The 288358-nt window shown below is 45.5% G+C and overlaps 1 protein-coding gene, 1 long non-coding RNA gene and 2 pseudogenes across 4 annotated transcripts; 1 reads left to right on the top strand and 3 right to left on the bottom strand.

Annotated features, from left to right (window-relative positions):
• Positions 1 to 29158: 29158 nt before the first annotated feature.
• OS9 (OS9 endoplasmic reticulum lectin) lies at positions 29159 to 153814 on the bottom strand. 3 transcript variants are annotated; one of them, XM_063952316.1, is made up of 15 exons: positions 153713 to 153814; positions 135987 to 136163; positions 135741 to 135804; positions 132194 to 132270; positions 118558 to 118656; positions 116527 to 116728; positions 115746 to 115889; positions 113589 to 113722; positions 112952 to 112997; positions 110734 to 110822; positions 67644 to 67865; positions 37508 to 37709; positions 34962 to 35129; positions 31770 to 31879; positions 29159 to 30310 (listed from the first exon to the last, which is right to left on the bottom strand). In XM_063952316.1, the coding sequence occupies exons 1-15, from the start codon at positions 153800 to 153802 to the stop codon at positions 30173 to 30175; spliced, it is 1962 nt and encodes a 653-aa protein (XP_063808386.1). In that variant the 5' UTR covers positions 153803 to 153814; the 3' UTR covers positions 29159 to 30172. The 3 variants fall into 3 exon arrangements, with proteins under 3 accessions (XP_063808386.1, XP_063808385.1, XP_063808387.1); XM_063952315.1 differs by lacking the exon at positions 153713 to 153814 and adding an exon at positions 153492 to 153684; XM_063952317.1 differs by lacking the exons at positions 34962 to 35129; positions 153713 to 153814 and adding an exon at positions 153492 to 153685.
• A 60143-nt stretch (positions 153815 to 213957) lies between these two features.
• LOC135052848 (5S ribosomal RNA) lies at positions 213958 to 214076 on the bottom strand (annotated as a pseudogene).
• Positions 214077 to 220611: 6535 nt separating this feature from the next.
• LOC135052860 (5S ribosomal RNA) lies at positions 220612 to 220730 on the top strand (annotated as a pseudogene).
• Positions 220731 to 242004: 21274 nt separating this feature from the next.
• Positions 242005 to 253255, bottom strand: LOC135050667 (uncharacterized). The gene is made up of 2 exons (XR_010241729.1): positions 253113 to 253255; positions 242005 to 244148 (listed from the first exon to the last, which is right to left on the bottom strand). It is a non-coding gene; the product is annotated as an uncharacterized LOC135050667 (long non-coding RNA).
• Positions 253256 to 288358: the final 35103 nt, after the last annotated feature.

Here is a 288358-nt window from a genome sequence, read left to right on the forward strand (position 1 = left end):
GGTTTGAGAGGAATATATTGTGGTCTTTTAAGGTTAATACTTTTATTGAGATGTCTAAATATATGTAATTTACGCATACCGGCCGGTATGAATTTGTGTTTTAATATATAATAATCATATAATAAAATCTGCAAACAGATTAAATCTGCGCCTCCCATTGTCTTTTTCCATTCTCTAGTTCCTCTATCCATTCGCCCATTGCCTTTGCTATCCAGGCCGAAGCCATAGCAGGTTTTACCACTGCTCCTGCAAGGGAAAATATATTTTTCAAGAAGCTATCTACCCTTCTGTCTGTGACATCATTTAATGAGGTAAATGACAATGGTAAAGCAGATTTATGCACAAGTCGCAGTACATGTGCATCTACTTTTGGAGGAACTTCTCTTTTCGAACAATCCGCAGCTGGAAATGGATAATAAGAATCCCATCTTTTCGGAATCTTATCCTTTTTACTGGGCGTCGCCCAAGATTCTTCCATCATTTCCGTCAGCTCATCTGACGCTGGAAATTCAGTTTTAACTGTCTTTGTTCGTTTAAACACAGGTGCTTTAGATCTTGACACTGTTTTGGCTGGCTCTTCCAAAGAGAGAACAGCCTTCATAGCATCAAAAAGTTCAGCTACATCCTCTGAACTAAAACTCTGCAACTGATCATCATACGGAGTATTTGAATATACTGTATCATCATCTGTTGTATCATCTTGTGTAGTCTGCCACATAGACGCATCTGTCTTAGTTTTACCTGTCTCTTGGTTGCTTGTAGAGGCTACTGGAACCAAGCCATAAGAAGGGAGCTGCATGTATGGGATAATAGTGTAACCTAACCCCTGGGGTAGTGCTGCCGGAGTTAACCTGTCTGCTATTGAAGACAAAGTCTTTGCAAACATATTCCATGGTGGCTCTACTGGTTGTTGAACCAAATCCAGTTTTTTACTTTGCTGAAAAGCAAAACAGTTCGCACACAACCCCTCATAAGTGACCAACTGGCCTATACCAATTAACAATGTTTTACAAGATAAACATGTTAGGGATGTAGGAGTGCCTGATAAATTCTCCTCGTCACTTTTGCCGCTCACAGACATGGTAATATTCTGTTAATGACTACACAATTTGTGACTGAAAATCACCTATATATGGATATATAGAAGGGAGATCAATCTGACCACAACCGTGCACCTGAATTGAGGGTGAGAACCGGACTGACGACATAAAAAAGTCAGCACACATACTAGCAGTCAGTAACATGTTAAGGCATTAAACATTGTCATATGAGAATTAGAGATGAGCGCCAGAAATTTTTCGGGTTTTGTGTTTTGGTTTTGGGTTCGGTTCCGCGGCCATGTTTTGGGTTCGACCGCGTTTTGGCAAAACCTCACCGAATTTTTTTTTTGTCGGATTCGGGTGTGTTTTGGATTCGGGTGTTTTTTTCAAAAAACACTAAAAAACAGCTTAAATCATAGAATTTGGGGGTCATTTTGATCCCAAAGTATTATTAACCTCAAAAACCATAATTTACACTCATTTTCAGTCTATTCTGAATACCTCACACCTCACAATATTATTTTTAGTCCTAAAATTTGCACCTAGGTCGCTGGATGACTAAGCTAAGCGACCCTAGTGGCCGACACAAACACCGGGCCCATCTAGGAGTGTCACTGCAGTGTCACGCAGGATGTCCCTTCCAAAAAACCCTCCCCAAACAGCACATGACGCAAAGAAAAAAAGAGGCGCAATGAGGTAGCTGTGTGAGTAAGATAAGCGACCCTAGTGGCCGACACAAACACCGGGCCCATCTAGGAGTGTCACTGCAGTGTCACGCAGGATGTCCCTTCCAAAAAACCCCCCCCAAACAGCACATGACGCAAAGAAAAAAAGAGGCGCAATGAGGTAGCTGTGTGAGTAAGATAAGCGACCCTAATGGCCGACACAAACACCGGGCCCATCTAGGAGTGTCACTGCAGTGTCACGCAGGATGTCCCTTCCAAAAAACCCTCCCCAAACAGCACATGACATGGAATTGTCCTTGGGCCCTCCCACCCACCCTTATGTTGTATAAACAGGACATGCACACTTTAACCAACCCATCATTTCAGTGACAGGGTCTGCCACACGACTGTGACTGAAATGACGGGTTGGTTTGGACCCCCACCAAAAAAGAAGCAATTAATCTCTCCTTGCACAAACTGGCTCTACAGAGGCAAGATGTCCACCTCATCATCATCCTCCGATATATCACCGTGTACATCCCCCTCCTCACAGATTATCAATTCGTCCCCACTGGAATCCACCATCTCAGCTCCCTGTGTACTTTGTGGAGGCAATTGCTGCTGGTCAATGTCTCCACGGAGGAATTGATTATAATTCATTTTAATGAACATCATCTTCTCCACATTTTCTGGATGTAACCTCGTACGCCGATTGCTGACAAGGTGAGCGGCGGCACTAAACACTCTTTCGGAGTACACACTTGTGGGAGGGCAACTTAGGTAGAATAAAGCCAGTTTGTGCAAGGGCCTCCAAATTGCCTCTTTTTCCTGCCAGTATAAGTACGGACTGTGTGACGTGCCTACTTGGATGCGGTCACTCATATAATCCTCCACCATTCTATCAATGTTGAGAGAATCATATGCAGTGACAGTAGACGACATGTCCGTAATCGTTGTCAGGTCCTTCAGTCCGGACCAGATGTCAGCATCAGCAGTCGCTCCAGACTGCCCTGCATCACCGCCAGCGGGTGGGCTCGGAATTCTGAGCCTTTTCCTCGCACCCCCAGTTGCGGGAGAATGTGAAGGAGGAGATGTTGACAGGTCGCGTTCCGCTTGACTTGACAATTTTCTCACCAGCAGGTCTTTCAACCCCAGCAGACTTGTGTCTGCCGGAAAGAGAGATCCAAGGTAGGCTTTAAATCTAGGATCGAGCACGGTGGCCAAATTGTAGTGCTCTGATTTCAACAGATTGACCACCCGTGAATCCTTGTTAAGCGAATTAAGGGCTCCATCCACAAGTCCCACATGCCTAGCGGAATCGCTCCGTGTTAGCTCCTCCTTCAATGTCTCCAGCTTCTTCTGCAAAAGCCTGATGAGGGGAATGACCTGACTCAGGCTGGCAGTGTCTGAACTGACTTCACGTGTGGCAAGTTCAAAGGGCATCAGAACCTTGCACAACGTTGAAATCATTCTCCACTGCGCTTGAGACAGGTGCATTCCACCTCCTATATCGTGCTCAATTGTATAGGCTTGAATGGCCTTTTGCTGCTCCTCCAACCTCTGAAGCATATAGAGGGTTGAATTCCACCTCGTTACCACTTCTTGCTTCAGATGATGGCAGGGCAGGTTCAGTAGTTTTTGGTGGTGCTCCAGTCTTCTGTACGTGGTGCCTGTACGCCGAAAGTGTCCCACAATTCTTCTGGCCACCGACAGCATCTCTTGCACGCCCCTGTCGTTTTTTAAATAATTCTGCACCACCAAATTCAAGGTATGTGCAAAACATGGGACGTGCTGGAATTTGCCCATATTTAATGCACACACAATATTGCTGGCGTTGTCCGATGCCACAAATCCACAGGAGAGTCCAATTGGGGTAAGCCATTCCGCGATGATCTTCCTCAGTTGCCGTAAGAGGTTTTCAGCTGTGTGCGTATTCTGGAAACCGGTGATACAAAGCGTAGCCTGCCTAGGAAAGAGTTGGCGTTTGCGAGATGCTGCTACTGGTGCCGCCGCTGCTGTTCTTGCGGCGGGAGTCCATACATCTACCCAGTGGGCTGTCACAGTCATATAGTCCTGACCCTGCCCTGCTCCACTTGTCCACATGTCCGTGGTTAAGTGGATATTGGGTACAGCTGCATTTTTTAGGACACTGGTGACTCTTTTTCTGAGGTCTGTGTACATTTTCGGTATTGCCTGCCTAGAGAAATGGAACCTAGATGGTATTTGGTACCGGGGACACAGTACCTCCAACAAGTCTCTAGTTGGCTCTGCAGTAATGATGGATACCGGAACCACGTTTCTCACCACCCAGGATGCCAAGGCCTCAGTTATCCGCTTTGCAGTAGGATGACTGCTGTGATATTTCATCTTCCTCGCAAAGGACTGTTGGACAGTCAATTGCTTGGTGGAAGTAGTAAAAGTGGTCTTACGACTTCCCCTCTGGGATGACCATCGACTCCCAGCAGCAACAACAGCAGCGCCAGCAGCAGTAGGCGTTACACGCAAGGATGCATCGGAGGAATCCCAGGCAGGAGAGGAATCGTCAGAATTGCCAGTGACATGGCCTGCAGGACTATTGGCATTCCTGGGGAAGGAGGAAATTGACACTGAGGGAGTTGGTGGGGTGGTTTGCGTGAGCTTGGTTACAAGAGGAAGGGATTTACTGGTCAGTGGACTGCTTCCGCTGTCACCCAAAGTTTTTGAACTTGTCACTGACTTATTATGAATGCGCTGCAGGTGACGTATAAGGGAGGATGTTCCGAGGTGGTTAACGTCCTTACCCCTACTTATTACAGCTTGACAAAGGCAACACACGGCTTGACACCTGTTGTCCGCATTTCTGTTGAAATACTTCCACACCGAAGAGCTGATTTTTTTGGTATTTTCACCAGGCATGTCAGTGGCCATATTCCTCCCACGGACAACAGGTGTCTCCCCGGGTGCCTGACTTAAACAAACCACCTCACCATCAGAATCCTCCTTGTCAATTTCCTCCCCAGCGCCAGCAACACCCATATCCTCCTCATCCTGGTGTACTTCAACACTGACATCTTCAATCTGACTATCAGGAACTGGACTGCGGGTGCTCCTTCCAGCACTTGCAGGGGGCGTGCAAATGGTGGAAGGCGCATGCTCTTCACGTCCAGTGTTGGGAAGGTCAGGCATCGCAACCGACACAATTGGACTCTCCTTGTGGATTTGGGATTTCGAAGAACGCACAGTTCTTTGCGGTGCTTTTGCCAGCTTGAGTCTTTTCAGTTTTCTAGCGAGAGGCTGAGTGCTTCCATCCTCATGTGAAGCTGAACCACTAGCCATGAACATAGGCCAGGGCCTCAGCCGTTCCTTGCCACTCCGTGTGGTAAATGGCATATTGGCAAGTTTACGCTTCTCCTCCGACAATTTTATTTTAGGTTTTGGAGTCCTTTTTTTACTGATATTTGGTGTTTTGGATTTGACATGCTCTGTACTATGACATTGGGCATCGGCCTTGGCAGACGACGTTGCTGGCATTTCATCGTCTCGGCCATGACTAGTGGCAGCAGCTTCAGCACGAGGTGGAAGTGGATCTTGATCTTTCCCTAATTTTGGAACCTCAACATTTTTGTTCTCCATATTTTAATAGGCACAACTAAAAGGCACCTCAGGTAAACAATGGAGATGGATGGATACTAGTATACTTATGGATGGACTGCCGAGTGCCGACACAGAGGTAGCTACAGCCGTGGACTAACGTACGGTGTCTGCTGCTAATATAGACTGGATGATTGATAATGAGATGAAATCAATATATATATGTATGTATATATAATATCACTAGTACTGCAGCCGGACAGGTAGATAATATATTTATTAGGTAATGATGACTGATGACGGACCTGCTGGACACTGTCAGCTCAGCAGCACCGCAGACTGCTACAGTAAGCTACTATACTATAGTAGTATGTACAAAGAAGAAAAAAAAAAAAAAAAAACACGGGTAGGTGGTATACAATTATGGATGGACTGCCGAGTGCCCACTGCCGACACAGAGGTAGCTACAGCCGTGGACTAACGTACTGTGTCTGCTGCTAATGTAGACTGGATGATTGATAATGAGATGAAATCAATATATATATGTATGTATATATAATATCACTAGTACTGCAGCCGGACAGGTAGATAATATATTTATTAGGTAATGATGACTGATGACGGACCTGCTGGACACTGTCAGCTCAGCAGCACCGCAGACTGCTACAGTAAGCTACTATACTGTATAGTAGTATGTACAAAGAAGAAAGAAAAAGAAAAAACCACGGGTAGGTGGTATACAATTATGGATGGACTGCTGAGTGCCGACACAGAGGTAGCTACAGCCGTGGACTAACGTACTGTGTCTGCTGCTAATATAGACTGGATGATTGATAATGAGATGAAATCAATATATATATATGTATATATAATATCACTAGTACTGCAGCCGGACAGGTAGATAATATATTTATTAGGTAATGATGACTGATGACGGACCTGCTGGACACTGTCAGCTCAGCAGCACCGCAGACTGCTACAGTAAGCTACTATACTCTATAGTAGTATGTACAAAGAAGAAAGAAAAAAAAAAAAACACGGGTAGGTGGTATACAATTATGGATGGACTGCCGAGTGCCGACACAGAGGTAGCTACAGCCGTGGACTAACGTACTGTGTCTGCTGCTAATATAGACTGGATGATTGATAATGAGATGAAATCAATATATATATATGTATATATAATATCACTAGTACTGCAGCCGGACAGGTAGATAATATATTTATTAGGTAATGATGACTGATGACGGACCTGCTGGACACTGTCAGCTCAGCAGCACCGCAGACTGCTGCAGTAAGCTACTATACTCTATAGTAGTATGTACAAAGAAGAAAGAAAAAAAAAAAACCACGGGTAGGTGGTATACAATTATGGATGGACTGCCGAGTGCCGACACAGAGGTAGCTACAGCCGTGGACTAACGTACTGTGTCTGCTGCTAATATAGAGTCTAGACTGGATGATAAATTATTGATAATGAGATGAAATCAATATAATATCACTAGTACTGCAGCCGGACAGGTACTATATATATTTATTATGTAATGACTGATGACGGACCTGCTGGACACTGTCAGGTCAGCACAGCACCGCAGACTGCTACAGTAAGCTACTATAGTAGTATGTATAAAGAAGAATGAAAAAAAAAAAAACCACGGGTAGGTGGTATACAATATATATTATATATATATATATATATATATATATATATATAATATACAATTTTATATATATATATATATATATATATATATATATTAAACTGGTGGTGATTGATTATTAAACTGGTGGTCACTTCAGGACAGGTCACGTTGCAACTTGCAACTAGTACTCCGAGGCCTAAGCAGACAATCACAAAATATATTATTATACTGGTGGTCAGTGTGGTCACAACAATGGCAGTGTGGCACTGACTCTGGCAGCAAAAGTGTGCACTGTACGTTATATGTACTCCTGAGTACTGCTCTCAGACTCTAACTGCTCCCCACTGTCAGTGTCTCCCCCACAAGTCAGATAATACACTTACAGTCACACTATCTAATCTATAAATATCACTTCAGCAAGTAGTATAGTAGTATACAGTAGTACTCCTCCTAATAATGCTCCCCGAAAATACTGTGTCTCTCTCTTCTCTAAACGGAGAGGACGCCAGCCACGTCCTCTCCCTATGACTCTCAATGCACGTGTGAAAATGGCGGCGACGCGCGGCTCCTTATATAGAATCCGAGTCTCGCGATAGAATCCGAGCCTCGCGAGAATCCGACAGCGTGATGATGACGTTCGGGCGCGCTCGGGTTAGCCGAGCAAGGCGGGAAGATCCGAGCCTGCTCGGACCCGTGTAAAAAACCTGAAGTTCGGGCGGGTTCGGATTCAGAGGAACCGAACCCGCTCATCTCTAATGAGAATACAACCCCCATAACAACTTACAAGTAAGTAGGAAAATTGTACTTGTTTCTTTTTCAAACATAACATGCAGAAACAACAGTAATATACAGGTCTCATATGCAATATGTACTAAAATTAACAATTCATACTAACAAGTAGAGAGAATTTTTAGTACTGTATACCCTTCCTCCATAGAGCGGGATACAGGGAGACTCACCACACTTCCATATCCAACCAAATACGCTCGCAAGACGCTGAGTGGATTCAGACGCTACTAGTGTACACTGCCGTTCTGATAACTGATGCAAGACACGGACGCTCACTAACGGACACGGACACTCAGTGAAATGCCACGTGTATGCAGACACTAAGGCCTGTGACTCGGTCCGGCAATTTCTAGTGTACACAACCGCGGCGTCTAAGCTGCGACTGAGTACCCTCGTGGTAGCGTCTGAGATGGAAGTGAGGTCATTCAGTTCATGGACGGGAGAAGCGCGGAAACTGGTCATGAACTTGGGGGAGGGGCGGCCAGGAGAGCGTCTGAATCCCCCGTTGACTTAAACTTTAAGGATCGTGGCCTCAACCTAGTCCTGGTGCCTATGATCCCTAGAGTGTAGTGCTGTCGCACCAGAGAGTGTTCGGCGCATCAACACACTGTTTGTAGTCTCCACCAATACAGTGTAGCTGTGTCCGGACCCCCCTAGTAAGAGGAAATCCATAGACTTACCTTCCCCCCATGCTCCGGCCACAGCCTGGTTACTCTGCTGGACCTGATTGAACATCCGACACAGACGCCAGTCGAGACAGCACTATACCGCGAAGGTAAGCGTTGTTGCGACCTGGTGGGGAGTTGTTGGAGCGACTCTTTCTAGTATGCGTTTAAGACGATGTTAAGAAAAGTCGCTCAAAAAAACATAGTAAGACTATAAAAATAAAATAAAAGCTTCAGGCTGCTATTAACAGCAGCCCTGTGACCATGGTCCGGCTCCTGCAGCACCAAACAAAAAACTGATTTGAATGAGTCAGTGGGCGGGATTATATGGTGAAGCCCCGATGCATCCTGGGAGGCCAGAAAGCTTGTGACCGTTTGGTGCCATTTCCGCTGTCGCTCCGGCATATCCCAATGTTATCCTGTGGATAACCTGTGGACCCAGCCAGAGAAAATAAGATTTTACTCACCGGTAAATCTATTTCTCGTAGTCCGTAGTGGATGCTGGGACTCCGTAAGGACCATGGGGAATAGCGGCTCCGCAGGAGACTGGGCACAACTAAAAGAAAGCTTTTGGTCTACCTGGTGTGCACTGGCTCCTCCCTCTATGACCCTCCTCCAGACCTCAGTTAGGATACTGTGTCCGGAAGAGCTGACAGAATAAGGAAGGATTTTGAATCCCGGGTAAGACTCATACCAGCCACACCAATCACACCGTATAACTCGTGATACTATACCCAGTTAACAGTATGAACAATAACTGAGCCTCTCAACAGATGGCTCAACAATAACCCTTTAGTTAAACAATAACTATATACAAGTATTGCAGACAATCCGCACTTGGGATGGGCGCCCAGCATCCACTACGGACTACGAGAAATAGAATTATCGGTAAGTAAATTCTTATTTTCTCTGACGTCCTAGTGGATGCTGGGAACTCCGTAAGGACCATGGGGATTATACCAAAGCTCCCAAACGGGCGGGAGAGTGCGGATGACTCTGCAGCACCGAATGAGAGAACTCCAGGTCCTCCTCAGCCAGGGTATCAAATTTGTAGAATTTGGCAAACGTGTTTGCCCCTGACCAAGTAGCTGCTCGGCAAAGTTGTAACGCCGAGACCCCTCGGGCAGCCGCCCAAGATGAGCCCACCTTCCTTGTGGAATGGGCTTTTACAGATTTTGGCTGTGGCAGGCCTGCCACAGAATGTGCAAGCTGAATTGTACTACAAATCTAACGAGCAATAGTCTGCTTAGAAGCAGGAGCACCCAGCTTGTTGGGTGCATACAGGATAAACAGCGAGTCAGATTTCCTGACTCCAGCCGTCCTGGAAACATATATTTTCAAGGCCCTGACTACGTCCAACAACTTGGAGTCCTCCAAGTCACTAGTAGCCGCAGGTACCACAATAGGTTGGTTCAGATGAAACACTGAAACCACCTTAGGGAGAAAATGAGGACGAGTCCTCAATTCCGCCCTGTCTGAATGGAAGATCAGATAAGGGCTTTTACAGGATAAAGCCCGCCAATTCTGACACGTGCCTGGCCGAGGCCAGGGCCAACAACATGACCACTTTCCATGTGAGATATTTTAACTCCACAGATTCAAGTGGTTCAAACCAATGTGACTTTAGGAACCCCAAAACTACATTGAGATCCCAAGGTGCCACTGGAGGCACAAAAGGAGGCTGTATATGCAGTACCCCTTTTACAGACGTCTGAACTTCAGGTAGTGAAGCTAGTTCTTTCTGGAAGAAAATTGACAGGGCCGAAATTTGAACCTTAATGGACCCCAATTTTAGGCCCATAGACACTCCTGTTTACAGGAAATGCAGGAATCGACCTAGTTGAAATTCCTCCATCGGGGCCTTACTGGCCTCGCACCACGCAACATATTTTCGCCAAATGCGGTGATAATGCTTTGCGGTTACATCCTTCCTGGCTTGACCAGGGTAGGGATGACTTCATCCGGAATGCCTTTTTCCTTCAGGATCCGGCGTTCAACCGCCCTGCCGTCAAACGCAGCCGCGGTAAGTCTTGGAATAGACAGGGTCCTTGCTGGAGCAGGTCCCTTCTTAGAGGTAGATGCCACGGGTCCTCCGTGAGCATCTCTTGAAGTTCCGGGTACCGAGTCCTTCTTGGCCAATCCGGAGCCACGAGTATAGTTCTTACTCCCCTCCGTCTTATAATTCTCAGTACTTTTGGTATGAGAGGAAGAGGAGGGAACACATACACTGACTGGTACACCCACGGTGTTACCAGAGCGTCCACAGCTATTGCCTGAGGGTCCCTTGACCTGGCGCAATACCTGTCCAATTTTTTGTTTAGGCGGGACGCCATCATGTCCACCTTTGGTCTTTCCCAATGGTTTACAATCATGTGGAAGACTTCTGGGTGAAGTCCCCACTCTCCCGGGTGGAGGTCGTGCCTGCTGAGGAAGTCTGCTTCCCAGTTGTCCACTCCCGGAATGAACACTGCTGACAATGCTATCACATGATTTTCCGCCCAGCGAAAAATCCTTGCAGCTTCTGCCATTGCCCTCCTGCTTCTTGTGCCGCCCTGTCTGTTTACGTGGGCGACTGCCGTGATGTTGTCCGACTGGATCAGCACCGGCTGACCTTGAAGCAGAGGTTTTGCTTGGCTTAGGGCATTGTAAATGGCCCTTAGCTCCAAAATATTTATGTGAAGTGATGTCTCCAGGCTTGACCACAAGCCCTGGAAATTTCTTCCCTGTGTGACTGCTCCCCAGCCTCGCAGGCTGGCATCCGTGGTCACCAGGACCCAGTCCTGAATGCCGAATCTGCGGCCCTCTAGAAGATGAGCACTCTGCAACCACCACAGGAGAGACACCCTTGTCTTTGGTGACAGGGTTATCCGCTGATGCATCTGAAGATGCGATCCGGACCATTTGTCCAGCAGGTCCCACTGGAAAGTTCTTGCGTGGAATCTGCCGAATGGAATTGCTTCGTAGGAAGCCACCATTTTTCCCAGGACCCTTGTGCACTGATGCACTGACACTTGGCCTGGTTTTAGGAGGTTTCTGACTAGTTCGGATAACTCCCTGGCTTTCTCCTCCGGGAGAAAACCCTTTTTTCTGGACTGTGTCCAGGATCATCCCTAGGAATAGAAGGCGTGTCGTCGGGATAAGCTGCGATTTTGGAATATTGAGAATCCAACCGTGCTGCCGCAGCACTATCTGAGATAGTGCTACCCCGACTTCCAACTGTTCCCTGGATCTTGCCCTTATCAGGAGATCGTCCAAGTAAGGGATAACTAAAACTCCCTTCTTTCGAAGGAGTATCATCATTTCGGCCATTACCTTGGTAAAGACCCGGGGTGCCGTGGACAATCCAAACGGCAGCGTCTGAAACTGATAGTGACAGTTCTGTACCACAAACCTGAGGTACCCTTGGAGAAGGGTAAATTGGGACATGTAGGTAAGCATCTTTGATGTCCAGAGAGACCATATAGTCCCCTTCTTCCAGGTTTGCAATCACTGCTCTGAGTGACTCCATCTTGAATTTGAACCTTTGTATGTAAGTGTTCAAGGATTTTAGATTTAAAATTGGTCTCACCGAGCCGTTCGGCTTCGGTACCACAAATAGTGTGGAATAGTACCCCTTTCCCTGTTGCAGGAGGGGTACCTTGATTATCACCTGCTGGGAATACAGCCTGTGAATGGCTTGCAATACTGTCTCCCTGTCTGAGGGAGACGTCGGTAAAGCAGACTTTATGAAACGGCGAGGGGAGACGTCTCAAATTTCTTGAGACGGGCCCCCACCGTGCCTGAGTCCGCTTGTAAAGCCCCAGCGTCATGCTGAGGACTTTGCGGAGGCGGGAGAGGGCTTTTGTTCCTGGGAATTGGCTGTTTGCTGCAGCCTTTTTCCTCTCCCTCTGCCACGGGGCAGAAATGAGGCGCCTTTTGCCCGCTTGCCCTTATGGGGCCGAAAGGACTGCACCTGATAATACGGCGTCTTCTTAGGTTGAGAAGCTACCTGGGGTAAAAATGTGGATTTTCCAGCCGTTGCCGTGGCCACCAGGTCTGTTAGACCTACCCCAAATAACTCCTCCCTTTTATAAGGCGATACTTCCATATGCCTTTTGGAATCAGCATCACCTGACCACTGTCTTGTCCATAACCCTCTTCTGGCAGAAATGGACAGCGCACTTACTCTTGATGCCAGTTGGCAAATATCCCTCTGTGCATCACGCATATATAGAAATGCATCTTTTAAATGCTCTATAGTTAGTAATATACTGTCCCTATCTAGGGTATCAATATTGTCAGTCAGGGAATCCGACCAAGCCACCCCAGCACTGCACATCCAGGCTGAGGCGATTGCTGGTCGCAGTATCACACCCGTGTGAGTGTATATACATTTTAGGATATTTTACTGCTTTCTGTCAGCAGGTTCCTTAAGGGCGGCCGTATCCGGGGACGGTAGTGCCACCTGTTTAGACAAGCGTGTGAGCGCTTTATTCACCCTAAGGGGTGTTTCCTAACGTGCCCTATCCTCTGGCGGGAAGGGGTATGATGCTAATAACTTTTTAGGAATTAACAGTTTTTATCGGGGGAAACCCACGCATCATCACACACTTCATTTAATTCCTCAGATGCAGGAAAAACTACAGGCAGTTTTTTCTCACCCAACATAATACCCTTTTTAGTGGTACTGGTATTATCAGAAATGTGTAAAAACATGTTCCATAGCCTCAATCATGTAACGTGTGGCCCTACTGGAAGTCACATTCGTCTCTTAATCGTCGACACTGGAGTCAGTATCCGTGTCGGCGTCTGTATCTGCCATCTGCGGTAACGGGCATTTTAGAGCCCCAGATGGCTTTTGAGACACCTGGACAGGCACAGGCTGAGTCGCCGGCTGTCTCATGTCATCAATCTTTTGTAAAGAGCTGACACTGTCACATAATTCCTTCCATAAGCTCATCCACTCAGGTGTCGACTCCCTAGGGGGTGACATCTCTGTTACAGGCAATTGCTCCGCCTCCACCTCATTTTCCTCCTCATACATGTCGACACAACGTACCGACACACAGCACACACACAGGGAATGCTCTGATAGAGGACAGGACCCCACTAGCCCTTTGGGGAGACAGAGGGAGAGTATGCCAGCACACACCAGAGCGCTATATATATATATATATATATATATACAGGGATAACCTTATATAAGTGTTTTTCCCCTTATAGCTGCTGTATTGTTATACTGCGCCTAATTAGTGCCCCCCTCTCTTTTTTAACCCCTTTCTGTAGTGTAGTAACTGCAGGGGAGAGCCAGGGAGCTTCCCTCCAACGGAGCTGTGAGAGAAAATGGCGCCAGTGTGCTGAGGAGATAGGCTCCGCCCCCTTCTCGGCGGCCTTTTCTCCCGTTTTTCTGTGGAATCTGGCAGGGGTTAAAATTCATCCATATAGCCCTGGGGGCTATATGTGATGTATTTTCGCCAGCCAAGGTGTTTTTATTGCTGCTCAGGGCGCCCCCCCCCCCTAGCGCCCTGCACCCTCAGTGACCGAAGTGTGTAGTGTGCTGAGGAGCAATGGCGCACAGCTGCAGTGCTGTGCGCTACCTTGGTGAAGACAGGATGTCTTCTGCCGCCGATTTTTCCGGACCTCTTCTTGCTTCTGGCTCTGTAAGGGGGCTGGCGGCGCGGCTCTGGGACCGAGCTCCGAGAAGCCCAATCCATTCTGCACGCAGGTGAGTTCGCTTCTTCTCCCCTTAGTCCCTCGATGCAGTGAGCCTGTTGCCAGCAGGTCTCACTGAAAATAAAAAACCTAAAACTAAACTTTCACTAAGAAGCTCAGGAGAGCCCCTAGTGTGCACCCTTCTCGGCCGGGCACAAAAATCTAACTGAGGCTTGGAGGAGGGTCATAGGGGGAGGAGCCAGTGCACACCAGGTAGTCCTAAAGCTTTACTTTTGTGCCCAGTCTCCTGCGGAGCCGCTATTCCCCATGGTCCTTACGGAGTTCCCAGCATCCACTAGGACGTCAGAGAAAATAAGAATTTACTTACCGATAATTCTATTTCTCGTAGTCCGTAGTGGATGCTGGGACTCCGTAAGGACCATGGGGAATAGCGGCTCCGCAGGAGACAGGGCACAAAAGTAAAGCTTTAGGATCAGGTGGTGTGCACTGGCTCCTCCCCCTATGACCCTCCTCCAAGCCTCAGTTAGGATACTGTGCCCGGACGAGCGTACATAATAAGGAAGGATTTTGAATCCCGGGTAAGACTCATACCAGCCACACCAATCACACCATACAACTTGTGATCTGAACCCAGTTAACAGTATGATAAAACGTAGGAGCCTCTGAAAGATGGCTCACAAAAATAAACAACCCGATGTTATTGTAACAATAACTATATACAAGTATTGCAGACAATCCGCACTTGGGATGGGCGCCCAGCATCCACTACGGACTACGAGAAATAGAATTATCGGCAAGTAAATTCTTATTTTCTCTGACGTCCTAAGTGGATGCTGGGACTCCGTAAGGACCATGGGGATTATACCAAAGCTCCCAAACGGGCGGGAGAGTGCGGATGACTCTGCAGCACCGAATGAGAGAACTCCAGGTCCTCCTCAGCCAGGGTATCAAATTTGTAGAATTTAGCAAACGTGTTTGCCCCTGACCAAGTAGCTGCTCGGCAAAGTTGTAAAGCCGAGACCCCTCAAGCAGCCGCCCAAGATGAGCCCACTTTCCTTGTGGAATGGGCTTTAACAGATTTTGGCTCTGGCAGGCCTGCCACAGAGTGTGCAAGCTGAATTGTACTACAAACCCAACGAGCAATCGTCTGCTTAGAAGCAGGAGCACCCAGCTTGTTGGGTGCATACAGGATGAACAGCGAGTCAGATTTTCTGACTCCAGCCGTCCTGGAAACATATTTTCCGGCCTTGACAACGTCTAGCAACTTGGAGTCCTCCAAGTCCCTAGTAGCCGCAGGCACCACAATAGGTTGGTTCAGGTGGACGCTGAAACCACCTTAGGGAGAAACTGAGGACGAGTCCTCAATTCCGCCCTGTCCGAATGGAAAATCAGATAAGGGCTTTTACAGGATAAAGCCGCCAATTCTGACACGCGCCTGGCCCAGGCCAGAGCCAACAGCATGACCACTTTTCCTGTGAGATATTTTAACTCCATAGATTTAAGTGGGTCAAACCAATGTGACTTTTGGGACCCAAAAACTACATTGAGATCCCAAGGTGCCACTGAAGGCACCAAAGGAGACTGTATATGCAGTACCCCTTTTACAAACGTCTGAACTTCAGGGACTGAAGCTAGTTCTTTTTGGAAGAAAATTGACAGAGCCGAAATTTGAACCTTAATGGACCCCAATTTCAGGCCCATAGACACTCCTGTTTGCAGGAAATGTAGGAATCGTCGAATTTCCTCCGTCGGGCCTTACTGGCCTCGCACCACGCAACATATTTTCGCCAAATGCGGTGATAATGTTTTGCGGTTACATCCTTCCTGGCTTTGATCAGGATAGGGATGACTTTTTCCTTCAGGATCCGGCGTTCAACCGCCATGCCGTCAAACGCAGCCGCGGTAAGTCTTGGAATAGACAGGGTCCTTGCTGGAGCAGGTCCCTTCTTAGAGGTAGAGGCTACGGATCCTCCGTGAGCATCTCTTGAAGTTCCGGTTACCAAGTCCTTATTGGCCAATCCGGAGCCACGAATATAGTGCTTACTCCTCTCCATCTTATCAATCTCAGTACCTTGGGTATGAGAGGCAGAGGAGGGAACCCATACACTGATTGGTACACCCACGGTGTTACCAGAGCCTTTACAGCTATTGACTGAGGGTCCCTTGACCTGGCGCAATACCTGTCGAGTTTTTCCCAACGGTTTATAATCATGTGGAGGACTTCTGGGTGAAGTTCCCACTCTCCCGGGTGGAGGTCGTGCTGAGGAAATCTGCTTCCCAGTTGTCCACTCCCGGAATGAATACTGCTGACAGTGCTATCACATGGTTTTCCGCCCAGCGAAGAATCCTTGCAGCTTCTGCCATTGCCCTCCTGCTTCTTGTGGCACCCTGTCTGTTTACGTGGGTGACTGCCGTAATGTTGTCCGACTGGATCAACACCGGCTGACCTTGAAGCAGAGGTCTTGCTAAGCTTAGAGCATTGTAAATGGCCCTTAGCTTCAGATATTTATGTGAAGTGATGTCTCCAGGCTTGACCATAAGCCCTGGATATTCCTTCCCTGTGTGACTGCTCCCCAGCCTCGCAGGCTGGCATCCGTGGTCACCAGGACCCAGTCCTGAATGCCGAATCTGCGGCCCTCTAGAAGATGAGCACTCTGCAACCACCACAGGAGGGATACCCCTGTCCTTGGTGACAGGGTTATCCGCTGATGCATCTGAAGATGCGACCCGGACCATTTTTCCAGTAGGTCCCACTGGAAAGTCCTTGCGTGGAATCTGCCAAATGGGATTGCTTCGTAGGAAGCCACCATTTTTACACAGAACCCTTGTGCATTGATGCACTGAGACTTGGCTCGGTTTTAGGAGGTTCCTGACTAGCTCGGACAACTCCCTGGCTTTCTCCTCCGGGAGAAACACCTTCTTTCTGGACTGTGTCCAGGATCATCCCTAGGAACAGAAGACAAGTCGTCGGAACCAGCTGCGATTTTGGAATATTGAGAATCCAATCGTGCTGCCACAACACTACCTGAGATAGTGCTACACTGACCTCCAACTGTTCCCTGGATCTTACCCTTATCAGGGAATCGTCCAAGTAAAGAATAACTAAAATATCATCATTTCGGTCCTTACTTTAGTAAAGACCCGGGGTGCCGTGGACCATCCCTACGGCAGCGTCTGAACTGATAGTGACAGTTCTGTACCATAACCTGAGGTACCCTTGGTGAGAAGGGTAAATTGTTTGACATGAAGGTAAGCATCCTTGATGTCCCGAGACATCATGTAGTCCCCTTCTTCCAGGTTCGCAATCACTGCTCTGAGTGACTCAATCTTGAATTTGAACCTCTGTATTCAAAGATTTTAGATTTAGAATCGGTCTCACCGAGCCGTCTGGCTTCGGTACCACAATAGTGTGGAATAATACCCCGTTTCCTTTTGCAGGAGGGGTACCTTGATTATCACCTGCTGGGAATACAGCTTGTGAATGGCTTCCAAAACTGCCTCCCTGTCAGAGGGAGACGTCGGTAAAACCGACTTTTGGAAACGGCGAGGGGGAGACGTCTCGAATTCCAATTTGTACCCCTGAAATATTACCTGAAGGATCCAGGGGTCTACTTGCGAGTGAGCCCACTGCGCACTGAAATTCATTGAGAACGGGCCCCCACCGTGCCTGAGCTTGTAAAGCCCTAGCATCATACTGAGGGCTTGGCAGAGGCGGGAAAGGGTTTCTGTTCCTGGGAACTGGCTCATCTCTGTAGCCTTTTTCCTCTCCCTCTGTCACGAGCAGAAAAGAGGAACCTTTTGTCCGCTTGCCAACAAAGGACTGCGCCTGATAATACCGCGTCTTATTTTGAGAGGCGACCTGGGGTACAAACGTGGATATCCCAGCTGTTGCCGTGGCCACCAGGTCTGAAAGACCGACCCCAAATGCCTTTTTTAAGGCAATACTTCCAAATGCCGTTTGGAATCCGCCTCACCTGACCACTTTACTGGTAGAATTGGACAACGCACTTATACTTGATGCCAGTCGGCAATATTCCGCTGTGCATCTCGCATATATTTTAAATGCTCTATAGGCAATAATATACTGTCCTTATCTAGGATATCAATATTTCCAGTCAGGGAATCCGACCACGCCAACCCAGCACTGCACATCCAGGCTGAGGCGATTGCTGGTCGCAGTATAACACCAGTATGTGTGTAAATACATTTTAGGATACCCTCCTGCTTTCTATCAGCAGGATCCTTAAGGGCGGCCATCTCAGGAGAGGGTAGAGCCCTTGTTCTTACAAGCGTGTGAGCGCCTTATCCCCCCTAGGGGGTGTTTCCCAACGCACCCTAACCTCTGGCGGGAAAAGGTATACTGCCAATAACTTTTTAGAAATTATCAATTGTTATCGGGGGGAAACCCACGCATCATCACACACCTCATTTTATTTCTCAGATTCAGGAAAACTACAGGTAGTTTTTCCTCACCAAACATAATACCCCTTTTTGGTGGTACTCATATTATCAGAAATGTGTAAACATTTTCCCTTGCCTCAATCATGTAACGTGTGGCCCTATTGGAAATCACGGTTGTCTCTTCACCGTCGACACAGGAGTCAGTATCCGTGTCGGCGTCTGTATCTGCCATCTGAGGTAACGGGCGCTTTAGAGCCCCTGACGGCCTATGAGACGTTTGGACAGGCACAAGCTGAGTAGCCGGCTGTCTCATGTCAACCACTGTCTTTATACAGAGCTGACACTGTCACGTAATTTTCAACAGTACATCCAATCAGGTGTCGACCCCCTAGGGGGTGACATCACTATTACAGACAATCTGCTCCGTCTCCACATCATTTTTCTCCTCATACATGTCGACACAAACGTACCGACACACAGCACACACACAGGGAATGCTCTGATAGAGGACAGGACACCACTAGCCCTTTGGGGAGACAGAGGGAGAGTTTGCCAGCACACACCAAAGCGCTATAAACTGTATAGGGACAACCTTATAATAAGTGTCTATCCCTTATAGCTGCTTATATATATTTTTAGCCAAATAAGTGCCCCCCCTCTCTGTTGTACCCTGTTTCTGTAGTGCAGTGCAGGGGAGAGTCTGGGAGCCTTCCTACCAGCGGAGCTGTGTGGGAAAATGGCGCCGTGTGCTGAGGAGATAGGCCCCGCCTCCTTCTCGGCGGGCTCTTCTCCCGCTTTTATCTGGAAAACTGGCAGGGGTTAAATACATCCATATAGCCCAGGGGCTATATGTGATGTATTTTTTGCCATAGGAGGTATTTACATTGCTGCCCAGGGCGCCCCCCCCCAGCGCCCTGCACCCTCAGTGACCGCAGTGTGAAGTGTGCTGGGAGCAATGGCGCACAGCTGCAGTGCTGTGCGCTACCTTAATGAAAACAGGAACGTCTTCTGCCGCCGATTTCTGGACCTCTTCACTCTTCAGCATCTGTAAGGGGGCCGGCGGCGCGGCTCCGGGACCCATCCAGGCTGTACCTGTGATCGTCCCTCTGGAGCTAATGTCCAGTAGCCAAGAAGCCCAATCCACTCTGCACGCAGGTGAGTTCGCTTCTTCTCCCCTTAGTCCCTCGATGCAGTGAGCCTGTTGCCAGCAGGTCTCACTGAAAATAAAAAACCTATTTAAAACTTTACTTCTAAGCAGCTCAGGAGAGCCACCTAGCCTGCACCCTTCTCGTTCGGGCACAAAAATCTAACTGAGGCTTGGAGGAGGGTCATAGGGGGAGGAGCCAGTGCACACCACCTGATCCTAAAGCTTTACTTTTGTGCCCTGTCTCCTGCGGAGCCGCTATTCCCCATGGTCCTTACGGAGTCCCAGCATCCACTTAGGACGTCAGAGAAACTACTGGTAGTTTTTTCTCTCCAAACATAATACCCTTTTTTGTGGTTCCTGGGGTAACATCAGAAATGTGCAACACATTTTTCATTGCCTCAATCATGTAACGTGTGGCCCTATTGGAAGTTACATTAGTCTCATCGTCGTCGACACTGGAGTCAGTATCCGTGTCGACATCTGTGTCTGCCATCTGAGGTAGCGGGCGTTTTAGAGCCCCTGATGGCTTTTGAGACGCCTGGGCAGGCACAGGCTGAGAAGCCGGCTGTCCCATATTTGGTATGTCGTCAAACCTTTTATGTAAGGAGTCGACACTGTCGCGTAATTCCTTCCACATAACCATCCACTCAGGTGTCGACCCCGCAGGGTGTGACATCACATTTATCGGCATCTGCTCCGCTTCCACATAAGCCTCCTCATCAAACATGTCGACACAGCCGTACCGACACACCGCACACACACAGGGAATGCTCTGACAGAGGACAGGACCCCACAAAGCCCTTTGGGGAGACAGAGAGAGAGTATGCCAGCACACACCAGAGCGCTATATAACACAGGGATGAACACTATAACTGAGTGATTTTCTCTTATAGCTGCTTATATATATACTGCTGCGCCTAAATTTAGTGCCCCCCCTCTCTTTTTTACCCTTTATAGTCTTGATACTGCAGGGGATCTCCAGACATTTATATTTCAATTAAGAACTTCATAAAATTTATTGGCCAAAGTTTTTGTGCTCAAGTCCACTATAAAAAGGGCTTAAGTGTTATTTGCCTTCTGCTTGGGTGATTCTTTGGGCTCTATCCTCAAGGGATCCCTCCATCATTGTCAGGTGCTCTTCCTCCAAACCGAACATCTACATTCTTATCTGCACAACGCTATAAGGAGGAATAGTATTCCTGTTTCCTAACTGCATTTGATAACCTGTGCTTCCCCCTCCACCGGATGCAATTGCTATTCTGAGTATCTCCAATTTCCTAAAGCTATTATCTTAAAAAAACTTTCTGGGTTTATCCCTGTATTGCCAATCAGCAAAATCTATGCCACTTCATTCCACAACAATACTTGGGGTTTTGTTGGTTTTCAGCTTTAAGCCATCATTCACCATAACAACTGACACTTCATGACCAAGATAGCTACGAACGGTCATCTGTACACAAAAGTAACGTTCTAGTTGTATGATGGCAACTACAGTCACTCATCCATCACATGCTTCAACAGGACCTGGAACTGCTCACAATTAAAAAAAAATAAGAATTTACTTACCGATAATTCTATTTCTCATAGTCCGTAGTGGATGCTGGGGACTCCGTAAGGACCATGGGGAATAGCGGCTCCGCAGGAGACTGGGCACAAAAGTAAAGCTTTAGAACTACCTGGTGTGCACTGGCTCCTCCCCCAAGCCTCAGTTAGGATACTGTGCCCGGACGAGCGTACACAATAAGGAAGGATTTTTGAATCCCGGGTAAGACTCATACCAGCCACACCAATCACACCATATAACTTGTGATCTAAACCCAGTTAACAGCATGATAACAGAGGAGCCTCTAGAAAAGATGGCTCACTACAGCAATAACCCGATTTTTTGGTAACAATAACTATGTACCAGTATTGCAGACAATCCACACTTGGGATGGGCGCCCAGCATCCACTACGGACTATGAGAAATAGAATTATCGGTAAGTAAATTCTTATTTTCTCTGACGTCCTAAGTGGATGCTGGGACTCCGTAAGGACCATGGGGATTATACCAAAGCTCCCAAACAGGCGGGAGAGTGCGGATGACTCTGCAGCACCGAATGAGAGAACTCCAGGTCCTCCTCAGCCAGGGTATCAAATTTGTAAAATTCTACAAACGTATTTGCTCCTGACCAAGTAGCTGCTCGGCAAAGTTGTAAAGCCGAGACCCCTCAGGCAGCCGCCCAAGATGAGCCCACCTTCCTTGTGGAATGGGCTTTTACAGATTTTGGCTGTGGCAGGCCTGCCACAGAATGTGCAAGCTGAATTGTACTACAAATCCAACGAGCAATAGTCTGCTTAGAAGCAGGAGCACCCAGCTTGTTGGGTGCATACAGAATAAACAACGAGTCAGATTTTCTGACTCCAGCCGTCCTGGAAACCTATATTTCCAGGGCCCTGACAACGTCTAGCAACTTGGAATCCTCCAAGTCCCTAGTAGCCGCAGGCACCACAATAGGTTGATTCAGGTGAAACGCTGAAAACCACCTTAGGGAGACACTGAGGACAAGTCCTCAATTCCGCCCTGTCCGAATGGAAAATCAGATGAGGGCTTTTACAGGATAATGCCGCCAATTCTGACACGCACCTGGCCCAGGCCAGGGCCAACAGCATGACCACTTTCCATGTGAGATATTTTAACTCCACATATTTAAGTGGTTCAAACCAATGTGACTTTTGGAACCCAAAAACTACATTTAGATCCCAAGGTGCCACTGGAGGCACAAAAGGAGGCTGTATATACAGTACCCCTTTCACAAACGTCTGAACTTCAGGGACTGAAGCTAATTCTTTTTGGAAGAAAATTGACAGGGCCGAAATTTTAACCTTAATGGACCCCCATTTCAGGCCCATAGACACTCCTGTTTGCAGGAAATGTAGGAATCGACCTAGTTGAAAATTCCTCCGTCGGGGCCTTACTGGCCTCGCACCACGCAACATATTTTCGCCAAATGTGGTGATAATGTTTTGCGGTTATATCTTTCCTGGCTTTGATCAGGATAGGAATGACTTCATCCGGAATGCCTTTCTCCTTCAGGATCCGGCGTTCAACCGCCACGTCGTCAAACGCAGCCGCGGTAAGTCTTGGAACAGACAGGGTCCTTGCTGGAGCAGGTCCCTTCTTAGAGGTAGAGGCCACGGATCCTCCGTGAGCATCTCTTGAAGTTCCGGTTACCAAGTCCTTCTTGGCCAATCCGGAGCCACGAATATAGTGCTTACTCCTCTCCATCTTATAATTCTCAGTACCTTGGGTATGAGAGGCAGAGGAGGGAACACATACACTGACTGGTACACCCACTGTGTTACCAGAGCGTCTACAGCTATTGCCTGAGGGTCCCTTGACCTGGCGCAATACTTGTCGAGTTTTATAAACATGTGGAAGACTTCTGGGTGAAGTCCCCACTCTCCCGGGTGGAGGTCGTGTCTGCTGAGGAAGTCTGCTTCCCAGTTGTCCATTCCCGGAATGAATACTGCTGACAGTGCTATCACATGATTTTCCGCCCAGCGAAGAATCCTTGCAGCTTCTGCCATTGCCCTCCTGCTTCTTGTGTCACCCTGTCTGTTTACGTGGGTGACTGCCGTGATGTTGTCCGAATGGATCAACTCCGGGTGACCTTGAAGCAGAGGTCTTGCTGAGCTTAGAGCATTGTAAATGGCCCTTAGCTTCAGGATATTTATGTGAAGTGATGTCTCCAGGCTTGACCATAAGCTCTGGAAATTCCTTCCCTGTGTGACTGCTCCCCAGCCTCGCAGGCTGGCATCCGTGGTCACCAGGACCCAGTCCTGAATGTGCGGCCCTCTAGAAGATGAGCACTCTGCAACCACCACAGGAGAGACACCCTTGTGCTTGGTGACAGGGTTATCCGCTGATGCATCTGAAGATGCGACCCGGACCATTTGTCCAGCAGGTCCCACTGGAAAGTTCTTGCGTGGAATCTGCCGAATGGGATTGCTTCGTAGGAAGCCACCATTTTTCCCAGAACCATTTCATTGATGTACTGAGACTTGGCTCGGTTATAGGAGGTTCCCGACTAGCTCGGATAACTCCCTGACTTTCTCCTCCGGGAGAAACACCTTCCAAAACTGCCTCCCTGTCAGAAGGAGACATCGGTAAAGCCGACTTTAGGAAACGGCGAGGGGGAGACGTCTCGAATTCCAATTTGTACCCCTGAGATATCACCTGAAGGATCCAGGGGTCTACTTGCGAGTGAGCCCACTGCGCGCTGAAATTCATTGAGACGGGCCCCCACCGTGCCTGGTTCTGCTTGTAAAGCCCCAGCGTCATACTGAGGGCTTGGCAGAGGCGGGAGAGGGCTTCTGTTCCTGGGAACTGGCTGATTTCGGCAGCCTTTTTCCTCTCCCTCTGTCACGGGGCAGAAATGAGGAACCTTTTGCCGCTTGCCCACGAAAAGACTGCGCCTGATAATACGGCGTCTTCTTATGTTGAGAGGCGACCTGGGGTACAAACGTGGATTTCCCAGCTGTTGCCGTGGCCACCAGGTCTGAAAGACCGACCCCAAATAACTCCTCCCCTTAATAAGGCAATACTTTCAAATGCCGTTTGGAATCCGCATCACCTGACCACTGTCTTGTCCATAACCCTCTACTGGCAGAAATGGACAACGCACTTAGACTTGATGCCAGTCGGCAAATATTCCGCTGTGCATCACGCATATATAGAAATGCATCTTTTAAATGCTCTATAGGCAATAATATACTGTCCCTATCTAGGGTATCAGTATTTTCAGTCAGGGAATCCGACCACGCCAACCCAGCACTGCACATCCAGGCTGAGGCGATTGCTGGTCGCAGTATAACACCAGTATGTGTGTAAATACATTTTAGGATACCCTCCTGCTTTCTATCAGCAGGATCCTTAAGGGCGGCCATCTCAGGAGAGGGTAGAGCCCTTGTTCTTACAAGCGTGTGAGCGCTTTATCCACCCCAGGGGGTGTTTCCCAACGCACCCTAACCTCTGGCAGGAAAGGATATAATGCCAATAACATTTTAGAAATTATCAGTTGTTATCGGGCTAAACCCACGCATCATCACACACCTCATTTAATTTCTCAGATTCAGGAAAACTACAGGTAGTTTTTCCTCACCGAACATAATACCCCTTTTTGGTGGTACTCGTATTATCAGAAATGTGTAAAACATTTTTCATTGCCTCAATCATGTAACGTGTGGCCCTACTGGAAGTCACATTTGTCTCTTCACCGTCGACACTGGAGTCAGTATCCGTGTCTATATCTGCCATCTGAGGTAACGGGCGCTTTAGAGCCCCTGACGGCCTATGAGACGTCTGGACAGGCACAAGCTGAGTAGCCGGCTGTCTCATGTCAACCACTGTCTTTTATACAGAGCTGACACTGTCACGTAATTCCTTCCAACAGTTCATCCACTCAGGTGTCGACCCCCTAGGAGGTGACATCACTATTACAGGCAATCTGCTCGGTCTCCACATCATTTTTCTCCTCATACATGTCGACACAAACGTACCGACACACAGCACACACACAGGGAATGCTCTGATAGAGGACAGGACCCCACTAGCCCTTTGGGGAGACAGAGGGAGAGTTTGCCAGCACACACCAGAGCACTATATGTATATATACAGGGATAACCTTTATATAAGTGTTTTTCCCCTTATAGCTGCTGTATTGTTAATACTGCGCCCAATTAGTGCCCCCCCTCTCTTTTTTAACCCTTTCTGTAGTGTAGTGACTGCAGGGGAGAGCCAGGGAGCTTCCCTCCAACGGAGCTGTGAGGGAAAATGGCGCCAGTGTGCTGAGGAGATAGGCTCCGCCCCCTTCTCGGCGGCCTTATCTCCCGTTTTTATGCGTATTCTGGCAGGGGTTAAATTCATCCATATAGCCCAGGAACTATATGTGATGCATTTTTTGCCATCCAAGGTGTTTTTATTGCGTCTCAGGGCGCCCCCCCCCAGCGCCCTGCACTCTCAGTGACCGGAGTGTGAAGTGTGCTGAGAGCAATGGCGCACAGCTGCAGTGCTGTGCGCTACCTTGTTGAAGACAGGACGTCTTCTTCCGCCGATTTTCCGGACCTCTTCTGTCTTCTGGCTCTGTAAGGGGGCCGGCGGCGCGGCTCTGGGACCTATCCATGGCTGGGCCTGTGATCGGTCCCTCTGGAGCTAATGTCCAGTAGCCTAAGAAGCCCAATCCACTCTGCACGCAGGTGAGTTCGCTTCTTCTCCCCTTAGTCCCTCGATGCAGTGAGCCTGTTGCCAGCAGGTCTCACTGAAAATAAAAAACCTAAAACTAAACTTTTCACTAAGCAGCTCAGGAGAGCCACCTAGTGTGCACCCTTCTCGTTCGGGCACAAAAATCTAACTGAGGCTTGGAGGAGGGTCATGGGGGGAGGAGCCAGTGCACACCAGGTAGTTCTAAAGCTTTACTTTTGTGCCCAGTCTCCTGCGGAGCCGCTATTCCCCATGGTCCTTACGGAGTCCCCAGCATCCACTAGGACGTCAGAGAAAAAGGGGTAAGATGACCTCGGCGCACTAGAAGTGGCTATAGTGGGTGTGGGCGGAAATGTGTCACCAATCACATGTAAATACAGACTAAACAATTGTGTGCTCACACTCTCAGTAGCGCTTCACATATGTTTGACAATAAATGCAATGTACAAGCCTGAATTAAATCAGAATTAAATCAGGAAACCGTCTCTTGTATTCGATCTTATTCTTCTCCAATGGATTGTTGGTTCTTGAACCTCCGTGTAGGGGAATTATGTAAGACAAGAAATAGATAGATAGATAGATAGATAGATAGATATTAGATAGATAGATAGATATATATATATATCTATCTATCTATCTATCTATCTATAGCGTCTCAGTTTTTGTTCTCTATAAATCTTAAAGATATAAATACAGCTAGGGGATCCGATCTCTTTCCCACTATGGGTGGTGATAAGAAACTTTATGGGTTCACCTTCGTGTCAGATATTCACTGTTCTTACACTGTTTATGTGAATATAGGCTCATAAAAGGTATCTTTTAATTCACTCCAGAAAATGATGTATACTGTGCTCGCGTTAAGAACCACTATGTTTTGTGCATGTGATTTGAGTCATTGTTAGAGATACCGTTACGCATAAGGTTACAGTGATTTACATGTAAGCATACGTGTGAGAGTGTTATATTCTAAGCTACACAGAAAAGGTGATCCCATAAGTGTATTGATATCACACACCCCATTGATCTGGAAGGAATATCCAGGGGAGATTAATACGTTGGTTTTGCATGGGACTGATAGTGTATTCTTTACCTTATATGTGATATTAACTACAAACTCTACGAGCTGAGAATAAAAGATTCAGAAGGAGGACCAAAAGATACCTTTAGGTGTATGAAAACCCCCTTATTTGTGTAAGCATACAAGTGAGTACAGTATACATCATCTTCTGAAGAGAATCAAATCTGTGGCGATGTCGGGATAGTGACATTCTGCATCCCGGGCACCGGTATTACATACCAAACCCCTTTTAAGTGTATACACATACATATACAGTATAAGGCAAGATTGTACAATTCACATTTGCTATTAGAACTCCTTTTAGTTTAACATAATGGTTTAGTAGTGGAAAGGCAATCAACTCTTGGGCAATTTAATTGGTTATTGGCACCTGAACAATAATAACTAACACCCCTTAACCCATCCAGGAACACCAGATCTCTGTCCAGGAGTGTAAACCTGCAATATTTTTGTAGAAAAGGGTACGGTTTGGTTCATCGTCCATGTTCAGTGTTTGTCTGATGGTAGTGTCATGAACTTTAATATGTACAGTCTTTGCAGGGATCTACAGTAGATCTCTGCATGCAGCTGTAAGTTTCTTTGCAAATTTAGTAAAGCTGCAAAGAATCTGGTTTATGTGAATATGCAGAGAAGCCCACTCCTGGGTAGACTGGAAATGCTCTTCACTGATATGTTGAAAATATTTTTCTTACCGTACAGTGAAAACCATCATGCATTTGGAAAATGCAATAAGAAAAAAATATTTCTATAAGTTTTGCTTTTATTATTCTTTTTAATTTGAGGTCATCGTCAACAGTATTGGTGACCCTGGACAGGTCATTCCAGGCTCATGGGGACAAGACTGGCGACTGATACTTTGTGTATGTGCTAACAGATTAGGTCTTGGCTAATCCATTTCTGAAGGCGCATCAGCATTCAATTTGAAATAACAGGGAGGAGAGACAACTATCTCAGTTCTGGTGGGACTGTCCCAAGTGCATAAAAACTGCTCCAGCAACCTGTGCCACATGCAGCCAGTGTATTTGAAGGGGCAGGTGTTGGATACAGACCAATTCTGACTAAAGCATTAACCACAGCATGCTGACCAGTCGATCAAATGGCATGACAATACCAATAATGAAGGTATAGTGAACAATGAAGGACAGGTTTTAATAAAAAATGGTATAGTTAGTTTAATGGAGTAAATTGTATATTATATAAAACCAAATTATACAAGACAACATTAAAAAGGCATGTTTAATTGTCTTGTTTTTATTTATGGACTCTACTACATATATTTTCCCTACTAACCTGACAATTTTGCCAACTAGAAGCAGCAATCAACTGCTTGCCACGTACACAAGTCCTAAAGGCTAGTCTTTTTGTGCAAAATAGTCCTATAATGGCACTTGGTGTCACCAAACGACTGTTTCAAACAGGCAAAGCTGGATCCAATGCAGATTTCTTGGGGCAGAACTGAAAATCTTTGCAAATCAGCAGTTTTTCATAGTGTTACTAAAAAGCCCACTGATTTACCTCCTAAATAAATGTATATGGACAGACCTTAGACGCTTCTATAATAACCTATTCTTCTCCTAAAAATATTCTTCTTTCATCACTGTCTAAAACTTCATTCAATAAGCAAATACAGTAGGCGAATTTCACAGTTGCACACTGCACTGAAAACAGTCAACAGGTGTTTCCTTCAACAGGCAGTCTTGAAAAGTTTCCATCCACCTCAGGTCAGCAGAAGTTATCTCCTGTTTCTTTGTACTTCCTTTCTCTGTATGAAGTTTCTATTTATACAGATACACAAAATAACATTTGACCATCTGCTGACCTATGGAACATTGCTAGGCCTTGCATCTGTGCTAAGATTACGCAGTCAAAGCAGAAGTTATAAAAACCTCAATAAACCAAAGTTTGGTTGCAGGTGTAAAAAAAAAAAAAAAAAAAAAAGTCTATAAACCATGTAAGAAAATGATATGAATGCAACTGTTCTAAAAGAATAGCCTCTATAGTCTGAGATGAAACAAGGTCTGTTAAATGTGCAATAAAAAAATAATGTGTATTGCATGTTCCCAGTACATTTTCACTTCTAAGACCTCATAAATACAAAACTCGCTTTAAAAATGGTTTCATTTTGCTATTCTGCATCACTTTTACTAGTAGAACATACAGTATATTTCATCTATAAAAATGCTAACAGCCAAATGTATAGCAAACCGTAACCTTTTGCATGAAAATAATTCCAGACTTTCCACTATGCTGAGTGCTCAGCCAAAAGATAAAATTAAAGTAAAGCATTTTATTGTAATAAATATCTCTACACAGGACAAAATTAACATAAATTACTCAAAACCTCAGAGAAGCAAGAAAAAAAAAATTAAAATCAAATTACAAAAACTTGACTCAAAAAAAAAAAAAAAAAACTTATTGCAAAATGACACAAATTTAGCAAGTCTGGAGTTTTTTTTATGCTCTTCAAACAAATCCTGTAAGAAAACAAGATGTGGTGCAGCTCTCCTGCAGGATACAATGATCAACTGTTTCATGTGCTAGAACCATACTATCCTTTAACAACAATAAAGTTGTCAAAAATACATTTAAAATGAGATGAAGATTTTCTCTCAAAGCCTTCATTTATAGCAATGGTAGACTGGGGATGCTCAGTCTTTGTGCTGACTTTTAAACTCTGAATGAAAAAAAAAAAAAAAAAATGTGTATTTATTCCTGAGCTATACAATAGCAAAGTGTGCAATCTTTTTGGATAAAATAACTGCTCTTTCCTTTACAGGAAGATTTTTCTTCTCATTGCGTCATAGATATATCTTATAGATACGCATTTCTGTATACCTAGGAAACATTCCTAGAGGATTAGAAGAGGTTTCCACTGAAGAGAATTCACAGTAGATGGAAAAGGCAGTTAATACCAAAAGCACTATTAAAAATGAAAGTACAGTAAAGTTCATACCAGTGGGAGAGGCTGTAATCACACGTATCATGTTTGGTAATCTTATGGACAAACCTGCCTTCTCACTTCAGCAAAGCTAAAGGAAAAATAAATCCAAATAAATTCAGTTTTTTTTTTAATTATTCTCCTATTGTTTGGATTGCACATCCAGTAACCAGTCAAACTGGTTGTAAACTAAGCATGAGGCATCTGCATATCCTTCCATAGGTTTGGAAAATCCTATTCTCATAAAGCAGCACATTATCCTAAAAGGTTTGTTACAAAGCTCAAGTTCACACGGCAAGGTTGGCAGCCTGGTATGTGCTGGTCAATTTCCTGGACATTTAGGTTAGAAATCCACATCGTCTGATTCCGTAGAAGCACTGGTGCTTTGTGAATCGTCATTTTTATTCCAGACAAAACGATAATTATCCTCAAGCTGCTGTTGCCTCTTCTGCTCTTTGTGGGCATCCTCTGAACCTTGAATCTAGAATAATGCACATTATTGATGTGGAGGCATACTGAATCATGAGAAGATAAATATTATACGCAATACCTTGCATCTAGAAAAACAGTAACAGTATATCATGCAAGCACAGCCTACATGTAAGAGTCAGGGCCGGCGACAGAGGGGGGTGGGGGGCTGGGAGGTCAGAGGGGACACCTGTACCGTGCCCAAATTTTAGAGAGAGAGAGATAGAGAGAGATAGATAGATACTGGGTAGTACGGCACTCAGACACTGGTAGTTAAATTGAGTCCAAGCCCAGGCTTGGACTCAATTTAACCACCAGTGTCTGAGTGCCGTACTACCCAGTTTCTATCCACATCCCCCTGCCTGTGGAGGACCAGTAAGGGCACCGGACCAAACAGCCAGCAACACCAGTGAGTGCCAGATCATCACACAGAAAATATAATATATATATATATATATATATATATATATATATATATATATATATATATATATATATATATATATATATATATATATATATATATATATATATTATAAACTGTAGTCCCCTGGTTCAGGCTAGGCAAGTCTCCTCCTTATTCCAGGGACCAGGCGTCACTCACCGGATTTTTAACAAAGCAACTTTATGGAATGTCAAAAGTTCAGTATGTCATATACAAAGGCATGGGGCAAAACAATCCGATGTTTCAACGCCACACAGGCGTTTTTATCAAGGTGCACAGTGCTGAAAAATAACACAAAACAAGAACCTTTGTTTTGTTTTATTTTTCAGCACTGTGCACCTTGATAAAAACGCCTGTGTGGCGTTGAAACATCGGATTGTTTTGCCCCATGCCTTTGTATATGACATACTGATCTTATGAAATTTCATAAAGTTGCTTTATTAAAAATCCGGTGAGTGCCGCCTGGTCCCTGGAATAAGGAGGAGACTTGCCTAGTCCGAACCAGGGGACTACAGTACATTGATCCTTTTATTAGGAAGGCACCCCGGTGGCTGTTCAGACTGAGAGTGCCTGCTACCTTTCTTCTTGTTATATATTATACACACACACCTATATATAATCTAAGGGGGCCCCAAAACTTCTGTTGCTGGCCCTAGTAAGAGTAGTGTGCAGTCAGATTATTTACTCACAAGACTGTAAAAAAAGAACAAAATGTAGCAACCATCTGTTTCTCGGTACGAGTATTGGATTCCATTCTGCAGCTGAGATTCATGTCAGGTTGCTTTGGGACATTCCCCAACTAAACTAGAATCATCTATTTGTAAAGCAGGCAATCAAATGCTTAATGGATGTACGCTTTGGGGGCTATCACATATTGACAACCTATGGCTTGTGTCTGGTAGGGTCTGATGGGACTTCCATTTCCACAACTGCCAGAGTGTCACCTAACCCAGTGGAGTATTAAATTAAGGTATTTAGTTTCATCCACAAACTGAAACCTTAATTTGCACAGGAACAGCATACATACCAGTATGTTGAAAAATATATCTTTCAGGTTCCTTGTGTCCTCATCTGAAAGCCAGTGTCCATCATCATCATCACCAAAACCACCTGTAAGGATTTTAATCTCTATTTTACCTGTTGGGAAGCATAATAACCATGGTTTTTAAATTTCAAATCTGCAAAACAAATGGTAAAAAAAGCCAACATTACACATTTTACTTATCAAATCCTCTAGAACAGGGATTCCCAACTCCAGTCCTCAAGTTCCTCCAACAGGTCGCGATTTGTGTATTTCTTTAGCTATACAGAGTTCCCCATTAGTGACGTTGATAGCTGGGCACGACCCCATTGGTGACCCCGACGGGTCCACACCCCCTTTCCAAGCGCACACACGGCCATACTGCCCCCACACCTCTGCGCCCTGCCCGCATCTTGGGAGGAGCACTAATTCTATATATTTTATATATCCTGAGGAAGGGGATATGGTCCCTGAAACGTTGACGACCACCAATAAACACGCAAGGGGTCTTTCACAGTCTACAGTCTATGAGTGCAGCCTGCCATTTGGACATTGCACAGTTGGGGGCACCAAAAGAAGTTTCCCTCTGTGAGCTATGGAGTGCCGGGTACACATGCTGATTTCTATAATTCATATGTATATTCATGTGTGTGTGTGTGCGCGCATTATATATATATATATATATATATATATATATATATATATATATATATATACACACATACATACATACATACACAAATATTATATATATATATATACACACACAAATATTATATATATATATACACACAAATATTATATATATATATATATATATATATATATATATATATATATATATATATATATATATACACACACACACACACACATATATATATAGTTATATATATATATATGAGAATAACGAGGCGGCACTCGGAGACTTGCAAAAACATCAAACGTGTATTAGGTGCTGTCAACGTTTCGGGGACCACCTCCCCTTCGAGGTGGTCCCCGAAACGTTGACAGCACCTAATACACGTTTGATGTTTTTGCAAGTCTCCGAGTGCCGCCTCGTTATTCTCCTTTGTGCATTGGGGCGACCCCCCGGAGGAAGGCACCGCAGCAAGCAGGTCCTAAGGGACGTCTGGAGTGCCGGAGTCAAGTGTATGTATATGTGTATATATATATATATATATATATATATATATATATATATATATATATATATATATATATATATATATATATATATATATATATATATATATATATACATACACACACACACACACATATATATTATATTCACACACACACACACACACTAATATATATGTATATACACATACACACACACACTGCTGTGCAAAAGTATTAGGTTGGTGTGGAAAAAAAGGCTGCAAAGTAAGAATGATTTCTAAAATAGAAGTGTTAATAGTATATTTTTAGCAATTGACAAAATGCAAAGTGAATGAACAGAAGAGAAATGTAATTCAAATCAATATTAGGTGTGACCACCCTAAGGTGAGGGGGGCTAGAAGCTGAGGAAGGTGATGGAGCTAGGGGCTCAGGAAAGTGATGGGGCTAGAAGTGGGGCTGTCGCTGAGGAAAATGAGGGGCTAGGAGTGAGAGAGAATGGTGATGGGTCTGGGGGCTAAGGAAAGTGGCCGTGGCATCCCATCTGCTGGAATATCGTACTGCACCCGTCCCTACAGTATGGTTTATGTACAGAAACCCATTAAAAAGCTTAAAGAAAGAATTGTCCTATTCCGATCTTCAATTAAAAAAGCATTTGGTCTATGAACACTGACACTCCTCCCTTTGGGCTGGATTCAGCATTGATTGCAAAAGCAAAATCTTTCTCTAATGGGCAAGACCATGTGCACTTCAGGTGGAGCAGATGTAACATGTGCAGGGAGAGTTAGATTTGGGTGGGGTGTGTACAAACGGATATCTAAATTGCAATGTAAAAATAAAGCAGCCAGTATTTACCCTGCACAGAAACAAAATAACCCACCCAGATCTAAATCTCTCTGCATGTTAGATTTGCCTCACCTGCACTGCACATGGTTTTGCCCATTACAAAGATTTTGCTTTTGCGATCCATGTTGAATCAGGCCCTTTGTTACAATGAAGAACATATAGGCATATTCAATTGATGGCTAATTACCATGTGGCACAGGGAAAGGTAATTCAATTAAACAGCCTTTCCCACACATAAAATTGTAAACTGTGAAATCAATGGGTTTTCCCTGTGCATGAACCCCTGATTGTGGCTCCCTCTTTGAGCTCCTGAAACTGCGAGAAAAAGTACACCCTCGGGGTTTCACGCATGGGTGAATCCTTGCTAATTTGACTGAGCCGGCACAGTAATTAGCTACGGGATTGAATATGTCTGAAAACAACGGACTCATTTCATGGCTATTGGCCAAATACCTCCATTGAAGAGAGGAGGAGATGAGAATAAATATATTTTTCAAAATCAATCATTCTGGATTCATTATTTGAATGCAGTATCCCACAAGGCCTAAATGAGCGGTTGAATTAAGAGTGTTTCTTTAGGCTGAAAATTGTATTGGTGGTATCTATGCCTAAAAACAGAGAAACGATCTCTGATACAAGGTTTTTTTTGTGTTTTTAAATTTGTGATTGTTCTTTCTTCTTCCCATCACATCATTTTGCAAGAACCAAAACAAAAAAAACCCTGAAAAGACTGTTTAAATACCTCTGTTCATTATGGCACATTTATATCACTTGTGGGCCAGAGTATGAAACACTGTTGTATTTAGTAATATGCATAACACAAAGACTGTATGTCAAGTGTGGTTGCTGGTATACCCTCTATGGAATAATGTGTTTACTATTTATTGGGGAACAGAGTCATATATACTGTTGGTGCGTGTCCTGCTTAGATACCCAAGAAATGAAAGAAAAAAAAACGTAGAAAAAAAAAAGAAGTACATTTCCAGAATTTTTAAGATCTACAAGCCAGGGTGAAAAAAACACTTATACCCACTAGATTAAGCAGAATTAACAGACTGCACAGATTCAAAGAAAGGACAGGACAGAAGTATACCAATCAAATGCCAAAACAATTACGGCTTCAAAGCACAGGCCATAACACTCCAATTCCAAAGTGCCTGGATGTTTCAGCCAATCGCAAACAAATATAGAAGTAGCCAGACCAATATGATTTGCAGAGAGGCCTACCTTCTGCCTTCAGGCCTTCCTTTTCAAGCAGTTCTTTAACAACATTCTCAATGTGTCTCAGCTGTGGGTTTTCGCTGCTCATTTCTTTCACCTTCCTCTCTGGATGCTCAGAGCTGCCTCGCCGTATCTTAGTGACCCTGACTTTTACACGGCCATCCGAACGGTCATCTAATGTGAAAAGGTGATAGGAAAGATAAACCCACCAAGTTTAGTATTCTTAAAAAGGACAGGGTATATGGACTCCTTGCTCAATTGAGCAGGTCATGGCCGTTCGGGTAAGTCCAATTGACATGTAAACCTGTGAAATTTACAATATTTGCTATTTAGCAGTAGGACAAAAGGGACATGGCTAACCAGCTGAAGCATATTTTTTTTAATGGCAGAGCATTTATATTAAAAGAAAAGGAAGACCTGAAAAGCAGAGATGGAAGTGACCAACATTCACTAATCTTCACAATATGAAACCCAGTTAAGGATCAAATTGTGCATAAAGATATCCAAAACCAGTGCATTTATCCTCGCAATGCAACAGTTACAGAATTATCAAAAGGCAATAACTAGTATGTAGGATAGTGTTAAACGTATGTAAAAACTCCTCACTAGATGCTATGAAAACAGAACCATAACACAATGCACAACAAAAGCCACTATAAAAGACCATATTTAATCAATTTATCATTGATCAACACGCAGAAGGCCTAAAGCTTTTCAGGTTCCAACAGAGCTCAAACTTACTAATAAGATGGAATTAGCATATACAATGTTGGAATTAGTGTAACTGGCTATCTTCAGTTTTCGAGTAGCAATCAGGAGATATTTGACTTGGTCCTCAGCCACCTGATCACCATTTTGATGTTTATGAACATATTTCACCCACTGTTGTCATACGGGATCTCGATACTGAATGGTTCTCACTCCATGAAAATCGCTTCCCATGTGCCTTTATTAATTACATCGAAATCTATCATGTCACGTGAGCTGTCTGGATACATACACAGACTATTATATGAAGATCCCACAAGGTCTAGAAGGCGGCAGCAGCAACAACAATGCAGCATAACCCTTGTATAAAATGAAAGCACAAAAACACCCATAGACAAGAACAATAAAAAAATGGGAACACCAATATAAAGTTGAATCACCGTACAGAAACCAACAAATGTAGGTTTGAATTCAGATCTGGTTACTGCGGTCACGCCATATAAATAACAGTGTCACACTCATCAGTTGTATTAAGCCGAGAGAAGTGATAAAGCAGTGATAAGTGCAAGGTGATAACGCACCAGCCAATCATTACACTTTTGAAAATTGAAAGTTAGGAGCTGATTGGCTGGTGCGTTATCACCTTCCACTTATCACTGCTTTATCACTTTATCCCTTCACCGGGCTTAATACATCTGCTCCTATTTAAGCAATACTTATATAGTTGTAAAGGACATGGGGCAAATGCAAAAAAAAGGTCTGTTTCTCAGTGCTAAGGGACAGTCTACATCACCAAGATTCAGGATGTTTCAGCATTGCAATGTATTAAAGAAACCCGAGAGGTGATATATAAACTCAGCCCGCTGGAGATCTGTCAAGCCATATTGCATCAATATAATACTTATGCAAAACGTATTTGCTATTCAGCAGCCCTGTTTGCACATGCATGAAATTTCACTCACCATAACTCTGCATGCACGAGGAAAGTCTGTAGGCGCGAGGCATAGTGATATTCTCAGATAAAGCTACTGTATGTGTTATTAGACAAGCAATGACAAGGTCAGTGGCCAGAAAGCTTTGCTGCCATACCTGGGTATGGCGGCAGTGGAATTAAGAAGCTACTAAGGTGCCACTGGGGGAATCTAATTTCTACATGGACTGTCTTAATACATTTGCAGAAGCAGTAATAACCCCTTTTTCTGCTAATACGATGGAAAAACATCGACCTCAGGTTGAAGGAGGAATCATCTGATCTGCAGCCCATAGTTTGTGCTCTTTGCACTACTGAAATTGCCAACATCCATTGGCAGGTATGATGAGAGGTATATGCACTGCAATCCAATTACGATATCCTGCTCTTTGGAGTTTTCAGACTGTTTTTTTATTTTTAATTAAACTGGCTCATCTAGTCTGCCCATGTACACGCACACACTTACACATCAGGGTTCATTTTTGTTGAGAGCCAATTAACCAAATATTTTCAGAATGTGGAAGGAATAAGGAGTATCAGGAGGAAACCCACGCAAGCAGGGAGACTATACAAATTCCACTCAGTTAGTGCCATGGTGGGAATCAAACCTATAACCTCACTGCTGTAAGGCAGCAATGTTAATATTATCCATACTGCCCAGTAGACAGTTGTGCTGTCTTCACCTTCCTTTCAAAGTCATTGAGGTTTTGTCATGTCAGCGATAATTATAGTTATCCAGGACAGCTCTGCATTTTTGTACATTACCCCGACAATGTTATCATCTTAAAGATCGAGACACACGTGTGGAGCCTTTGTTTTAAAGATGGCATTTCCATTGTTTCCCCACTACCGGTACGTATGCTTTACAACCTACCAGTTGGCCCTCTGGCAACGGGCTCATTGTTGCCTGGTGTCATAACTTCTTTGTTCTCCACCGTGTCTGTCTCGTCTTCTTTCTCCACGGCAGTATTGTCTAGTTTATCTATTAATTTGTTCAATGTGGTGGCAAGTGATTTTGATGCTTGCTTCCGGTCAAACTCACCCTTCAACCCTTCAGTTTCCAACTCTTCCTGAGCCTACAACATAAGCAGATTCATAATACGCGCAGTAGGAATGTTTAGGCTTCGTGAAATATAAATACTGCACTCAAACTTTGGCGATAGACAGTCAAGCAAAACTGATGTTATCAATAGCCTGGCATATAATAAAATACACATATATTGTATTGTATTTAAGAGAGATTTTCATTTTGTTTTTCTGCGCAGAGAATTCAAATGGTGGTAAGCTGGATATCAGCTTGTCCTTTTAAGTAATTCCGCGCTTTTCTAACTGCTGAGCAACAAATGTTATGACAATCATTTAAAGAAAAATGCTACGTATGGTAAATTGTATACCGGTTACGGGGATATTTATCAAAGCTTGGAGATAAAGTACCAACCAATCAGCTACTGACATTTTTCAGACACAGCTTGTAAAATGTCAGAAGCAGATTGGTTGGTACTTTATTTCTTTCCATTTTCTCACTCTCCAAGCTTTGCTAAATATTCATCTTAGTGTGGTGAAGTCACTAAGGTAAGCCATCTACTTTTCCACTCAGTATTCACTAAAACGATAAGTTATTTGTCCTTGGAAGTTTAAGCTCAGCTTCCCCTGGGAGTGAGAGGAGACAAAAAACAAACACCCTGTTCCAGTAATCTACCTACTGTACAGTAATGCAAAGTGGAGAAGAATATTTGTCACAGGCCAATATCTGTCTGCTGTTCTCTAAAACCTTATGAAATCAGAGTTAAAATAATAAGAATTTACTTACCGATAATTCTATTTCTCGTAGTCCGTAGTGGATGCTGGGGACTCCGTCAGGACCATGGGGAATAGCGGCTCCGCAGGAGACAGGGCACAAAAATAAAGCTTCAGGATTAGGTGGTGTGTACTGGCTCCTCCCCCTATGACCCTCCTCCAAGCCTCAGTTAGGATACTGTGCCCGGACGAGCGTACACAATAAGGAAGGATATTGAATCCCGGGTAAGACTCATACCAGCCACACCAATCACACCGTATAACTTGTGATCTGAACCCAGTTAACAGTATGACAAACGTAGGAGCCTCTGAACAGACGGCTCACAACAATAACAACCCGAATTTGTTTGTAACAATAACTATGTACAAGTATTGCAGACAATCCGCACTTGGGATGGGCGCCCAGCATCCACTGCGGACTACGAGAAATAGAATTATCGGTAAGTAAATTCTTATTTTCTCTAACGTCCTAAGTGGATGCTGGGGACTCCGTCAGGACCATGGGGATTATACCAAAGCTCCCAAACGGGCGGGAGAGTGCGGATGACTCTGCAGCACCGAATGAGAGAACTCAAGGTCCTCCTCAGCCAGGGTATCAAATTTGTAGAATTTTGCAAACGTGCTTGCCCCTGACCAAGTAGCAGCTCGGCAGAGTTGTAATGCCGAGACCCCCCGGGCAGCCGCCCAGGATGAGCCCACTTTCCTTGTGGAATGGGCCTTGACAGATTTAGGTTGTGGCAAGCCTGCCACAGAATGTGCAAGTTGAATTGTGCTACAAATCCAACGAGCAATCGTCTGCTTAGAAGCAGGAGCACCCATCTTGTTGGGTGCATACAATATAAACAGTGAGTCAGACTTTCTGACTCCCGCCGTTCTTGAAATATATATTTTCAATGCCCGGACCACGTCCAACAACTTGGAATCCTCCAAATCGTTAGTAGCCGCAGGCACCACAATAGGCTGGTTCAGGTGAAACGCTGACACCACCTTAGGCAGAAAATGAGGACGCGTCCGCAGTTCTGCCCTGTCCGTATGGAAAATCAGATATGGGCTCTTATATGATAAAGCCGCCAATTCTGATACTCTCCTGGCTGAAGCCAGGGCCAGTAGCATGGTTACTTTCCATGTAAGATACTTCAACTCCACCGATTTGAGCGGCTCAAACCAATGGGATTTGAGAAAATCCAAAACTACATTAAGATCCCACGGTGCCACTGGGGGCACAACCGGGGGCTGTATATGTAGTACTCCTTTTACAAAAGTCTGGACTTCAGGAACTGAAGCCAATTCTTTCTGGAAGAAAATCGACAGGGCCGAAATTTGAACCTTAATGGACCCCAATTTGAGGCCCATAGACAATCCTGTTTGCAGGAAATGTAGGAATCGACCCAGTTGAAATTCCTCCGTGGGGGCCTTCCTGGCCTCACACCACGCAACATATTTCCTCCAAATGCGGTGATAATGTTGTGCAGTCACCTCCTTCCTGGCTTTTACCAGTGTAGGAATGACCTCTTCCGGAATGCCTTTTTCCCTTAGAATTCGGCGTTCAACCGCCATGCCGTCAAACGCAGCCGCGGTAAGTCTTGGAATAGACACGGTCCCTGCTGAAGCAGGTCCCGTCTTAGAGGTAGAGGCCACGTATCCTCCGTGAGCATCTCTTGAAGTTCCGGGTACCAAGTTCTTCTTGGCCAATCCGGAGCCACTAGTATCGTTCTTACTCCCTTTTGCCGTATAATTCTCAGTACTTTTGGTATGAGAGGCAGAGGAGGGAACACATACACTGACTGGTACACCCACGGTGTTACCAGAGCGTCCACAGCTATTGCCTGAGGGTCTCTTGACCTGGCGCAATACCTGTCCAGTTTTTTGTTGAGGCGGGACGCCATCATATCCACTATTGGTTTTTCCCAACGGTTCACAATCATGTGGAAGACTTCTGGATGAAGTCCCCACTCTCCCGGGTGTAGATCGTGTCTGCTGAGGAAGTCTGCTTCCCAGTTGTCCACTCCCGGAATGAATACTGCTGACAGTGCTATCACATGATCTTCCGCCCAGCGAAGAATCCTTGCAGCTTCTGCCATTGCTGTCCTGCTTCTTGTGCCGCCCTGTCTGTTTACGTGGGCGACTGCCGTGATGTTGTCCGACTGGATCAACACCGGCTGACCCTGAAGCAGGGGTTTTGCCAGACTTAGAGCATTGTAAATCGCTCTTAGCTCCAGTATATTTATGTGAAGAGACATCTCCAGGCTTGACCATACTCCCTGGAAGTTTCTTCCCTGTGTGACCGCTCCCCAGCCTCTCAGACTGGCATCCGTGGTCACCAGGACCCAGTCCTGTATGCCGAATCTGCGGCCCTCTAACAGATGAGCACTCTGCAACCACCACAGAAGAGACACCCTTGTCCGTGGAGATAAGGTTATCCGCTGATGCATCTGCAGATGTGATCCGGACCATTTGTCCAGCAGATCCCACTGAAAAGTTCGTGCGTGGAATCTGCCGAATGGAATCGCTTCGTAAGAAGCCACCATCTTTCCCAGGACTCTTGTGCATTGATGCACAGACACTTTCCCTGGTTTTAGGAGGTTCCTGACAAGTTCGGATAACTCCCTGGCTTTCTCCTCCGGAAGAAACACCTTTTTCTGAACCGTGTCCAGAATCATTCCCAGGAACAGCAGACGTGTCGTCGGGGTCAACTGAGATTTTGGAAAATTCAGAATCCACCCGTGTTGTTGCAGCACTAGTCGGGTTAGTACTACTCCGTCCTCCAGCTGTTCTCTGGACCTTGCCCTTATCAGGAGATCGTCCAAGTAAGGGATAATTAATACGCCTCTTCTTCGCAGAAGAATCATCATTTCGGCCATTACCTTGGTAAAGACCCGAGGTGCCGTGGACAATCCAAACGGCAGCGTCTGAAACTGATAATGACAGTTTTGCACCACGAACCTGAGGTACCCTTGATGTGAAGGGCAAATTGGGACATGCAGGTAAGCATCCTTTATGTCCAGGGACACCATAAAGTCCCCTTCTTCCAGATTCGCTATCACTGCTCTGAGTGACTCCATCTTGAACTTGAATTTTTGTATGTACAGGTTCAAAGATTTCAGATTTAGAATAGGTCTTACCGAGCCGTCCGGCTTCGTTACCACAAATAGCGTGGAGTAATACCCCTTTCCCTGTTGTAGGAGGGGTACCTTGACTATCACCTGCTGAGAAAACAGCTTGTGAATGGCTTCCAATACCGTCGCCCTGTCTGAGGGAGACGTTGGCAAAGCAGACTTTAGGAACCTGCGAGGGGGAGACTTCTCGAATTCCAACCTGTAACCCTGAGATACTACCTGCAGGATCCAGGGGTCCACCTGTGAGCAAGCCCACTGTGCGCTGAAATTCTTGAGTCGACCCCCCACCGCTCCTGAGTCCGCTTGTAAGGCCCCAGCGTCATGCTGAGGGCTTTGCAGAACCCTGAGAGGGCTTCTGTTCCTGGGCAGGGGCTGCTTGCTGCCCTCTCTTACCCCTTCCTCTGCCCCGAGGCAGATATGACTGTCCTTTTGTCCGCTTGTTCTTATAGGACCGAAAGGACTGCGGCTGAAAAGACGGTGTCTTTTTCTGTTGGGAGGGGGTCTGAGGTAAAAAGGTGGATTTTCAGGCAGTTGCCGTGGCCACCAGATCCGATAGACCGACGCCAAATAATTCCTCCCCTTTATACGGCAATACTTACATATGTCGTTTGGAATCCGCATCACCTGACCACTGTCGCGTCCATAAACTCCTTCTGGCAGATATGGACATCGCATTTACTCTCGATGCCAGAGTGCAAATATCTCTCTGAGCATCTCGCATATAAAGGAAAGCATCCTTTAATTGCTCTATAGTCAATAAAATACTGTCCCTATCCAGGGTATCAATATTTTCAGTCAGGGAATCCAACCAGACGACCCCAGCACTGCACATCCAGGCTGAGGCGATGGCTGGTCGCAGTACAACACCAGTATGTGTGTATATACTTTTTAGGGTAGTTTCCAGTCTCCTATCAGCTGGATCCCTGAGGGCGGCCGTATCAGGAGACGGTAACGCCACTTTTTTTGATAAGCGTGTGAGCGCCTTATCCACCCTAGGGGGTGTTTCCCAGCGCGCCCTAACCTCTGGCGGGAAGGGGTATAATGCTAATAACTTTTTTGAAATTAGCACTTTTCTATCTGGGTTAACCCACGCTTCATCACATACATCATTTAATTCCTCTGATTCGGGAAAAACTACAGGTAGTTTTTTCACCCCCCACATAATACCCCTTTTTGTGGTACTTGCAGTATCAGAGATATGCAAAGCCTCCTTCATTGCCGTGATCATATAACATGTGGCCCTACTTGAAAATACGTTTGTTTCATCACCGTCGACACTAGATTCAGTGTCTGTGTCTGGGTCTGTGTCGACCGACTGAGGTAAAGGGCGCTTTACAGCCCCTGACGGTGTCTGAGACGCCTGGGCAGGTACTAACTGGTTTGCCGGCCGTCTCATGTCGTCAACTGATTTTTGTAATGTGCTGACATTATCACGTAATTCCATAAACAAAGCCATCCATTCCGGTGTCGACTCCCTGGGGGGTGACATCACCATTATCGGCAATTGCTCTGCCTCCACACCAACATCGTCCTCATACATGTCGACACACACGTACCGACACAGCAGACACACAGGGAATGCTCTTATCGAAGACAGGACCCCACTAGCCCTTTGGGGAGACAGAGGGAGAGTTTGCCAGCACACACCCAAGCGCTATAATATATATGGGAACAACCTTATATAAGTGTTGTTCCTTATAGCAGCTTAAATATATCAAAATATCGCCAAAAAATGCCCCCCCTCTCTGTTTTACCCTGTTTCTGTAGTGCAGTGCAGGGGAGAGTCCTGGGAGCCTTCCTCACAGCGGAGCTGAGCAGGAAAATGGCGCTGTGTGCTGAGGAGAATAAGCCCCGCCCCCTATTTCGGCAGGCTTTTCTCCCGGAGTTTTAGATATCTGGCATGGGTTAAATACATACATATAGCCTCAATGGCTATATGTGATGTATTCTTTTGCCATAAAGGTATTAAATATTGCTGCCCAGGGCGCCCCCAGCAGCGCCCTGCACCCTCCGTGACCGCTTGGTGTGAAGTGTGTGACAACAATGGCGCACAGCTGCAGTGCTGTGCGCTACCTTCATGAAGACTGAAGAGCCTTCTGCCGCCTGTTTCCGGACCTTCAATCTTCAGCATCTGTAAGGGGGGTCGGCGGCGCGGCTCCGGGACGAACCCCAGGGTGAGACCTGTGTTCCGACTCCCTCTGGAGCTAATGGTGTCCAGTAGCCTAAGAATCCAATCCATCCTGCACGCAAGTGAGTTGAAATTCTCTCCCCTAAGTCCCTCGATGCAGTGAGCCTGTTGCCAGCAGGACTCACTGAAAATAAAAAACCTAAAAACTTTTTCTAAGCAGCTCTTTAGGAGAGCCACCTAGATTGCACCCTGCTCGGACGGGCACAAAAACCTAACTGAGGCTTGGAGGAGGGTCATAGGGGGAGGAGCCAGTACACACCACCTAATCCTGAAGCTTTATTTTTGTGCCCTGTCTCCTGCGGAGCCGCTATTCCCCATGGTCCTGACGGAGTCCCCAGCATCCACTTAGGACGTTAGAGAAATATATTTACACACACACACAAACAAAACAACCACTCTGCAAATGTGATTTATAGATTTATGTCAGTGAGGTTCCAAGGGAAGACAGATATAAAAATATTAAACTATATCGCTAACAGGTTGATTGCAACAGTGTACATTCATGTAGACACTGAGAATAAAACAGATGACCTAACCAGGAGAAAGCAAGAATTGCTCAACTATGTTAAAAAGATTGAGTGCATGGTAACATTTTTTTTATTTTTATCATAAGGACCCTTGACTGCCAATTGACCATCAAACACAGATGAGCACAAGCAACTCAAAATGGTCCTTGTGTAGGGTATGGGTCATTAGGTCGACATGGTCACTAGGTCGACATGAGTTTACTTTTTTTGGTGTTGTTTTCTCTGTAAAGTGACGGGGAACCCCAATTAGTGCAGTGTCCCCTCGCACACTGTGTTCGGCACAGGTTACTATTCCCAATCGTAGTCCACGTGGATCGTAAAGTATGAAAAAATTTAAATAACGAAAAAAGAAGGTGAAACACTCATGTCGACCTTTTTCCATGTCGAAATATGCATTTTGACTAATAGTGGTCAAACTAAAGACCGTCAACCTAATGACAGTATCCCCTTGTGTATGAGCTCTGGCCACTAGTGTGATGGGGCCATCTAGTGGAAGTTATATTGAGCTGCTGCATATTCAGCAGGGAAACACCTGTGAAACACACCAACCTCACGTTAATCTTATCTTACCTTAGCAATACTCAAATATAAAAGTCAGCTGCATGTAAAGGAAATGAGGAGGGAGGAATACTGCCCTAGTGGGTTGGTAAATGTAAAAAAAACAACAAACGTTATTTAATGAATGTTATTTAATGTTCGGGGGTGCTGCGATAGACAACATCGTTGCCCATATGCAGTAAGAACAAAAGCTTATCCTAAGTTGGTGCACACTTCAGAAAAGAATTGGACAAGATTTTAACTCTTAATTTACAAGTTCTAAAAAGCACACAGCAGTGAAATATTAAAAACCAAAGTAAGAAGTGCAGAAAAGTGATACATGTGATTTTAAAAGAAGCACTCTGCTCCAATGCGTGCTGTACTATTGTTAAATAATCATTTGTTCTAGTAACATTGACCTACACAATAAGTTCTTATGTGTGCTGTTGGACTCTAATGACAAATGTTTTTATGTTTGTAATAAAGTATCAAATTGGCCAGAACATGTGTCTTAAAATGTCTAGATCTGCAGAACAGTATACAGCCGTGGCCAAAAGTTTTGAGAATGACACAAGTATTGGTTTTCACAAAGTTTTCTACTTCAGTGTTTTTAGACCTTTTTTTTTGTCAGATGTTACTATGGTATACTGAACCACAAGCATTTCATAAGGGTCATAGGGTTTTATTGACAATTATATTAAGTTTATGTAAAGAGTCAAAATTACAGTGTTGACCCTTCTTTTTCAAGACCTCTGCAATTTGCCCTGGCATGTTGTCAATCAACTTCTGGGCCACATACTGACTGATGGCCACCCATTCTTGCCTAATCAATATATGGAGTTTGTCAGAATTTGTGGGGTTTTGTTTGTCTACCCGCCTCTTGAAGATTGACCACAAATTCTCAATGGGATTAAGGTCTGGGGAGTTTCCTGGCCATGGATAAATTTTTTTTCGATGTTTTGTTCCCTGAGCAACTTAGTTACCACTTTTGCCTTATGGCAAGATGCTCCATCATGCTGGAAAAGGCATTATTAGTCTCCAAACTGGGTGACTGCGGCTGCTAGAGGCACTGAACCGATGTGTCCAGTGTCTCAAGTACCTATTGAATGTGACTGGGGGACCAGAAGTATTTTGGATATTAGATTTATCCGTATTTTGGAATAATTGCATAACATAATGAGATAACATGGCGATGGGTCCCTAGTCTAAGCACAGAATGCATTTAGGTTTTTAATAACTTTCTGTATTAAACAACGTTTATGTACACTGAGCCATCAGAAAACAAAGGTTTCAATATCTCAGTCTCACTAAAAAATTCTGTATTTTGGAATATACGGATATGGGATACTCAACCTGTATAACATTTATCACTTTTCTGCACCTCTCACTTTGGTTTTTAATATTTCACTGCTATGGCCTTTTTAGAATTTGTAGATGAAAAGCCACATTTTATTGTGTTCAATTATTTTCTAAAGTGTGCACCAACTTAGGACAAGCTTTTACCTTCTTTTGTTCTCAAATATAAGTCAGAAGGGGAAATTTACATAAGAAACTAAATAAATCGACTGCAGAGAAAATGGGATTTTAATACCTACCGGTAAATCCCTTTCTCGTAGTCCATAAGGGATACTGGGGTTACTTATTACGATGGGGTATAGAAGAGGTCCAAAGGAGCCAGTGCACTTTAAAATTTCTTCCATTGGGTGTGTTGGCTTCTCCCCCCTATGCCAGCTCCCACAGGCAGTTAAGCAAAATAGTGCCCGAAGGAGAAAGGACATACTTGAGAGAAGGAACATAACAACGAGTGGTGAGATTCACACACCAGCACACCATAACATAAAACAACCAGCAACGGCTGGAACAAAACAGCAACAGCTGAACAGGTAACTTTTTGGAAAAGAAAAACCTGCAGAGAAGTCAACGCACTGAGGCGGGCGCCCAGTATCCCTTATGGACCACGAGAAAGGGTTTTATCGGTAAGTATTAAAATCCTGTTTTTTCTGGCATCCATAAGGGATACTGGGGTTTACATATTACGATGGGGACGTCCCAAAGCATCCAGAACGAACGGAAACGTGCGGAGACGTCTGCAGTACCGCCTGCCCAAACTGGGTATCCTCTTTGGCCAGGGTATCAAACTTGTAGAACTTCCCAAAGGTGTTCTTCCCCGACCAGGTAGCAGCTCAGCCCAGTTGCAAGGCCAAGATTCCACGGGCAGCCACCCAGGAAGACCCCACTGATCCTGTAGAGTGGGCCTTCAGAGACTGTGGAGCGGGCAAGGCTGCCAACACAGAGGCCCATTGGATAGTCAACCCAATCCAACGAGCAATAAACTGCTTAGAAGCAGGGCAACCCTTTTTCTGCGCATCATATAGCACGAACAAGGAATCCGTCTTTCTGATCTGAGCTGTTGACATAGGCCCTCAAGGCTCTCACGGCATCTAAGGAACCGGAGGAGCAGATGTACCAGAACTTGACGGGACTACAATCGGTTGATTCAAGTGGAATGCAGAGACAACCCTCAGCAGGAACTGCTGTCTAGTCCTGAGCTCAGCTTAGTCCTCGTAAAAGACCAAGTAGGGACTTTTATACGATAAGGCCCCCAATTCGGAGACACGCCTAACAGAAGCCAGGGCCAGCAACATTACAGTCTTCCACGTGAGAAACGTGTCTTCTACCGGCATCGAAGGTTCAAACCCGGAGGACTGTAGAAAATCCAACACCACATTCCAGTTCCAGGGTGCCGTGGGCGGCACAAATGGAGGTTGTATGTGGAGATCTCCTTGCAAAAAGGTCTGAACTTCTAGCAACACTGTCAACTTCTTCCGGAAGAAAATTTAGAGAGCTGAAATCTGTACCTTAATGGAATCCTGTCTATTTATGCAAGCCACCGCCGCGGTGTTGTTCGACTGAACTTGGATCACCCGATTCTTGAGCAAAGGAGAGGCCTGAAGCAGATCACTGTAGATCACCCGAAGTTCCAGAATGGTGACAGGGAGTAGGGCTTTGTGGGCTGACCATCTGCCCTGGAACTGATCCCCTTGGTTGACAGCTCTCCATCTTCTTAGACTCGCATCTGTAGTGAGGAGGATCCAATCCTGAATCACAAAACTGCAACCTCCCAGTAGGCTTGAAGACTGTAGCCACCACAAGAGGGAGATCCTGGCCTGAGGTGACAGATGTATTATCTGGGGCATCTGAAGATGTGATCCGGACCACTGGTTTGGGAAATCCAATTGAAATGTTCTGGCATGGAATCTTTCGTATGTAATGGCCTCGTAAGAGGCTACAATCATTCCCAACGATTGTATGCAAAGATGGATGGATGTCCAAGTAGGCTGAAGGACCAGTCGGACCATCTCCTGGAGTGAATTTGCTTTGGCCTCCGGGAGGAACACTTTCTGAGCCACAGAGTCCAGAAACATTCTAGGAACAGAGTAGGCTCCAGGTGGGACTTCTGTAAAATGAGGATCCACCCAAGTTGTGATTACAGCTGAATAGTGCTGTCTATATTGAGCAGTAGAAGCTCCCTAGATCTAGCATCTATCAAGAGATCATCCAGGTAAGGGACCATATTAACCCCCTGGACTATGAACAGGAACATCATCTCTGCCACTACCTTCGTGAAGACTGAACAGGGCTGAGGGCAGGACCTGGAACTGTTAGTGATTGTACAGCAGGGCAAACTGCAGGTAAACCTGGTGAGGCGGCCAACTGGGATATAGAGATAAGCGTCCTTTATATCCAGAGAAACCATGAACTCCCGGTAATTCAGACCAGCAATCGCTGCTCGCAAGGAATTCCTCTTGACCTGTAAAATCTTTGGGTAAGGTTCAAGGATTTTAGAATCAGAATGGGCCTTACAGAACCATCCAGTTTCGGCACCACAAACAGGTTGGAGTAGTAATCCGTTCCGTTGTTGTTGTAGTGGCACTGGAACAATGACATGGGACTGTACCAACTTTAGGATGGCCTGCTGCGGCATAACTTGTGTATCCTCCAAAACCAGGAAGGTTGATTTTGAAAAATCATTGGGGAGGAGCGCTGTCGAACTCCAGCTTGTAGCCCTGGGAAATGAGGTCTTTATCCAGGTATCCTGGCAGGAGACTTCCCAGATACGGCTGAAGTGACGCAGGCGAGCTCCCACCTTGAGATCCCCTCGGGTTGGGAGGGCACCGTCCTGCTGAGGCTTTAGTGGAACCTGAAACTGGTGCCTGATTCCCAAGAATCAGCCTCAGCTGGTTTTCTTGTCTTACCTCTGGTGCCTCGTGCCACATTGGAGGCACCTCTGGCTCTCGATCTGAATTTGGTGGATCAAAAGGACTATGTAGACAGCCCCGGCAGGAACGCCTGGTCAGCGGGGTCAGAGAGGGGAAATCCATGTATCTAACTCAACCCTGAATAGCCACACCTTTGAGAAAGGGAGAGACTCCACAATGCACGTGGAAACCACGTCCGCAATCCACTGATGCAGCCACAAAGCTCTGCTTGCCGACACTGCCATGGTAGCATTCCTAGCATTAATAGTGCCTATCTCCTTGAGAGAGTCACACAGGAGGCGTGCAGTGTCTTGAATGTCTTATGAGGGTCACCATAGCGACCAGGGGCCTCTTGAACTTGATTCTCCCAGGTATAGATGGCATGCGACATCCAGTAACCTGCTATCACAGGCCTTTGTGATACGCCAGCCGCAGTGTAAATAGACTTAGTGTAATTACTATTTCCCTATCCCCAGGGCCCTGTAGTTGAAAGGAACCAGGAGCAGGTAACACCACCTTCTTTGAGAGGCAGGAGATTGGTACGTCTACAGATGGGGTGTCCAATTTTTTTTTTTAATCCTTCTTGAAGGATGAATATCTGGTCCAAAGCTGGACGAACCCTGGACCATGCGCTCGGTGGACCCTGGAATTAGCCCACTGAGCTATAGGAGAGTGTGTAAAAACCGCCTTGTAACCGGGTATTTTTTATCAGGATTTTTCCAGGCTTGCCTAAGAAGGTCATCTAATTCTGGAGAATCGGGAAATGTGACACTGAGTTTTTCTGTGCTAGGAAAAATGACTGCAGTGTTGCAGCGTCCCCTAAAGGGAGTTTTAATACATCCCTGATGGCAAGTCTGAGGGGCACAATATGTGCAGAAGTGGATTCCTCAGTAGTAGGATGTAAATCCTACCCCTCCTCCTGTACCTCAACCTCAGATTCTGAGAGTAAATCAGGTAGCCCACGCTTCAGTGGCACTGAACTAGGGAGGGGTGCTGTTTCCCTTGCAGATAGGTCTGTTACCGCCTGCTGCAGTTGTTGTGTCTTCTGGTTATTAGCAGTGAGCTGTATGACACAGAGCCAGGATGGCTCCTGACCCTTCCCCCCCAGTCTCCTCACTAACTTGGGAGGATTGCATTGTTCACATGAGAGAGAACCAGTCATACAGGGAGAGAATCAGGTGTGACATACACTGCATAATTGGTATTTTACCATGTTTCCAGTAGACAACACTCACACACATTTTACACAGACAAGTATTACATAGCACATAGTATATTCTGCTGCATTATACTTCTATAGGCCAGGCTGATACGGCTAGGTATTGCAAATTGAAACATTATTGCATAGTATATCATTCTGATGTACTTTCTTTATGGGCCCTACACACTGGTCGATACCAGTGAAAGATATGAACAATCTCGTTCATTAATGAATGAGATACCGTTCATATCTTTCAGTGTGTACGCACCAGTGATGAACGATGCGCGGCCCTGCTCTCGTTTAAACATGTAGGCCAATATGGACAATCTCTTCCATATTAGCATGCAGTGCTATGGAGCTGGGTGATGGGGGGAGTGAAGACTCATCACTCCCCCGCCGCCCGGCCATCGGGCAGCAGGTCGACAAGTGTGTAGGGCCCTTTAGTTTTGAATTGTATGGACCCAGTTGTTATCTATGTGGTATGCCTGTTTGTTTTTGTAAGGTAATTTACTGCCTGGCATTTTAGGGGGTTTGGGTGTGGTTGGAGATTCCAATTATTGGTTTCACTTGCAGTATTTCTCTACTTAAATTCTATCCTGTAGGCTGTGCAAAGCCGGTTGGCTGTGCATTTATTCCCGAATTGTGCATTTTTATCAAAGTGTGATAAAATTGACACATAGCAGCGTTCCATCAGCGTTCAATCGAAGTGAAAAAAAATGAAAACAGAAGCACACCAATCTAACAAAACATAGAAAACTGAAGAACTAATAACAAATGTGAGTCGCTTACTCTTCATATCACTCTCACCTCCTGATTGTTGCATCTGATTAAATAGCACAGAACTACCTTACTTAGACATTTCAAAAACCATCCATTTCACCAACAAATGCTTGTACCTGTATTTTTGTCATTTGTTTTTTCCTCTTACGTCCTAGAGGATGCTGGGATCCACGTTAGTACCATGGGGTATAGATGGGTCCACCAGGAGCCATTGGCACTTTAAGAGTTTGAGAGTGTGGGCTGGCTCCTCCCTCTATGCCCCTCTTACCAGACTCCGTTTAGAAAATGTGCCCGGAGGAGCCGGTCACAGATAGGGGAGCTCTCCTGAGCTTTTCTAGTAAAAGCTGTTTTTAGAGTTTGTTTTTTTACAGGAGGCTGTTGGCAACAGCCTGCCTGCAGCGAGGGAATAAGGGGGGGAGCAGTGTCTGCCCTGCAGGGTCTGAGCCACTGTCTCCGCTGACTGGACACTGAGCTCCAGAGGGGTCTGATCGTTCTCCGCCACAGGGGACCGCTCACCCGAGCAGCATGCCGCCAAGCCCTTACAGATGCTGAAGAGTGGTGAGTGTGACACCGAACCCCCTAGCAAGCGGGGGGCCGGTGTGAAGATGGCGGCAACGGGGAGGGAGCGCAGTAATAACTGCGCTCCTAGGAAGGTTCAGAGGCACATAGTGCGGCGCTGTGAGGGGCGCCCTGGGCCAGCGCTTACCCCCACACTGGTCACCAAGTCTGTCGGGGTCGCGGATCTCAGCCAGCAAGTTTTTCCTCGGGCCAGTATAATATCTGAAGAGCGGGAAGGCAGCGCCATTAAGGGGGCGGAGCTTCTCCTCAGAGCGTACCCAGTAGCGTTCCAGCGCCATTTTCCTAACTGCACAGTGCTGGATGGAAGAACAGGTCCCTCCACAGCAGCTCCAACTGTCAGTACACGGTACCAGGGGGTTGCAGAAGGGAGGGGAGGCTGTAAAACGACTGTCTCCTATTAAGGGACACAGTCTGCGCTGGTCAGAGGTCTCCATTTAATGGAAGCGCTGTACTGTGGGTTGGCTCCGATCTCTGTCTCTCTCTTGCCTTTCTTGGAGAGGGGGAGGGGGACTCTCTCTGCGTGCGTGCGTGTGTTGGTCACGTTTAGCTATGTCCAGGGACACTGTCATATGCTGCAGAGGATTTATCCTCCCAGGATGATCCCATTCCATGTAATCAGGATAGCACTGGTTTAGCACAGATACTAGAGATGAGCGAGGTTCGGTTTTACTCGGTTTTACTCGGTTCTCAAAACGGCATCTTATTGGCTATCCAAAACACGTGACATCCGTGAGCCAATAAGATGCCGTTTTGAGAACCGAGTAAAACAGAGTAAAACCGAGTAAAACCGAACCCGCTCATCACTAACAGATACCTGCAAGGGAACCAGAGTGGTTTTCCTCTATCAAGTTTTGGATTTCTCAGATTTCTGACAAGGTTGCTAGTAATGAATCTACAACCCAGGTATTACAGAGTTCTATGGCTGTATGGCCTGTTTCTGGTAATTCAGGACACCCCACAAACGTGCGCTTGTGCATGTCACGCAAGATGACACGGATACCGATTCTGACACTACAGATTGTGATGGGGATGTGTTGCGGGGGTCCGCATCTCTTGCAAAGGGGGTGCAATTGTTGATAGATGCTATCAGGGATGTGTTAAATGTTAATGATACCACACCTGGGCAGGTTGAGGAGGCTTTTTTCACTGAAAATAAAAAAGCCTTGCTAACCTTCCCTGCGTCAAAGGAGTTGAATGCTATATTTGAAAAAGCATGGGAAAACATTGAGAGAAAGTTCCATATCCCTAAAAAGATGAAGGTGGCCTTTCCTTTCCCTAAGGAGGATAGGAAAAAGGGGGAAAACCCTCTGATTGTTGACGCATCTGTGTCCAGACTCTCAAAGAAGGTGGTTTTGCCTGTTCCGGGATCTACCGCCTTAAAGGAGCCGGCAGATAGAAAGATTGATAACACGCTAAAATCAATGTACACTGCTTCTGGGGCCATATTACGTCCCACTATTGCTAGTGCATGGATTGCAAAAAAAAATAGTGAAGTGGTCGGCTACCTTACTTGACGATTTGGATACGATGGATAGGGATGACGTTGCATTGTATTTACGCAACATACATGATTCTGCAGGTTTTATGGTAGAATCCACGAAAGACCTGGTTTCCATGGCTGCAGGAATTTCTTCCATGTCTGTTTCAGCTCGTCGGAGACTATGGCTGCGCCAGTGGTCGGCCGACGCGGAATCCAGAAGGAGTGTGGAGTCCCTACCCTATACAGGTGAGGCTCTCTTTGGGGAAGCTCTAGACGTGTGGATAACCACCGCTACAGCGAGCAAGTCTCTGTTCTTCCCTCAGCAGCACCTGCTCCGAAGAAATCCTTCTCTTCAGCTGCACCGCAGTCCTTTCGGCCTAACAAGCCTAGAAAGGCCAGAACATCCAATACCTTCTTTAGGGGAGGTCGGGTTAAGTCCAAGAAACCTGCCACTGCAGGTTCCCAGGAACAAAAGCCTGCTTCAGGTACGCCAAAGTCCTCCGCATGACGGTGGACTGCACGCCCCAGTGGTGGGGCCAGTGGGAGCGAGATTCAGACACTTCAGTCATGTCTGGGTATCATCCGGCCTGGATCCCTGGGTGGTAGATATTGAGTCTCAGGGATACAGGCTGGAATTTCAAAATCTCCCTCCTCATCGCTTTTTCAAGGCAGGCTTACCAGCTCTGTTGGAGGACAGCACTGTACTACAAGACGCTGTCCAAAAGCTGGTGGAGGCACAGGTCATTGTGCCAGTGCCTCCTCACAGGCTGACCAAAGGTTACTATTCGAACCTTTTCGTGGCACCGAAACTGGATGGTTCGGTCAGGCCCATTCTGAACCTAAAATCTTTGAACCCCTTTCTAAAGGAGTTCAAGTTCAAGATGGAGTCTCTCAGGGCAGTGATATCAGGTCTGGAATAGGGGGAATTCCTGGTATCGCTGGATATCAAGGATGCGTACCTCCACATTCCGATCTGGCAGCCACATCAGGCTTATCTCCGTTTCGCATTGCTGGACGGTCATTTCCAGTTCCAGGCCCTGACATTCGGCTTATCCACAGCACCGAGGGTGTTTACCAAGGTGATGGCGGAAATTATGATTCTCCTCCGCAAGCAGGGTGTGAACATCATTCCATATCTGGACGATCTGCTGATAAAGGCATCATCCAAGGAGAAGCTACTGCAGTCCATTGTTCTCACAACGCAACTGCTCCAGAGTCACGGTTGGATTCTGGACCTTCCAAAGTCACATTTGGAACCAACCCAGAGGTTGTCATTTCTGGGAATGATCCTGGATACAGAAGTGCAGCGGGTGTTTCTTCCGCAAGAGAAGGCGTTGGCGATACAAGCCATGGTCCGGGATGTCCTGAAGCCACCCCGGGTATTTGTTCATCAATGCATTCGCCTATTGGGAAAGATGGTGGCATCTTACGAGGCTCTCCAGTACGGGAGGTTCCACGCTTCAACCTTCCAACTGGATCTCCTGGACAAGTGGTCGGGATCTCACCTCCACATGAACCAGAGAATTCGTCTGTCGCCAGAGGCGAGGATTTCACTCCTCTAGTGGCTCCAATTGCCTCACCTCCTGGAAGGCTGCAGGTTCGGGATTCAGGACTGGGTCCTTCTAACAACGGATGCGAGCCTCACGGGCTGGGGAGCAGTCACTCAAGGAGTAACCTTCCAAGGACGGTGGTCAAGCCTGGAAGCCGGCCTGCCCATCAACATCCTGGAACTAAGAGCGGTCTACAACGGTCTTCTTCAGGCAGACCCTCTTCTGAGAAATCGGCCCATTCAAGTGAAGTCGGACAATGTAACTATGGTGGCTTACATAAACTGACACGGCGGAACGAAGAGCAGAGCGACAATGTCAGAGGTGACAAGAATACTCCTCTGGACAGAAAAATACTTGGAGGCAGACTTCCTCAGCAGACACGATCTCCATTCAAGAGAGTGGGGACTCCATCCGGAGGTGTTCAAGGAAATAACAGATCTTTGGGGCTTACCCCAAATAGACATGATGGCCTCTCGTCTCAGCAAGAAGCTTCTGTGCTATTGTTCCAGGTCGAGGGACCCACAGGCAGTGGACGCCCTGGTGTCTCCGTGGGTGTTCCAGTCAGTGTACGTGTTTCCACCACTCCCACTCATCCCAAGAATCCTAAAGCTCGTAAGGAGAACAAGAGTTCAAGCGATCCTCATTGCCCCAGACTGGCCAAGAAGGGCTTGGTACGCGGACCTTCTGAATCTACTGCACGAAGAGCCTAGGCCTCTTCCTCTTCGGGAGGACCTGCTCCAGCAGGGGCCGTTCGCCTATCAAGAATTACCGCGGCTACGTTTGACGGCATGGAAGTTGAGCACCTGATTCTTGATCGGAAGGGCATTCCGAAGAAGGTTATTCCTATCCTCATACAGGCTAGGAAAGGGATAGAAATATGTCTCTTGGTGCGAGTCCAAGAAGTTTCCTATGGTGGAGTTTCAACTGGGACGTTTCCTTCTCTTCCTGCAAGCAGGAGTGGATATGGGTCTGTGGTTGGGATCTGTGAAGGTCCAGATTTCAGCCCTATCCATTTTCTTTCAGAAACAATTGGCTGCCCTCCCTGAGGTTCAGACCTTTTTGAAGGGAATTCTGCATATCCAACCTCCCTTTGTACCGCCTACGGCGCCTTGGAACCTTAACGTGGTGTTGCAGTTCCTACAGTCGGATTGGTTTGAGCCTCTACAGGAGGTAGAGGTCAAATTTCTTACATGGAAGGCGGTCACTTTGTTGGCCTTGGCTTCTGCTAGACGTGTGTCCGAGCTGGGGGCTTTATCCTGTAAAAGCCCTTACTTGATCTTCCACGAAGATAGAGCTGAGCTCCAAACTCGTCAGCAGTTTCTTCCGAAGGTTGTGTCGGCATTTCATATCAACCAACCTATTGTGGTGCCAGTGGCTGACTCCTCAATTACATCACAGTCCTTGGATGTCGTAAGGGCTCTGAAGATATATGTGAAGAGAACTTCTCGTCACAAAGTCGGACTCTCTGTTTGTCCTATATGATCCGAAGAAAATTGGGTGTCCTGCTTCTAAGCAGACGATCTCTCGCTGGATCAGGTTCAATATCCAGTACGCTTATTCTACGGCAGGACTGCCGTGTCCAAAATCTGTTAAGGCCCACTCTACTTGTAAGGTGGGGTCTTCCTGGGCGGCTGCCCGGGGTGTCTCGGCTGTGCAACTTTGCCGAGCTGAAACGTGGTCTGGGTCGAACACGTTTGCAAAGTTTTACAAGTACGATACTTTGGCCTCTGATGATCTGAAGTTCAGTCAGTCAATCAGTTCTGCAGGAGCCTCAGTGCTCTTCCTCCCGTTCTGGGAGCTTTGGTACATCCCCATGGTACTAATGTGGACCCCAGCATCCTCTAGGACGTAAGAGAAAATAGGATTTTGGTACCTACCAGTAAATCCTTTTCTCGTAGTTCGTAGAGGATGCTGGGCGCCCGCCCAGCAGTTCGTTTTTCTGCAAATGTCATTTGGTTCAGTTCAACTTCGTTTTAGTTGAGTACTGCATTGTTACTTGGTAAGTAATGTTTCAGCTGTTGCCAAGTAGTTCAAGCTAGTTGGCTTGACGTGCTTTGTATGTGTGAGCTGGTATGAATCTCACCACTATCTGTGTATAATCCTTCTCTCGAAGTATGTCGCCTCCTCTGGCACAGTTTCTAGACGGAGTCTGTTAGGAGGGGCATAGAGGGAGGAGCCAGTCCACACTCTCAAACTCTTAAAGTGCCAATAGCTCCTGGGAGACCCTTCTATACCCCATGGTACTAATGTGGACCCCAGCATCCTCTACGGACTACGAGAAAAGGATTTATCGGTAGGTACCAAAATATTATTTATGCACAGCTGCACCAATGCAATTTTACTTACAAACACTAAAAAAAAAAACCTTACAGAATTACCATCGCTTTTTAAGCCTCTCACAATCCTAATATCTCTTACAGTCCAAATACATTTCTGCACCCACTTTATCTACGCTTTTGATTCACTTCAAACTAAATCTACACCCAGAGCCTACACTGCTTTTCTCACCTGCATTTCTTCTGCTCTGATTCCCTTACAGCCTCCACTCCTACTTCCCGTTTCCCTCAACCTTTATTCCTACTTAACACTATGTCAAGGTTTTCTTATACACCCCACATCACTCAGTGTCTACCTAATCATGTATCTTATCCTTCCCCCCCCTAGTCTCCTACACAGCCTCCTCTCCTCTCCTTTCCTGTTACCCCACTTTCACTCACCTCTGCCCCATGGCCCTGCTACCCCACAACTCAGCCCTGCTCCCTCCCTCCCTTCCCTGTCACCTCCCCACACCCCCATCCACATCACACTGACCTCCCTCCCTGCCCACCTCCTGCAGTTTCCCTCCCTAGCTCAGGCACCATCACTACTCTCTCATCACCCTTGCCCTCAAAGTTAATCTCACCTCATCGCTACAGCAACCCTGAAAATCTCATTCACATCTCTCCCACAAACTCATACCCCCTATCCTGTGCCCTCTGGAATGCCAGATCTGTTTGTAACAAACTGGTCCCCACTCATGACCTTTTCATTTCCAACTCCCTGCACCTACTACCCATTACTGAAACCTGGATTACTCCCTCTGACACTACTTCTCCTACTGGAGTCGCCATGGGGGTGGTGTTGGGGTCCTTTTACCTTCTAGTTACTTCTACCAACTCATACCACTAGAACCATCCCTTACATTCTCTACATTTGAGATCCATACTATACGCCTCTTCCAACCAGTCCATCTCAGAGTAGCTGTCATTTAACGCCCCCTCCCCCTCTCCTGGCATTGCTTCCAAATTCATCGACAACTTTACTTCCTGGCTTCCCCACTTCCTCTCTTCTGACATTCCCTCCATTATCCTAGGCAATTTCAACATCCCTATCGATATCCCCATACAATCCCCTGCCTCTAAACTCCTTAATCTCACCTCTTCACTTGGTCTCTCCCAGTGGACCTCCTCACCCTCCCATGTGAATGGGAGCTCACTGGATCTGGTCTTCACTCACTGTTGTGGTATTTCTGATTTTTCCAACTCCCCATTTCCCCTCTCTGACCACCAGCTACTCTCCTTTAACCTATCACTCTCTGTTTCCCCATCGCTACCTCCTAAGGCTACCATCACTAAGCGTAACATTGAGGCTATTGGCACCACATTCCTTTCCTCCTTGTTTGACTCGCTTCTCTCTCCTATTCTCTCTCTCATGCACTGAACAAGCCACTTCCATATATAATGCATCCCTTACTTTTGCTCTTGACTCCACCAACCACTATTCACCCTCGCAAATTAACACTTCAACCCTGGCACAACAAATGTACCAGATATCTGCAAAAATGCTCACGTACTGCTGAGCAACACTGGAGGAAATCACGCTCTAAGGCAGACTTCCTCCATTTCAAACTTGTGCTCTCATCCTTCAATGCTGCCTTTTCACTTGCTAAACAGTCATACTTCAAGAACCTCATCTCCTCCCAGTCTTCCAACTACCGGCGCCTCTTTGCCACTCTCAACTCACTCCTCTGCCCACCTCGTCTCCCTTCCTCACTCTCTGCTCTTGACTTTGCCAGTTACTTCACATCCAAAATTGACTCCATACGTCAAGACATCACATCACAACAGACCATCAGCAACCAGCCTCATCCCATCCCTTACCACCCCTCCCCATCCCTCTCACCAACTCTGACATCTTTCTTCCATGCATCTGGTGAGGAAGTCATGGCCCTCATTCGTTCCTGTCCCCTCACCACTTGACCCTATCCCCTCCCGCCTCCTCCGCTACCTCTCCTTCTGCCTGTTCCGATCTTTCCCACCTTCTCAATCTCTCCCTCTCATCAGGCACTGAACCCTCTGCTTTCAAGCATGCATTCATCTATTCCATTCTTAAAAAACCTACCCTTGATCCAAACACTCTCTCCAACTAATGACCCATCTCTCCTCTCTTTTGCCTCCAAACTCCTTGAGCGTATTGTCTACAACCGCCTTACTTCCTTTCTTTCCTCACACTCACTGCTTGACCCATTCCAGTCTGGCTTCCGTCCTCTCCATTCCACTGAAACTGCCCTTACAAAAAGTATGCAACGACCTCCATGCTGCTAAATCTAAGGGACAATACTCTCTACAAATTCTTCAAGATCTCTCTGTTGCTTTTGACACTGTGGACCACCCTCTCCTACTGCAAGTCCTTCACTCCATTGGTCTGCGTGATACTGCCCTCTCTTGGCTGTCTTCCTACCTCTCTGACCGTTCATTCTCTGTCTCCTCTCATGACTCCACCACCCCCTCACTTCCACTAACTGTAGGTGTACCCCAAGGTTCTGTCCTTGGTCCTCTTTTCTCTCTCTATACGTCCTCACTAGGTAAGCTCATTAGTTCTTTTGGTTTCCAATATCATCTCTATGCTGAGGACACTCAAATCTACCTTTCCTCTTCAGACCTCTCCCCTGCTCACTCACTGATATCTCCAACTGTCTCTCTGCTATCTGTTTGGATGTCCCAGCGCTTTCTTAAGCTTAACATGTCCAAGACCGAGCTGATCATCTTCCCTCCCTCACGCATAAACTCACCTCTTACAATCTCATTATCTATTGATGGCACTACTATCTCCCCTAGCCCCAAGAGCGCTGTCTTGGAGTAATCCTTGACTCCTCCCTCTCCTTCAAACCACACATTCAGCACCTCTCTCAAACCTGCCATTTTCATCTAAAAAATATTTCCAGGATCAGACCCTTTCTGACCCAGGATGCTACTAAGACTCTTATCCGCTCACAGGTCATCTCCAGACTGGACTACTGTAATCTCCTCCTGACTAGCATTCCTGACAAATACCTCTCTCCACTCCAATCTATCATCAGTGCTGCTGCCCGGCTCATTTTCCTCACCAAACACACTACGTCCACCTCTCCTCTCTTACAAGACCTTCACTGGCTCCCCTTCCCTTTCAGAATCCATTTCAAGCTTCTCACATTCACTTACAAAACCCTCACCCACTCCTCTCCCATATACATCTCTGACATCATCTCCCTTTACACTCCCACCCGTCCTCTTCACTCGGCTAATGCTCGCCGACTCTCCTGCCTACTGATTACTTCCTCCTACTCCTACCTCCAAGATTTTTCACGTGCTGCTCCATTTTTCTGGAATTCCCTACCTCTCCCCCTCAGACTCTCCACAAAACTTCAAAAGGGCTCTCAAGACCCACTTCTTCACCAAACCCAGCCAAATCTCATCCTAACCCTCTGTTCCACGCTCTCTATGTACCCCATCTGTGTCACCCTTGTCTGTGTACCCCTCCCATTCAGAATGTAAGCTCTCATGAGTAGGGCCCTCTTCCCTCATGTGCTTATCCTTTTTCTTACTTTAAAAATCTTCAACTGTACCACATCCAGCAGTCTTCTGCCACCTGATACTTATCCCAGTGTCATCTGCTGATGTAGCTATGTTTATTTACCCTGTACTTGTCATCAACTGTAAGTTGCTGTTTTTCTGTTTTGATTATTTGTTTATATACTCTAACTGGACGCTGCGGAACCCTTGTGGCGCCATATAAATAAAGGATAAAAAGATAATAAATAGCAAGCCTGCCATCACTGCATGTGAGGAGACAAAGTGATAGAGAGGACAGCTCACTCAAGCCTGTCAGACCCAGTGAGACTGCAGGCTGTTTATCACAGTGTAACACCGGAGTATTGTCCTTTTTGAGTGTGTATAATTGTGGACTGTCCCCTTTAGTTACACCCCTATAGTGTACGAGTGTCTGGTGGAGCTTGTGTGCCCTTGCTGCTGCAGCTGTAAGCAGAGGAAGGCGTCAAACCGCCGCTGGTCCCACTCTGAGGAAGTTCCAACCCCTACGCCGCCGCCGGAGCTTATATAGTTATTTATACTGGCAAAGTCTCCCTTTTCAGTGTAAAACATCACATTACTGCTAGTACACCCGTGGAGTGTCCCGTATGCCGCACCTAGAACCGGGGGATCCCGCTACTGGTTTGTACTCGCCACTCTTTTCACCTTCAGGCAGCGTTAGGGGTGTGCGGCGTGCTGCGGTTGTGACCACCAAGGTGCAGTGCCCCACAGAACCACCCTCAGGACGGTGGTCCTACAGCGGGGAAGCAGCTTTGACACCTTACAGAGGCCGGTAACTGTCCCCCCGTAACTCCCACGGTGCAGGTATACTGTTGCCCAGACAGTATACCTAAAATAAAGTTTAAAATAAAACTGAAGAAAATTCCTCTGGAGCTCCAAAGTGTGCATCATCTCTTGAGGGTACTTTTTTTCTAAACTGCCTGTGGGAGGGGGCAGAGGGGAGGAGCCAGCACACCCAGTGGAAGAAATTTAAAGTGCACAGGCTCCTTTGGATCCCTTCTATACCCCATCCTAATAAGTAAACCCCAGTATCCCTTACGGATGCCAGAGAAATTATGTTGCAAACACTTTTACGATCTGCCAACCATACAGGCTGTAGACCTTGTACTTGCTTTTGCTAAATAATTATAATAAGAATTTACTTACCGATAATTCTATTTCTCGGAGTCCGTAGTGGATGCTGGGGTTCCTGAAAGGACCATGGGGAATAGCGGCTCCGCAGGAGACAGGGCACAAAAAGTAAAGCTTTAGGATCAGGTGGTGTGCACTGGCTCCTCCCCCTATGACCCTCCTCCAAGCCTCAGTTAGGATACTGTGCCCGGACGAGCGTACACAATAAGGAAGGATTTTGAATCCCGGGTAAGACTCATACCAGCCACACCAATCACACTGTACAACCTGTGATCTGAACCCAGTTAACAGTATGATAACAGCGGAGCCTCTGAAATGATGGCTCACGACAATAATAACCCGATTTTTGTAACTATGTACAAGTATTGCAGATAATCCGCACTTGGGATGGGCGCCCAGCATCCACTACGGACTCCGAGAAATAGAATTATCGGTAAGTAAATTCTTATTTTCTCTATCGTCCTAGTGGATGCTGGGGTTCCTGAAAGGACCATGGGGATAATACCAAAGCTCCCAAACGGGCGGGAGAGTGCGGATGACTCTGCAGCACCGAATGAGAGAACTCCAGGTCCTCCTTAGCCAGGGTATCAAATTTGTAGGATTTTACCAACGTGTTTGCCCCTGACTAAATAGCCGCTCGGCAAAGTTGTAAAGCCGAGACCCCTCGGGCAGCCGCCCAAGATAAGCCCACCTTCCTTGTGGAATGGGCATTTACATATTTTGGCTGTGGCAGGCCTGCCACAGAATGTGCAAGCTGAATTGTATTACACATCCAACTAGCAATAGTCTGCTTAGAAGCAAGAGCACCCAGTTTGTTGGGTGCATACAGGATAACAGCAAGTCAGTTTTCCTGACTCCAGCCGTCCTGGAACCTATATTTACAGGGCCCTGACAACATCTAGCAACCTGGAGTCCTCCAAGTCCCTAGTAGGCGCAAGGCACCAAAATAAGCTGGTTCAGGTGAAACACTGACACCACCTTAGGGAGAGAACTGGGGACGAGTCCGCAGCTCTGCCCTGTCCAAATGGACAACCAGATATGGGCTTTTTTGAGAAAAAAACCACCAATTTGACACTCGCCTGGTCCAGGCCAGGGCCAAGAGCATGGTCACTTTTCATGTGAGATGCTTCAAATCCACAGATTTGACTGGTTTTAAACCAATGTGATTTGAGGAATCCCAGAACTACGTTGAGATCCCACAGTGCCACTGGAGGCACAAAAGGGGGTTGTATATGCAATACTCCCTTGACAAACTTCTGGACTTCAGGAACTGAAGCCACTTCTTTCTGGAAGAAAATCGACAGGGCCGAAATTTGAACCTTAATGGACCCCAATTTGAGGCCCATAGACACTCCTGTTTGCAGGAAATGCAGGAATCGACCGAGTTGAAATTTCTTCGTGGGGCCTTTCTGGCCTCACACCACGCAACATATTTTTGCCACATGTGGTGATAATGTTGTGCGGTCACCTCCTTTCTGGCTTTGACCAGGGTAGGAATGACCTCTTCCGGAATGCCTTTTTCCCTTAGGATCCGGCGTTCCACCGTCATGCCGTCAAACGCAGCTGCGGTAAGTCTTGGAACAGACATGGTACTTGCTGAAACAAGTCCCTTCTTAGCGGCAGAGGCCATAAGTCCTCTGTGAGCATCTCTTGAAGTTCCGGGTACCAAGTCCTTCTTGGCCAATCCGGAGCCATGAGTATAGTTCTTACTCCTCTACGTCTTATAAGTCTCAGTACCTTAGGTATGAGAAGCAGAGGATGGAACACATACACCGACTGGTACATCCATGGTGTTACCAGAACGTCCACAGCTATTGCCTGAGGGTCTCTTAACCTGGCGCAATACCTGTCCCGTTTTTTGTTCAGACGGGACGCCATCATGTCCACCTTTGGTATTTCCCAACGGTTTACAATCATGTGGAAAACTTCCCGATGAAGTTTCCACTCTGCCGGGTGGAGGTCGTGCCTGCTGAGGAAGTCTGCTTCCCAGTTTCCATTCCCGGAATGAAACACTGCTGACAGTGCTATCACATGATTTTCCGCCCAGCGAAAAGTCCTTGCAGTTTTTGCCATTGCCCTCCTGCTTCTTGTGTCGCCCTGTCTATTTACGTGGGCGACTGCCGTGATGTTTTTCCCACTGGATCAATACCGGCTGACCTTGAAGCAGAGGTCTTGCTAAGCTTAGAGTATTATAAATTTACCCTTAGCTCCAGTATATTTATGTGGAGAAAAGTCTCCAGACTTGATCACACTCCCTGGAAATTTTTTCCTTGTGTGACTGCTCCCCAGCCTCTCGGGCTGGCCTCCGTGGTCACCAGCATCCAATCCTGAATGCCGAATCTGCGGCCCTCTAGAAGATGAGCACTCTGTAACCACCACAGGAGAGACACCCTTGTCCTTGGATATAGGGTTATCCGCTGATGCATCTGAAGATGCGATCCGGACCATTTGTCCAGCAGATCCCACTGAAAAATTCTTGCGTGAAATCTACCGAATGGAATTGCTTCGTAGGAAGTCACCATCTTTACCAGGACCCTTGTGCAATGATGCACTGATTTTAGGAGGTTCCTGACTAGCTCGGATAACTCCCTGGCTTTCTCTTCCGGGAGAAACACCTTTTTCTGGACTGTGTCCAGAATCATCCCTAGGCACAGCAGACTTGTCATCGGGATCAGCTGCGATTTTGGAGTATTTAGAATCCACCCGTGCTGTTGTAGCAGTATCCGAGATAGTGCTACTCCGACCTCCAACTGTTCCCTGGACTTTGCCCTTATCAGGAGATCGTCCAAGTAAGGGATAATTAAGACGCCTTTTCTTCGAAGAAGAATCATCATTTCGGCCATTACCTTGGTAAAGACCCGGGGTGCCGTGGACAATCCAAACGGCAGCGTCTGAAACGGATAGTGACAGTTCTGTACCACGAACCTGAGGTACCCTTAGTGAGAAGGGCAAATTTTGGACATGGAGGTAAGCATCCCTGATGTCTCGGGACACTATATAGTCCCCTTCTTCCTGGTTCGTTATCACTGCTCTGAGTGACTCCATCTTGATTTGAACCTTTGTAAGTGTTCAAATTTTTTTAGATTTAGAATAGGTCTCACCTAGCCTTCTGGCTTCAGTACCACAATATAATGTGGAATAATACCCCTTTTCTTGTTGTAGGAGGGGTAATTTGATTATCACCTGCTGGGAATACAGCTTGTGAATTGTTTCCCATACTGCCTCCTTGTCGGAGGGAGACCTTGGTAAACCAGACTTCAGGAGCCTGCGAAGGGGAAACGTCTCGACATTCCAATCTGTACCCCTGGGATACTACATGTAGGATCCAGGGGTCCTGTACGGTCCCAGCGTCATGCTGAGAGCTTGGCAGAAGCGGTGGAACGCTTCTGTTCCTGGGAATGGGCTGCCTGCTGCAGTCTTCTTCCCTTTCCTCTATCCCTGGGCAGATATGACTCTTATAGGGACGAAAGGACTGAGGCTGAAAAGACGGTGTCTTTTTCTGCAGAGATGTGACTTAGGGTAAAAAACGGTGGATTTTCCAGCAGTTGCCGTGGCCACCAGGTCCGATGGACCGACCCCAAATAACTCCTCTTCCTTTATACGGCAATACACCTTTGTGCCGTTTGGAATCTGCATCACCTGACCACTGTCTTGTCCATAAACATCTTCTGGCAGATATGGACATCGCACTTACACTTGATGCCAGAGTGCAAATATCCCTCTGTGCATCTCGCATATATAGAAAATGCATCCTTTAAATGCTCTATAGTCAATAAAATACTGTCCCTGTCAAGGGTATCAATATTTTTAGTCAGGGAATCCGACCAAGCCACCCCAGCTCTGCACATCCAGGCTGAGGCGATCGCTGGTCGCAGTATAACACCAGTATGTGTGTATATACTTTTTATGATATTTTCCAGCCTCCTGTCAGCTGGCTCCTTGAGGACGGCCCTATCTATAGACGGTACCGCCACTTGTTTTGATAAGCGTGTGAGCGCCTTATCCACCCTAAGGGGTGTTTCCCAACGCGCCCTAACTTCTGGCGGGAAAGGGTATACCGCCCATAATGTTCTATCGGGGGGAACCCACGCATCCTCACACACTTCATTTAATTTATCTGATTCAGGAAAAACTACGGTAGTTTTTTCACATCCCACATAATACCCTCTTTTGTGGTACTTGTAGTATCAGAAATATGTAACACCTCCTTCATTGCCCTTAACGTGTGGCCCTAATAAGGAATACGTTTGTTTATTCACCGTCGACACTGGATTCAGTGTCCGTGTCTGTGTCTGTGTCGACCGACTAAAGTAAACGGGCGTTTTAAAACCCCTGACGGTGTTTCTGAGACGTCTGGACCGGTACTAATTGTTTGTCGGCCGTCTCATGTCGTCAACCGACCTTGCAGCGTGTTGACATTATCACGTAATTCCCTAAATAAGCCATCCATTCCGGTGTCGACTCCCTAGAGAGTGACATCACCATTACAGGCAATTGCTCCGCCTCCTCACCAACATCGTCCTCATACATGTCGACACACACGTACCGACACACAGCACACACACAGGGAATGCTCTGATAGAGGACAGGACCCACTAGCCCTTTGGAGAGACAGAGGGAGAGTTTGCCAGCACACACCAAAAACGCTATAATTATATAGGGACAACCTTATATAAGTGTTTTCCCTTATAGCATCTTTTATATATTTCTAACGCCAAATTAGTGCCCCCCCTCTCTGTTTTAACCCTGTTTCTGTAGTGCAGTGCAGGGGAGAGCCTGGGAGCCTTCCCTCCAGCCTTTCTGTGAGGGAAAATGGCGCTGTGTGCTGAGGAGATAGGCCCCGCCCCTTTTTCGGCGGGCACGTCTCCCGCTCTTTAATGGATTCTGGCAGGGGTTAAATATCTCCATATAGCCCCCGGAGGCTATATGTGAGGTATTTTTAGCCAAAAAAGGTTTTCATTTGCCTCCCAGGGCGCCCCCCTCCCAGCGCCCTGCACCCTCAGTGACTGCCGTGTGAAGTGTGCTGAGAGGAAATGGCGCACAGCTGCAGTGCTGTGCGCTACCTTAAGAAGACTGAGGAGTCTTCTGCCGCCGATTCTGGACCTCTTCTCGTTTCAGCATCTGCAAGGGGGCCGGCGGCGAGGCTCCGGTGACCATCCAGGCTGTACCTGTGATCGTCCCTCTGGAGCTAATGTCCAGTAGCCAAAGAAGCCAATCCATCCTGCACGCAGGTGAGTTCACTTCTTCTCCCCTAAGTCCCTCGTTGCAGTGATCCTGTTGCCAGCAGGACTCACTGTAAAATAAAAAACCTAAGCTAAACTTTTCTAAGCAGCTCTTTAGGAGAGCCACCTAGATTGCACCCTTCTCGGCCGGGCACAAAAATCGAACTGAGGCTTGGAGGAGGGTCATAGAGGGAGGAGCCAGTGCACACCACCTGATCCTAAAGCTTTACTTTTTGTGCCCTGTCTCCTGCGGAGCCGCTATTCCCCATGGTCCTTTCAGGAACCCCAGCATCCACTAGGACGATAGAGAAAATGCAATTCTATGCAGTACTGGACATACTGTACCTCCATTCTTGAAACCAATTAAGCCACAAGAAGTAAAACAAGGTTCATGTCTGCTCAGTTTCTATAGACAGAACATTACTGCATCACTGGAATCACCCAACAATGGGGGTATTCTATTCTAATAGGATCGCCGGGGGTTATCTTATTAGCCACGATGCCGGCACTTATGTCTGATTATGCTTTGGGAGCCTCAGGCATCCGAAGCATTGTCCCTAATAAACAGCCACCAGGCCCGCGATAACACATGGGATCGGGGACTTATCCCTGAACCCATGTGTTTTCGTGCGATCATGCGTCCAATTTCGGCCGATCAAAACAGCTTCTAATTGGATACCACAATAATGACCATCGGTCATTCATTGCGATATCTGGACATTTTGATCAGCCGAAACTGCATCAGCGCTAATAGGACACTGCCCAATATCTCAAACGTTAAAAGACCTGGGGCTTACCTCATCAATGATATTGTCAAATTCCTTCTCCATTTCTGTTTTCACAGTTTCCTTTATCTGCGATTCCTCAGATTTTGGAAGCAGAATGTTTTCTAGCTCCTTCTCAAACTCCTGCATGAGGGCCTGTTCTTCATCCTCTGGATCTGTCATTTCAGCCTCTGAATTAGTATCTCCTCCCCTATTCAACTTTTTGTTCTCAGCATCAGAGTCGTCATCCTCCTCCTGCAACAGAAATCTTGCTCTTAGCTTATAAAATCGTCATGAAGATTGATACTTTGAAACTGAACACTTCAAGCAACAGTTTAACTACAGTTTAAATCAGTTTGTGCTACTAAAATTAACTTGCAAAAAATAAGATTTTAAACCTACCGGTAACTCTTTTTCTCGTAGTCCGTAGAGGATGCTGGGAACTCCGTAAGGACCATGGGGATAGACGGGCTCCGCAGGAGACATGGGCACTTTAAGAAAGACTTTAGATCTGGTGTGCACTGGCTCCTCCCTCTATGCCCCTCCTCCAGACCTCAGTTAGAGAAATTGTACCCAGAGGAGACGGACAGTACAAGGAAAGGATTTTTGTTAATCCAAGGGCAAGATTCATACCAGCCACACCAATCACACCGTATAACTTGTGATATACTATCCAGTTAACAGTATGAAAACAACATAGCATCAGTCCAAGACCGATGAGACTATAACATAACCCTTATTTAAGCAATAACTATATACAAGTCTTGCAGAAGTAGTCCGCACTTGGCGCCCAGCATCCTCTACGGACTACGAGAAAAAGATTTACCAGTAGGTTTAAAATCTTATTTTCTCTCACTTCCTAGAGGATGCTGGGAACTCCGTAAGGACCATGGAGATTATACCAAAGCTCCCAAACGGGTGGGAGAGTGCGGAAGACTCTGCAGCACCGATTGAGCAAACAGGAGGTCCTCCTCAGCCAGGGTATCAAACTTTTAGAACTTTGCAAAGGAGTTTGAACCCGACCAAGTAGTAGCTCGGCACAGCGGTAGCGCCAAGACCCCTCTGGCAGCCGCCCAAGAAGAGCCCACCTTCCTAGTGGAATGGGCCTTGACCGATTTAGGTAACGGCAATCCCACCGTAGAATTAGTCTGCTGAATCGTGTTACAGATCCAGCGAGCAATAGTCTACTTTGAAGCAGGGGCACCAATCTTGTTGGTTGCATATATGACAAACAGTGCTTCTGTTTTTCTGACTGTAGCAGATATGGCCACGTAAATTTTCAAAGCCCTGACCACATCAAGGGACTCGGGATCCTCCAAGTCACGCGTCGCCACAGGCACCACAATAGTTCATATGAAAAGGATGAAAACCACTTTTGGCAGGAATTGAGGACGGGTCCGCAATTCCGCTCTATCCATATGGAAAAACCCGATGGGGGCTTTTATGTGATAAAGCCGCTAATTCAGACACTCGCCTAGCCGAAGCCAAGGCTAATAACATGACCATCTTCCAAGTGAGATTTTTCAACTCCACCGTTTTAAGTGGTTCAAACCAGTGTGACTTAATGAAACACCACGTTAAGGTCCCAAGGCGTCACCGGAGGTACAAAAGGAGGCTGAATATGCAGTACTCCCTTCACAAAAGTTTGTACTTCAGGGAGAGAGGCCAATTCCTTTTGAAAGAAAATGGATAAGGCCGAAATCTGAACCTTAATAGATCCTAATTTTAGGCCGAAATTCACTCCAGTTTGCAGGAAGTGAAGGAAACGGCCCAGATGGAAATCTTCCGTAGGAGCATTCCTGGCCTCACACCAAGAAACATATTTTCGCCATAAACGGTGACAATGTTTAGATGTCATGTCCTTCCTAGCCTTTATTAGCGTAGGAATGACCTCATCCGGAATACCCTTATCTGCTAGGATCCGGCGTTCAACCGCCATGCCGTCCAACGCAGCCGCGGTAAGTCTTGGAATAGACAGGGCCCCTGTTGCAACAGGTCCTGTCGTAGAGGAAAAGGGCACGGATCTTCTGTGAGCATTTCCTGCAGATCCGGATACCAGGTCCTTCGTGGCCAATCTGGAACAATGAGGATTGTTCTCACTCCTCTTTTTCTTACTATTCTCAACACCTTGGATATGAGAGGAAGAGGGGAAATACATAGACCGACTGGAACACCCACGGTGTCACTAGGGCATCTACAGCTACTGCCTGAGGGTCTCTTGACCTGGTACAATACCTCTGTAGCTTCTTGTTGATGCGGGACGCCATCATGTCTATCTGTGGCAGTTCCCACTGACTTGCAATCTGTGCGAAGGCTTCCTAAAGAAGTCCTCTCTTGGATGCAGGTCGTGTTTGCTGAGGAAGTCTGCTTCTCAGTTGTCCACTTCCGGAATGAACTGCTGAAAATGAGCTTACATGATTTTCCGCCCAGCGGAGAATCCTGGTGGCTTCTGCTAATTCCACTCTGCTCCTTGTGCCGCCTTGGCGGTTTACATGAGCCACTGCGGTGATGTTGTCTGCCTGGATCAGAACCGGTAGGTCGCGAAGCAATGCTTCCGCTTGCCGAAGGGCGTTGTATATGGCCCTCAGCTCCAGGATGTTGATTTGAATACAAGTTTTTTGACTTGACCCAAAGACCTTGGAAGTTTCTTCCCTGTGTGACTGCTCCCGCACCTCGGAGGCTCGCGTCCGTGGCTACCAGAATCCAGTCCTGGATGGCGAACCACTCTGCAGCCACCATAGGAGAGACACCCTGGCCCTAGGGGACAGGATGATTAACTGATGCATCTGTAGGTGTGATCCGGACCACTTGTCCCGTAGATCCCATTGGAAAGTCCTCGCATGGAACCTGCCGAAGGGAATGGCCCCGTAAGATGCCACCATCTTTCCCAGGACCCGAGTGCAGTGATGCACTGACACCTGTTTTGGCTTTAATAGTTTTTTTTTACCAGAGTCATTAGTTCCTGGGCCTTCTCTATCGGAAGATAAACCCATTTCTGGTCCGTATTCAGAATCATACCCAAGAAGGGCAGACGAGTCATAGGAACCAACTGTGACTTCGGGATATTGAGAATCCAGCCGAGTTGCTGTGACACCTTCAGCGAAAATGACACGCTGTTCAACAACTGCTCTTTTGATCTCGCCTTATTAGGAGATCGTCCAAGTATGGGATAATTGTGACTCCTTGCTTGCGTAGGAGCACAGTCATTTCCGCCAATTACCCTGAAATTGGTAATGACAATACTGTACCGTAATTCTCAGGTACGCCTGATGGGGTGGATAAATGGGAACATGAAGGTATGCAGCCTTTATGTCTAGATACACCATAAAATCCCCCCCTTCCAGGCTGGCGATGATCGCTCTGAGCGATTCCACCTTGAATTTGAACCTTTTCAAGTATAGGTTCAGAGATTTTAATTTTAAAATAGGTCTGACCGAACCGTCCGGTTTCGGGACTACAGCCAAGGTTGAGTAATATCCCCTTCCTTGTTGAAGGAGGGGAACCTTGAGCACCACCTGTTGGAGATACAATGTGTGCCTCCTCGCCGGTTTTCCTTATCGGCACCTCTTCGAATTCCAGCTTGTAACCCTGAGAAACAATTTCTATTGCCCAGGGATCCACCTGTGAGTGAACTCCGATGTGGCTGAAGAGTCGAATACGTGCTCCCACTGGGGCGGACTCCCTTAGCGGAGCCCCAGCGTCATGCGGTGAATTTAGTGGTGGCCGGGGAGGACTTCTGTTCCTGGGAACTAGCTGTGCCCTGCGCCCTTACCTCTGGTAAGAAAGGACGCTCCTCGTACTTTGTTTTTCTGCGACCGAAAGGACTGCATTTGATAATGTCGTGCTTTCTTAGGCTGTGAGGGAATATAAGGCAAAAGATCAGATTTACCAGCTATAGCTGTGGAGACCAGGTCAGAGAGCCCTTCTCCACACAATTCCTCACCCTTGTAAAGGTAAAACCTCCATATGCCTCTTTTAGTCGGCATCACCTGTCCATTGCATGTTCCACAGGACACGTCTAGCAGAAATAGACATAGCGTTGACTCTAGAACCCAGTAAACCAATGTCTCTTTGAGCATGTCTTATATATAAGACATATCTTTTATATATCCTAGGGTCAATAACATGGTATCCTTATCTAGGGTTTCAATCTCCGCTGATAAGGTATCTGTCCACGCTGCTACAGCGCTATAAACCCATGCCGACACAATCACCGGTCTGAGTAGTGTATCAGAATGTGTGTAAATGGACTTCAAAGTACTTTTCTGCATGCTATCGCAGGATCCCTGAGGGTAGCTGTATCTTGGTATGTCAGCGCTACCTTTTGGGTAAACGTGTCAACGCCTTATCCACCCTAGGGGAGGATTCCCATCGTATCCTAGCCCTAGCAGGGAAAGGATACGCCATGAGAATTCTTTTGGGAAACTGCAGTTTCTTGTCTGGAGATTCCCTCTCTTTTTCACACAATTCATTTGGTTCATGAAAGGGGGGAAATGTTATCTCAGCTTTCTTCCCCTTAAACATGTGTACCCTCGGTGTCAGGGACAGATGGGTCATCAGTGATATGCAAAACATCTTTTATTACAATAATCCTATATTGAATACTTTTCTGCCAGTTTTGGCTGTAACTTTGCATCATCGTAGTCGACACTGGAGTCAGACTCCGTGTCGCTATCAGTGTCTATTATTTTGGATAGTGGGCGTTTTGAGACTCTGAAGGTCCCTGCGACATAGGGACAGACATGGGTAGATTCCCTGTCTGTTCTCTAATCTTTTGTGCAATAAATTTACCTCAGCACTTAATTCCACATATCCAGTCAGGTGTCGGCGTTGTCGACGGAGACACCACACACACACACATTTGCTCCATCTCCTCCTTAGAAGAGCCTTTTACCTCAGACAAAGTGTTTACCCAGTAGCGCTGTAATACTATTATTTGCTGCCGATTATGTGCCCCCCCCCCCTCTTCTCTGAAACCCCCTTTCACCGTGGATAAGCAGGGGAGAATCCGGGGAGCTTCCTCTCAGCTGCGCTGTGGAGAAAATGGCGCTGGGGTGAGTGCTGAGGGTGAAGCCCCGCCCCCTCGGCAGCGGGCTTCTGTCCCGCTTAAATATAATAAAAACTGGCGGGGGCTCTCTATATATACAGTGCCTAGATGTATGTATGTATGTATGTATGTATGTATGTATGTATGTATGTATGTATGTATGTATGTATGTATGTATGTATGTATGTATGTATGTATGTATGTATATATATATCTTTTGCCAGAAATGAGGTTTATATTGCTGCCCAGGGCGCCCCCCCCTGCACCCTTACAGTGACTGCCATGTGTGAGGTGTGTGGGAGCAATGGCGCACAGCTGCACTGCTGTGCGTTACCTCAGTGAAGATCATGAAGTCTTCTGCCACCTCTGAAGTCTTCTTTTCTTCTCATACTCACCCGTCTTCTATCTTCCGGCTCTGTGAGGACGACGGCGGCGCGGCTCCGGGACAAACTCCAGGGTGAGACCTGTGTTCCGACTCCCTCTGGAGCTAATGGTGTCCAGTAGCCTAAGAAGCAGAGCCTTGAAACTCAGAAGTAGGTCTGCTTCTCTCCCCTCAGTCCCTCGATGCAGGGAGTCTGTTACCAGCAGGCTCCCTCAAAATAAAAAACCTAACAAATATACACTGCTCAAAAAAATAAAGGGAACACTAAAATAACACATCCTAGATCTGAATGAATGAAATATTCTTATTAAATACTTTGTTCTTTACATAGTTGAATGTGCTGACAACAAAATCACACAAAAAATAAGATTTTACTTACCGATAAATCTATTTCTCGTAGTCCGTAGTGGATGCTGGGGACTCCGTCAGGACCATGGGGATTAGCGGCTCCGCAGGAGACAGGGCACAAAACTAAAGCTTTAGGATCAGGTGGTGTATACTGGCTCCTCCCCCTATGACCCTCCTCCAAGCCTCAGTTAGGATACTGTGCCCGGACGAGCGTACACAATAAGGAAGGATATTGAATCCCGGGTAAGACTCATACCAGCCACACCAATCACACCGTATAACTTGTGATCTAAACCCAGTTAACAGTATGACAAACGTAGGAGCCTCTGAACAGACGGCTCACAACAAATAACAACCCGATTTTTTTGTAACAATAACTATGTACAAGTATTGCAGACAATCCGCACTTGGGATGGGCGCCCAGCATCCACTACGGACTACGAGAAATAGATTTATCGGTAAGTAAAATCTTATTTTCTCTGACGTCCTAAGTGGATGCTGGGGACTCCGTCAGGACCATGGGGATTATACCAAAGCTCCCAAACGGGCGGGAGAGTGCGGATGACTCTGCAGCACCGAATGAGAGAACTCCAGGTCCTCTTTAGCCAGGGTATCAAATTTGTAGAATTTTACAAACGTGTTCTCCCCCGACCACGTAGCTGCTCGGCAGAGTTGTAATGCCGAGACCCCTCGGGCAGCCGCCCAGGATGAGCCCACCTTCCTTTTGGAATGGGCCTTGACAGATTTAGGCTGTGGCAGGCCTGCCACAGAATGTGCAAGTTGAATTGTGCTACAAATCCAACGAGCAATCGTCTGCTTAGAAGCAGGAGCACCCAGCTTGTTGGGTGCATACAGTATAAACAGCGAGTCAGATTTTCTGACTCCAGCCGTCCTTGAAATGTATATTTTCAATGCCCTGACAACGTCCAGTAACTTGGAATCTTCCAAATCACTAGTAGCCGCAGGCACCACAATAGGCTGGTTCAGGTGAAACGCTGACACCACCTTAGGCAGAAACTGAGGACGCGTCCGCAGTTCTGCCCTGTCCGAATGGAAAATCAGATATGGGCTCTTATACGATAAAGCCGCCAATTCTGATACTCTCCTGGCTGAAGCCAGGGCCAGTAGCATGATTACTTTCCATGTAAGATATTTCAAATCCACCGATTTGAGTGGCTCAAACCAATGGGATTTGAGAAAATCCAAAACTACATTCAGGTCCCACGGAGCCACTGGGGGCACAACCGGGGGCTGTATATGTAGTACTCCTTTTACAAAAGTCTGGACTTCAGGAACTGAAGCCAATTCTTTCTGGAAGAAAATCAACAGGGCCGAAATTTGAACCTTAATGGACCCCAATTTGAGGCCCATAGACAATCCTGTTTGCAGGAAATGTAGGAATCGACCCAGTTGAAATTCCTCCGTGGGGGCCTTCCTGGCCTCACACCACGCAACATATTTTCTCCAAATGCGGTGATAATGTTGTGCAGTCACCTCCTTCCTGGCTTTAACCAGTGTAGGAATGACCTCTTCTGGAATGCCTTTTTCCTTTAGAATTCGGCGTTCAACCGCCATGCCGTCAAACGTAGCCGCGGTAAGTCTTGAAATAGACACGGTCCCTGCTGAATCAGGTCCCGTCTTAGAGGTAGAGGCCACGGATTTTCCGTGAGCATCTCCTGAAGTTCCGGGTACCAAGTTCTTCTTGGCCAATCCGGAGCCACGAGTATCGTTCTTACTCCCCTTTGCCGTATAATTCTCAGTACTTTGGGTATGAGAGGCAGAGGAGGAAACACATACACTGACTGGTACACCCACGGTGTTACCAGAGCGTCCACAGCTATTGCCTGAGGGTCTCTTGACCTGGCGCAATACCTGTCCAGTTTTTTGTTGAGGCGAGACGCCATCATATCCACCTTTGGTTTTTCCCAACGGTTCACAATCATGTGGAAGACTTCTGGATGAAGTCCCCACTCTCCCGGGTGTAGATAGTGTCTGCTGAGGAAGTCTGCTTCCCAGTTGTCTACTCCCGGAATGAACACTGCTGACAGTGCTATCACATGATCTTCCGCCCAGCGAAGGATCCTTGCAGCTTCTGCCATTGCTCTCCTGCTTCTTGTGCCGCCCTGTCTGTTTACGTGGGCGACTGCCGTGATGTTGTCCGACTGGATCAACACCGGCTGACCCTGAAGCAGGGGTTTTGCCAGGCTTAGAGCATTGTAAATTGCTCTTAGCTCCAGTATATTTATATGAAGAGACATCTCCAGGCTTGACCATACTCCCTGGAAGTTTCTTCCCTGTGTGACCGCTCCCCAGCCTCTCAGACTGGCATCCGTGGTCACCAGGACCCAGTCCTGTATGCCGAATCTGCGGCCCTCTAACAGATGAGCACTCTGCAACCACCACAGAAGAGACACCCTTGTCCGTGGCGATAAGGTTATTCGCTGATGCATCTGCAGATGCGATCCGGACCATTTGTCCAGCAGATCCCACTGAAAAGTTCGTGCGTGGAATCTGCCGAATGGAATTGCTTCGTAAGAAGCCACCATCTTTCCCAGGACTCTTGTGCATTGATGCACAGACTTTTCCTGGTTTTAGGAGGTTCCTGACAAGTTCGGATAACTCCTTGGCTTTCTCCTCCGGAAGAAACACCTTTTTCTGAACCGTGTCCAGAATCATTCCCAGGAACAGCAGACGTGTTGTCGGGGTCAACTGAGATTTTGGAAAATTCAGAATCCAGCCGTGTTGTTGCAGCACTACTTGGGTTAGTGCTACTCCGTCCTCCAGCTGTTCTCTGGACCTTGCCCTTATCAGGAGATCGTCCAAGTAAGGGATAATTAATACGCCTCTTCTTCGCAGAAGAATCATCATTTCGGCCATTACCTTGGTAAAGACCGGAGGTGCCGTGGACAATCCAAACGGCAGCGTCTGAAACTGATAATGACAGTTTTGCACCACGAACCTGAGGTACCCTTGATGTGAAGGGCAAATTGGGACATGCAGGTAAGCATCCTTTATGTCCAGGGACACCATAAAGTCCCCTTCTTCCAGATTCGCTATCACTGCTCTGAGTGATTCCATCTTGAACTTGAATTTTTGTATGTACAGGTTCAAAGATTTCAGATTTAGAATAGGTCTTACCGAGCCGTCCGGTTTCGGTACCACAAATAGCGTGGAGTAATACCCCTTTCCCTGTTGTAGGAGGGGTACCTTGACTATCACCTGCTGAGAAAACAGCTTGTGAATGGCTTCCAATACCGTCGCCCTGTCTGAGGGAGACGTTGGCAAAGCAGACTTTAGGAACCGGCGAGGGGGGAGACTTCTCGAATTCCAACCTGTAACCCTGAGATACTACCTGCAGGATCCAAGGGTCCACCTGTGAGCAAGCCCACTGTGCGCTGAAATTCCTGAGTCGACCCCCCACCGCTCCTGAGTCCGCTTGTACAGCCCCAGCGTCATGCTGAGGGCTTTGCAGAACCCTGGGAGGGCTTCTGTTCCTGGGCAGTGGCTGCTTGCTGCCCTCTCTTACCCCTTCCTCTGCCCCGGGGCAGATATGACTGTCCTTTTGCCCTCTTGTTCTTATAGGACCGAAAGGACTGCGGCTGAAAAGACGGTGTCTTTTTCTGTTGGGAGGGAGTCTGAGGTAAAAAGGTGGATTTTCCGGCAGTTGCCGTGGCCACCAGATCCGATAGACCTACGCCAAATAATTCTTCCCCTTTATACGGCAATACTTCCATATGTCGTTTGGAATCCGCATCACCTGACCACTGTCGCGTCCATAAACTTCTTCTGGCAGATATGGACATCGCACTTACTCTCGATGCCAGAGTGCAAATATCCCTCTGAGCATCTCGCATATAAAGAAAAGCATCCTTTAATTGCTCTATAGTCAATAAAATACTGTCCCTATCAAGGGTATCAATATTTTCAGTCAGGGAATCCGACCAGACCACCCCAGCACTGCACATCCAGGCTGAGGCGATGGCTGGTCGCAGTATAACACCAGTATGTGTGTATATACTCTTTAGGGTAGTTTCCAGCCTCCTATCAGCTGGATCCTTGAGGGCGGCCGTATCAGGAGACGGTAACGCCACTTGTTTTTTGATAAGCGTGTGAGCGCCTTATCCACCCTAGGGGGTGTTTCCCAGCGCGCCCTAACCTCTGGCGGGAAAGGGTATAATGCCAATAACTTTTTTGAAATTAGCACTTTTCTATCTGGGTTAACCCACGCTTCATCACATACATCATTCAATTCCTCTGATTCAGGAAAAACTACAGGTAGTTTTTTCACCCCCCACATAATACCCCTTTTTGTGGTACTTGCAGTATCAGAGATATGCAAAGCCTCCTTCATTGCCGTGATCATATAACGTGTGGCTCTACTTGAAAATACGTTTGTTTCTTCACCGTCGACACTAGATTCAGTGTCCGTGTCTGGGTCTGTGTCGACCGACTGAGGTAAAGGGCGTTTTACAGCCCCTGACGGTGTCTGAGACGCCTGGGCAGGTACCAACTGGTTTTCCGGCCGTCTCATGTCGTCAACTGATTTTTGTAATGTGCTGACATTATCACGTAATTCCATAAACAAAGCCATCCATTCCGGTGTCGACTCCCTGGGGGGTGACATCACCATTACCGGCAATTGCTCTGCCTCCACACCAACATCGTCCTCATACATGTCGACACACACGTACCGACACACAGCAGACACACAGGGAATGCTCTTATCGAAGACAGGACCCCACTAGCCCTTTGGGGAGACAGAGGGAGAGTTTGCCAGCACACACCCAAGCGCTATAATATATATGGGAACAACCTTATATAAGTGTTGTATCCTTATAGCAGCTTAAATATATAAAATATCGCCATAAAAAGTGCCCCCCCTCTCTGTTTTACCCTGTTTCTGTAGTGCAGTGCAGGGGAGAGTCCTGGGAGCCTTCCTCACAGCGGAGCTGAGCAGGAAAATGGCGCTGTGTGCTGAGGAGAATAAGCCCCGCCCCCTATTCCGGCGGGCTTTTCTCCCGTAGTTTGTAATATCTGGCAGGGGTTAAATACATCCATATAGCCTCAAGGGCTATATGTGATGTATTTTTTAGCCATAAAAAGGTATTTACATTGCTGCCCAGGGCGCCCCCAGCAGCGCCCTGCACCCTCCGTGACCGTTGGTGAGAAGTGTGTGACAAACAATGGCGCACAGCTGCAGTGCTGTGCGCTACCTTCAAGAAGACTGAAGAGCCTTCTGCCGCCGGTTTCTGGACCTTCAATCTTCAGCATCTGCAAGGGGGGTCGGCGGCGCGGCTCCGGGACGAACCCCAGGGTGAGACCTGTGTTCCGACTCCCTCTGGAGCTAATGGTGTCCAGTAGCCTAAGAAGCCAATCCATCCTGCACGCAGGTGAGTTGAACTTCTCTCCCCTAAGTCCCTCGAAGCAGTGAGCCTGTTGCCAGCAGGACTCACTGAAAATAATAAACCTAAAAACTTTTTCTAAGCAGCTCCTTAAGAGAGCCACCTAGATTGCACCCTGCTCGGACGGGCACAAAAACCTAACTGAGGCTTGGAGGAGGGTCATAGGGGGAGGAGCCAGTACACACCACCTGATCCTAAAGCTTTAGTTTTGTGCCCTGTCTCCTGCGGAGCCGCTAATCCCCATAGTCCTGACGGAGTCCCCAGCATCCACTTAGGACGTCAGAGAAATTATCAATGGAAATCAAATTTATTAACCCATGGAGGTCTGGATTTGGAGTCACCCTCAAAATTAAAAAGTGGAAAAACACACTACAGGCTTAAAATAAGAATTTACTTACCGATAATTCTATTTCTCGGAGTCCGTAGTGGATGCTGGGGTTCCTGAAAGGACCATGGGGAATAGCGGCTCCGCAGGAGACAGGGCACAAAAAGTAAAGCTTTAGGATCAGGTGGTGTGCACTGGCTCCTCCCCCTATGACCCTCCTCCAAGCCTCAGTTAGGATACTGTGCCCGGACGAGCGTACACAATAAGGAAGGATTTTGAATCCCGGGTAAGACTCATACCAGCCACACCAATCACACTGTACAACCTGTGATCTGAACCCAGTTAACAGTATGATAACAGCGGAGCCTCTGAAAGATGGCTCACAACAATAATAACCCGATTTTTTGTAACTATGTACAAGTAATGCAGATAATCCGCACTTGGGATGGGCGCCCAGCATCCACTACGGACTCCGAGAAATAGAATTATCGGTAAGTAAATTCTTATTTTCTCTATCGTCCTAGTGGATGCTGGGGTTCCTGAAAGGACCATGGGGATTATACCAAAGCTCCCAAACGGGCGGGAGAGTGCGGATGACTCTGCAGCACCGAATGAGAGAACTCCAGGTCCTCCTCAGCCAGGGTATCAAATTTGTAGAATTTTGCAAACGTGTTTGCCCCTGACCAAGTAGCAGCTCGGCAAAGTTGTAATGCCGAGACCCCTCGGGCAGCCGCCCAAGATGAGCCCACCTTCCTTGTGGAATGGGCATTTACATATTTTGGCTGTGGCAGGCCTGCCACAGAATGTGCAAGCTGAATTGTATTACACATCCAACTAGCAATAGTCTGCTTAGAAGCAAGAGCACTCAGTTTGTTGGGTGCATACAGGATAACAGCAAGTCAGTTTTCCTGACTCCAGCCGTCCTGGAACCTATACTTTCAGGGCCCTGACAACATCCAGCAACTTGGAGTCCTCCAAGTCCCTAGTAGGCGCAAGGCACCACAATAAGCTGGTTCAGGTGAAACACTGACACCAACTTAGGGAGAGAACTGGGGACGAGTCCGCAGCTCTGCCCTGTCCAAATGGACAAACAGATATGGGCTTTTTTGAGAAAAAAACCACCAATTTGACACTCGCCTGGCCCAGGCCAGGGCCAAGAGCATGGTCACTTTTCATGCGAGATGCTTCAAATCCACAGATTTGACTGGTTTTAAACCAATGTGATTTGAGGAATCCCAGAACTACGTTGAGATCCCACAGTGCCACTGGAGGCACAAAAGGGGGTTGTATATGCAATACTCCCTTGACAAACTTCTGGACTTCAGGAACTGAAGCCAATTCTTTCTGGAAGAAAATCGACAGGGCCGAAATTTGAACCTTAATGGGCCCCAATTTGAGGCCCATAGACACTCCTGTTTGCAGGAAATGCAGGAATCGACCGAGTTGAAATTTCTTCGTGGGGCCTTCCTGGCCTCACACCACGCAACATATTTTCGCCACATGTGGTGATAATGTTGTGCGGTCACCTCCTTCCTGGCTTTGACCAGGGTAGGAATGACCTCTTCCGGAATGCCTTTTTCCCTTAGGATCCGGCGTTCCACCGCCATGCCGTCAAACGCAGCTGCGGTAAGTCTTGGAACAGACATGGTACTTGCTGAAGCAAGTCCCTTCTTAGCGGCAGAGGCCATAAGTCCTCTGTGAGCATCTCTTGAAGTTCCGGGTACCAAGTCCTTCTTGGCCAATCCGGAGCCATGAGTATAGTTCTTACTCCTCTACGTCTTATAATTCTCAGTACCTTAGGTATGAGAAGCAGAGTAGGGAACACATACACCGACTGGTACACCCACGGTGTTACCAGAACGTCCACAGCTATTGCCTGAGGGTCTCTTGACCTGGCGCAATACCTGTCCCGTTTTTTGTTCAGACGGGACGCCATCATGTCCACCTTGGTATTTCCCAACGGTTCACAATCATGTGGAAAAACTTCCCGATGAAGTTTCCACTCTCCCGGGTGGAGGTCGTGCCTGCTGACGAAGTCTGCTTCCCAGTTTCCACTCCCGGAATGAAACACTGCTGACAGTGCTATCACATGATTTTCCGCCCAGCGAAAAGTCCTTGCCGTTTTTGCCATTGCCCTCCTGCTTCTTGTGCCGCCCTGTCTGTTTACGTGGGCGACTGCCGTGATGTTTTTCCCACTGGATCAATACCGGCTGACCTTGAAGCAGAGGTCTTGCTAAGCTTAGAGCATTATAAATTTACCCTTAGCTCCAGTATATTTATGTGGAGAAAAGTCTCCAGACTTGATCACACTCCCTGGAAATTTTTTCCTTGTGCGACTGCTCCCCAGCCTCTCGGGCTGGCCTCCGTGGTCACCAGCATCCAATCCTGAATGCCGAATCTGCGGCCCTCTAGAAGATGAGCACTCTGTAACCAGAGACACCCTTGTCCTTGGATATAGGGTTATCCGCTGATGCATCTGAAGATGCGATCCGGACCATTTGTCCAGCAGATCCCACTGAAAAGTTCTTGCGTGAAATCTGCCGAATGGAATTGCTTCGTAGGAAGCCACCATTTTTACCAGGACCCTTGTGCAATGATGCACTGACACTTTTCCTGGTTTTAGGAGGTTCTTGACTAGCTCGGATAACTCCCTGGCTTTCTCTTCCGGGAGAAACACCTTTTTCTGGACTGTGTCCAGAATCATCCCTAGGCACAGCAGACGTGTCGTCAGGATCAGCTGCGATTTTGGAATATTTAGAATCCACCCGTGCTGTTGTAGCAGTATCAGAGATCGTGCTACTCCGACCTCCAACTGTTCCCTGGACTTTGCCCTTATCAGGAGATCGTCCAAGTAAGGGGTAATTTAAGACGCCTTTTCTTCTAAGAAGAATCATCATTTCGGCCATTACCTTGGTAAAGACCCGGGGTGCCGTGGACAATCCAAACGGCAGCGTCTGAAACTGATAGTGACAGTTCTATACCACGAACCTGAGGTACCCTTAGTGAGAAGGGCAAATTTGGGACATGGAGGTAAGCATCCCTGATGTCCCGGGACACTATATAGTCCCCTTCTTCCTGGTTCGTTATCACTGCTCTGAGTGACTCCCTCTTGCTTTGAACCTTTGTAAGTGTTCAAATTTTTTAGATTTAGAATAGGTCTCACCTAGCCTTCTGGCTTCAGTACCACAATATAGTGTGGAATAATACCCCTTTCCTTGTTGTAGGAGGGGTAATTTGATTATCACCTGCTGGGAATACAGCTTGTGAATTTTTTTCCATACTGCCTCCTTGTCGGAGGGAGACCTTGGTAAAGCAGACTTCAGGAGCCTGCGAGGGGGAAACGTTTCGACATTCCAATCTGTACCCCTGGGATACTACTTGTAGGATCCAAGGGTCCTGTACGGTCCCAGCGTCATGCTGAGAGCTTGGCAGAAGCGGTGGAACGCTTCTGTTCCTGGGAATGGGCTGCCTGCTGCAGTCTTCTTCCCTTTCCTCTATCCCTGGGCAAATATGACTCTTATAGGGACGAAAGGACTGAGGCTGAAAAGACGGTGTCTTTTTCTGCAGAGATGTGACTTAGGGTAAAAACGGTGGATTTTCCAGCAGTTGCCGTGGCCACCAGGTCCGATGGACCGACCCCAAATAACTCCTCTTCCTTTATACGGCAATACACCTTTGTGCCGTTTGGAATCTGCATCACCTGACCACTGTCGTGTCCATAAACATCTTCTGGCAAATATGGACATCGCACTTACTCTTGATGCCAGAGTGCAAATATCCCTCTGTGCATCTCGCATATATAGAAATGCATCCTTTAAATGCTCTATAGTCAATAAAATACTGTCCCTGTTAAGGGTATCAATATTTTTAGTCAGGGAATCCGACCAAGCCACCCCAGCTCTGCACATCCAGGCTGAGGCGATCGCTGGTCGCAGTATAACACCAGTATGTGTGTATATACTTTTATATGATATTTTCCAGCCTCCTGTCAGCTGGTTCCTTGAGGACGGCCCTATCTATAGACGGTACCGCCACTTGTTTTGATAAGCGTGTGAGCGCCTTATCCACCCTAAGGGGTGTTTCCCAACGCGCCCTAACTTCTGGCGGGGAAGGGTATACCGCCAATAATTTTCTATCGGGGGGAACCCACGCATCATCACACACTTCATTTAATTTATCTGATTCAGGAAAAACTACAGGTAGTTTTTTCACATCCCACATAATACCCTCTTTTGTGGTACTTGTAGTATCAGAAATATGTAACCCCTCCTTCATTGCCCTTAACGTGTGGCCCTAATAAGGAATACGTTTGTTTATTCACCGTCGACACTGGATTCAGTGTCCGTGTCTGTGTCGACCGACTAAGGTAAACGGGCGTTTTAAAACCCCTGACGGTGTTTTTGAGACGTCTGGACCGGTACTAATTGTTTGTCGGCCGTCTCATGTCGTCAACCGACCTTGCAGCGTGTTGACATAATCACGTAATTCCCTAAATAAGCCATCCATTCCGGTGTCGACTCCCTAGAGAGTGACATCACCATTACAGGCAATTGCTCCGCCTCCTCACCAACATCGTCCTCATACATGTCGACACACACGTACCGACACACAGCACACACACAGGGAATGCTCTGATAGAGGACAGGACCCACTAGCCCTTTGGAGAGACAGAGGGAGAGTTTGCCAGCACACACCAAAAAACGCTATAATTATATAGGGACAACCTTATATAAGTGTTTTCCCTTATAGCATCTTTTTATATATTTCTAACACCAAATTAGTGCCCCCCCTCTGTTTTAACCCTGTTTCTGTAGTGCAGTGCAGGGGAGAGCCTGGGAGCCTTCCCTCCAGCCTTTCGGTGAGGGAAAATGGCGCTGTGTGCTGAGGAGATAGGCCCCGCCCCTTTTTCGGCGGGCTCGTCTCCCGCTCTTCAACGGATTCTGGCAGGGGTTAAATATCTCCATATAGCCCCCGGAGGCTATATGTGAGGTATTTTTTGCCAAAAAATAGGTTTACATTGCCTCCCAGGGCGCCCCCCTCCCAGCGCCCTGCACCCTCAGTGACTGCCGTGTGAAGTGTGCTGAGAGCAATGGCGCACAGCTGCAGTGCTGTGCGCTACCTTAAGAAGACTGAGGAGTCTTCTGCCGCCGATTCTGGACCTTCTTCTCTTTTCAGCATCTGCAAGGGGGCTGGCGGCGAGGCTCCGGTGACCATCCAGGCTGTACCTGTGATCGTCCCTCTGGAGCTAATGTCCAGTAGCCAAAGAAGCCAATCCATCCTGCACGCAGGTGAGTTCACTTCTTCTCCCCTAAGTCCCTCGTTGCAGTGATCCTGTTGCCAGCAGGACTCACTGTAAAATAAAAAACCTAAGCTAAACTTTTCTAAGCAGCTCTTTAGGAGAGCCACCTAGATTGCACCCTTCTCGGCCGGGCACAAAAATCTAACTGAGGCTTGGAGGAGGGTCATAGGGGGAGGAGCCAGTGCACACCACCTGATCCTAAAGCTTTACTTTTTGTGCCCTGTCTCCTGCGGAGCCGCTATTCCCCATGGTCCTTTCAGGAACCCCAGCATCCACTAGGACGATAGAGAAAAGTCAAAATGAGGCTCAGTAGTGTGTGTGGCCTCCACGTGCCTGTATGACCTCCCTACAACCCACACAAGTGGCTCAGGTAGTGCAGCTCATCCAGGATGGCACATCAATGCGAGCTGTGGCAAGAAGGTTTGTTGTGTCTGTAAGCGTAGTGTCCAGTGCATGGTGGCGCTACCAGGACACAGGCCAGTACATCAGGAGACGTGGAGGAGGCCGTAGGAGGGCAACAACCCAGCAGCAGGACCACTACCTCCGCCTTTGTGCAAGGAGGAACAGGAGGAGCACTGCCATAGCCCTGCAAAATGACCTCCAGCAAGCCACAAATGTGCATGTGTCTGCTCAAACGATCAGAAACAGACTCCATGAGGGTGGTATGAGGGCCTGACATCCACAGGTGGGGGTTGTGCTTACAGCCCAACACCATGCAGGACGTTTGGCATTTGCCAGAGAACACCAAGATTGGCAAATTCGCCACTGGCGCCCTGTGCTCTTCACAGATGAAACAGGTTCTCACTGAGCACATGTGACAGACGTGACAGAGTCTGAAGACGCCAAGGAGAACTTTCTGCTGCCTGCAACATCCTCCAGCATGACCGGTTTGGCAGTGGGTCAGTAATGATGTGGGGTGGCATTTCTTTGGGGGGACGCACAGCCCTCCATGTGCTCGCCAGAGGTAGCCTGACTGCCATTAGGTACCGAGATGAGTTCCTCAGACCCTTTGTGAGACCATATGCTGGTGCGGTTGGCCCTGGGTTCCTCCTAATGCAAGACAATGCTAGACCTCATGTGGCTGGAGTGTGTCAGCAGTTCCTGCAAGACAAAGGCATTGATGCTATGGACTGGCCCGCCCGTTCCCCAGACCTGAATCCAATTGAGCACATCTGGGACATCATGTCTCGCTCCATCCACCAATGCTACGTTGCACCACAGACTGTCCAGGAGTTGGCGGATGCTTTAGTCCAGGTCTGGGAGGAGATCCCTCAGGAGACCATCTGCCACCTCATCACGAGCATGCCCAGACATTGTAGGGAGGTCATACAGGCACGTGGAGGCCACACACACTACGGAGCCTCATTTTGACTTGTTTTAAGGACATTACATCAAAGTTGGATCAGCCTGTAGTGTGTTTTTCCACTTTAATTTTGAGTGGGACTCCAAATCCAGACCTCCATGGATAAATAACTTTGATTTCCATTGATAATTTTTGTGTGCTTTTGTTGTCAGCGCATTCAGCTAAGTAAAGAACAAAGTATTTAATAAGAATATTTCATTCAGATCTAGGATGTGTTATTTTAGTGTTCCCTTTATTTTTTTGAGCAGTGTACTTTCTGTCAGAAAGCTCAGGAGAGCTCTCTGAAAAGCACCCAGTCTCCACTGGGTACAGTATCAAACTGAGGTCTGGAGGAGGGGCATAGAGGGAGGAGCCAGTGCACTCCAGATCTAAAGTCTTTCTTAAAGTGCCCATGTCTCCTGCGGAGCCCGTCTATCCCCATGGTCCTTACGGAGTTCCCAGCATCCTCTAGGACGTAAGTGAAAAATAAATAAATAAACTAAATAAATAAATAAATAAAGGCTGTTGTTAAAAACACAGTTTCAGTTAGGAACCATTAGTATGTGGTTGAACTGAACCTAGTGACTCCAGCATGTGTAGGAGACATCACATACATCAAACAAGTGTTACCGAGATACTGCATGATGCTCATAATCAACAACAGTCGGAACACCTGCAGTAATTATTTGCATCAATTTAAAAAGCTTAATTCACGTTCATTACTGCAGAACAGCTGTTACATTCTTAACCCATTACTTGTTCCCAGCAAAAACGGTCTTCTAAAAAAAAAAAAAATCACACACACACAATTCTGAAACTTAAGGTCTATACACACAGAGCGATTTACCTTGAACTGGCAGTAGGCGATTTTGACTATCTCATTTAAACTTTTCCAGTGACATAGTGTAAATTTACTTGCTTGCACAGTCTATTTTTGCGCAGCGATAGCGACCTGGCGGGGACGCACATCACTATTGCTTGCTGTTTACACACGGAGCAATATGCACTAACTTTCTTAGCGATTTTGACTATATAGTAAAAATCGCTAAGCCATATCGCTCCGTGTGTACACACCTTTATATTATTTGTCTACAAATGGCTGTCTCTCATGGCCTTGATATGACAGAACTAAATAATATTAACTTGACATTAAATCTAGCAAACAGATGATGTGTGTAACAGCAGTGAAGTAGTCAGGTTTTAAGACTCTGATAGTGTAGGACCTGCTTGAAGGTGGGGTACCTTGGCGATCGGTTTGCAGGCTTCCGTGCATTGGCCAATCCACTAACCAAACCCCCATCATTTATTTATTGAATTGTTGAGGATAAGTGAGCTTACTTTGGATAGAAGAACCCCGGAGGAGACATAGAAAGCAACTTTCAGGATACTCCCTATTCTACTGGAGGATAGGCGCACGTGATGCCATGATGTCACGCGCATCACACCACTGACAGAGGATCCGGCTGCACAGCTGACATTGGAAGCAGCAGCTACCCAAAAGACAAGACTACATTTGGATTGAAGAGGAGTGATTTGATGTGCTTTGAGATAAGCCATAATTTGGTACGCAATTATATTATTAGCGTGTGACTGACCACCTTAGCGAAAATACTACACCATAGGCTCTTGTTCTTCCTTTCTAGAAAATTCTTTTTGCCACGTATATCCAGTGGCACCCTGAAGAACTGAGCAGCCACCATAAAACCTAGATAAGTGATTTTTGGGCTATTGAACCTATCGCTGATGACCTGAGAGCCTGTGGATTCCCAAAAAAATTTTGGACATAGGAAGGACACCGTATAACGGACTTTCTGCTTTGTGACATCAACAGACCACATCGTGTGACACAGAGACAGTGGATTAGGATTAGCGCACTAATCTATACAACTTTTAAATAATATTAAATTAGTAAATTTTTTTTATTTTCTGCATCCCCGTTCATGGTTTTCTCTCTTAAGTGTCTAGAATCCCTCTTGTATATATTGTTAAAAGTTTGTTTACTATGCTCAGGCTATCATCATCATCTACTGCATAGAATAAATAAAAATCAAGCACTGATGGGCATTATGTCAATTATCTAAAGTGCACTTTTTCTTTTTATTACAAGAAGCAAATTTTGGAATAGATCAGGCCTGAAATAGGTTTATTTGTATTAATGCCCATATTATAAAAATTGGACAAATAACCAATGGTAAAGCTAAAAGTAAGATTTTAAACCTACCGGTTAAATCTTTTTCTCCTAGTCCGTAGAGGATGCTGGGGACTCCGTAAGGACCATGGGGTATAGACGGTCTCCGCAGGAGACATGGCCACCTATAAAGAACTTTTAGTATGGGTGTGCACTGGCTCCTCCCCCTATGCCCCTCCTCCAGACCTCAGTTAGAGAACTGTGCCCAGAGGAGATTGACAATATGAGGAAAGGATTTTGTTAACCTAAGGGCAAGATTCATACCAGCCCACACCAATCATACCATATAACCTGGAGTACACATAACCAGTTAACAGTATGAACAAAAAACAGTATTCCAACTGTAACATAACCCTTATGTAAACAACAACTCTATACAAGTCTTGCAGAGGTAGTCCGTACTGGGACGGGCGCCCAGCATCCTCTACGGACTAGGAGAAAATGATTTACCGGTAGGTTTAAAATCTTATTTTCTCTTACGTCCTAGAGGATGCTGGGGACTCCGTAAGGACCATGGGGTTTATACCAAAGCTACAGAACGGGCGAGAGAGTGCGGATGACTCTGCAGCACCGACTGAGCAAATGCGAGGTCCTCATCAGCCAGGGTATCAAACTTGTAGAATTTAGTAAAAGTGTTTGAACCTGACCAAGTAGCTGCTCGGCAAAGCTGTAATGCAGAGACGCCTCGGGCAGCCGCCCAAGAAGAGCCCACCTTCCTAGTGGAATGGGCCTTTACCGAATTTGGTAACGGCAATCCAGCCGTAGAATGAGCCTGCTGAATCGTGTTACAGATCCAGTGAGCAATAGTCTGCTTAGAAGCAGGTGCGTCAACCTTGTCGGCCGCATACAGGACAAACAGGGCTTCTGTTTTCCTCACTCTAGCTGTCCTAGCAACATAAATTTTTTAAGGCCCTGACTACATCCAAGGACTTGGAGTCCTCCAAGTCACTCGTAGCTACAGGCACCATAATAGGTTGGTTCATATGAAATGAAGACACCACCTTAGGCAGAAATTGAGGACGAGTCCTCAATTCCGCTCTATCCACATGAAAAATCAAGTAGGGGCTCTTGTGAGACAAGGCCGCCCATTCAGACACACGCCTTGCAGATGCCAAGGCCAATAAAACATGACCACCTTCCAGGTGAGAAATTTCAATTCAACCGTTTGAAGGGTCTCAAACCAGTGAGATTTAAGGAACTGTAATTACCACGTTAAGGTCCCAGGGTGCCACTGGGGGCACAAAAGGAGGCTGGATGTGCAGCACTCCCTTTACAAAAGTCTGGACTTCTGGTAGAGAAGCCAATTCCTTCTGAAAAAATATAGATAGGCTCTAATAAAGTACAGATTTTGTCCCTAACTTCAGGCCCATATCCACTCCTGTCTGTGGGAAGTGGAGAAAACGGCCCAGATGGAAATCTTCCGTAGGAGCATTCTTGGTTTCATGCCAAGAGACATACTTCCGCCAGATACGGTGATAATGTTTCGCCGTCACCTCCTTCCTAGCCTTTATCAGAGTAGGTATGACCTCCACCGGAATACCTTTCCCAGCTAGGATTCGGCGTTCAACCGCCATGCCGTCAAACGCAACCGCGGTAAGTCTTGGAACACGCAGGGCCCCTGCTGCAACAGGTCCTCCCTGAGAGGAAGGGGCCAAGGATCTTCTGTGATCATTTCCTGAAGATCTGAGTACCAGGCCCTTCGAGGCCAGTCTGGAACAATGAGTACTGTCTGTACTCTTTTTTGTCTTATGATCCTCAAAACTTTTGCGATGAAACACATAGACCGACTGAAAGACCCACGGTGTCAGCAGGGCTTCTACCGCTACTGCCTGAGGGTCCCTGGACCTGGCACAGTACCTCCGAAGCTTCTTGTTGAGGCGTGACGCCATCATGTCTATTTGAGGAATTCCCCAGAAACCTGTTATCTCTGCAAAGACTTCTTGATGAAGTCCCCACTCTCCTGGATGGAGATCGTGTCTGCTGAGGAAGTCTGCTTCCCAGTTGTCCACTCCCGGAATAAAGACAGCTGACAGAGCGCTTACGTGATTTTCCGCCCAGCGAAGAATCCTGGTGGCCTCCGCCATCGCGACTTTGCTCCTTGTCCCGCCTTGGCGGTTCACATGAGCCACTGCTGTGACATTGTCTGATTGAATCAGAACTGGTAGGTCGCAAAGAAGAGCCTCCGCTTGTCGTAGGCCGTTGTATATGGCTCTTAATTCCAGGACGTTGATGTGCAGACAAGCCTCCTGGCTTGACCACAGTCCCTGAAAGTTTCTTCCTTGTGTGACTGCTCCCCACCCTCGGAGGCTCGCGTCCGTGGTCACCAGAACCCAGTCCTGAATGCCGAACCTGCGACCCTCTAGAAGGTGAGCACTGTGCAGCCACCACAGGAGAGATACTCTGGTCCTGGGGGACAGTGTCATCGTCTGATGTATTTGTAGATGGGACCCGGACCACTCGTCCAGAAGGTCCCACTGAAAAGTCCTTGCATGAAACCTGCCGAAGGGGATGGCCTCGTAGGCTGCCACCATTTTTCCCAGAACTCGAGTGCATTGATGAACTGACACTCTTTTTGGCTTTAGCAGGTCTCTGACCATGGTCTAGAAATCCTGGGCTTTTTCCGACGGGAGAAAAACCTTCTTTCGTTCAGTGCCCAGTATCATGCCTAGGAACAATAGTCGAGTCGTTGGAACCAATTGAGACTTTGGCAGATTTAGAATCCAACCGTGCTGCTGGAGCACTCTCAGGGAGAGCGCCACGTTCTTCAGCAACTGATCTCTTGATCTCGCCTTTATCAGGAGATCATCCAAGTATGGGATAATTGTGACTCCTTGTTTGCGCAGAAGCACCATCATTTCCGCCATCACCTTGGTGAAAATCCTCGGGGCCGTGGAAAGCCCAAACGGCAACGTCTGAAACTGGTAATGACAGTCCTGTACAGCGAATCTTAGGTACTCCTGATGAGAGGGATGTATGCGGACATGAAGGTAAGCATCCTTTATGTCTAGCGACACCATAATATCCCCCCCTTCTAGGCTGGATATTACAGCTCGGAGCGATTCCATCTTGAATTTGAATTTTTTCATGTACAGGTTCAGGGATTTTAGATTTAAAATGGGTCTGACCGAACCATCTGGCTTCGGAACCACAAACAGGGTCGAATAATACCCTTTTCCATGTTGGGCCAGGGGGACCTTGACAATCACTTGCTGCTGGTACAGCGTTTGAATTGCAGCTAACACTACTTCCCTCCCTTGGGGAGAAGCTGGTAAGGCCGACTTGAAAAATCGTTGAGGGGGCACCTCGTCGAAATCCAGCCTGTAGCCTTGGGAAATAATTTCCATTGCCCAAGGATCCACGTCTGACCGAACCCAGACCTGGCTGAATAATCGAAGGCGCGCCCCCACCGGTGCGGACTCCCTTAGGGGAGCCCCAGCGTCATGCGGTGGATTTTGCAGAAGCCGGGGAGGACTTCTGCTCCTGGGAACTAGCCGAAGCAGGTGTTCTTTTCCTCTGCCATTACCTCTGGCAAGGAAGGAGGAGCCCCGACCTCTTCTGGGCTTATGCGACCGAAAGGACTGCATCGGATACTGTGGAGTTTTCTTTTGCTGTTGGGGAACAAAAGGTAAAAAGGTAGATTTACCCGCGGTAGCTGTGGAAACCAGATCCGCAAGCCCCTCCCCAAACAACACGTCACCCTTGTAAGGTAAAACCTCCATATGCTTTTTCGAGTCCGCATCACCTGTCCATTGACGGGTCCATAAGGCTCGTCTCGCAGAAATAGTCATGGCATTGGCTCTGGAACCCAGCAGTCCAATGTCTCTCTGAGCATCTCTCATATATAAGACTGCGTCCTTAATATGGGCTAATGTTAATAAAATGGTATCCCTGTCTAGGGTATCAAGGTCAGCTGACAAGGTATCTGTCTAAGCTGCAACTGCGCTACATACCCATACCGACGCAATTGCCGGCCTGAGCAAAGCACCAGTTTGTGTATACATAGACTTTAAAGTAGTCTCCTGCCTGCGGTCCGCAGGATCTTTGAGGGCTGCCGTGTCTGGAGACGGCAGCGCCACCTTTTTGGACAGGCGTGTTAAAGCCTTGTCCACTGTGGGAGAGGACTCCCAACGTACTCTGTCCTGTGTAGGGAAAGGGTACGCCATAAGAATCCTTTTGGAAACTGCAGTTTCTTATCTGGAGCTTCCCAAGCTTTTTCAAATAACTAGTTAAGTTCATGAGATGGGGGAAAGGAAACTACTTGCTTTTCCCCTTAAACATGTGTACCCTCGTGTCGGGAACAGAGGGTTCATCAGTGATATGTAAAACATCTTTTATTGCGATAATCATACACTGAATACTTTTTGTCACCCTATTGTGCAATCTAGCTTCATCCTAGTCGACACTGGAGTCAGACTCCGTGTCGGTATCCGTGTCCACTATTTGTGACAAAAGACGTTTCTGAGACCCTGAAGGGCCCTGTGAGTCGGTCCAATCCGTGGATTGACCCCCTCTGTTGTCTCCCTGGACTCTGCTTTGTCCAGTCTCTTATGCAGTGATGCCACACTTGCATTTAACATATGCCACATATCCATCCATTCGAGTCGACACCACCGACGGGGACTCACCACTCATCTGCTCCACCTCCTCCTTGGAAGAGCCTTCCGCTTCAAACATGCCGACACGAACGTACAGACACCCCACACACACCGGGATATAGCTATAAGGGGACAATTCCCTAATAAGAGTATGCCAGCACACACCCAGCGCTCACTGACACTGGAGAAATACCAGACAGCGCTTTTTGATAAAATATAACTCACTGCGCCTAGAATTGTGCCCCCCCTCCTCTTTTTAAGCCCTCTGTCCTGAATTCAGCAGGGGAGAGTCCGGGGAGCCAGCGTCTCTGCAGCCTCTGTGGAGAAAATGGCGCTGGTTAGTGCTGAGGAACACGCTCCGCCCCCTCCAGCGGCGGGCTTCAGTCCCGCTAGAAATTACAAAAAATGGCAGGGGTTCACATATTTACTGCCTCTGCAGCCTAATGTCTCCCAATATGCCAGTTCTGAGGTTTATTGCTGCCCAGGGCGCCCCTGTGCCTGCTGTGTGTGTGTGTGTCCCGGGAGCAATGGCGCGCAGCTTTACCGCTGCGCGCTTACCTCGGTGAAGATCAGAAGTCTTCTGCCGCCTTTGAAGTCTTCTTTCTTCTCATACTCACCCGGCTTCTATCTTCCGGCTCTGCGAGGAGGACGGCGGCGCGGCTCTGGGACGAACGGCAGGGTGAGACCTGCGTTCAGACTCTGAAGCTAATGGTGTTCAGTAGCCTAAGAAGCAGAGCCTATCAGTTAAGTAGGTCTGCCTCTCTCTCTCCTCAGTCCCACGATGCAGGGAGCCTGTTGCCAGCAGTGCTCCCTGAAAATAAAAAACCTAACAAAATTCTTTAAACAGAGAAACTCTGGAGAGCTCCCTGTAATGCACCCTATCTCCTCTGGGCATAAGATCTAACGGAGGTCTGGAGGAGGGGCATAGGGGGAGGAGCCAGTGCACACCCATACTAAAAGTTCTTTATAGGTGCCCATGTCTCCTGCGGAGCCCGTCTATACCCCATGGTTCTTACGGAGTCCCCATCATCCTCTAGGACGTAAGAGAAAAAGATTTTCTAAAATAAGATATTGTATGAATTAAGTCCTTATTTAATTTAATATGGAGAAGATGTTAGGAGTAATGTGCAGACTAGTAAGTATGTCTAGTATTAATGAAGCTTTTTTAAAATTCAATATGGATCAGAATTAAAGAATAAAATATGTACTATGTCCCATCTAAATTGTATATTACGAATATGAATGGTTATAAAACACAGTATTATACAGTATATGTGCACTATGTATCTCCTATATATTTGCCTTGTGAGTCTGTGCCTGGCCCTCTAACGCACAGGCCTGGGGGGAGTTAACAGCTCCTGTCCCAGTGCCAGCACACCACTTAACACTACCTGCAAGGGGAGCAGCACTGCAGCCACAGAATCCGGATACCATCTCCATAGACAACCCACCAGTGGCCGGACGCAGCACAGTGCCTGGTAACCATGCACCCCTCCTAGGTTTACCTCCCAAAACAGCCACCTACACCCCAATGACACCCGCACCCCCCCTTCCCCTCCACAAAACCCCAGCCAGTCCCCAGAGGCAGCCAGCAGCCCCAGAAACGACGTCCGCACAACGGACGAACACACACACACAAAAGACACCATCACCCCACACCAGCAAACCCCCCCCCCCCCCCCATCCCCACAACTCAAGCACCACCACCTGCATGCAGCCGCGGCACACACCGGCTGGCCGGGACCCGCTGCCTGCACCACGGACGAGCCGCACACCACCAATCCCCCCCTCCCCACAACCCCAGCACCACCTCTTGCATGCAGCCGCTCCACGGACACGTTGGCCGGGACCCGCCGTCCGCTCCAAGACACGCTGGCTGGAACCCGCCGTCAGCTGAACAGACGAGCCGCACAGCACAAATCCTCCCCTCCTCACAACCCCAGCACTATCTCCTTCAGCAAGCAGCCGCCGCACACACGCTGGCCGGGACCTGCCGTCGAGCCGCACACCACCTAAACCCCCCTCCCCACAACCCCAGCACCACCTCCTGCATGCAATGCCCCCACAGTGCCAGCTATGCGCTGCCCCCACAGTGCCAGCTATACATTAAGCCCACAGTGCCAGATATACAATTGGGCCCACAGTGGCAGATAGACATTGCCCCCACAGGCCCAGATATACAATACCCACACTGTGCCAGCTATACATTGCCGCCCCCTCACCCCACCATTGCCAAATATACAATGCCCCCAGAGTGCCAAATATACACTGCCCCCACAGTGCCAAATATACACTGCCCCCACAGTGTTTGCCTTGGGACTCTGTGCCTGGCGTTCTAACGCTGGGCGGAATCACAGCGATGGGTGGAGTCACAGATCTGGTCAAATAGGAGAGGGAAAACACCCAGCCCAGTATTCACTTTCTCTGGTGGCCCAGTCCCAGAATGGCTGCAGCCACGGGACACTGAGGCACAGTGCTCTCCCTGTCCGGCGGTCTGCCCCGGGGAACAGCTCTCCAGGCGTAGCCCCTCTCTGCACAATGCTGCAAGGAGTACTGCGCAGCTGTGTGACCCGGGGATCATGTCCGGCTGTGGCGCTGTGGCTGCCTGGGCAAGTGACGGGCTCGGCGGATGCCGGCCCACTGTTTCACCAGACGGACATGCCGGGGAGCAGCGGAGGTGTGGCGGACTTCCCCGGGGCACAGCTCTCCAGCCGCAGCCCCTCTCTGCACAATGCTGAAAGGGGGACTGCTCAGCTGTGTGCCCCGAGGATCAGGGGTGGCGGTGGAGCAGAGCATGCTGCGGCTGGCTGGGGATGTGACGGGCTCGGGGATTCCGGCCCACTGTTTTTCCTGATCCGCAGCAACCCCCGCAACTGCCCCCCACCACCCACCACAGCACCTCCTGACCCCCTCCCCCATCCGTCACACCACCCATGCCCCCCGCCCCCCCCCCCCCCCCACATGGCAACTCCCTACCCCACCTGCTGCACCCTCATTCCCCCACCCCCAACCGTGGCATCCATGCACCCCCACACATGCCCCTCCACCGCCTCCAGACCCCCTCCCCCATCCTTCACACCCTCGCAACCAGCCTCATATCCACCCGCAACGCGTTCGGAACCCCTCCCACATCCCCAATAGCCCTGCACCTGCCCCTCCCCCACCCACCACCTCCGGACTCCCACCCCCATTCGCCACCCGCCCACCTCACCTTCCCATCAACCCTCCTCCACCCGAAGCATCTACAGACACCCCCCACCACACTGCAGTAACCCCCGCACCCCCCCCCCCCCCACCACCTGCTGCAACCCCCGCAACTGCCCCTCCAGCATCCGCCGCACCTCCTCCCCCATCCGGCACACAACTGCAACTACCCCTCTCCCACCCGCACCACCCATGCTTCCCCCCCCCCCCCACACGGCACCTCCCAACCCCAACAGCCCTGCCCCTTCCCCACCTGCTACACCCCCTCCACTGTTTGTACCGCCTCCAGACCCTCTCCCCCATTCGCAGCCCCCCCAGCACCTCCCAACCCCCTCACCCATCCACCTCCCCCAATATCAACCCCCCTCCACCCGTAGTATCTCCAGACACCCTCCCCCACACCGCAGCAACCCCAGCACCTGTCCCTTCCCCACCCTCCGCACCCCCACAACCACCCCTACCACCCTCGGACCCCGTCCCCCACCCGCGGCAACCCCCGCAATCACCCCCCACGGCGCCTCTGGAGCCCATCCGCAACACCTTCGCACCTGCCCCTCTCCCACCCGTGGCACCCATTCTCCTCCCCCACACATAGTACCTCCCAACCCTTTACCCTACCCGCGCCACCCGTGACATCCACGCACTCCCCCTTCCACCACCCACAGCACCTCCGGGCCACGTCACCCATCCCCCACAACCAGGCCCTTTCCTACCCGCAGCGCCTTCGCAACCCTTACCCCCATCCCCAACAGCCACGCTCCTGTCTCTCCCCCACCACCTCTGGACCCCCCCCCCCCCCCCACCAAATGCCCCCATGCCACCTCCCCCACCCGCAGCACCTCATGACCCCCCTCACCCATCCGCCCCTCCACCTGCAGCATCTACAGACACCCTCCCCCATCCACGATCCCCCTAACTACACCCCCTACATTCTCTACATCGTGCCCCGCAGGCGCTGTTCACGCTGTCACAAGAGGCGATGTCCCCTTCACCATCTGCTGCCCTTACGGTGCGCAATATTTTACCACTAACAACAGTAGGAATGCAGGGAATACTCCATATAATCATATATTCAACCACACAAAGGCGTGCAGGGGTTAAGGGGGCGTAGCCCCCAACGACTGTGTGAAGAGCGCCCGTAGGGCGCGATGAAGCACCTAGTTATAAATAGTTAATTAAGCTCCATTTGGTATAACAGATGAGCCTTGGAGAATATTTATTACCATAACGGGGCATGGGATGCAGGCTATAAATGCATACATATTGATACCAAGGCTTGGTATGCTCAGTGTGTATGAAATGAAAAATAGAAGCCAAAATGAGGCTTGAGGCTCACCAATCTTGTGTGTATGCACAGCTACCTAACCAGCCAAGGCTACAACACACAAGGGGAGTAACCAAAATAAGTATTTATCTTCTGACGAAACCACTAAGGTTTGGTAAGAGGCGGAGGAGCAAGTCAAGAATGGCACCTCCACAGTGACAGACCTTTACTACAAGGGTTCATCTAACCATAAGGATGGCTCCTTCACAGTTATAGACCAGTACACCTTTATCGCAAAGATTCACCTACTCGTTGACAGAGGGAGGTACAAAAAAAAAACAACAAAAAAAACAATTAAAGCAAGAAAAGGATAAGCACATGAGGGAAGAGGGCCCTACTTGTGAGAGCACTTGTTTATCTCATGCTGCCCTTGATGCAAACAGAAAGACTGACCTCTATAGTGTAGACGTAAACAGGAAGAAAAGGCTCTTTCCCGTTGTAGCATGATTGATGATTTTATACATAACACTGCCCTCAAACAAAAGTGTAGTACACTTTCGTGCAACAACTGCAGCCAATATCCTGGCTACAAACAGGCCAAGCCAAGGGTAGCATCAGATAAATGTTCATATGCCTGCCGAATATAGGGGCTAATTCAGACCTGACCGCTGCTGTGTGTTTTCGCACAGCAGGCAATCAGGTCTGAACTGTGCATGCACCGCAATGCGCAGGCGCGACAGACCGCAGCAACGTGGATTGCCAGGCAGCGAAGGGATGGTGCGAAAAATAAGAATTTACTTACCGATAATTCTATTTCTCGGAGTCCGTAGTGGATGCTGGGGTTCCTGAAAGGACCATGGGGAATAGCGGCTCCGCAGGAGACAGGGCACAAAAAGTAAAGCTTTAGGATCAGGTGGTGTGCACTGGCTCCTCCCCCTATGACCCTCCTCCAAGCCTCAGTTAGGATACTGTGCCCGGACGAGCGTACACAATAAGGAAGGATTTATGAATCCCGGGTAAGACTCATACCAGCCACACCAATCACACTGTACAACCTGTGATCTGAACCCAGTTAACAGTATGATAACAGCGGAGCCTCTGAAAGATGGCTCACAACAATAATAACCCGATTTTTGTAACTATGTACAAGTATTGCAGATAATCCGCACTTGGGATGGGCGCCCAGCATCCACTACGGACTCCGAGAAATAGAATTATCGGTAAGTAAATTCTTATTTTCTCTATCGTCCTAGTGGATGCTGGGGTTCCTGAAAGGACCATGGGTCCAAAGCTCCCAAACGGGCGGGAGAGTGCGGATGACTCTGCAGCACCGAATGAGAGAACTCCAGGTCCTCCTTAGCCAGGTTATCAAATTTGTAGGATTTTACAAACGTGTTTGCCCCTGACTAAATAGCCGCTCGGCAAAGTTGTAAAGCCGAGACCCCTCGGGCAGCCGCCCAAGATGAGCCCACCTTCCTTGTGGAATGGGCATTTACATATTTTGGCTGTGGCAGGCCTGCCACAGAATGTGCAAGCTGAATTGTATTACACATCCAACTAGCAAAAGTCTGCTTAGAAGCAAGAGCACCCAGTTTGTTGGGTGCATACAGGATAACAGCAAGTCAGTTTTCCTGACTCCAGCCGTCCTGGAACCTATATTTTCAGGGCCCTGACCACATCTAGCAACTTGGAGTCCTCCAAGTCCCTAGTAGGCGCAAGACACCACAATAAGCTGGTTCAGGTGAAACACTGACACCACCTTAGGGAGAGAACTGGGGACGAGTCCGCAGCTCTGCCCTGTCCGAATGGACAAACAGATATGGGCTTTTTTGAGAAAAAAACCACCAATTTTACACTCGCCTGGTCCAGGCCAGGTCCAAGAGCATGTTCACTTTTTCATGTGAGATGCTTCAAATCCACAGATTTGACTGGTTTTAAACTAATGTGTTTTGAGGAATCCCAGAACTACGTTGAGATCCCACAGTGCCACTGGAGGCACAAAAGGGGGTTGTATATGCAATACTCCCTTGACAAACTTCTGGACTTCAGGAACTGAAGCCAATTTTTTCTGGAAGAAAAATCGACAGGGCCGAAATTTGAACCTTAATGGACCCCAATTTGAGGCCCATAGACACCCCTGTTTCCAGGAAATGCAGGAATCGACCGAGTTGAAATTTCTTCGTGGGGCCTTCCTGGCCTCACACCACGCAACATATTTTCGCCACATGTGGTGATAATGTTGTGCGGTCACCTCCTTTCTGGCTTTGACCAGGGTAGGAATGACCTCTTCCTGAATGCCTTTTCCCTTAGGATCCGGCGTTCCACCGCCATGCCGTCAAACGCAGCTGCGGTAAGTCTTGGAACAGACATGGTACTTGCTGAAACAAGTCCCTTCTTAGCGGCAGAGGCCATAAGTCCTCTGTGAGCATCTCTTGAAGTTCCGGGTACCAAGTCCTTCTTGGCCAATCCGGAGCCATGAGTATAGTTCTTACTCCTCTATGTCTTATAATTCTCAGTACCTTAGGTATGAAAAGCAGAGGATGGAACACATACACCGACTGGTACACCCACGGTGTTACCAGAACGTCCACAGCTATTGCCTGAGGGTCTCTTAACCTGGCGCAATACCTGTCCCGTTTTTTGTTCAGACGGGACGCCATCATGTCCACCTTTGGTAATTCCCAACGGTTTACAATCATGTGGAAAACTTCCCCATGAAGTTCCCACTCTGCCAGGTGGAGGTCGTGCCTACTGAGGAAGTCTGCTTCCCAGTTTCCATTCCCGGAATGAAACACTGCTGACAGTGCTATCACATGATTTTCCGCCCAGCGAAAAGTCCTTGCAGTTTTTGCCACTGCCCTCCTGCTTCTTGTGCCGCCCTGTCTATTTACGTGGGCGACTGCCGTGATGTTTTATCCCACTGGATCAATACCGGCTGACCTTGAAGCAGAGGTCTTGCTAAGCGTAGAGCATTATAAATTTACCCTTAGCTATATTTATGTGGAGAAAAGTCTCCAGACTTGATCACACTCCCTGGAAATTTTTTCCTTGTGTGACTGCTCCCCAGCCTCTCGGGCTGGCCTCCGTGGTCACCAACATCCAAAACTGAATGCCGAATCTGCGGCCCTCTAGAAGATGAGCACTCTGTAACCACCACAGGAGAGACACCCTTGTCCTTGGATATAGGGTTATCCGCTGATGCATCTGAAGATGCGATCCGGACCATTTGTCCAGCAGATCCCACTGAAAAGTTCTTGCATGAAATCTGCCGACTGGAATTGCTTCGAAGGAAGTCACCATTTTTTTTACCATGGCCCTTATGCAATGATGCACTGATTTTAGGAGGTTCTTGACTAGCTCGGATAACTCCCTGGCTTTCTCTTCCGGGAGAAACACCTTTTTCTGGACTGTGTCCAGAATCATCCCTAAGCACAGGAGACTTGTTGTCGGGATCAGCTGCGAATTTGGAATATTTAGAATCCACCCCTGCTGTTGTAACAGTATCCGAGATAGTGCTACTCCGACCTCCAACTGTTCCCTGGACTTTGCCCTTATCAGGAGATCGTCCAAGTAAGGGATAATTAAGACGCCTTTTCTTCGAAGAAGAACCATCATTTCGGCCATTACCTTGGTAAAGACCCGGGGTGCCGTGGACAATCCAAACGGCAGCGTCTGAAACTGATAGTGACAGTTCTGTACCACGAACCTGAGGTACCCTTAGTGATAAGGGCAAATTTGGGACATGGAGGTAAGCATCCCTGATGTCTCGGGACACCATATAGTCCCCTTCTTCCCGGTTCGTTATCACTGCTCTGAGTGACTCCATCTTGATTTGAACCTTTGTAAGTGTTCAAATTTTTTTAGATTTAGAATAGGTCTCACCTAGCCTTCTGGCTTCAGTACCACAATATAGTGTGGAATAATACCCCTTTTCTTGTTGTAGGAGGGGTAATTTAATTATCACCTGCTGGGAATACAGCTCGTGAATTGTTTCCCATACTGCCTCCTTGTCGGAGGGAGACCTTGGTAAAGCAGACTTCAGGAGCCTGCGCAGGGGAAACGTCTCGACATTCCAATCTGTACCCCTGGGATACTACTTGTAGGATCCAGGGGTCCTGTACGGTCTCAGCGTCCTGCTGAGAGCTTGTCAGAAGCGGTGGAACGCTTCTGTTCCTGGGAATGGGCTGCCTGCTGCAGTCTTCTTCCCTTTCCTCTATCCCTGGGCAGATATGACTCTTATAGGGACGAAAGGACTGAAGCTGAAAAGACGGTGTCTTTTTCTGCAGAGATGTGACTTAGGGTAAAAACGGTGGATTTTCCAGCAGTTGCCGTGGCCACCAGGTCCGATGGACCGACCCCAAATAACTCCTCTTCCTTTATACGGCAATACACCTTTGTGCCGTTTGGAATCTGCATCACCTGACCACTGTCGTGTCCATAAACATCTTCTGGCAGATATGGACATCGCACTTACTCTTGATGCCAGAGTGCAAATATCCCTCTGTGCATCTCGCATATATAGAAATGCATCCTTTAAATGCTCTATAGTCAATAAAATACTGTCCCTGTCAAGGGTATCAATATTTTTAGTCAGGGAATCCGACCAAGCCACCCCAGCTCTGCACATCCAGGCTGAGGCGATCGCTGGTCGCAGTATAACACCAGTATGTGTGTATATACTTTTTATGATATTTTCCAGCCTCCTGTCAGCTGGCTCCTTGAGGACGGCCCTATCTATAGACGGTACCGCCACTTGTTCTGATAAGCGTGTGAGCGCCTTATCCACCCTAAGGGGTGTTTCCCAACGCGCCCTAACTTCTGGCGGGAAAGGGTATACCGCCCATATTTTCTATCGGGGGGAACCCACGCATCATCACACACTTCATTTAATTTATCTGATTCAGGAAAAACTACGGTAGTTTTTTCACATCCCACATAATACCCTCTTTTGTGGTACTTGTAGTATCAGAAATATGTAACACCTCCTTCATTGCCCTTAACGTGTGGCCCTAATAAGGAATACGTTTGTTTATTCACCGTCGACACTGGATTCAGTGTCCCTGTCTGTGTCTGTGTCGACCGACTAAAGTAAACGGGCGTTTTAAAACCCCTGACGGTGTTTTTGAGACGTCTGGACCGGTACTAATTGTTTGTCGGCCGTCTCATGTCGTCAACCGACCTTGCCGCGTGTTGACATTATCACGTAATTCCCTAAATAAGCCATCCATTTCGGTGTCGACTCCCTAGAGAGTGACATCACCATTACAGGCAATTTCTCCGCCTCCTCACCAACATCGTCCTCATACATGTCGACACACACGTACCGACACACAGCACACACACAGGGAATGCTCTGATAGAGGACAGGACCTACTAGCCCTTTGGAGAGACAGAGGGAGAGTTTGCCAGCACACACCAAAAACGCTATAATTATATAGGGACAACCTTATATAAGTGTTTTCCCTTATAGCATCTTTTTTATATATTTCTAACGCCAAATTAGTGCCCCCCCTCTCTGTTTTAACCCTGTTTCTGTAGTGCAGTGCAGGGGAGAGCCTGGGAGCCTTCCCTCCAGCCTTTCTGTGAGGGAAAATGGCGCTGTGTGCTGAGGAGATAGGCCCCGCCCCTTTTTCGGCGGCCTCGTCTCCCGCTCTTAACGGATTCTGGCAGGGGTTAAATATCTCCATATAGCCCCCGGAGGCTATATGTGAGGTATTTTTAGCCAAAAATAGGTTTTCATTGCCTCCCAGGGCGCCCCCCTCCCAGCGCCCTGCACCCTCAGTGACTGCCGTGTGAAGTGTGCTGAGAGGAAATGGCGCACAGCTGCAGTGCTGTGCGCTACCTTAAGAAGACTGAGGAGTCGTCATGCCGCCGATTCTGGACCTTCTTCTTGTTTCAGCATCTGCAAGGGGGCCGGCGGCGAGGCTCCGGTGACCATCCAGGCTGTACCTGTGATCGTCCCTCTGGAGCTAATGTCCAGTAGCCAAAGAAGCCAATCCATCCTGCACGCAGGTGAGTTCACTTCTTCTCCCCTAAGTCCCTCGTTGCAGTGATCCTGTTGCCAGCAGGACTCACTGTAAAATAAAAAACCTAAGCTAAACTTTTCTAAGCAGCTCTTTAGGAGAGCCACCTAGATTGCACCCTTCTCGGCCGGGCACAAAAATCTAACTGAGGCTTGGAGGAGGGTCATAGGGGGAGGAGCCAGTGCACACCACCTGATCCTAAAGCTTTACTTTTTGTGCCCTGTCTCCTGCGGAGCCGCTATTCCCCATGGTCCTTTCAGGAACCCCAGCATCCACTAGGACGATAGAGAAATTCCGAACGCACCGGCGATCGCAAGGAGATTGACAGGAAGAGGGCGTTTGTGGATGGCAACTGACCGTTTTCAAGGAGTGTCCAGAAAAACGCAGGAGGGACCAGGCATTTGGAGGGAAGGTTTCTGACGTCAGCTCCGGCCCCGATCATTGCACTTGAAGAGTAAGTCCTGGGCTGCGCAGAGACTGCACAAAATTACACTTCCAAGCGCACACTTGCGCAGCGAATTCCCCCCCGCAAAAAACACACCCTAGTGATCAGGTCTGAATTACCCCCATAGTCGGCCAAAGGAAAAAACCCATACCTTGACTTACTACACTATAATTCCTCTGAGACCTGTTCTAATCAATTTTCCACTGCTTTATGGACTGGTAGATTCCAGAATGGGCGATTCTTTTGATACCCATGCTACAGGTGCCTCTCCCTTCTGTGTATCCTCTGGTACTCCCATTTTCCGGTTTCCTGACTAGGTAGAGGATATGGTCTGCGGTCTGCACAAAATACACAATTTTCAGCCAAATCTAGTTAAGTATCATTCAGCAAATCAACTAACTGGGGAAAGGAATGAAAAGAAATGGATAGTTTACTTTTAAATAAAGAAATATCAGGAACTCCTCTTAATACTCCTCTTAATACTGAATGCGGAGGACCTCTCACGGCTCACACTAACTCTTCTATGCTCCACTTTTTGGATGGATCATCTGCAAAGTCTAATACTGAGTACGCACTAGAATAATAGAGCATTTGTATGAGCAATGACTGATATATGGGTAGCGGACCAGTGTGTGTGGACACCCGATATGCCTGTGATTGGCGCTCACACACCTAATGCTTCAGTCCTGCAGCAAAGCTGATGCAGATGTATCTTGCAGGTTTACGGTGTGTACTGTCGTCCCGCTGTCTGCCTATATACTGGCTGTGGGGACTGACATGACAGCTGGGCGGGCAAATTCAAATGCCTGCCCAGCTGTAAGACATATTGAGCAGCCGACTGGTAAGTGTGCATGCTTACCATATCGGTGGATCTGTTGGCATAGTTTCCAGCGCAAGTCTCAGAACCAGATACCCCAAACAAATGAAGCGAAGCAAAACCCTTTCGGAAGTTTTGCGATCAAAAGTGAACTCCAAATATCTATCCTTCTAATTGAGGACAAGTGGAGGTGGTGCAAATGGCAACCAAACAGATTTTAGCCATCATTTTCAAGTATTTACTAGAAAAAATAAGATTTTACTCACCGGTAAATCTATTTCTCATAGTCCGTAGTGGATGCTGGGTACTCCGTAAGGACCATGGGGAATAGACGGGCTCCACAGGAGACTGGGCACTCTTTAAAGAAAGATTAGGTACTACATCTGGTGTGCACTGGCTCCTCCCTCTATGCCCCTCCTCCAGACCTCAGTTAGGGAAACTGCCCGGAAGAGCTGACATTACTAGGAAAGGATTTGGAATCCAGGGTAAGACTCATAAAAGCCACACCAATCATACCGTACAACTCGTGATAACTATACCCAGTTAACAGTATGAACAACAACTGAGCCTCATTAACAGATGGTTCAGAACAAAAAACCCTATAGTTAAGCAATAACTATATACAAGTATTGCAGAAGTCCGCACTTGGGACGGGCTCCCAGCATCCACTACGGACTACGAGAAATAGATTTACCGGTGAGTAAAATCTTATTTTCTCTGACGTCCTAGTGGATGCTGGGTACTCCGTAAGGACCATGGGGATTATACCAAAGCTCCCAAACGGGCGGGAGAGTGCGGATGACTCTGCAGCACCGAATGAGCAAACTCAAGGTCCTCCTCAGCCAGGGTATCAAACTTGTAGAATTTTGCAAACGTGTTTGATCCCAACCAGGTAGCAGCTCGGCAAAGTTGTAAAGCCGAGACCCCTCGGGCAGCCGCCCAAGACGAGCCCACCTTCCTCGTGGAATGGGCTTTGACTGATTTAGGATGCGGCAGTCCAGCCGCAGAATGTGCAAGCTGAATCGTGCTACAGATCCAGCGAGCAATAGTCTGCTTAGAAGCAGAAGCACCCAGCTTGTTGGGTGCATGCAGGATAAATAGCGAGTCAGTTTTTCTGACTCTAGCCGTCCTGGAAACATAGATTTTTAGGGCCCGGACTACATCCAGCAACTTGGAAGCCTCCAAGTCCCGAGTAGCCGCAGGCACCACAATAGGTTGGTTCAAATGAAACGCTGATACCACCTTAGGGAGAAATTGGGGACGAGTCCTCAATTCTGCCCTGTCCATATGCAAGATCAGATAGGGGCTTTTACATGACAAAGCCGCCAATTCTGACACACGCCTAGCCGAAGCCAAGGCCAAAAGCATGACCACTTTCCACGTGAGATATTTCAACTCCACGGTCTGAAGTGGCTCAAACCAATGTGATTTTAGGAAATCCAACACAACGTTGAGATCCCAAGGTGCCACTGGAGGCACAAAAGGGGGCTGAATATGCAGCACTCCCTTAACAAACGTCTGAACTTCAGGCAGTGAAGCCAGTTCTTTTTGAAAGAAAAAAAGACAGGGCCGAAATCTGGACTTTAATGGATCCCAATTTTAGGCCCATAGTCACTCCTGACTGTAGGAAGTGCAGAAATCGACCCAGCTGAAATTCTTCTGTTGGGGCCTTCATAGTCTCACACCAAGCAACATATTTTCGCCATATGCGGTGATAATGTTTTGCTGTCACATCCTTCCTAGCTTTTATCAGCGTAGGAATGATTTCAACCGGAATGCCCTTTTCCATCAAGATCCGGCGTTCAACCGCCATGCCGTCAAACGCAGCCGCGGTAAGTCTTGGAACAGACAGGGCCCCTGCTGAAGCAGGTCCTGTCGGAGCAGCAGAGGCCAAGGTTCCTCTGAGATCATTTATTGTAGTTCCGGGTACCAAGTCCTTCTTGGCCAATCCGGAACGATGAGTATAGTTCTTACTCCTCTCTTTCTTATTATCCTCAGCACCTTGGGTATGAGAGGAAGAGGAGGGAACACATAAACCGACTGGTACACCCACGGTGTCACTAGTGCGTCCACAGCTATCGCCTGAGGGTCCCTTGACCTGGCGCAATATCTTTTTAGCTTTTTGTTGAGGCGGGACGCCATCATGTCCACCTGTGGCCTTTCCCAACGATTTACAATCAGCTGGAAGACTTCTGGATGAAGTCCCCACTCTCCCGGGTGGAGGTCGTGCCTGCTGAGGAAGTCTGCTTCCCAGTTGTCCACTCCCGGAATGAACACTGCTGACAGTGCTATCACGTGATTTTCCGCCCATCGGAGAATCCTTGTGGCTTCTGCCATTGCCATCCTGCTTCTTGTGCCGCCCTGTCGGTTTACATGGGCGACCGCCGTGATGTTGTCTGACTGAATCAGCACCGGCTGGTTTTGAAGCAGGGGTTTTGCTTGACTTAGGGCATTGTAAATGGCCCTTAGTTTCAGAATATTTATATGTAGGGAAGCCTCCTGACTCGACCATTGTCCTTGGAAGTTTCTTCCCTGAGTGACTGCCCCCCAACCTCGGAGGCTTGCATCCGTGGTCACCAGGACCCAGTCCTGTATGCCGAATCTGCGGCCCTCGAGAAGATGAGCACTCTGCAGCCACCACAGCAGACACCCCCTGGCCCTCGGGGACAGGGTGATCAGCCGATGCATCTGAAGATGCGATCTGGACCACTTGTCTAACAGATCCCACTGAAAGATCCTTGCATGGAACCTGCCGAAGGGAATCGCTTCGTAAGAAGCTACCATCTTTCCCAGGACTCGCGTGCAGTGATGCACCGACACCTGTTTTGGTGTCAGGAGGTCTCTGACCAGAGATGACAACTCCTTGGCCTTCTCCTCCAGGAGAAACAACTTCTTCTGTTCTGTGTCCAGAATCATACCCAAGAACAGCAGACGCGTCGTAGGAACCAGCTGCGACTTTGGGATATTCAGAATCCAGCCGTGCTGTTGTAGCACTTCCTGAGATAGTGCTACTCCGACCAACAACTGCTCCATGGACCTCGCCTTTATAAGGAGATCGTCCAAGTACGGGATAATTATAACTCCCTTCTTTCGAAGGGGTATCATCATTTCGGCCATTACTTTGGTAAATACCCTCGGTGCCGTGGATAGACCAAACGGCAACGTCTGGAATTGGTAATGGCAGTCCTGTACCACAAAATGGAGGTACACCTGGTGAGGTGGGTAAATGGGGACATGTAGGTAAGCATCCTTGACGTCCAGTGATACCATATAATCCCCCTCTTCCAGGCTTGCAATAACCGCCCTGAGCGATTCCATTTTGAACTTGAACTTCCTTATATAAGTGTTCAAGGATTTCAAATTTAGAATGGGTCTCACCGAACCGTCTGGTTTCGGTACCACAAACATTGTGGAATAGTAACCCCGTCCCTGTTGAAGGAGGGGAACTTTGATTATCACCTGCTGGAGGTACAGCTTGTGAATTGCCGCAAGTACTACCTCCCTGTTCTGGGGAGTAGCTGGCAAGGCTGATTTGAGGTAACGGCGAGGGGGAGACGTCTCGAACTCCAGCTTGTATCCCTGAGATACCACTTGTAGAACCCAGAGATCCACCTGTGAGCGAACCCACTGGTCGCTGAAGTTCCGGAGACGGGCCCCCACCGCACCTGGCTCCACCTGTGGAGCCCCAGCGTCATGCGGTGGACTTAGTGGAAGCAGGGGAGGATTTTTGTTCCTGGGAACTGGCTGTCTGGTGCAGCTTTTTCACTCTACCCCTGCCTCTGGGCAGAAAGGACGCGCCTCTAACCCGCTTGCCTTTCTGAGGCCGAAAGGACTGTACTTGATAATACGGTGCTTTCTTAGGCTGTGAGGGAACCTGAGGTAAAAAAGTCGACATCCCAGCGGTTGCTGTGGATACAAGGTCCGAGAGACCGTCCCCAAACAATTCCTCACCCTTATAAGGCAAAACCTCCATGTGCCTTTTAGAATCAGCATCACCTGTCCACTGCCGGGTCCATAATACTCTCCTGGCAGAAATGGACATTGCATTAATTCTAGATGCCAGCCGGCAAATGTCCCTCTGTGCATCCCTCATATATAAAGACTACGTCTTTAATATGCTCTATGGTTAGCAATATAGTGTCCCTGTCAAGGGAATCAATGTTATCAGACAGGGAATCAGACCACGCTGTTGCAGCACTACACATCCATGCTGAAGCAATAGCAGGTCTCAGTATAGTACCTGAGTGTGTATACACAGACTTCAGGATAGCCTCCTGCTTTCTATCTGCAGGCTCCTTTAAGGCGGCCGTATCCTGAGAAGGCAGTGCCACCTTTTTTGATAAGCGTGTGAGCGCCTTGTCCACCTTAGGGAATGTCTCCCAGCGTAACCTATCCGTTGGCGGGAAAGGGTACGCCATTAGTAACCGCTTAGAAATCACTAGTTTCTTATCTGGGGAACCTCACGCTTCTTCACACAGTTCATTTAACTCATCAGATGGGGGAAAAGTCACTGGCTGCTTTTTCTCCCCAAACATAATACCCTTTTTTGTGGTAACCGGGTTAATGTCAGAAATGTGCAACACATTTTTCATTGCCGTAATCATGCATCGGATGGCCCTAGTGGATTGTACATTTGTCTCATCCTCGTCGACACTGGAGTCAGACTCCGTGTCGACATCTGTGTCTGCCATCTGAGGTAGCGGGTGTTTTTGAGCCCCTGATGGCCTCTGAGATGTCTGGGCAGGCGCGGGCTGAGATGCCGGCTGTCCCAAAGCTGCGTCATCCAACCTTTTATGCAAGGAGTTGACACTGTCGGTTAATACCTTCCACATATCCATCCACTCAGGTGTCGGCCCCGCAGGGGGCGACATCACACTTATCGGCACCTGCTCCGCCTCCACGTAAGCGTCCTAATCAAACATGTCGACACAGCCGTACCGACACACCGCACACACACACACACACAGGGAATGCTCTGACTGAGGACAGGACCCCACAAAGTCCTTTGGGGAGACAGAGAGAGAGTATGCCAGCACACACCAGAGCGCTATATAACAGAGGGATATACACTACATACAAGTTAATTTTCCCCCAATAGCTGCTTATATCACAATTTTGCGCCTAAATTTATGTGCCCCCCCTCTCTTTTTTACCCTTTCTGTAGTGTATACTGCAGGGGAGAGTCCTTCCAGCGGAGCTGTGAAGAGAAAATGGCGCTGGCTGTGCTGAGGAAGATAGCCCTGCCCCTTCAGCGGCGGGCTTCTCCCGCTTTTTTAATGAAAATTATGGCGGGGGATTAGGCACATATACAGTTTAGAACTGTATTATGTGCAGTTTGCCATTAAGGTATACTAATTGCAGCCCAGGGCGCCCCCCCCCCCAGCGCCCTGCACCCAGCAGTGACCGGAGCGTGTGGTGTGCTGTGGGAGCAATGGCGCACAGCTGCAGTGCTGTGCGCTACCTTATTGAAGACCGGAGTCTTCAGCCGCCGATTTTGTCCGGTATCTTCCGTCTTCTGACTCTGCAAGGGGGACGGCGGCGCGGCTCCGGGAACGGACGATCGAGGTCGGGCCCTGTGTTCGATCCCTCTGGAGCTAATGGTGTCCAGTAGCCTTAGAAGCAGAAGCTAGCTGCAAGCATGTAGGTTTGCTTCTCTCCCCTAAGTCCCACGTAGCAGTGAATCTGTTGCCAGCAGATCTCACTGAAAAATAAAAAACCTAACAAATACTTTCTTTATAGTGAACTCAGGAGAGCCCACTAAGTGCATCCAGCTCTGGCCGGGCACAGATTCTAACTGAGGTCTGGAGGAGGGGCATAGAGGGAGGAGCCAGTGCACACCAGATGTAGTACCTAATCTTTCTTTAAAGAGTGCCCAGTCTCCTGCGGAGCCAGTCTATTCCCCATGGTCCTTACGGAGTACCCAGCATCCACTAGGACGTCAGAGAAATTATAGCTAGAATTTGATTGGTTGCTATAGGCAACGCTCCCACTTGTCCTCTTTACATGTGATAAATATCACCCATAAATGCAGCAAAGCCCACCAGGAGACAGATTGTGACAGTAGGGATAAGACCCTTCCCTTTACACCAAACCAGATATAGCCACTCTCCCCTACTTGACCAGTTTATCTTTAGCGAAGGGCCACTAAGTAGCTGCAAAAATTTCCATGATGACCACTGCCAGGTTGGGATAACTCACCCCATAACAGACAGAGTGAGAACCTATCTAAGGCTATACCAACAGGATCATCGGTGTCAGCGAGCAAGGCTGCTGGTGACACCAGGTTCCTACTCTGGAGATCTCCTCAGTGTGAGCCATTGGAGACATCAGTGAGAGGTACTGAGAATGGCACCTCTACCCAAGACACTATAGGGCGATGAGCGCTGTTCACTGAAGCAATAAAGTGAACCTATACTTACAAAAACACAAAAGTATCACTTACCTTTTTATGATGTTTCTTTAAATCTGTAATAAACTTCACCAAGTCTTCTGGATTCCTTATTATTCTATAACGAAGTGTCTTTTGTGAATCTGTACATAAAGAAAAAAGTAAGGTATAATATATATGTACTATAGTGGTCTGGTCATCCTCATGTAACTTCAAGTAGCAGAAGGGAGTTGCAGATCAAACAGCTGTTGTATTACAGATGTGTCCTAATACATACTACCAACACTATTTAAGAAATACAAATATATATATTTTCTTAAAAATGTATTATACAATTATAATTCACTCAGCCGGTGTTTGAAAAAACAGAATATCTAAAACAATTGACATTAATACTCCTAAGCAGCTGAATTTCTTTCAATAATATAGAAACTAAATAGCAACACAAGTTTCAAAACTCAAGAGTTCATTGAAACCGTTCCCACTTGTTTGTTACAAGTGGTCACATTCAATATAGTCAATGTTTCAAAGTTCCATTTTTGAGTTGGTTTAGTGTGCTTAAAATAGTACTCCAAAACAATTGGGTTCAAACTGTTTGGTTAGCACTTTATATATAAAGGTGCATTTAGCAGTTCATCAGATTGAAGCTGCTGAGTGTGTACTAAGCGGAGAAACGCATAAAGGACTTTCCGAGGCTCGGAGGATGCAGTAATCAATTCGATCCTGAGAACGAGTGGCTACCAGTGGAAAGAGGAGACCAGTCACCATGCTTACTTGAAAAACGGGTGAGAGAATAATCAGAGTCTGCCCATTGAATATCCACGCTATTCGGAGCACTTCCTTGGGACCGCTAAATGCACCTTTATATATTAAGAGTTAATTACTACAATACTCCAAGTTCTGCTAACTAAAGCATACTGTTTACAACGGACAGCAGCGAGGTCAAGTATTCTGATCAACTAAATACACCTGAGAGCTTGCGAACCAAACAGCTTGAACCCAATTGTTTTGGAGTACTATTTTAAGCACACTAAACCAACTCAAAAATGGAACTTTGAAACACTGACTATATTGTGACCACTTGTAGCAAACAAGTGGGAACAGTTTCAATGAACTCTTGAGTTTTGCAACGTGTGTTGCTATTTATTAATGTACAATAGTTTCTATATTGTTGAAAGGAATTCAGCTGCTTAGGAGTATTAATGTAAATTGTTTTAGATATTATGTTTTTTCAAACACCGGCCGAGTGTATTATAACTGTATAATAAATATTTAATAAAATATATATATTTTTTTTTATTTCTTAAATAGTGTTTGTAGTATATATCACTCACCTTGGCACAGCAGCGCTATATTTCTGTTTGTGCGTTTTAATTATACTGTTTGGGGATTAAGTGGTCCCTATTTTATGGCAGCAGCTGTTACACGGTGATTATTTATAATTTTAGATAATTGTGGTGTCTCTTGTTAATTAGCGCCCAGCGGCTTGGCACATTGTGACTGGTCATATATATTTTGTCCTAATACATCTTTGCTGCTGTCACGCCAAACAGCCCCTCTTGGCACGCAGTCTTCCGTGAGACTCTGTTAGCATTGGGTGTCTTTTTTGCTGATAATGCATTTTAGTTGCAATGCGATGAGACAAGGATATACAAGAACACTGCGCTGATTACCTCGATATGTGACACTTGTATATCTGCATATGCAGATTCAGAGTCTCAGTTAAACAAAGTGTCACGATGCAGCAGCCGTGGCTTTTTTCCTGCCAAGATCCTTTGTGCTCCATATTCAAACTCAGCCACACACAGATATCAAAGTGTTGCATATCAAACTACTCAGCACAGCCTCCTGGTGCGTCCTAGTCACATCGTGTTGCGACTAAGGTGCATTTTCTGCACACAAGAAACGCCCAACGCTAGCACAGTTGCTTGGGTCTTGTCAGCTCACTCGCACCAGGCATCTCTCCCTGTGTAGCGTATGGAGGCTAGATGTATGAGGATACAACTGTACACAAGTTTTCAGACTGTTTTCAAGAAGATTCACAGACCAAGCAAGATATCGTACTACAATACACATTAACAGGGGGCTGAACGTCATCCACCCACAGCAAAAGAGCTGGCAGTGATCATGTTCAGGACTGGAAGCTGAGAACTTAGCAAGTAATAATCATAACATACAGGCAGACAGACAATGCCATTTAGTGTGGTGGGATGTGCTTGAAAGAAATATATTACAGAATTGCATGTTTGATTTTAATTTCATTGGCACTAACCTTGTGGCTCCTCAGCAGGCGTGTTGAGTGTGGGGAATGTGTCTTGCTATATACAAAGAGAAAAAGTGTAGAATATTTTTTTTTGTTAAATAATAGATTACGTTAACAAATAAAGTGGTTCTTCTATATACTGTCCCCATTTTAAATGGCAAATCGCTCTTATCACAGGTATAGTCCCCGCAGTACACTGCATTAAAATATAGTCAATTCTATTATATGTATAAGCACATAGATAAATGAAATACCTCTTAATCATACTACTCAATTCAAGTCTCGAGAATTGAATAATGAATAAAACTGCAATCTAGGCAACAGTCAGTCATTTTCCACTATGTCTATTCTGACTAATGTCCCTGAATCTTGACTTTATGGAAGTGGTCCGCTCTCAGATCACATCACTTAATTGCAATCACCATTCCACTTATTCTTTGTACTTGTAAGTAACTGAGTAGTATACACAGAACTATATCGTAACAACATATTTTGCGTAGAAAGGCGTGTTTCGGGCTTTGCTTTTCTTAGTCTTTTTTGGAGCATTTTTAATACAGTGAACTAGAACTTTGTGTCTAATTTACTTAAGTGTCTTAAGATCACAATACGCTTAAATACATACATATTACAGATACTATAGGCTTACCATAGTGTCAGTATCTGGAGGTTGCGTTTCAGAGTCTTGTGAATCGATTAGTTTATTCCAGATATCAGTCTCTTCGGCTTCTTGCTCCCCAATAACATCTTCGGTACTCTCAGACTCAATAGGGGATTGCGATGCTGAATACAAAATACGAAATCTACAAATCATAGTGAACTCCTCCAAAACAAAGTAAACAAAATATATACTGAGAAGGGTAAGAGTGAGTGTGCCAAACACAGAATGTCTCCTACATTACATTAACTTGCAATTGGACAAAGCCAGGAAGATGAAGGGAGATTGGGGAGGGCAGGGGGGGTTATCTGGTCTTTAGATCTACAGTCAATAGGTTGACCACTAATGGTATACATGCATTAGGTCAGCAGGGTTAAAAGGTCGACATGTAAAAGGTAGTTTAAAAGGTCAACAAGGTCAAAAGGTCGACACATACATATTATAGATAAAAGTCCTATATAAAGAATCCTTCAGTAGTTCTTACGTACATGCATCAAATTAACCAGTTTTTTTTTTTTACATTGACCAATAGGAACAGACATTTCTCAGAATTCAAAATGCGGTTTGTTATTTTGTGTTAACTTTGTACCATCGTTTTGTTTGCCCTAGCAGGCAAGCTTTTAGACATGTAAGGCAATAAGTCCTTCAATGAACAGGGTATTCATATATCCCCTACCAAAGGGCTCCAACACGGGACAAAAAGAAGGGCTTTATAAAGTTTTGATTGTTGGGAGACCATATCTCATATGTAGACACATTGGCAGCACAGCTACTATCTATTTGTGCAATATACTATTTTGTCTCCACGGGTTAAAGTTTGTTTGCTATGGTGCTCATATTGTTTTTCACGTTTTGTTGCCATGCGCATACTATAGAAACAATATGCCAATGGTATCAAACTAAGGGAGAAGTCAAATTGCAGAACATTTCTACCTCCAAGAGGTACAGTTTTACAAAGATTCTGTATATTTGCTTGTTGTCATATAATGATAAAGCAATTATGGAGCGCAGTGATATAGTTACCTATACTGTGCATACCTTATAACCAACAGTGAAATTATGTTTCCTCTGGGAAGCAGGGGAACCTATAGCATAGCCAACAGGATGGAGAGGTAGCTGGAACTCCAGATGAGGAGGGCTAAAGTTGCATACACACTGGGTGTTTTTGCCCAGCGTGTATGCACAGCGACGATAGCCGACATCGCTGGGCTGAAAATCGCTCAGTGCATACACAATGAGTGCTTTTCCTCCCTGCCCAGCAATGTCAGCGGGGGTGAACGGCATTCCATAGCAGGACGCTATGGAAAGCCGTCCACCCAGCTTTTCATCTGCTGGTGATACCAGCAGATGAACGGTGGCCACTGGCGATGAAGCGGGAGTGCGCATCAGCGCTCATCGCCAGGGCATACACACGGGGTGGTTTTGAACTTAAAGCAGCTCAAAACACCAAAAGTGAGCGGCTTTCAGCTCAAAATCACCAAGTGTGTATGGGCCTTAAGAAGCCATCAGTTAGAGCTTTATTAAAGTTTCTGGAGCAGGTTTTACAGCGCTTAAAACTTTACTGGAAATAAGCCTTACACAGAGCAATTACTTTTTGCTATTCTTACACACAAAAGGTGTTCATTTAAAGGTAAGAATGTGCACTACAACTCAAAAATGTATTCATGAAAAACAAATCTATTGTTTTTTACTTCTACATTAGAAGTTAATATGCATTTGTGGGGTGTGCAGAGGTTCAATATAACGGATCTAAAGCTGCATACACACGGTGCAATATGAACTACTGATATGGACTATACAAACCATAGCGGTAGAAAACAGTACATATTGCACAGTGTGTATACAGCTTGCGATGCAGATAAACTCACCTCAGGACCGGTATCGCAAGAAAAAAAAAAATAGAGTGTGCAGGCAGGTCAGTTTTGACTAGAAATTGTACAATCTAGTACACTGTATAGTCAAAATAGCATATAGCAATGGCCATAGCAAAAATTGTACATAGCCAAAATCCCACCGTGTGCATAGTCCATATCAGTGGTTTTGGGCTCAGAGGAGTGCAAGGGAAATTGAATAGTGCAAATCGGCCACATAGGCAGAATCGCACAGTGGGTAAGCCCATTTAATCTGATATCTAGAGCTGCTAATTACCAGTCTCCACTTGCTGATCTGCAGTTTCTGTCATCCTAGGTGGATTTTCTTGATCTGTGGAACCAGATCTTTTAGGGGTCAATGTTTTAAGATCAAGGGTCTTCAATTCTTCAGACAGTTCCTCCACTATACGCTTTGTGTCAGCTGTAAAAGGAAACAATTACAAAAGTACCTCAATTAACAAAGAAAAAAAAATCCATAACAACTGCATTGCTAAAAGCAACTATTTTTGAAGAGGTGCCATGAAATGCGTTGGCCTATTATAAAAAAGATTAATACTATACAAATATGCTATGATGCCCAGCAGGAATGAAGGTAAAACAGTACAGGTTGCGTAATCCATATCCAAATATTCCAAAATACGGAATAATCCCAAATACGGAATATTTTTGAGTGAGACTGAGATAGTAAAACCTTTGTTTTCTGATGGCTCAGTGTACACAAACTTTGCTTAATACACAAAAGTTATTTAAAATATTGTATTAAATGACCTTTAGGCTGTGTATATGAAACAAAAAATGCCTTCTGTGCTTAGACTTGGGTCCCATCACCATGATCTCTCATTATGGTATGCAAATATTCCAAAATACGGAAAAATCCGATATCCAAAATACTTCTGGTCCCAAGCATTTTGGATAAGGGATACTCAACCTGTAATATTAATGCAAAAGATGGCAGATAAAGTGTAAATATATAATCCATGCTCATTGGTCTACATGAATGTATGTGGGGTTCAATTCACAAGGGAAAATGGTGACAACGCTTTGATAAGTTTACTTACAGACTTGTGCTTTTACATATTCAACATACTGCTCTGGGCTGAGAGCAGGGTGGCATCTTATGGCTTGTGGGGTGCCAGTGGTTGGAGGCCGCATGAAAGGATGATTGCAGATTCGAGCACTGTGAATGGTCAGCACGTAATTACAGGACTGTGGTTCATCCACACGGGCAATGAAGTCTCCAGAACCTTCCTCACACATGAACTGCAGTGTCAACATTAACATGTAATGTAACATTTCCAACAGTTGTTTAGCTCTCTTAAGACAAGTCAGTTAAAATAAGAAACACAGACTCATCTAAATAGGAAAGTAGCACTTGTGCTATATTGTTATTTTGCTAGATACAGACAAGCACCATCATTTGCCTGTCTAATATTCATATACTGTATTGCATCAATATGCACATGTATTATCCATTCTATGGGTATATTTTAATTAAAAAAAAAAATTGCCTTGCCTACATATTAGTCTCTGTATCTGGGAGGTGAGTGCATTTGAACTGAAGTTGAATGGTGTTAGAAAAATATGTCCACGTAAAAAACTTACAGAAAATGTGGTGGTCTGGTGGTCTGGAAGCCTAAATGTTTTGCTGAACATGTTCGGAACAAATTTGCTAGATACATACAGAGTTACACTGGTAGAGACAAGGGATGTAGCTGGCATCCCAACAATCAGGATGCCTGTGGTCAAAAGACCAACATCAGAATCCAGACACCGCTCAGAATCCTGATGGTCACAATTCCAAATGTAAGTATCGGGGAGGGTAAGGGCATTCTAACCGCTGGGATGCTGCTGTCTGTATTCTGACAGTCAACATGCCGTACCCAACCCGGGATAAGCACCAACAATAATTGTCTGTTTTGTTTTCATATATGACATTAACACTGCCACGCTGCTGGTACCATGTATAATGGGGGTAATTCCAAGTTGATCGCAGCAGGAATTCTGTTAGCAATTGGGCAAAACCATGTGCACTGCAGGGGAGGCAGATATAACATGTGCAGAGAGAGTTAGATTTGGGTGTGGTGTGTTCAATCTGCAATCTAATTTGCAGTTTTAAAATAAAGCAGCCAGTATTTACCCTGCACAGAAATAAAAAAAACCACCCAAATCTAACTCTTTCTGCAAATGTTATATCTGCCCCCCCCTGCAGTGCACATGGTTTTGCCCAACTGCTAAAAAAATTCCTGCTGCGATCAACTTGGAATTACCCCCAATATGCGTAAAACAGTGTGCGGGCATATTTCACGCTAGTTTTTGTTTTCATTTTAAAAAATAATTATAGTTTGCTAAAACATTATTAAAAAAATTGCAGTTTTGTACTTACAAATCTGTCATGGAACAAAAACAATTCACAAATTCTCCAGACAACACATTGGCCTACATAACTACTTAACTGGCATGGTCACATAGGACGACAACGCAGTCACTTGGGCTTTTGCATTTGCCTCTTTCCCTGACTTTGAATGAGAAAATCCTTCTACACATGTACAGAAAAGATTTCCTCTACTCCTGCCCCCGGTAGTGATGTGACCGCCATGCAGACACTGAAAACAGAGTGCTGAGATCAGCCGCAGCAGAGAAAACTGATCATCAGTCCTCCCTGACCAATGCTCCGCTGCACTGTGAAGGATGGGGGAAGGGTAAGTGCCACGGGTTGGGTGGGGGTGAGTGTTGTTCCCCAAAATAATTAGTGGCCCTGGGGGGTGGAAGGGAGGTGAATTAAAACATATTTATAGTGACACATAATGGAGGTAGGCTGGATGTAATACCACACAGTATATATTACAACTAGCGGCGTGGGGGGGGGGGGGGGGTAATGTCCCTCCTGATTTTACTGCCACTCTGGTTTGGGAGGCACTATTTCAATAAAGTATATTAAATTACTTTGCAAAAAAATATATTCTAAAATTAAAAAAGACGTTGAACGAAGGAAATAAAACTGGCACTTTTTGAGCAGTTTTTGGGGAAATAACTAGTCAGCTAAGTCTAATCAAATAAATGAGAGAGGGGAATGGTCGTCTTATCCTTACCCGAACTTCAGTCTCCCTCAACTTCCCATTCAGATCACATTTAGAACCGTTCACATACATCTGGCTGTGGTAACGCTTTAGTTTGTGGTGTTTCGATGCCTTAAAAGAATAAAATCTCATATCAGATATAAAAAAAATTAAATAAAAAATAAAAATAAAAAATAGAATGACACCTACGCTACACATTTAAGTGCATGAAATTCACTTCTCTACAGAATCTTACGACTATCTAGAACAGGCAAAAGAACCTCTAGCAAAACAGACTGGAGGAAACGCCTGTGTCACATACCAATGGCAGTTACTACACAAAACACAGAATGGTGGCTACCTATAGCGGCTTCCTTTTAAAAGACTTGTCGGCTCTAAATTTAAAAAACAAGAACAAAAACACATGACCAAATATGGTTACAGATACCATTTAAGGCTAGGACCATCATATTAACAGAAATTATGTAAAGTGGCATATTAGCATATCATAAGTGTAAGTAACAAAGATTTAAGCATTTTATTGAAAAATAGGTCGCTACTTGCGAGTTACCATACAGTATACATGGTGACAGAAGGTCACATAAACATGCGTTTTTGCTTCTTGGGCCATCAAACACCTGCGAGCCTGTGAGGGTGAAGATTTACTTACCACGACTTATCAGCTTGTTTCTTTTGAGAAGCTGCTGCTGAAGTGATAACCCTTACATGCAGCTCCCCACCTATGGTGTAAGTGTAACCTATTCCTGGTACAGGAGTTGGAGGAATTATCCGTTCAGCTATACTGGATAAAGTCTGTGCAAACATAGCCCAAGGTGGATCCATCTGCACCTGAATCTGCCTTGTATTTTTCAATAACCCCTGGTGAATGCTAAAACAATTTGCACACAAACCATCCTGAACCAAATCCTGAGAGGATCACACAGCTTTGCAACACAAACATGATATGGGTGTTGGTGTTGCTGTGAGTGTACCTTCCTCACCTTTGCCGCTCTTAGACATGATAAATAATCAACACTTCCACAGTGTACTACACAATGTGTGACTGTAATCACTTCAAACTTCTTAAAGTGACATACAATCCGACCCTACCCATGCACCAGGATTAAGGATCGGAATAAAACAAACTGACAGAAATATAGTAAAGTCAGCAATCACACTAGCAGTCAGTCATGTTATACATTAGTATAATAAGCAATATGAGCACATCATCAACTACATTTTAAGTATGTAGGAGAACATATTACTGCATCATGTTTAAACAGATCTAAATGTATTCAGACGCAATGCGAAAGAAACAACAGTAAATGAATACAGACTCATATGCAATAGGCACTTATCTAACTATTCGTACTCAAAGGGTAGATAGTGACTTAGTGCTGTATAACCCGTACTCAGTAGAGTGGAATACTGGGAGACTCACCTCGCTTCCAGGACTGATCAATACGTTAGCGAACGCTGAGTGGATCCAGACGCTACTAGTGTACACTGCCGCTCCATGAACCTATAGTGAACACAGACGCTCAGTGAACACGGACGCACCAGTCACACAGCCACCTATGCTGCGACTGGGTCCCCTTCGTGTACAGCATCTGAGACGGAAGCAGTTCAGGACGGGAGACTTGGAGGAAACTGGTCATGAATCAGGGGGAGGGGTGACCAGGAGAGCACCTAGACTCCCCACTGCTGACATCAACCCTAGGGATCGCGGCCTCATACTATTCCTGGAGCCTATGATCTCTAAGGCCTAGCGCTGGTGCACCCAGGGTCGCAGCCGCGTCAGCAACTGTTTGGTAGTCTCCTCCCAAAACAGAGCAGCTGTGTCCGTATTACCCTTCTAACCGGAACCGATGCTTTACCTTCTCCCCACGCTCCGCCCACAGCCTGGTAAGGTCTGCTGGACCTGCTAGTATATCAGACACAGACGCCCGCCGAAACAGCACTGTACTCTTGGGTAAGCGTTGTCGCGACTCGGCGGAGAGTTGTTGGAGCGACTCTTTCTAAGGTACGTATAAGACGCTGTTTAGAAAGATCACTCAAAAAAATAGTAAGACTATAAAAAGTAAAATAAGAAAGCTTAGGGCTGCTAAAAACCAGCAGCCCTCTGACCATGGTCCGGCTCCTGCCACACCAAACAAAAAACTGATTTGCCTAAGCAAGGAGGCGGAGATATATGGACGGGCCCGTTGCATGCTGGGAGGCTGAAAAGCTTTGACCGATTGCTGCAAATCCGCTGTCGCGCCGTCATATCCCATTGTCATCCTGTGGACCCTGCTGAAGAAACGGGTGTAGTATGGTATGCCGGCGGTCGGGCTCCCGGCGACCAGCATACCGGCGCCGGGAGCCCGACCGCCGGCTTACCGACAGTGTGGCGAGCGCAAATGAGCCCCTTGCGGGCTCGCCACGCTATTTTATTCTCCCTCCAGGGCGGTCGTGCACCCCCCACGAGGGAGAATAAGTGTCGGTATGCCGGCTGTCGGGATTCCGGCGCTGGTATACTGTGCGCCGGGATCCCGACAGCCGGCATACTGAAGACCACCCGGAGAAACAGAACATTTGCCCAGTCTTACAACTTATGACACACTGCGATAGAATCATAGTCTGAATGAAGTCTGGTACCTTTGGCCACCATCACTTCAGACATGACTAACATTTGATAAATATGGAGATAAAGGCTAAAAATATTCAGAAGGAAAAGGTTGTCATGAGTAGAATGTATTTATTAACATTATATGCTATTAACAGTACAAAATAGCAGCAAATACCTAGTCAATGTCATGTAAGTAAACTATGACTTTTGGTAATATGTGGGGGGAGGGTGGTTGCAATTTCTGGTCTATTAAAAACTTGACAGTCAGCTGCAACTGAGGTTCCAAGGAATACAATTCAGAAATACAATACAGAAAATAAACTGATAAAAGGCGAATCTATAAGGCAGGTGTGAAGACACAGGGTAAAATTGTCAAAGACACTCTATATTCCATATTTAGAAACACAAAATACATATAAAATCTGAAAGCAATTACCTCCTAAAGACAAAAATAAATAGGTAAATAATAAGAATGAAGTAAATATTCCAAGCATTGTTATAAAAGATAGATGATCTTACTCATAACGGCATTCTTCAGGAGCATTTGAAGAATCGTCTAGCAATGAATCTAAAGAAACTGAATAAGCATTTAGGAGGTTTAAATCGTACACTTAAACATATACATAAATCCATAGGGATGAAATGAGGCATGATTAGCCATGTCTGCAAAAAACCTCTTTTTAAGAAAGCAGTTGTAAAAACGGTGTCCTTCCGGCACATACAGGAAGATGGTAAAAGATTTAATTAATAAGGAATGGTACAGGTGAAAAAGCTAGATGACTACACATTTATCCATTTAACAATTATTATTTATTTATTATCCGTTATTTATATAGCAGACACATATTCTGCAGCGCTTTACAGAGAATATCTGGCCATACACATCAGCCCCTGCCCCAGTGGAGCTTACAATCTATATTCCCTAACACATGTCCACGCACACATTCATGCTAGGGTTAATTTCGTTGGGATCCAATTAACCTACCAGTATAGTTTGGGATTGTGGGAGGAAACCGGAGTACCCAGAGAAAACCCACGCAAGCATGGGGAGAATGTATAAACTCCGCACAGGTAGGGCCATGGGGGGAAAATCGAACCCTTGACCTCAGTGCTGTGAGGCAGTAATGCTAACCATTATACCATACGTACTACTGGAATGAGATTCCAGTGATCGATAGAGGGAGAGTTCTTTTATAAAAAAATAATAATAAGATAATCATCATCATCATCATCATCATGTGAAGTCACCGACTATACAGAATCTTAAACATGAGATACAAGTTTCCAAACAAGTATGACAGATTGCATGAGCAAGGCCTGAACAACCTTTTGGGGTATATTCAATTGCGGTCGAATTCCGGCGTGAAATCGACCATTTTTGGATTAGACACAAAAGTGTTGAATAAATCCTGAAAAAAATTGTGTGGGGTCCCCCCTCCTAAGCATAACCAGCCTCGGGCTCTTTGAGCCGGTCCTGGTTGTAAAAATACGGGGGGAAAAGTTACAGGGGTTCCCCCATATTTTAACAACCAGCACCGGGCTCTGCACCTGGTCCTGGTGCAAAATATATGGGGGACAAAACACGTAGGGGTCCCCCGTATTTTTAACACCAGCACCGGGCTTTAAATCACCAACTAGTCACCCCTGGTCGGGGTACCCTGGAGGAGTGGGGACCCCTTAAATCAAGGGTTCCCCCCCTCCAGCCACCCAAGGGCCAGGGGTGAAGCCAGAGGCTGTCCCCCCCCCCCCCCCATCCAAGGGCGGCGGATGGGGGGCCGATAGCCTTTTGTGATAAAAAAAAATAAATAATATTGTTTTTTGGAGCAGAACCACAAGTCCCAGCAAGCCTCACCCGCAAGTTGGTACTTGGAGAACCACAAGTACCAGCATGCAGGGGGGAAACGGGCCCGCTGTTACCTGTAGTTCTACTACAAAAAAAAATACCCCCAAAAAACACAATGCACACACCGTGATAGTACAACTTTATTACATACATGCACACCTACATACACATACTTACCTATGTTGACACGAAGCAGTCGGTCCTCTTCTCCATTAGAATCCAGGGGTACCTGTAAAGAATCCAGGGGTACCTGTAAATAAACTTATACTCACAAACAATCCAGTGTAGATCGGTCCTCTTCTTTGTTTGTAATCCAGGGACTTGGTAAAATAAAAAAAAAACCCGAAAAACACGACGTGGCGCTCCCTGATTGGCTGAAGGGACCCTCTTTGACAGCAGTCACAGGGGGTCCCGCCAGTCGGGGAAAGGGGTCCCATGTGTAAACATGGGACCCCTTTCAGTACGTGGATCGGGTTTTTAATTTTTTTATTTTACCAAGTCCCTGGATTACAAACTTAAAGAAGAGGACAGATCTACACTGGATTGTTGTGAGTATAAATAAGATTTTACTCACCGGTAAATCTATTTCTCGTAGTCCGTAGTGGATGCTGGGACTCCGTAAGGACCATGGGGAATAGCGGCTCCGCAGGAGACTGGGCACAACTAAAAGAAAGCTTTTGGTCCATCTGGTGTGCACTGGCTCCTCCCTCTATGACCCTCCTCCAGAACTCAGTTAGGATACTGTGCCCGGAAGAGCTGACACAATAAGGAAGGATTTTGAATCCCGGGTAAGACTCATACCAGCCACACCAATCACACCGTATAACTCGTGATACTATACCCAGTTAACAGTATGAACAATAACTGAGCCTCTCAACAGATGGCTCAACAATAACCCTTTAGTTAAACAATAACTATATACAAGTATTGCAGACAATCCGCACTTGGGATGGGCGCCCAGCATCCACTACGGACTACGAGAAATAGATTTACCGGTGAGTAAAATCTTATTTTCTCTGACGTCCTAAGTGGATGCTGGGACTCCCTAAGGACCATGGGGATTATACCAAAGCTCCCAAACGGGCGGGAGAGTGCGGATGACTCTGCAGCACCGAATGGGCAAACTCTAGGTCCTCCTCAGCCAGGGTGTCAAACTTGTAGAATTTAGCAAATGTGTTTGACCCCGACCAAGTAGCTGCTCGGCAAAGTTGTAGAGCCGAGACCCCTCGGGCAGCCGCCCAAGAAGAGCCCACCTTCCTCGTGGAATGGGCTTTCACTGATTTAGGATGCGGCAGTCCAGCCGCAGAATGTGCAAGCTGAATCGTACTACAGATCCAGCGAGCAATAGTCTGCTTTGAAGCAGGAGCACCCAGCTTGTTGGGTGCATACAGGACAAACAACAAGTCAGTTTTCCTGACACTAGCTGTCCTGGAGACATAAATTTTCAGGGCCCTGACTACGTCCAACAACTTGGAAGCCTCCAAGTCTTTAGTAGCCGCACGCACCACGATAGGTTGGTTCAAATGAAAAGCTGATACCACCTTAGGGAGAAACTGGGGACGAGTCCTCAATTCTGCCCTATCCATACGGAAAATTAGATAAGGGCTTTTACATGACAAAGCCGCCAATTCTGACACACGCCTGGCCGAAGCCAAGGCCAACAGCATGACCACTTTCCACGTGAGATATTTTAATTCCATGGTTTTAAGTGGCTCAAACCAATGTGACTTTAGGAAATCCAACACCACGTTGAGATCCCAAGGTGCCACTGGAGGCACAAAAGGGGGCTGAATATGCAGCACTCCCTTAACAAAAAAGTCTGAACTTCAGGTAGTGAAGCCAGTTCTCTCTGGAAGAAAATCGATAGAGCCGAAATCTGGACCTTAATGGAACCCAATTTTAGGCCAATAGTCACCCCTGACTGTAGGAAGTGCAGAAAACGGCCCAGCTGAAATTCCTCCGTTGGGGTCTTCCTGGCCTCACACCACGCAACATATTTTCGCCAAATGCGGTGATAATGGTTTGCGGTCACTTCTTTCCTAGCTTTAATCAGCGTAGGAATGACTTCCTCCGGAATGCCCTTTTCCTTTAGGATCCGGTGTTCAACCGCCATGCCGTCAAACGCAGCCGCGGTAAGTCTTGGAACAGACAGGGCCCCTGCTGCAGCAGGTCCTGTCTGAGCGGCAGAGGCCATGGGTCCTCTGAGATCATTTCTTGAAGTTCCGGGTACCAAGCTCTTCTTGGCCAGTCCGGAACAATGAGTATAGTTCTTACTCCTCTTCTCCTTATTATCCTCAGTACCTTGGGTATGAGAGGAAGAGGAGGGAACACATAAACCGACCGGTACACCCACGGTGTCACTAGAGCGTTCCCAGCTATCGCCTGAGGGTCTCTTGACCTGGCGCAATATCTTTCTAGCTTTTTGTTTAGGCAGGACGCCATCATGTCCACCTGTGGCCTTTCCCAACGGATTACAATCAGTTGGAAGACTTCTGGATGAAGTCCCCACTCTCCCGGGTGGAGGTCGTGCCTGCTGAGGAAGTCTGCTTCCCAGTTGTCCACTCCCGGAATGAACACTGCTGACAGTGCTAACACGTGATTTTCCGCCCATCGGAGAATCCTTGTGGCTTCTGCCATCGCCGTCCTGCTTCTTGTGCCGCCCTGTCGGTTTACATGGGCGACTGCCGTGATGTTGTCTGACTGGATCAGTACCGGCTGGTTTTGAAGCAGGGGTTTTGCCTAACTTAGGGCATTGAAAATGGCCCTCAGTTCCAGAATATTTATGTGTAGGGAAGTCTCCTGACTTGACCATAGTCCTTGGAAGTTTCTTCCCTGTGTGACTGCCCCCCAGCCTCGAAGGCTGGCATCCGTGGTCACCAGGACCCAGTCCTGTATGCCGAATCTGCGGCCCTCTTGAAGATGAGCACTCTGCAGCCACCACAGCAGAGACACCCTGGTCCTTGGAGACAGGGTTATCAGCCGATGCATCTGAAGATGCGATCCGGACCACTTGTCCAACAGGTCCCACTGAAAAGTTCTTGCATGGAACCTGCCGAATGGAATTGCTTCGTAGGAAGCTACCATTTTTCCCAGGACTCACGTGCAGTGATGCACCGACACCTGTTTTGGTTTTAGGAGGCCTCTGACTAGAGATGACAGCTCCTTGGCCTTCTCCTCCGGGAGAAACACTTTTTTCTGTTCTGTGTCCAGAACCATCCCCAGGAACAGTAGACGTGTCATAGGGACCAGCTGTGACTTTGGAATATTTAGAATCCAACCGTGCTGTTGTAGCACCTCCCGAGATAGTGCTACCCCAACCAACAACTGCTCCCTGGACCTCGCCTTTATAAGGAGATCGTCCAAGTACGGGATAATTAAAACTCCCTTTTTTCGAAGGAGTATCATCATTTCGGCCATTACCTTGGTAAATACCCTCGGTGCCGTGGATAGACCGAACGGCAACGTCTGGAATTGGTAATGACAATCCTGTACCACAAATCTGAGGTACTCCTGGTGAGGATGGTAAATGGGGACATGCAGGTAAGCATCCTTGATGTCCAGTGATACCATGTAATCCCCCTCGTCCAGGCTTGCAATAACCGCCCTGAGCGATTCCATCTTGAACTTGAATTTTTTTATATATGTGTTCAAGGATTTCAAATTTAAAATGGGTCTCACCGAACAGTCTGGTTTCGGTACCACAAACATTGTGGAATAGTAACCCCGTCCTTGTTGAAGGAGGGGCACCTTGACTTATCACCTGCTGGGAATACAGCTTGTGAATTGCCTCTAGCACTGCCTCCCTGCCTGAGGGAGTTGTTGGCAAGGCAGATTTGAGGAAACGGCGGGGGGGGGGGGGGGGGGGGGGGGAGACGTCTCGAATTCCAGCTTGTACCCCTGAGATACTACTTGAAGGATCCAGGGATCCACCCGTGAGCCTGCCCACTGATTGCTGAAGTTTTTGAGACGGGCCCCCACCGTACCTGGCTCCGCCTGTGGAGCCCCAGCGTCATGCGGTGGACTTGGAGGAAGCGGGGGAGGACTTTTGCTCCTGGGAACTGGCTGTATGCTGCAGCTTTTTCCCTCTACCTCTGCCTCAGGGCAGAAAGGACGCGCCTTCAACCCGCTTGCCCTTATGGGGCCGAAAGGACTGTACCTGATAATACGGTGCTTTCTTTGGTTGTGAGGGAACATGGGGTAAAAATGCTGACTTCCCAGCTGTTGCTGTGGAAACGAGGTCCGAGAGACCATCCCCGAACAACTCCTCACCCTTATAAGGCAAAACTTCCATGTGCCTTTTAGAATCTGCATCACCTTTCCACTGCAGAGTCCATAACCCTCTCCTGGCAGAAATGGACATTGCACTTATTTTAGATGCCAGCCGGCAAATATCCCTCTGTGCATCTCTCATGTATAAGACTGCGTCTTTAATATGCTCTACGGTTAGCAATATAGTGTCCCTGTCTAGGGTATCAATATTTTCCGACAGGGAATCTGACCACGCAGCTGCAGCACTGCACATCCATGCTGAAGCAATAGCTGGTCTCAGTATAATACCCGTGTGTGTATATACAGACTTCAGGATAGCCTCCTGCTTCCCATCAGCAGGCTCCTTTAGGGCGGCCGTATCCGGAGACGGTAGTGCCACCTTCTTTGACAAGCGTGTGAGCGCTTTATCCACCCTAGGGGATGTTTCCCAACGTGACCTATCCTCTGGCGGGAAAGGGTACATCATTAGTAACCTTTTAGAAATTACCAGTTTTTTTATTGGGGGAAGCACACGCTTCTTCACACACTTCATTTAATTCCTCAGATGGAGGAAAAACTACTGGTAGTTTTCTCTCCAAACATAATACCCTTTTTTGTGATTCCTGGGGTAACATCAGAAATGTGCAACACATTTTTCATTGCCTCAATCATGTAACGTGTGGCCCTATTGGAAGTTACATTAGTCTCATCGTCGTCGACACTGGAGTCAATATCCGTGTCGACATCTGTGTCTGCCATCTGAGGTAGCGGGCGTTTTAGAGCCCCTGATGGCTTTTGAGACGCCTGGGCAGGCACAGGCTGAGAAGCCGGCTGTCCCATATTTGATATGTCGTCAAACCTTTTATGTAAGGAGTCGACACTGTCGCGTAATTCCTTCCACATAACCATCCACTCAGGTAATGACCCCGCAGGGGGTGACATCACATTTATCGGCATCTGCTCCGCCTCCACATAAGCCTCCTCATCAAACATGTCGACACAGCCGTACCGACACACCGCACACACACAGGGAATGCTCTGACAGAGGACAGGACCCCACAAAGCCCTTTGGGGAGACAGAGAGAGAGTATACCAGCACACACCAGAGCGCTATATAACACAGGGATGAACACTATAACTGAGTGATTATCCTATATATATATATACTATATATATATATATATATATATATATATATATATATATATATATATATATATATATACATACACACACACACACATATACATACATACATACATATACTGCTGCGCCTAAATTTAGTGCCCCCCCTCTCTTTTTTACCCTTTGTAGTCTTGAAACTGCAGGGGAGAGCCTGGGAGCGATCCTTCCAGCGGAGCGGTGAGGGAAAAATGGCGCCAGTGTGCTGAGGGAGATGGCCCCGCCCCTTTTTCGGCTGACTTTCTCCCGCTTTTTTATGGATCCTGGCAGGGGTATTTTTCACATATATAGCCTCTAGGACTATATATTGTGATTTTTTTGCCAGCCAAGGTGTTAATATTGCTGCTCAGGGCGCCCCCCAGCGCCCTGCACCCATCAGTGACCGGAGTGTGAGGTGTGCATGAGGTGCAATGGCGCACAGCTGCAGTGCTGTGCGCTACCTTGTTGAAGACCGAAGTCTTCTGCCGCCGATTTTCAGGACCATCTTCTTGCTTCTGGCTCTGTAAGGGGGACGGCGGCGCAGCTCCGGGACCGGACGATCGAGGTCGGGCCCTGTGTTCGATCCCTCTGGAGCTAATGGTGTCCAGTAGCCTAAGAAGCCCAAGCTAGCTGCAAGCAGGTAGGTTCACTTCTTCTCCCCTTAGTCCCTCGTAGCAGTGAGTCTGTTGCCAGCAGATCTCACTGAAAATAAAAAACCTAAAATATACTTTCTTTTCTAGGAGCTCAGGAGAGCCCCTAGTGTGCATCCAGCTCAGCCGGGCACAAGATTCTAACTGAGGTCTGGAGGAGGGTCATAGAGGGAGGAGCCAGTGCACACCAGATAGACCAAAAGCTTTCTTTTAGTTGTGCCCAGTCTCCTGCGGAGCCGCTATTCCCCATGGTCCTTACGGAGTCCCAGCATCCACTTAGGACGTCAGAGAAATTGTATTTACAGGTACCCCTGGATTTTACTGGAGAAGAAGAGGACTGACTACTTCATGTCAACATAGGTAAGTATGTGTGTATGTAAGCGTGCATGTATGTAATAAAGTTGTACTTTCACGGTGTGTGCGTTGTGTTTTTTTGGGGGTATTTTTTTTGTAGTAGAACTACAGGTACCAGCGGGCCAATTCCCCCCCCCCCCCGCATGCTGGTACTTGTGGTTCTCCAAGTATCAGCTTGCGGGGAGGCTTGTTGGGTTCTGCTACAAAAAAAAAACAATATTCTTTTTTTGTCACAAAATGCTATCAGCCCCCCATCCGCCGCCCTTGGATGGGTAGGGGAACAGCCTCGTGCTTCACCCATGGCCCTTGGGTGGCTGGAGGGGTGACTAGTTGGTGATTTAATGCCAGGGCCACAGGGACCTATATAAAAGTGTGTCCCGGCTGTGGCATTATCTCTCTGACTAGTGGAGCCCAGTGCTGGTGTTAAAAATACGGGGGACCCCTACGTGTTTTGTCCCCCGTATTTTTTGCACCAGGACCAGGCGCAGAGCCCGGTGCTGGTTGTTAAAATATGGGGGAACCCCTGTAAATTCCCCCCCCGTATTTTTACAACCAGGACCGGCTCAAAGAGCCAGAGGCTGGTTATGCTTAGGAGGGGGGACCCCATGCAATTTTTTTTCAGGATTTTTTACACTTTCAACACCCCTTCCAACTGAAAAACATGCACTGATCTCTCCATATTATTGTAGTCCATAAAAAATATAATATTCTTTAAAAAAAAAAAAAAAAAAATCAATCAATTAAATAATACTTGTGGCTCATAAATAGACAAACCAAGTAGATAATCCCTTCAAATATAAATAGATACGCTATTAGCAATCCAAAAAGCACCAAAGAATACATATTAAAAAATTTTATTAGATCACGACAGAAAAATTAGGCGGAATGAAATTGACGAAATGGCTGTCGAAAAGCACTGTTGTCAAATCGACATTCTTTAATTGAATATACTTTTGTCGAAAAGCCGCATTTTTAACATTGCAGACATGTCGAATTGCAAAAAGTCGAAAATGAAATGGCAGGTTTTTCGTTGAAAAGTACTGTATTGAATTGTCGAATCAAAGTAGACAGTTTTTTTGTGTCGAAAATGACCCGTTTTTCGACAATTTCGGCAATTCGACCGCAATTGAATATACCCCTATATGTAAGCAAGGAAAGGAGAGTCAATAGAAGTAGAATATATATTTTTTCAGTAGTAGTTTATGCTAAAGCGGAGTATATATATGACAGTCTGGAATAGGACTGAAAGTCACGCTATTGTGATGGATTTATTATGATATCCCGATAGGCGGGACAGAAGCATACCGACCATCAGAATTCCGACAGCACCACAGAAAGTACCGTAATCCTCCCCCTGATCCCTACCCTAACCCTCCCCAGTGGGGTGCCTAACCCTAACCATCCCTTTCCCGCTGCCTAACCCTCCCTTATGGGTGCCTAACCCTCCCCGCTGGAGCCTAACCATCCCTTCCCCGCTCCTAACCATAACCTTCCCATCCCTGCACACTAATCCCCCCCCCCCCCCTTCTAATGCATAAACCTAGCCTCCAACCCCTCGCAGCAGGACGCGAGTGCATCCCGCTATAACGACGATTGGGATTCCGGGCGTCTGTATTTTGACGCCGGGATCCCGACCTCTGTTGAGATTTTGACGCCAGTCTTATGCCGTTGTTCGGGATTCCGGCGCAGGAATTTCGACCTCCAGGATCTTGTCCGGCGGCATTTCAACTGCATCCCATTGTGACATGCAGCAATCGGACATTTTACCTAAAGCAGTGATCTCCAACCCGTAGCTCGCGAGCTACCGGTAGCTCGCCGTAGTATTTTTGGTAGCTCACAGAGCGCACAGACTGGCACTCCTCCTCCTTTCATTTTTAATATGGTGCCGGCCGTCAGCCAATCAGAGCTCGTAGACCGGCAGTGGCGGCACCTGATTGGCTCACTTACCGGCACCATATTTTAAATGCCCGCCGCCGGCGGAGACTGTCACCCTCACCGCAGCCGCTCTCCGCATTTCACAGGAGAGGCGCGCGCTGCGCTCTCCTCCCCTTCCGTCCCTCATACAGGAGGAGCAGCACCAGCGGCAGTAGAAGCCAGCAAGGGTTAGCACTGTGTGGGGCACTGTATCGGACACTGCGGGGAAACATTTTATCTGGCGCTGCGGAGGGAATTGTATCTGGCACTGCTAGGGGGCATTATTTGTGTATCTGGCACTGCTGGGAGGCATTATTTGTGTATCTGGCACTGCTGGGAGGCATTATTTGTGTATCTGGCACTGCTGAGGGGCATTATTTGTTTATCTGGCACTGCTGGGGGGCATTATTTGTGTATCTGGCACTGCTGAGGGGCATTATTTGTGTATCTGGCACTGCTGGGAGGCATTATTTGTATATCTGGCACTGCTGAGGGACATTATTTGGAGTCCTGTTGGAGAAAGTGCACTATATAAATAAAATTAATAATAATAATAATAATAATAATAATAATAATAATAATAATAATAATAATATTATTATTATTATATCTGGCACTGCTGGGAGGCATCATTTGTCTATCTGGCACTACGCGGGGGGGCATTACTTGTAGTTGCAGGAACGCAGGCGCATTAGGGGGAGGGGGTAGCTTCTTCAGAGGTTTTATTTTCCGAAAGTAGCTCACACCCCAATTAAGGTTGGAGACCACTGACCTAATGCATGACTTTCATTATTGATTATCTACTTTAGGAAATCCACGTAATTCAGGCTTAAAATTACAAACAGTAGTAGCTTGCACATGGATGATAGACAACAATCCAAATAGTCTCACCTTTGCAGTCTCATTATCCCAGTCAAATTCTGACTGATAGTATCCAAGATATAGTATGTCTCCTTTTACCTCGGTTTCTAAAAGAAGAAAAATAATTTTACACAAAGAAAAGAACTAGAAAGCTTCAATTTCTTATTTTTCCCCCCCCAGAGGATGATGTGGGTGAGCCCTTATGAACCCCTACATAACCATGAGAATTTATTTGTTCGAGACCAGGACACATTGGTTAAACTGCAAAATATTTGACACTAGTCTACCTTATAACCCTTTTACAACAAAGAAATAACCCGGGTTATTGATGGTGAAACGTTTGCTGTAACATAGAGACTGAAATATAAACCTCGGTCCAGTCACGTAGGAATCTAACCCTGGTAGCTACAAGGGCCGAACCTGGGAAAGACCCGGGTAATAATACAGAGCAAATGCGTGACCCAGGTCATGCTAAAAGCTTCTGGACAGCCATCTCACCGACACGTGGAGATGATGTCATTTCCAAGCACCGACAGAGAAAAAACCCGCCATTAACCTGGATCTGGCCTGCGGTGTGACACGGCTTGAAACAGTGTTTAATTACCCAGGTCGGACCCATGGTTTTGCTGGAAAAGGGGCATCTGTGGCTCTTGCATAATTTATTTCCAAGGCAGGAAAGGTCTTTCTTTTGGCATCATAAGTGCATTACGTATGGCAAAAACAGCAAGATGGGTAGTGGGGGAAGATGTGGGTCTGTGTCTAGTAACTACTAGTTACCAGACATATATAATGCATACCTAGAAAGTTTTCCAGATTGATTTCTGTCATGTTGCACTGCACTGCAGGTGGGGCAGACGATGTAACGTGCAGAAAGATTTAGATTTGGGTGGGTTATATTGTGTCTGTGCAAGGTAATTACTAGCTGCTTTTGCATGTAGCCCACAAATGTTAGACAGCTTTATTTTTACACTGCAATTTAGATTTCAGTTTAAACACACCCCACCCAAATTAAAACCGGGTGCACACTAGACATCATTTTAAACAAATTTTTCGATAACCATTCGTCAAATTGGGAATGTCACTAGCCATGACATGCTGCAGAATGCCGCAAATGATTGAATCGCCCCTTGGAAAAGCATAAAGGGAAAACAGCATCAGAGAGCCTAATTCATGTTTGTACGGAACTGCACAACAGCAAGAAAGCGGCTATGCAATTCCATGTGATTAAAATTCAAATGTAGTAGATGGTGTCTGTAGGAGATAGGTGCTTCTTGCACGTGATGCTTCTGGGCAACGGTCTGTGGACGATGGCACAGAACTTGGACCCATCACGCCTTCAAAACAGGGACCTCACCAGTTGCAGTCCCCCCAAACGACCCAGCATGCTGCGGCTGACAAAGGGCTGCAAGCGATACCGAACAACCCGTTCTGCACATGCGCAGAATGGGTCTTGCCCCTGTGCAGACCCCACACCATAGGATTTGTACGTAAACCATCAGGTACATTAAAGTCATGATCTGGATTATTCTATGATTTTGCTTCCTTCATAGTATTTGCTTTGAGTATCAAAACTAAATACATTACTTACCTAGACAGATTAATTATTATTATAAAATATAACAACATTGGCTGAGACAATATTCATGAGGGTGTTAACATTAGAATTATTGAGGAACCATGACAACACATCAATCTCTTCTGCTTCATACACTGCCTGATGCAGCCGACAGGACACTCAGAAAATATTCTGTTGGATGGACATGCTGGATGATCCGGCATGCCCGGCCGATGGATATTTTCGGATTGGTCTGCAGTGTAGAATCTACAATTATCTGGGCTATACTTCAATATTAGGTGGATTGGCCAGATAATGGTAGCATGTATGCCCAGCATTAGTTATGATTACCAGTTCCTAGTAAATGTATAGGCTGTATTGTCCAGGTCATCAATTAAGTAATTTTGCCTCCAATTCCCATTTATACCCCTTTTACATCGAGCTTTTGACCCGGGTTAATCTGGGTCGCAGCTCAGTGTAAAAGGGTTTACCTGGATTGAACCCTGCTTGCTTGCTTGCAGGGTTGAATTTAGGAAGGACCCTCGGTCGAGGTGCAATATAAACGGGTAAGCCAGGTCGCTGCGGCCCAGCACCCATTCCCTGAATAGGAAGAGCAGGTGCTTAGTGATCATTTGATCTCCAAGCACCGCCTCCTCACGCGTTGACGGTGAAGTCACCAACCCGGCATATTGCATAATCCATTTTTCTAGTAACACAGGAGAGAGAGGGGTGTGGACACATTAATTAGGTAGGGCTTACCTGCAAGTGGGCAGTTTCTTTAAACTCCCCCTTAAGAAATGTAGTTTGCAGAAAACAGGAGTGGTGAGCCACAGTGCCAGAGTAATAAAAGGCTGCTCACAAAAAAAAAAAGACACTTGGGATAAAAACTCTTTTCTGTACCATTATTTTCTGAATAACACGGCAAGACCTTGACGAACTATACTAAAGACATCAATATTTTATTTGTTTTGTTAACACCATTGGAGCAATTCTCTGGCTCTAGGTGCATTTCAGTTGTGCACGTTCTTATCTTATGATGTATGCAGAGTAAGTACATAATAAAGTACAATCAAAGATATAAAACCATGATCATGTTCAGATAGATGATATAGAGTGGTATCCAATTAGCCGCAATAATGCTGCGGCCGCAAGAAATGGGGTTTTCATGTTTTTTTAATTTTAGCACTGATTTTTTATCACCCCTAACCAATTCCTTTGTTAGAAAAACAACTGTTTTTATCTCGCGAACATACATCAGGCCCGAGAAAAGCCACGGACCTATGTATTTTCGCGGCACTTTTGTGAAAAAAAAAAAAAGGGAGGTACTTATCCAGGATTTGGCTTCGCCTGCTTGAGATGGTGTGTTGAGAGAGGATGCAGGGAAAAATTATGGTGTGGCTGAGAGACGCAGGGGGGAAAGGGTATGACTGAGCGGCAACGCAAGGGGGGATGGTGTGGTTGAGAGACGATGCATGGGTCAGGGAGTGACACAGGTGGCACGAGTCTGGTTGAACTGCTGATGTATGATGATGACCTTGTTAATATTTCTACACAAACAGGCATCTTCCAGATGATGTGATGTTCTACATGAATAGTGAATACAGACGGAAGACGCTGTCTGCCTTAGAGGCTACATCTCTTCAGAGGTTCCCCATTGTGAGAAACCATCGTATAGTTATAATGCATATGAAATTTTCAGTGAGCACGCCCCCTCTGGCATGTGGCCACGCCCATTTTTCTGGGCACACACATAGTTTTAACAAGTGTTTTTTTTAATGGGGGGCGCCGTTCACAATTTTGCTCTGGGCGGCAAAGACCCTAGTTACGCCTCTGCCGATAGCCCCCGCGGCTAATTGGATACCGCCCTATATGGTACCCTTATGACTGGCTAGCCCCCATCAAGTGTGATGTTATTAGACATTTTGCTAGCAAAATGTACCTACAACGTTTACATAATGCTGGTAACATGCAAGATTAATTTGTATTATCCTGTAAAGCATTATTCAGCAATATGATATATACCTTCAATATGGTATTGTTGTATGTGTTTTCCATAACAAAACTCATAGGTCCACCAGTCTTTAGTCTGAAAAGAAAAAATGCACTTGCTTTAAAACTGCTGCTTAATATTTAATTAAGTTAGCAAAAAACAAAACAAAACAAAACACAAAATACATTTTTGTCTTCTATTACACACAGTTATCATTGAATACGACACCTACACAAAGGAAACCAAATCACTGGTATGTTGTACACTAAAACTCCTACCTTTGTCAGACATGGGGCTGCTTCCATAGGCTTCAAAAGATCAGCTATTCCAAGCCCCGAGTAGGCCTGAGATTCTTCATCCTTGTCCTGCTGGAATTTCACAGCAACCGCTGGGAGCTTGCATTCATAATTCTGCTTGTACTTTGAGGAAATCGTCACAATGCCACCAGCTTTACTCTGCATTTGCAACAAAATATAAAATTTAATAATCATTAATAATTTCCCATTAAATCATTAAGCTTTTTGGGGCACGAAACCTTAGTTCTGCAAAACATAGATTACAGTATTTGTACAATGTAAAATAAATATATGTACAGACACTCAAAACTTTGCTTTCTGTTAGATTTGCAGTTGATTTCTCTTATACGGTGCAATAAAATCTACTGTATGAATGTTACAACACTGAAAAGCTAAGGTATAGCTCTGGTTTCCAAGTGAAGCATTTTGTACAACAATGTTAAAAAAACACTGGACTTTGACATTTTAAATAAAATCAGTTTATACTCCGCTCTCCCGTCTAAATGTTGAACGTGCAGGAACAAAACAAAAAAAAAAAAAAAAGTTAGCAGGACAGAACCCAATTTTTTTTTATTTTAAGAATAGTAAAACAAAGCAAAAAAAACAACAAAAAAAACGTTTAACTAGAGGGTAAATAGGGTGTGAACTCAATGCCCTCCAATGGATTCAGAGAAAAACACTAAAATTTGTAAACGTACAGTAGGTCCAGTGGAGCACCTCGTAAAGTAGGTCCAGTGGAGCACCTGGTTCAAGCAAAGTTCCATGTTTCACCATCACTAGCCAGTCCAGTATCACAAACTGCACTTGGAACACTTCTCTTTAAAGCTTTTGAAGAATAGCCATCTGAAGATAAACGTAACTTAATTGAAGTCTAAAAGACACCTGTGGATCCCTGGTCCTGGAGCAAAATCAATCCAACCTGTAGGTCATGTTGATGCATAGGAAACGATTGCTGAGCAGTTTTCCACTCCTGGTATGAACATGGCCATTATTGCCAGAATATTTTGTTCTGCACAATGCATGACCTTGAATGTATTCAATGCAAGGAAGCTCTTCGTGTCTAACTGGGTAAGAACCAAGCTTTATTTCTCAAAATGTATAATCCCCATGTGCCTACAATATCTGTGCCATTGGTTGGAATAAAACTGTGCCCACCTCATCTGATGATATAAAAATAAGTTTCCCCACAATGATTAACATCTGACTACATACTCGCAGGCTCTAAATTTTATATATACATGGAAGACCAATAATGAAGATATGGGGGTATATGCAATTGCGGTCGAATTCCCGAAATTGTCGAATTTCGGGTCATTTTCGACCAAAAAAAAAAAAATTTGCCTATGCAATTCAGTGCTTTCCGACCAAAAAACGGACTTTCAAAATTCGACTTTTTGAAATTCGAATTTTTGCAAATTCGACTTTTCTGCAATGATATAAGTGCTGCAATTCGACCAAAGCATATTCAATTCAAGTTTGGAAATTCGACAGCAGTGCTTTTAGACAGCAAATTCGTCATTTTCAATCCGCCACACTTTGGAGGGTGAAAACAAATAAAAAAAATGTAAACATGTTTTTTTTTTGTGTTTTTTTTTTTTGGGAATAGCAGATCTATTTATATTAGAAGGGATTAGGTACTTTTTTTTTTTTTTTGGAGGCACAAATATTATTTATATATTTTTTAAAATATTATTTTTTTTTATATTGCTGGAACGGTAAAATCCTAAAAAAAAAAAATGGCATGGGGTCCCCCCTCCAAAGCATAACCAGCCTCGGGCTCTTCGAGCTGGTCCTGGTTCTAAAAATGCGGGGGGAAAATTGACAGGGGATCCCCCGTATTTTTAAAACCAGCACCGGGCTCTGCGCCTGGTGCCAAAAATACGGGGGACAAAAAGAGTAGGGGTCCCCCGTATTTTTAACACCAGCATCGGGCTCCACTAGCTGGACAGATAATGCCACAGCCGGGGGTCACTTTTATGCCGTGCCCTGCGGCCGTGGCATTAAATATCCAACTAGTCACCCCTGGCCGGGGTACCCTGGGGGAGTGGGGACCCCTTCAATCAAGGGGTCCCCCCCCCCAGCCACCCAAGGGCCAGGAGTGAAGCCCGAGGCTGTCCCCCCCCATCCAATGGGCTGCGGATGGGGGGGCTGATAGCCTTTTGTGATCATGAAAAGAATATTGTTTTTTCCAGCAGTACTACAAGTCCCAGCAAGCCTCCCCCGCAAGCTGGTACTTGGAGAACCACAAGTACCAGCATGCGGGAGAAAAGTGGGCCCGCTGGTACCTGTAGTACTACTGGAAAAAAAATACCCAAATAAAAACAGGACACACACACCGTCGACAGTAAAACTTTATTTCATACGTCGACACACACATACTTACCTATGTTCACACGCCGACATCGGTCCTCTTCTCCATGTAGAATCCACGGATACCTGAAAATAAAAGATCAATATACTCACCTCAACCAGGGTCCAGAGATAAATCCACGTACTTGTAGAAAATAACAAACCGGACACCCGCTCCATGCCGGACTGAAAGGGGTCCCATGCTGACACATGGGACTCCTATCCCCGAATGCAGAGAGACCTCTCAGTGACAGCTGTCACAGAAAGGTCCCTTCAGCCAATCAGGAAGCGCTACTTCCGTGGCGCTCACCTGATTGGCTGTTCGCTGTCTGTGCTGTGACAGCGCATCGCAAAGCCGCTCCATTACTTTCAATGGTGGGAACTTAGCGGCTAGCGGTGAGGTCACCCGCCGGTCAGCGGCTGACCGGCGGGTGACCCCACCGCTACCCGCAAAGTTCCCACCATTGAAAGTAATGGAGCGGCTTTGCGATGCACTGTCACAGCACAGACAGCGAACAGCAAATCAGGTGAGCGCCACGGAAGTAGCGCTTCCTGATTGGCTGAAGGGACTTCAGTGACAGGAGTCACGTGATGTCCCGGCATTCGGGGAAAGGGGTCTGATGTGAAAGCATTGGACCCCTTTCAGTCCGGTATGGAGCGGGTATTTGCGTTTTTTTTTTTTTTTACAAGTACGTGGATTATCTCTCTGGACGTGGATTTATCTCTGGACGCTGGAAGGTGAGTATAATTTTTTCACAGGTACCCTCGGATCGTCGGAGACCGTGGCAGTCGGCGTGTCAACATAGGTAAGTATGTGTGTGTCGGTAGTGTGTAATAAAGTTTTACTATCAAGGTGTCTGTGTCCTGTTTTTATTTGGGTATTTTTTTTCCAGTAGTACTACTACAGGTACCAGCGAGCCCGTTTTTCTCCCGCATGCTGGTACTTGTGGTTCTCCAAGTACCAGCTTGCGGGGGAGGCTTGCTGGGACTTGTAGTACTACTGTAAAAAACAATATCTTTTTATTATCACAAAAGGCTATCAGCCCCCCCATCCGCAGCCCATTGGATGGGGGGGGGGGACAGCCTCGGGCTTCACCCTTGGGTGGCTGGGGGGGGGGGGACCCCTTGATTGAAGGGGTCCCCACTCCCCCAGGGTACCCCGGCCAGGGGTGACTAGTTGGATATTTAATGCCACGGCCGCAGGGCACGGCATAAAAGTGACCCCCGGCTGTGGCATTATCTGTCCAGCTAGTGGAGCCCGATGCTGGTGTTAAAAATACGGGGGACCCCTACTCTTTTTGTCCCCCGTATTTTTTGGCACCAGCACCAGGCGCAGAGCCTGGTGCTGGTTTTAAAAATACGGGGGATCCATGCCCAATTTTTCCCTGCATTTTTAGAACCAGGACCAGCTCGAAGAGCCCGTGGCTGGTTATGCTTTGGAGGGGGGACCCCACGCCATTTTTTTTCCGGGATTTTCCCGTTTTTTCCCGTTTTTTTAAAATCGCGGCAAAATCCGCCAAATCGACCGATTTTCGCCCGCGGTTCTGGCGAATCCGTTTTTCATTGAATATGGTGAATTCCGGCAGCCACCTGCCAGAATTCACCTGGCGAATTGAGTCGGAAAAAAAAACGGCGAAAAATAGCCGCGATTCGCCGTGAATTGCATATACCCCATAGTCTAGTGTTCTAGAGATATCTAAAACACACGAAGTATATAATGCCCCTCATTTAGAGATCTCAAACCACAGATTCCAGTAGAAAAGCACACTGGCTCCCACCACAGCAAGCGTTTGGTTAACTCAGCACCTGTTATGTGGACAAAATTGGCTGAGGGCTTGGTCACAGTTTTATTTTCCCTCTGTGCTGTCCTCCTTGATGGGCAGGGACTGCTTCCTTAGAATCTGGGACTTCCCATTACTAGTAGCACAAAAAAAGATCAACAGCAAACCTTAGCAAATTATACCTCATGGGTCTCTTCCTTTCTGTAGTATCCAATCACAAAAAACACAGGAGTCTTCTAAAGGTGGGTACTGACCTAAAGATATATCTGCAGATGGCAGTTGTTCATACACATTGACCAACCACCACTGCCACCTGCAGATATATCGGTTGTTGGGGACATTGGGCAATAAATCTTTCCTCCGTACACACTGGCAGATCATCCTCATGTTTACATAATGGGCTGCCGTTCTAAAGAGCACACAGGTAAAATAAATAGGCCTTTTTTCTCTGTGTTCTCTCCCACTGTATCGCCCGATTTAACCAATTTGTATGAATTACACTTTTTGTCCATTTCCCAGTGTTTGGGAGAAAATGATCGATTGTCATTTGCTCTCATCCATTACCAGTTTTTAATTTCAACCAGCCAGATCTGACAGATTATCTGACAGTTAATTGTGGGCAATTGCTTCAATTTTAAAATGCACCTAAAGAAGCAAATTTTACCACAATTGTATCTACCACTGGTGAATAAAAATATGAAGTGTGAACAAACCTCACCATTGTTGTCTGCTGTAAATAAATGCATTGTTTAAATGTAACAGATGTAACTGGGAAAGGACACGGTAATTTCAGACATAAAATACATGTCTGATTTCTCTGAAAACTCCAACAGATATTTATTCTATACTTTTTTTTTTTTTTTACAATAAAGCATAAACCACACAGATTGATTTAGTACAATTTTCAGGAGGGTCATGCTTATTACCTTTTAATGGATTGTATGTGTAACAGACGTAACCCGAAAATTGTCACAGACGTAACAATCAAATATATTAATCAGGAAATGAAAAAAAAAAAAGCCCCTTGCACAAACTAGTACAGGGTCATTTACCTTTCTAACAATGTTTTCAGATGGGTACCATATCTCATCATCTTTGTTATAACTTTCACTAACATAAAACCACATGAAACACGGATTATCAACATATAATTTCTGACAGTACATGTTTTTTACCTTTGTTTTCAGAAAACAGCAATGGATAATCAGTGGTCACAATGTCTGCCTGATGCCTGGTAGCCATTACTGAAATCAGACAAAATGGCAGCATGTCATGTGACACACTGTTACCAACCCATTTAACTACTATAGACTATGACTGGTACACTGGAAAATTCGTTTTTTTGAATATTTCAACTTTATTTTTTCATGACCCATGACCACTTTTGGTTGGAATTGCCCTTGTATAGTGTACAGTGCATCCTGAAAGTATTCACAGTGCTTCACTTTTTCCACATTGTTATGTTACAGACTTATTTCAAAATGGAATAATTTTTTTCCCTCCAAATTCCCTTCACACAATTCCACATAATGACAACGTGAAAAGTTTTTTTTGAGATTTTTGCAAATATATTAAAAAACTAAAATCACATGCTCAGGTGCATCCTGTTGCCACTGATCATCCTTGAGATGTTCCTACAGCTTAATTGGAGTCCACTTGTGGTAAATTCAGTTGATTGGACATGATTTGGAAAGGCACACACCTGTCTATATAAGGTCCCACACTTAACATTCTATGTCTGAGCACAAACCAAGCATGAAGTCAAAGGAATTGTCTGTAGACCTCCGAGACAGGATTGTCTCGAGGCACAAATCTGGGGAAGGGTACAGAAAAATATCTGCTGCTTTGAAGGTCCCAATGAGCACAGTGGACTCCATTACCGGTAAATGGAAGAAGTTCGGAACCACCATTCCTAGAGCTGGCCGGCCATCTAAACTAAGCGATCGGTGGAGAAGGGCCCTAGCCAGGGACGTGACCAAGAACCCAATGGTCACTCTGTCAGAGCTACAGCATTCATTTGTGGAGAGAAGAGAACCTGCCAGGACAACCATCTCTGCAGAAATCCACCAATCAGGCTTGTATGGTAGAGTGACCAGACAGAAGCCACTCCTTAGTAAAAAAACACACGGCAGCCCACCTGGAGTTTGCCAAAATGCACCTGAAGGACTCTCAGACCATGAGAAACAAAATTCTCTGGTCTGATGAAACACAAATTAAACTCTGATGTGAATGCCAGGCAACATGTTTGGAGGAAGCCAGACACCGCTCATCACCAGGCCAATACCATCCTTACAGTGAAGCATGATGGTGGCAGCATCATGCTGTGGGGATGTTTTTCAGCAGCAGGAACTGGGTAGACTAGTCAGGATAGAGGAAAAGATGAATGCAGAAATGTACAGAGACATCCTGGATGAAATCTTACTCTTGACCTCAGACTAGGGCAACGGTTCATCTTTCAGCAGGACAACGACCCTAAGCACACAGCCAAGATATCAAAGGAGTGGCTTCAGGACAACTCTGAATGTCCTTGAGTGGCCCAGCCAGAGCCCAGACTGGAGACCGATCTCTAGAGAGATCTGAAAATGGCTGTGCACCGAAGCTTCCCATCCAGCCTGACGGAGCTTGAGAGGTGCTGCAAAGAGGAATGGGCAAAACTGCCCAAAGATAGGTGTGCCAATTTTGTGGCATCACATTCAAGAAGACTTGATGCTGTAATTGCTGCCAAAGGTATAACAAAGTATTGAGCAAAGGCTGTGAATATTTATGTACAAGTGATTTCTAGCTATATTTTTAATACATTTTCAAAAATCTCAAAAACACTTTTTTCACGTTGTCATCATGGGGTGTTGGGGGTAATTCCGAGTTGATCGCACCAGGAACTTTGTTAGAAGTTGGGCAAAACCATGTGCACTTCAGGAGGGGCAGATATAACATGTGCAGAGAGATTTGGGTGGGGTGTGTTCAAACTGAAATCTAAATTGCAGTGTAAAAATAAAGCAGACAGTACTTACCCTGCACAGAAACAAAAGAATCCACCCAAATCTAACTCTCTCTGCACATGTTATGTTATATCTGCCTCCCCTGCAGTGCACATGGTATTGCCCAACTGCTAACAAAGTTCCTGCTGCGATTAACTCTGAATTACCCCCATTGTGTGAAGAATTTGGAGGGGAAAAAAAATGAATTTATTTCAGTTTGAAAGAAGGCTGTAACATAACAAAATGTGGAAAAAGTGAAGCGCAGTGAATACTTTCCGGTTGCACTGTATGCCCAGCCTAAAGTTGGGTACACACAGTACGATGTGTAGCCACCGATGCTTCAGATGCTCCTCGGGCCGACATACAGGGCGGCAATACTCAGAGCGATGCGGCGCGCGCGCGCTCCCTATGCCCCTGCCCCCCGCATAGCGCTGCATGGGTTCGGCAGCCACTTCCCCTGACCTTTTGAACATGCAGTAAGATCAGGGGAAGCAACGGGCGACCCTATGGGAGCGTGCAATGCCCAATACACACGGAACGATTGGTCGACCAATCGTTCAGCAACGCCTGAAGACTTGTAATCAGTTTTCTAAGTCTTGGTCCTGTGAATTTGACTAGCAGAAACCACCAAAACATAAAAGTTTAATCAACAATAAGACCAGCATTCATATTTGCATCCTGCAAATATTCTATGCCTGTTTGGGTGTAGTATGTTATGCCGGCGGTCGGGCTCCCGGTGGCCAGCATACCGATGCCGGAATCCCGACCGCCGGCATACCGACAGCTGTGCAAGCGCAAATGAGCCCCTTGCGGGCTTGCTGCGCTCGCCACGCTGTGGGCACGGTGGCACGCGAAGTGCTCCACGCTATCTATTCTCCCTCCAGGGGGGTCGTGGACCCCGAAGAGGGAGAAAAGCTGTTGGTATGCCGGTGGTCGGGATTCCAGCGCCGGTATGCTGGTCGTCGGGAACCCGGCCGCCGGCAAACTGAAGACCACCCGCCTGTTTGTTGTCACTACATTGGACCTAAGCCTCCCTGACAGCCACTTTTCAGCAGCATGACTGCCCAAGCAGAAGCTGTAATAGCTTACACCGGCCACTACATAGTCTTAAGAACAGCTTCTAAATTTATATTCATAATGTTATTAAAGGCTGTAGTATTCAGGCTTAGAAGAATCCTGGCCTAGGGTTAGGCTGCCTCATTGGATTAAACTAAGAATAATAAACCCCAAAAACACACACATAAGGCTGTACACTCCTACACACCAAAGGCTGCCAGCAATTTGTGGACCCTTACATTTCATTGAAAACAGAAGAGGTCACCAGTTGACTACCTGATCTGGCAGTGTAGCAACTCTGGGCCTGATTCAGAGGTGGATGCACATGCAGCGTGACTGCTTACTTATGCTTGTATATGCTATAATGATTATCATCATCCTTTATTTATATGGCGTCACAAGGGTTCTGCAGTGCCCAATTACAGAGTACATAAACAAATAATAATTAAAACAGGAAAACAGCAACATACAGTTGATGACAATATAGGACAAGTAAACATAGCTACATCAGCAGATGACACTGGAATAAGTATCAGGTGGCAGAAGACTGCTGGATTTGGTGCGGTTGAAGATTAAAGTAAGAAAAAGGATAAGCACATGAGGGAAGAGGGCCCTACTCGTGAGAGCTTACATTCTAAAGGATTATCATGTAGGATAACAATAAGCAATGACATTATATCCAGTGGGGGTGGGCAGTGGTGCAAGTAGAAAAAATGTCTTATAGGTACTGTGCGCGCGCCCCAAAAAAATGGGTGTGGGCCACATGGGGCTTGGTCAATTAAAATGGGGGCGTGATACACATATTTGGGGCCAGATACACATATGATCCCAAAAGTGCCAAATACACGTTCCCCCACAGTGCCAAATACAGAAATATCCCCACAGTGCCAGAACTACATTGCTCCAGAGTGCCCCCCCCTTCCCGCTGCCTCGGTCTGTTGCTGCTATGTGAGGGGAGGAGAGCACAGCACCTCTCCTGCCCCTCGATGATCGTGAAGTCTGATCCCCAGCGGCAAGTATCTCAAATGAGGCGCCGGTTCGTTAGCCAATCAGAGCTTACGGACCAGCAGCCAATCAGGAGCCGCAGGTGCTGGTCCGCGAGCTCTGATTGGCTAGCAAACCTGTGCCTTATGGAGATTCACCCCGCTGCAACCAGACATCACAGAGAATTGAGGGTCAGGAGAGGCACTGCGCTCTCCTCCCCTCACATAGCAGCCAGCGGGATGCAGGTATGGTGGACGGCCCGCCGTACCGCCATACTTGCAGCACTGGGGGTGGGAAGTGGAGAAATAAAGGGAAATATTTAAAATGATGGAGGGGGTAAAATAATAAAACCAAAATACTTAGTTTTTTCACAGCGGGAGCTATTTATCATGGATTTTTTAATGCTACTAAGGGGGGGGGGGGGGGGGGGGTGTATAGGGTACTATTTTTTATATTTTATTAAAAAAAAAAATTAAAATCACTTAATAAAGTTAAAAAGTAAGAATTTCGGAGCAGTTTTGTGGGGAATAAATGGTCGGTTGAGTGGTTAAATACAGGAAAGCATCCTTCTATGCAGCTGCATCCACCTCAGAATCAGGCCCACATTGTGGTCATCAACATATTTTTCTTCACACCCCCTAGCGGCACGCAGGAAAATTAGTGATGTTACTCCTACCATTATGGCCAAATATGTGCACATCTGACCATTGTGAGATGTTCGTAGCACATTGCCCCTAAATGAAACAACCCTTTAGATGGGTTGGATTCGTGTAACCGGCGGCTGGTCACCATACCGATGGCGGGATCCCGACTTTTCCCCACTCCTGTTGGTCGGCATGCCGACTGTCAGGCTATTCACTGTTCGGGATCCTTGCGTCGATATAGTGACCGGCAACCGCATCCTCTTTAGATGCATGTGTGTTCACAGTGTCACAGAGAATATAAATTGTAAAATGGACAGGGGCAAAGACTGAATGTTTTAGTACAAGTGCTGATTAATAAACATATTAAATGTTAGAGGGGAGGGAAGTGAAACCATGTAACAGAACAGTTACAGACGGGTTTTCCCCTTGAATGCACTGCTGTACTATATATATCTTTGCAGTCATGATTTCATTTACAGTTTTGCACCTTAAATCAAAACACAAGGCTTCCTTTGTAATGGGACACGCAGGAAAGCAGTTCATTTTGTATTTAATTTGTGAAGGTGTTTTTTTTTTTTTATGTCATCCATGCTAATGTCACAGGTGTGGAGTTTTTTTGTTTTTGTTTTGCTTTTAAGTACTAATAATGCACTACCCACAAAGTAATATTTTTTATTCAGGAAGGGGAAAAATGTGAACACTTAGGTCACTGATTATATTACACAAAACTTTGCACAACTGAAGTAGTGCTATCACAGGAATAAGTACCTGCATGTGCCTGTGCTCATAAGGGGCCTGATTCTGAGTTGGACGCGCATGCAGCTATCTTTGGGGGTAATTCTGAGTTGATCGCAGCAGGATTTTTGTTAGCAATTGGGCAAAACCATGTGCACTGCAGGGGAGGCAGATATAACATGTGCAGAGAGAGTTAGATTTGGGTGGGGTGTGTTCAATCTGCAATCTAATTTGCAGTGTAAAAAATAAAGCAGCCAGTATTTACCCTGCACAGAAATAAAATAACCCACCCAAATCTAACTCTTTCTGCACATGTTATATCTGCCTCCCCTGCAGTGCACATGGTTTTGCCCAATTGCTATCAAAAATCCTGCTGCGATCAACTTGGAATTACCCCCTTTGTGTCTTTTTCAACAGTAGACTTTATGCAAATGCTGCTACAAAGTCCTTTTGTGGTGAATATCTGCATATGCAAGATCTGAGTTGCCCACTTTCAGTACCTAGTGCAAGTTTAGAGACGCATCAGCAAACGTGCAGCAGCTCCATGGCAGGTGCAGATTATCTGTTAAAATATGGACTCCTATGTGGGTAGTTCTGTGACTTCAAACAACAATTAGTGACACACCCATAAGACAATATTTGGGGCAATTCAATGGTTTGCTTTTCCGTTTGGGCGTCTAATTTTCCCTTTTTAAACAGGCTGTTTAGACACCCACACCAATAGTCACAATTCAATAGTTTTTTTTTTGGGTGCCAAAGTCCGTTTCTGGGCACCCAATGTGGCTCCTACCTTTAACATGGATTGTGCAATTTTTTCAGAATGGGCGTCTTATCTGAGTTTTGGCGTCTACTGTCATCTTAGGGTGGGAAAGCGGGTCTCGGGGAAGCAACAGCCGCCAGGTGGGTGAGCGGTGGGGGCACATTGTAAGCTGCAGCTCTGCAGTCTATCGCAGACGGTTTACAGCGCAGAACACACCCTTTGCGAGGGGATAGTGTGTTTGAGCATCCAAATGCTCCGCCCAATAAAACATTTGAATTGCGCCCATCTGTGAAGCCGGAACGTGTTTGAATGACACGCAAACAGCAGGCGGAGTTATTAGGCGCCACAAAAATAAAACAATCAGCCCAAATAGGATATATTTACTAAAGTGTGGGTTTTTAGAAGTGGAGACGTCACCCATAGCAACCATTTAGATCTACTTATTTATCTAGCACCTGGGTCATTCCATGTCGGTTCACCCAGGCATGACACCCACTGACCCAGATTTTCATGATACTTTGTACACTTGATACTACCACAGAGCTACTAACCCATATCAACTTTTTCTTCTCTAGGCCTCACAGTTTTCAAGATATAGGGGGTCAAATTTAGAAAAATTACTGGGAAATGCCACTATTGATGCTCTGCTTTTTCTCAGTGCCCAATCCACGTATCACTTTGAAATTTTGACCCTTTGTCAATCAAAATATGGAGATTCCAGTAAAAAAAATGTTTGATCAGTCCTCCATTTCATTATACATTCCTTTACTTCATACTTACTTTTTTGGTGCAAAAAAGTGGGTTTAATTAGCATTATCAACCTAAGTATACTTTAAAAGGCTATGAAAGAAAAATAATAGGATTTTAATTGCCTGTATGAGTATTTTAATTATAATTATCTCGTTATAAACTAAAATTAGGTATAATTTTGCCTGTTGGGAGTATTTTCATTTGATACTTCCATGTATATGTGCAGATTTTTAATTACACATAGGGGGAGTATTCAATTACTAGCTGCAATAATCCTTTTTTTTTTTTTGCACGAAAAACTGTGATTTTACTTCAAATCGTTAAAGACCCCTATTCAATTAGCCGCAATAATTTTATTGTTGATAATTTTACAGTGAATTTCACTTCCCCTACTCTAAGCAGGTGCAAAGTTGGGAAAAATCTCTATTTTAAAAAGGTAAAAATGTCAGGATTTGGTTCAGAGCCCCCTAGGACACCCCTCCCTCCCCTAATGACTAAGTAGGCACTTTGACGTTTTTAATTATATTTAGCTGCCCAATAATGAGATGTCATTTTTGGGGTGAAAAAGTGCAAAGTGATGGAATTCAGGGTTCAAGGAAGGGTGCTTTATGTTTTTAGAATCGCAGGTATGAGTAGTCAGAGTTTCCACTTTTTTTTCTTTTTTTTTTTTTTAAACTCTCCTAAAATGACCCAAATATAGACTTGAATTTAATGAGAGCACTTATTTTGCTGGAAAAAAACAACAGCTTTTATTAAAAAAAAAAAACGTATTTAAAAAAAAAAAAAAAATGCATGTAATAGCCATTTGAGTCTATTTAAGTACTATTTAATCTATTTAATATGAGCTCTAATACACCTCTATAATGTTATCCTGTGTTAGTTTGGCATTTTTTGGGGTACTGGCTAATTTCCCCATTTTCACCTACACTTGAATTGTAAGAATCCTGTTTTTTTTGTAATTTTGCAATTGAATAGGTGCGAATTATAAAAATTGCGAAAACAAGATTTGTTGAAAATTCTTGCAGTGAAAAGTGTAGGTGAAAATGGGGAAATCAGCCTGTACCCCCCCAAAAATGGCAAACTAACATAGGATAATAGTATAGAAGTGTATTAGAGGTCATATTAAATAGATTTGGGGTACTTAAATAGAGTCAAATGGCTTTCATATACATTTTTAAAAATTGAAAAAAAATATATAAAAGCTATTTTTTTTCAGCAAAATAACTGCTCTAAATTTGGGGTACATAAAAATTGGTATAAGTATATATTTGAGTCATTTTAGGAGACAAAAGAAAAAAAGTGACAAAAGACTGACTACTCGCATCTGCAAGCCTAAAAAACATTTGTCCCACTCATAAAGCACCCCAATATACCTGTCCCATACCTTGAATCCTGAATTCCATCACTTTGCACTTTTTTACCCCAAAAATTACATTTCATTATTGGCCAGCTAAAAATAATTAAAACTGTCAAAGTACCTACTAATACCTCTTTTATACCAAAAACTGTGGGACTTACCCGGGAATACGGTCCTGGGATCACGCAGGGACATTCCCGGGTTAGGTGCCTTTCATAACGCAGTCAGCAGCCCGGCATATTGCCGGGTTGCTGACGTCAGCGGTGACGCGGCAGGGGCGGCGCTAGAGATCACAGGATCTCTAAGCGCCACCCGTATATAGAGAGTGAACGGGAGCCGGGTCGCATTGACCCGGCTCCCGTTCACACCGCACAGTGAGCCGGGTTGAACACGGGTTCAACCCGGCTCAAGAGCAGGTTTGAAATACCGGGTGACTGGACCCGGTATTTCAAACCCGGCACCCTTTCATACTGCACATGAACACGGGTTATGCGCGTTCATGTGCCAAAAACCCGTGTTCAGAGGTGCTGGGGTGAAAGGGGTATAAGTCATTGGGGGAGGGCAAAAAATGGGTTATCGCAGATAATTGAATACTCCCCTAAGTGTAATTAGAAATCTGCACATATATATAGAAATATACAAATGAAAATACTCCCCTGACAGGCTAATTTATACCTAATGGTAATTTGTTTTTAATGAGAGAATTATAATATAACATTAAAATACTCATACAGGCAATCAAAATCCCTTGGTTTTCTTTCATAGCCTTTTAAAGTATACTTTAAAGTTAATTTTAAACAAAACAAAGTCACATAACTCATCTGCCTTAGGTTGATAAAGCTAATTGAACACTTTTTTTTTTGCACCCAAAAAATTAAGTATGAAGTAAAGGAATGTATAATGGTGTGGTATTCATGTGACCGACGGTCACATGACCTCCCCCAAAATCCCACCCCCTCACTATACCGACGGTCGGCATGCCGACCAACAGGGACTATTTCCACTCGTGGGTGTCCATGACACCCATAGCGTGGGAACAGTACCCGGTCGCCACTGAGCACGGAAGGGGCTTGCTACCCTCGCCCCTCCCCGCCGGGATACCGGCGGTCAGGAGACCATCGGTCAGCCATACCACACCCATATAATGAACTCTCGGAGTCGGGAAAGACTGATCAAACATTTTTTACTGGAATCTCCATAATTTGATTGACAAAGGGTCAAAATTTCAAAGGGATACGTGGAGTAGGCTCCGAGATGTGATTTTTTTTTCCGGATACACCTCAGAGAAAAAAAAAAAAAAAAAAGTATCAGGAGTGGCATTTCCCAGCAATTTTTCGAAACTTTGAACCCCTGTATCTTGAAAACTGTGAGGCCTAGAGTATAAAAATAGGACATGGGTTAGTAGCTCTGTGGTAGTATCAAGTGTACAAAGCATCATGAAAATCTGGGTCGGTGGGTGTAATGCCTGGGTGAACTGATATGGGATGACCCAGCTTCTAGAAGATATCTAGAATCTGAATGGGTAACCATCTCCACTTCTAAAAAACCCACACTTTAGTAAACATACCCAATCATTTCAACAACAGCCGAGGTTGCTGGACACCTTCTACAATTCTTGTTCCACCTTAAGCACCCTATTCAGGGGTCTCACCATATACAGTAAGCTTGCTTTTATATTTTTCATGTACCCCCAATAGTGACAACAGCACCCCCTTTTCGATCGCACACATGCTGCCCCTTCACCACTTCCTAGTGAGAACACTAATTTACACATTTAGGGAACAATTCAATTGTTTATGCACCCAATCTCCCATCTAAAGTGATGGGAGATCGGGAGTACTATTTAATTGTTGTTTTTTTTAATCGCACCCTGCAGTGCCAGGTTTAGCCGCAAAAAAATGGCTAAACCCCATAGCTGCATGTTAAAAAAAAAAAAAAAAAAAACTTCAATATTTAGGGAAAGATCATTCTTACTGGAATGATAATTGTGCAGTTCAGAGTTTCTTAAACGCGGTCCTCAAGGCACCCCAGCAGTCCAGGTTTTAGGTATATTTATGGCTCAGCACAAATGGTTAAATCAAATTGACTGAGGTGCTAATTAAGTCACTTGTGGCCAAGCATGGATTAATGTGAAACCTGGACCATTGGGGTGCTTTGAGGACCACGTACAAGAACCTCTGGTGTATTGTATATACAAGAAATCAGATGTTCTCTGAATTGTTTTAGTTGTCAAATACATAAATAAATGGTGTCTCATTCTTCTAATCTGTCAGGTGTGTACCTAGTTTAATTTAGTATCTCAGCAACAAGTCTTTGGTGGACATCACCAGGTGTTTCCTATTGGTTGAGTGACACTCACTGTTCTTCCAGAGGAAGATAACTGTAAGGCTTATTATAGTTTTCAATCCAGACACCAAAGCGATTCACAATTCAGGGGTCTGCACAATTTACTTAATTTAATATTTCTTTCTAAAATTTCTCAATAAGAAACTTTTGGCCTACGGGTGCCGTGAAAAAAAATTCTGATACTTTAGGGCGGCGTGATTTAAAAAAGTTTGAGAATCACTGACTTAGCCGGTATCCGGACTCCAGGTCGACATGAATTTTTCAAAAAGGTTTTCATTTTTTGACCTTTTTTATACTTTACGATCCACGTGGACTACGATTGGGAATGGTAACCTGTGCCGAGCACAGCGAAGCGAGGCACCTTGCCTGAAGCATGGCGAGCGAAGCGAGGGGACGCGGTGCACTAATTGGGGTTCTCGGTCACTCTACGAAGAAAACGACACAAAAAAAACAAACTCATGTCGACCTTTTGTCCATGTCGACCAACTGGTGTCGACCTGGAGTCCCAGACCCGACTTAGCCAATAGGCAACATTACAGATCACATCATAGGGTTATACTCAACCATATGCCCTTATTTATCAATGAGTGATAAATTTCACTGTGAGTAATAAATTGCACCAGCCAATCAGTTCCTAACAGGCTGTGTTTTTGAAAAATGACAGTTAGGAGCTGGTTGGCTGGTTCAATTTATCATTCACAGTGAAATTTATCACTCATTGATAAAGGCAATAATTTGGGGCAGAGATATACAATTCATGCAGGTTCTCTCTGCCTTTTACAAACACCTCACCGTGCTCTAAAAGAGCCAAATTATTTACACTAATGTCAAACGTAAAATCTGTTTTAGATCAACCTAAATGTGCCTTAGAAACATAAACAGAACAAGACCATATGTTACCTTCAAGAAAAGAAAATCTGCATATAAAACAGAATGTACCGCAATTTTGTCATTAGTACATTAGGAATGAAATCAGCATCCAGGCAGCACTTACAGTATGATATTAATGGCGCTTCCTATGAACTGCTGGTGGCTGCTGCAAAAACGGTTGGACCCCTTACACATTTGGGAAACATTTTAACTCATCTGTAATTCAAATCAAGGTGTTCAGCTATTTATGAAGCTGAGAAACTAAAGAGGAGCAAAATTTTCTAACTGTGCAGCAGGAGTTTCTTATTCTTTTCCTTTTTTTGGGGGGGGGGGTGGGGGGGGTGATGCTAATCAGAGATACGACCTGGAAAAAAAAAAATATATATATATATATATATATATATATATATATATATATATATATATATATATATACACATACTTCCAGTAGCATCAACTGGACATGGATGATTATGGGAGTGAGCCAGGTACTGTGGAGTCCATTATCCCCGGAATATGTATAAGCACATATAATACATGGGGGGGGAGGAGCACGGGTGGGCACACTGCTGGGACTACTACACCCGAGGTGACAAGCTAGCAGAGTGAGCAGACCCCTGCACCCCATACTTGCCTACCTGACCCTCTCCATGAGGGAGAAAATGCTCTGTTCCTGGACTTTCCTGGTAATGTATGATTGCCATCACCTGTGGTGAAACACCTCTCTTATCAATTAACTAGCTCACCACAGGTGATGGCAATCATACATTACCAGGAAAGTCCAGGAACAGAGCATTTTCTCCCTCATGGAGAGGGTCAGGTAGGCAAGTATGCAAGTGCACCCCGAGCTAACAGCTGCTGCGCCCTGTGTGATTACCTGTCCCTTTATCACCGGCTCTGACAGAATCTCTATTCCGTACTTCATCTCCGTCAGCTCCTCTAGATTAAGGAATCCCAAAGACGCCGACGTGATACCAAATAGCAGCCACAGACTGACAGTAACAAGGGCACCGACCCCAGATAACGCCATCTTCCCTGCCTGCCCTTCCACAATATGCACAGTCCTAAACTACCCTGTTGCCGATCGCTCCTACCTACCTGAGGCTGATTGGCCGGCGCAATGACATGGGACACCCCCATAGGCCGAGGCCGCTGTCTGTCACTATTCACCTCACGCACGCAGCACATTTCCTTATCTATGTCCCCGCCCATAGACAGTGCTAAATAACGAGCTATATCTCCACTGGCGGGAAGAGCTGTCACTCACTCCACTCTGTCACTCCTGATTAGTTGCAGCCTGCAGGCAGCCGGCGTGGGCTTGTTTTGGCTCTTACAAGTCAGTAGCCATGATTGGCCAGAATCAGCAGTGACTTCCACCAATCGTTGGCTACTCAGCTGCAGGCAGTGCTGCGATTAACTCTGTTTTTGCCGGTGGACGGAGAGGGAGAGGCTCAGTCACGTGAGGCAGAGGAAGCCGGGAAGTTACAAAATACTGTGTTATGCGGACCCTGGAGAACAGCGGGCGGAGACGAGAGGCAGAACCGGCGCGTCACGAATAGTATGCTCATAGCAGTCACCATGCAGGGCTTAGGGGTTTTACACACATCCCGCACCAGTTTTCCTAATATGTTCTTTTATATATACAAATTGAATATATCGTGGTATACTCTGCGCCACTGAAAATATCTTTGGTTTTTAACCCTATGTATATTTTTGTCCGCAGGTGCTCTCCAAATGCTTGTGAGTCTTAGACCCATATGCAGTTACCAAAAATTAGAAAGAGAAGAAATAAGCATTTTTTTGGACGCACTCAACCACTGTTCATTTTCTTAAAATATGTAATCTTTATTGGGTATACATTAAAATAATTTGGGGAATTGGTGAAATATTAAAATATAGTGTGAATAAGAAAAACATAATGTGATAATAAAAACTACTAGTTTCCGATTGGTGATCCCTCAAAGTATGAAACCAAATAAAGGCTAGATTGCCGATGACAAAATTCAGTATTCGTGTCTTTCTTACGATGCTGAAGTTAGCTTCTTATTCGGCCTGCTTCTTATTCACTTCTTATTCGAGCTCCAGCTTCTTAATCAAAAAATTTAGTTTTGCAAGGGTTAACTAGTCTTGGGCCACAAATTTGACACCTGAAATAAACAGAGGGTGGTCACTTACATATCACCCACTTGTATTTTGTTTTGCCCAATGCTGTTTTGGGCATGAAATACACTGGCAAAGTGGGCACACACACCATATTTTACCATTTTGAATAAGTAGCTGTGGTTTTGCAAGGGTTAATTAGTATTGGGCCACAAATTTGACCCCTGAAATCAACAGAGGGTGGTCACTTACATATCACCCACTTGTATTTTGCTTGGCCCAACGCTGTTTTGGGCATGAAATATACTGGCAAAGTGGGCACACACACCATATTTTACCATTTTGAATAAGTAGCTGTAGTTTTGCAAGGGTTAACTAGTCTTGGGCCACAAATTTGACACCTGAAATCAACAGAGGGTGGTCACTTACATATCACCCACTTGTATTTTGCTTGGCTCAATGCTGTTTTGGGCATGAAATACACTAGCAAAGTGGGCACAAACACTATTTTATAAATTGCCATTTTGAATAAGTAGCTGTAGTTTTGCAAGGGTTAACTAGTCTTGGGCCACAAATTTGACCCCTGAAATCAACAGAGGGTGGTCACTTACATATCACCCACTTGTATTTTGTTTGGCCCAACGCTATTTTGGGCATGAAATACACTGGCAAAGTGGGCACACACACCATATTTTACCATTTTGAATAAGTAGCTGTAGTTTTGCAAGGGTTAACTAGTCTTGGGCCACAAATTTGACCCCTGAAATCAACAGAGGGTGGTCACTTACATATCACCCACTTGTATTTTGTTTGGCCCAACGCTATTTTGGGCATGAAATACACTGGCAAAGTGGGCACACACACCATATTTTACCATTTTGAATAAGTAGCTGTAGTTTTGCAAGGGTTAACTAGTCTTGGGCCACAAATTTGACACCTGAAATCAACAGAGGGTGGTCACTTACATATCACCCACTTGTATTTTGCCTGGCCCAACACTGTTTTGGGCATGAAATACACTGGCAAAGTGGGCACACACACCATATTTTACCATTTTGAATAAGTAGCTGTACTTTTGCAAGGGTTAACTAGTCTTGGGCCACAAATTTGACCCCTGAAATCAACAGAGAGTGGTCACTTGCATGTGACCCACTTGTATTTTGCCTGGCCCAACGCTGTTTTGGGCATGAAATACACTGGCAAAGTGGGCACACACACCATATTTTACCATTTTGAATAAGTAGCTGTAGTTTTGCAAGGGTTAACTAGTCTTGGGCCACAAATTTGACCCCTGAAATCAACAGAGAGTGGTCACTTGCATGTGACCCACTTGTATTTTGCCTGGCCCAACGCTGTTTTGGGCATGAAATACACTGGCAAAGTGGGCACACACACCATATTTCTCTGACGTCCTAGTGGATGCTGGGAACTCCGTAAGGACCATGGGGAATAGACGGCTCCGCAGGAGACTGGGCACATCTAAAGAAAGAATTAGGACTATCTGGTGTGCACTGGCTCCTCCCCCTATGACCCTCCTCCAAGCCTCAGTTAGATTTCTGTGCCCGGCTGAGCTGGATGCACACTAGGGGCTCTCCTGAGCTCCTAGAAAGAAAGTATAATTTAGGTTTTTTATTTTACAGTGAGACCTGCTGGCAACAGGCTCACTGCACCGAGGGACTAAGGGGAGAAGAAGCGAACCTACCTAAGTGGTGGTAGCTTGGGCTTCTTAGGCTACTGGACACCATTAGCTCCAGAGGGATCGCACACAGGACCCGACCTCGTCGTCTGTTCCCGGAGCCGCGCCGCCGTCCCCCTTACAGAGCCAGAAGCAAGAAGGTCCGGAAAATCGGCGGCTGAAGACTTCTGTCTTCTCCAAGGTAGCGCACAGCACTGCAGCTGTGCGCCATTGCTCCTCATGCACACCACACACTGCGGTCACTGATGGGTGCAGGGCGCTGGGGGGGGGCGCCCTGAGCAGCAATAAATAACACCTTGGCTGGCAAACTGACACCATATATAGCCCCAGAGGCTATATAGGTGTATATTAACCCCTGCCAGAAATCTTAAAATTGCGGGAGAAAGCCAGCCGAAAAAGGGGCGGAGCCATCTCCCTCAGCACACTGGCGCCATTTTCCCTCACAGCTCCGCTGGAAGGATCGCTCCCTGGCTCTCCCCTGCAGTCCTGCACTACAGAAAGGGTAAAAAAGAGAGGGGGGGCACAAATTTAGGCGCAGTATAATATATATGCAGCTATAAGGGGAAAACACACTTTATAGGTGATATCCCTGTGGTATATAGCGCTCTGGTGTGTGCTGGCATACTCTCCCTCTGTCTCCCCAAAGGGCTTTGTAGGGTCCTGTCCTCTGTCAGAGCATTCCCTTTGTGTGTGCTGTGTGTCGGTACCGCTGTGTCGACATGTATGATGAGGAAAATGATGTGGAGGCAGAGCAAATGCCTGTGTGTTGTCACCCCCTGAAGGGTCGACACCTGTGTGGATGGACTTATGGAAGGAATTACGTGACAGTGTCAGCTCATTACATAAAAGGTTTGACGACATAGGACAGCCGGCTACTCAGCTTGTGACTGTCCCAGCGTCTCAAATGTCATCAGGGGCTTTAAAACGCCCGCTACCTCAGATGGCAGACACAGATGTCGACACGGATACCGACTCCAGTGTCGACGACGATGAGACTAATGTACCCTCCAATAGGTCCACCCGTTACATGATTGAGGCAATGAAAAATGTATTACACATTTCTGATAGTACCCCAGATACCACAAAAAAGGGTATTATGTTCGGTGAGAAAAAACTCCCAGTAGTTTTTCCTGCATCTGAGGAATTAAATGAGGTGTGTGCGGAAGCCTGGACTTCCCCCGATAAGAAATTGATAATTTCTAAACGGTTATTGGCAGCGTACCCTTTCCTGCCAGAGGATAGGTCACGTTGGGAAACATCCCCTAGGGTAGATAAAGCGCTTACACGTTTATCAAAACAGGTGGCACTACCGTCTCCGGATACGGCCGCCCTAAAGGATCCTGCCGATAGAAAGCAGGAAGCTACCCTAAAAGCTATATATACACACACGGGCATTATATTGCGACCAGCGATTGCATCAGCATGGATGTGCAGTGCTGCTGCCGCGTGGTCAGATTCCCTGTTGGATAATATTGATACCCTGGATAGGGACAATATTTTGCTGACAGTAGAGCATATAAAAGACGCTGTCTTATACATGCGTGATGCACAGAGGGATATTTGCCGGCTGGCATCAAAAAAATAAGTGCAATGTCCATTGCCGCCAGAAGGGGGTTATGGACTCGGCAGTGGTCAGGTGATGCCGATTCAAAAAGGCACATGGAAGTTTTGCCTTATAAGGGGGTGGAACTGTTTGGGGATGGTCTTTCAGACCTCGTTTCCACAGCTACGGCTGGGAAATCGACATTTTTGCCACAAGCTACCCCACAGCAAAAGAAAGCACCGTATTATCAAGTACAGTCCTTTCGGCCCCAAAAACACAAGAGGGCTCGAGGCGCGTCCTTTCTGCCGAGAGGCAAAGGTAGAGGGAAAAAGCTGCAGCATACAGCCAGTTCCCAAGAGCAAAAATCCTCCCCCGCGTCCGGTAAGTCCACAGCATGACGCTGGGGCTTCACAGGCGGACCCGGGTACGGTGGGGGCCCGTCTCAGAAATTTCAGCACACAGTGGGCTCTCTCACAGGTGGATCCCTGGACCCTTCAAGTAGTATCTCAGGGGTACAGGCTGGAATTCGAGACGTCCCCCCCCCCCCCCCGCCGTTTTCTAAAATCTGCCTTACCAGCAACTCCCTCTGCCAGGGAGGCAGTGTTGGTGGCTATCCAAAAACTGTATTCACAGCATGTGATTGTCAAGGTACCCCTCCTTCAGCAAGGAAAGGGTTACTATTCCACAATGTTTGTGGTACCGAAACCGGACGGTTCGGTGAGACCCATCTTAAATTTAAAAGCCTTGAACACTTATATCAAAAGGTTCAAGTTCAAGATGGAATCTCTCAGGGCGGTTATTGCGAGCCTGGACGAGGAGGATTACATGGTCTCCCTGGACATCAAGGATGCGTACCTACATGTCCCCATTTACCCCCCTCACCAGGAGTACCTCAGATTTGTGGTACAGGACTGTCACTATCAGTTCCAGACGCTGCCATTTGGGTTATCCACGGCACCAAGGGTCTTTACCAAGGTAATGGCCGAAATGATGATACTCCTTCGCAAGAAGGGAGTTTTAATTATCCCGTACTTGGACGATCTCCTGATAAAGGCGAGGTCCAAAGAACAGTTGGTAGTGGGGGTAGCACTTTCTCGGGAAGTGCTACAACAGCACGGCTGGATTCTCAATATTCCAAAGTCACAGCTGGTCCCGACGACACGTCTTCTGTTCCTGGGAATGATTCTGGACACAGACCAGAAAAAAGTGTTTCTTCCAGTGGAAAAAGCCGAGGAGTTGTCATCTCTAGTTAGAGACCTCCTAAAACCGGGACAGGTGTCGGTACATCAATGCACACGAGTCCTGGGAAAAATGGTAGCTTCGTACGAAGCATTTCCATTCGGAAGGTTCCACACAAGGACTTTCCAGTGGGACCTGTTGGACAAATGGTCCGGGTCCCATCTCCAGATGCAACAGCGGATAACCCTGTCGGCAAGGACCAGGGTGTCACTGCTGTGGTGGCTGCAGAGGGCTCATCTACTAGAGGGCCGCAGATTCGGAATACAGGACTGGGTCCTGGTGACCACGGATGCCAGCCTTCGGGGCTGGGGGGCAGTCACACAGGGAAGAAATTTCCAAGGACTGTGGTCAGATCAGGAGATTTCGCTTCACATAAATATTCTGGAGCTAAGGGCCATCTACAATGCCCTAAGCCAAGCAAGGCCCCTGCTTCAGAACCAGTCGGTACTGATCCAATCAGACAACATCACGGCGGTCGCCCATGTAAACAGACAGGGCGGCACAAGAAGCAGGAGGGCAATGGCAGAAGCCACAAGGATTCTCCGATGGGCGGAAAATCATGTGTTAGCACTGACAGCAGTGTTCATTCCGGGAGTGGACAACTGGGAAGCAGACTTCCTCAGCAGGCACGACCTCCACCCGGGAGAATGGGGACTTCATCCAGAAGTCTTCCAAATGCTGGTAAACCGGTGGGAAAGACCACAGGTGAACATGATGGCGTCCCGCCTCAACAAAAAGCTAAAAAGATATTGCGCCAGGTCAAGGGACCCTCAGGCGATCGCTGTGGACGCTCTAGTAACACCGTGGGTGTACCAGTCGGTTTATGTGTTTCCTCCTCTGCCTCTCATTCCCAAGGTACTGAGAATAATACGAAGGCGAGGAGTGAAAACTATACTCGTGGTTCCGGATTGGCCAAGAAGAGCTTGGTACTCGGAACTTCAAGAGATGCTTTCAGAGGACCCTTGGCCTCTGCCGCTCAGACAGGACCTGCTGCTGCAGGGGCCCTGTCTGTTCCAAGACTTACCGCGGCTGCGTTTGACGGCATGGCGGTTGAACACCGGATCCTGAAGGAAAAGGGTATTCCGGAGGAAGTCATTCCTACCCTGATCAAAGCCAGGAAGGATGTCACCGCAAACCATTATCACCGCATTTGGCGAAAATATGTTGCTTGGTGTGAGGCCAGGAAGGCCCCAACAGAGGAATTTCAACTGGGTCGATTCCTGCATTTCCTGCAAACAGGGGTGACGTTGGGCCTCAAATTGGGGTCCATTAAGGTCCAGATTTCGGCCCTGTCGATTTTCTTCCAGAAAGAACTGGCTTCCCTGCCTGAAGTTCAGACTTTTGTCAAGGGAGTTCTGCATATTCAGCCTCATTTTGTGCCCCCAGTGGCACCTTGGGATCTCAATGTGGTTTTGGAGTTCCTGAAATCACATTGGTTTGAACCACTTAAGACTGTGGATTTGAAATATCTCACGTGGAAAGTGGTCATGCTGTTGGCCCTGGCTTCGGCCAGGCGTGTGTCAGAATTGGCGGCTTTGTCCTATAAAAGCCCTTATCTGATTTTCCATATGGATAGGGCAGAATTGAGGACTCGTCCTCAGTTTCTCCTGAAGGTGGTATCAGCGTTTCACTTGAACCAGCCTATTGTGGTGCCTGCGGCTACTGGGAACTTGGAGGATTCCAAGTTACTGGACGTAGTCAGGGCCCTGAAAATTTATGTTTCCAGGACGGCTGGAGTCAGGAAAACTGACTCGCTGTTTATCCTGTATGCACCCAACAAACTGGGTGCTCCTGCTTCTAAGCAGACTATTGCGCGCTGGATTTGTAGCACTATTCAGCTGGCGCATTCTGCGGTAGGACTACCGGAGCCTAAATCTGTAAAAGCCCATTCCACAAGGTAGGTGGGCTCATCTTGGGCGGCTGCCCGAGGGGTCTCGGCTTTACAACTTTGCCGAGCTGCTACTTGGTCAGGGGCAAACACGTTTGCAAAATTCTTCAAATTTGATACCCTGGCTGAGGAGGACCTGGAGTTCTCTCATTCGGTGTTGCAGAGTCGTCCGCACTCTCCCGCCCGTTTGGGAGCTTTGGTATAATCCCCATGGTCCTTACGGAGTTCCCAGCATCCACTAGGACGTCAGAGAAAATAAGAATTTACTGTAATTCTATTTCTCGTAGTCCGTAGTGGATGCTGGGCGCCCATCCCAAGTGCGGATTGTCTGCAATACTTGTAAATAGTTATTGTTACACAAATCGGGTTATTATTGCGAGCCATCTGTTCAGAGGCTCCTTTTGTTATCATACTGTTAACCGGGGTTCCTATCACGAGTTATACGGTGTGATTGGTGTGGCTGGTATGAGTCTTACCCGGGATTCAAAATCCTTTCTTATTGTGTCAGCTCTTCCGGGCACAGTGTCCTAACTGAGGCTTGGAGGAGGGTCATAGGGGGAGGAGCCAGTGCACACCAGATAGTCCTAATTCTTTCTTTAGATGTGCCCAGTCTCCTGCGGAGCCGTCTATTCCCCATGGTCCTTACGGAGTTCCCAGCATCCACTACGGACTACGAGAAATAGAATTACCGGTGAGTAAATTCTTATTTTACCATTTTGAATAAGTAGCTGTAGTTTTGCAAGGGTTAACTAGTCTTGCCCCACAAATTTGACACCTGAAATCAACACAGGGTGGTCACTTACATATCACCCACTTGTATTTTGTTTGGCCCAACGCTGTTTTGGGCATGAAATACACTGGCAAAGTGGGCACACACACCATATTTTACCATTTTGAATAAGTAGCTGTAGTTTTGCAAGGGTCAACTAGTCTTGGGCCACAAATTTGACCCCTGAAATCAACAGAGGGTGGTCACATGCATGTGACCCACTTGTATTTTGCCTGGCCCAACGCTATTTTGGGCATGAAATACACTGGCAAAGTGGGCACACACCATATTTTGACATTTTGAATAAGTAGCTGTAGTTTTGCAAGGGTCAACTAGTCTTGGGCCACAAATTTGACCCCTGAAATCAACAGAGAGTGGTCACATGCATGTGACCCACTTGTATTTTGCCTGGCCCAACGCTGTTTTGGGCATGAAATACACTGGCAAAGTGGGCACACACCATATTTTGACATTTTGAATAAGTAGCTGTAGTTTTGCAAGGGTCAACTAGTCTTGGGCCACAAATTTGACCCCTGAAATCAACAGAGAGTGGTCACATGCATGTGACCCAGTTGTATTTTGCCTGGCCCAACGCTGTTTTGGGCATGAAATACACTGGCAAAGTGGGCACACACCATATTTTGACATTTTGAATAAGTAGCTGTAGTTTTGCAAGGGTTAACTAGTCTTGGGCCACAAATTTGACATCTGAAATCAGGAGCCTGCAATACAGGCTCTGCGCATAAAGCTTTTCTTAAATTCTGCAAAGCAGTCTCTGCGGGCCTAGGGGGTAATTCAGACTGCATCACTGCAGCAGCAGCAGCTATCGCAGTCTGAATCACTTTATGGAGTGCGCCCTGCTCGTGTGCACTCCGGGAGCCCAGTGAGATTCTATCAGCATCTCAGGGCTTCAATCGCCTCTGCCTGATTGACAGGCAGAGGCGGTCCCGTGGTGGGAAGGGGCATGCCACCGGCTTTAGAACCACGGTCTGGACAACAGAGGCCTGTCTGGACCGTTGGGGGGTGGCCCGAGGCAGCTGCGTGGTGTTACACACAGCCTCTGCGACCCGGGATGTGGCGAGTAGCGGACTGCCAGCGTGCAGGAGCTTCGTTTGCAGGGAGCTACTCATCAGGTACAAAGTCATCGCCACCGTGCAATGGTTTTGTACCTGTGCGAGGGGGGGGGGGGCTAGGGCCAGTCATGCGGGGAGGACTAGCCCTGTGCTGGGCATCCACCCGCATGTCTGAGTAAATGATCGCAGATGTGCTACATTTAGCACATCTGCGATTAGATCTTGTCTGGGGACTGTTTCCTCAGACATTCAGTTAATGATGCTGCCCTGTGGCAAATTCGCGCATGAACCTACGCAGTGGCGGAACAAGACCATGGTGGGCCCAGGTGCAACAAAATGCGTTGCCCCAGCCCCCCCAGGATCCAAAACATGTGTGTCAAAAAATAGGGCATGGTCTCATTGAAAAGGGGTGTGGGCACACAATAGTACCACCAATTCAAATTATGCCACACAGTAGTGCAACCTTATTACATTACACCGATTTACATTACATTACACTGAACAGTAGTACTCCTTATATACGTTACGCTACACAGTAGTGCTCCTGAAACACGTTACGCCACACAGTACTGCTTCTTATACGCATTACGCCACATAGTAGAGCTCCTTCTACACGTTACGCCACACAGTAGTGCTCCTTATACACATTACAACACACAGTAGTGTCTCTTATACATGTTACGCCACACAGTAGTATTCTTAATATACGTTATACCACACAGTAGTGCTCCTGATACACGTTACTCCACCCAGTACTGCTCCTTATACATGTTACGCAACACAGTAAAGCTCCTTATACATGTTACAACACACAGTAATGGTCCTCATACACTTTACGCCACACAATAGTGCTCCTTATACACGTTACGCCACACAGTGGTGCTTCTTGTAGACGTTACACCACACAGTAATACCCCTTATACAGGTTACGCCACACAGTAGAGCTCCTTATACACATTACGCAACACAGTAGAGCTCCTTTTACACATAACGCCAATATAGTAGGCACTACGGTAAAGTTTTAGGGTTAGGCTGCTGGGGGGGGGGGGGGTGAGGCACTGGGGTGGTGGCTAGGGTTAGGCTGTGGGGAGGGGAAAAGGTTAAGGTTAGCTACTAGGGAAAGGTTTAGGGATTAGGGATAATGGGGAAAATACTCACCAGAACACTGCTGAGACATCGCCAATGCAATGTGATCCAGAAAAAGGCACTGCTGTCACCGGTATAAAGTACAAAACTGCTATATCACAAGGGACTGTTTGTTGACAGTTCTTCATGTCGACATAATGAATATCAATATGATAACTGTGATAATTGTATCCAACTCCCACAAAAACTCAGGAGACTTCTCACTGTATAAAGATGGGACACTTCCTTTGTACAAGGATACACAAGGCCCATGGAGACAGATGCCCACACTATGCATCATGCAGCCAGCAGCAGCACATGCACCCTGGGTGACAATACATGACTTTGTGCCTGGCTGCCTTAGTGGGGTCACTCTATGCTGTGCTGTATGTTATATGTCAATGCACAGTCACCATTACTATTTGCAGAGAGACCAGCTTACTGTAACAACCCCGCCCACCACCTCCCAATCTCCGCCCCCTCAATGTAGGCTCCGCCTCTTCGAGGTCTGCGATTCTGAGTTTGCAGGATGAAATGTACAATTAGAAAAATGTATAATAAAATAAAAATAAACACACAGCTGCCTGACCGCCTTACAAGGAATGCTGCTGCACTACCTCAGATACTCTACAGTTTAGCCGCATGGTCACGTGATGCTCCGGCTCCGGTAGCAAAAAGAAACAGCTGGGCTGCCCGTGAATGAGAGGGGAAGATGGCCCCTTCTCCTTCTCCAGACTCCTCCACTGCATCCACCTCCCCCTCTGCCCAGACTGCAGCTCTGCACACCAGCTGAGCCTCATTCTGTTAAGGGAAACCGGCGGCTTGCAGCGCGCCGGCAGGTGGCATGTAATGAGACAGTCTGACTCATTGTAGTGCCTCCGGCTGTGGGCCCCTTCATCGTGGAGGGGCCCTGGTGCATTGCACCGCTGCAAGTTCCACCCCTGAACCTACGATAATAGCCCACCAGACCAAAGAATATCCTGAGTTGCGACATACATTTTAGCTTAGGCCATGTGAAGGTTGCTTCCACCTTGCCGGGTTGAGGTTTAACTTACCGTTGGCATACAATATACCCCAGATACTTTGCCTCCACAGTTATGATGGCACACTTCTCTATGTTAGCTGTGAACCCTTGTGCCTGTAGAGACTGTAACACTGCATCCACCTTTGGAAGGTGCGACTTTATACTGGAACAAACCCACTGTGGTAGAGAAGGCTGTTGTTGCTTTGGCAGCTTCCATCAGAGGAATTTGCCAGTACCCCTTCAGTAAATCTAGCGTAGTTAGATACTGGCTTATTGCTAAGTTTTGTACTAGTTCATCAACCCGGGGCATAGGATAGGAATCAAACCGAGGAACTTTATTTAACTTTCTGAAGTCATTACAGAATCTCAAAGCTCCAAAAGGCTTGGGCTATAAAAAAAAATGGGATTATTCCATTCACTGTTTGACTACTCTATGACCCCCAAGCGCCGCATCACTTCCATTTCCCGTTTTACTGCTGCCTGTTGGGCCTCAGATATACAATATGGCCTTTGTTTTATCACCCCCCCCCCCCCCCCCCCTTCCCCGTGTGGAGTAACATTGTCATGCTGTATGATTTGAGTTTTCCCCAGGAGGGCAGAGAACACAACCTGGTACTGTGCTACTAAGTTTACCACTTCTTGTTTCTGGCTAGGACTCAAAGTTACTTCAGTAGGCACCTGACATTCTGGGGTTTTCATGGCCACTAAAGAGGGATGACTGGCACTTTCCAAGGCTTCAACAAATTCACATGGTAGACTTTTACCTCTTTCCTTCTACCTTCCTGCCGTACCTAGACACAAGTATTAGTACCTTGTTGCCCCTATTGAGAGTCCGGTTGACAGCAGTAACGCCATGACTGCGTTTTTGATCCTGTTGAGCTCTTACCATATGCTTGATCAGAAGTGGCACAATTTGCCTTAGACAGCCATACAATTGGGACACAAACTGAACGATGTTAGGCTCTTGGGACGGGATCAGTACTAAATCCCGCTGGACGGGATCCCGGCGGTTGAAATACCGACGCCGGAATTTCAACCACACAATCCCGACAGGGGTGGCGAGCAGAACGCAGCCCCTTGCGGGCTCGCTTCGCTCGCCACGCTGCAGGCACGGTGCCTTGCTACGCTCGGCACACATTTATATTCTCCCTCTATGGGTGTCATGGACACCCACAGAGGCAGAATATGTCGGGATTGTGCCGGTCGGGGTTCCGGCGTCGGTATTTCGACCGCCGGGATTCCGTCCAGCGGGATCTTGACCGCATCCCCTTGGGACAATTGCTGCTCCCACCCATCTTTTAATAGATCTAGTATCCCTCTGCGTTGTCTACCATAGAGGAGTTTGAAGGGTCTAAACCCCATACAGTCTCTATATAAAGTCTCTATATAAATAAAGGATAATAATAATAATAATAATAAAAGAGGCTTGGGGTACCACTCAAACTGCCAACATTAGCTAAGGTAAGAGTAGGTCCTAATCTCGCTTCTCCTGTGACACTGCCCTTTTCATCATCTGCATAAGGGTTCTGTTAAAGCATTCAACCAAGCCGTCTGTCTGCGGGTGGTAAACCGAAATGGTAATTCTATCCACCTTTAACAGGCGACACAGGTATTTCATTAATTTAGACACAAAAGGGGTACCTTAGTCGGTCAGGACCTCTATTGGTATTCCTAGACGGGTATACAGCATCAAGAACTCCCGGACAATAGTGCTAGATTTCATGTTACATAGTGGTATGGCCTCTGGGTACCCGGTGGAGTAGTCCACCGTCACCAATATATACTGATACCCATGATCCGATTTTTCTACTGGCCCTATCAGATCTATAAAAATTGGCTCAATAGGCATGGAAATTATACTCAGGAAAACTAAGGTCGCCCTAAATTCTGTCTGGGGTGCATTCTTTTGGCACACTGGGCATTCCTGACAATATTTTTTTACTGCAGCAAGAATGCCTCGCCAGGAGAACCATAGCTGGATACGCTGGAGAGTTTTCATCTCCCCTAAATGGCCACCCCATAAATACATGTGAGCCGCCCTCAATACCAGCTGCTCGTGTTTTCGGGGAATCAGCAACTGGTCTACCCTTTTACCTTGCAAATAAGTTACAAAGTAAAACAAATTGTTTTTCACATAAAGTAAGGTACACCTTCAGGTGGTAAAGCAGAGTTTACCTTACCATTTACCACTACCACATTTTAAAAAGTATTGGACAAGTTGCCATTGTTATGTTGATCTCGCCTAAAGTCCTGCAAAGACACTCTTTCGCAAATGGGGGACTAATGTGTCTCAATCTCACTGGCAAGAGAGGGCTTTACAGTCATACAACCTTGGCTTCCAGTAGATCTTAGCCCCTGCGACTGCTTAACCTCTGTCTGTCTGCCAATGTCATGCCAGGTAACAAACTCCTGCAACACTGGGAAGTCCTGGCCCAGGATTAGTGGATAAGAAGGTTTGGAAGCTACTGTGACTACCATTTTTACTGGTCTTACTTTAATCACCCCCGGCAGGTGCACTCATGGGCATTCTTCTATGTCACCAAGTATACATAGCATCTTTACCAGAAGCACAACCTGACCAGACCCGGGAAGAACCAGGTTAGCAGAGATGATAGACAATTCATTGCCAGTATCAACCAAGGCCCAGATATCCCAGCCTTCAATCTGTACCATCAGATGAAACAGGGTAGTTTCAGCTGGGGAAATAATTCCAGGCGCCATACTGAATACAGGTTGTGCTGTTTTCCCTGAGCTGCAATCCACTAGCTCACCCTGCTTTAGGAAGTACCGCTGTACATGACTGGGCTCTCTGCACTCAAAACATATGACTGGAGACGGGCTGTTTGGTTTAACAATGGGGATCTGGGTATTGGGCTTAGGTACTGGCTGTAACCCTTGCTTGGCTTTATTAAAATTTCCCAGGGTCAGGTACCTCTCAATCACCACTGCTAGCTCCTCAATTGTCTGGGGGTCAGCCTGCAAAGGCCGAGTGTTTTACACCACGGTCTAATACCCGTATAGCCTGGTCTAGAGCCATCACTTCCATTACCCACTGAGAAGAGTTTTTATCTGTCTGTAACCAGGTTTTACTCAGTTTGGCCAATTATGCCAGTTTGACCACTGGAGGCTCAGATGGGTTCAGCTGCAACTCATAATATTCTTGGGCTTTGCTGGGACCCGTCACCCCGATCCTGCGGAGTATAGCTTCCTTCAAGCTAGGATAGGAGCTGACTTCAGACAACTTTAACTCAACATAGGCTCTCTATGACTCCCCTGTGCGATAAGGAGGTAATCTAACCCATGATTTCTGGTATCAAATATGTCGCCCAAGACTAGTTAACCCTTGCAAAACTACAGCTACATATTCAAAATGGTAAATTATAATATGGTGGTTGTGCCCATTTTCCCAGCGTATTTAATTCACAAATCAATGTTGGGCCAGGCAGAATACAAGTGGGTGATATGTAAGTGACCACATTCTGTTGATTGCAGGTCTCTCAATTGTGTCCCAAGACTAGTTAACTCTTGCAAAACTATAGGTACTTATTCAAAATGGTAAAATATGGTGTGTGTGCACACTTTGCCAGTGTATGTCATGCCCAAAACAGCGTTGGGTCAAACAAAATACAAGTGGGTGATATGTAAGTGACCACCCTCTGTTGAGTTCAGGTGTCAAATTTGTGGCCCAAGACTAGTTAACCCTTGCAAAACTACAGCTACTTATTCAAAATGGCAATTTATAAAATGGTGTTTGTGCCCAATTTGCCAGTGTATTTCATGCCCAAAACAGCGTTGGACCAAGCAAAATGCAAGTAGGTGATATGTAAGTGACCACCCTCTGTTGATTTCAGGTGTCAAATTAGTGGCCCAAGACTAGTTAACCCTTGTAAAACTACAGCTACTTATTCAAAATGGTAAAATATGGTGTTTGTGCCCACTTTGCCAGTGTACTTCATGCCCAAAACAGCGTTGGGCCAGGCAAAATACAAGTGGGTCATATGTTAGTGACCACGCTTTGTTGATTTCAGGTGTCAAATGTGTGGCCCAAGACTAGTTAACCCTTGCAAAACTACAGCTACTTATTCAAAATGGCAATTTATAAAATGGTGTTTGTGCCCACTTTGCCAGTGTATTTCATGCCCAAAACAGCATTGGGCAAAGTTAAATACAAGTGGGTCATGTGTAAGTGACCACGCTTTGTTGATTTCAGGTGTCAAATTTGTGGCCCAAGGCTGGCTAACCCTTGCAAAACTACACCTACTTATTCAAAATGGTAAAATATGGTGTATGTGCCCACTTTGCCAGTGTATTTCATGCCCAAAACAGCTTTGGGCCAGGCAAAATACAAGTGGGTCATATGTAAGTGACCACGCTTTGTTGATTTCAGGTGTCAAATTTGTGGCCCAAGACTAGTTAACCCTTGCAAAACTACAGCTACTTATTCAAAATGGCAATTTATAAAATGGTGTTTGTGCCCACTTTGCCAGTGTATTTCATGCCCAAAACAGAGTTGGGCCAAGCAAAATACAAGTGGGTCATATGTAAGTGACCACCCTCAGTTGATTTCAGTTGTCAAATTTGTGGCCCAAGACTGGTTAACCCTTGCAAAACTACAGCTACTTATTCAAAATGGTAAAATACGGTGTGTGTGCCCACTTTCCCAGTGTATTTCATGCCCAAAACAGCGTTGGGCCAAGCAAAATACATGTGGGTCATATGTAAGTGACCACGCTTTGTTGATTTCAGGTGTCAAATTTGTGGCTCAAGACTGGTTAACCCTTGCAAAACTACAGCTACTTATTCAAAATGGTAAAATATGGTGTATGTGCCCACTTTGCCAGTGTATTTCATGCCCAAAACAGCTTTGGGCCAGGCAAAATACAAGTGGGTCATATGTAAGTGACCACCCTCTGTTGATTTCAGGTGTCAAATTTGTGGCCCAAGACTAGTTAACCCTTGCAAAACTACAGCTACTTATTCAAAATGGTAAAATATGGTGTTTGTGCCCACTTTGCCAGTGTATTTCATGCCCAAAACAGCGTTGGGCCAGGCAAAATACAAGTGGGTCACATGCATGTGACCACTCTCTGTTGATTTCAGGGGTCAAATTTGTGGCCCAAAACTAGTTAGCCCTTGCAAAACTACAGCCACTTATTCAAAATGGTGAAATATGGTGTGTGTGCCCACTTTGCCAGTGTATTTCATGCCCAAAACAGCGTTGGGCCAGGCAAAATACAAGTGGGTGATATGTAAGTGACCACCCTCTGTTGAGTTCAGGTGTCAAATTTGTGGCCCAAGACTAGTTAACCCTTGCAAAACTACAGCTACTTATTCAAAATGGCAATTTATAAAACGGTGTTTGTGCCCACTTTGCCAGTGTATTTCATGCCCAAAACAGCGTTGGGCCAAGTAAAATACAAGTGGGTCATATGTAAGTGACCACGCTTTGTTGATTTCAGGTGTCAAATTTGTGGCCCAAGACTGGTTAACCCTTGCAAAACTACACCTACTTATTCAAAATGGTAAAATATGGTGTATGTGCCCACTTTGCCAGTGTATTTCATGCCCAAAACAGCTTTGGGCCAAGCAAAATACAAGTGGGTGATATGCAAGGGACCCTACTCTGTTGATTTCAGGTGTCAAATTTGTGACCCAAGACTCATTAACCCTTGCAAAACTGAATGATCTGAATAAGATCTGAATTCCCCTAGAATGTAAGCTCTCACGAGTAGGGCCCTCTTCCCTCATGTGCTCACCCTTTTCTTACTTTAATAATTCTCAACTGCCCAAATCACAGTTTTTGGGCCACCTGGAACTTATCTCTGTCATTTACTGGTGTAGTTATGCTTAGTTACCCTGTACTTGTCCAAAATTGATTTCAACTGTAAGTCACTGTTTTGATTATGTGCATATGTACTCTGTAATTGGGCGCTGCGGAACCCTTGTGGCGCCATATAAATAAATAATAATAATAATAATAAGAAGAAGAAGCTGGAGTTCTAATAAGAAGTGAATAAGAAGCTGGCCGAATAAGAAGCTAACTTACTTCAGCCTCGTGTCTTTCTTGGTGTTATCCTATAAACTGCCCTTTTAATAGGTATAACAGGCTAACAGTGTTATTACTTTTTACTTTTCTGTCAGGCACATTTGCAACACTTGCAAAATGCTTTTATGACCTGTAGCTGCTTGTAATGTTGCCAAAATTGTTTCAATGATGTATCACTATTGATTCTCCATAAAAGGGAGATGATTCATCCACTGAATGTAAATGACACACCACTCCTTGTATATTTAGGTATACATTTCCCACTATATTTAATGCGTCTACTTTATATTAATGGCAATCTAATAGTTTATAAGTAACAGTCTAAATTCCATCCCACAAAGATAGCTGTATGCATTAGGCAATTAGACATAACACTTCTCATTAATTGTATTTGTTCAACACTGAATAGCACTCCCTTTAATCCCTTTATTTCTCTTAATGTTGGGAAATGCAGGCTGATTATATACAATATCTATAGTTGCTGCCCAACTCATACGTTTTTTGGTCACAGCAATATAAACATTTAGGATACTGTGATCCTTGCTGATATTGCTATGTGTTGTGAGTACACATAGGAGAGCGGCTGCCTGTCTTATTGCCGCTGCCCGCACCGAGCTCAGCGAGTGTATGGGCTGGCGCCGGGATTCCCCCGCTCTTTCCCTCATCTCCCCGTCTGACGGCTTCACACGTGAATAATATGATTAGGGGTTATCTAATTAGCCCTGATATCGCTGGTATCCTATTACTGGCGATACGTTATCGGCGATGTCTCCTAAGGCCTTATGGTGGATTTCTCTTCACCAGCTCAGAGCAGGTGATAAGAAGTGCAAAATCCCTATTTAAGCTAAAAATGCCTGGGTTTGATTCTGAACCCATTGGAAACCCCCCTAAACAACTAATTAGGCACTATGAATTTTTTTATCTTTTTTTTTTATTTTTAATTAGCCAATAATGACATTACATTATTTCTCTAACGTCCTAAGTGGATGCTGGGGACTCCGTAAGGACCATGGGGAATAGCGGCTCCGCAGGAGACTGGGCACATCTAAAGAAAGCTTTAGGACTATCTGGTGTGCACTGGCTCCTCCCCCTATGACCCTCCTCCAAGCCTCAGTTAGATCTCTGTGCCCGAACGAGAAGGGTGCACACTAGGGGCTCTCCTGAGCTTCTTAGTGAAAGTTTTAGATTAGGTTTTTTATTTTCAGTGAGACCTGCTGGCAACAGGCTCACTGCATCGAGGGACTAAGGGGAGAAGAAGCGAACTCACCTGCGTGCAGAGTGGATTGGGCTTCTTAGGCTACTGGACATTAGCTCCAGAGGGACGATCACAGGCCCAGCTTGGATGGGTCCCAGAGCCGCGCCGCCGGCCCCCTTACAGAGCCAGAAGGCAGAAGAGGTCCGGAAAATCGGCGGCAGAAGACGTCCTGTCTTCAACAAGGTAGCGCACAGCACTGCAGCTGTGCGCCATTGCTCTCAGCACACTTCACACTTCAGTCACTGAGGGTGCAGGGCGCTGGGGGGGGGGCGCCCTGAGACGCAATAATAAACACCTTGGATGGCAAAAAATGCATCACATATAGCTCCTGGGCTATATGGATGCATTTAACCCCTGCCAGAATACATAGAAAAACGGGTGATAAGGCCGCCGATAAGGGGGCGGAGCCTATCTCCTCAGCACACTGGCGCCATTTTCCCTCACAGCTCCGTTGGAGGGAAGCTCCCTGGCTCTCCCCTGCAGTCACTACACTACAGAAAGGGTTAAAAAAGAGAGGGGGGCACTAATTAGGCACAGTATTAACTATACAGCAGCTATAAGGGGAAAAACACTTATATAAGGTTATCCCTGTATATATATAGCGCTCTGGTGTGTGCTGGCAAACTCTCCCTCTGTCTCCCCAAAGGGCTAGTGGGGTCCTGTCCTCTATCAGAGCATTCCCTGTGTGTGTGCTGTATGTCGGTACTTTTGTGTCGACATGTATGAGGAGAAAAATGATGTGGAGACGGAGCAGATTGCCTGTAATAGTGATGTCACCCCCTAGGGGGTCGGCACCTGAGTGGATGAACTGTTGGAAGGAATTACGTGACAGTGTCAGCTCTGTATAAAAGACAGTGGTTGACATGAGACAGCCGGCTACTCAGCTTGTGCCTGTCCAGACGTCTCATAGGCCGTCAGGGGCTCTAAAGCGCCCGTTACCTCAGATGGCAGATATAGACGCCGACACGGATACTGACTCCAGTGTCGACGGTGAAGAGACGAATGTGACTTCCAGTAGGGCCACACGTTACATGATTGAGGCAATGAAAAATGTTTTACATATTTCTGATAATACGAGTACCACCAAAAAAAAAAGGGGTATTATGTTCGGTGAGGAAAAACTACCTGTAGTTTTCCTGAATCTGAGAAATTAAATGAGGTGTGTGATGATGCGTGGGTTTCCCCCGATAACAACTGATAATTTCTAAAATGTTATTGGCATTATATCCTTTCCCGCCAGAGGTTAGGGTGCGTTGGGAAACACCCCCTAGGGTGGATAAAGCGCTCACACGCTTGTAAGGGCTCTACCTTCGCCTGAGATGGCCGCCCTTAAGGATCCTGCTGATAGAAAGCAGGAGGGTATCCTAAAAGGTATTTACACACATACTGGTGTTATACTGCGACCAGCAATCGCCTCAGCCTGGATGTGCAGTGCTGGGTTGGCGTGGTCGGATTCCCTGACTGAAAATATTGATACCCTAGATAGGGACAGTATATTTTTGCCTATAGAGCATTTAAAAGATGCATTTCTATATATGCGTGATGCACAGCGGAATATTGCCGACTGGCATCAAGTCTAAGCGCGTTGTCCATTTCTACCAGTAGAGGGTTATGGACACGTCAGTGGTCAGGTGATGCGTATTCCAAACGGCATTTGGAAGTATTGCTTTATTAAGGGGAGGAGTTATTTGGGGTCGGTCTTTCAGACCTGGTGGCCACGGCAACAGCTGGGAATTCCACGTTTGTACCCCAGGTCGCCTCTCAACATGAGAAGACGCCGTATTATCAGGCGCAGTCTTTTCGTGGACAAGGTTCCTCATTTCTGCCCCGTGACAGAGGGAGAGGAAAAAGGCTGCAGAAATCAGCCAGTTCCCAGGAACAGAAACCCTCTCCCGCCTCTGCCAAGCCCTCAGTATACGCTGGGGCTTTACAAGCAGAATCAGGCACGGTGGGGGGCCCGTCTCAATGAATTTCAGCGCGCAGTGGGCTCACTCGCAAGTAGACCCCTGGATCCTTCAGGTGATATCTCAGGGGTACAAATTAGAATTCGAGACGTCTCCCCCTCGCCGTTTCCTAAAGTCGGCTTTACCGATGTCTCCTTCTGACAGGGAGACAGTTTTGGAAGCCATTCACAAGCTGTATTCCCAGCAGGTGATAATCAAGATACCCCTCCTGCAACAGGGAACGGGGTATTATTCCACACTGTTGTGGTATCGAAGCCGGACGGCTCGGTGAGACCGATTCTAAATCTAAAATCTTTGAACACTTACATACAGAGGTTCAAATTCAAGATTGAGTCACTCAGAGCAGTGATTGCGAACCTGGAAGAAGGGGACTACATGATGTCTCGGGACATCAAGGATGCTTACCTTCATGTCAAAATTTACCCTTCTCACCAAGGGTACCTCAGGTTTATGGTACAGAACTGTCACTATCAGTTCAGACGCTGCCGTATGGATGGTCCACGGCACCCCGGGTCATTACCAAGGTAATGGCCGAAATGATGATATTCCTTCGAAGGAAGTGAATTTTAGTTATCCCTTACTTGGACAATTCCCTGATAAGGGTAAGATCCAGGGAACAGTTGGAGGTCGGTGTAGCACTATCTCAGGTAGTGTTGCGGCAGCACGATTGCATTCTCAATATTCCAAAATCGCACCTGGTTCCGACGACGTGTCTTCTGTTCCTAGGGATGATCCTGGACACAGTCCAGAAAAAGGTGTTTCTCCCGGAGGAGAAAGCCAGGGAGTTATCCAAGCTAGTCAGGAACCTCCTAAAACCGAGCCAAGTCTCAGTGCATCAATGCACAAGGGTTCTGGGTAAAATGGTGGCTTCCTACGAAGCAATCCCATTCGACAGATTCCACGCACCAGTGGGTCCTGCTGGACAAATGGTCCGGGTCGCATCTTCAGATGCATCAGCGGATAACCCTGTCACCAAGGACAAGGGTGTCCCTCCTGTGGTGGTTGCAGAGTGCTCATCTTCTAGAGGGCCGCAGATTAGGCATTCAGGGCTGGGTCCTGGTGACCACGGATGCCAGCCTGCGAGGCTGGGGAGCAGTCACACAGGGAAGGAATATCCAGGGCTTATGGTCAAGCCTGGAGACATCACTTCACATAAATATCCTGAAGCTAAGGGACATTTACAATGCTCTAAGCTTAGCAAGACCTCTGCTTCACGGTCAGCCGGTGTTGATCCAGTCGGACAACATCACGGCAGTCACCCACGTAAACAGACAGGGTGGCACAAGAAGCAGGAGGGCAATGGCAGAAGCTGCAAGGATTCTTCGCTGGGCGGAAAATCATGTGATAGCACTGTCAGCAGTATTCATTCCGGGAGTGGACAACTGGGAAGCAGACTTCCTCAGCACGACCTCCACCCGGGAGAGTGGGGACTTCACCCAGAAGTCTTCCACATGATTAAAAACTCGACAGATATTGCGCCAGGTCCAGGGACCCTCAGGCAATAAGCTGTAGACGCTCTGGTAACACCGTGGGTGTACCAGTCAGGGTATGTGTTCCCTCCTCTGCCTCTCATACCCAGGGTACTGAGATTGATAAGATGGAGAGGAATAAGCTCTATATTCGTGGTTCCGGATTGGCCAAGAAGAACTTGGTAACCGGAACTTCAAGAGATGCTCACGGAAGATCCGTGGCCTCTACCTCTAAGAAGGGACCTGCTCCAGCAAGGACTCTGTCTGTTCCAAGACTTACCGCGGCTGCGTTTGACGGCATGGCGGTTGAACGCCGGATCCTGAAGGAAAAAAGGCATTCCGGATGAAGTCATCCCTATCCTGATCAAAGCCAGGAAGGATGTAACCGCAAAAACATTATCACCGCAATTGGCGAAAATATGTTGCGTGGTGCGAGGCCAGTAAGGCCCGACGGAGGAAATTCAACTGGGTCGATTCCTACATTTCCTGCAAACAGGACTGTCTATGGGCCTCAAATTGGGGTCCATTAAGGTTCAAATTCCGGCCCTGTCAATTTTCTTCCAAAAAAGAACTAGCTTCAGTCCCTGAAGTTCAGACGTTTGTAAAAGGGGTACTGCATATACAGCCTCCTTTTGTGCCTCCAGTGGCACTTTGGGATCTCAATGTAGTTTTGGGTTCCAAAAGTCACATTGGTTTGAACCACTTAAATCTGTGGAGTTAAAATATCTCACATGAAAAGTGGTCATGCTGTTGGCCCTGGCCTGGGCCAGGCGCGTGTCAGAATTGGCGGCTTTATCCTGAAAAAGCCCTTATCTGATTTTCCATTCGGACAGGGCGGAATTGAGGACTCGTCCTCAGTTTCTCGCCAAGGTGGTTTCAGCGTTTCACCTGAACCAACCTATTGGTGGTGCCTGCGGCTACTAGGGACTTGGAGGCCTCCAAGTTGCTAGACGTTGTCGGTGCCCTGAAAATATATGTTTCCAGGACGGCTGGAGTCAGGAAATCTGACTCGCTGTTTATCCTGTATGCACGCAACAAGCTGGGTGCTCCTGCTTCTAAGCAGACTATTGCTCGTTGGATTTGTAGTACAATTCAGCTTGCACATTCTGTGGCAGGCCTGCCACAGCCAAAAATCTGTAAATGCCCACTCCACAAGGAAGGTGGGCTCATCTTGGGCGGCTGCCCGAGGGGTCTCGGCTTTACAACTTTGCCGAGCAGCTACTTGGTCAGGAGCAAATACGTTTGTAAAATTCTACAAAATTGATATCCTGGCTGAGGAGGACCTGGAGTTCTCTCATTTGGTGCTGCAGAGTCATCCGCACTCTCCCGCCCGTTTGGGAGCTTTGGTATAATCCCCATGGTCCTTACGGAGTCCCCAGCATCCACTTAGGACGTTAGAGAAAATAAGAATTTACTTACCGATAATTCTATTTCTCATAGTCCGTAGTGGATGCTGGGCGCCCATCCCAAGTGCGGATTGTCTGCAATACTTGTACATAGTTATTGTTACAAAAATCGGGTTATTATTGTTGTGAGCCATCTTTCAGAGGCTCCTCTGTTATCATGCTGTTAACTGGGTTCAGATCACAGGTTATACGGTGTGATTGGTGTGGCTGGTATGAGTCTTACCCGGGATTCAAAATCCTTCCTTATTGTGTACGCTCGTCCGGGCACAGTATCCTAACTGAGGCTTGGAGGAGGGTCATAGGGGGAGGAGCCAGTGCACACCAGATAGTCCTAAAGCTTTCTTTAGATGTGCCCAGTCTCCTGCGGAGCCGCTATTCCCCATGGTCCTTACGGAGTCCCCAGCATCCACTACGGACTATGAGAAATAGAATTATCGGTAAGTAAATTCTTATTTTTTTTGGGGTAAAAAAATGCAAAGTGATGAAAATTGAGGTACAAGGTATTGGACAGGTTTATTGGTTTGCTTCATGAGTGGGACAAGTGTTTTTAGACTTGCAGGTGGAAATAATAAGTCGGTTTTCCATTTTTTTTAAAGTCCACTAAAATAACCCAAATATACACATATACCAATTTTTATGGGGTGGTCTTCAGGTTACCAGCGCCCGGGCTCCCGACGACCACCATACCATCTCCGGAATCCCAACTGCCGGCATACCGACAACTTTTCTCCCTCTTGGGGGTCCACGACCCCCCTGGAGGGAGAATAGATAGCGTGGCGCGCGTAGTGCACCACCGTGCCCACAGCGTGGCGAGCGCAGTGAGCCTGCAAGGTGCTCATTTCTGCTCGCCCAACTGTCGGTATGCCGGCGGTCGGGATTCCGGCGCCGGTATGCTGGTCACCAGGAGCCCGACCGCCGTCAACACATACTACACCCATTTTTATGTACCTCAAATTTTTGCTGAAATAAAAATGCTTTCTATAATTTTTTCATATTTTTTAAAAATGCATATAACAGACATATGACCCAATTGAAAGACCCCAAGTAACTTTTTTATGGCCACTAATAGACTTTTATAATGTTTTCCTATATTAGTTTTGCTTTTTAGGGGGTTCAGACAGATTTTCCAATTTCCTCCTATACTTATGACCACCTTTGCCGGGTAGAATTATCATGCAAATCTCATTTTTGCAATTTTGGAATAAGATAAGTGTAAAAAACAGGAGTGAGCAGGGTGTCATAAGTGGATTTTTCGCGCGATAGGTGTGATAACATTAGGCATTATCGTGCCTTATTGGATGTAGTTTAATGTAGTTTGTCATGTGGGTAGGTATATCTCAGGGAATAGTATTTACATCCAGACCATATTATCCTATTTGAGTTGCTATAGCAAATCATTTGTAAGGAAGGTTGATTTTTAGACAGCAGTGGATTAGTTTAGACTAAAATAAGTTAATGCAATAGTACTTTAAGGGGTCTATTTACTAATCCTTGGACGGAGATAAAGTTCACATAGATAAAGTACCAGCCATTTTACAGGCTGTGTTTGAAAAATTACATGAGCTGGCTGTTTGGGACTTTATCTCTGTCTGCTTTATCTCCATTCAGGTCTTATTAAATAGACCCCACAGTCTTCTAGCAGATTGTCCCTTACACAGTGCTAAGGCTGGCCATACAGTTTTGGATCAATGAGTCGACAGTCAGAAGGTTGACAATGTCTAGGCTAACAACAAATGGTTGACATGCACTATGTTGACATGGTCAAAAGGTCGACACATGAAAGGGTCGACATGAGTTAATGGGGTTTTTTGTGTGAAAATGTTCCTTTTCAGCACATGGACCCCCATTAAAAGTGCACCATACACCCTCAAATGGCTCGCTTTGCATGCCATGCTTCAGGTAAGGTTACTGTTCCCACTTGTAATCCACGTGCATGGCAAAGTATGAAAAATTCCTTTATTAGTTAAAAAGGAGCACTATATTATATTTTATAGAAGTGATATGTATGTAAATTTGTTTTTTAAAGGCTGAACATTAAAATATAAAAACACATTTATTAATGTTTACACCCTTTTGTGGATTTTTTTGTTTTTGCGGCCAGTAGCGGTTTTGGTCTGATGTAGTTGTTTACCCTTGTGGGTGCCACGGCACTGGTGATTGTTAAGCTTGCCCAGCAGTCTTCTAACCTCCTGCAATACTAGGCTTCACCTATAGCAGTCGCCTTTCCCGGGTGAATTAGGTCCACCCAGTACTCAGATGCCCCCAGGTCTTATAGAGGTACAAGGCGACTATAGGAGGCTGGGCAAGGGCAAAAATAGAAACTAGAGAGAAGCTCAATGGATGAGAAGTAGGTCAGATAATACTGGATCAAGCTGCACTATGCACAAACTGAAATAAGCATTTGAATGTATGCGAATGCAACAAGGCACAAGGTGGTATAAGCAACTAAATATAAACTGTATATGAATGCAACAATGCAGAGGGTGATATAAGCAACTAAATATCAATTGATTATAAATTCAACAATGCACAGGATGATATAAGCTACTAAATATCAATGGATAATAAATGCAACAGTGCACAGGATGATATAAATAATCAAATACAAGAGGTAACTCAGACTCTGAAAATAACTAATGCAAAATCCTAGGACTTAGCTTAAACTGTCTAATGTGGACTCTGAAGAAGCCCGGAAACTGAAACAGAACCCCCTGAAGGGGAGCAGAGATCCAGAGACACTGAGGCCGGCTTCAGAGCAGGATTTCACTGTGTACAGCGATAGCAAACTTGCCACCTGGAGCAGACAGCACTAACTGCACAGACTCAATCCACAACCACAAGAAGATGACCGAGACCAGGTACAAACAGGAATTTGAACCTACAACCGGCTTCAGGTAAAGGGTAAGCTGGGTAGACACTTCCAATCAGGACAGCCAGAGAAACCAAGACTCCTGATAAGGAGATACAATGCATCTGGACAGCTAGACACACAGGGGCAAACAGCTAATTATACAGCAGCTGAGGCTGAACACAGGATACATGCAGGAATCTAGCTGCTTGAGTGTAGTAACACAGACACGTGGTAGAGACTAATTAACTTTCCCTGTCCTACCTGATGTCTCGTGGCTGTGGTCACTTTCCTGGTGCGGCGAGGTCCATGCGGCAGTAATGGTACTTCCGGTATGATGAACTTCCAATCCCTAACAACCAACGCGTTTCATGTATGGTACACTTTGTCAAGGATGCCTCACTCTATACTCGGTTCTTATTTATTGTAAAAAAAAACAAAACTTTATTGTTCTGAATTTAAAACCAGAAGTAATATTCCCAGATCTTGGTAAAACAACCATATGTTTTGCATGTTCAGCCATTTTTCTAAAAGGTTTGTGTATTGATAATGTAAAAAAGCATTCAATTCTTTGTCAATTCTTTGTCCCTTGTGGGGTCAAAGTTTGTAATTCATATATCCATTTAGTTTTTGCTTTCTTCAGCTCTGTTATTATGTCTCATCCTCTCCAGTGAGTAGTTACTTTTTGTATAGCTGTGAATTGGAGACCTTTTGGATCTTTTTGGGGAGTTTCAAGGAAATGTTGGTATAGACAGTGTGTTTTGAGACCCCTTTTGATGTTATAAATACATGTTCCGCCAGACGTGGCCTAAATTTGTTTTATGGCTGGCCTACATATTGCAGTCCACCACTCCTTCAGTTTCACAGGTTATATGTTGTTTTATTTTAAATTATTTATTTGTTTTGATGTAAAGGTGGTCGTTGCTTTTGCGCTCTTAAGTTTTTGCAATTATTACATTGAAGACATTTGAAGAAACCTTTTGTGTTCTCACTTATGTTGGTTACTGTTGACACGTAGCTTTTTGTAAGCTCTTGTTTTATATTTTTTGTCGTTCTATATCTAATTTGAGGTTTAGTCAGAATGATGAATTTGAGATTGTTGTCTAATTGTAGGATATGCCAATATTTGGAAATGAGATCCTCTATTTATTCGTGATTTGAGTTAAACTGTGTAATGAAAGCTATTTGCATCATCTCAGTATTTTTGTTTCTCTGTGTGTATTGGATCATCTCTGATCTGCTTAGTGAAGAAATGTTTTCAACTTCTTTTTTCAGGAGTTCATCAGCATATCTTTTCTTTCTGAAATTTTTAATTAATTTGCTGCTTTGTGTTTCGAAGACTTCTTCTTGTATGCAATTTAATTTTAACCTGCGTAGTTGTCCTCCAGGTATATTTCTAACCCAGTATCTGTGGTGATTGCTATTATATGGTAAGATGTTGTTCCCGTCCACTTTTTTATGTGTGTTCTCGAATGGATCTTTTCATTCTCAATGAAAACGTCTAGTTCCAAGAAAATTATTTCGGTTTTACTTGTGGTTGTAATAAATCCCATCCCTATGTTGTTTTTATTAATATATTCGAAGAACTTCATCCCAGATGTAAAAGAGATCATCTATAGATGTTATTGCTCCAGATCTAAAGATCTAATTGTCTTCCCATTTTGAGATAAATAGATTGGAGTAGCTTGGCGCTACTTGTGTGCCCATGATGGTTTATTTTATTTGTAACAAGTAGTCATCATTATACAAGAAGTAGTTATGTGTCAATATGTATTCCATTTGTTCCATTATGAAATGTATTTGTGTATTTGGAATGTTGGTTTGAGTTGTTAGTGCATGGTGTGTTTACATCCTTTGGCGTGGTTAATGCAAGTGTACAGTGTTTTTACATCACTAACACAGAGAATATATGATGGTTTCCGTATGTATTGATCCAAAATCTTTAGTATGTGTAACGTGTCTTTCGGATAACTTTTTTGTTATCAGACTAGGGGTTTTCGGAATTTGTTGATATATCTTGAAAGTTTTGCAGTTATTGAGTTTATTCCTGAGATAATTGGATGTCCAATTTATGAAGTCCTTGTGTAATTTTGGTAGATAAGAGAAGGTCAGTATTTTGGGGTTGTTATTCATCAGGTAGTCAAATTCTTTATAGGTGATAATTTCCATTTGTCTTCTTTTTTCAAGTTGTCACCCTTAGTTTCTCTTTGAATTTTTCTGTCAGATCACCAACCAATTTTCGATAAGTGTCTGTGTCTGCAAGTAATCTGTCTGCTTCTTTTTTGTATTGCTCTTCATCCAGTATTACGTAATACTTCCATAAATGCTATAAGATTTTATTGAAACAGCTGACATACATATAGTGTGGTTTACATAATTTTATAAAAAAGTCATGAAAATTAACAAAAATTCAAAAAACCTCATGTTGACCTTTTCATGTGTTGAACATTGACATGTTGACCTTTTGACCATGTCGACCATTTAGTGTCAACATATCGCTTGTCGACCTTTTCACTGTCAACCTATCATCCGAATTCCTGGCCATACATCTAAAGATTATCTTTCTAACCATCCAACTAGTGGCTGGTTGAAACACAAATCTGGTAATGTATTGGAGCAAATGACAATGGAACATTTGCTCCCAAACACTGGAAAATGGCTGTTGGATTTAACCAATTTATCTGACAGTTTTCATCCATTTTTCAGTGTTTGGGAGCAAGTGTTCAATTTACGTGAACTCTCATGTTCGAATTGTGAACAAGCCTTGAACAGGTTAAACATGCATCTTAGCAGTACTCGGTCTGCGCAGACAGAACTGCATTCCTGGCACCATTTTTTTTTGTGTAAACTGTTTTTATTAAACTCGGTTCAAAAAAGAGTAATCAAGTACATTAATAAAATCGACATTTGATACTAAACCAGAGTCGTATACAATTTTTCCAAAATAGTAAAAAACATTGAGAAAAGAATAGAAGGGAGAAGAAAATATGCTAGAATGATTTCCAGCACAGGAGGAAAGAATAAACCAGAATAATAAGAGGGGTGGGGGGGGGGGGGGGGGAGTAGTAGTGGAAAAGTAAGGGGTCTGAGAACCGGGGAGTCCCAGAGACCAATAAGACAGAATCAAGAAAAATAGACAATATGTGAAGTAACAGCCTGGGTCGTAGATCAATTGTGAGATCAACTACTAGATGGAGTCAAGGAGCGGATACGAGCAATATAATTTTGGTATAACGGAGTACTTTTGAATTCCAGCCAAGGAGATCAGATTGCCGAGAATTCCAAAACATTGCCCCTTGTAAAGGTAATAATGTCCTCCATCTCCATGTAGTAGTCAATCCTCTTAAACCAATCTCTCACCGAAGGGGCCCTAGTTAATTTCCAGAGCATAGGTATGACTGCTTTAGCTGCATTATTGAGATGTCTAAGTGTTGAGTGTTTATATGTCTTGGCATCCGCTGTGGTGATATTTAGTAACCAGAACCCTGGATCTTTGGGTATATTGCCCTCCAGAATTGCTGCGGTACATTTAAATATATCAGTCCAGAAAGTGGAGAGCGTCGGGCATTCCCACCATATATGAAGAAAGCTACCAATATGAGACCCGTATCTCCAGTAAGTGTTGGGTATTGTAGGGAACATTTTGTGCAATATCACAGGAATCCTATACCAGCGGTATATAAGTTTAAAAAGAGTCTCAAGTGTAGCCAAACACGTAGAGCTAGCGTGAGCGTTACGAAATATAGCCCCCCAATCCAGGTCAGCATTCATTCCCTGTAGGTCCCTCTCCCAGGCCGCCTCACATGAGGGAGAACTGGCAAAGAGACCCTCAATAAGGGCAGCATAGAGCTAGAAAACAACATGCGAAGGAGGTTTAGGGACTACACATAGTTGTTCAAAAGATGTAAGATTCCTTGATAAAGTGGAGTTTTTACCAAGTGATAATCACAAAATGACGCAGTAAAAACTTCCAGAATTCAGAGTTTGGTATATGCCAAAGTGATTGAATGTCAGCAAATGAGCGTACGCCCCCCAGACTAATCATTTGACCTACTCTAAAAATTCCTGCCTCAGCCCATAATTTAAACGAGGTAGCATGAAGACCTGGGAGGAAGTCAGGGTTATAGAGAAAGGAAGTCAGGGGCGATAATTTGGAAGAAACGTGTGGAAGCAAACGCAGTTTCCTCCACATAGTAAGAGTAGGGGTGATAGTGGGGTGGTCAATTTTTGGCAAGTTAGGTAGCCATGGGACTATTTCAATATAATGGGCAAAACTTTTCTCCTCTAAGGAGACCCACAGTTTGGTATCCTTTGAACGAGTCCAATCTAAAACTCGGTTCAATAGTATGGCCTGGTAATAACCGGGAATATGGGGAAGCTGCATACCGCCCATGTGTTTCCGCCTGAAAAGAATATCATGTTTGAATCTAGTGTGCGATCGTCCCCAAACAAATTTACGTATTAGACTTTGAATGGCTTGGAGCCATGTGGCGGGGATGTGAATGGGAATTGTTTGAAGAAAGTACAACATTTTTGGAAGGGAATTCATTTTAACCACATTTATCCTACCAAACCAGGACAGGTGCAAAGAACGCCATTTTTGATAGTCTAATTGTAGCGAGTTTAACAGTGGAGAGAAGTTCAAGGAGAATAATTGGGAAAGATCCCTAGGAATCTGTACACCCAAATATTTCAACTTGGAGTCAGTCCAAGAGAAGGGAAATTAATGTTTCAGATTATCGACTACAGATGCTGGGGTGTTAAGATTCATGGCGACCGATTTGGAATAGTTAATTTTAAAATTGGAGAGCTCCCCGAATTTATGAAATTCCACCACCAAATTTGGGAGGGAGAGAACAGGCCTTGAGATCAGAGCTAGAAGGTCATCTGCGAACAAGGCGAGTTTATATTCGTGATCACCCACCTTTAAACCAGATATGTTCGGGTTCCGCTGAATTGCTCTAGCTAGAGCTTCCATACACAATACGAAGAGCAGGGGGGAAAGGGGGCATCCCTGTCTAGTGCCATTGGAAATTCCAAATCGGTCGGAAAGTGAGCCATTAACCCTCACCCTCGCTGTTGGGGAGTCATATAGGGCCATGATTCTATGGAAACAGGTACGACCAAGCCCCAGGTGTCGCATAATGCCAATCATAAATTCCCAATCAACCCTATCGAAAGCTTTTTCAGCATCTGTGGAAATCAATATTGAGGGTATCGGGGATTGTAGAGCATAATGTATCATGTTTATGACTTTAGTAGTATTATCCTTAGCTTCCCTCCCTAGGACGAAGCCAACCTGGTCCCCATGAATCAATTTTGGAAGAAATAATTTTAAGCGGTTAGAGATCAATTTGGCAAACAGTTTCAGATCGACATTCAGTAATGAAATGGGACGGTAGCTGGGACATAAACCTGGGTCCTTGCCGTCTTTGGGAAGAACTGTAATATGAGCTTCTAGAGTAGACATAGAGAAATGTGTTTTGTCAGAAATGGAGTTGAATGCGCGTGTGAGAAGGTGGGGCAAGTTTATCCTTAAACGATTTATAATAAGCCATGGTAAATCCGTCAGGGCCTGGGCTCTTACCCGAAGGGGAAGACTCAATAGCCTTTACCACTTCCTCAACAAGAAAAGGTTCATCAAGGAATTCCAATAAACAAGAAAAAGCGCTAGGAAACTGGATAGAAATGCGCTTAACAATTTTAATAAAATATTATATTTAAACATTCATTTATACTGTTGCAACAGATTATAAAACAATAATGTGTGTATTTAAAATTTAGGGCAAAAATATATAGCACTGCAATAAGTTTTGAAAAAGTCCCATATATTTAGTATGGATTGTATATTGTTGGCCGGTGCTCATAAGAGCCAGTTCATCCCCAAAATAAGTGCCACTTCTTCTTTCAGCCCTTCTAAACTCGACTTCTTGGATTTGACTATTGAAATTGTCAACGGTCAGATCCAGACCTCCAATTTTGCTAAAGAAGTAGGCAGTAATGCCTTTCTAAATTATAGAAGTGCGCATCACGTGGCCTGGAAGAATAATATACCCAAAGGGCAGTTACTACGTCTTCGTAGGAATTGCTCTACCATAGAGTCCTTTATCAAACAAGCAGATAATCTTATGAAGACTTTTCAGTATAAAGATTATCCACAATATTTGTTAGATCAAGCTATGAAAGAAGTATTGGAGTTGGATAGGGAATCTCTACTAGTCTTGAAAGATAAAAATAAATCTAAAGGGAAGAACAAGGAATGGTCTTTTATCTCAAAATTTAACTCCAGATCTAATGAGATTAGATCAGCAGTTAAACGTAACTTTCATATGTTACGTTGTGATCCGGTTTTGTGTGATATTTTGCCAGTGAAACCGGACTTTGTGTTTAGAAAAAATAAATCTTTGAAAACTATACTGGCACCAAGCCAATTGAGACCTGAGAAAGATTCAAAGGATGAAGGTTCTACATGGTTAAAGAACAAGATAAAGGGTTTCTATAAGTGTGGAGCGACAAGGTGCACAACATGTACCTACACATGTGATAAAACTACTATTATTCAATTACCCATAGAAGGGAAAAACATTCCGATAAAGAGTTTTATCAATTGTAACACCAAATGGGTTGTGTATCTTTTAAAATGTGACTGCCAGTTAAAATACGTAGGCAGAACAACCAGGATGTTAAAAACTAGATTCATGGAACACAGAAGAAACATCATAAATGGGGTTACTAAACATAGCGTTTTCTGACATTTTGCTCTCCATCATAATAAGGACCCATCTACCCTAAGAATCACAGGTCTTGAATACATCCCCAAAACAACTAGGGGGGGTGATAGATTTACTAGACTCTGTAAACAGAAATTTTTTTGGACCTTTCAATTAAATACACTCTTTCCCAGCGGTCTAAACGAGGCACTCGAGCTGAATGCAGTCCTCTAACTTTGCTCTATCCTTATAGGTTGATATGTCCACACTATTGATTAATTAATTTGTCTGGATATAATGATTTGTATATACATTTATCTTGGGATGTTCCCTAATCTGCTATTGTTCATAGATTTATATGTTGTCTCTAATATTGCCTTTATAGATGAAGTTAACAATTTAAAATGGTAAAACATCTTCTCTCTTTCTAAATTGGTATTAATTTAAGACTTTAAGCATTTTTCCACACATGCTAATAAAGGGTTTAATTGATAGAAATATATATATATCTACAAATATAGAGTAAAAACTAATTTGGTTATTGAAACTATATATAAAATATCAAATGATCTTCTGATAATGATTTCTCATAGTAGGTTTATTAAAAACCACAAGGAGAGTGTCATACTATTTTACTACCACAAGATGGCACTAATCCCTTTACTTAAAGTATCACATATGAACATAATTGGGTTTAGACATATTTAAATATGACTAAACATTTATAGAAATGTTGGTGTTAAGTTGAGAATATCATATATAGTCCTTCTTCTTAGTCTCGATATTTAATAATCATGTATCTATTGAAACCACCTAATTAAATGTATATGAGATCACTGGCTCGCTTGGTCACATGATATTAAAATGTATCTGGTAATGGAGACCCTAAGCGACGCATAAACTGATGCTGAGCGTCCGGTCACGTGGCCGGAGCTAATCCCTTTGTGTGGCTCATTGCCTGGTAACAGGGCGCAGAGCCTGCTGGGGGTTGGCCTCGTTCCGGTCACGTGACCGGACGCTAACCAATAGGAACCAGATTGCGTTCCAAATACAGGAAACTGGAGCGCATGTGAGCTCCAGATACAGGAAGTAAAACCCGCGATCACATGATCGGGAAACGATACTCATCTTACAGTTTATATGTTAAAAGAGCTTTGTATTTAGAAAAACAGCATATACTAATAGCTTTAAGCCTCAAAACCTGTCACCTTATCTGGAAACTGGATAGAATTCTAATTTATGTATTATTTATATGTTTTTAACCTGACACACCTGTTTCACATGGGCAATTAGCACTGCTATATAAAGGGCATCCAGTCACTGCAACATGTCACCTTGAAAAAGCTGTGCTAAACAGCGAAACGCGTTGGTGGATTGGCTGGACGTTGTTATATCATCCCCCTACAAACGCCTAGAAGTCAGATATAGGAACCTGCCATCAGCGAATTGAACATCTGCAAAATCTGGACCCAAGCGACTAATCGGACCAAGTAAACATCTTGAACCAAGTCAGCGAGGTCAATCTAACTGCAGTTGGTAATATACTATTCGCATAGAGTTGTTCCTGGACTGTGGCACTTATTTTGGGGATGAACTGGCTCTTATGAGCACCGGCCAACAATATACAATCCATACTAAATATATGGGACTTTTTCAAAACTTATTGCAGTGCTATATATTTTTGCCCTAAATTTTAAATACACACATTATTGTTTTATAATCTGTTGCAACAGTATAAATGAATGTTTAAATATAATATTTTATTAAAATTGTTAAGCGTATTTCTATCCAGTTTCCTAGCGCTTTTTCTTGTTTCTTGTGATTTTGGTTGTGGGGTCTAACTAACCCCATTATATTAGCTGCTAAGGAAAAGCAACTCACCACAAGCGCCAAAGGTAATTACTTAGTAATTTCCATTATTTGCAATCTCATCAAGGAATTCCGCCTCACTCTGTGTCAGAGTGGGGTAATCTACTGATTTCAAATAATTAATAATTAATAATAATTAATAAATGTAATTAATTAAATAAATAATCTAGGAGATTCTAAATTGGAATTATCAATACCACTGGAGAAGTTGTAAAGTTTGGAATAGTATGATTTAAATGTCTCAGCTATCGAAGCCGTATCGTTATGGGTCTGACTAAGGTCATCTTTAATAGAGTGTATAAATGTGGCGCCTTTGTTCACGGAGAGCCCGTGCCAAAAGAGCCCGTGCCAAAAGTCTCCCAGGCTTATTGCCCCATTGGTAGAAACGGCTTTGGCATTTGCTATATGAGAGCTTAAGTTGATCTCGAAGAAGGCTGTTAATAGAAGCGCGTGCTTCCTCAAGCTCGACACAGTAAGCGGGGGAACTGGATTGTTTGTGTGTCGTTTCTAGTGATTTAATTTTGGCGAGTAGGTCAGCTTTCCTCTTAGTTTCCTGTTTTTTCAACAAAGAACCCAGTTGAATGCAGGTACCTCGTAAAACACATTTATGAGCTTCCCACACTGACAGTTTAGAAATATCGCCAAGATCGTTGGTCTCAATATATGTATCGATAGTCGAATCTAGTTGGGCTTTACAGCAGGGGTCTTGTAAGAGAGTGTCATTGAAACGCCAATTCCATTGTTTCAGTGTGGGTTGAGGGAGTGAGAGTTGCAAGAAGACCGGGGCATGGTCGGACCAAGTTATCGGACCTATAAAAACATCAGCTATAAGGTGCAAATAGTGGTGATTCAGGAACAGGTAATCTATCCTAGAATAAGTTTGATGTGCGTATGAGAAAAAAAGTGTAGTCTAGGTCAGTCGGGTGGGTTAATCTTCAAACATCCATCAATTGGTGATCTAACAAAGTGCGTCTCAACTTCCTATGTTCCTTCCCAGGTCCACGAGAGGATTTATTAGAGGTATCTTTTGTCGGATCTAGATGCCAATTCAGATCGCCTTTCATTACCACTATCCCTTTTAACAGAGGTTCTGCAGATACAAGTAGGGAAGAGATGAAGGACGGTTGCTTTGTATTAGGGACATAGATGTTTAGAAAGGAGTAAGGATGGTTATAGATCTGACATGTGACTAATAAACCCCTCCCTTCCGCCAATTTGTGAGAAACAACATCCGTAATAGGGAAGTGTCTTGCTATTAAGATTGCCACTCCTAAAGTTTTCCCCAAAGAGTTGTTAGACATAAAAACATGTGGGTAATAGTGGCATTTAAGCGAAGGAGCATTCTCAGACTTGAAATGCGTTTCCTGGATAAGGGCAATATCTACCCTATCATCCCTGAGACATTTAAGTAATTTTGATCTCTTCTCTGGGATATTCAGTCCCTTGACATTAAAAGTGGCAATCTTTAAATTATTCTGTCCCGCCATAGGTGGTCGAGGATGTGAGGAAATGTGAAGAAGTTGGTCGGCTCACTGGTTCCCAGGAAGAAAGGAGAAAAGGGGGGAAGAGAAGCAGGGACAGCAACAGAAACATAATATGACAAAAAATACAATTCAATTCAAAAAAGTGAAAATTGAGAACACAGAATTGAAAGAATTCCGGGGGATACACTGCGATTGGGCCAAGAGCAGTATCCAGCCAGCTCCTGGTCCAATAAACTCGGAAATGCTCCTGGCACCATTTTTAACTGTAGTTTTTTCCATTCTCTACAGATGCACTCTCATCTAATCCACAGGATACTCCCTGTCATACTTCAGTGTCAGGGAATCCTTTGGTTAACATCACACAAAAAGTAGAAGTGCCTCTCTTAGCTTCTTTCTGTCTATGCAACTTTTCTTAGGGTTCTCTCATCCACGATTCAATGCCCCTGAGGCAAATGGTCAGACAGCCGAATCCTTGGAGAAACAAGTGCTAGACCAGTTGTTCCCAAACTTTCTAGAATCACAGCACCCTAAAGTATCAGCATTTTTTCATACCACTCTTAGGTTAAAAGTTTTTTTTATTCATAAATTTGAAAAACAAAAGATTAAATGAAGTCAATTGTGACTACCTGTCATCCTTATGTGGTAATGTACAGTTGTGCTTCTGATTGTCCACATGTTTTATGATTGGCATCCACTAGCATTGGTTTTGCCTATCACTTTGACCATAAATAATTTGATTTGGTCCTGGAGCACCAACCAGAAGCACCACTGCAAGAGCCTCATGGCACCGCAGGGTGCCTAGTTACACAGTTTGGGAACCACTGTGCTATACAACATTTTATTTCAATTCTATCTATTCCTCTCAATCACAACAACTGCAAGCTGAACTTATTTGGTTGTATGCTTATTATTCATATCTGAGAGAACAAATCTTCTTGTATATAGCATTTAAGACTACAATAAGAGGGATTTAATTTGATCCCAACATGTGATCTGGTACTTCTTGAACTGAGATATAATTTTGAGACGTTATCATTATACTGCCTTACATCATTGATTGAACAAGTGAAACTACATGAGTTACAGTATGCTTAATTGCAAATAAGTGTTGGTTTTTTTTACTGTTTTTAATTATACCCACTGTAACAACTGATCTACTGCGCTACACACATTTACCAGTACCTGTAATACATTGAGATATTATTTGAGAATTGACATGTTATTGCCATACACCTGTGATTGACCAAGGGTAACTATATGACTCGTGTCTATTGCCCAATCAGTTTCTTGTGTTTTGAACTAAACCCACTGTTGATAATTCATCTATTTGTTTACACACTTTTACTAAATACCTGTGAAATACTATATATTATTACTTTGGAATGTGTTTAGTTCATTTTATTACAGAGTTAATTGTTCAGAATAATTATATATTTTATCCCATATTATATGTGACTTCCTGAAACGTGACTATACAGAGATATACACAATTAATTTACTAAGACATATTTCAGGAACTCAAAGTACAACAAATTTCCTTGCAATATTTTCTGTTGCAAGTTTTAAGGAACAATTTACTGTATGTCCTAATAACAATATTGTTATATGCCACTCCAAACCTATATTAGAATATAAACAAAAAACAACAAATTTGTAATTAATTAAAGTAACGAGAGAGAGCCCCCTAAAGGGAGTTTCTTAATTTTTTCTGCACCTTGCACAGAACTACCAATTCACTCACTTCAGTCCTTGAACCAGTGGATCTTACAATCTATATAATCTATCTAGGGCTATTTTTTTTTTTTTGTCACAAATCAATTAACTTACTAGGGCTTCTTTGCAGTGTGGGAGGAGGCCAGAACACCCTGAGGGGGCCAACCCAATCATGGGGAGAATGTGCAAACTCCACATATATCAGACCTTGGGTTGAGAATTGAACTCATGACCTCAGTGCTGGGAGGCAGTAGTGCTAACACATATTGGCCTGATTCTGAGTCATACAGATCTCAGTATGGGAGTAAGCAGTGAGTTTTCTCTAACATCTTAGTGGATACTGGGGATCTGTACTTTAGTACCATGGGGTATAGATCGGGTCCATTGGAGCTTGGCACTTTAAAACCTTTAGTGTGTGTATGTGTGTGCTAGCTCTTCCCCTCTATGCCCCTCCTACCGGACTCAGTTTAGAAAAATATACAAAAAGAAAGAATTAAAAGAAAGAATTAACCACCTAAACGCGCTGTCCATTCAATTCACCCGACATAAACATGTATGGGAGTATTCTCACAATGGTGAGTGAATGTTCAATGTCGTGGATGGGGTACGTCAAATGTTAGTGTGTGTTTCTTTTCAAATACTCTGGCGAGATGTCTCTATCGGGGGAGTCCTTCAGGCAAAGTATGCCCAATTTCCTTAATTTCTATATATTGAGGTGATGTCGAATCCTCTCATTGGTCGTCATATAGAGCTCTCCATGAAGGGTAAATCCTCAGAATGTCACGAGTTTATAAAAATTAAATAGATAGAGAGACCATATAGTGTAATACGTTTTGATGAATCATGGATCAACCCCCATTTGCAATGATAGCCCCACAACTGATCAGTGTAGTGCCACACCCCTGCTACCAATAGTGACACCCAAGTGATGGTGCCAGAAGACAGTGGGATAAAATCAATTACCAAAGTGAGTAAAAAATATGCATAGATCTCCTCTCTTCACAATAGTCACAAGTGATCACCCTTCTCCGACTAATAACAACCAAGCGATGGTGCAATAAAACGGTAGAATTGAATCAATTACCAGAATAGGCCATAAGTGGGCATAATTCTCCTCTCTTCCCGGTTGTCACGGGCGGTTGCCCTTCAAGTAGATATATCCCGATATGTGGTGAATTTATGCAAAAGAGTATAGAAACCTTGAAAAAGACTGATAGTCGAAACGCGTTGGTGGAGGGGCAGCAGCGGTGACAGAACGTTCCCCAGCTACCAGACGAGGTGAGGAGTCCAGGGAGCGATTCCGGAGCGCCGACTGGGAGCATACCATCCCTCACACCTCCAGAGTATTTGAGCACACTTACTCTGCTTTTCTGGTAATTGAGTGAATCTTACTACCATCCAGGCTACCCCATAAGTTTTTTAGAACAGTTTTTTACTTTTGCCTTCCGGTAATTGGTTTGGTTTTATCATTTAGGATTCCATAAGCGGATCATTGTACATATGTCTGTTTTAGTGTGTGACTATTAAAACGTATTAGGCAATGTGGTTTCTATACTCTTTTGCATAAATTCACCACATATCGGGATATATCTACTTGAAGGGCAACCGCCCGTGACAACCGGGAAGAGAGGAGATTTATGCCCACTTATGGCCTATTCTGGTAATTGATTCAATTCTACCGTTTTATTGCACATCGCTTGGTTGTTATTAGTCGGAGAAGGGTGATCACTTGTGACTATTGTGAAGAGAGGAGATCTATGCATATTTTTTACTCACTTTGGTAATTGATTTTATCCCACTGTCTTCTGGCACCATCACTTGGGTGTCACTATTGGTAGCAGGGGTGTGGCACTACACTGATCAGTTGTGGGGCTATCATTGCAAATGGGGGGTGATCCATGATTCATCAAAACGTATTACACTATATGGTCTCTCTATCTATTTAATTTTTATAAACTCGTGACATTCTGAGGATTTACCCTTCATGGAGAGCTCTATATGACGACCAATGAGAGGATTCAACATCACCTCAATATATAGAAATTAAGGAAATTGGGCATACTTTGCCTGAAGGACTCCCCCGATAGAGACATCTCGCCAGAGGATTTGAAAAGAAACACACACTAACATTTGACCTACCCCATCCACGACATTGAACATTCACTCACCATTGTGAGAATACTCCCATACATGTTTATGTCGGGTGAATTGAATGGACAGCGCGTTTAGGTGGTTAATTCTTTCTTTTTGCATATTTGCGATTCCGGAGATTGTGTGACATCTCTTGTTATCCACCTTGTGCAGCAGTCTAGGGGGCGCGGCAGGATTTTTTCCAACTTCCTACCTCAGTTTAGAAAAATGTTCCCAAGAAGCCGGGTGCATTTCTTTGGAGCTCCAGAGAGTTTCCTTAAATTTTTGTTTTAGTTTCTTGTTTTCAGGTAGTCCTGGTTGGCAACCAGGCTACCTGCTTCGTGGGAGTTAGAGGGGGAGCCGAACCAACCTTCTGAGGGTTAATGGTTCGTAATCCCAGCTGACAGGACCCTGAGCTTCTGAGGTACTGATCACACATCATTAGTACGTGTGCCCACGCCAGCAGCTAGCCACCACCCTCTAACAGATGCTAAAGATCGCTGTGTGGTGAGTCTTACACCAGGGTCCTGTTTAGCGGGTCCCCAGTGCAGTTTGGCGGCAGGTCGCACAGTGACCGCGGGCCACGAGCTGCGGTGCCCATCGCGGACAAAACTGGCTCAAGGTTCATGCCCCTCAGTGCTCACTGCCCCTTAGGGCTTGTCTGTGCTGTTATGTATGTGAAATTTACTTATGGCCAGTATAATACTGTGAGGCGCCATGCGCCATTGCAAGGGCCGGGGCTTCTCAGAGCGGGACCAGAGGCGGTAAGGCGCCATTTCCTGCTGCTGCAGATCATCAAGGCTGCATGCATGCTGCTCCTCCACGGACCCACGCTGTTACAGACTGTGTACTGGTACCAGAGGGTCATAGCAGGGGAGAGCGCTACAGCGGTAGTGCCGCTGCACTTTTATCAGGTTATACACAGTATTTCACACACTGTGCTGCTCTGTTCTCAGTGCTGGTCTCTGCTCCTCAGTGTCACTCCAAGGGCTCTCTAGGGTCTGTGTGGGGGTGTTTTACAGTGAGCTGCGCTATATTACAGTTATTTCAAGATGTCTGTGGACATGGTTATGTGTGCTGCTTATAACTCTACCCCTTCATCAGCGGGGTCTCTCATGTGTGAACAGTGCTCCTTGTCTCCTCAGAGACACAGTTCACAGGCACCTGACTGTCTGGATAATATTAAGCATGATTCAGAATGTTAATTCAGAATTATCTGCAGCAAAAAAGGAGAGACAAGAATTAAAAGTCTATTGATTGTATGGCAAAAGCAGCAGATATCAGAAAGGCTTTTCAGCCCCCACTGTTGGTTTCACATAAACGCTCACTGCCACGGGTGCTCCAGTCTGATTCTGATCAGCCTGATGTGGATGATGATATGGATGAGGACAGCTCTCTGTCTCCAGGGGTGGAGGCCCTCATTTTTGTGGTAAAAGATGTTTTTCACATACCGGATCAGGAGTCAGAACCAGATGAGGAGTTGTATATTAATGTTAGACCAAAGACCTCAGCAACTTTTCCTGTGTCTAAAGAGTTAAACTCCCTGGCCAGGTAAGCATAGTTAAACCCTGATAAGAAATTAAAAATTCCTCAGAGGTTTTTAGCTACCTTTCCCCTCCCAGCTGGACAGGAAGGTATAGGAAAACCCACCGTCAGTGGATACGTCTGTGTCCAGACTGTCTAAGAAGTTGGTACTGCCAGTGCCAGGGGCTATATCCCTAAAAGAGCTGGCTGACCATAAAATTGAAACCGCTCTCAAGGCAACTTATACGGCAGCGGGCGTAGCACAGCGCCCCACAATAGTTTGTGGGTGGATTTCCAGGGTAAAGGTCAAGTGGTCCGATAATATTATTAATGGATTAGACAATCTGTCCCAGGATGAGGTCATTACTCTGATGCAACACATACAGGATGCTGCAAATTTTATGAGCGAGGCTATAAAGGAATTGTGTAAGATAAATGGCCGCACTACTGCTATGGCAGTTTTTGGCATGCAGAGCTCTGTGGTAGCGTCAATGGTCTGCGGATACTGATTCCAAAAAGGGTGTAGAAAATCTTCCCTTTACAGGTGATGCCTTGATTGGGGACAAATTAAATAAATGGATTTCCTAGGCAGCAGCGGGTAAGTCTACCTGTCTGCCGTCAGCTGCGCCACTTGCTAGACGTTCTTACACAGGACTCTCCTTACAGTTCTTTCGTGTGGCAAGGTTCAGAGGCAGGGGCCAGGGAGTCTCCACACTGAGAGGATCTTGTAGAAAGTCCCGTAAACCTGCAACTGCTGCATCCCTGGACCAGACCACCGGATCCCCTGCCGCTTATCCTTCCGCGTGATGGTTGGCCCCAGCAGCAATGTGACTTTCAGGTTGGTGCTCGTCTTCAACACTTCACCCAGGTGTGGGCGAAGTCCTGCCAGGATCCTTGGGGAGGGATCTCATTTCCAAGTATACCGGCTGGAATTTCAAACACTTTCTCCTCACAGATTTTTCAAATTGGGCATACCAGTTTTGCCCGCTGCAACAATTACCTTGCAAGACGCAATTCAAAAACTTTTGCAGAGAGGGGTGGTGGTCCAGTACCTTTTCTGTTACACAAAAGGGGGTTTTACTCCAGTCTTTTTGACGTTCCAAAACCGGATGGTTCGGTGCGACCCATCTGAAACCTGAAGTCTCTAAACCCATATCTGTGGGTGTTCAAATTCAATATTGAATCCCTGCGGGCAGTGGTGTCCAGTCTGGAGGAGGGGGAATTCTTGGTATCCCTAGGTATACCTACACATTCCCATGTGGCCCCCTCATCAGGCTTTCCTCAGGTTCGCCATCTTGAATGACCACTTCTAGTTTCAGGCCTTGCCCTTTGGCTTGTCCACAGCTCCGTGGGTCTTCACCAAAGTCATGGCGGAGATGATGCTGCAACTGCGCAGGATGGGAGTCAACATAGTCCCCTACTTGGACGATCTCCTGATAAAGGCTATGTCCAGGGAGCGTCTATTGCACAGCATTGATCTGACGACTCGCCTGCTTATGGATCATGGGTGGATTCTAAACTTCCAGAAATCTCACCTGGAACCAACCCAATGTCTCCGATTCCTGGGAATGATACTGGATACAGTGTCTCAAAAGGTATTTCTCCCGGTGGACAAGACCATGGCTATTCAGGCTTCGGTCCGCCCAGTGCTCCGTCCTCGCAAGGTGTCCATACATCTTTGCATATGTTTGCTGGGCAAGGTGGTTGCTGCTTACAAGGCAATCCAATATGGCAGATTTTGTGCCCAGCCATTTCACCTGGATCTGCTGGACAAATGGTCAGGGTCTCGCCTTCACCTTATCTCTGAAAGCCTGGATTTCCCTACTATGGTGGCTGCAAGTTGCTCACCTGGTAGAAGGCAGGAATTTCAATATCCAATTATGGATTCTACCGACAATGGATGCCAGCCTCTGGGGTTGGGGGGCTGTGACCCAAGGGGCCCAGTTCCAGGGGATATGGTCAAGTCAGGAATCTGCTCTGCCGATAAACGTCCTGGAACTAGGGCAATTTACAATGCCCTTCTGCAAGCTTCCCATCTCCTGAGGGATCGGGTGATCCAGGTTCAATCGGACAATGCCACGGCGATGGCGTACATAAACTGACAAGGGGGAACAAGAAGCAGAGCTGCAATGCGAGAAGTATCAAAAATCCTGCTCTGGGCAGAGGCCAACGCAAGGGCCATCTCAAAAATACAGATCCCCAAGAGAGGGGAAGGACAAAAGAAACCAGGTATACTTTGTGGTGCACTCTACCCAACTGACAATTTTTGCATAAGATTTCACGGAAATGTATATCCTCAGTAATATTAGTAAGTGTTGGTTTAAATGCCCATAACCAAAATGGTTGCCTGAAATTATTTTTATAATGGGACTAAATATGTCCTTTATTAATAGAGCGAAATATTAAAATCAAAAAAAGAGAAAAATTATTTGTGTAATAGAAAAAGAAAAATGTGAATAAAGATTTAAAAACAAAGCTGATGTGTTTTTCCTGTGTATACTTTCTTATATTTGTTTCAAATGTGCATGACCATTCATGTATTTATACAGCACTATATCAGTGCAAAATTTATTCAAAATGTATATTATCCATATTCCATGGAGCTTGTACCATATATTATAGAGGGAAATATATTTCCCTACTATTGAGTCACAGACTTATTTCAGATGTTGCAACAATGAGACTCTAGTCTCCTGATGTATACCAGAAGTGTAGTGAGATATTTCTCAATGTAGCAAGTTAGAGTAAATGAAACACTGTTGCTCAAGTATGTGACTCATACGCTGAGTCCTTGATACTGCACGGTACAGAAGCCTTGCAGTGTAATATCTACCATCCACATATAGAGAGAGCTAATTGGGGATATATCTTAGAGTAGTAACATATATAGAATTATGTACAGATGTATAAATTAATCTTCCATTAATAAGGTTAATTAACAGTGTTATATTTCCTTTTTATACTGTATTATGTCTATTCAGTGATTCACAATAGTATTTACAGCCCAGTAGTCATATTTATGACATGCTGCAGTGAGATATTCAACAAGTGCATGGAGAGAATAAATTGATATCCCCTATATACTATTATTGGTTAATAACATACTGTCTTGCTGCACTGTATTAAATTGGAATCACAGTAATACTTAATATCTGCTATTCATGCTGATGGTGCATCATTCTTAGTACAAGCAGATACTGAGTAGATATACAGGAATAGTTATATCTTCTGTATGATATTAATACACAGTAATTAGCTGTCTACCTTGCTGCATTGAATTGTATCAATTTAATGACATTTGGTAGCGCTTAATATCCGCTGTCCGTGATTATGTGTGAAAGCAACTTTTAAATAGTATTATTCATATTGAACTATATATATGCAGATGTGTATATGAAATATCTGGCTATTCACATCATCATATTAAATTATGTCACTTTTGATAACATGCGGAAGCGCTATTATAACCGCTGTTTGTGCTTATAGGTGACAGCATTAACCATATTAGATTGTATATGTGCAGGTGTATCACACATTGCATGAATCCATTGAAACAGTAATCTAATATATGATCAAATGCAATGAATCCATATACATAGGCGTGCGCAGGGGGGGTTCCTGGTGCGCACAGGCACCCCCTAATGTCTGTAAACCCCCTCACACACACCTGCTGCTGCTGCAGTATCGGCGATCGCCGAGTGTGCTCATTTCTGTCCTCCGACCATTGTGCCCGCCAACCCCTCCACTCAGTCTGGCTGTCAATCATTTTTATGGTGCAGCATCACTGACGTAATCCTACTCCCAGTTCCTCTAACTTGTGGGATGTGTCGTGATGATGTCATGCCGCGTGCATGCCCGCTCATGCTCCCACCCATGCTCTCTCTCTCCTCATCATGTGCCAACGCCACAGAAAACAGCGTTCCTCTTGGAGGAGGACAAGTTCAAATTCAATATCAATATATATTTCGAGAGATTAGGATATAATCTATGGTAATAAAATATACAAATTGAACATATATTAAACAGATTTTATCTATCTATCTATCTATCTATCTATCTATCTATCTATCTATCTATCTATCTATCTATATATATATATTTATCTGTGCATCAATTCTCTATATTATTTCGTTTGCATTGAGTGCCAATATGTGTTGCTAGACACGCCCATTAGGTGGTGTTAGACATGCCCAATAGGTGGTGCTAAACACGCCCTTCTAATCGTGCACCCCCTAATAAAATGTCCTGCGCACGCCTATGTCCATATATATATATGAACTACACTGTAAGTTAAATAACTCCCCTGCTCTCCCTTGTGTTGTGTCTGAATGACAGCGTGATCCACAACACTGAGATGGCGTTCTACTAGATATACCAGGCAGCCGTGCAGACTCTCTTTATAAATAAGTACAATAGCTCCCAATGGTAGTATATATTTCAGAGTGTGCAGTGCAACATTAAAACATTTAATTATCCATGATAGTTAGGGAACACATTGGCTCATGCTATGTGTTCCCTAATTATCATGGTATATCTAGTAGAACGCCATCTCAGTGTTGTGGATCACGCTGTCATTCAGACACAACACAAGGGAGAGCAGGGGAGTTATTTAACTTACAGTGTAGTTCATATATATATATGGATTCATTGCATTTGATCATATATTAGATTACTGTTTCAATGGATTCATGCAATGTGTGATACACCTGCACATATACAATCTAATATGGTTAATGCTGTCACCTATAAGCACAAACAGCGGTTATAATAGCGCTTCCGCATGTTATCAAAAGTGACATAATTTAATATGATGATGTGAATAGCCAGGTATTTCATATACACATCTGCATATATATAGTTCAATATGAATAATACTATTTAAAAGTTGCTTTCACACATAATCACGGACAGCGGATATTAAGCGCTACCAAGTGTCATTAAATTGATACAATTCAATGCAGCAAGGTAGACAGCTAATTACTGTGTATTAATATCATACAGAAGATATAACTATTCCTGTATATCTATTCAGTATCTGCTTGTACTAAGAATGATGCACCATCAGCATGAATAGCAGATATTAAGTATTACTGTGATTCCAATTTAATACAGTGCAGCAAGACAGTATGTTATTAACCAATAATAGTATATAGGGGATATCAATTTATTCTCTCCATGCACTTGTTGAATATCTCACTGCAGCATGTCATAAATATGACTACTGGGCTGTAAATACTATCGTGAATCACTGAATAGACATAACACAGTATAAAAAGGAAATATAACACTGTTAATTAACCTTATTAATGGAAGATTAATTTATACATCTGTACATAATTCTATATATGTTACTACTCTAAGATATATCCCCAATTAGCTCTCTCTATATGTGGATGGTAGATATTACACTGCAAGGCTTCTGTACCGTGCAGTATCTCAGGACTCAGCGTATGAGTCACATACTTGAGCAACAGTGTTTCATTTACTCTAACTTGCTACATTGAGAAATATCTCACTACACTTCTGGTATACATCAGGAGACTAGAGTCTCATTGTTGCAACATCTGAAATAAGTCTGTGACTCAATAGTAGGGAAATATATTTCCCTCTATAATATATGGTACAAGCTCCATGGAATATGGATAATATACATTTTGAATAAATTTTGCACTGATATAGTGCTGTATAAATACATGAATGGTCATGCACATTTGAAACACATATAAGAAAGTATACACAGGAAAAACACATCAGCTTTGTTTTTAAATCTTTATTCACATTTTTCTTTTTCTATTACACAAATAATTTTTCTCTTTTTTTTATTTTAATATTTCGCTCTATTAATAAAGGACATATTTAGTCCCATTATAAAAATAATTTCAGGCAACCATTTTGGTTATGGGCATTTAAACCAACACTTACTAATATTACTGAGGATATACATTTCTGTGAAATTTTATGCAAAAATTGTCAGTTGGGTAGAGTGCACCACAAAGTATACCTGGTTTCTTTTGTCCTTCCCCTCTCTTGGGGATCTGTATTTTATAGCCTTATTCAAACCAGGTGGTAGCACCTTTTGGAGCCTTTATATACATTTGCAAACTCCCAAAATTAGGGTCTGATAGGATATAGTAAAAGGCATCCCAACTTTGTAATTAAAACTGTTATCAATTTATCTTGGTGCGGGTTACCCCCCAGTATCTGGCAGGATTATTTTGCCTGACCAGCACTGGAACTTTTGCAAGGGCCATCTCAGCCATATTCATTACAGGCCGTAGCAGTGGATGCGCTGACGACGCCTTGGATGTACCAGTTTGTGTACCTGTTCTCTTCTCTACCACTAATCCCAAGGGTTCTAAAAAGACTAATTGCCCCGTCTATCCAGACTTACAGCAGCTACGTTTGACGGCTTGGGAGTTGAGAGGGAGATTATAGTAAGAAAAGGTATTTTCCCTCCCAGGTTGTTTCCACCATGGTCCAAGCCAGGAAGATGGTGATGTCAAAACATTATCATCATATCTGGAAAAAGTATGTTTCCTGGTGTGAAAGTAGAAAGGTGTCTCCCGTGGAATTTAGAATAGGTCGTTTTCTACTTTTCCTGCAAGCGGGAGTGAATATGGGCCTACATTTAGACTCCATCAAAGTCCAGATTTTGGCACTCTCTATTTTCTTCCAGAAACAACTTGCCATGCTGCCAGAAGTACAAACTTTCCTAAAAGGAGTGTTTCATATGCAACCGCCCTTTGTACCTCCCACGGCTCTGTGGGATCTCAATGTGGTTCTGTCCTTTCTTCAATCAGATTGGTTTGAACCCTTACATAGGGTAGAGCTAAAATTTCTCACCTGGAAAACGATGATGCTTTTAGCATTGGCGTCTGCAAGACGTGTCTCTGAATTGGGGGCCTTATCCTGTTAGAGCCCTTATTGGTTTTTCATGAAGACAGGGCGGAACTCAGGACTCATAGTGAGGGCTCTGAAGATTTATATCAAGAGGATGACTTGTCATCATAAATCTGATTCGCTGTTTGTCCTTTATGATGCCACCAAGATTGGTCATCCGGCTTCCAAGCAATCCATTGCTCGTTGGCTCAGGTTGACCATTCAACAGGCATATATGGTGGCTCATCCTTTGCCGAGGTCTGTTGGCTCTTCCTGTGTGGCTGCCTGGGGTGTCTCTGCCTTACAGTTGTGCTGAGCTGCTACTTGGTCTGGTTCGAACACTTTTGTGAAATTCTATTGGTTCGTCACCTTGTCCAAGGATGACCTTCAGTTTGGTCAGGTGGTTTTACAGGGGTCTCAGCACTCTCCCATCAGTTTGGGAGCTTTGAGACTTCCCCATGTACTAAAGTACAGATCCCCAGTATCCACTAGGACGTTAGAGAAAATAGGAATTTAATACCTACTGGTAATTCCTTTTCTCGTAGTCCGTAATGGATACCGGGTGCTGCCTCAGTGCTTCGATTCCTGCTTACCTGAGTACGTTTTTGGTTGGCCCGCCGTTGCAGTCCTGTTCTGTTCTTGGGATAGCTGTGCTACCCCGGTTGGGTTGGTGTTGCTATCCTCTGTCCTTTTGGTTATGGTTGTGTGTTGGCTTGTTGCCACACCGCTGTTGTATTTATTCTTTCTCTCATGCTATGTCCATCTCCTCGGGCACTGTTTTCCTAGACTGAGTCTGTTATGAGGGGCATAGATGGGAGGAGCCAGCACACACATACACACTGTCAAAGTCGAAAATATTATAGGCACACTCATCACGTACAAACACCACACAGATGGCCTCCGAGCGGGTGCTTGTTCTGCCGTGCGTACACATACTCGCAAGCTACGTATAATCGCTCACGTGGTCTTGCGTGTTAGCACGTGGTATGAGTAAATACAGTAACATATGCATTTGCACAGAAAAGCCACAAAGGCCATATTCAATATTTTATTCATATAGTACATAACTCACACACAGTCTGTACATCCTTCAATAGCAAGTCACTGTGCACACACAAACTAATCAAACCACTCATACGCATAGAAAGACAATTCACAAAGTGTCTTGAATGTATCAGACTGTCTTGTTTACGCAAAGCTTTGTAATCATGGAACATGGACCCTGACTCTACGGGAAAGGTAAATACCATTGTTTGCCCCCCATTGTTCTAGAGTTGTCCAGTATCTGTTGAAGACAGCAGATACTGGACTGTCATTGTTTTACTAAAAGCCTGGACAAACAAGAAGACAATATCCTACACAAAACACAAGCCAGAAACCTTGCTTGTACAATAACTTGAAAAAACTCGACCAACAATTTACAGAAGCATATATAAGACATATATATCAGAGGTATAACATTTATAGTCTAAACTCATGGTAATATATGTATACTTCATAACTAATTGTAATAGCAGGAATGTATGTGTGTATGTATATATATATGTGTATATATATATATATATATATGTATATATATATATAGAAAAAGACAAATGTCTGGCACTCACGCTTGCAGCTATGACAATAGGTCCGGTGCCTAACCTCTCGAAATGAGCATATAGAGAAACGTATGGTGGCACTCAGAAAGAACGACTGCAGAGGCAACGCGTTGCCTCTGCAGTCGTTCTTTCTGAGTGCCACCATACTTTTCTCTGTATATACATATATATATATATATATATATATATCTTGAGGATGGAAATGGATAATCATATCATGTGTGGGATCATATTGTTCAGGGTCATAAAAGCAGTAATCCGGTGGGTATGAGGATATTGTCGCATATTGCAGCAATAAGTTATTAGTAATACCAGATTTATGTATTGATGAAGTCTGAGGACGAAACGCGTTGGGTGTACCTCTACTGACTCTCCATTTTTAAAGATAAGCATCATTTTCTTATCCTAAAATACTTTTTATCAGTATAAAATTGCTTTTACTGATTGTACGTGATTCTGGGTTCTAGCTTAATTACACACTTTTTTATCTATTATTATTTTTTTAGTATTTTTTATTGTTTTAATTTTTTGCATTATCAAGCTTTTACCTACTTTTTTATCCCATCATTATGTTTCAAATTGTATAAATAAATATTTTGTTACCCCTTTTTTCTAAAACCGTATCCTGCTACATTCTTCATAGTTATATTAATATATTAGACACTGCAAGTCGCTGGTACCCCTATCCCCCTTTCCTTTCCACACCTTAACTCTAAAGGCAGCTTATCACTGCTGAGTACTTAGGGGTTAGCTGACACCTTACATTCTTAAAAGGAGTGTCTTTAACTATTGTATTATCTTTTAATAAGTATCTGCTCACACATACCTGTGGCGCCATACTCCCACTACCCGATATATATATATATATATATATATATAGAAAAAGACAAATGTCTGGCACTCACGCTTGCAGCTATGACAACAGGTCCGGTGCCTAACCTCTCGAAATGAGCATATAGAGAAACGTATGGTGGCACTCAGAAAGAACGACTGCAGAGGCAACGCGTTGCCTCTGCAGTCGTTATTTCTGAGTGCCACCATACGTTTCTCTGTATGTATATATATATATATATATATATATATCTTGAGGATGGAAATGGATAATCATATCATGTGTGGGATCATATTGTTCAGGGTCACAAAAGCAGTAATCCGGTGGGTTTGAGGATATTGTCACATATTGCAGCAATAAGTTATTAGTAATACCAGATTTATGTATGAGTAATGTTGTGGGTTTAACTGGTCATGGGGCGGGAACACAGATGTAAATAACAGTAATCACATCTCAAGACTTAGCCATCGCCCACCGCTTGAGCTGACCAATGATCCCCAGTGCACAGGATATGTCCCGCCCCCGAACCAATGGAAGAAGAGCATACAGTTTCTATTGTTTCATGCTTTGGAATATTGTATAAAAGCCAAGCCTCCTGGCTGGTCAGTCACATTCTCTGAAGGTCATCTATCTTGATTGACTGAGGACCGGGACCGGGTGGCGCTGGCGAAACAAACGTATGTATCATTAATTGTAGCCCTTATCTCTTATGTAATTGTATTATTGTTGTAACCCCCTGTTTAGTAAATAACTGTTGGTGGGTCGGATCTCAACATTTTTAATACAATTGGTGTCGTGTTCCTTTCCTGCTAGGGGTTATAAAGTGTACTCCACCTCACGTGTAGCTACTCCGTGCTTACAGCGTGACGGCGTGCTTACGCAACGTGTACACATCTGTTAGGGGTTACACACACGCTTAGCGGTCGCAGCGGCCTGCACAAATATAAGTTAAAGGTATTGCTTTTTCTTCCTGTAAATTAATCAACATTAACAATTGGGTTCTCAGTCCGGTTTTTCACACACTCATAGGCGTGCAGGCCATAAAACAGACTTTGACCTAGCAACAAAGGGTGGAGACGCATCTTTAGGTAATCCTTTTTCTGGTTGCTTGGGTGTTTTAAAACCCTCTTTTGTGTTGTGAGATCACGTCTGTACTGCAGTCTTAAGAGGTGCTGATGTAACCCGGAGGACACAGGAAAAAAGCTATTTAAAATCTGTGTGTAAAATTTTTGGTGCAAAAAAGCGTACACAAAGCGTACTGATACTTTGCATGCTCTCACATATTGTTGCCATAGGTTATTACAGTCATTATAGATCTGTGTGAAATCGGATACATTTGTTTGCTATACAAATATTTGAAATTGTGTGTTGAGGGTGTAATTGTAAAACCCAAAGCGCAGTTCCGGCTTGGTCATTTAGGTTTATACGGAAAAAATTGTTTGTTGTGTTTGTGAGTGATAGTAGTTTTTATTGCTCACATTTATAGAGATTGTGTGGATTATTGAGTTGCGAACGCACGTTTGTACACGTCGTACGGACAAAGTACAGGAGCTTGCACGTGGCGCAGGGTCACACATGTGGCGTAAAGGCATGCACAGCACGTGTTTACGCAAGGTTGCGTAGGATTGCGGGCGCAAAGTATTACCACGCGATAGTTGTTCAATTAAAGGCGGGATAGTATACATTTAATACAAATAGCACATAACTATCTGATTTCAAAAGCAGATTACAGTAATATTTTGTTTAAACTGTACTATCTCTGGGGTAAAGTAGCCGGACAAAGGGAGTGATATTTTCTGTACAGAAAAGAAAAACAGGGTGTATCTGAGTGAGTGAAAGTAAGAGTGAGTAGAGCTGAACCCCGGAAATTCGGGTCCCGTGGGAACACTGGGCTAGTGTAGGCCCGGTGGCATAAGGTTCGCTACCTTACGTGAACATAAAAAGAGAAATATGCAAGTCGTGAGGAGACTTGCACAGGAGCGTGATAGGGAATTGTGAATTGTGAATATAGAATTGTGAATTGAAGTAAAGGTTTTTTTTGTTACGCTCCGGCTGAGAAGTGCAGCTTATGAATTCGACTCCCGCGATCGTAGGGCATATAGATAACTAGTATCTATAGGCTGTGCGATTGAACTGCACATCCATGTGTTCTACACAGCACTACATGATATTGTGTCATATGCGCTGTGGGGAGCACACACAAACATGATTGTGTAAACAAGGTTTTTTTCGCTTTACAGGAAATATCCCTGGTGGGCTTCCACTGGAAAGGGGGATCGATAGTGTGTTTCTCTCCCTACAAAAACTTCCAGTGGAAATATACCAAAAAGGAATTTTTTGCTGCCTCTCTCAGGAAAATATTCCAACAGATCCTCCACCGAAAGAAATTGCAGTGCTGTAAGGTCTTATAGGAGCCCTAGGTTGGGTACATTGCGAAACACTATCGACAGTGTATCGTTGTACTGGCCAACATGGGCGAGAGCGGGTGAAGAGTGCTTGGAGGACTTTCACCGTCTGCTTGCATTGTGTATTTTGGTGGTGTTTGTGGGAAAGGACCCACATTGGGAGCCAGGTGCTCAAGTGAGAGACGTACAGCAGCGAGGGTTCAGGCTGGAGAGTTGCGGCCCAGGGGGTCAGCAAGGTATATTATGTGTGGGAAATATGGTCCACACGCGGAGGCTTATTGCAATGAATGGGTACGTATGACTGCTGAAGATAGGGCATCATTCCCTAGGGTGGGTAGCTTTGAACCAGAGGTACTGCAGAATGAAGGTATTAGAATATGTCTGATCAAATCTAGGAAATAAAGGATCAGGCATAACGACTGTTTAAATCTGTGGCAGCAAGAGGGGGAGGTGCAAAGGGAACTGACTCTCACAGTAACTTCCAAACCTGGCAGGAATGTGAGTATGAGCACACCATTACTGACACAGGTTGAAGGGGAGAAAATGGCTACAATCAATGGTGCATTGGCAATTGATGGGGATAGTCATGTAGAATGTATTAACCCTAACCCATGTATATTGTACCCTGTCTTAAGTTCTCTCCAAGGTCATAGGTCGGAGGAAAATGAGGGATCCACCCTACTCTCAGCCTTCATCCAGGCAGCCACCTTGAAGGAAACTCAGGTGGGCTCGGCCCAACTAATAAGAGCAGTGACGGTGTCTTCTACTGAAAGGACTGGTGAGATCACATCCACCGGTAAGTGTGAGACTGTTCATTACACAGAGACAATAACACCTCACAGTGAACAAATTAGGAATGGAATGGTAGGGTTACATCCTGTCTTGGAAAGAGTAACTCCCAATAGGAGGTCCGATAGTCAGGGAGAAACCCTCACCAGGAATAATGCAATGTATTGCCCGTGGGCCAGATCAGAGCTGCGGTCAATCATTTCAGAATTCCCTGATCCCCGGAAGCATTTAGCCATATGTCAGAAGTTTATCAAGGATCTGGGTAATACCCATGAACCTGCAAACAAAGATTGGCGGACATTTTTGAAAGCGTGCCTACCCCATAATATTGACACCAAAAAATGTATTACGGATTGTAAATTAGAGTCAGATGGGTGCCATGCTTGGGGCTGGTAGCGGCAACTTGGAGCAGGGCTACTGGCTGGCAGCCTATTAGATTTGCTGCGTTGCAGTGAAAGTGTGAAAATAAAACCAGTGGTCCACGGCTACCATCTGGTATGTGAAACATTAGTGCCCATCAATAGAGTTGTGTAAGACAAGATTATGCTTTTCAGACTCACATTATGTAAGAGCTGTTACTCCTTAATCACATCTGATTGGCTGCCTTTTGTCACGTCTAGCAAAGTTTGGGGATCCGGCAGTTGAGACTTGCCCAAGGAGGTAGCAGGCTGGGGAAGAACAAAATGAGGGGGTTGGATATAGTTCCTTTGCATGGGATACGGAGCAATGAAGGATGTAGGCGGAGTTTGAGAGTCAATGGAAAGTATTTATTATGTACAGAGCAGAGGTAGAAAACTGAGGTTGATGAACGGTGACTTGAGAACGTGGTCATAGACAAAGAACTGTGGAACTGTGGGTGAGAGTAAAACGAGGCTGAAGACAAGAACCGTGGACTGCGACTTATGAGATGAAACTGCAGTAGAGGAGCTGAGAACTGTGGACGGTAGTTTGGGTCGTGACTGGAGACTGAGAACTGTAGATTGTGGCTTGAAAAATGAAGCTGGAGATAACGAGCTGAGGACTGTGAATGGTGGTTCGAGGACTTGGCTGGAAGCAAGAATCTGCGGACTGTGGCTTGGAGGATGAGGCAAGAGACCCGGGGTCGTCCGTGCCCAAAGGGTCTTACTGAACCGGGTTTTCCAAGAGCATCTCCACGGGCAGCAGCAGGCTATGAACGGGAAAACTGCAGCAGCAACTGAGAACTGGCAAAGCAGGGTTAGAAGTACCAGAATACAGCAGGAATCCTGGGAGCACAGGCTAAAGCACCTACAACAGGGTTGTAACTTGAAGCACTGGCATCCCTGTCCTAAACCAGCCCCCTTTTATAGGAAGAAGTCTCCCTGGATTGACTGGAAAACTAGGAACAGGAATTATGTCAGAAACTTGGTCTCCAACATGGCGGCGCCCAGTAATGCAGACCTTTTCTGACAACATGCTGCTCACTGCCCCTGGTCTCCTAGGCAACGGCTTAGCCTCAACGCCATTACCGCTGCCTGTACCCTTGAACCCAGCGCCGCAGCCCTCCACCGCCACTGCCCGGCCGCCCGTGAAGCCCGCCCCGCGGCCCCAGCGTTCCGGTAAGACCCCGGACGCTGACAGTACCCCCCCCCCCCCCTTTGCAGGTGGACTCCGGACACCTATAAGGTTTAGCTTTAGCATGGTCGTCCTCTGCCTCTACCCAGGACCTTTTCCTCAGGTCCATATCCCTTCCAATCAACTAGGTACTGGAGGCGACCATATCGTTTGCGGGAGTCGAGGATCTTATGAATCTCAAATTCATCTCCTTGTGTTGACTGGATCTTGGGTGATTTAGGTAGAGCAGCTCTGAATCGATTGAGTACCAACGGTTTTAAGAGAGAAATATGAAAAGCGTTAGGGATTCTTAAATGTGGAGGTAACTTCACCTTGTAAGCCACAGGATTCAAAACTCTTTCAATTGGGTAGGGCCCAATAAACCTGGGAGCAAACTTCTTAGTAGGAACCTTCAATCTTAGGTTACGTGTGGAAACCCAAACCCGATCTCCCACTTTAAGACTTGGTACCGCTTTTCGCTTTAGATCTGCGTAGGTCTTATACTTCTTGGATGTCTTGATCAAGGCATTGTGAATTTGTTTCCAGGTTTCAGTAAATTGTCTAAGTGTTGACTCTGCCGAGGAACCTCGAGTGTAGGCAGAAGTTGGTAGTCAGGAACTTTCGGATGATAACCATAATTAATGAAAAATGGAGAAGATTTTGTGGCAGAGTGATAAAGATTGTTATGGGCAAATTCTGCAAATGGGAGGAAGTCCAGCCAGTCGTCCTGAGAGGAGGACATGAATAAACGCAGAAATGTCTCCAGGTCCTGGTTCACTCTTTCTGTTTGACCATCCGTTTGAGGATGATATCCTGAGGAGAAATTCAATTTCATACCAAGAGCAGAACATAGGGATCTCCAAAACTTGGCCACAAACTGGGGTCCACTATCAGATACGATTTCCTACGGTAATCCATGGAGACGAAAAATCTCTGGTATGAATAATTTTGCCAGCTGGGATGCTGATGGAAGACTGGTCAGGAGAACAAAGTGTGCCATTTTAGAAAATCGATCAACTATGACCCATACGGTGTTCCGTCCGCCAGACACAGGCAAATCAGTAATAAAGTCCATAGAAATATGTGTCCATGGTCTTTGCGGCACAGGTAGCGGATTAAGTAACCCGGCTGGAGGACCTTTAGGACTTTTATGCTGAGCACACTTTGGACAGGCAGCCACGAATTCCTGTACATCAGTCCTGAGATGAGGCCACCTGTAGGAGCGCTGAATGAATTTGAGCGTTTTATGACCACCCGCATGGCCCATGAAGAGGAGGAGTGAGCCCATGTAAGCAGTCTCTTGCGAAGATTTGGAGCAACGAAGATCTTTCCTGGAGGAGGAAGTGGAGAGGTATTGGTTGCTGAAAAAGAGGTGGAGTCTAAGATGTATTGTTCTTTTGAACGGTCAGAGGGTTCTTCAGAACTCAAGGAATGAGATAATGCATCTGCCTTTTTGTTGAGTGACCCTGGGCGGTAACTAAGTTTAAAGTTGAAATGGGTAAAGAAGAGTGTCCATCTTGCTTGACGTGGATTCAGACATCGGGCTGACTGTAGATACAGGAGGTTCTTATGATCCGTGGTTACCGAGATTGGATGCTGAGCTCCCTCCAACAAATACCTCCACTCCTCAAAGGCTAACTTAATTGCTAGTAATTCTTGTTCCCCAATATCGTAATTCTGCTCAGCGGGGGAGAATCTTCGCGAGAAGAACGCACAAGGATGGACTTTCTTGTCCTCGAAGAGCTGAGATAAAACTGCTCCCACTCCTACCGTGGAGGCATCGACTTCCACCAGGGACGGACGACTGAGATCAGGTTGTCGAAGAACAGGAGCGGTCATGAAGGCCTTCTTTAATGATGAAAAGGCTTCTAAAGCCTCTGGAGACCATTTGGCTGGATCGGCTCCTTTCCTGGTTAATGCTGTTATGGGGGCTATGACAGAGGAATAATTCTGAATGAATCTTCGGTAGAAGTTAGCGAACCCCAGGAAACGTTGAACTCCCTTAAGGGAAGCTGGAAGCGACTAATCCTGAATCGCTTGGACTTTAGCGGGATCCATCTGCAATTTCTGCCCTGAAAGGATGTAACCAAGGAATGGAATCGTGGGTACTTCGAAGGTGCACTTCTCGAGCTTACAAAATAGTTGATTCCTCCGTAAACGAGTTAGAACTTCTTTGACTTGTTCTCGATGGGTCTTCAGATCCCTAGAAAAAATGAGGATGTCATCCAAGTAAACCACCAAGCAGTCATAGAGGAGATCTCTGAAGATTTCATTAACGAATTCTTGAAAGACGGCTGGGGCGTTACATAGGTCGAAAGGCATTACCAGATATTCGTAGTGGCCTACGCGGGTATTAAAAGCCGTCTTCCATTCGTCACCTGGGCGAATACGTATAAGGTTGTAGGCTCCCCGTAAGTCCAGCTTAGTGAATACAGTAGCTCCTTTAACACGGTCGAACAGTTCTGGAATTAGAGGTAATGGATATCTGTTCTTAATTGTAATGTCATTGAGACCTCTATAGTCAATACAGGGCCGCAGACCCCCATCCTTCTTTTTGACAAAGAAAAACCCCGCCCCAGCCGGAGAGGTGGATGACCCAATGAACCCTTTTTCCAAGTTCTCCCGGATATACTCCGACATGGCCTGAGTCTCAGGGAGTGAGAGCGGGTAGATTCGACCTCGGGGAGGAGTCTTGCCGGGTACCAGATCAATGGGACAATCCCAAGTGCGATGCGGAGGCAAGGTGTCCGCCCATGCTTACTAAAAACATCTTGGAAGGCCTGGTATTCTGAAGGGAGGCTGGAAGGACTAGAAGAGCAGAGAGGTCTTACAGAGGGCAAACAGTTCTGGAAGCAGTTTCGTCCCCAGGAAAGAACATCCATGGTTTGCCAATCTATGTGGGGATTGTGTCTACTTAACCATGGAAATCCTAGGATCAGTTCGTGAGAGGCTTTGGGAATTACTAGGAAAGAGATGTTTTCCGAATGAAGAGCTCCAACCTTCATCTTAAGAGGAATTGTACGAAGAGTGATAATTCCCTCAGGAATATGACTTCCATCCACAGCAGTAATTGAGATGGTACGATCCATACGGACCGTTTGTATCCCAGATCGTTTGATCAGAGCTGATGTAATAAAACTTTCGGCGGCTCCGGAGTCGAGTAGTGCAGGGATGAGAAGAGAGGAAGAAGGAAGCTCCAGGTGGGTTAACAAGACTGACTCTTTCTTGGCAAGTAATTCTGAGAATTCTCCTAGCTTGACCTCTCCGGCACAAGCTAGGAGCGGGCGTTTCCCGGACGTTGGCTACAAGATTTAACAAAATGATCAGATGCACCACAGTACAGGCATAAGTTACCTTGTCGCCGTCTCTGACGTTCCTCGTTGGAAAGACGGGAACGATTGATCTGCATGGGTTCCTCAGTAGTTGGAGTTGATGGTGTTGGTGGAGGAACGACTCGAGGCCTGGGACGATCTGACCGTGATTTCTCCATACAGCGTTCTTTGTATCTTAAGTCTAATTTATTGCATAGGGAAATTAACTTATCCAACTTATCAGGTACGTCCTGAGTTGCGAGGTCATCTTTGATCTTCTCGGAGACCGCTCCAGAAAGCTGCGATGAGAGCCTCCTCATTCCAGTTCAGTTCAGAGGAGAGAGTACGAAACTGGATCACGTACTGACTGACCGTACGCGTGATGTTTAAAGAGGGAAAGAAAGACTCTGTGTTGGGGCACGCTTAAATAAAACTTAACTTTTAATTAGAATAGGATAAGAATGTAGTACATTGACAGACACACATATATATATAGTCCTGAAAGAGGAGGACAAAAAAGAATCTGGACCTCTCTCTACTATTATCATAGGAATCTGAGAGTAGATTCTGAAAGAATTTAGTGGTTAAAAATTACAAATGAGAATAAACATTCTCAATTAATGTAATAAATGAGGTGACAGTGACACCTAAGATGAAAATATCAAGGATTGGTTTCTACATCAAAAGAGAAAAAGATTTCAAATATAAGTCACAATGGCATTTAATATGACAACAATTTTTAGTAGACTCAAAAGAATAGGTCCATTGACCAATGCCAATTGTGATGCATTTATCCTGGTATCCTAGTGGGAGGTAAACTGCTAATTCTAGCTTTCTGATCAATGTATGGGATGATGAATGCAAAATGTGTGCATATCTGAAATCAGATGCACAATAGAGTCAAAAATGCTCCAACACTTCGGTTTCACATACACAGATAGGAATCTAAGGATATTGACGGGTAAGTGATATATTTAATAAGTCTGAGATCAGACAAATAAGAGAGGAAAAAGGTATGAAAATCAGTAGGGTCAAAGGTTGCTCCAGCACTTCTGCTTTTCACATAGGGATACAGATATCTATTACTGCACCTGAGATTCCCTAGTAGTCTCCCATCTAGGTACTATTCAGGCTCCTCACTGCTTAGCTTCCAAGATCAGGCGAGATTGGGCGTAACCAGAGAGATATGGCAGTAATATCACATAGATTGTGAATGAGAGAGTGTATGGTTATTGGCACATACCAAGAGAGTACTTCTGCTATCCATTGAGATGCACAGTCTATCTGTTATTGTTGTATTACCGGGAATTTATATGACTGGCATTTTGGATGAGTGAGTACTGAATGAGTGAGGTATAGGAAACAATTAAGTACAGGGCCCGCCCCTTGTTGTCCACCGCATTATACAATATAATAGACAGTGGATGAGAGAGGCGGGTCACCTGGGCTTGTAGAAAATAAGTGTGGAATTACACAGATATTTTAAAGTTTCCTTATATAATCAAAGTTCCAAGATAGGGATCCCATAATCATATGTGATCCTAAGAAAAAGTTTTTTTTGGAGCAACTGGGGTATGGTTCAAAAAATGAATTGACCATCCACAGATATTGGAGATGTGAAAAGGAGGACTGAATATTAATGATAAATTACGTTAATTATTTATCGCAGTGGTTAACACAAAATAAAACAAACTAACAAGAAAAGAGAATTTGGCAGATTACCTGATGGTAGATCAAAATAAATATCAAATATCAAAATTTAACATGGATAATACGATACCAGGAAAGTCGGTGGGCTGAACCGTGCACTGTTCAGCACCACTTAACACAGACGGCCGTATCACCTGAGGTGGCTTGTTCACTGTGTGAAATGATAGTGGAAAGCTATCTATTTAAGGCCAAAAAGGGGGAGTGGTCTCATTTAAGGACCAATCACAGAAAGAAAGAGGTGTGTATATATCATCATGTGATATGCATGCCATACTATACACCTCACTTCCGGTTTCGAAAGGGCGGAAGTGATGTAAAATTGTGTCATGTGGTAGAAATTTGCATACCTACAACGATTTAAAGTTAGAGCTAAGGTAAACATAATTAGGGCAAATAGATATTACTGCCTAAATGTGATGGCTGAATTCAGAGTGAGGGCCCCGTGATCGGAGGCCTATTATCGAGGGACTGACGATAACGCGTCACACTGTAATGACGCGTCACTTCCGGTTACGGAACCCGGAAGTGGCGCGTGTCCGTCGGGTTTTGATTGTGTGCGCGGCTAAATAGGTTTCATAGTGGGTTTGATTATTCATGCAGGGGTAGAGTAGATAATAGGGAATACCTTGTGTGACCGGAGTGGATCCATTATACTAGAAGTGTTAACTCCGTGACCGGAAGTGGCGTCAGGGCGCATCATTTCCGCCGAGGGATGGTTGGGGGATAATTACAGGGAGTGTGGACCAGCAGAGCTACCTCACTTCCTGTTTGGTAGTCATGGTGATGGGACCACAAACGGAGCAGTTTCTCCGTGACCGGAAATTCCCTAACCACATGTTTTTGCTGCTCTCAGTTAATATGAAGGGTGTGTGATAGTGAAGTCAAATCACTTCCTATTGGAAAAGGGGGTGTTAGAGGCTGCCTTAATCCTAATGTAGATCAGATACATGTTAAAATGTGTATTGATAAAATTGACTGATAATTATAAACTGATTCAGAGAGATAAAGGTTTGTGTAACAATTAAATATTAATAATAATAATAATAGATGTCCTAATTGTATGGTACCTTTACTTTGTGGTCTAACTGGGCGGGGTTTAAGTTTAGAATACAAAAAAATATATAAATTAATATATCAAGGTTAGGGATAGAATGAATATATAGAGGCAGACTTTGATGCTGCAGTTTATTGGACTAGCACAATTACTTGACAGAAAATTTTTGTAAATAAGGCAAAGATATAATGCCAGGTACTAAATAAAATGACAAAGAGATCTTATTAGTATAGATTTAATTCCTAGGTACTGGTAGAATGAATAGAGGATTAAGATGACATCTTGAAGTGAAATACTATCTTCTGATTATATTGTGATAGAATGAATTGGAGGTTTGGAAAGAGATGATAGGGGGAAAGAGTAACTGGTTTAAAACCACGTAAGTATATAGATCATAGAAAAGGGCTGTGATGAAGTGAAAAATTATTGATGGTGCTAAAATTAATAGAGTAATAATAAATTAATAGAGTAATAATAAAATTGAATAGGTGAGAACTTGTTATAGTAAGTGATGTGAGAACAGAGGGGATTGATGGGGGGAGGGGGTTTGGGATGGTGAAATGTTGGAGAGAAGAAAGGCTGAAGAAGTAGTATTTTTAGGGGGGAAGTGAGAGGAATAGGGCCAGTTGGAGAAAAGGGATGGGATGGAATATGAACTTGCAATGTGAACCGATGTGAAATGACAGTGTGGGTGAGAAAAAGTTGGAAAGACATGTATGAGTATCTATCAGATGAAGAGAGATGGAAAATGAGTAAAAAGTGAATTAATGAATTTCTTGTGATTTGTGGGTCCTTAGTGGTGTGTGGATTGATAAAAATCACATAAAGACTCCATAATTGATGTTTCATTCATACCCTTAGGTGCAAGGCAGTCCAGTTTGAAAGTCCATTCAGATTCATGTTTCAATAATTCTTGCATCAGGTCTCCTCCACGTATTCCTAAGTTAATTCTTTCTAAGCCGAAGGCTTTTAGTTCTTTGGAATTGCCGTGATGATGTTTCAAGAAGTGGCGTGCCACTGACGTTAGTTTTTTAATTTTTTGCATGTCGGATGGTGCATTTCTTATGGAACCTACGTGTTCCAAGTTACGTTGTTTGAGGGCTCTGGTCGTGATACCCACATATTTCATGTCACAACTACATGATATGCAATATACGACCCCAACTGCATTACAGTTGATGAACTGATTGATTGGTCTTTCTTCTCCATATCGATCAGTTACAGATGTGGTCTTAATCATATGTTGGCATGCTTTACAAGTCCCGCATGGAAAGGAGCTCTTAATGGTTGATTGTTTTTTGGGATTTTTGGTAAAATGGCTGGTAGTGAGTTTATCTTTGAGGTTTCTGGACCTTCTCCAGCTCATGGAGGGTTTTTGTCCTATGGTCTCTGCAAGGTCATGATCTAGGAGTAATACTGGCCAATGTTTGTTAATGGAATCCTGTATTTCCCTGCATTCTCTACAAAAGGTGCCAACAAACCTGAGTTTATTGTCCTGTCCTGATGTAATGCCAATTTTGGTATGTGGGAAGAGCAAATTATCCCTCGGTGTTTGGCTAGTATGCCATTTGGCTTTTTTGATGGACCTGTGACTATAGCCACGTTCCCTCAATCTGGTTGTCAATTCAGCACTTTTCTGTGAGAAGGTTGATGAGTCTGAACAGTTTCTTTTTAAGCGTAAGAATTCCCCCTTAGGAATATTTTCTACCGTAGGGGGAAAATGTGCGCTTGTCTGATGTAACGTAGAAAATATTCCTAAGGGGGAATTCTTACGCTTAAAAAGAAACTGTTCAGACTCATCAACCTTCTCACAAAAGCCAAATGGCATACTAGCCAAACACCGAGGGATAATTTGATCTTCCCACATACCAAAATTGGCATTACATCAGGACAGGACAATAAACTCAGGTTTGTTGGCACCTTTTGTAGAGAATGGAGGGAAATACAGGATTCCATTAACAAACATTGGCCAGTATTACTCCTAGATCATGACCTTGCAGAGACCATAGGACATAAACCCTCCATGAGCTGGAGAAGGTCCAGAAACCTCAAAGATAAACTCACTACCAGCCATTTTACCAAAAATCCCAAAAAACAATCAACCATTAAGGGCTCCTTTCCATGCGGGACTTGTAAAGCATGCCAACATATGATTAAGACCACATCTGTAATTGATCGATATGGAGAAGAAAGACCAATCAATCAGTTCATCAACTGTAATGCAGTTGGGGTCGTATATTGCATATCATGTAGTTGTGACATGAAATATGTGGGCATCACGACCAGAGCCCTCAAACAACGTATCTTGGAACACGTAGGTTCCATAAGAAATGCACCATCCGACATGCAAAAAATGAAAAAACTAACGTCAGTGGCACGCCACTTCTTGAAACATCATCACGGCAATTCCAAAGAACTAAAAGCCTTCGGCTTAGAAAGAATTAACTTAGGAATACGTGGAGGAGACCTGATGCAAGAATTATTGAAACATGAATCTGAATGGAGTTTCAAACTGGACTGCCTTGCACCTAAGGGTATGAATGAATACATCAATTATGGAGTCTTTATGTGATTTTTATCAATCCACACACCACTAAGGACCCACAAATCACAAGAAATTCATTAATTCACTTTTTACTCATTTTCCATCTCTCTTCATCTGATAGATAATCATACACGTCTTTCCAACTTTTTCTCACCCACACTGTCATTTCACATCGGTTCACATTGCAAGTTCATATTCCATCCCATCCTTTTTCTCCAACTGGCCCTATTCCTCTCACTTCCCCCCTAAAAATACTACTTCTTCAGCCTTTCTTCTCTCCAACATTTCACCATCCCAAACCCCCTCCCCCCATCAATCCCCTCTGTTCTCACATCACTTACTATAACAAGTTCTCACCTATTCAATTTTATTATTACTCTATTGATTTATTATTACTCTATTAATTTTAGCACCATCAATAATTTTTCACTTCATCACAGCCCTTTTCTATGATCTATATACTTACGTGGTTTTAAACCAGTTACTCTTTCCCCCTATCATCTCTTTCCAAACCTCCAATTCATTCTATCACAATATAATCAGAAGATAGTATTTCACTTCAAGATGTCATCTTAATCCTCTATTCATTCTACCAGTACCTAGGAATTAAAACAATACTAATAAGATCTCTTTGTCATTTTATTTAGTACCTGGCATTATATCTTTGCCTTATTTACAAAAATTTTATGTCAAGTAATTGTGCTAGTCCAATAAACTGCAGCATCAAAGTCTGCCTCTATATATTCATTCTATCCCTAACCTTGATATATTAATTTATATATTTTTTTGTATTCTAAACTTAAACCCCGCCCAGTTAGACCACAAAGTAAAGGTACCATACAATTAGGACATCTATTATTATTATTATTATTATTATTATTAATATTTAATTGTTACACAAACCTTTATCTCTCTGAATCAGTTTATAATTATCAGTCAATTTTATCAATACACATTTTAACATGTATCTGATCTACATTAGGATTAAGGCAGCCTCTAACACCCCCTTTTCCAATAGGAAGTGATTTGACTTCACTATCACACACCCTTCATATTAACTGAAAGCAGCAAAAACATGTGGTTAGGGAATTTCCGGTCACGGAGAAACTGCTCCGTTTGTGGTCACATCACCATGACTACCAAACAGGAAGTGAGGTAGCTCTGCTGGTCCACACTCCCTGTAATTATCCCCCAACCATCCCTCGAGCGGAAATGATGCGCCCTGACGCCACTTCCAGTCACGGAGTTAACACTCCTAGTATAATGGATCCACTCCGGTCACACAAGGTATTCCCTATTATCTACTGTACCCCTTCATGAATAATCAAACCCACTATGAAACCTATTTAGCCGCGCACACAATCAAAACCCGACGGACACGCGCCACTTCCGGGTTCCGTAACCGGAAGTGACGCGTCATTACAGTGTGACGCGTTATCGTCAGTCTCTCGATAATAGGCCTCCGATCACGGGGCCCTTACTCTGAATTCAGCCATCACATTTAGGCAGTAATATCTATTTGCCCTAATTATGTTTACCTTAGCTCTAACTTTAAATCGTTGTAGGTATGCAAATTTCTACCACATGACACAATTTTACATCACTTCCGCCCTTTCAAAACCGGAAGTGAGGTGTATAGTATGGCATGCATATCACATGATGATATATACACACCTCTTTCTTTCTGTGATTGGTCCTTAAATGAGACCACTCCCCCTTTTTGGCCTTAAATAGATAGCTTTCCACTATCATTTCACACAGTGAACAAGCCACCTCAGGTGAAACGGCCGTCTGTGTTAAGTGGTGCTGAACAGTGCACAGTTCAGCCCACCGACTTTCCTGGTATCGTATTATCCATGTTAAATTTTGATATTTGATATTTATTTTGATCTACCATCAGGTAATCTGCCAAATTCTCTTTTCTTGTTAGTTTGTTTTATTTTGTGTTAACCACTGCGATAAATAATTAACGTAATTTATCATTAATATTCAGTCCTCCTTTTCACATCTCCAATATCTGTGGATGGTCAATTCATTTTTTGAACCATACCCCAGTTGCTCTACAAAAAACTTTTTCTTAGGATCGCATATGATTATGGGATCCCTATCTTGGAACTTTGATTATATAAGGAAACTTTAAAATATCTGTGTAATTCCACACTTATTTTCTACAAGCCCAGGTGACCCGCCTCTCTCATCCACTGTCCATTATATTGTATAATGCGGTGGACAACAAGGGGCGGGCCCTGTACTTAATTGTTTCCTATACCTCACTCATTCAGTACTCACTCATCCAAAATGCCAGTCATATAAATTCCCGGTAATACAACAATAACAGATAGACTGTGCATCTCAATGGATAGCAGAAGTACTCTCTTGGTATGTGCCAATAACCATACACTCTCTCATTCACAATCTATGTGATATTACTGCCATATCTCTCTGGTTACGCCCAATCTCGCCTGATCTTGGAAGCTAAGCAGTGAGGAGCCTGAATAGTACCTAGATGGGAGACTACTAGGGAATCTCAGGTGCAGTAATAGATATCTGTATCCCTATGTGAAAAGCAGAAGTGCTGGAGCAACCTTTGACCCTACTGATTTTCATACCTTTTTCCTCTCTTATTTGTCTGATCTCAGACTTATTAAATATATCACTTACCCGTCAATATCCTTAGATTCCTATCTGTGTATGTGAAACCGAAGTGTTGGAGCATTTTTGACTCTATTGTGCATCTGATTTCAGATATGCACACATTTTGCATTCATCATCCCATACATTGATCAGAAAGCTAGAATTAGCAGTTTACCTCCCACTAGGATACCAGGATAAATGCATCACAATTGGCATTGGTCAATGGACCTATACTTTTGAGTCTACTAAAAATTTTTGTCATATTAAATGCCATTGTGACTTATATTTGAAATCTTTTTCTCTTTTGATGTAGAAACCAATCCTTGATATTTTCATCTTAGGTGTCACTGTCACCTCATTTATTACATTAATTGAGAATGTTTATTCTCATTTGTAATTTTTAACCACTAAATTCTTTCAGAATCTACTCTCAGATTCCTATGATAATAGTAGAGAGAGGTCCAGATTATTTTTTGTCCTCCTCTTTCAGGACTATATATATATGTGTGTCTGTCAATGTACTACATTCTTATCCTATTCTAATTAAAAGTTAAGTTTTATTTAAGCGTGCCCCAACACAGAGTCTTTCTTTCCCTCTTTAAACATTACTATGTACTTTTGACTCTGGGTGCACCACCAACCACAATAACTTCTTGAATACCGTTTACAGGCATCTCTCATGTAAATGCACTGTTGGTTACAAGGGACAAATTTGATAAAGAGCCCGTTATAAAAAGATTAGTTTTAGTCCTGTGCGGCACCAAATTAATCCTTTTCTGACCGTACGCGTGCCCTGACGCAGGCGCAGGATCTCCAATGAGGCAGCAGAAGTCCTGCCCGGTTCGTCGAAGATTCTTCGAAAGGCGGCTACAAACTCCGAGTAGTTAGACAGGATTGGATCCGACCTCTCCCACAATGGTGACGCCCATTCCAATGCTTGCCCAGTAAGTAAAGAAATGATATAGGCTACCTTGGTTCGTGCTGATGGGAAACTGTCCGACTGTAGTTCGAACTGGATTTCACACTGGTTAAGAAACCCACGGCATTGCTTTGGATTCCCATTGAATTTGGCAAATGCAACCGTGGAAGTGGGCCTGGCACAGGAGGAAGCGGAACCGGAGGTGCTAATGTGGGAGCAGCTGTAGGAACTTGAGGAGCCGTCATGGCAACACAGAGAGAATCGAGACGTTCGGACATACTCTGCATGAACTGCACAATTTGAGATTGTGTGGCCTCCTGCTTACTTAAGCGAGACAAGATATCTGCGGTTGAATCTCCTCCTGAGGCCTGATCACCCGTCGAATCCATTGGGCCAGTGCTTACTGTCACGTCTAGCAAAGTTTGGGGATCCAGCAGTTGAGACTTGCCCAAGGAGGTAGCAGGCTGGGGAAGAACAAAATGAGGGGGTTGGATATAGTTCCTTTGCATGGGATACGGAGCAATGAAGGATGTAGGCGGAGTTTGAGAGTCAATGGAAAGTATTTATTATGTACAGAGCAGAGGTAGAAAACTGAGGTTGATGAACGGTGACTTGAGAACGTGGTCATAGACAAAGAACTGTGGAACTGTGGGTGAGAGTAAAACGAGGCTGAAGACAAGAACCGTGGACTGCGACTTATGAGATGAAACTGCGGTAGAGGAGCTGAGAACTGTGGACGGTAGTTTGGGTCGTGACTGGATACTGAGAACTGTAGACTGTGGCTTGAAAAATGAAGCTGGAGATAACGAGCTGAGGACTGTGAATGGTGGTTCGAGGACTTGGCTGGAAGCAAGAATCTGCGGACTGTGGCTTGGAGGATGAGGCAAGAGACCCGGGGTCGTCCGTGCCCAAAGGGTCTTACTGAACCGGGTTTTCCAAGAGCGTCTCCACGGGCAGCAGCAGGCTAGGAACGGGAAAACTGCAGCAGCAACTGAGAACTGGCAAAGCAGGGTTAGAAGTACCAGAATACAGCAGGAATCCTGGGAGCACAGGCTAAAGCACCTACAGTACAACAGGGTTGTAACTTGAAGCACTGGCATCCCTGTCCTAAACCAGCCCCCTTTTATAGGAAGAAGTCTCCCTGGATTGACTGGAAAACTAGGAACAGGAATTATGTCAGAAACTTGGTCTCCAACATGGCGGCGCCCAGTAATGCAGACCTTTTCTGACAACATGCTGCTCACTGCCACTGGTCTCCTAGGCAACGGCTTAGTGAGAGCGAGCTGCTGCAGCGGCGTCCCGCCGCCAAGAGCGGACCCGCTCAACGCCATTACCGCTGCCTGTACCCTTGAACCCAGCGCCGCAGCCCTCCACCGCCGCTGCCCGGCCGCCCGTGAAGCCCGCCCCGCGGCCCCAGCGTTCCGGTAAGACCCCGGACGCTGACACCTTTGAAATCCTACTGGCTCAGGCTTTCTGCTGATTGGCTCATCTGCTCCTGCTGTATCTTCCCCTGCAAAGCAGTACATTACACTGGAATCTGTCTGACACCTTTTCCACTGATCCAGCAGCATCTCGGGTCTATTCACTCAGCATTTCTCCAGAACTATAGGGATCTCCTGTTGCAGTAGCCTAACCAGTTTAGACATCCACATCCTTTCCTCTGTTGGGACACAGCAAGCTCCTCATCTTATTGGTCGCAGAATGTCCTCTGGTACTCCTTTTGAAAATCAGAGTCCCTTTCCTCCTAGAGCCCGTGTTGGCAAGCAGTTTACGTCAACAGTCGTCACCACACCAACTGCAAACTTTAGCGGTTAAGGAGAGAAGAACTTGCCGGTACCAGAGGCCACCCAAGTGTCTGCAACAGACAGCCAGGGCCTGCAACAGTTGTCTGAATCACAGGAGCAGCACATGAGGATGGGGAACCAAGCACACTTTGCTGAGAGGAAGGCCATACTGTTGGCAGAGTGTTGCAGTGTCGGATATGGATGTTAGTCCACACAATGGCTCTTAACCAGAATGGAGGTTTATTCAGAGAACTGAGTTAATAGTTCGTTGTACACAGAAAGAGGTTCTGCAGCAGCAAGAATTTACAATTAGCTGGTAATGCAGTACAGCGGTTTCACAGCGGTTACACATATGCAGGGTGCGGCTGCGGGCAGACAAGGTCACACTACTCAGGAGTAGTGATGAGCGGGTTCGGTTCCTCAGAAACTGAACCCCCCCGAACTTCACCCATTTTACACGGGTCCGAGGCATACTCGGATTCTCCCGTATGGCTCGGTTAACCCGAGCGCGCCCGAACGTCATCATCCCGCTGCCGGATTCTCGCAAGATTCAGATTCTATATAAGCAGCCGCGCCTCGCCGCCATTTTCACTCGTGCATTGGAAATGTTAGGGAGAGGACGTGGTTGGCGTCCTCTCCGTTTATTCATTGTTGAGTTGATGCAAATATTTGTGCTTGCTTATATCATTGTGGGGACTGGGGAGCAGCTTTATATTAATATAGGAGGAGTACAGTGCAGAGTTTTGCTGATCAGTGACCACCAGTTTTATCCGTTCTCTGCCTGAAAAAACTGCTCCTTATCTGTGCTCAGTGTGCTGCATATATCTGTGCTCACACTGCTTAATTGTGGGGACTGGAGAGCAGCTGTATTATATAGGAGGAGTACAGTGCAGAGTTTTGCTGACAGTGACCACCAGTATACTTTGTCTGCCTGAAAAACACTCCATATCTGTGCTCAGTGTGCTGCATATATCTGTGCTCACACTGCTTTATTGTGGGGACTGGGGGAGGAGGAGTACAGTGCAGAGTTTTGCTGACCAGTGACCACCAGTATACGTTGTCTGCCTGAAAAACACTCCATATCTGTGCTGCATTGTGTAGTATATAGTAGTACAGTGCATAATTTTGCTGACCACCAGTATATAATATATAGGAGTACGGTACAGAAGGCCACTGCTGTACCTACCTCTGTGTCGTCAAGTATACTATCCATCCATACCTATGGTGCATTTCAGTTTTGCACAGTTTGCTGACCACCAGTATATAATATACAGCATTACGGTACAGTAGGCCACTGCTGTACCTACCTCTGTGTCGTCAAGTATACTATCCATCTAGATTCTATACCTGTGGTGCATTTCAGTTGTGCAGTTTGCTGACACAGTGACCACCAGTATATATAGCAGTACGGTACGGAAGGCCACTGCTGTACCTACCTCTGTGTCATCAAGTATACTATCCATCTAGATTCTATACCTGTGGTGCATTTTAGTTTTGCAGTTTGCTGACACAGTGACCACCAGTATATATAGCAGTGCGGTACGGAAGGCCACTGCTGTACCTACCTCTGTGTCGTCAAGTATACTATCCATCTACATTCTATACCTGTGGTGCATTTTAGTTTTGCAGTTTGCTGACAGTGACCACCAGTTTATATAGCAGTACGGTACGGAAGGCCACTGCTGTACCTACCTCTGTGTCGTCAAGTATACTATCCATCTACATTCTATACCTGTGGTGCATTTCAGTTGTGCAGTTTCCTGACAGTGACCACCAGTATATATAGCAGTACGGTACGGAAGGCCACTGCTGTACCTACCTCTGTGTCGTCTAGTATACTATCCATCTACATTCTATACCTGTGGTGCATTTTAGTTTTGCAGTTTGCTGACACAGTTTGCTGACCACCAGTATATATAGCAGTACGGTACGGAAGGCCACTGCTGTACCTACCTCTGTGTCGTCAAGTATACTATCCATCTACATTCTATACCTGTGGTGCATTTCATTTGTGCAGTTTGCTGACACAGTGACCACCAGTATATATAGCAGTACGGTACGGAAGGCCACTGCTGTACCTACCTCTGTGTCGTCAAGTATACTATCCATCTACATTCTATACCTGTGGTGCATTTTAGTTTTGCAGTTTGCTGACACAGTGACCACCAGTATATATAGCAGTACGGTACGGAAGGCCACTGCTGTACCTACCTCTGTGTCGTCAAGTATACTATCCATCTATATTCTATACCTGTGGTGCATTTTAGTTTTGCAGTTTGCTGACAGTGACCACCAGTTTATATAGCAGTACGGTACGGAAGGCCACTGCTGTACCTACCTCTGTGTCGTCAAATATACTATCCATCTACATTCTATACCTGTGGTGCATTTCAGTTGTGCAGTTTCCTGACAGTGACCACCAGTATATATAGCAGTACGGTACGGAAGGCCACTGCTGTACCTACCTCTGTGTCATCAAGTATACTATCCATCTACATTCTATACCTGTGGTGCATTTTAGTTTTGCAGTTTGCTGACAGTGACCACCAGTTTATATAGCAGTACGGTACGGAAGGCCACTGCTGTACCTACCTCTGTGTCGTCAAGTATACTATCCATCTACATTCTATACCTGTGGTGCATTTCAGTTGTGCAGTTTCCTGACAGTGACCACCAGTATATATAGCAGTACGGTACGGAAGGCCACTGCTGTACCTACCTCTGTGTCGTCAAGTATACTATCCATCTACATTCTATACCTGTGGTGCATTTCATTTGTGCAGTTTGCTGACACAGTGACCACCAGTATATATAGCAGTACGGTACGGAAGGCCACTGCTGTACCTACCTCTGTGTCGTCAAGTATACTATCCATCTACATTCTATACCTGTGGTGCATTTCATTTGTGCAGTTTGCTGACACAGTGACCACCAGTATATATAGCAGTACGGTACGGAAGGCCACTGCTGTACCTACCTCTGTGTCGTCAAGTATACTATCCATCTACATTCTATACCTGTGGTGCATTTTAGTTTTGCAGTTTGCTGACACAGTGACCACCAGTATATATAGCAGTACGGTACAGAAGGCCACTGCTGTACCTACCTCTGTGTCATCAAGTATACTATCCATCTACATTCTATACCTGTGGTGCATTTTAGTTTTGCAGTTTGCTGACACAGTTTGCTGACCACCAGTATATATAGCAGTACGGTACGGAAGGCCACTGCTGTACCTACCTCTGTGTCGTCAAGTATACTATCCATCTACATTCTATACCTGTGGTGCATTTCATTTGTGCAGTTTGCTGACACAGTGACCACCAGTATATATAGCAGTACGGTACGGAAGGCCACTGCTGTACCTACCTCTGTGTCGTCAAGTATACTATCCATCTACATTCTATACCTGTGGTGCATTTTAGTTTTGCAGTTTGCTGACACAGTGACCACCAGTATATATAGCAGTACGGTACGGAAGGCCACTGCTGTACCTACCTCTGTGTCGTCAAGTATACTATCCATCTACATTCTATACCTGTGGTGCATTTTAGTTTTGCAGTTTGCTGACAGTGACCACCAGTATATATAGCAGTATGGTACGGAAGGCCACTGCTGTACCTACCTCTGTGTCGTCAAGTATACTATCCATCTACATTCTATACCTGTGGTGCATTTCAGTTGTGCGCAGTATATATAGTAGTGGGCCATTGCTATTGATACTGGCATATAATTCCACACATTAAAAAATGGAGAACAAAAATATGGAGGGTAAAATAGGGAAAGATCAAGATCCACTTCCACCTCGTGCTGAAGCTGCTGCCACTAGTCATGGCTGAGACGATGAAATGCCATCAACGTCGTCTGCCAAGGCCAATGCCCAATGTCATAGTAGAGAGCATGTAAAATCCAAAAAACAAAAGTTCAGTAAAATGACCCAAAAATCTAAATTAAAAGCGTCTGAGGAGAAGCGTAAACTTGCCAATATGCCATTTACGACACGGAGTGGCAAGGAACGGCTGAGGCCCTGGCCTATGTTCATGGCTAGTGGTTCAGATTCACATGAGGATGGAAGCACTCATCCTTTCGCTAGAAAAATGAAAAGACTTAAGCTGGCAAAAGCACAGCAAAGAACTGTGCGTTCTTCTAAATCACAAATCCCCAAGGAGAGTCCAATTGTGTCGGTTGCGATGCCTGACCTTCCCAACACTGGACGGGAAGAGCTTGCGCCTTCCACCATTTGCACACCCCCTGCAAGTGCTGGAAGGAGCACCCGCAGTCCAGTTCCTGATAGTCAAATTGAAGATGTCAGTGTTGAAGTACACCAGGATGAGGATATGGGTGTTGCTGGCGCTGGGGAGGAAATTGACAAGGAGGATTCTGATGGTGAGGTGGCTTGTTTAAGTCAGGCACCCGGGGAGACACCTGTTGTCCGTGGGACGAATATGACCATTGACATGCCTGGTCAAAATACAAAAAAAATCAGCTCTTCGGTGTGGAATTATTTCAACACAAATGCGGACAACAGGTGTCAAGCCGTGTAGTGCCTTTGTCAAGCTGTAATAAGTAGGGGTAAGGACGTTAACCACCTAGGAACATCCTCCCTTATATGTCACCTGGACCGCATTCATCAGAAGTCAGTGACAAGTTCAAAAACTTTGGGTGACAGCGGAAGGAGTCCACTGACCACTAAATCCCTTCCTCTTGTAACCAAGCTCCTGCAAACCACACCACCAACTCCCTCAGTGTCAATTTCCTCCTTACACAGGAAAGCCAATAGTCCTGCAGGCCATGTCACTGGCAAGTCTGACGAGTCCTCTCCTGCCTGGGATTCCTCCGATGCATCCTTGAGTGTAACGCCTACTGCTGCTGGCGCTGCTGTTGTTGCTGCTGGGAGTCGATCGTCATCCCAGAGGGGAAGTCGGAAGACCACTTGTACTACTTCCAGTAAGTAATTGACTGTCCAACAGTCCTTTGCGAGGAAGATGAAATATCACAGAAGTCATCCTGCCTCAAAGCGGATAACTCAGGCCTGGGCGGTGAGAAACGTGGTTCCGGTATCCACCGTTAATTCAGAGGCAACTAGAGACTTGTTTGAGGTACTGTGTCCCCGGTACCAAATACAATCTAGGTTCCATTTCTCTAGGCAGGCGATACCGAAAATGTACACAGACCTCAGAAAAAGAGTCACAAGTGTCCTAAAAAATGCAGTTGTACCCAATGTCCACTTAACCACGGACATGTGGACAAATGGAGCAGGGCAGACTCAGGACTATATGACTGTGACAGCCCACTGGGTAGATGTATTGCCTCCCGCAGTAAGAACAGCAGCTGCGGCACCAGTAGCAGCATCTCGCAAACGCCAACTCGTTCCTAGGCAGGGTACGCTTAGTATCACTGCTTTACAGAAGAGGCACACAGCTGACAACCTCTTACGGAAACTGAGGAACATCATCGCAGAATGGCTTACCCCAATTGGACTCTCCTGGGGATTTGTGACATCGGACAATGCCAGCAATATTGTGCGTGCATTACATCTGGGCAAATTCCAGCACGTCCCATGTTTTGCACATACATTGAATTTGGTGGTGCAGAATTATTTAAAAAACGACAGGGGCGTGCAAGAGATGCTGTCGGTGGCCCGAAAAATTGCGGGCCACTTTCGGCATTCAGCCACCGCGTGCCGAAGACTGGAGCACCACCAAACATTCCTGAACCTGCCCTGCCATCATCTGAAGCAAGAGGTGGTAACAAGGTGGAATTCAACCCTCTATATGCTTCAGAGGATGGAGGAGCAGCAAAAGGCCATTCAAGCCTATACATCTGCCCACGATATAGGCAAAGGAGGGGGAATGCACCTGACTCAAGCGCAGTGAAGAATGATTTCAACGTTGTGCAAGGTTCTGCAACCCTTTGAACTTGCCACACGTGAAGTCAGTTCAGACACTGCCAGCCTGAGTCAGGTCATTCCCCTCATCAGGCTTTTGCAGAAGAAGCTGGAGACATTGAAGGAGGAGCTAAAACAGAGCGATTCCGCTAGGCATGTGGGACTTGTGGATGGAGCCCTTAATTCGCTTAACCAGGATTCACGGGTGGTCAATCTGTTGAAATCAGAGCACTACATTTTGGCCACCGTGCTCGATCCTAGATTTAAAACCTACGTTGTATCTCTCTTTCCGGCAGACACAAGTCTGCAGAGGTTCAAAGACCTGCTGGTGAGAAAATTGTCAAGTCAAGCGGAACGTGACCCGTCAACATCTCCTCCTTCACATTCTCCCGCAACTGGGGGTGCGAGGAAAAGGCTAAGAATTCCGAGCCCACCCGCTGGCGGTGATGCAGGGCAGTCTGGAGCGAGTGCTGACATCTGGTCCGGACTGAAGGACCTGCCAACGATTACTGACATGTCGTCTACTGTCACTGCATATGATTCTCTCACCATTGAAAGAATGGTGGAGGATTATATGAGTGACCGCATCCAAGTAGGCACGTCAGACAGTCCGTACGTATACTGGCAGGAAAAAGAGGCAATTTGGAGGCCCTTGCACAAACTGGCTTTATTCTACCTAAGTTGCCCTCCCTCCGGTGTGTACTCCGAAAGAGTGTTTAGTGCAGCCGCTCACCTTGTCAGCAATCGGCGTACGAGGTTACTTCCAGAAAATGTGGAGAAGATGATGTTCATTAAAATGAATTATAATCAATTCCTCCGTGGAGACATTCACCAGCAGCAATTGCCTCCAGAAAGTACACGGGGATCTGAGATGGTGGATTCCAGTGGGGACAAATTAATAATCTGTGAGGAGGGGGATGTACACAGTGAAAGGGGTGAGGAATCGAAGGATGATGATGAGGTGGACATCTTGCCTCTGTAGAGCCAGTTTGTGCAAGGAGAGATTGATTGCTTCTTTTTTTGGTGGGGGCCCAAAGCAACCAGTCATTTCAGTCACAGTCGTGTGGCAGACCCTGTCGCTGAAATGATGGGTTCGTTAAAGTGTGCATGTCCTGTTTATACAACATAAGGGTGGGTGGGGGGGCCCAAGGACAATTCCATCTTGCACCTATTTTTTCTGTCATTTTTCTTTGCATCATGTGCTGTTTGGGGACAATTTGTTTGAAGTGCCATCCTGTCTGACACTGCAGTGCCACTCCTAGATGGGCCAGGTGTTTGTGTCGGCCACTTGTGTCGCTTAGCTTAGCCATCCAGCGACCTCGGTGCAAATTTTAGGACTAAAAATAATATTGTGAGGTGTTCAGAATAGACTGGAAATTATGGTTATTGAGGTTAATAATACTATGGGATCAAAATTACCCCCAAATTCTATGATTTAAGCTGTTTTTTAGGGTTTTTTGAAAAAAACACCCGAATCCAAAACACACCCGAATCCGACAAAAAATTTTCGGTGAGGTTTTGCCAAAACGCGTCCGAATCCAAAACACGGCCGCGGAACCGAATCCAAAACCAAAGCACAAAACCCGAAAAATGTCCGGTGCACATCACTACTCAGGAGAGCAGAAACTGCACGTCCGAGCAGTTTGTCTCTCCCAGGAAGAACTCAGAAAGAAGCGCACGATCCCACCCGGAAAGTGTACATCAGGCACCTGCTCCCGCATTGAGCTGACACTAAAGGTTAAACGCTAGAGCAGGGAAGCTGCCTTTAGAGCTAGAACAGGGACAGACCGCAGAGTGCTCCACTCTCTAACACATACAATGTCTCTTGCCGCAGCAACCAGGCCAAGAACTCTCACAGTTAGAGAAAAAGAGAATCCTCCCCACAGGAGAACATGAGCAACTGCAAAGAACAGAAGCAGAAAGTGAATTTGGATATTAAGGCTCGCTACATGCGTTCTACTCCTTTTCTGTCCTGGCTATGCCCTCAAAATTATCTTTCAGTCTCCAAGATGTACTGTATATTGTTTTCACTAGATTGAATATTGCATTAATAATGGAGTGCCCCAATAGTAGATTTGAGTAAATTGTACATTGTAGATAAATAATTAAAGCACTGCAACATATTGGAATATTGATTCTGGAGTTTGATCCATTATGGTTTTACTAAAAAAGGAGAGTTATGGTAGACTTACCATTGTTAACTCTCTTTCTGCGAGTTACACTGGGTTCCACAGGGAATACATTGGGGTGTACAGCAGGATCTTGGATCCAGAGGGACCATCAGGCAAAGCTTTGACTGTCCCAGGATGCATTGGGGCCTCTCTATAACCCCGCCTCCAGGCACTGAGAGCTCAGTTTCGTTAACCAGTCCAATGCAGGAGCAGGTAAAAGAGAAGGCAGATGTTAGTCACATAGAACCACATTCTCACGACAGGAGAGGGTACCAGCGGCTAATGCCATACAACTCAAAGAAGCTAGGTGCATCAAGGTGGACACCCTGTGGAACCCAGTGTACCTCGCAGAAAGAGAGTTAACCATGGTAAGTCTACCATAACTCCTTTTCTGCAGCTGGGTACACTGTGTTTCACAGGAAATACATCAAGAATGTCCTAAAGCAGTTCCTCAAGGGAGGGGACACGCCTAAGTGGTTAAGAGAACCTGGCATCCAAAGGAAGCATCCTGGGAGGCAAAAGTATCACAGGCATAGAACCTAATGAACGTGTTCACTGAGGACCACGTAGCCACCTTGCACAATTGTTCTGTGGACGCGCCCCGGCGTGCCGCCCAAGAAGGTCCAACAGACCGAGTAGAATGAGCTTTCACTGCAGCAAGATCTGGGAGTCCAGCCTGTGCATAAGCTTGTGCAATCACCATTCTAATCTATCTGGCCAAGATTTGCTTACTCGCAGGCAGCCACGTTTGTGAAAACCAAACCAAACAAAAAGGGAGTCTGACCTCCTGATAGAGGCAGTCCTCTCCACATAGATACGGAGAGCCCTAACCACATCCAAAGAATGTTCTTTGGGAGATAAGAGACAAAGGCCAGAACCACAATCTCTTGGTTAAGGTGAAAAGATGACAACACCTTAGGCAAATAACCTGGGTGTGTCGTAGAACTGCCCGGTCCTGGTGGAATATGAGAAAGAGTGGACGACAGGACAAAGCACCTAAGTCCGACACCCTTCTTGCAGAGACTATCCAGCAAGAACAGGACCTTGGCTGTGAGCCATTTATGGTCCACCTATTCAAGAGGTTCAAATGGAGACTCTTGCAGAGCATTCAGCACAAAAGACAAATCCCGTGGAGCCACGGGAGGGACATAGGAAAGCTGAATCCGAATAGCACCCTGAATGAACGTCTGAACATATGTTATAGAGGCAATTTTTCTCTGAAACCAAATGGACAAGGCAGATATATGAACCTTGGGGGAGGCCAGACGAAGACCTAAGTCCAGGCCTCTTTGCAGAAAAGCCAGTATCCTGGAAGTGCTGAAACTGTGGATATCGAAATTCTTCTCAGCACACCAAGTGAAGTAAGAATTCCAAACCCTATAATAAATCCGGGCAGATGCCGGTTTGTGGGCTTTCAACATCGTTTGAATAACTGCCTCTGAAAATCCTATGGCTCTCAGGAGTGATGCTTCAAGAGCCACGCCGTCAAAGCCAGTCTGGCCAGGTCTGGGTAGAGACAAGGGCCCTGTATGAGGAGGTCTGGTAGTTGAGGAAGTAGAAGGGGATGCCCCATCGATAGACCCTGCAGGTCTGAGAACCAATGCCATCTGGGCTACGCTGGAGCGACTAGAAGCAGCATTCCTCCTTCCTGTTTGAATTTCCGTAGAACCCTGGGCAGGAGTGACACTGGAGGGAACACATAAGGCAGCCGAAAGTTCCATGGAATTGCCAGTACATCCACGAATGCTGCTTGAGGATCCCTTGTCCTCGATCTGAAGTCCAGAACCTTGTGATTGTGTTGAGACACCATGAGGTCTACTTCCGGTAGACCGCACCTGTCCACTAGGAGTTGAAAGACTTCTGGATGAATACTCCACTCTCTGGCGTGTACGTCCTGGCGACTGAGGTAGTCCGCTTCCCAGTTTAGGACACCCGGAATGAACACTGCCGATATACTTGGCAGATGGCGTTCGGCCCAACAAAGGACTTTTTACACTTTCATCATAGCCATGTGGCTTCGAGTGCTGCCTTGATGGTTTATGTATGCCACTGTCGTGGAGTTGTCTGACCGTACCTGAACCGGTCTGTTCCGTACCAGAGGCAGGGCAAGTGATAATGCATTGAACACCGCCCTCAACTCTAGGATGTTTATTGGGAGGAGTGATTCTTCAGTGGTCCTCTGACCCTGAAAAGAGTGTTGCTCCAACACTTCTACTCATCCCTTCAGACTGGCAGCCGTCATCAGGAGGACCAAGTTGGGTATCCAGAAGGGATGGCCCCTGCTCAATTGCTGGTCCTGGAGCCACCAGGTCAGCAACAAAACGAACTTCTGGAGTCAACAAGATCCTTTGAGATCTGATCTGATGATGCGGGCCGTCCCACTTGGCAATAATTAATCGTAACAGAGGACGGGAATAAAATTGAGCATATTCGGGCTCCTGCAAAACCTCTCACATACAGGGCAATTTCTCCCCCTCTGGCCCTATAAACAGTGTCCCAACCTCCTCACAGTCCCTACACATTGCAGGTTTGAGCTGCGGAGTTGGGGGATCGGTTTTACCATCCCTGCGGGTTGTGGCCTACCTGCTTCTATCACGCCAGGACCTTGGTTTGTTACCTCCCTGCTGCGGACCCCGGAGAGAAGCATCTATCAGCCTCCCCACCGGCAACTACGGACCACCACAGGCAGTGCTCCCCCTGTACGCTCTCCCCGGCAGACGCGGAGCAGCGCTGCCGGGGTACAAGACAGAAGACCCATTGTTATTGCAGCTGCAGCTGCCTGCCTTCAGTGACTGCTGTGGTGACCTGCCTCCAATGACTGCTGTGACGGCCTGCCTCTGGTGACTGAGTGTGACAGCCATCCTATCTTGCCGGGTGAAGAGACGCAGCCAAGGATTGGAGTCTCGCTCCTGCAGGTGCACCTGCTGCCATCTCGTGGGATCCTTCCTGTCACGATCCTCACTGTAGTTCTCATATTTAGAAACATAGAAACATAGAAACATAGAATTTGACGGCAGATAAGAACCACTTGGCCCATCTAGTCTGCCCCTTTTTTTTATCCTTTAGGTAATCTCAACCCTTTTTGAACCTTAATTCTTTGTAAGGATATTCATATGCCAGCTATTTGGTGACTTACCTCTGCCATCTCTGTCCTGGATCCTATGCCTTTCTGCTCACTGGGATTAACAGCTTGCCAATACCATGAGTTTCCTGAGTCCTGAGTTCTCTGCCTGGAAGGTAAGAGTTAATGAGCTCCACCTGTAGTGATTAACCTTCTGTGTGAATCTGAATTCAGCAATCTGGAGTTTAGGCCTAAAGGCCAGCATCCTCTGTTTATTTGTAGGAGTCCTGCTATGCCTCACTCCACATCAGAGCCTAATCTGTAGTACTGACGTGACAGTGTCTGATCACCTGACCTGGAGCTATCCTATCCTGTGCCAGCCTGAGACTCACTGAATCACCTGACTCTGCTCACTAATCACCAAGGACCAGGAAGTATAAGTCAGGGGACTTGAGTTGCAGACTCTGACAGTTCCTTGTGTAACACACATAGCTCTGTGAGCTTAGAAGCTGAGCTACCTAAAGGTAACACTTGTACTTTGGTTCCTGTAAAATCCTGCCATTTTTGCTACCCAGTCTGGATTACAGTAGTGTTATCATTGATATCCAGTATTCGTCTCATATTAAAGCCATAGCTGCAGTATTCCACAGTCTCATCTTAAAGACACAGCTGCAGTATTCTACAGTCTCACCTTAAAGCCACAGCTGCAGTATTCTAGTCTCATCTTAAAGCCACAGCTGCAGTATTCTTCAGTCTCGTCTTAAAGCCACAGCTGCAGTATTCTACAGTCTCATCTTAAAGCCGCAGCCACAGTATTCTTCAGTCTCATCTTAAAGACACAGTCGCAGTATTCTTCAGTCTCGTCTTAAAGCCACAGCCGCAGTGTTCTTCAGCCTTATCTTAAAGTCACAGCCACAGTCATTGTTATACTTACAGTTGCGTTTCCAGTTATATCCGGTACCAGCCCGGATTACAGTTGCGTTCCAGTATACCGGTACACAGCCCAGTTCCCAGTGCAGTTCCCAGTCTCACCGGTAACCAGTCTGGTTCAACGTCTTCAGTTCTCCTCCCAGTTCTGCGCAACTCCAGAGAACCTATTTCATAGTAACCTTGAGTACACAGGCACCTACTCCTGTGACGTTATATCCAGTTCAATCTCACCAATACATTCACCATCCTGCTATCAACACCAAGTCCCTGGTGATCCAATGGTCAGGATACGGCTCCCTCTGCCGAGGTGCGGGTTCGATCCCCGGTCAGAGATTGCTCGGGTTCCAGCCCGACACAAGCACTGTTGATTTCAGCCCGATACAAGCCCTGTTGGTTCCAGCCCGATAATTCAATACCATCAGTTCCAGTCCTATCATCTGTGTCATTGGTTTTAGCCCTATACCTCGTATCATCGATCCTATCACAGTATCTAAGTTGTTAGTGATCCATAGGCATCAATACAGGAAAACCCAAGCAGAGGGCCGCAACCTGCTCATAGGGCATAGCGCCACCCCTGGCGAAGACCATTACCAGTTCAGACTCTGCGCCTCTGTCCTGGGTATTCATCAAGTCCCTAGTACCCATCTGTGACATCATCATTCAGCATCAGTAACTAGTCTGCAAGCATCAAGCACCATTTCTCCTACTCATGCGCAAGAATTCTCAGAGACCTCCAAGCTTACACTTCCGTGTCCACCACTGGCCCACTGTGGACACAGCTGGTAATATAAAATCTCATAGACCTGACACTCAGACTGCAAACAAAAATCTAATTTCTTTATTGTATCACAAAAATTTGTAACCATGTCTGTGCAAACATCTGCATCTCTAGAACTTCTACTGTCTTGCTCTGCTCATGTGTCTCAGAAGATATCTAGATGCACAGTGGGTGCAAAACATATTGGGGGTAAATCCAAGTTGATCGCAGCAGGAATTTTGTTAGCAATTGGGCTCCTCACCGATTCCTACAGACCAGCCTAATATACACATAGTCCTCCAGTCGCCCACACAGACTTCACTAACACGCCAGGTTCACAAAAACCACAGTCATGACACTTCCCTGCTGAACCTGTGCATCTCTGTTGTTCTCCCCCCCCCCCCCCCCTTCATTGCTGGGGCTGCCACTATATGTCACGGCTGCCTGGATGCTCTACCTGATCCCTGCTCATCCCCTTGTGGTGACCTCCGCGCACCCTCATCTGAATTGTGAGTAGCTCCTTGGGCCAGCTGCCTTACAGGCTCCACTTTTTTATTTTTTATTTTATTATAATAAAAACCCTGCCCCCTGTACATACACACTGGCAACGCCCTCACACATGTGCTGGGAGGTTGATCAACAGCTCCTTTCCACCATTCTGTTTACGCCTCATAGGGGCTTGACTATCCATCACAATATATGACACCCTCCCTCTACTCTTGCTGCCCTCCACACTGATCCTTGTCTCTGCAGTGGCACTACGCTGAACAACCCTTGTGGAGGAGCGGAGTTCAACACTGTAATGCAATTTATCTGGCACTGTCTCTTATTTTGTTTTGGCACTATATTGTTTCTGAAGACACTGCTGACCAGGTCTATTACTCGCTATGATGTCACACTCCGGCAGCTTTTACCTGTAAGCCCTTAGCACACTCTGCTGTACCCCTGGGGTTGCTGTTTATTCAGAACTTTTCACATCCCTCAAGTGTCCCGGAAACATCCACTGGCCGCATCCACTCAGTTTTGTTATTATTACCCTCTGTTCCTGGGCTACAGCTAAACTATATCCCATGCACTAGAATTGCAGTATCCTACTATCGCACACCACAGCTATATTTGCACGATATTTACTCCTGCCCTCACGCTATCTCTAGTGCACCAGTACCATTGCCATTGACTTACTGTTTCCCGTTTCTTGAGTCAACAGCAGCAACACTCCCAATGTAACCAACATGCAATAAACTGTACCGCAATCACTCTACACCCGATTCTCCAGTGTTGCTGTCACGCTGCACCCATGGCTACAGAGCTGCAACGATATTGTGCCATGGAACCACTACTGCTTTACTTCTACTACACCTGTGCCGTCTCCATATTGTACCCGGTGCTGTGCCTACAACCACCCGCTTCACTGGTTACACACCCATATTGCTTCCAGCGGGCTGAATTCTTTAATACTGACAACAATCTCCTACCAGTGGTGTTCCCTGGATGTGTTGAATCTACCCCTCCCAGCATGTGATTCTTCCTTCAATACATTACCTCCTGTAAGCTGATGCCTTGCTGATCTCTAAGGGACACGTCCTGAGCTTATCTTTCTCAACAAGTAAGTTTCTCCTTGCAATTCCACCGGAACTATTCAACAGCTCTTCCACCATGAGCAAATCTCAACTTAAAAATAAGAACCGGTCTCAAGCTGATAACACACATCACTTTAATAGGAACAATAAATCAACCGACTCAGATTCCCACCTGACCTCTCCTCGTCTACCTACTGACTCGGACATGGACTGTGGCGAAGCGCCGGCTACCAAGAAGGATATCTCCGATCATAAAGCTCTTCTTGTATCTCTTAACACCTCTCTCACCACCGAACTCCACAAAGTGGCGGGCAAATTCAAGCAAGATATTTCTGCCCTAGACAAGCGCACCATGGCACTGGAATCTACCTCCTCCCAATGCTCCTCCTTTCAATCTGACACATATAAAGACCTGGAGTACCTTAGCCGCAAACTCAAATTCCTGAAGGAGAAAAATTAGGACTAGGAAAAAACGCAACAACATCTACGTCAGGAATATTCCTGAGTCTGTTGTATCGGCTAATCTTCTCTCCTACCTCACTAGTTTCTTTACCTTTCTGGTACCATCCCTATCTCCTCCAGATTTGGGCATCGAACGTGCGCACCGCGCCTTACGCCCCAAACCTATGGACTCTTAGATGTGGTTCTCCATTTCCCACGAGGCCTTAAACTTTACAAAAAGCCTTCATTTGACACAGCATCAGATTCTTTCAAAGATGAATGGGAGAGGATCATCAATGAGTGCTCTTTCTCATTGATGAATCTCATCATTAATGAAAGAAGAAGAGAACTGTCACAATTGGATGAGGAAATCAAGAAATTAAGGATCTTATTGTCCCATTTGCAGATTTGGCAGATTATAAACATTTGGAGGATAGAACTGAGGTAAATATTAAAAAGAATGAGAAAGCTCTAGTTGATAGAAAGATGAGAAAATTTATACGAGATAAAAAAAGAGTTAGGAGATAGTAATGATTCTAAAGATACACCTAAAAGAACAGAAAACCCACTAACTGATACACATACTAATACATTTAGAAAAAAGGGAAGAAATATCCCTCAGGAGCCTAACGATCTAAGATATCGAAACCAGGGAAATAGAGATAGAATAGCCCAACAAATAAATAGAAGAGAGACACAAAGAAATCAGGATTACAGCAGGACAAAGTATAGACTATGAGAACAAAATACCTATGATCCTGGAGAAGATAGAGATTGGGATTTGAAGAAAGAGAGAAATGATAGAAGAGATGGAGGGGATAATGACTGGGAATGGAAACAAGTACGTAGAAATAGAAATCACACCCCCTTACAGATAAACAACAGATTTGCGATCCTTGATGAAAGAGAAGAGATCCCACATTTTTTTGGAAGGGGGAGACGACCTGAGGTGGAGATAAAGATTGCCACACAGGGGTAAAAGAGGGGGAGTGATAAAAAAAGAAAACGCCCCAAAAAACATAAGAAGTATTTGCGGGATAATGATCAGAACACCACCGAAAAGGAACAATTAAATCCAATTGAGGCATATATAGAAAAGGGTGTAAAGATATTTAATTTAAGTTCACATGTCTTAACACTACATGAGAAAAGGGTTTTGGAAAAGGGATTAAAATATGCCCCTGCCACCTCCATAAATAAGTTTGAAACATTCATAGATATTTACAAATTTGAACGTAAACTTTGTATAAAGAAATTTTTCTTAAGCAAGGAGACAGCAGATAAAGTTGACAATATAATACCAATGTCATGATCCGGGTACCTGGTCATCATTACTTACCGTTCAAGTGTCTCCTGTGGCTGGCACAATGTTCCACGGTGGGATCCTATCTACATTGCCAGCGTGTAGTGTGCTAATCTCTCCACTTCATATTATCTCCCTGTGATCCCACTGCGCTATTACAACAGCTTTACAAGCTTAACACTAAGCATGGCGCCTCTTGTCCTCCGCGGCCTCCGCCGCCAAAACTGTTGTCCCCACATGGAATTACCAAACACACTTTCCCTCCAAAGGCTAACATGGGTGCAGCCATGTTTTTCCAGTCACATGTGGTTACTTCATCCTATCCGCTGCGCTCTGGACTCTGCTTAATTAAGCCAGCCAGTCCCTGCTTCCCAGCAGGTATAAATATCCTGTTCCTGGGCTGGAAAGATGTCAGTGTTTTGTTTGTCAAACCCTGTGTTACCTGTCTCCTCTGTTGTGGTTATTCAGTTTTCGTACCAGGTATTCCAGCTCCAGAGTTCAGCTCCACTAAAGACCCACACCAGCTACCATCTGGCGGTGCAGCCTGACTTTGCAAGTGTACCAGCATTGTTAAAGAACCCAATACAGCCTTCCAAGTTCTCCTTCACTTCAGCGCCTATAACTAAGGCTTCCCCTGGTCAGCCTCAGCCCTCAGTTGTGACAACCACCTGAAAAAACACCCTTTAAACCCAAATTAATTTTCTTTCCGACCTATGTAAAGGGAAATTTTATTGAGACCTTTTCCGAACTGATTAAGAAAGATGTGAGAGATATCAAACTGACAGGTATTAAATTTAATCTAACGTTCAAAGAAAGAATGGCACTTAAGGATTTAAAAATTAATTTGGAATTACCAACCCACCGACAAAGGCGGCGGGGTGGTAGTTATGAATAAAGACTGGTACATTAAAGAGGTAGAAGACCATATGGGAGATAGTAATACTTACCTTAAGCTCAAATCCGATCCGACAGGGAAAATTGTTACAGAGTTAAAACACCTGATTGACAAATACAAATAATTGGGAGTTCTTGAGGAGAGGGAAGTAAAATTCCTTTATACCCAAACCCTGTCACACCAGCACTTTATTTACTACCCAAAGTGCATAAAAATGCTACTCACCCCCCAGGAAGACCTCTAGTGTCTGGGATTGATTATGTTACTGCAAACCTTTCCGAATATATTTATTTTTTCCTCCAGCTGTTAGTTTTACAGAATGCATCACATCTGAAGATACCAAAGAATTTTTACATTTCCTCACCACAGTCCAGTGAGAGGAGAATATGATATTGGTTACAGCTGATGTGAAATAATTATATTCTATAATTAACCATGAAGCCGGGCTACAAGCAGTCACTACTTATTTGAGGAATAATACATTGGAAGAACAGGATTTTATTAGGGAAGGCATATTGTTTATTCTATCCAACAATTATTTCACTTTTAATGGAAACTTTTAGCTACAGAAGGTCGTTACGGCCATGAGCACCAGGTTCACTCCGAGTTATGCAAATATTTTTATGGGTCAATGGGAGGAGGATTTTATTTGGAATAATAACCCATTCGGAGCGAGCCTGGTGTCCTGGAGGCTATATATCGACAACGTCTTCTTTATATGGAGTGGTGGTCGAGAAAATCTTGATCTTTTCTGCTCTTATCTTAATACAAATGTTTTAAATATTGAATTTACTTTTAACATTGACATGTTTAGGGTAGACTTTTTAGACATCACTGTATTTGTGTAAAATAATAAAATACATACGAAAATGTTTACAAAACAGAGGGACTCAAGAACATATATAGAGTATAATTGTTGCCATCACATTAATTGGCTAAACTCGATTCCACATGGTCAACTTAAATGCATCAAAAGAAATTGTACAGAAGAGGCCACTTTTAAACAACAAGCTTCTGAACTTAAAACGAGATTCGAAAACAGTGGCTATAATATTGAAATTGTTGAACAGGCTATACAAAAAGTCACTGATGTAAGCAGAATTATCTCTTGGAAATAAACCATACCAGACAGACTAAAAGAAAGAAATTTGAGTGGGCATTCATTACCGGTTATAATTTGCAATATAGGATCTTAGAGAGATCAATTAAAAAAAACTGGAATATTCTAAAGAAAGATCCGATTTTGGGAAAAAATATCCCAGAACATCCAACTTTTATTTATAGAAAAGCCCCCAATTTGAGAAATACATTAGTAAATAGTACTCTTCCACCCACAAAACGAGAATCAAGTATTATCATTAAGGGTTTCCACCATTGTGGTATGTGTTTAGGCTGTCGGGAAATCAAAAGGGATGGCTCAAAGAAACTGGAAAAGATACAGATTAATGGAAACAATATGTTTGTTAAAGATTTTATTACATGTAATACAAGCAATGTCGTTTACTGCATTGAATGTACGTGCCATCTTTTTTATATAGGACGTACTTCTCAAGCTCTATAGTTTAGAATAGGGGAGCATTGTAGGAACATAAAAAAGGGACTTGAAACTCATGCACTATCTAATAATTTCAAAAAAATCCATAATTGCTCTGCCAAAAGTATACTAAGATTTGCAGGTATTAAATTTGTTAAATGTAAATGCAATCTTCGTCAGAGGGATATTGCTTCACGTCTGGCTAAATGTGAGATGCAGTGCATTTATGATTGTAATACACTGCATCTGCATGGTTTGAATAACGATTTTGAATTGAAATGGTTTTTATAGTTTTATATTTATGACTGCAATGTACTAGTGTAGTCTTAATCATGTTTTTAATTAAGTTGGCATTTTTATTTCTCGTTACCATCCTTTACCTCTGATACTATTCTATTTTAGATTCTGTATTATATGGATCATATATAATGGACTATTGATGGACTACATATGAAAAGGAAGTGATGTTTAGTGTTTTTGTTTACATTGCGAGATATAACATATCTACATACTTCCGCCGGACATTCCTCCGGGAGGATAGCATTTCTAGGGACTTCCGGGCAAGACACGCGGCCTCGTCTGATGACGTATTTCCAGGAGGAAGCGGATCAGGGAGGGACCACCAGTTAGGACACGTGGCCTCTCTGATTATGCACTTCCTGGGGGAAGCAGGTCAGGGAGGGACCGCCGGTTATTGAACGGAAGTCCGGGGATGACGTGTAAAAAGAGTGGGAAGCAGACATCATGGAGTTACGATCTGATTGGACAAAGCACTATTATAAAGGAATTCAGGAGCGGGATTCAACATACTGCCTTGAGAAAGACCCTAGTATAAGGGTTGAAACACGTTGGCTATCCAGCAAAGACCCCATGGTTCCAGTATTGTTTCTGAGTGCTGATTTGCCTAACTGGGTGGACTTTCTTGGGTGACTATAAACATCACTGTTGAGAACTGTTTTGTTACCGGTTCTCCACATTATCTGGTAATTGTCCAGCTTTCTCAAACATGATCGTGGAACAGTAGAGGGCACTTTGCTATTTTTATCTGTAATTTTCTCTATTGTCATGTGTATTGTGTATTAAATTGATTGTACTACCCATGATTATTCTGTTCTTTCCATATGTGCGGAATTGATGAAATTTGAGGACAACATATATTGGAGGACGAATGACGTACATCTAAGGAACGTGTAATATAGTTGCATTTGATTTATGGTTGCACCTAACTAGAGTGGCGCCCAGTGAAGTAGATTTCATATTTAATATTTGCTACTGGTGCCCCTTCCTTACCCATTTCCTCCTCCTAATACCACCCCCCTCCTTTTTCACCCCTCCCCACGCTCCTCTCCTCTTTCTTATTGGTCCCCTCCTCCCTGACTTTACTTAGTCCGTCTTTTTTTCAGGTTTCCTTTTTTCCCCCCAAATCTACTATTACTTTTTCTCTCTATCATATTTGTCGTAAGACATTTTTGTGCTTTGTATTTTGAGATTTTTTTTTATTATGATTTTCTTCTTCGTTACACTATACTATCAGTGTGACAGTACTCAATATATCTTCCTGTATCATTTTATTGCTGAATTGTTAATTTTTTTCTATTTGTTCTTCTCTGTGACTGGACATGCTTTGTACATTGTGAATCATTTGTACTGTTGACCCCCTATTCCAGTGAAGTAATGCTCTTTGTTGATACAAAATAAAATGAAATAAATTGTTTAAAAAAAGAAAGAAATTGAGCGTACTCTACCATGTCAAACATCTACACCATCAGGCCAAGGACATGCATCGCCGAGTGAATCGACACTCTGGGGTGACGGATGAAGTGTCTTATCCTTTCCTGGATTTTCAGGACCTTGTGTGGAGACAGGAACAGTCTCTGACTGTGTGTGTCCAGGAGAACCCCTAGGTGCACCATGCTCTGAGCTGGGACCAGCGAGGACTTCTTCCAATTGATGAGCCATCCGTGGGCTTGTAAGCAGCTCATGTCAATTGTAGATGACTGAGGAGGACATTGTGGGAACTCGCCAGAATCAGCAGGTCATCCAAGTACGGCAGTATTCTGACTCCCTAGCGACAGAGATACATAGTTACATAGTTGTTGAGGTTGAAAAAAGACAAATGTCCATCGAGTTCAACCTATATTATAAGTTTTTTTAATGTTAATTAAATGCTGTATCCCTGGATATTTTTTTCCGCTTAGAATTCATGTAATCCATTTTTAAACTTATTGATTGAGTCCACCATTACTACCTTCTCTGGCAGAGAATTCCAAATCTTACTGTGAAGAACCCTTTTCTCCATTGAGTATGGAATTTTTTTTCTTCTAACCTCAGGGGGTGTCCTCGTGTCCTATGTAGTGTTTTTTTGTTAAACAAATCGTTTGATAAATCCTTGTATTGTCGCTTAATGTATTTATAAATAATAATGTTCCCTCTCAGTTGCCTCTTTTCAAGTGTGAACATAGCTAACCTTTTAAGCATTTCCTCATAATTTAGTGCCTCTAACCCCTTAATCAGTTTAGTGGCTCGCCTCTGAACCCTTTCGAGTTCCAAGATATCTTTTTTATAATATGGTGCCCAAAACTGTACACAATATTCCAGGTGTGGCCGCACCAATGATTTATACAGTGGCAGGATTACACTCTCATCCCTTGTCTCCATACCCCATTTTATGCATGCTAACACCTTTATTAGCTTTTGTTGCTGCATTTTGACATTGCGTACTGCTAAGTTTATTATTGATGAGCACTCCCAAATCTTTTTCAACTACCGTTAGCCCTACATTTTCCCCATTTAGTTTATATGCTGCCTGGTTGTTCTTAGTCCCAAAGTGCATAACTTTACATTTGTCTATATTGAACCTCATTCTCCATTTATCCGCCCAGACCTCAAGTCTAGTTAAGTCATTCTGTAGAGACTCAACATCCTTGTCTGAATTAATTATTCTACATAGTTTAGTTTCATCTACGAAAATTGACACTGTGCTTTCCAGTCCCTCTCCTAGGTCATTAATGAATACGGTAAACAGCAATGGTCCGAGTACTGAACCCTGCGGTATTCCACTGAGTACGGAAGCCCATTCAGAGTGCATCTAATTAATCCCCACTCGCTGTTCCCTATTAAACAGCCAATTACTCACCCAAGTACAAATAGTGTTTCCTACCCCAATCTCTCTTAGTTTGAGAATTAGTCTCCTGTGAGGAACTTTGTCAAAGGCCTTAGCGAAGTCCAAAAAGATCACATCCACTGCTTGACCCTGATCAATATTATCGCTCGCTTTCTCGTAGAAGCTTATTAAGTTATTTTGACATGACCTGTCCTTCACAAAGCCATGCTGATAACTATTAATAACCTTGGAGGTATCCAAGTATTCTAGTATGCTATCCCTTAATATACCTTCTAGTATTTTCCCCTCTAAATGTCAAGCTTACTGGTCTATAGTTCCCAGGTAGCGTTTTAATACCCTTTTTAAATATTGGGACTACTTCTGCTATACGCCAATCCTTTGGTATCATTCCTGATCTAACTGACTTGCTGAAAATCAAATAATAAGATTTTAAACCTAACGGTAAATCTTTTTCTCCTAGTCCGTAGAGGATGCTGGGGACTCCGTAAGGACCATGGGGTATAGACGTGCTCCGCAGGAGACATGGGCACTACAAAGAACTGTATATGAGTGTGCACTGGCTCCTCCCTCTATGCCCCTCCTCCAGACCTCAGTTAGATTTTTGTTAATCTAAGGGCAAGATTCATACCAGCCCATACCATCCACACCGTATAACATGGAATATACGCAACCAGTTAACAGCATGAACAAAACAGCATCAGCCAAAGACTGATCTTAACTGTAACATAACCCTTATGTAAGCAATAACTATATGCAAGTCTTGCAGAAATATGTCCGCACTGGGACTGGCGCCCAGCATCCTCTACGGACTAGGAGAAAAAGATTTACCGGTAGGTTTAAAATCGTATTTTCTCTTACGTCCTAGAGGATGCTGGGGACTCCGTAAGGACCATGGGGATTATACCAAAGCTCCAGACCGGGCAGGAGAGTGCGGATGACTCTGCAGCACTGATTGAGCAAACATGAGGTCCTCATCAGCCAGGGTATCAAACTTGTAGAATTTTGCAAAAGTGTTTGAACCCGACCAAGTCGCCGCTCGGCAAAGCTGTAATGCCGAGACGCCTTGGGCAGCCGTCCAAGAAGAGCCCACCTTCCTAGTGGAATGGGCCTTTACCGAATTTGGTAACGGCAATCCAGCCGTAGAATGAGCCTGTTGAATCGTGTTACATATCCAGCGAGCAATAGTCTGCTTAGAAGCAGGAGCGCCAACCTTGTTGGCTGCATACAGGACAAACAGTGCCTCTGTTTTCATAACCCGAGCCGTCCTGGCTACATACATTTTTAAGGCCCTGACTGCATCCAGGGACTTGGAATCCTCCAAGTCACTCGTAGCCACCGGCACCACAATAGGTTGGTTCATATGAAACAATGAAACCACCTTAGGCAAAAATTGAGGACGAGTCCTCAACTCTGCTCTATCCACATGGAAAATCAGATAGGGGCTCACCCGCCTTGCAGACGCCAAGGACAACAACATGACCACCATCCAAGTGAGAAATTTTTATTCCACCGTTTGAAGGGGCTCAAACCAGTGAGATTTTAGGAACTGTAACACCACGTTAAGGTCCCATGGTGCCACTGGAGGCACAAAAGGAGGCTGTATGTGCAGCACTCCCTTTACAAAAGTCTGGACTTCTGGGAGAGAAGCCAATTCCTTCTGAAAGAAAATCGATAGGGCCGAAATCTGTACCTTAATGGAGCCCAATTTAAGGCCCATATCCACTCCTGTCTGCAGAAAGTGGAGAAAACGGCCCAGAAAGAAATCTTCAGTAGGAGCATTCTTAGCTTCACACCAAGATACATACTTTCTCCAGATACGGTGATAATGTTTCGCCGTCACCTCCTTCCTAGCCTTTATCAGAGTAGGGATGACTTCTTCCGGAATGCCTTTCCCAGCTAGGATTTGGTGTTCAACCGCCATGCCGTCAAACGTAACCGCGGTAAGTCTTGGAACACGCAGGGCCCCTGTTGCAACAGGTCCTCTCTGAGAGGAAGAGGCCACGGATCTTCTGTGAGCATTTCCTGAAGATCTGAATACCAGGCCTTTTGAGGCCAGACTGGAACAATGAGTATTGTCTGCACTCTTTTTCATCTTATGATTCTCAATATCTTTGAGATGAGTGGAAGAGGAGGGAACACATAGACCACCTGAAAGACCCACGGTGTCACCAGGGCGTCCACTGCTACTGCCTGAGGGTCCCTTGACCTGGCACAATACCTCCGAAGCTTCTTGCTGAGGCGTGACGCCATCATGTCTATTTAAGGAAGTCCCCAATGACTTGTTATCTCTGCAAAAACGTCTTGATGAAGTCCCCACTCTCCTGGATGGAGATCGTGTCTGCTGAGAAAGTCTGCTTCCCAGTTGTCCACACCTGGAATGAAGACAGCTGACAGAGCGCTTACGTGATTCTCCACCCAGCGAAGAATCCTGGTGGCTTCCGCCATTGCCACTCTGCTCCTTGTCCCGCCTTGGCGGTTTACATGAGCCACGGCTGTGATGTTGTCTGATTGAATCAGAACCGGTAGGTCGCGAAGAAGATCCTCCGCTTGACGTAGGCCGTTGTACATGGCCCTCAATTCCAGTACATTGATGTGTAGACAAGCCTCCTGGCTTGACCATATCCCCTGAAAGTTTCTTCCTTGTGTGACTGCTCCCCATCCTCGGAGGCTCGCGTCCGTGGTCACCAGAACCCAGTCTTGAACGCCGAACCTGCGACCCTCTAGAAGGTTAACACTCTGCAGCCACCACAGGAGAGACACCCTGGCCCTGGGGGACAGGCTTATTTTCTGATGGATTTGAAGATGGGACCGGACCACTTGTCCAGAAGGTCCCACTGAAACGTCCTCGCATGAAACCTGCCAAAGGGGATGGCCTCGTAGGTCGCCACCATTTTCCCCAGTACTCGAGTGCATTGATGGACTGACACTCTTTTCGGTTTTAACAGGTGTCTGACCATGTTCTGGAGTTCCTGGTCTTTTTCCATTGGGAGAAAAACCCTCTTTTGTTCCGTGTCCAGAATAATGCCCAAGAAAGATAGCCGAGTCGTTGGAAGCAACTGTGACTTTGGTACATTTAGAATCCAGCCATGCTGCTGCAGCACTCTCAGGGAGAGCGACACGCTTTTCAGCAACTGATCTCTTGATCTCGCTTTTATCAGGAGATCGTCCAAGTACGGGATAATTGTGACTCCCTGCCGGCGCAGGAGCACCATCATTTCCGCCATTACCTTGGTGAAAATCCTCGGGGCCGTGGAAAGCCCAAACGGCAACGTCTGAAACTGGTAATGACAGTCCTGTACAGCGAATCTCAGGTATGCCTGATGAGGGAGATATATGGGGACATGAAGGTATGCATCCTTTATGTCTAGTGACACCATAAAATCCCCCCCTTCCAAGCTGGAGATAACCGCCCTGAGCGATTAGATCTTGAATTTTAACTTTTTTAAGTACAGGTTTATGGATTTTAAATTTAGAATGGGTCTGACCGAACCACCCGGTTTCGGGACCACAAATAGGGTTGAATAGTACCCCTTCCCCTGTTGAACTAGGGGAACCTCGACACCCACTTGTTGTTGACACAGTTTTTGAATTGCAGCTAAAACTATCCCCCTGTCTGGGGACGAAGCTGGTAAGGCCGATTTGAAAAACCGTCGAGGGGGCACGTCTTCGAATTCCAGCTTGTAACCCTGGGATACAATTTCCATTGCCCAAGGATCCACGTCTGACTGAACCCAGACGTGGCTGAAGAGTCGAAGACGTGCCCCCACCGGCGCGGACTCCCTCAGTCCAGCCCCAGCGTCATGCGGTGGATTTAGTAGAAGCCGGGGAGGACTTCTGCTCCTGGGAACTAGCCGTAGCAGGCAGTTTTTTCCCTCTACCCTTACCTCTGGCGAGGAAGGAAGAGCCCCGACCTCTTCTGGACTTATGTGACCAAAAGGACTGCATCTGATATTGCGGCATTTTCTTTTGCTGTGGAGAAACATAAGGTAAAAAGGTAGATTTACCCGCGGTAGCTGTGGAAACCAGGTCTGCGAGACTTTCCCCAAATAAATCCTCACCTTTGTAAGGTAAAACTTCCATATGTTTCTTTGAGTCGGCATCACCCGTCCATGGGCGGGTCCACAGGGCTCGTCTAGCAGAAATCGCCATGGCGTTGGCTCTCGAACCTAGCAGACCAACGTCTCTCTGAGCGTCTCTCATATATAAGACTGCGTCTTTTATGTGACCTAAGGTCAATAAAATGGTATCCCTATCTAGGGTATCAATGTCAGCTGACAAGGTATCAGTCCAAGCTGCTACAGCGCTACAAACCCAAGCTGACGCTATTGCCGGTCTGAGCAAGGCCGCCGTATGTGTATAAATTGATTTTTAAGGTAGTTTCCTGTCTGCGATCAGCAGGATCCTTGAGGGCTGCCGTGTCTGGAGACGGTAGCGCCACCTTTTTGGACAAGCGCGTTAACGCCTTGTTCACCCTGGGTGAAGATTCCCACCGTAACCTGTCCTGCGCAGAGAAAGGATATGCCATAAAAATTCTTTTGGGAATCTGCAGCTTCTTGTCTGGAGTTTCCCAAGCCTTTTCAAATAACTCGTTCAGCTCATGAGATGGGGGAAAAGTTACCTCAGGTTTCTTTTCTTTAAACATGTGTACCCTCTTGTCAGGGACAGAGGGGTCATCCGTGATATGCAAAACATCCTTTATTGCAATAATCATATAATGAATACTCTTGGCCACCCTTGGGTGTAACCTCGCATCATCGTAGTCGACACTGGAGTCAGAATCCGTGTCGGTATCAGTGTCTGCTATTTGGGATAGGGGACGTTTTTGAGACCCTGAAGGGCCCTGTGACACCGTCAAAGCCATTGATTGACTCCCTGTATTATCCCTGGACTCTGCTTTGTGTAATCTCTTATGTAATTTTATTTATTTATTTATTAACAGTTTCTTATATAGCGCAGCAAATTCCGTTGCGCTTTACAATTTTAAATAACAATAACAAACTGGGTGATAACAGTCATAGAGGTAGGAAGGCCCTGCTCACAAGCTTACAATCTATAGGGAAAGCCACATTTGCATTTAAAACATTCCACATGTCCAACCAATCAGGTGTCGGCGTTGCCAACGGAGACACCACAATCATCTGCTCCACCTCCTCCCTAGATGAGCCTTCTGCTTCAGACATGCCGACACACGCGTACCGACACCCCCACACACTCAGGGATATATCTATATGGAGACAGTTCCCCAATAAGGCCCCTTGGAGAGACAGAGAGAGAGTATGCCAGCACCCACCCAGCGCCAACTGACACTGGAAACCAACCTCCCAGATAAACAGCGCTTTTATATAAATATATCTCTATACACTCACTGCCAATTAAAAGTGCCCCCCCTCCCCCTCTTTTTTGCCCTCTGTCACCGTGTTCAGCAGGGGAGAGTCCGGGGAGCCAGCTTCTCTGCAGTGTGCTGTGGAGAAAAAGGCGCTGGTTAGTGCTGGAGGATCAAGCTCCGCCCCCTCAGCGGCGGGCTTCGGTCCCGCTCAAAATTACAATACTGGCGGGGGATTATAATATATACTGCCTCCGCAGCCTATATACTTGGTAGCCAGTCTCTAGAGGTTTATATTGCTGCCCAGGGCGCCCCCACTGCGCCCTGCACCCATCAGTGCCCGCTGTGTGTGTTGTGTGTGAGAGCAATGGCGCACAGCGTTACCGCTGCACATTAGCTCAGAGAAGATCTGAAGTCTTCTGCCGCCTGTGAAGTCTTCTTTCTTCTTATACTCACCCGGCTTCTATCTTCCGGCTCTGTGAGGAGGACCGTGGCGCGGCTCTGGGACGAACGGCGAGGGTGAGACCTGCGTTCCGACCCTCTGTAGCTAATGACGTCCAGTAGCCTAAGAAGCAGAGCCTATCATTTAAGTAGGTCTGCTTCTGTCCCCTCAGTCCCACGATGCAGGGAGCCTATTGCCAGCAGTGCTCCCTGAAAATAAAAAACCTAACAAAATTCTTTTTCAGAGGAGACTGTAATGCACCCAGAGGAGACTGTAATGCACCCAGTCTCCTCTGGGCACAGGATCTAACTGAGGTCTGGAGGAGGGGCATAGAGGGAGGAGCCAGTGCACACCCATATAAAGTTCTTCGTAGTGCCCATGTCTCCTGCGGAGCCCGTCTATACCCCATGGTCCTTACGGAGTCCCCAGCATCCTCTAGGACGTAAGAGAAATAGAGGTTTTGTTATCTCTACATTGAGTTCCATAAGAACCCTGGGGTGGAATCTATCCGGACCAGGAGATTTATTTATCTTAATTTTTCTTAGTCTCTCTCAGACTACTCCCTTGTTTAACCAAGTGCCAAGCAACGGGTCGTTATTATAGTTTATGTTATGCTCTACTCTCGTCAACCTGTCCTCTTTCGTGAATACTGATGAAAAGAATTTATTAAATAAATGTGCTTTTTCCCTATCATCATTAATCAAGACATCCAACTTGCCATTTAAAGGCCCAATATTCTCCCTTTTTAACCTTTCACCGTATATATATATATATATATATATATATATATGTTCAATAGGAATAAAGTCTCTGCGCCTTCAGTGCTTTGGTGTGGAAACTTCCATCTGTGTATAACCAAAAAAATATGTATATGCGTACCGGAAGTATGATCAAGTTGTGCCTGTAGTGGTATCTTTAATTGGTCATCTTCCCTTGTCCTCTTACTCCTTGTATAAACGCCCTCAGCGAGGTGTTAAACCACAATTTACATAGGCAGAGAGGGAAGATGTGTCAGCAAAAATGCTCTTACTATTATAAAGTGACTTGTGCCATAATTGTGCCTGAGGAAGTCCCAAGAAAGCTGTTAAAGGGACGAAACGCGTTGGGCCAGCTTCCACTACCTCTCCAACTACCTGTACAACAGATAAGCCTATTATTGATTTTTAAATTGTACGATTCCATTGCTTATGTATGTGTGTGATTAAAATTGTGAAAAACTATATCACACTATTAGCTCCCTTTTTTTCTTCTTTGTTTTTTTCCATGAGAAAAAAACTTTCTTTATAGAGGTACCAGACTAGGTCAAGGATCACCTCATAGGAGCAGCATCCTTAAAAGGAGTGAGTTATTACCTTCCTTTTATTATTTTATTATTCTTTTAGCCACTGGGGTGTGATTCTGATTATTTATATTAGAAATCACAAGAAATATAGTGGTTTATAGAAACACTATAGGCACAGAGCACTTTATAAAAAATATTTTATATATTGGCACAATTATGGCACAAGTCACTTTATAATAGTAAGAGCATTTTTGCTGACACATCTTCCCTCTCTGCCTATGTAAATTGTGGTTTAACACCTCGCTGAGGGCGTTTATACAAGGAGTAAGAGGACAAGGGAAGATGACCAATTAAAGATACCACTACAGGCACAACTTGATCATACTTCCGGTACGCATATACATATTTTTTTGGTTATACACAGATGGAAGTTTCCACACCAAAGCACTGAAGGCGCAGAGACTTTATTCCTATTGAACATTTGTATTTGTGACTCAGCGAAATATGAGTCAATAAGAGAGTCTACACTGCAGCCCCTACACGTGGGAGTGCTGTTTGGAATTGACGTGAATGGTTATGCACGAATTTTTTATATATTTTTTTATGTATTTATTGTAAACATTTTAGGTATTAAGCGCTCATTATACACCTTTATTGTACATATATATATATATATAATGAAGAAGTCTGGCGTCACTCAGGAGACTGTTCAACCAGTGCTAGTTTAATGGAATAACATCCAACATCCAACAATTGTTTCAGGCCTCCGCCCGTCGTCAGGGATGCATAACACAGTGAATACACAAATTTTATATCCACACAAAGACCTCCCCCACACAATTAACTACCTTGACTCACCTCACCTGCGATCCTGCCCGCCGAGCCGAACGCCACGCTGACTGCCGCTGTCACGAGCCATCCAGATCACCAGCCGCTGCCGTACAGCGGGCGACGTCATCAAGGGGCGCCCACAGGGAGGCGGAAGTCAGGCATCGAACTGGTTACCTAGGTAACCAAAAAACAAAACACTTAAAAATCACCTTAATATATACTAATAATGAAAAAAAACGTGTACATTATAAACAAAAAATATATAAATACATAGACACACAGAATAATGTTAAAAACAAACTATGGGACACTGTACTATAATGATTCCCAAATTCAGCATATTAAATAAGCGGCATTGGTAATTAGTAAAAATCATCATGACCATGATATAAGATAACAACGTGGGTATTTTAGTAATCATAAACCACTAAAGCTCTGACAGCTATAGAGTATGTTACGATAGTTACATTTAACTTATAAGAAACTGTACAACCCATGCTGTTCATTTAACCCTTTAGGGGCCAGTGTATCCAGCCTAAAAATCCAACGGCTTTCCAGCTGGAGTAACAATCTGCCCCTATCTCCACCACGGGTCGATGCTGGAACATGATCTATTATTTTACTCCTAATACTCGCAATACTATGCGCTTGCTGTACACAATGGCAGGCCATGGGTTGATCGCTAGATCCTGACTCTAGGGCCGCCCTGATTGCAGACCTGTGGTTGGCCATTCTCTCTTTAAATTGACATTCTGTCTTGCCCACATAGTGAAGACCACATGGGCAAGACAGTACGTACTCTCTTTAAACTAGCACTGGTTGAACAGTCTCCTGAGTGCCGCCAGACTTCTTCATTATTATTGGATGTTCTGTCCGATGGAGGGCACCGGAGCAGATGTTGCACAAGCAAGGGGAGTGCCGGCTGCATTGATACTCTCTCTCTCTCTATATGTATATATATATATTTATATATATATATATATATATATATATATAGAAATACAGCAGCAGCCGGCACTCCTAAATTCAATCCAGCATGCTCAGGTGCCAAGTTCAAAGTTAATAGAGAGTCCAATCGAGCACGGCACTCAGAGACAGTAATCAAGTTAATTTATTATGTCAATAGTCACTAGACTATTGACATAATAAATTAACTTGATTACTGTCTCTGAGTGCCGTGCTCGGTTGGACTCTCTCTCTCTCTCTCTCTCTCTATATATATATATATATATATACTTAAAGAACTTTTTGGGGTTTGTATTACTCTCCTTTGCGATTTGTTTTTCATTTTCAATTTTAGCTGCTCTGATTGCATTTTTGCATTTTTGTTACATTCCTTGTAGAAATGGAATGATTCCACCGTTCCATCAGACTTAAATGCTTTGAAAGCATGCCTTTTTGTTATCCATTTGTTTCTTGACCACCTTATTAAGCCACATCAGTTTTAATTTCCTACTTCTGTTTTTGTTGACTTTGGGAATATATAGGGATGCGGTCAACATCCCGCTGGACGGGATCCCGGCGGTCGAAATACCGACGCCGGAATCCCGACCGCCACAATCCTGACCGCCACAATCCCGACATTCTCCCTCCGTGGGTGTCCACGACACCCATAGAGGGAGAATATAATAGTGTGCCGAGCGTAGCGAGGCACCGTGCCCGCAGCGTGGCGAGCGAAGCGAGCCCGCAAGGGGCTGCGTTTCGCTCGCCACCCCTGTCTGGATTGTGTGGTCGGGATTCCGGCGTCGGTATTTCGACCGCCGGGATCCTGTCCAGCGGGATTACGTACTGATCCCAATATATAAATTAGTGTACTTATTGAGCGCAGTTGTAAAAATGTCCCACATTTCAGCAGTATTCTTACCATGAAATACAATTTCCCAATTGATGTCCTTCATTGCTTGTTTCAGCAATATGAAATTAGCTTTCCTAAAGTTAAAAATCTTAGTTAAACCCTTATATTGTTGTTTTTGGAAGCTGATATCGAATGTGATCATATTGTGATCACTATTTCCTAGGATCTCCCCTACTTTAGTATTTGTTATTATTTCCTCATTATTAGTTAGTACTAGGTCCAGTATAGACCTTTGGCTGATTGGTTCCTCAATTACCTGGGACTAGTAATGATATTTTAGCATGTTTAAGAACCTGTTACCCCTAGCTGTATTTACTATTTCGGTGTTCCAGTTTATGTCCGGGTAATTAAAGTCCCCAACAATAATGACGTCCACCAAACCTGCAGCTTTTTCAATTTGCTGCAAAAGTTGTAATTCGTCTGCCACACTAATATTTGGCAGTTTATAGCATGTCCCTAGTAAAAGTTTTTTTGTATCTTTACCCCCACTTGAAATCTCAACCCATAATGACTCTACATTATCTCCAGTCCCTTCGTAAATGACCTCCTTTAAATATGGTTTTAAGAATGGTTTAACATAAAGACAAACACCCCCTCCCTTTTATTAGTCCTATCTCTCCTGAAGAGGGTGTACCCCTCAATGTTTGCCTCCCAGTCGTGAGAGTTATCCCACCATGTCTCTGTAATGCCTATTATGTCATATTGGTCATTAAGTGCAATTGTCTCTAGTTCCCCCATTTTAATTGTTAGGCTTCTCGCATTTGCAATCATACACTTAAGTAATTCCCTGATCCGCAAGTTTTGTTGTACATAACATTTCCTTGGGAACCTTGGTTTTCCCTTAAATTACCATTGCTGACTATTTTTCTCCTTCCCCCCTTTCCACCCCCATTGTACTGGGACGGCTTCATTAAAGGAGCCGGCAGACCGCAAGTTAGAGACAACGTTGAAATCTATTTATGTGACCAATGGGACATTACTCAGACCTACCATTGCCTGTGCGAGGGTGAGTAGTGCTATAGAAAAGTGGTCAGAAAACGTATCAACAGACATTGACACGGTAGATAAAGATGAGATACTCCTAACATTAGGTCATATCAAAGACGCTGCAGCTTACATGCTGGAAGCCATGAAGGATATTGGTCTCTTAGGATCAAGAGCCGCTACCATGGCAATTTCAGCACGTAGGGCGTTATGGATTCGCCAATGGAATGCAGATGCAGACTCCAAAAGAAATATGGAGGCTCTCCCGTACAAGGGCGAGGCGTTGTTTGGGGATCGACTGGATGCCTTAGTTTCTGCAGCTACCGCCGGTAAGTAGGCATTTCTGCCTTCTGCACCAGCGCCGGCAAAAAAGACACATCACTCTCAGATGCAGTCCTTTCGGCCCAATAAATACAAAAAGGGCAAAGGTTCCCCTTTCTTTGCAGGTAAAGGAAGGGGAAAAGGTAAAAAGTCCACAGCGTCTCCAGGATCACAGGAGCAGAAATCAGCCCCTGTCTCCGCTAAAACTTCAGCATGATGCTGGGACTCCCTCGCGGGAGTCCGCTCAGGTGGGGGCGCGTCTGAAACTCTTCAGTCCGATTTGGGTTCAATCGGACCTGGACCCCTTGATCTTACAAATAATGTCCCAGGGGTACAAGTTGGAGTTTCAAGACATTTCCCCTTGCTGATTTTTCAAATCAGCCTTACCAGCGTCTGTTCCAGACAAAACAGAGGTAACAGAAGCGATACAAAAATTATGTCAGGATCAAGTAATTGTCCTGGTTCCCTTGTCACAACAAGGAGAAGGGTTTTATGCAAGCCTTTTTGTAGTACTGAAGCCGGACGGCTCGATCAGACCGATTCTAAACCCGAAAACACTGAATCTCTACCTAAAAAAGTTCAAATTCAAGATGGAATCTCTAAGGGCAGTGATTTTCAGTCTGGAGGAGAAGGAATTCATGGTGTCAGTGGACATAAAAGATGCCTCCTTACATGTTCCAATCTATCCTCCACATCAAGCTTATTTGAGATTTGCAGTACAGGATTGTCATTACCAGTTTCAAACATTACCGTTCGGGCTATCCACGGCACCGAGGGTATTTACCATGGTGATGGCAGAAATGATGGTTCTCCTTCGCAAACAAGGAGTCAACATAATTCCTTACCTGGACGATCGCCCTGACAGTGCTCCAGCAGCACGGCTGGATCATAAATTTTCCAAAGTCTCAATTGGAACCGACGAGATGATTAACATTTCTGGGAATGATACTGGACACAGAAGTACAGAGGGTATTGCTTCCGGTAGAAAAGGCTCTGGAAATACAGAGGATGGTCAAACAAATTCTAAAACCAACAAAGGTGTCGATTCATCAATTCATACGTTTGTTGGGGAAGATGGTAGCAGCCTACGAGGCTCTACAGTTCGGCTGATTCCATGCCAGAGTATTCCAGTGGGACCCATTGGACAAGTGGTCCAGATCGCATCTACACATGCATCAGAGGATAATCCTGTCGACAAAAAACAGAATTTCGCTCCAGTGGTGGCTACACAGTTCTCACCTACTAGAGGGACGCAGGTTCGGGATTCAAAACTGGATCCTGGTGACCACGGATGCAAGTCTCCGAGACTGGGGAGCAGTCACACAAGGGGAGAACTTTCAAGGAAGATGGTCAAGTCAGGAAACCTTGTCATGTCTAGCAAAGTTTGAGGATCCGGCAGCTGAGATTTGCCCGAGGAGGTAGCAGGCTGTGAATGAACAAGATGAGGGGGCTGGATATAGTTCCTTCGCATGGGACACGGAGCAATGAAGAACGTAGGTGGGGTTTGAGAGTCAATGGAAAGTATTTATTATGTACAGGGCTGAGGTAGAGAACCGAGGCTGGAGCACGAAGAACTGTGGACTGTGATTTGAAAGACGAGACTGTAGATTATGAACTGTGGAACTGTGGATGGTGGTTGAAGACGTGGCTGGAGACAAGAACTGTGGACTGTGGTTTGGAAAATGAGGCTGAAGATAATAATCTGCAGGCTGTGGTCGGTGGTACAAAGGCGTGGCTGGAGAAGGAGATCTGTGGAGTGTGGCTTGAAAGACAAGGCAGAAGACCCGGGGCCGACTGTGCCCAAAGAGTCTTACTGGACCAGGTTTTCCAGGAGCGCTTCCACAGGCAGTAGCAGGCTAGAAACGGCAGGGCTGCAGCAGCAACAGAGAACCGACCAAGCAGGATCAGGAGGAACCAGAATAAAGCAGGAATCCTGGGAGCACAGGCTAAAGCACCTATAACAGGGTTGTAACTTGAAGCACTGGCGTCCCTGTCCTAAACCAGCCCCCTTTAATAGGGAGAGCTTCCCCTGGATTGGCTGGAAGAAACAGGAACTATGCTTAAAACTTGGTCTCCAACATGGCGGCACCCAGTAACGCAGAACTTTTTGCAAAGCCACATTGTTCACTGCCCCCTGTCTCCTAGCAATGGCTCAGCAAGAGCGAACCGCTGTAGCGGCGTCCCGCCGCCACGAGCGGACCCCCTCACCGCCGCTACTTCTGCCCACGGATCTTATGCAGCAGCCCACCTCCGCTGCTGCCCGCACATCGCCAAGAAAGCCAGCCCCGCGGCCCTAGCGTACCGGTAAGACTCCGGACGCTGACAGTGCCCCCCCTTTGCGGTTGGACTCTGTACACCTATGTGGTTTAGTTGGAAACTTGGCATGAAATGTCAGAAGAAGTCTTGGAGCATGGACATCCTCTGCATCTACCCAAGATCTCTCCTCTGGCCCATACCCCTTCCAATCAACAATGTACTGGATGCGACCATAACGTCTGCGAGAATCGAGGATCTTGTGAATCTCAAATTCCTCTCCATGTGCTGATTGGATCTTGGGTGATTTAGGCAGAGCGGCTCTGAACCGATTAAGTACCAATGGTTTTAAGAGAGAAATATGAAATGCATTAGGAATTCGTTACTGCGGAGGTAATTTCACTTTGTAAGCCACATGATTCAACACTTTTTCAATTGGGTAAGGCCCAATAAATCTGGGAGCAAACTTTTTTGTAGGAACCTTTAATCTTAGGTTGCGTGTGGAAACCCAAACTCGATCTCCTACCTTAAGGCTTGGTACAGCTTTTCGTTTCAGATCTGCGTAGGTTTTATATCTCTTGGATGACTTGAGCAAAGTCTTGTGAACTTGTTTCCAGGCTTCAGTAAATTGTCGAAGTGTTGACTCTGCGGCAGGAACCTCGAGCGTAGGCAGAAGTTGGAAGTCAGGAACTCTTGGATGGTAACCATAATTAATGAAGAATGGAGAATATTTTGTGGCAGAGTGATAAAGATTGTTATGGGCAAATTCTGCGAACGGGAGGAAGTCCAGCCAGTTGTCCTGTGAGGAGTACATGAATAAACGCAGAAAAGTCTCCAGATCCTGGTTCACTCTCTCTGTTTGACCATCCGTTTGGGGATAATATCCTCAGGAGAGCAGAACATAGGGATCTCCAAAACTTGGCCACAAATTGAGGACTCTATCAGACACGATTTCCTGTGGTAGACCATGGAGTCGAAGATCTCTGCTATAAACAATTTTGCCAATTGGGATGCAGATGGAAGATTAGCCAGAGGAACAAAGTGTGCCATTTTAGAGAATCGGTCAACTATGACCCATACGGTGTTCCGCCCACCAGACGTAGGTAAATCTGTAATAAAGTCCATAGAAATATGCGTCCATGGTCTTAGTGGTACCGGCAAAGGATGGAGTAACCCGGCTGGTGGACCTTTGGGACTTTTATGCTGGGCACATTTTGGACAGGCAGCTACAAATTCCTGAACGTCAGTCCTGAGATGAGGTCACCAGTAGGAGCGCTGAATGAATTTAAGTGTCTTATGACCGCATGCATGGCCCATGAAGGAGGAGGAGTGAGCCCATGTAAGAAGTTTTTTGCGAAGATTTGGTGCAACGAAGATCTTCCCTGGAGGAGGAAGTGAAGAGGTATTAGTTGCAGAAAAAGAGGTGGATTCCAGGATAAATTGCTCTTTTGAACGGTCAGAGGGTTCTTCTGAACTTAGGGAGCGAGATAATGCATCTGCCTTTTTGTTGAGGGAACCTGGTCGGTAACGGAGTTTAAAATTAATACGGGTAAAGAAGAGTGCCCATCTTGCTTGGCGTGGGTTCAGACATCGGGCTGACTGTAGATACAGGAGGTTCTTGTGATCCGTGGTCACCGAAATTGGATGCTGAGCTCCCTCCAACAAATACCTCCACTTCTTAAAGGCCAACTTAATTGCCAGTAATTCCTGTTCCCCAATAGCGTAATTCTGTTCAGCGGGGGAGAATCTTCACGAGAAGAACGCATAAGGATGGACCTTCTTGTCCTCGAAAAGCTGGGATAATACTGCTCCTACTCCTACAGTAGAGGCATCAACCTCCACCAAGAATGGACGGCTGAGATCGGGTTGTCGAAGAACTGGAGCAGTCGTGAAGGCCTCCTTTAAAGATGAAAAAGCTTCCAAAGCCTCTGGAGGCCACTTGGCAGGATCGGCTCCCTTCCTAGTTAATGCGGTTATAGGAGCTATGACAGAAGAATAATTTTGAATGAATCTTCGGTAGAAGTTAGCAAACCCCAGGAAACGTTGAATTCCTTTAAGGGTAGCTGGAAGCACCCAATCCTGAATCGCCTGGACTTTAGCGGGGACCATCTGTAACCTCTGCCCTGAAAGAATGTAACCGAGGAATGGAATCGTGGGTACTTCAAAGGTGCACTTCTCTAACTTACAGAATAACTGATTCCTTCGTAAACGAGTTAACACTTCTTTGACTTGTTCCTGATGGGCCTTCAGATCCCTAGAAAAAATGAGGATGTCATCAAGATACACTACCAAGCAGTCATAGAGGAGATCTCTGAAGATTTTGTTAACGAACTCCTGAAAAATGGCTGGGGTGTTACATAGGCCAAAAGGCATTACCAGGTATTCGTAATGGCCGTCGCGGGTATTAAATGCCGTCTTCCATTCGTCCACTGGGCGAATACGTATAAGATTTTAGGCCCCCCGTAAATCCAACCTCTATAGTCAATACAGGGCCGCAACCCCCCATCCTTCTTTTTGACGAAGATAAACCCTGCTCCGGCCGGAGATGTAAAAGACCTGATGAACCTTTTCTCCAAGTTCTCCCGGATATACTCCGACATGGCCTGTGTCTCGGGAAGTGAGAGAGGGTAAATTCGACCTCGGGGAGGAGTCTTACCGGGTACTAGCTCAATGGGACAATCCCAAGTACGATGCGGAGGCAAGGTGTCCGCCCCACGCTTACTGAAAACATCTTGAAAAGCTTGGTACTCCACAGGAAGGCTGGAAGGGCTGGAAGAACAGAGAGGTCTAACTGAAGGTAAACAGTTCTGAAAGCAGTCTTGACCTCTCCAGCACAATCTAGGAGCGGGCGTTTCCCGGACGTAGATTGCAAGTTTTAACAAAGTGATCAGATGCATCACAATACAGGCAGAGGTTCCCTTGTTGCCGTCTCTGACATTCTTCATTGGAGAGGTGGGAGCGATTAATCTGCATGGGTTCTTCCGCAGTTGGTGCTGATGGTGTTGGTGGAAGAACAACTCTAGTCTTAGGATGATCTGACCGCAACCTCTCCATACTGCGTTCTCTGTACCTCAGGTCTAACTTATTGCATAAAGAAATTAGTTTATCCAATCAGGTACGTCCTAAGTTGCGAGGTCATCTTTGATCTTTTCGGAGAGACCGCTCCAGAAAGCTGCAATAAGAGCCTCCGGGACACAGAGCAATGAAGAACGTAGGTGGGGTTTGAGAGTCAATGGAAAGTATTTATTATGTACAGGGCTGAGGTAGAGAACCGAGGCTGGAGCACGAAGAACTGTGGACTGTGATTTGAAAGACGAGACTGTAGATGATGAACTGTGGATGGTGGTTGAAGACGTGGCTGAAGATAATCTGCAGGCTGTGGTCGGTGGTACAAAGGCGTGGTGAAGGAGATCTGTGGAGTGTGGCTTGAAAGACGAGGCAGAAGACCCGGGGCCGACTGTGCCCAAAGAGTCTTACTGGACCAGGTTTTCCAGGAGTGCTTCCACAGGCAGTAGCAGGCTAGAAACGGCAGGGCTGCAGCAGCAACAGAGAACCGACCAAGCAGGATCAGGAGGAACCAAAATACAGCAGGAATCCTGGGAGCACAGGCTAAAGCACCTACAACAGGGTTGTAACTTGAAGCACTGGCGTCCCTGTCCTAAACCAGCCCTCTTTTATAGGGAGAGCTTCCCCTGGATTGGCTGGAAGAAACAGGAAACAGGAACTATGCTTAAAACTTGGTCTCCAACATGGCGGCGCCCAGTAATGCAGACCTTTTTGCAAAGCCACGTTGCTCACTGCCCCTGGTCTCCTAGCAACGGCTCCGCAAGAGCGACCCGCTGTAGCGGCGTCCCGCCGCCATGAGCGGACCCCCTCACCGCCGCTACTGCTGCCCACGGATCCGGCGCAGCAGCCCACCTCCGCCGCTGCCCGCACATCGCCAAAGGAAGCCAGCCCCACGGCCCCAGTGTACCGGTAAGACTCCGGACGCTGACAAACCTGTCTTCACATAAACATTCTGGAGTTAAGAGCCATTCACAACGGTCTACAAGCGGTGCATCTTCTTCAAGATCAACCAAGCAGAGCGGCAATGACAGAGGTGACAAAGATACTCCTCTGGGCAGAAAGACATGCAAGAGCTCTATCAGCAATTTTCATTCCGGGAGTGGACAACTGGGAAGCGGACTTCCTCAGCAGACGCGATCTCCACCCAGGAGAATGGGGCCTCCACCAAGAAGTCTTCGTAGAGGTGACAGGTCGTTGGGGAGTTCCTCAAGTAGACATGATGGCATCTCGTCTCAACAAGAAGCTTCAGAGATATTGTTCCAGGTCGAGAGACCCGCAAGCAATTACAGTGGATGCACTAGTGACCCAGTGGCTTTTTCAGTTGGTGTATGTATTCCCTCCACTTCCACTAATACCAAAAGTTCTCAAGATTATAAGAAGAACAAGTGTTCGAGCGATCCTCATTGTCCCAGACTGGCCAAGGAGGACTTGGTATCCAGATCTTCCGGAGTTAATCATAGAAGATTCTCGGCCTCTTCCTCTTTGCGAGGACCTGCTTCGGCAGGGGCCGTGCATGTATCAAGACTTACCACGGCTACGTTTGACGGCATGGCTGTTTAACACCGGATCCAACCAAGAAAGGTTATTCCCAAGGAAGTAATTCCCATGCTTATTCAGGCCAGGAAAGGAGTAATGTCTAGACATTACCACCATATTTGGAGAAAATATGTGTCTTGGTGTGAAACCAAGAAGGCTCCAACGGAAGAATTTCAGTTGGGACGTTTTCTCCAATTTCTTCAGGCAGGTGTGGATGCAGGCTTAAGATTGGATCCAATCAAGGTCCAAATTTTGGCTTTGTCCATTTTCTTTCAGAAACAATTGGCTTCTTTTCCGGAAGTTCAGATGTTCGTGAAGGGAGTTCTGCACATCCAACCTCCTTTTGTGCCTCCTACGGCACCATGGGATGTTAATGTGATGTTGCTGTTCCTTAAATCAGATTGGTTTGAACCTCTCCAAGAGGTCGAGTTAAAGTTTCTAACTTGGAAAGTGGTCATGCTGTTGGCCTTGGCATCCGCAAGGCAGGTGACTGAGTTAGGGGCCTTGTCTCACAAGAGCCCTTATCTGATCTTCCATGAAGATAGGGCTGAGCTAAGAACTCGACAGCAATTTCTTCCAAAGGAGGTTTCTTCTTTCCATGTGAACCAACCTATTGTGGTGCCAGTGGCTACTGACACTTCAGCTGTTTCGAAGTCTCTGGATGTGGTCAGAGGTTTGAGAATTTATGTCACGAGAACAGCTCGGATAAGGAAAATAGAGGCACTGTTTGTCCTGTATGTTCCCAACAAGATTGGGGGCCCTGCTTCTAAGCAGACGATTGCGCGCTGGATCAGATGCACGATTCAGCACGCTCATTCCACGGCAGGATTGCCGGTACCGAATTCGGTGAATGCCCATTCTACAAGAAGGGTGGGCGCCCCTTGGGTGGCTGCCCAGAGGGTCTCGGCATTGCAACTTTGCCGAGCTGCTACTTGGTCAGGGGCAAACACATTTGCAAAGTTTTACAAGTTTGACACCTTGGCTGCTGATGACCTAAAGTTTGGTCAATCGGTTCTGCAGGAACATCCGCATTCTCCCGTCTGTACTGGAGCTTTGGTATAACCCCATGGTACTGAAATGGACCCCAGCATCCTCTAGGACGTATGAGAAAACAGGATTTTAATACCTACTTGTAAATTCTTTTCTCCTAGTCCGTAGAGAATGCTGGGCAACCAGCCCATTGCGTACTTTACCTGTAGTAGTTATTGTTATAAACTTACACAAGTGTTGTGTTAAATTTGGTTTCAGCACGTTGCTGAAATGGTCATGCTCGTTGGCATGTGTTATGTTGAATGCCATGTTGTGCGACATGGTTGAAGTGTGAGCTGGTATGAATCTCACCACTAGCTTTAAAGTAAATCCTTTCTCGAATTGTCCGTCTCCCTGGGCACAGTTCCTATACTGAGGTCTGGAGGAGGGGCATAGAGGGAGGAGCCAGTTCACACTCTGAAAATGTCTTAAAGTGCCCATGGCTCCTGTGGAACCGTCTATACCCCATGGTACCGAAATGGACCCCAGCATCCTCTACGGACTAGGAGAAAAGGATTTACCGGTAGGTATTAAAATCCTGTTATAACACAGCGCGGTCCTAGACCAGAGGTATATATCAGAATACTCGTACAGTATATTCTGTAATAGGTACACTCTTTCTTAACTAACACTGTCTATAATAAGACATGTAGAATACTCAAGTGTCTGTAAAGTCTCAGCGCTGTGGACAGGCGGCTTTACAGGGGAGACCTTGCCCTGCAATCCCAGAGACCAGTAGCAGCTATGCTCAAAAGATGGCACCCAGTGTCTCTGTTAGGAACTGAGGGAGAGTGTGAGGCAGCTCCAGGGCAGGAAATCTGCGAGGAGATGGCGGCCGGGGGGAGGGGCTATAGATCAAGAGCCGACTTCCCTATGCTGGTTCTCACCGCTACTACGGAGCCTTACCAATAGGGGTTAGTACACCTGACCTGTACTCCTATGCCCTGGTGGATATAGTGGGATCCCTGCTCGGTAACAGTGTCCACGCCAGTGTCACAGTCCTCCCTAGACTGCGACAGGAACACTATTTAGTGGCGGGTCCCGTCTGGGGGACCCTCTTACCTCCTCCCTTCGTAGCAGCCACGCGAACCAGGAGAGTGTTTGTGACCGTGTGCCTAAGCCGGGATCTAAGCAACGGGAGTATGCGACGCCGCTTGGGAGGTGACGGAGACGAGGCACTGAATGTCACCCTGACATAACAGTGCTGCGTCCCTTGAAGTCTTTTAAAGCTCTTTCTAGGCTGCCCACTGCAGCCCGCCTGTTAGTTGACCTGCAGGCACCACTCGAAACAGAGCTCTCAGTGCCTTAAGGCGGGGTTATAGAGGAGGCCCCAATTGCATCCTGGGACAGTCAAAGCTTTGCCTGATGCTGCCTCTGGATCCAAGATCCCACTCTACACCCCAATGTATTCCCTGTGGAACACAGTGTGCCCCGCTGCAGAAATTATAATCTTTGAATAAGGGGTTCAGAGGGGCTCCATATGTTAAACAGGCCAGCCTCAGCTGAGGGATAACTGGTAGTCATAGCTGATCACTGACTTGATAACTATTAAAGTCAAAACCAATTAAAAGTTTACTTCTTTGAATGTTATGTTATTTTGTACAGAAAGTATCCCCTGTAATAATAGAGAGCCCCTCTGAGTCACATTTGAAATTGAGAACTGTAAATGATAACTACTGTATGAATCATAATTGCCGCTATGCCAATTTTGATTCGTGTTTAGAGTACTGGGTTGATGGGATTTAGCCTGGTAGCCAATGTTAGGATATTTACAGATGTAGCCACCTTTATCTTGACTGTTTCTCCGCCGAGACGGGCGTTTAGTCACGCTAATGCGATAGCTGAGTTTCATCACAGGCAGGCGCGTTGAGGCGATCTAGATACTCATCATGCATTACACATCTCCACCACTGTGTCGCTAATGCTCCACTAATCCAGTACTTTCGATCGTACAGTATAGCGGCGGATTGATCTACAGCTCTGGCAATACTGTAGGCGTAACGGGAGGCGGTGGAAAAAGTATGGAGTACTGTACAGTATGTGTATGGAGACGCAACTACAGTAATTGTGTAAAAGGAAGAATGTACAGTACAATGTATAAACACCGTGCTTTTAAAATATATGAGCGTCTGAGTTCGCTAATGCATAATGGGAATGGAGGACTAGCAGGAGGCGGAGGAAAACACCGTGCTTTACAAATGCGAGCGTCCGAGTCCTCTAAGGCATAAACCAACAGCAATGGGGCGGGGGCCGGCCGCTGTTTGCAGTACTTTCACACATGAAATTGGAAATCTCTCATGAGGCGTCGTGGGCTAGGGGTGAAGGCTCCCACCTCCCTCGCTGGGGGTCCAGGGTTCGAGACCTGATGTGCTTTCTTTCTTTCTTTTTTTTTTTTTTTCTGTAATAATGCACTGTATTATTTTATTTACACTGTAAGACAGTCAATGGAAGGATGCACACAGATTTCACATAAATCAAAGTACATCTGCAGGAGCGATTCTTTACGCTAAATGCACCTAAACAGCGGGAATGAAATGAGTGTATTCTGACGCTACCAACTGAGCAAAACAGTACTGTAGATCTTCAGCGTTTGTGTATTGCACAGGACCTGAATTTCCTCCCTGTGCAGGCCCCCAGGGGGGAAGGGCGATGGGGGTAGGGGGGAGACGATGGAAAATACTGTGCCTTTGAAATGCAATTACATGAGCGTCCGAGTACACTACGACATACTGTAAACCAACACCAATGGGAAGGAAGTGCCAACTTTATTTTTAATGTGTTCCCGTGACATTCACTTTAAAAAAAAAAAAATTCTCTCCAATACAGTACATCCAATGGAAGGATGCACACAGGTTTCACATACAGTAAATCAAAGTACATCTGCAGGAGCGATTCTTTACGCTAAATGCAACCTACAGTACAGTACTGTAAGTGAGCAAAACAGTACTACAGTGGGCGTTTGTGTATTGCACATGACCAGCATTTGCATTCCCTCCCTGTCTACTGCATGATCTGTGCAGGCTCCCATGGGGGAAGGGCAACAGGCTAGCCGGAGGCGGAGGAAAACACCGTGCTTTACAAATGCGAGCGTCCGAGTCCTCTAAGGCATAAACCAACAGCAATGGGGCGGGGGCCGGCCGCTGTTTGCAGTACTTTCACACATGAAATTGGAAATCTCTCATGAGGCGTCGTGGGCTAGGGGTGAAGGCTCCCACCTCCCTCGCTGGGGGTCCAGGGTTCGAGACCTGATGTGCTTTCTTTCTTTCTTTTTTTTTTTTTTTCTGTAATAATGCACTGTATTATTTTATTTACACTGTAAGACAGTCAATGGAAGGATGCACACAGATTTCACATAAATCAAAGTACATCTGCAGGAGCGATTCTTTACGCTAAATGCACCTAAACAGCGGGAATGAAATGAGTGTATTCTGACGCTACCAACTGAGCAAAACAGTACTGTAGATCTTCAGCGTTTGTGTATTGCACAGGACCTGAATTTCCTCCCTGTGCAGGCCCCCAGGGGGGAAGGGCGATGGGGGTAGGGGGGAGACGATGGAAAATACTGTGCCTTTGAAATGCAATTACATGAGCGTCCGAGTACACTACGGCATACTGTAAACCAACACCAATGGGAAGGAAGTGCCAACCTTATTTTTAATGTGTTCCCGTGACATTCACTTTAAAAAAAAAAATTTCTCTCCAATACAGTACATCCAATGGAAGGATGCACACAGGTTTCACATACAGTAAATCAAAGTACATCTGCAGGAGCGATTCTTTACGCTAAATGCAACCTACAGTACAGTACTGTAAGTGAGCAAAACAGTACTACAGTGGGCGTTTGTGTATTGCACATGACCAGCATTTGCATTCCCTCCCTGTCTACTGCATGATCTGTGCAGGCTCCCATGGGGGAAGGGCAACAGGCTAGCCGGAGGCGGAGGAAAACACCGTGCTTTACAAATGCGAGCGTCCGAGTCCTCTAAGGCATAAACCAACAGCAATGGGGCGGGGGCCGGCCGCTGTTTGCAGTACTTTCACACATGAAATTGGAAATCTCTCATGAGGCGTCGTGGGCTAGGGGTGAAGGCTCCCACCTCCCTCGCTGGGGGTCCAGGGTTCGAGACCTGATGTGCTTTCTTTCTTTCTTTTTTTTTTTTTTTCTGTAATAATGCACTGTATTATTTTATTTACACTGTAAGACAGTCAATGGAAGGATGCACACAGATTTCACATAAATCAAAGTACATCTGCAGGAGCGATTCTTTACGCTAAATGCACCTAAACAGCGGGAATGAAATGAGTGTATTCTGACGGACTGTGCATCTTCGGTATTTGTGTATTGCATAAGACCTGTGAAGGCTCCCAGGAGGGAAGGGCGTAGGGCAAGACAGTGGAAAATACTGTGGTCAAAGAAAGGGCATATTTAAAACTAAGGGAAACTGTCACAAAGTACAGTAACTACAGTACTGTACGTTGAATGCCTGGACCGCACGACGTCTGAGACGCACGACGTCTGAGGCGCACGACGTCTGAGACGCTCATTGAGCATAAGGACGGTCATGGCTGCTGTACGGGACCGTCCCTATGCTCTGGGTGAGCTGCGTCTCCTCGTTCGCTGGCGGGACAGAACTCTCGCCAGCAACGAGGAGAAGGTTAGGTCATATAGGAGGGCCAGCAGGGATATCCTCCGGACCTACAACCGGAGGAGAACGGTGAGGTCTCTCCAGAGGAGATGGAGTGACCTCGTGAGGAGGACCCCACGACGCCTGCAGGCCATAAGGGATTGTAAGTACAGTACATTACTGTAGATTACTGTACTTTAAGTTACTGTAGTTACAGGTACAGTACATTATAGCAGGGGCTGCTGTAGCAGCAGGTATCCGGTCTATATAGCACTGTACAGTATTTGTGGTAAACAAATGGTTAAACAAGGACCAAACATTAACCCGGGTCAAAAGGTCAATTTGTTTTTTGGCGTGGACCTAGATGGTGCGGCTTTTGAAATTGGTTGACACCAGTTACTGTAGGTTGACATGGTCGTTAAGTTGACATGGAAAAAGATCGACATGCGTTTTACAAAAACAATTGTTATTTTTTTAAACTTGTGTATATATACAGTAGTTCTTTACAATCCACGTGGTCTACGATTGTGCAGTGTACAGTATCATGCAGTGTACAGTATATGCAATGTATCACAGTGTATCGTGCTGCGTAATTGCAGCGTGTCATGCAGTGTACATTCAGTATATGGTATTGTGCAGTGAGTGTAATGCATAGTGAATCACATCGTGCAGCAGAGCCGGCCTTAGGCATAGGCAAACTACAGTAGGCAAATGCCTAGGGCATTTGCTATGCTTAGGGGCACCAGCAGCTTCTGCTGATTAAAATGATATGCGGCATGCCTATATTTTGCGTGACTGCGGCTGTATCTGTATCTGGCTAGGGCCAGCACTGTCGTGCAGTGTACTGTATACACATGTGGTAATTGCAGTTTTTTGTGTAGTGTACATTGTATCATATTTTGCAGGGAAATGTGCAGTTTGTCATATCACGCAGTGCATACACTATGCAGTCGTGCAGTGCATTGTGTGGTTTAATTGCAGTGTGTCGTGCAGTGTGCAGAAATTTGTGTTTCAGATAGTACAGTGTTCTAAGGGATGTTACTTTGGCAGAAATTATTCTAAGGGATGTTACAGTGGCCTAATGTGTTCTGACGTGCATTACTCTTGCATAATGTGTTATAAGGTTCATGACTGTGGCAGATCTCTACTTTGTGACGTAATGTGGATATACTACTGCACTACTGTGACGTACAGTACAGTAACGTGAATAAGGTGCTCTACTGTGTGACACAACGTGAATCAAGGACAGTACTGTGACGTGAATACGGTGCTCTACTGTGTGACACAACGTGAATCAAGGACAGTACTGTGACGTGAATACGGTGCTCTACTGTGTGACACAACGTGAATCAAGGACAGTACTGTGACGTGAATAAACTGCACTACTGTGACATGACGTGAATAAGATGAATTCAGGTGAGTACTGCATCATCTGTCATGAAATCAATTTGTAATGTAATGAACAGTACTGAGATGGTTAAGGGTGGGAGGGCTGCATGCTGATGTGTGTCATAATGTTTATAAGGGCAATGCTTATGTGTGTTACAATGTCTATAAAGGTAGTGTTCTGTCTAATACCCTGGACCTACTGTACTGTAGCGATACTGTAAGTGTACTGTACTGTATGTCACATTTAGAAATGTGCCCCTTAAGTTTTGAAGACAGTACAGTACACTATGCCCTCCTGAGTGATTAGGTGCAGGGTACTAGAATGAACAATTCCATTTATTGTGATGTCATAAAGATGCTGTCAATGTTGAATTTCATTGGCTGTACAGTATGCTGCCATTATACTGTGTATATATATATTTTTACAGGGCTGGTAGCACGACGTCACAGGAGGCGGGACAGGCGCCGCCAAGCTGGTAAGTATTGTCAAATACAGTAGTGTACAGTACATAGTGATTTCTATAGTCCCAACCCCCTGTCCTGACCATCACAGATAACTCGCTGCAATCCGTTAATGTTAAGAATGTCTGTTTACAAAACTAAATGTAAATATTAAACACAAAGTATAAATAACATTGTAGATAGCTGAATACCCGTGCTTCGCTACGGGATGAGGATGGTCAATTCCAGTGATAGTTGTTTGTTAATTTACGTTTGTTGGCGATCTAGTATATAGTACTGTATACTTTAAGCATACTGTATCTTGCTTCTCTGATGCAGATTGTTTATTGGCCGGACCCCTTTTTGGTCCTGGATACTGTACAGTACATGTTTCAAATTGACAGCTTCACTTACAGTACTGTTATTTTTTTTCCCACAGTACCACCACCACCACCACCACCACCACCACCTGCTGCGCTGCCAGGTATTGTGTAACGAGAATTCTGGTGCTACTGTCATCGTTGTTACACTACTGTACATGTGTCCTGGATACTGTACAGTACATGTTTCCAATTGACAGCTTCACTTACAGTACTGTTATTTTTTTTCCCACAGTACCAACACCACCACCACCACCACCACCACCTGCTGCGCTGCCAGGTATTGTGTAACGAGAATTCTGGTGTGACTGTCATCGTTACACTACTGTACATGTGTCCTGGATACTGTACAGTACATGTTTCCAATTGACAGCTTCACTTACAGTACTGTTATTTTTTTTCCCACAGTACCAACAACACCACCACCACCACCTGCTGCGCTGCCAGGTATTGTGTAACGAGAATTCTGGTGCTACTGTCATCGTTGTTACACTACTGTACATGTGTCCTGGATACTGTACAGTACATGTTTCCAATTGACAGCTTCACTTACAGTACTGTTATTTTTTTTCCCACAGTACCAACAACACCACCACCACCACCACCACCACCTGCTGCGCTGCCAGGTATTGTGTAACGAGAATTCTGGTGCTACTGTCATCGTTGTTACACTACTGTACATGTGTCCTGGATACTGTACAGTACATGTTTCCAATTGACAGCTTCACTTACAGTACTGTTATTTTTTTTCCCACAGTACCAACAACACCACCACCACCACCACCACCACCTGCTGCGCTGCCAGGTATTGTGTAACGAGAATTCTGGTGCTACTGTCATCGTTGTTACACTACTGTACATGTGTCCTGGATACTGTACAGTACATGTTTCCAATTGACAGCTTAACTTACAGTACTGTTATTTTTTTTCCCACAGTACCAACAACACCACCACCACCACCACCACCACCACCACCACCACCACCTGCTGCGCTGCCAGGTATTGTGTAACGAGAATTCTGGTGTGACTGTCATCGTTACACTACTGTACATGTGTCCTGGATACTGTATAGTACATGTTACAAATTGACAGCTTCACTTACAGCACTGTTGTTTTTTCTCACAGTACCACCACCACCACCAGAGTGAGTATTCTTTCAACAGTGTACAAGTAAAATTTTGGATAGCACTCTAGTACTGTAAAAAAAATTTTTGTTTAATAAACAGTACAATATTGTATGTTTAATTTTCTCTATTTACTGTAATGTAATTAATTTTTTCTATACGCTTTTTTTTTATTTTTATATAGATCACCAGACATGAACCCAATCGAATTAGTGTGGGCTCAATTGAAGAGGTACGTTAGGAGTGTTGCAAAGCCAACAACAAAACAGCAACTGGTGGATGGGATAAAGAAATTTTGGCTAGAAGTACTCACACCTGAACATTGTAATAATTATATAAATCACCTGTATAAAGTATTACCTGTTGTAGTTGAAAGAAATGGTCAAGCCACAAATATGTAGTTCTGTATTTTCTGTTTAAAATTTTAAATTGGTGCATTATTAAAAAAAATGATAAAATTGCCTTTGTCTGATTATTGCATAAACTAATGTAGAATATTATACAGTAGTAATGTTATTGATGTGTACTGTATGAACAGTTATTTTCAGTTTTATAAGTCCTGAATAAGAGTACTGTACATTTTGATCAGTGCAGTACATGGAATCGGATGTTGTAATACTTTATTTTTACATTAATATTGATGTTTTTCCAATAAATATTCAATTTTACAGTATGGTACGGTACAGTACATGAGGGTACCTGTACAGTATGATACGTCATTATGGGGGAGAAATACTGTATCCACTAAATGTACAGTAAAATGTTTTTTTCTTATTACAAACACACAAATGCATCTCAGATGGAAATATGCTATACACAGCAGACAGCTTATGGTGACAGAACTTCCCTACTGTATCCCCACCCATAGTCGTGGTATATTTTAGATTGCCTAATGAGACACTCCTGCAGCATTGCCAATGATTCATGTAAAACCTGTGTGCAAACAGTATCTGTATTGAATGCAAAGTACAGTAAGAGTACAGTATACAGTATTATCAGAGCCAAACCTGACCAACATGATGCCCTAGGCTAGATTTTGGCTGATGCCCTCTTGCACAGATGCTACGTAGTTCCGCCTCTAACCCTGCACCCCTTTCCCAGCACCATCACCCATTTTGGCGCTCCTACCCCCTATAATCTAAATAAGAACAATGTGCACATTTAGTGCCAGCCCAAAACAGTGTACAGTATGTTCTTGCTGGGAAGGGGCATGGTAACACAATAATACCCGAAGATGAAATGACACAACACAGTACTGCAACTTTATTCACATTATATCATGCAGTGGTGTCTCTTATTCTCATGACATCATATCATAGTACCACATTACTCCTAACAGTAATGCCCCTTATTCACATTACACCCCACCACATTCATCTTTATTTACATTAGACCACAGGTTCTCAAACTCAGTCCTCAGGACCCCACACAGTGCAGGTTTTGCAGGTCTCACAGAATCACAAGTGAAAAAATTAGCTCCACCTACTGTATGGACCTTCTAAAATGTGTCAGTTAGTAATGAATACATCTGTGCACTTGCTGGTTTACCTGCAAAACATGCACTGTGTGGGGTCCTGAGGACCAAGTTTGAGAACCACTGCATTAGACCATGCAGTAGTGCCCTTTCCTTATGTTACACCAGAAAATATTGTAGTACACCTTATACACATACAGTACAGTAATGCCACACATTAGTAATGCATTTCATATTTAAATTTTCTGATTTAATTTCATAGAGCCGCAGTCACTCACAGAATATAGGCATGTACTGTAGCATCTCATTTTATTCTGCAGAAGCTGATTATTCCCGTTTGGCTAGTTTGCCGCCTCTGTACAGTATATCACAATAGAAAAAAGTTATAGTGTCAGTGAAAAAAGCACCTCATGACAGATACTGTACACAAGCTCATGTCTAAATACTGTATACTGTAAGCAGTGACATTAAGGGGTACAGTACTGTATATGCAATTGCAGTCGAATTCCGGCAGAAATACGGAAAAAATGGACACGGGATCCCCCATCTTTTTAGAACCAGCACCGGGCTCTGCGCCTGGTCCTGGTGCAAAAAATAAGGGGGACAAAAAAAGCGTAGGGGTTCCCCATATTTTTTGAATCAGCACTGGGCTCCACTAGCTGGACAGATAATGCACAGCCGGGGGAGACTTTTATACCGGTCCCTGCGGCCATGGAATTAAATACCCAACTAGTCACACCTGGCCGGAGTACCCTGGAGGAGTGGGGGCCCCTTAAATCAAGGGGACCCCCCTCCAGCCACTCGATTATCTCTATCACCCCTGTGTATTGTAGCTAGGGGATTGTGACGCTCCTTCAGCATTGCCCCGTAGCCTGCAAAATCTGTGCTGTTATTTGCTCCATAGCTGAGTGCCTCCTAGGAGCTAGGAGTCACAGGCGGTAGCCATTTCAATTGAGTCTGCCCTGCTATAGAATTGTACAGGTATGTGTACATTACCGTACGGTGCATAGAACCTTTACAGTAGAAACTCTCCTGCAGCTTTGGCCTGCTTTACTGTATGTACTGTAAAACTTGTGTTTTGTCAGTTTGCTATGCGACCGAGCCCGGTGTAACGTACAGTACTGTAATGTGCATAGACCTCGCTTACAGTATCTCTGTGTATTTTGGCTAGGGGATTGTGACGCTCCTTCAGCATCGCCCCGTAGCCTGCACAGCTTATGCCATTTCTCATTCCATACCCAACTGCTGCCTGCCACGAGGTGGGGGTTCAGGAGGTGGGGGTTCATGGGTAGTGGTCGTTTTGACAGTGTGCTATGCGATTGAGTCCGGTGTACCGTAATACTGTATGCAATCCTACAGTAGCTTATCCCTCCCCTGTGTATTTTGGCTAGGGGATTGTGACGCTCCTTCAGCATTGCCCCATAACCTGCACAAGGGTTCAGGGGCGGCGGCCATTTTGCCAGTGTGCTACAGTATGTCATCGAGTCCGGTGTACCATAATATGCATACTGTGTATTTTAGCTAGGGGATTGTGACGCTCCTTCAGCATTGCCCCATAGTCTGTACAATCTGGACTATTACTTGCTCCGTAGCCTAGGGCCTCTGTGGGGCAAGGAGTCATAGGTGGTAGCCATTTCTATTCAGTCTGCCCAGCTACAGAATTGTATGTGTACTGTGTACGGAGCATAGAACCTTAACCTGCATAGAACCTGCACATTATGGTACACCGGACTCGATCGCATAGAACCGCTCATGCAGCTACTGTATGCCCTGGTTTACAGTATGTGAATAAAAAAAATAATAAAGTGTCTGAAAAAAACTACAGTAACATGCATTCGTACTTAAGGAATCGAACCCTGGACTCTGAGTATAGGAAGCGAAACACTTCACCACTTCGCCGCAGACAAATGTATAAATCCGTTGGTTTTGATTATGCTGTAATGGCTACGGGATTAGGACGATAACATACTGTAGAAAATTCCTAATCTTGAGAGGCAATAGTGAACTTGTAACACACATCCATTTGCGACAGTGTACACTACTGGTTTTACAGTACTGTGTTTTGTCTGCGGGACTTGGACGCTCACATACAGTATTCATAAAGTATTGTAGATGGATCATATACTGTATGCTGTACTATTTGCGTCGGTGTCGTACTGTATATACAGTACTGTATTAAATAATGCAGCGTAATGAGTACAGTATTTACTGTATGCAGCGTAATGAGACGCCTTAGTAAAGTAGTCCTTATTATGTATGTCAGTATTGTATTTTACGGGAGACCACACGCATGCGCAGTGGTGATTGTAAAAAGCGACATCTGGTGGCTGATCGCAGGTATTACACGTAAAGGTAACGCCAAACGTCAAATGTCTGTCTCCGTGCGATTAGATAGCCTCTCTGTGGCTAGGCGCGCCTCGCTACGCCACAGTACGCTGCGTATGGTCGAACGGGACAAACGCCGCGGCCACTCAAGATAAAGGTGGCTACATCTGTAGCTTGTGTTTTTTGGTATGTTTTTTCCAAGTGTAGGTATATTACGGGATGTAGTCACGTTACCGGCGGACGGGATCCCGATGGTCAGTATACCGATGCCGGGATCTCGACCGCTTGAAATGCCGAAACACAGGGACTATTCCCACATGTAGAAACTTGCAGCGTGACAAACGCAGCGAGCCCACAAGGGGCTTTGTTGCGCTCGCACCCTTGTCGGCATTCTAGCGCCCGGTATCCCAGGTAATTATTGCGTGCCACTGCCATCATACACTAGGGAGTATATTTACTAAGGTGTGAGGTTTTTAGAAGTGGAGATGTTGCCCATAGCAACCAATCAGATTCTAGCTATTATATTCTAGAAGCAGCTAGATAAATGTTAAGTGGAGTTTGATTGGTTGCTATGGGCAACATAACTTCTAAAAAAACTCACACCTTAGTAAAGATAGCCCTCGCTATATTTACTGGAATCAGGGAGGTTTTGTATACCTGGCACTGTGGGGGCATCTGTATACCTGGCACTGTGGGGGCATCTGTATACCTGGCACTGTGGGGACATCTGTATACCTGGCACTGTGGGGGCATCTGTATACCTGGCACTGTGGGGACATCTGTATACCTGGCACTGTGGGGGCATCTGTATACCTGGCACTGTGGGGGCATCTGTATACCTGGCACTGTGGGGACATCTGTATACCTGGCACTGTGGGGACATCTGTATACCTGGCACTGTGGGGGCATCTGTATACCTGACACTGTGAGGGGCATTTGTATACCTGGCACTGTGGGGGCATCTGTATACCTGGCACTGTGGGGACATCTGTATACCTGGCACTGTGAGGGGCATTTGTATACCTGGCACTGTGGGGGCATCTGTATACCTGGCACTGTAGGGACATCTGTATACCTGGCACTGTGGGGGCATCTGTATACCTGGCACTGTGGGGGCATCTGTATACCTGGCACTGTGGGGACATCTGTATACCTGGCACTGTGGGGGCATCTGTATACCTGGCACTGTGCGGACATCTGTATACCTGGCACTGTGGGGGCATCTGTATACCTGGCACTGTGAGGGGCATCTATATACCTGGCACTGTGGGGACATCTGTATACCTGGCACTGTGAGGGGCATTTGTACACCTGGCACTGTGGGGGCAATTGTGGATCTGGCACTGCACTATTGGGGGCATATGTGTATCACGTCCCATTTTAACTGGCCACACCCATTTTTTGGCGCGCGGTGGCAGACTTGTATGGCCCCCGAAGGCTTTTATAAATATCCAAATGGCCCTTGGTAGAAAAAAGGTTCCCCACCCCTGATTTATACAAACGTTTGTTTTGCCTTTACTACTGGTTAAAACCAGATTAAGCATTCTGTTTCCATATGATTTCCAGTTAAACCTGTTCACAAATTTGATATACTGTAAACCACAGGTTCTCAAACTCGGTCCTCAGGACCCCACCCAGGGCATGTTTTGCAGGTAACCCAGCAGGTGCACAGGTGTATTAATTACTCACAGACACATTTTAAAAGGTCCACAGGTGGAGTAAATTATTTAAATTGTGATTCTGTGAGGAGACCTGCAAAACATGTTCTGTGTGGGGTCCTGAGGACCGAGTTTGAGAACCTATGCTGTAAACCACAGGGTCTCAAACTCGGTCCTCAGGACCCCACACAGTGCATGTTTTGCAGGTCTCCTCACAGAATCACAAGTGACATAATTAGCTCCACCTGTGGACCTTTTAAAATGTGTCAGTGAGTAAATAATACACCTGTGCACCTGCTGAGTTACCTGCAAAACATGCACTGCGTGGGGTCCTGAGGACCGAGTTTGAGAACCTATGGTGTAAACCAGGGCTGGCCAAACCGGTCCTCAAGATCTACCAACAGTTCATGTTTTCCAGGCCTCCTGGAGATCTGTAGAATTGTCAGTTAGGAATGAATGCAGCACATCTTAATTAGTAATGACTACACCTGTGCACCAGCTAGGTGGTCTGGAAAATGTGAACTGTTGGTAGATCTCGAGGACTGGTTTGGCCAGCCCTGGTGTAAACCAACAGTCATTTTATATTTTTCGACCACAAGGTGGTGCAGTAATATCTTCACAGCACTGTTTAGCTAGGTGCTCACTTTGCAAATCACTTTGCAGGTAATGTGGCCCATCAGCAAAATCAATAATAATAATAATAATAATAATAATAATAAAGAAGATGAACAGATTCTTCATCCTTGTCCCCAATTTAACGATTCTCCAATCCACCAATATGCATCCATACATTGCTGATATTTTTCAGTGATTTGCAGATGTTTTTTTAATCTAAAGATTATGTACATTTGCGAATCGTGAAAGTGCCAATTTCACTAGTAAAATAATAGTAATAGTCTGCAAAATTGGTTGGTGAACTCCAACTTGTTTGACAACCTGATTTAAAAATTCTGATCACATTCACTTTGGCAATCGTCGAACCCCATACATTGCAGATCATTTACCCAGTCATCTGCAGGATTGCCTCAGGTGATTGTTGATGTATGGGCCCCATTAGATAAACACTTCAATCCTCTGAGCTCTTGTTAGTTCAGTGTGCACCTGCTTCTAAGGTGTAAGTAAAGCAAAAAAGGGTAACTGCACCTTGGCAAAACCATGCAGGTGGGACAGATGTAAAATGTGCAGAGAGATTTAGATTTGGGAGGGATGTGTCCAAACTCAATTCTCTGTTGCAGTGTAAAAATTAAGTTGTCCAGCATCTGTGGACTACATGCAAAAGCAATAAGTACCCTGCATGCTAAAAACATAAATGTAATTATGCCCCTTGCATTGCAGCATGGTATGTCCAGGCAGGATTAATGTCTATGGGGCAACAAATTTATCGGGGCCCCTATCAAAAAAATATCAAGAGATATATGTAAGCTTACAGGCTGTTTATATATATATATATATATATATATATATATATATATATATATATACACACACGCACACGCACACACACTCATATATAAATACAGTGGTTGAAGTGGGAATATTGAAGTAGGGGTATGGAAAATGTAAGGGGAGTACCGTTGCACGCGCCAGACAAGGGAGCTTAGCCACTAAAAATCGGGCGTGTCCTTAAGGACAGGGGTGGTGAGGCAGACGAGGTTGGTGAGGCACACAGGGGGCAAGGAGAGGAGGAGGTAGTCTGTGACTTGGCGGAGGGAGGGAAGTCCCAGAGCAGCACCTCCGTGTCTGATCCCGTGCACGCCTATGCCAGCATATAAACCTGTTCTACGCCATTTAAAACTCCATATCAGCAATACTGAAGCACGCAGTAGGATCAGAAAAGTGGTTCCAAATAATGCTTCACATCCGCACGCAAAACATACACAGCTCATCCTTGGGGGCAATGCTACACGGGAGTTCACATATGTCTCACACTCGCACACACAAACACACAACACGGCAGGGGCGGATTGGCCCACCAGGACACCATGACAGATTCCGATGGGCTGGTCCCATATCACCCTCAGCCAGGCCGATTTACACTCAGGCTGGGCTGGCTCACACTGCTTCCAGTACTTGCGGTTCATTGGAAAGCAAACCGGAAGTTATGCTAGCGGGCACTTCCAGGTGTTGCTAGCCGTGAAAAGTGATGAAGATGTTCTACCAATGGAGGACCTGGAGAAAGTTAACCAGCCCAGCAGCATCCTCTCCCTGGCACCGGCCAAAGGTATCTTCAACGAGCCCAAGAGCAGCAGCATAATGATGGTCGGAGCCAGGTTCACTACACCCGCAGCCACCCTAGCTCCTGCACTCTCACTGAACTGCCCAGAGCGGCGACTGAGCACTGAAGGGGACCCGGCAGAGAGGTTATATTTAATTACGTTATTTGCATTATCATGATTGTGTAAGGGTTAGGTCATCCCCGGTCATAGTGTATGGTTTGGGGACTGGACAGGAGCAGGATGTACTTTGTTCTCAGGATTCCAGCTGATCAGGCAGCACTCACAGCCAGCCCTGGGACAATCTCTAATGCAAAGTCCTTCAGCCCTATAGCTGCCCAATGTCTGTCCATGATGATGGGCCTATTTATGTAATGCGGTGGCTACGTATGTAATGCCGTGTCTACGCAGGTAATGTGGTGGCTATGTATGTAATGTGGCTACGTATGTAATGATGAGGTGCTATACGTATAATGCAGTGCTATACGTGTAGTTTGGTGCTATACATATAATGCGCTGCTATACATGTAATGCAGTGCTATGCGTGTAAAGTGGTGCTATTCATGTAATAATGTGGGGGCTATGTATGTAATCAGGGGCGGATTGGCCACTGGGGCAGATTCCACTGTGCTGGTTCCCTGTGTCTGTGTTTCACTACTTGTGTGTGCTCCCTCCCTGTACTGTGCTGTATGTAGTGTGTGCTCCCCCTCCCTGTACTGTGCTGTATGTAGTGTGTGCTCCCACTCCCTGTACTGTGCTGTTTGTAGTGTGTGCTCCCTCCCGGTACTGTGCTGTATGTAGTGTGTGCACCCCTTCCCTGTACTGTGCTGTATGTAGTGTGTGTGTGCTCCCCCTCCCTGTACTGTGCTGTATGTAGTGTGTGCTCCCCCTCCCTGTACTGTGCTGTATGTAGTGTGTGCTCCTTCTCCCTGTACTGTGCTGTATGTAGTGTGTGCTCCCCCACCCTGTACTGTGCTGTATGTAGTGTGTGCTCCCCCTCCCTGTACTGTGCTGTATGTAGTGTGTGCTCCCTCCCTGTACTGTGCTGTATGTAGTGTGTGCTCCATCCCTGTACTGTGCTGCATGTAGTGTGTGCTCCCTCCCTGTACTGTGTTGTATGTAGTGTGTGATCCCCCTCCCTGTACTGTGCTGTATGTAGTGTGTGCTCCCTCCCTGTACTGTGCTGTATGTAGTATGTGCTCCCTCCCTGTACTGTGTTGTATGTAGTGTGTGATCCCCCTCCCTGTGCTGTGCTGTATGTAGTATGTGCTCCCTCCCTGTACTGTGTTGTATGTAGTGTGTAATCCCCCTCCCTGTGCTGTGCTGTATGTAGTATGTGCTCCCTCCCTGTACTGTGTTGTATGTAGTGTGTGATCCCCCTCCCTGTGCTGTGCTGTATGTAGTGGGTGCACCCTCCCTGTACTGTGCTGTATGTAGTATGTGCTCCCTCCCTGTACTGTGTTGTATGTAGTGTGTGATCCCCCTACCTGTGCTGTGCTGTATGTAGTATGTGCTCCCTCCCTGTACTGTGCTGTATGTAGTGTGTGATCCCCCTCCCTGTGCTGTGCTGTATGTAGTGTGTGCTTCCTCACTGTACTTTGAAACATAAAAGGTAAAAAAAAGGGGATTGTAGAATGAAAAATCAATAAAATCAGAAGTAGAGTAAAGGCATGACTGCAGTGTCAGTGGGCATATCAGTCCTTATATATATTCAGAAGTATGGCTGTACATCAGTGAAGGGCATTGTAGCAGCATATGCATAAAGTCGCAGGTAAACATTAGCATAATGTAAAGCAAAGGAGGCCTCAACTGTGTCTATCTCAGAATCAGGACCTCTGAGAAGTGACCCCGTCCACTTGACATGCCCCTCCCCCTCAACAGACTCCACCCTAATTAGGGCTGCTTCCATAAATTTCCGGGCTGGTGTTTGATCCCAATCCGCCCCTGCAACACGGGTATGACGGCTCTGCATTTTGTGCTAGATTTTAGGTCTAATCACCCACACCACATTATTAGCTCTCTACACATTACTGCACTACATCACTGCACTGACCCCCCACAATACATAACAGTACGATTCTACCTCCTCACTCTGCATCTCCGTTACATAGAACATACACTCCACAGGCACATACCTTTCTCTGTCTCTTTCGTTCTTCTAGTTCCTGCTTGCACACTGCACAGAAGCTTCACTTCCGGTGAAGAGGATAGTGGAGCGAGCAGTCTCACACAGGATAGGGGGTTAGGAGGGGCGAGGCTGAGGACTGGGATGTGAGGAGTACAAGAAAAGAGGGAGACAGCTGGGGTATAGGAGCAGGAAGGGGGCAGACATGGTTCTGGGGATGGGAGGTGCTATTGTGGACATCTCTGCCTACTACTTACTACAATGCAGCAGGGCAGCCCATGGCTGGAAGAGAGACCAGCCACAGCATCTGAGGCACAGCATGTCAGCCAGACCAGTATATACAGCGGAGGCGGCAGCAGGGCTCGTGGAACTGGAAAGAGAGCGGTATTGTGGGCGTGACTTGATGTGTACTGCCTGATTCTGCCGGCGCCACCCCCCTCCCCATCAGTAAGAATATTATGCAGTAACCAACTGTCCTGCAGTCATCTGTGGGCTGAACAGACAGTGACTACAGTGAAGCTCCTCGGCGGCTGCTGTATGGGGGCAGTTGAGCTGCCAAGAAGGAGCGGAGACAGCTAAATGCTGTACTACGGTCCTTATTTAGTAGTAGTGGCTGAGGTCCAGGGACAGAGTGTGGTTACCCGGGGCGACCACCTCCCTTAATCTGACTGAGGTCCAGGTACACAGTTACTTGCTCTTTTTTGCTTTACTTTCATCACAGAATCAGGCCCTGTGTGCTTTCTTCAAGAGGGTTCATTTGGTCTATTGCAGGAATATTTGAAGCTGTTCATTAGCAATGCTTCTGCATACATCAGTTATTTAATTTGCATAACATGAGTTAGGGCTTCTGCTGTAGAACTACAAATCCCAGCAAGCCCTGCTACAGTTTTGCAAGTAAGGCATGCTGAGATGTGTAATTACACAACACCTGAGTGCCACAAGTTGTCTACTCCCGAGTTAAGGTTTCATAATACTGGTGATATTCATTAATCAGGGAGTTATTCTGGTATCATACCTCCCAACTGTCCCGATTCTAGCAGGACAGTCCCGCTATTTAGACAATGTCCCACTGTCCTACCAGTGGTCCACAGTGTCGGGCGGGGATGGGGGGGTGGGCAGTTGTGAGAGCCTGTAATCACTGGAATAGATGCAGTGCAAAGCAGCTGGTGATCACTAAATAGATGCAGTGCATGGCATCTAACAGTGCATGGAGTGAGCCAGGGGATGCCCAGCTGCTTAGGAATAATAACGGAGGTCGGGAGGCACGGACCCGCCCCTTTATCAGAGGCTCCACCCATTTAATAGAGGCTCTGAGCTCTTTCCAAGCACGGGCATGCCTTTGGCGCACCAGGTCCCGAAAACGGAACTCTTCAAGTTGGGAGGTATGTGGTATGCTTAAGACTTGAATTGTACTGTAGTGGGAAACCTTTGCACCTTTCAACATAGGAAACTTGAGATAATCCATATAGCAATGATAGATCTACATTTAAGCTGTGCTCAAAAAGTGTGCCAGTTTGAGACAGCATAACATAGCAACACTTCTAAATTTGCACTGTCCATGAAGTTTCTCCACAATCCCGCTATGCATCGGAAACATTGCACACACTTGTATTTAGGGAATTCCATTCCCATGCAGCATAGTATGAAACTAAGTGAAAGGAAATTAAGTGTAAAATCATATAATGAGGTGAAATTTTAAATTTAAATTGTGCATGATATAAGACAGTATATTTATGAATTTTGGAAATATTTTTTTCTGTGTTGTATGTGTCTGTCTGTTTGGCCTTTCAAATTTTTAATTTGAGTAATCTTTATTGCTTTTTACATAGAAAAGTACATTTATAAAATACAGACACAAACCAACAAACATTCAAGACCATACCATAAAATATGCAAAGCAGTACAAGTCATAAGCATTAATATGCACCGATTTTAACTTGTGTCATTTCCCAATAATATAAGAATAGGTGCTACGAATATGATTTAGAGTTGATTGACAAAATTGGATATATTTTTTATATAAAGATATGAATATGTCTAGTAAAGAATGTAGAATTAGATTTTAAAAATAAGTATTAATTATAAGGGCCTATAAATATATCCTGTATAAATTTATGAGTGTTTAACTTGTGTAAAAAAAGGCTAAATGTATCTTATATAGAGAGTAAAAGAGAATTGTACCTGTGAAAAAAGATGAATATTAACTATGATTATATATTATGTCTGAATATATACCACATATAATATAGGGATACATAATTACAACAAAAAAAGCTTATACAGTATGTCCTGTTTTATGTTGTAAAACATGTGATGGTGTGAATGAAATATAACCAATATGTGTTTTTTAAATAGGTGTTAAGAATAACAAAAAATAAAATGTGTCCTCTATATGAGATATTAATTTTAATTCCACTATTCGGAGTAATAGTGAACCCCGCAGGAAAGCGTTAAAGGCATCCCATACACTGGATATTGCAGTACTACATATGTTGTTATAAAAAAAAATACTCCCATAAAACCTCTAGTTCTGAAACTGCCCCTATTTGAGATTAGTGATGTGCACCGGAAATTTTTCGCGTTTTGTGTTTTGGTTTTGGGTTCGGTTCCGCGGCCGTGTTTTGGATTCGGACACGTTTTGGCAAAACCTCACCGAATTTTTGTCGGATTCGGGTGTGTTTTGGATTCGGGTGTTTTTTTCAAAAAAACCTAAAAAACAGCTTAAATCATAGCATTTGGGGGTCATTTTGATCCCATAGTATTATTAACCTCAATAACCATAATTTCCACTCATTTCCAGTCTATTCTGAACACCTCACAATATTATTTTTAGTCCTAAAATTTGCACCGAGGTCGCTGGATGGCTAAGCTAAGCGACACAAGTGGCCGACACAAACACCTGGCCCATCTAGGAGTGGCACTGCAGTGTCAGGCAGGATGGCCCTTCAAAAAAATTGTCCCCAAACAGCACATGATGCAAAGAAAAAAAGAGGCGCACCAAGGTGGCTGTGTGACTAAGCTAAGCGACACAAGTGGCCGACACAAACACCTGGCCCATCTAGGAGTGGCACTGCAGTGTCAATCAAGACAGGATGGCCCTTCCAAAAAATTGTCCCCAAACAGCACATGATGCAAAGAAAAAAAGAGGCGCACCAAGGTCGCTGTGTGACTAAGCTAAGCGAAACAAGTGGCCGACACAAACACCTGGCCCATCTAGGAGTGGCACTGCAGTGTCAGACAGGATAGCCCTTCAAAAAAATACTCCCCAAACAGCACATGATGCAAAGAAAAAAAGAGGCGCACCAAGGTGGCTGTGTGACTAAGCTAAGCGACACAAGTGGCCGACACAAACACCTGGCCCATCTAGGAGTGGCACTGCAGTGTCAATCAAGACAGGATGGCCCTTCAAAAAAATTGTCCCCAAACAGCACATGATGCAAAGAAAAATGAAAGAAAAAAGAGGTGCAAGATGGAATTGTCCTTGGGCCCTCCCACCCACCCTTATGTTGTATAAACAGGACATGCACACTTTAACGAACCCCATCATTTCAGTGACAGGGTCTGCCACACGACTGTGACTGAAATGACTGGTTGGTTTGGGCCCCCACCAAAAAAGAAGCAATCAATCTCTCCTTGCACAAACTGGCTCTACAGAGGCAAGATGTCCACCTCATCATCATCCTCCGATTCCTCACCCCTTTCACTGTGTACATCCCCCTCCTCACAGATTATTAATTCGTCCCCACTGGAATCCACCATCTCAGGTCCCCGTGTACTTTCTGGAGGCAATTGCTGCTGGTGATTGTCTCCACGGAGGAATTGATTATAATTAATTTTAATGAACATCATCTTCTCCACATTTTCTGGAAGTAACCTCGTACGCCGATTGCTGACAAGGTGAGCGGCTGCACTAAACACTCTTTCGGAGTACACACTGGAGGGAGGGCAACGTAGGTAGAATAAAGCCAGTTTCTGCAAGGGCCTCCAAATTGCCTCTTTTTCCTGCCAGTATACGTACGGACTGTCTGACGTGCCTACTTGGATGCGGTCACTCATATAATCCTCCACCATTCTTTCAATGGTGAGAGAATCATATGCAGTGACAGTAGACGACATGTCAGTAATCGTTGGCAGGTCCTTCAGTCCGGACCAGATGTCAGCACTCGCTCCAGACTGCCCTGCATCACCGCCAGCGGGTGGGCTCGGAATTCTTAGCCTTTTCCTCGCACCCCCAGTTGCGGGAGAATGTGAAGGAGGAGATGGTGACGGGTCACGTTCCGCTTGACTTGACAATTTTCTCACCAGCAGGTCTTTGAACATCTGCAGACTTGTGTCTGCCGGAAAGAGAGATACAACGTAGGTTTTAAATCTAGGATCGAGCACGGTGGCCAAAATGTAGTGCTCTGATTTCAACAGATTGACCACCCGTGAATCCTGGTTAAGCGAATTAAGGGCTCCATCCACAAGTCCCACATGCCTAGCGGAATCGCTCTGTTTTAGCTCCTCCTTCAATGTCTCCAGCTTCTTCTGCAAAAGCCTGATGAGGGGAATGACCTGACTCAGGCTGGCAGTGTCTGAACTGACTTCACGTGTGGCAAGTTCAAAGGGTTGCAGAACCTTGCACAACGTTGAAATCATTCTCCACTGCGCTTGAGTCAGGTGCATTCCACCTCCTTTGCCTATATCGTGGCCAGATGTATAGGCTTGAATGGACTTTTGCTGCTCCTCCATCCTCTGAAGCATATAGAGGGTTGAATTCCACCTCGTTACCACCTCTTGCTTCAGATGATGGCAGGGCAGGTTGAGGAATGTTTGGTGGTGCTCCAGTCTTCTGTACGCGGTGCCTGAATGCCGAAAGTGGCCCGCAATTCTTCGGGCCACCGACAGCATCTCTTGCACGCCCCTGTCGTTTTTTAAATAATTCTGCACCACCAAATTCAAGGTATGTGCAAAACATGGGACGTGCTGGAATTTGCCCAGATGTAATGCACGCACAATATTGCTGGCGCTGTCCGATGTCACAAATCCCCAGGAGAGTCCAATTGGGGTAAGCCATTCTGCGATGATCTTCCTCAGTTGCCGTAAGAGGTTGTCAGCTGTGTGCCTATTCTGGAAAGCGGTGATACAAAGCGGAGCCTGCCTAGGAACGAGTTAGCGTTTGCGAGATGCTGCTACTGGTGCCGCCGCTGCTGTTCTTGCTGCGGGAGGCAATACATCTACCCAGTGGGCTGTCAGTCATATAGTCCTGAGTCTGCCCTGCTCCACTTGTCCACATGTCCGTGGTTAAGTGGACATTGGGTACAACTGCATTTTTTAGGACACTGGTGAGTCTTTTTCTGAGGTCTGTGTACATTTTCGGTATCGCCTGCCTAGAGAAATGGAACCTAGATGGTATTTGGTACCGGGGACACAGTACCTCAATCAAGTCTATAGTTGCCTCTGAATTAACGATGGATACCGGAACCACGTTTCTCACCGCCCAGGCTGCCAAGGCCTGAGTTATCTGCTTTGCAGCAGGATGACTGCTGTGATATTTCATCTTCCTCGCAAAGGACTGTTGGACAGTCAATTGCTTACTGGAAGTAGTACAAGTGGTCTTCCGACTTCCCCTCTTGGATGACGATCGACTCCCAGCAGCGACAACAGCAGCGCCAGCAGCAGTAGGCGTTACACTCAAGGATGCATCGGAGGAATCCCAGGCAGGAGAGTACTCGTCAGACTTGACAGTGACATGGCCTGCAGGACTATTGGCTTTCCTGGGTAAGGAGGAAATTGACACTGAGGGAGTTGGTAGTGTGGTTTGCAGGAGCTGGGTTACAAGAGGAAGGGATTTAGTGGTCAGTGGACTGCTTCCGCTGTCACTCAAAGTTTTTGAACTTGTCACTGACTTATGATGAATGCGCTGCAGGTGACGTATAAGGGAGGATGTTCCGAGGTGGTTAACGTCCTTACCCCTCTGTACTCCTCCTCGTAACAGCTGCTCCCCAATCCTCCCCACAATTAAGCAAAAGCAATAAACCAATCAACTTCTCTAGTTCTACAATAAACGGAGAGGACGCCAGCCACGTCCTCTCCCTATCATCTCCAATGCACGAGTGAGAAAATGGCGGCGACGCGCGGCTGCTTATATAGAATCCGAATCTCGCGAGAATCCGACAGCGGGATGATGACGTTCGGGCGCGCTCGGGTCCGCGAGCAAGGCGGGAAGGTTCGAACCTGCCTCGGACCCGTGTAAACAAGGTGAAGTTCGAGGGGGTTCGGTTTCCGAGAAACCGAACCCGCTCATCACTAATAGAAACATGTATTGTGTTACATGTATAATTTATGTAGTCCGAATTTATCTGATAAGGAAGTGAAGGAGAGCATTATACCACCTGGATCAAAGACATTAGCTATTTTCTTGATGCCTTTCAATTTCAGGCGACAGAAAATTGCATCATCAATGCCAGGCATGAAAAGCGGGTTTCCCAAATAG

Source organism: Pseudophryne corroboree, chromosome 2, assembly GCF_028390025.1.
Source record: "Pseudophryne corroboree isolate aPseCor3 chromosome 2, aPseCor3.hap2, whole genome shotgun sequence".
In the NCBI taxonomy this organism is placed as follows: domain Eukaryota; kingdom Metazoa; phylum Chordata; class Amphibia; order Anura; family Myobatrachidae; genus Pseudophryne; species Pseudophryne corroboree.

Coding starts and splice junctions, on each gene's coding strand:
- OS9 (XM_063952315.1), bottom strand. CDS start 153,644: ATGGCGTTATCTGGGGTCGGTGCCCTTGTTACTGTCAGTCTGTGGCTG. Junction 31,880..34,961: donor GGAAGGCCTGAAGGCAGAAG/GTAGGCCTCTCT, acceptor GCTTCCCAACAG/GTAAAATAGAGATTAAAATC. Junction 30,311..31,769: donor ATATATTTTTCAACATACTG/GTATGTATGCTG, acceptor GCATTATTCTAG/ATTCAAGGTTCAGAGGATGC.